This window comes from Eublepharis macularius, chromosome 6 (assembly GCF_028583425.1).
Source record: "Eublepharis macularius isolate TG4126 chromosome 6, MPM_Emac_v1.0, whole genome shotgun sequence".
Taxonomy (NCBI): Eukaryota; Metazoa; Chordata; class Lepidosauria; order Squamata; family Eublepharidae; genus Eublepharis; species Eublepharis macularius.
The window spans coordinates 68,026,453-68,235,900 of record NC_072795.1 but is presented as its reverse complement, the minus strand read 5'-3'; the positions used below and the strand labels follow the sequence as shown (position 1 = coordinate 68,235,900).

Here is a 209,448-nt window from a genome sequence, read left to right as displayed (position 1 = left end):
ATATTCCTCAAGAATGGTATAAATGAGCGAAAGCAACACATGGAAAAGACAGATTTATTAATGAAGTTTTCATTTGTACAAAACCAGCCTCGTCAATAATAATACAAAATGAATAAGTAACTTTGTCACTCTGTGGGATAAAAGTCCCACAGGGGCTGCTTCAGTTCAGAGATGTCATGATGTAAGGTGTTTTCAGAGCTTCTAATGCATCAGTTAGATTGCTGGGGTGGATATATTTTGTTGTTTTCACAGATGCATTATTTTTGCTGTGATCCTAAATCCTCTTCTTAGGGAATAAATACCGTTAAACTCAATTAAACGTACTTTGGAATAAACATGAATAAGATTGCATTGCAGCAAAAGCCTTCTGCACTCCATTGTACCCACGATTGAATCTGAAGCTCACATCACATAACTGGGTGAAAAGGAGAAGCAGAGTTGGAGGATCTTTCACATATTAATGTCATCTCACTCTAAATCTCCAGTCTCTTTTAGCCTTTTTCTATAGAATCCCGTAGCTAAGAGACTGTGGTGTAAAGCCAAGTCCTCCAGCACCACAGTCGAATATGCCCACCAGGAATGAACAAATCAGAGCACAATACCTCTACCATGTAAGAAGAGATCCAGAAGGATACCAGTGTGAGGCTCTTCCCTCACTGGTGCCCCCACCAGATAGGCAACGACCAGAGGCATAAGCCTCAGAACCCCAAAAAGAACACTACGCGGTGTAGAATTTACATACAGTTCTATATAAGTGCAATCAAAGATGTATATACAATGAATTACAGTGAATGACAATAAATATATCAAAACAATCTCATCTCATACAGTGAATGACATTAAATATATATATATACAATCTCATCAATCGTCACAGTAATCGTCCATTCGTTCTGTCACAATATAAAGTCCGATCCTGGTGGGCAAACCTTCAATAAATCCCAAGTTCAATCCGAACTCATTTTACAGTCCAAATTGTGGCCTGAATGTGCAACCAGAGGAGGTAAGGGCTTTTTGCCTTTCTTGGCTGTGGTGGGTTAAGCTGAGAAGCTAAGGGTGGTCCTCTCTAGCTTTGGGGCTTTTTGTGTGTAGTTTTGTGTTGATTTGAGTGTAGTTTTGAGGCTGAGTGTGTTTGGGCTTGATTGTGTTTGAGGGTGAGTGTGTTTGCAAGGCTGCTGGGGGTTGCTGGAGTACAAGCCACACACCCCTTTGTGCTCACCTCCTGTGCTTAGCAGGAAGTGACCTTTTGCATTGAAAAGGCAACTGCTGGGCAGGGGCAGGGCAGAGCAGAGTCACCTGGGCTCAGGAGCACATGGTCTGCAGCTGCTAGAGGAGGTAAGGGCTTTTTGCCTTTCTTGGCTGTGGTGGGTTAAGCTGAGAAGCTAAGGGTGGTCCTCTCTAGCTTTGGGGCTTTTTGTGTGTAGTTTTGTGTTGATTTGAGTGTAGTTTTGAGGCTGAGTGTGTTTGGGCTTGATTGTGTTTGAGGGTGAGTGTGTTTGTAAGGCTGCTGGGGGTTGCTGGAGTACAAGCCACACACCCCCTTTGTGCTCACCTCCTGTGCTTAGCAGGAAGTGACCTTTTGCATTGAAAAGGGAACTGCTGGGCAGGGGCGCAAGCCCTTGGCGCGAGCCGAAGGGCGAGAGCTAAAGGGCTCTTGGCCTGTGGCTCTTAGCCGGGGGATCATAGCCGTTTTCTTTCCTCTTAGTGTGTTATTCCTAAAACAGAATAATGAAGTCAGAATGCCAGCAGGGGGTTGGGGGCTTTCCAGTGTATTGCACTGAGTGTCACATGTATGACTATCTGCCTTCTGGTCAGAAGTCCTGGATGTGTGCTCGCTGCAAGGAGCTCCTGGTTCTCAGGGAACGAGTACGTACCCTTGAGGCCAAGGTGGCTGACCTGGAGAAGCGGAGACAGTTAGATAGGCACGAGGACAAGATTCTCAGGGACAGGATAGATGTGTCCCACTCTAAAAATGGCAGCGTTCTTGTTGTCAAGGAGAATGAGGATCTTGTGGAATCAGGGCACCGTACTGAGGATAAGGGGAACATGCCCTCAGAAGGGACCTCTTCTTCAGTTGGTGAGCAGGTTTCCTTTCGCATCAAGGAACCATCCCTGGGTGGGGCGGGAGGGAGGCTCTTGGTAGTTGGTGATTCGATCCTTAGACAAGTAGATAGCTGGGTGGCACAACCGCGTTCTGACCGTATGGTGACTTGCCTGCCTGGTGCGAAGGTAGCGGACATTACGCGTGTTATAGATAGGCTGGTAGATAGTGCTGGGGAGGAGTCAGCGGTCGTGGTCCATGTTGGAACCAACGATGTTGGGAAATGCAGTCGTGAGGTCTTGGAACAAAAATTTAGGCTGTTAGGCAGGAGACTCAAGGCCAGGACCTCCAAGGTAGCCTTCTCAGAAGTGCTACCTGTTCCACGCGCAGGGCCAGAGAGACAAACGCAGATCAGGAGTCTCAATGCGTGGATGAGACGATGGTGTAGGGAGGAAGGGTTCAAGTTTGTTAGGCACTGGGATTCTTTTTGGGACAAGCGGGAGCTGTACAAGAGAGACGGTCTCCACTTGTCCCGAGAAGGAACCCAGCTGCTGGCACTTAAAATCAAAAAGGTGGCAGAGCAGTTTTTAAACTAAATGCTAGGGGAAAGCCGACAAGAGATAAAGTGTCTCTGGTTCAGGATGGTTCATCTCAGAGAGATGAAGGGCTAGGTATAACACTTCTACAGGGAGATAGATTAGAGTTGTCAACTGAGAGGGAGACAAACAGTGCAGATGACCTAACTACGTCTCGAGGCAAAGTGTGCCGGGGAAGTTACAGGTGTTTATATACAAATGCTAGAAGTGTCCAAGGTAAAATTGGGGAGCTGGAATGTTTAGTGTTGGGCGAATCCATAGACATTGTGGGCATATCAGAAACTTGGTGGGATGAGGAAAATCAGTGGGACACGGTGATTCCTGGATATAAATTATATCGGAAGGATAGGGAGGGAAGGGTTGGTGGTGGGGTGGCTCTATATGTCAGAGAAGGTATACATTCCAGTAAGATTGAGAAGGTAACTGAATAAGATTCGCTTCTCGAAATGCTATGGGTTGAAATTACGGGCCCAAATGGAAACTTAACTGTGGGAGTTTGTTATCGCCCTCCAGATCAGAAAATAGAGGAGGATTATAAAATGATGACAGGATTAAAGATTGCTGCTAAACAAAAAAACTGTGTTGTAATGGGTGATTTTAACTACCCACACATTGACTGGGCCAATGGGTGTTCAAATCGGGGGAGAGAAAGTGAGTTTCTAGACTGTCTCAATGACTGTGCTATGGAACAGATGGTTACAGAACCTACTAGGGGAGAGGTGATCCTGGATTTGGTCCTCAGTAATGCTGAAGACCTGGTGAGAGATGTAAATGTGATTGCACCACTTGGGAACAGTGACCATAATGTTATTGAGTACAACATATGTATAAATAGGAAATTGCCTAATAAGACCAACACAGCCATGTTTAACTTCAAAAGGGGTAACTTTTCTGAGATGAGGGGGTACGTGAAGAAGAAACTGAAAGGGAAAGTAAAAAAGGTCAAAACACTTGGGGAATCTTGGAGACTATTTAAAACTACAATCCTGGAAGCTCAAATTAAATATATACCGCTGGTTAGGAAAGGCACAAATAGGTTTAGGAAAAGGCCAGCATGGTTAACAAGCAATGTAATAGAAGCTGTAAAAGGTAAAAAGGATTCTTTTAGACAGTGGAAAACTAGTCGGATTGAGGTTGATAAAAAGGAGCATAAGCTGTGGCAAAAAAGTGCAAGTCTGTGATCAGACAGGCAAAAAGGGAATATGAGGAGCATATTGCAAAGAACATAAAGAAAAACAATAAACAATTCTTTAAATATATTAGAAGTAGGAAACCAGCTAGGGAGGCAGTGGGGCCCTTGGATGACCAAGGCGTAAAAGGATTACTAAAGGGTGATAGGGAAATGGCCGAGAAGCTGAATGCGTTCTTTGCTTCTGTCTTCACTGTGGAAGATAAGAAGTGCATGCCCACTCCGGAAGCACTGACTTTGGGAGGGGTTTTGAAAGACCTGAGTCACATTGAGGTGACGAGAGAGGAGGTTATGCGACTGCTAGATAATTTAAAAACTGATAAATCACCGGGCCCAGATGGCATACATCCAAGAGTTCTGAAAGAACTCAAGTGTGAACTTGTAGATCTCCTCACAAAAATATGTAATCTGTCATTAAACTCTGCATCTGTTCCTGAGGACTGGAAGGTAGCTAATGTTGTCCCCATCTTTAAAAAAGGTTCCAGGGGAGATCCGGGAAATTACAGGCCAGTCAGCCTGACGTCAATACCGGGTAAGTTGGTGGAAACTATTATCAAAAATAAAATTAGTGGGCACATTGATGACCAAAAGCTGATGAGGAAAACTCAGCATGGGTTCTGTAAGGGAAGATCTTGTCTCACCAATCTGTTAGAGTTCTTTGAGGGAGTGAACAAACAAGTGGACAAGGGAGACCCGATAGATATTGTTTATCTTGACTTCCAGAAAGCTTTTGACAAAGTTCCTCATCAAAGGCTCCTAAGTAAGCTCAGTAGCTATGGGATAAAGGGCCAAGTCCTCTTGTGGATCGAAAACTGGCTAATTAATAGGAAACAGAGAGTGAGTATAAACGGGCACTTCTCACAGTGGAGGGTGGTGAGCAGTGGGGTGCCACAGGGGTCGGTATTGGGTCCAATGCTTTTTAACTTGTTTATTAATGATTTGGAATTGGGATTAAGCAGTGAAGTGGCTAAATTTGCAGATGACACGAAATTGTTCAGGGTGGTGAAAGCCAGAGAGGATTGTGAGGCACTCCAAAGGGATCTGTCGAGGCTAGAAGAGTGGGCATCCATGTGGCAAATGAGGTTCAATGTAGCCAAGTGCAAAGTAATGCACATTGGAACCAAAAATCCAAAATATAAATACAAGTTGATGGGGTCTGAACTGGCGGAGACTGACCAAGAGAGAGATCTTGGAGTCATGATAGATAACTCACTAAAAACGTCAGCACAGTGTGCGACTGCCATAAAAAAAGCTAATGCTATGCTAGGGGTTATTAGGAAAGGGATTGAAAACAAATCAGCCGGTATCATAATGCCTCTGTATAAATCGATGGTGAGGCCTCATTTGGAGTACTGTGTACAGTTCTGGTCGCCACACCTTAAAAAAGATATCATAGCACTGGAAAAAGTACAGAGAAGGGCAACTAAAATGATTAAAGGGTTGGAACACTTTCCCTATGAGGAAAGATTGAGGCGCTTGGGGCTCTTTAGCCTGGAGAAAAGACGACTGAGGGGAGACATGATAGAGGTTTACAAGATAATGCACGGGTTAGAGAAGGTAGAGAAAGATGTGTTTTTCTCCCTTTCTCACAATACAAGAACTCGTGGGCACTCTATGAAATTATTGAGCAGTCGGGTTAGAACAGATAGAAGAAAATACTACTTTACACAAAGGGTGATAAACACATGGAATTCGTTGCCACAGGAGGTGGTGGCAGCTACAAGCATTGCCAGCTTCAAGAGGGGACTGGACAAATATATGGAGCAGAGGTCCATCAGTGGCTATTAGCCACAGGAGATAGATGGTATTCTCTTTGTGGGGAGGTGGTGCTCTGTTGTCTTGGTGCTGGAAGGAAGGCAGTGGGAGGGCTTCTGGTGTCCTGGCCTCACTGACAGTCCTTTAGATGGCACTGGATTTCTAGCCACTGTGTGTGACAGAATGTTGGACTGGATGGGCCACTGGCCTGATCCAACATGGCTTTGCTTATGTTCTTATGTTCTTAACCAGAAGACTGGCCAGGAGATTGGCAACGAGCCTGCCAGCTATCACCTCTGCTCGTTTCGGCACTTGTTCTTCATAGCCAATTATCAACAAGGCCAGGTCATATACTGAAAATACAAAAACATCACACAGCCACTTCCCCATACACCTAAATGTATTACAAGCCAAATTTATGAAAAATATACTCACATATCATACACCATAATGGAATGCCATAAATCTTTCTTAGGACCGTTATAACAGCTGACTGCAAATAATATCAGCGCGGGTACTCGCTGCTGGAAAGCCTCATGCTTAAATACTGTAATTTTTAATTGACACTGGTCATTTCATTCCGCCTTAAAGGAAAACAGCCCAATTAATGTCGCTGTTAAGACCGCCCGGGAATAAGCTGTTCATTCTGTAAATCCAACGGGCTTCTGTCCTCAACAGATCCGTCTTATTACAAAGTTTGGATTTCTTGACCTCTAACACTGAGTAGACCAATTCCCTTTCTCCGGCATGGCAAGTGCAAAAATGTTCAACTAGCGCAGCTGCCATATTTCTAGTTCGAATTCTGGACAAATGCTCCTGTATCCGTGTGCGAACCGGTCGAGTAGTGCTCCCTACGTAAAGTAAGTCACAGGTGCACTTAATAATATAAACGACATTGACAGAAGAGCAAGTAGAATAATCGTTTGAGTATAGTGGTCGTTTGGTGATTGGATGCATGATCGCAGACACGGGTACACACAAATCACAAACACTACAATGACCGCACGCAAAGTGTCCTCTAGGTAAATCACGCTGTCTTTCATTTCCTCCATAATTGGAGTGGACAAGAATATCCCTCAAATTGCTCGTGCGTCTGTACCCTACTTTTAAAGGGGTCTCACACCCCGGTATTTCCTTTAAAAGGTGCCAATTCTTTCTGATCACACTAACAATTCCTCTTGAATGTTGCAAATGATCCAAAGCCCATGTGACCCCTGCTCCTTCGACCCCTCTCTCCTTGTCTGTTTGTAAAAGTGACTCTCGCGTGACTCCATTGGCTCTACATAAAGCCTGTCTGACTACCTTATTTGGGTAGCCTCGAGTGATAAAAGCATCACTCAACCTCTTGGCTTCCCTTCTACACTCTTCATCCTGAGAAGAATTACGTTTGAGGCGTAAAAACTGACCGTAGGGAATAGCACGTTTCAGTGGCACCCCATCGCCACTCCTTTAACCTGATAGTAAAATTGCTCTTGAAAACGGAAATAATTCCTTTCTAATATGATGTCCAATAAATCCAACAGGAAAGGAGTGGGTGGGGTGTCAGATGTTCTCAATCTTAAACTATTCTCTACTACCCTCCTCGCCTCATGGTGTGGGATGGATGTATATAGTGACTGTACATCCAGTGTTAGTAGGTAGGCATCCGCAGGAATGTGTAACTCTTCAATGAACTTAATAAAGGTGGTCGTGTCCTTGATGTAAGCAGGAAGATTAATCACAAAAGGTTGTAAAACATGGTCCAACAGCCTTGCCAACGGTTCCAGGACCGAATTGGTCCCTGAAACGATTGGCCTGCCGGGGGGAGGAAAAATGCCTTTGTGTATTTTCGGCAAGCAGTAGAAAACTGGTGTGCGAGGCTCTGTATTTATTAGGCTCTGATGAAGTTGTCGTGAGATGTCATTTGAGCCCAAAGCCTCATCCACAACAATTCTAATCACCCGACAGATTTCTTTCAATGGATTTTGGTCTATGGGTTTGTAGGATGCCCTGTCCGCCAGCTGTCTTCTAACTTCCATTACGTAATCCAGGGCGTTTAATACAACAATTCCTCCCCCCTTATCAGCTGGTTTAATCACAATAGAATTATCTTCACGTAAACCTTTAAGCACAGCCCGTTCTTGCGTTGTTATATTCTGCCATGACTTACATTCTGTCTGTTCCAATTTAGTTACATCACGTAAGACCACCTTTTCAAAGGTCTGAATAAGACCATCATTAATGTTGGGAGTAAAAGTTGTTCTTGATTTAATGCCATAATTTTCCCTAGCAGGACCCTCCGTGGTACCAAAAAACTTCTTTAATTTTATCATACGAAACAGTTTAAAGAAATCTATTCTAGTCCGGAATGCATTGTTTTGGAGTTTGGCCCCCACCAGATAGCCTGCCATCCTGCCAGCTCTCCAGGCGGGTGTCGTGCAGCCTCAGATGGGCAAGTAAGGGGGTTGCACCACCTTGTTCCTTCTCCTACCCTGGGAGTGACAGCACGCTCCAGCTGCCTCTCCCTGCAAATCCTCCTTGGCCTTCATAGGAACCTGAATTTAAAGGACTCCCCTTGCCCCATCTCCTTGGCTCTGCTCCCAATCTCCACCCAGCCTATCTGCTAGGAGTGCTGATAGACTCTGCAGTCTCCTGGCCCCACCCACTTCATCCCAGCCTAGGGCAGGGCATTTGGTCTGCTCTCTGCCTGGCTCACCCCTGCTGCTTCTGGGCCCTCCCCAGTGGCTCCCTTGGCAGCTTGGGGACTGAGCCTGCCTGGCTTGTGCTGCTAGCAATCTCCTGTGGGCCTGGCTGAGGTGGAGCTGTCTGGGCAACTGCAGGAGAAGGGTGAGTTTGCTGAGTGGCTGCAGGCTGTTCCCCAGCATTCTGCCTCTGCGTCGGCTGCTGTTGGCCTAAGGGTGAGTGAGGCCTGGTGGCCTGTAGAGGCTCCTGCAGCTGAGGTACTGCCAGAGGCTGCGCTGCAAGGCCTGAAGATGGTGTCTGCTGCTGCAGGGCTGGTGTGTGGGAGGGTGGACAGAAGGATGGTGTTTCCAGATAACCAGTATCAATGGTAATAAAGATTGCCAGGTCTAAGTGAAACAAAAGGTTCATCTTTGTTCTGTGCACCCTCACATTGGGACTGTGCATGCGCAGGCCTGCCGATGGAGAAACTTTTTTATCTTCTTTAGAGCTCCATTGGGGGCTGCTTCTTCCCAGTCATGTAGATTAACCATTTTTCCCACCTAAAACGGGTATGTGACCTAGAGGAGTAACCCACTCTCCCTCAGTTCTCTCAGCCGCCGCGAATAGAGGAACTTTGCTTCAGAGCTCGTTTTTACTTCTCTTGGATCTTTCTCTGACAGATTACTTCGGTGATTTAATTTCTGGACTGGACTTTGAACTTTGTTACTGGCCTTCTGATTCTACTTTGGCGACTTGTACTGCAATTCTCGAGCTGAGTCAGCCGAGCATGGTAGTGGTGAGTTCTTAAAGATGTCGGAGAAATCGCTTTTCAAACAGTGTACCCAGTGCAATACTAAAATGACCAGAACTGACCTGCATGATCTTTGTCTTCTGTGTCTTGTTGAGGAGCATAAAGTTGGTTCATGTACCTTCTACCAACAATTTACCCCTAAGGCCAGAAATAAGAGAGCCCAAAGGCTGACGGCTGCTTTGTGGGAGAGTTTTCGGAGCTGATTCGGCATCAGGAAAGAAATCGAGCTCCCAGGGGCATTCAGCTGTTTCTCCTAAGAAAGCCGACAAGCCTGCAGCCACTTCGGATCAGCGCTCCAGAGTGGGATCCATGACTTCAATAAGATTGACTCTGAGGTTGGATCTGACCGCATTGAAGTTTTCGGCTCTGCATACTTTTCTGGAACCAGGACCGTCCTTGGACCCACCCGCTAAGCCTAGTCGGAGCCAGGAATGGTTGTGAACATCGGAGTCCATCTAAAGAACCAACTCCAGTCTTTGGATGACTGAACACGGATTCGAGTCCATGTCGAGTCCACTCTGGTGTCTGGAGTTGTTAGGTTGGATCCAAGGTACAACTCCCAGAGAGTGTTCCCTGATTCTGAACCAGCATACAAACCCAGCTACTTTCCTAGGCACCAATACACCTACCAGTGGTATGATAGGCCATGTAGGCAGTACCAGCAACCACAAGGCCAGTTCCATCACTCTTATCAGTTGTCTCAACAGCCCAGGAGAATGGGGCAGTATAAACAGAAGCCTTCACAACAGCCACCTCAGCGGAAGGATAGTCAAGAGCCCTCAAAGCAGTTCTGACAGGTTTCAGCCACGCCCTACCTGAACCCATGTTTCACTGAGAGACTGTCCCCCTATTATTCTCAGTCAGAGTCAATAACAGCTGACTCTTGGAACGTAGTCATTGTTAAGTATGGCTACAGGTTGGAGTTTGTGGCGACACCTGATTGCATCCCGCCTTCCTTGGCTGTGAACATTACTTTGCAGGAACTCGAGGCTGAAATTAAATAACTTCTAGTAAAAATCCACGGATTTTTCTCAAGGTTTTTCCTTGCACTTAAAGATGGGGGTCTGCTACCCATTTTGGATCTCAGAGTTTCTAATTGGTTTCTTAAAGTGCCCAAATTTAAAATGGTAACCCTTTCTGCTATACTTCCCTTGTTGAACAATGGTAATTGGTTTGCAGTGCTGGATCTTAAGGATGCATACTTTCATGTTGCAATAAGAAGGGACCATAGAAAATATCTCTGATTCAAATATCATAACAGGGTGTTCCAATATGCTGTCTTACCATTTGGGTTACCTACTGCCCCTAAAATATTCACCAAATATATGGCACCTGTGGTGGCTCATCTTAGAGCGCAGGGCTGTTCCATTTTTCCATACTTCGATGATGGGCTGATTACAGTTCTATCAAGCGAGAAGTTACTGCAAGATACCGCATTATTGGTGAACACATGCCTAAGTCTAGGCCTGATGATTACCTTTGCCAAATCTAAACTGGAACCGTGTAGAACTGTAGCCTACATTGGTGCCATACTAGATGCCACAGATGCTAGGGTTGCATTACCGCCTGAAAGAGCAAGGGTTATTTGATCCCTTATGGCCATGTTTTTTTAAAAAACAGTTTCAATCAGTGTGGAGAATTCAGAAATTACTAGGTCATATGTTGGTCATGATGGCGGTAGTACCTTTCACTCGTTTGAATATCAGGAGGTTTGATGTGAGAGCACATTCTCCTAGTCATAAATTTTCCATACCAAGATGAGTGGTTAGATCTCTAAATTGGTGGTCAGTGGAGGCTAACCTGTTTAGGGGTGTCCCCTTTGGATCCAAACAGTGCGAAAGAGTCGTAACAACTGATGCTTCCACTTATAGATGGGGTGCTCACTGTGGTTCCTTGTCTGTACAAGACCAGTGGACAGTTAAAGAACAATCTCTACACATTGTCTTAGAACTTAGAGTCATCCTCTTGGCTCTTTTGCAGCTCTCCTTTATGGCAGGGAAGTACAGATACAAACGGGCAACTCCACAGCAATATATTATCTAAACAAGCAGGGCGGGACTGCTTCGCTGACCCACTGCACAGAAGCCACAGCCATCTGGAACTGGGCTATTGCTAACAGAGTTTCCATACATGCCATTCACATTGCTGGAACTGTCAATGCCAAAGCGGATGTGCTAAGCAGACAACTGAACACCAATCTCTAAATGACTACTACCTCAAGCCTGTGTTTGCTCAGTGAAAGATACCAGAGGTAGATCTTTGCAACTGCATCCAATACAAAAGCACCCTTGTTTTGCTCCCTGTCAGAGAGTGATCCTCTCTCTCTGGAAAACGCATTCAATACACTTGGACAAGTTGGGTGTACTACCTCTTCCTGCCAATCCCCAATTTCAAAGGTGTTGTGCAAAATTCAACAGGACAACACAGACTGCATACTAATAACCCCATTTTGGTCAAAACAAATATGGTTGCCAAAGTTACTAGATCTGTCCAAATAGACATATATTACACTGCCTGTGGCCCCAGACATTCTGACATCATCCACCATGACTCAGGGAAACTGCATCTCACAGCCTGGCGTATACGCCCCAATCCTTAGATTGTTCACAAGAGGTCCAATTTGTAATCCTGAATGCCAGGAGACCTTCCACTAGGAGGTCCTGTGAGTGAAATCTCTGCACTCAGGGCTGATACTCTCTTCCTGAGAATCCATTCTAAAAGGGTGGCACTTAGGCCTACTCTGCAATTCCTACCTAAGGGGGTGTCACCATTTCATGTTTCTCAGGATATCATTATCCCTGTGTTCTACCCCTTTCTTCAGTCTGGAGCAGAGAGAGCTTTACTCTCCTTGGATTTGAAAAGGGCAATATCCTTTTATTTGGACAGAACAAAGGGATTAGAAACAAACCTCATTGTATGCTTTAGGGGACCCAACAAAGGGAAAAGGGCTTCAGCACAAACTATATCAAGGTGGATTGCGTCAGCAATCCAGAGGGCTTACCAGCAAGCGGCTGTAGAATGCTCATTACGAATCAGAGCCCACTCTAGAGTACAGGTTTCTTCATCTTCTTTTTTGAGGGGAGTACCACTAGCTCACATCTGTAAAGCTGCAACTTGGTCCTCCTTGGATACCTTTGCTAAACATTATGCAATGAGTGCAGACATCACATGTGATGCTGCAGTTGCAAGGGCAGTGTTACACTCTTTGTTTGTCCAATGACTATGTTTCTGTATCTGTATGTGTAGATTATGGAAGATGAATCATCGAGACTTAAGGAGTTAAACAGTTTGATCATTCTAATTGCCTTAACTTGACAAAGTGATGGTACATAAAGGAACACAAAACTTTTCACTGTTGCCATTGTATATTTTATGTATACTTCTGGTTTACAAATGAGAGTACTGTTCTAGTCGTACACGTTTAGTAGTTCCTTACTTAATGCTAATGTTAAATAACTTGAGATATTGAGCTGTTTATTCATATTCTGAGTACTGAAAATAAAATTCAGTGTTGCTCTTATGTTGTAAACAAATAAAATTGAGTTGGAGAGATTCACCCTGCCTTCTTATTGTGTGCAGCTTGGTAATCTCCCAATGTGGTGATGCACAGAAGAACAAAGATGAAAACAGGATTGTACATACCGGTAACTATTGTTCATTGAGTTCTTCTGTGCAGATACACATCCTTCCCTCCTGCTCCGCTGTGAACTCTCTGGTGGTAACTAGTTTGGGTTCGCAGCAGCTCAGGAGAAATGAGGGAGAGCGGGTTGTTCCTCCTAGGTCATGTGCCCGTTTTGGGCAGGAAAAATGGTTAATCTACATGACCAGCGAGAAGCTGCCCCTAATGGAGCTCTAAAGAAGCTAAAAAAGTTTCTCCATTGGCAAGCCTGAGCATGCGCAGTCCCAATGTGTGTCTGCACAGAAGAACTCAATGAACAATAGTTTGAGAGACATACAGTTTAGTTACAGGCTGAGGCAGAATAATACGAAACAAGGCAGGGCATGTTCCAATACTTTAAATGAAAGCTCTGATGGCCAGCTAATAGCACAGCTCAATGATTTTCTATGCTCTTTTCTATGTATTATATTTGCTTAAACAAGCTTCTCTCTGCAGCCTTATATGCAGCTTCCAGAAAAGTCAATGCTTTCATTGTTACTAGACAGCCAATACTAATTGTAGCATATCCTTGCTTCAGCAAAATAGCTTTATTGTCCAGCCCCATTTATTTCTCATGTGTTGAGCCTTGGCTTGAATGAAACTCTGGAGGAATTATTATATATTGGCTACTATTGTATTATCTACATAAAGCAGAAAAGCACAGATACCATGTTTTATGGTACACAGCCCTCATTAAGGTGCAATAATCATTTGAAGAGTAACAACAAAAGAGTTTAAGTAGCCTTTCTTTGTTTCAAAATAATAAACTGTTTTATTTCTAACTCAGTACTAATATGTGCCAATTAAAAAATCTCTTTAACTGTTAAACAGCTGGGTAACCAGCATCGCACAACCCTAGTTCAGCTTGGATCCTGGCATTTCAAACACAGGCTTATTGTTGAGTGTAGACAACTTAATATCAAATCAGAAACAAACTGGTATCTCTGTGTTAACATTTAAAATTGTACATCATTGTTTCTTGACATTTATCCATTACATGTAATATTTTGGATACTGCTGGGAAATGTTGGAAAATTCTATTTTTATCCTTTTTTTCAAGGCGCTTGAGATGGTGTACATGGTTTTTTCCTCCAACAGACATGTGAGATAGGTTAGGGTGAAAGCAACTAGCCCAAGGTCATCCAGTGAATTTCCTGGCTTAGTGGGGATTTCAATGTAGGTCTCCCTAGTTTAATATTAAGTATGTCCAACAATGAGACCCACCTTGGACTTGCAGATACTATTTGCCTTGGCTAAGGCAAGCTGTATGCAACTGGCAGCCACACCAGCCTAGCTAGGGCACATCTGAAACAGTTAGGGAGGGGCTGCATTCTGGGTTATGGAGTTTGGTGGCCAAGTGGAGCCTATCACATTGTCAAGCCCCGCCAGGATGAAGGTAGCAACCCAGGAGGTTTCTGCAGGTGAGACAGAGTTCCCAGATGTTTCCTGATTATGTGAAAAGATCAAGGGAAGGAGCCAGCCCTGAGAAGGGTTTGGAAGGCAGGCCTGTTTCAGGACAATCTGCAGCAGGTTAGGGAAGATGGAATATCTCTGATCAGGCTGCATATGAGACCTGAGGGTACAGAAAGGAGCAGGAATCGGGTGGTGCAACCCCATCCCCACTCTGATATGAGGTCTTTTAGGTCCTCTGCTACAGGAAGGACATGGCAGAAAGGGGGCAGCATAGCCTTGGTGAGGGTGAGAGACACTCATATTAAATAATATACCTTCAAATTAGTCATACACCTTAAAATATACTTTTGGCTAATGATGAAATATCATCCTTGTTTCCTTTATTTACAAGAGGTAACATGTACCTCAGTGGTTTGATAAATACAAGTTAGGTGGCCACAAAGAAGGAGGGGAGGCCAGTTAAGAAATTCTATTCCCCAAGTCTTGCTCCTCCAGGATTCTCTTAAGCTCTCAGGGACTCAAGAAAGCTAATTTTCTCTCCATCTCATTTTCCTTTACACATCCTTGTTCTTCTAATATTGTCTCTAATGGAGTATATTTCATTCTCATCTGGCTGTGTCTTGAAGCTTTGTTCCTTTTTCTTTTGGTTTATGTACAGAGTCCTTATCTTTCTACATTCTCAGGAAAACTCATGAGTATGTACAGAGCACTACCTTGCCTTTGGGTGACCTGTTTTTGCTGTTTTTATCTACATTCGTGCCAGCCAATTATAAGATATAATGATAGTATATAATAAAGATTAGCAATCCAGCCGCCTTGCAGACTGGGGCGGGGAGGGGGGGGTCAAAGGGTACAATAATCAATATTTTAACTGAATAAAATAACATTTTATGGCATTGGTAACTTACAAGGTCAATCAATTGCCTTTTGCCCAGTGAACAAATTTCATACTTTTTCTGTCAGCAATAATAGCAAGAAGTACAGTGGATCCCAAGTCATGCCGATCAGATGCAGGCACCAACTGCATAGGAGCCACATTTCTGCCATGTACCACCATGTAGCTGTAGTCAATGTGTGAATGATGCAACTGCATCATTGTATAGGTCTTTCTACTGAATTGTTAGCTCTTTCCTCTCCTTGCAGAAAGAAGGCTGATCACATGTCTTTTCCACAGAATCAGCCCTGTCTGTATGATTGCATTATTCACCTGCAACTCCCAGCTATAGGGGAGCACATCCTGGGAAAGCACTAACAATGGGTGTTTATATACTGATTACATTATTATAATGAACACATAGATTTCTTAGATAACTATATCTCCATTTGCATGAAATTTTACAGGAGATGGAAAATATCAGTGGGACTATAGTGTTAGCAGTCAGATCACTCCCTCACACTAAAAGGGAAGTTTATGGATATGAAGTATCATAAACACACTTGCCAGAAGTCCTAGGCACTGCCTGGCCCCAGGCATAGTGGATGCCAGCTGGCCTGGAGACTGGAAAGTTACCATACCATGAGTCATAGGGGAATGACTGGCAGCCCCAGCCTAAATCTCATCAATGCCCTTCCATGCTTCCCCTCACTTATCTAACCTAATCAGGCTATTCAGTGAACCTGATAGCCTTCCCATCCAATACTTACCAGTTCATCAAGCAATATTTTTACCTATATCCCATCCCCGATAATCATGTCACACTTTCCCGAATTTATTGTTCCACCTCCAGACAAGCCATGAAAGCTCATACCCTACTACAAATTTCATTAGTCATATAGGTGCTACTGGACTCTAGCTCTTTTCTACTGCATTAAGGTATTGCTTTTGATGCAAGACATCAGTTTTGCTCCCAGGCATGTTTTGCCCTATAATTAGACTCCCCAGCCATGTGCTGTGTGTGTGTGTTCTGGACCCATACATGCACCCTCAGATATATCTGATTCCTTCTCCCCATGAACTCTGGTCATTTTGCTTCTGCTCCCATAGATCTCTCCTTCAGGACTGGTAATTATCACCCTATCCCAAATTACTCTCCCCCATTTTCCTCTCTGCCTTCTTAGTTAGCTCTGTGTGTATGCTGCGTGTGCTTTCTGTATGCTTGCTTTTTATTTCTCTTTTAATAAAAAACCCTATAGAACATCTGCCTGTTTATTTGAGCGTTCTCTAAGGGAACAATCCTGGTGTACATAGGTGGAGATACCTAGTTACCTCTTCTTTCCTTCAATGGTAATTCCCCCAACTAATTAAGGAGACCTCCTGTTTGGGTAACAATAGGATCTTGTTTTTGCATAAACTGTTCTGTAAGAATGGGAAGATAGCATCTTGGCAGCCTGGTGACAAGAATGGTATGGGATTTGCTCATTCTTGGAAGGAATTCTCCCCCAAGCCCAGAGTAGCAATGATCTTAGATAGGAATGGTCTCTCTCTCTTTTTGTCTTGGCTTCACTAGCAATGTGCCTTTTCATGTAAGAACACTTCTAAAATTAATTCACATGCTGTATACATCAGCAAAGTTTGGCTCAGATTATACAGGCTCAGTATGGGAGTGGTGAATGACAGGGTCTACTTTGGCCAGGATGTTAGGATTATATGGATTTAATTTTCATATAAAAGTATTAATATATGTAGAAAAAGCAGAGAAATTTGCATCTCCTCCTGCAGTGAGCCATGACAGCTTCGCTCATCTGAGCAGGACTTTCTGGCACCATCCTGTAAATATGCAGAATCGACAACTGCCTACACATGTGCATTCTTCTTAGCAGCTCCCACCTTGTGAAACGACTTGCCTGATGTCAGGAAAGCTCCTTAGCTTATGGCATTCCACAAACTTATGTTAACAGAATTATTCAGGAGGGTATCTTTTTTAAGGCAATAGGGCTATATTTTAATGGAATGATTCAGGAAAATACTTCTCTAAAGGGAATGGGCCTGTGTATGTGTGTTACCTGTTTGCTGTATTATCCTGTTTGCAGTGCATTGTTTTCTACCAATGTAATACCATTTTCTGCATTGTTTAACACAGGGGTCCCCAGCCTGTGAATACCTTTGGAATTCTCACACAGGATAGTGGGCACAACCAGAAAATGGCTGCCACAGGAGGCAAAGTCATGTAAACACAGGAAGCCCAAGGGCAGAAGAGAAGAGGGATAATTTTAAAAATACACTAGGGAAGAAGAATGAGAAAAAATAAAACCATATTGGTAGCTGCCACTGAAACTACTTATTTTAATCTGCCCAGCCAATTGGATCTCCAGTTGCCAATCAGAAGCCTTGCTGGTCAAATGTCCAACATGGCCCCACTCATTTCCCAGAAACCAGGGTGCCCACAGGTGCCACACTGGGGAACGCTGGTTTATCTAATATTTCACACTCTTGTCTTGGATTTCTGTAATCTTATTCCAGTTACATTACTTATCCTATCGATTGCAGTGATTTATACCATGTAATCTGCCTAGAGTCTCAGTGAGAAAGGCAGACGATAAAATAAGTAAACAACCCTAGAAAAATATAAAGGCCATTGCTACAGTAAATGCAAGTGTCAAGAACAAGTATCCAGTTACGTTGTCAGCATGAATATGTTATCCACTGAAGGCTTGATCAGTTGCCATATAGATCACATTCATATCTGAAGCAGCAGGTATTTACAACAAGCCAGCCAACCCTTAATTAGAGTTTTCCTGAATTGTTAGGTAATAATGGTCTATCTAAAGAAGATCGTTTCAGGTGGGTAGCCATTTTGGCCTGCAGTACAAGAGCAAGATTCAAGTCCAGTTGCACCTTAGAGACCATTCAGACTCAAATCTTGTTATTTAAAGAAGCTGGTAGTACAGGAAGTGGTGCTTAAATGGGGAAAAAAATCACAATAGATTTTCATTCATGTTGTTAGAGGTGATATAATAGCTCTAGTATAAACAGAACTGAAATAATCATGGTGGGGAGGGGATGGAGCAACCAATAAGACTCTTATTTTGTTTCATAAGAAGGGGAGGTATCTGCAGCTGACAGAACCAGAGAAGAGGCAACTTTTGGGACCCCTGCTCTATATATCAATTCAGTCCCTGCCAGAACGTTGTTTAAACCCCATATTTTCCACCTAAACATTCAACACACTTGTACTTTTTCCCTAACAGGCTTCATTTATTACAAATGTGCAGTTGGGTGGGTAAACATAAGTTTCTCATACACAGTCTTTATGAACACCTCAGTCTTTGCTACTTTGATCTTTTGGCAGCCATAGTGATTGGTCCTAGTCAAGTCTGATGTGTGAACGCTGATTTGCCTGAATGGCATAAAATTCATTTTAAGAATGATGAAAGCTTGGAGTCAAAATGTCACAAACGATAAGCAGACTGATTAAATTAATGGCATCTTTTCATTTATTTGTGCCTTACAGAAGAGGAGGAAAGAATGTGAGCAAGTACTTCTTAGTTCAAGGAACTATTGCAGTGAGACTGATAGAACGAGATAGTTTTGTGTTATCAAACTTTGTCATGGTAGGTTGCATCAATGCAAATACATCACAACATACAAATGCTGGCAATCTTAAGGCATTGAAAGAAAATCTACAATAGTAAATGCTATATAAAACTTGGCACATATTTGAGTGGTAGACTGGAGATGTATACTGACAGCTGACGTAGATGGAAGATGTGATTCAACTTTATCAGAGTTCTTGCTTTCTTTTGGGGGAAATGGTGTGAATCTTTCCCTCCCTGTAATTACAGTTTTGTGATGTTTGTGGCAAAAAAGTGAGTTCAGTTTGCCAAAGTGTTGTAAAGGTCAGAATTCCATAGTCTATGACACTCGTTGTTGCTTATTTACTAAACCAAAGTGTTTTTTTTTCTTGGCCAGCAAGGCCAAATAAATGTGCTCCTAACCTATTTAGAGAGAAATTAGAACTGCTACAACTCATTTGTATGGTTACCATGTGGCAGTGAGTAAATTTAAGAAAATATATTAAGGAAAATTCCTTAATAGGTGTGTTTATTAACACAATATGTCTCAGTACAGCACATAGACAGCTGGCATAAATCTACAATCCTTTTCTAATGGTGAATCAAAGGCAAGGCTATCTGTAGCTTTAGACTGTGGCTAAAGGAAGCTATAGGTATCCCAACTTTTGCAACATTAGAACTCTGTGCTACTAATGAACTAAAGAGAGCTGGTCATCTTTTCTTTTAGCCTTATTGTGATACAAGGCCAAAAAATGCAGAAACTAGTTACAGCACATGTGTTTCCTTTAATTATTTTTTCAGTACCTGGCACTATTGATTCTAAGCAATGGCCATTTTTAAACTGTTGGCTACTAGTATGGCACAAAGTGAAACTGAACAGAGGCCCACTATGATCACAGAAATGACTGGACATGCACCTAATAGAAGATTAGACCCTCATTTATTTGCCGTATAGACTTTTTAAAAGAGGAAGAATACACCATGCTCAGCTTAGTAAAGAGTCCAGTAGCACCTTTAAAACTAACCAACTTCATCAGATGCATTTGACAAAGAGAGCTGTGGTTCTCAAAAGCTTATGCTACAATAAAGTTGGTTAGTCTTAAAGGCGCTACTGGACTCTTTACTATTTTGTTACTACAGACTAACACGGCTAACGCCTCTGGATCTATGACCATGCTCAGCTTGTTTCTAATGGTTGTGAGTAACCCCAAAATATAAATATATGAGTCTTCACAATGTGCTAGTCATCACACAACATTACAGCCTGTTGAACACCAGTGTGGCTAACTTATCCTTTACTTGCTTATCGTGGGGCATAGTATTCATCTTCCTAATAAGCTCCCCCTTTTTAAGGCAGTAGCTGCTAGCAAACATTACTAGATACATTGTGCTTTGTTGTAAATGAATACAGAACACACAGCAAGGCAGAGGACTGGAAATGGAGTGAAACAGCCATGTGCATGAGTTTCCTGCCTTCAGAGGTTCAGGATTAATCTGCTTCTCATATATACGAGGCATAATTTGGGGCTATTTTATGTCCTAACCCTAAGCAGCTGTGTCCATACTTCAGCTGAGACTAGGAGTCAAAGCCAGATATTTATTTATCTACATAATTCATAGTCCACTTTTTCTCACTGAGACTCAAGGCAGATTACAGTATGGGTCAGTACAGTCAATTTCAAAGACATTTCAATACACATGTTAATAGGGTGTGTGTACACACACACACACACACACACACACACACCCTATTATCCATGCAAAGATGACCATGGATCCCTATGGGTCTGTAAAAAGCAAAACTCTATGTGCATACAGCCATGATTCAGACTGGGGCAATCTGGGGAAGGAAGAAGTGATTTAACTCTTCAAGCCCCATTTGATTTTACTAATTCAAATGGGGCTCCCTGTGCTATTACTAGCAGATGTAAAAAAGCTGGCTTTTTTTTTCTTTTACAGCACCAATAATAGTTCAAAAAGCCTAGTTTTGTTTAATGAAGCTAGACTGTAGATAGGTTAGATTGTCTCTTCTTTGATTTAAGCTTGCAGCACGGACATACGATTTCACCTTTTACAAATGAATGGAGATCTACGATTGTTGTCACTGTTCATTTTAGCCCTGGGTACCAGATTCAGAGTTAAGTAAAAATATGCAAGCATATTTGAGAGACAGCAGGATTCAAATATATGTAGGTTTTATCTTTCCTTCTTAGCTGTCCCTTTGGAACTTCCCTTTAGTTTAGAAATCTGGCTACTAAATTGCTATGTCATTGGCTAGTTAGCTTTACCACAGTATTCCCAACTTGTCTTTGACCCATTCCTTTGTTTCTTTGCTCCTGAACTAGTCTAGTGACGTGAAACATGAATGCTATGTGTTTGTGAGCTGGTAAGCACCTTAATTCACGTATAGGCAATTTTAAAAAGTTTAAGCTATATTATTCCCCCTTAAAGTCTAATCGTACTTGAGACTAAGTGTGTTACATTTTTTGGATTGCAATGCTCCCCTCCTCCAGGTTTGTTCGCTCTGTTTTCTTAGTGGATGTTAGGGTCTCCTCAATCATTTCAGCAAAAGCTTCTCCTACCTGACTTGATGAGATTTTTGAGGCCAACTTAGTAGCCTCTTCTTTCTCCTCTTTCTTAAAAGAAAGAGTGGGGGACATTTTGGAGCTGCTGATCATAGAGGAACTGAAGAGCCGGGGCTGAAAGGAATAACTTGGATTGGAAGTGGGGTTTAGAGATGAGATGCTGATGCTTGAGGTGCTAAAACGTGTCTCCTCGCCTTCCAACAGCTTCCTGTAAACACCACAGAAGAAGAAATTATTATTATGACGATGATCATCAAACCAAGATTAAGTAAATTTGCTAAAGGCTAGGTCCATCAAAAGCTAATCATTATTGTGGGTTCAGAGATCAAAAGTGAATCTAAGCTTGACGTTGCCAAAAATGAATTAAAGGGTGGGAAGGATCCCTACTGCACACTACTACAGTTCATATAGTCTTCTTCTTAACAGAGTTTGAACCACTGATGTACATACCCATTTAAAAAACACCTCTCTGGGACAAGACTTCAGATTTTGGAGTACTAATTACACAGAATACCATTCGACCCTTTTCTGCAAACTGAAACCTCAGTTATCTCTAATGTCCTGATTATTCATATTTACCTAGGTCTTAGCTCATATGTTACAAGGTACAAGGACTTTGTACAAAAAATAGTTCATTTTACCCAAATTTCTGAATTTCTGAGAGATGACCTAAGGATAAAACTTAGGGATAAACAAGGTTGCACTGTACTGCATTTACAATTGAATCAGAAGCTTTATCTTAAGTTTTAAAATGACCTCAGAGCTTGAGATGTGAATTCTTTAAGAGAGCCAATATATGTTGCAGCTAAAAAAACAAATTTCTTCTGTGTCTGAATACCTCACAAATATTTTGCCTAGATTTGTAATTCATAACAGTAGCTGCCAGGCAGAACGATCAGAAGCAACTTGTCAGAATATATGACATGGTATGTGGTGGTGACAGCACTAGAACCAAGGGGCCTAATATACATTAGAACCATTACCCATCAAGGTACAACTGAACTATCAGGGATCATGAAGAATCAGTCTCAAGGAATACTGGCAGGGACTAGGGACTTTTTGCAGATTGTCAACCCACAGTAATTTCAGAAGGTGGATGCTCAGTAGATGCCTTACTTAGGCAGTAAGATCCATGACTTAAGGCTGACCTAACACAATGCTTTAGTCAGTTCTGCTGTTCAGTTTGAAAGCTACAGCAGTACAAGAGTTACAACAATACAAAGTTGTCTTAAACTTTTAACTCAGACATTAAATTTATAATTTGCCCATCAAGTAAACATAAGACAACCTTACTCTTTCTACCACCTTTCTGTGCATTCCAGTGCAACTGTACCAAGTACCTGCCTCAGCTATTCAAAGCCCTGACTGGTTGTGTAGGCAACCCTGCACTTCAATTGCAACTTAGAAATATAGCAAAGTTACACAGTGGACTTATCCAGCTCTCTGTAACCCGAAGAAGATACAATGAGCATGTAGCCAACATTTTACTTTACCATAGTTTTGGGTTGGAAACTAAAGTGTGGCATTATTCCTGCTGTCAATTCTGGCTTTCAATGAGAGAACTGGTCTAAATGACCCGATCTATGGTAATACAGACTTGTGTTTTCAAGTAACATATTTGTTCATTTGTAACAATTACCACATACATTTGTTGTGTTTAGTTGCTAGCTTGCCACATTGGGAATCCACCTCAAAAAATTGATAAATATTTGATGGTTTTAGCCCATGGCATTTAAAACATTTGCATTATGCTCACAGGGCCAACGCTTATTGGTTTCTGCCAATGATTCAGTTCTGATCTCAAACTGTCTAATTCATGATCAATAACCTGGTATAGCTGCCTCCCTATTCTCTCATTTTTCATTTTGTTACGTGTCTGATAACTTAGCAATACTTCAACGGCTTGTTGTTATCTTTTATTCGTTTCTATGAATACAGACCAATGTAATATTTGATACATTGATGGAGAACTGCCTGCAAGAACTACTTCTCATTCAAACTTCAAAATAATTCACTGTGAAAACTGAAGACCTGTTCACAAGTGAATCTTAATCAACATTTACAATGAGTACTAGGAGTCATTACTGATATGAACACAGTCATAAGAGTTCTCAAATGCTGTGCAGGTACATGCACTATTTCCTCAACATAAGGTGGTTCCATCTCATTCTCTATAGGAAGACATTCAATGCCACAGGCTATATAAACATGATATCAATCTGAAGTTAATAATATCCAGTTACTCATATCACATACAAGAAATAATCCCCACTCTATACATAATGTATATTGAAAAGGAAGAATACTCCCACTTTTACTATACTTTAGCCACCCTCATTATGAACAGAAAAGAGTAGCAAAGTATTCTAAAGGGCAAACTGGTTCCCACCAAACTCCAAAGCCAATAAACAACATTAGAGATTTTATTTGATTTCTTGAAGCTGAAGTAGCCAATGAAGCGGGGCTCTAATCAATGTTACCTGTATGCTGCTATCTCTATATCCAGAGCCATTTTGACATTGAGCAAGTCCTGGTATTCCCTCAGATGCCGAGCCATTTCACTCTTAGTTTCTCTCAGATCACTTTCTAGCTGACTGATCGTGTCCTGCAATTCAAAGAAATTGTGTCAAAAGTAACAAGGTTTAAAAGCCAGATGCATTCATTTGTAGTTTTTCTGCTTTTTATAGTAAGGAAGAAGAAAATATGAAGATGTTAGCTCATTGTAGCAAACTGACTGCTAGGAGCCAAACAGAATTTTCAGTTAAGGCAAGTGTGATTGTAAAAATAAAGTATGATTGCTATTCAGACACAAACGCATCTTTCATTTTTAAAACCTGCTTCATACAAAAGAAATGCCGTATATTCAAGTTACTCGGAAGCCTGTGCATATGTTCATTCGAGGTGTGAATTTTACACATCTGAACAAAGCCTTCCAAGGGTGCCACCCTACAAATGGGTAAGATTGGCAATGGTCCATACACTTGCATTCTCTGCTATGACTTTCACCTTGGGCAATGACCTACCTAAGAAGGTCCCCCTCACTCCTATCACTTCACAGAATGTGATCAACAGAAATGTTCAGAAGAGTATTTTTATAAAGGTGTTAGAATTATACTCTAATGGAACAGCTTAGGAGGATACTTTTATAAAGTAATAGGATTGCAGTCTATTGAAATGCTTATTGCATGCTAAGATCTTACTTTTACAGTATTTTGTCTTCTGCCTTGAAAATCTATTTTCTGCACTGTGTTATGTCATGCCTTAAACATTTTTGTTTGCATTGTTTTCTAATTCTGTAATCTTAGTCCTATTGGAATGTTAATTGATGCCTTATGCTGGCTGATTGAATTGTTTTTTATGTTCTGTAATCTTTCTTCAGTCATAGCAAGAAAGGTGCATGTCAGAAGAGACTCTCTTCTTCTGGGATTTGGTGAAATTCCAGAGGGCCTGCAAAGCAGAGATGTTTTGTCTGGCATCTGGAGACTCATTCTAATGTTTTATTGCCTTGACTCCATATGACTGATTTATTATAGACAATGGACATGAGTAGGATTTAATGAGGGTGCTGTTCTTTGAGATGTATAGATGTTAATGTTTGTATTCTATTCTATTATTCATTTTTAATGTTTATATTCCTGTTTTAATATTGTATTACTGATTTTAATGTTTGTATTTATATTATTTTAATAGTATATTTCATAAGAAATTACTGTAAACCACCTCGAGCACCAAACATGGAGGAGATGTGGGTGGATAGGTTGTATATACATACTTTTTTAAAGGAGTCTCTGGATCCCCTCCCATCCAGAAAATCCCAGGGAAATCCTGCCAGAGAGAATATTCCTGTGAGACTCCAGATGGTGTGTGGCACCAGCTTCTTCTTGGGACACAGCAGGGACAGAACCACATCATTGTACCCACAAGGTGGCAGATAGCATATACCTAACAGAAGGCACTGTTTATACAATAAATTATCATTTATAATGAATATTTAAAGTAAATCTTATGATCTCTAATAGAAAATAATATATTGTAGTGATTACTGTTTACTATTTAGATTATTGTATTTGTATCTTGCTATTTCCATTATGGAGAAGAGGTATATCTGGGATTCCCAGGAGACCTCCCATCAAAACACTGTTTAGCAGGGTTGCTGTATCCTGTGCCTTCCAACCATACCTTGAGCCCTAGTCATTCAAATGATGCTGTGGAATTAGTCTTCGTGTTCTCTGTTGTACTGCCAAAAGCTGGCAGTAAACAATCTAAAAATGTTATGCATTTATTCAGTAATGTACAATTACTATAAAGTAACAGTTGAGTGCCATTTCTAAGCAGTGCGAACTCTAAAATCATTATGTTCTGTACAGTGACATCAGTTACTGGCTGTACTGATTTGTAAAGACTTCGATGTAATGTCCTATTAGATGGGTGCTGACTGCTGAATGTAATCTGAAAACCTTATCGATTGCTCTGCTGTGGTAAACCAGGCAGAATTTCTTTCAAATTAGCATTCTTGTGCAAGTACACCATCTCAGTTCCAATTCGGGGTGATAGTTAGCAACTACTAAACTAATAGCTGGGCTTTCTGTACTTTAACATGACAGGCCCACTTCCATATTAAAACTGTGTATGCATGCGCACCCATCTGAGCCTAGACAAGGCTGGTATTTCTCCATGCTGACAGGGGATTCGGGCTGGGGAGGGTCCAAATCCAGCCCCACCAGGGCACACTCTGAAGGGCATTGGGAAGTGAAGTGCTCACCAGAATGCCCTGTTGGGTGGGCCATGTCTGGAATGCTGACTTCCCAGTGGGGTTGGTCAGCTGTCACAGCACTAACTGGGAAGGGCATTCCCTTGGGCTGGAGGTCCCTGGCTGGGGAGGATTTTAAAGGTGGTTCTGCACTGGAGTTGGAGGTAGCTGAGTGGGAAGGATGAGAATTAGGCCACATGGGCAGGTCAGTGTTTGCTATGGGGGAATAAATGTTGAAGTTGCTTGCACATTTTGCCTCAAAGTAGTTCTTACTGGTGAGGAATCATGGAGGGTCACCTACTCCCCACCCTCCCCACCCTAGGGTTCAGCAGGCAGCCTTTCTCAGTGAGTCTCAGGACAAATTACACTATTCCTTTACAAAAATGCCCCCCTGAACATTTCTGTTTTGCACATTCTGTGGATTGATACAAGTGTGGGGGCCTTTTTGACCTTCTCAAGCTGGTCACTCCACAAGATGGGAGCCACCACAGAGAATGCATGTGATTGGGTATTTGCCAATCTTAGCCATTTGCAGTGTGGCACCAGGGCCCAGCAAGGGACCAGAACAATGAATGGAACTAGTCTCCCTAATGTTAGTCCTGAGGATTTCAGCTACAGACCATCTACCAACAGTACTGTGGGGATGTTTCACCAATTCAAGGATTTCTGCTTCCAAATGTTTTTGTTTTGTACTGCAGTCCATTTTAGGCTCTTTATACATGTAGCTTGAATAGCATAACCTTCTCAGTCAATCTTTATTACGGTCATAGACCACACAATAATAGCATACAACCCAGTCATGGTAAGTCATATTATTTACAAATCTATTGCATAACCTTCTCTTTGGTTAGCCCCACTCTGGTTGAGATCCATCTGTTTTCTTGAACACTTTGGTTAGCTTACCATGCAAACACCACACCTCCCAGGAAGCCAGAAGTTCTTGAATTGTAGGCTAACCAAGCTGCTAGGAGAACCACATTACATAAGCCTTAACATGGGTCACAGGAGCAACCACAAATATGGTGTTATTCATAATATACTGAGCAGACACCATGCAGCTGGGGGCTGTTGATTGGGTGGGTCCTTCACAATCAGCCCCCTCCCCAGTGGTGTCATTCAGGCGTAGTCCCAGCCATATGGGACCGATTGAAAGAAAAGTTACTCCCATGTGCTGAAATTATATCTAAAGGACACCTTTATGTCAAATATATTAATGGTTCGGGGCCAATTAAATTCATTTCTGTAACTCTGTTTCTGATTGGGTCTGAAGCTTTTTTTGTTTTTTGTATTAGTGAAGTTATCAGTAAAGAACAATATACGTCAATGTGTACAGAGAACCATGTTCTAAGAAAATGCTTCTGCTTCAGCTTTAAGTTATTCTAACCTGCTACTCGCATGGCCTTTCAAAATAAAGGTCTTTTTTTAAAAATGTAAGACATTATCATTAAGTTCCTTTTTCAAACAGTGCAAACACTTTCTATGTTTAAAGGGTTTGGGAATCTGAACTAAGGTAAAAGCTGAAATAATCAAGTATTTTTAGAACAAACAAATCCAACGAGTTCTAGCTAGCTGTAGAATGGTTTAAATACCTTTCAGTACCATGGACAGGGGCTCAAATTTCTCCACCCTTTATTAGCTGCCTTTTAAGCTGTGTGCATTTTGGGTTTCTGATTCAGGTTTTTAACCCAAATCAGGCCCAATTTTGGTAGATTCAGTATTCCCAAATTGGCCCCAGCATTGCTGAGCTGATTCTAAAATACCAAAGCAAAGCTTTCCAAAGTGCTTCGTAATGCTTCAGGTAGAGCAGCAGCAGCTGCAGCATTTTTCTTGCCATTTCCAAACGGCAAGAACAGTGCTGCTTTGAGCTTCCAGTCTGTTTTTATCCAATGGGAGGGGGGAGGAGGGAGTTGTAGTGACTCACTACAACCCTCTCCTCCCCCCTCTCATCTGGTAAAAAACCTGAATCTTACAGAGCACACCAAAGCGGGTTAAATACCCAAAACAGGAAACCCAAATCTTTTTTGGGTGCACACCCCTACTTAACACCCTCTCTGGCTGGGAAGGCAGCATGGTATAGCCTGATCTTGTCAGATCTTGAATGTCATGCAGGCTCAGTACTTGGATAGGAGACTACCAGGGAAGGTTCTGTAGATGAAGGCTATGGCAAACCACCTTTGCTCCTCATTTGACTTGATGGCACCCATATACATATACACAACAACTTATGCAACAGGAAGCATTGAGCAAAAGTACAAGCAGCACAATGCCCTGGTGACAAGTTGCAATGATATTCCAGGCCACCACCCTTGTAGACTTGTAAAAATCAGGGCAGTTGTAGTAGCCATAAGCCATCTAAATGCAAATCACCCATGCAAAAAGCAACAATACAGACATTTCCTCAGACATATAATGGAACTGAAACATACAGTGAACAGAAGCCTACACACACTCACAACACAGATAAAAGCTCAGAGAGTGAAAGGAACAGCACAGATAGCAAATTTACCTTTTCTTATTTTAACTTCTGTTTTCAACTAATGAATATTGTTTAGGAGATTCATTTTCACAACCACTGCCATCCTTACCATCATATTTTTGACACCAACCCTTCACCAAAACAGCCTCTCATCTCTACCTCTTCTCTTATATGTAAGACTAGGGATAGGATTTATTCATTTTTACTTATTGCATAGTGACCACTGGTGCCTTATATATAATAAGTATAATTTGTTTAACTTCTGATGTTGAATATAATTTTAGTCTAAGAAATACTATAAAAACTGTGACTTTCTTCTGATCTCTTCAAAACTGAGTTAACAGTAACACAAAACTTCCTGCTACCATTCTGAACGCATTTCTTGCCCATGGAAAAGTAGTAACATTACCAAAATCATTTCTGATGCATGAAGTAACAAGACACATAAATTCATGTCATAAGCTACTTAGCTTATCAGGTCCAAGCAGACAGGGTTTGCTATACTTGTGGCCAATGGTGCAAGCTATCATGTTGTGGGGAGGGCTGGGGTGGCAAGACAAGTCAAAGGGTAGCATAGAGGAACAGAAAATCAGGTGGAGAATAGCATCAAGGCGTCCATAATGCAAATATGTCAGAGACATGGAGGAAACCGAAACGGACACAGTTGCCCACAGCCTTGAGATAAATTATGTCTCATTCTGTTTCTTTAAATACCTTAACTTGCTCTCAGGAATCATTCTTTTAATTTTTAGAGGCTTAAAAGCTGGAAATGAAATGCCCGGTCCTCTCTGGACCTCTGAGAAGACTTGGGCAGGACAACCCCAAATTCCTTGGGGTGCGGTTAAAAGCTTTCCAGATGCGTCTAGAGTGCCCTGCGAACGCGGCGCACCGAGGCCCTCCAGCGCGCTAGGACAGACCTCCAGCAGCCTGCTGCCTCCGAACAGAGGTCGCCAGGCGAAGCGAAAACCAGGCGCCGGGAGGGCAGGAAGCCTCACCTGGAAGCCGAGCGCGTCGGCGCTGTGGCGCTCCTCCATCTCCCGCAGCTGCCGCTCGAGGGATTCGTTGACGCCGCGCAGGCTCTCCACCTCCAGCGTGCGGCTTTGCAGCTGGCGGCGGTACTCGCCGATCTCCTCGCGGCTGGCCCGGATGGCTTCGTTGCTGCGCGCCGCCTGCTCGCTGAGGTTGGCGAACTTGGCGCGGTACCACTCGTCGGCCGCCTGCAGGTTCTTGGCGGCCAGCGCCTCGTACTGCGCGCGCAGCTCCTTGAGCGCCGCCGTCAGGTCGGCCTTGGTGGCGTCCAGCTCGGAGGCGGCGGCGGCGGCCAGGGGCGGCGCCTGCAGGGAGGCGCTCAGCTCTGCCAGCTCCTCGGCGTGCACCTTGCGCACGAAGGCCAGCTCGTCCAGCAGCGCCTCCACCTTCTTCTCCAGCGCCAGGCGCGCCAGGGTGGCGCCGTCCACCTCCCGCTGCTGCGCACGCAGCGCCTGCTCCGCCTCCGCCCGCGCTCGGGCCTCCTCCTCGCAGCGCGCCCTCAAGCGCTGCACCTCCTCGGCCAGCCGCTCCCGCTCCAGCGCCAACTGCGCCCGCGCCGCCTCGGTGTCGTCCAGCTGCGCCCGCAGCTCGCGCAGCTCGCCCTGGAAGAGCTCGGCCAGGCGGCTGGGCTCGGCGTGGCGCTGCCGCAGCGCGCCCAGCTCGGCCTCGAGGAGGCGGTTGTGCTGCTCCAGCTGGCGCACCTTCTCGATGTAGCCGGCGAAGCGGTCGTTGAGCCCCTGCAGCTGCTCCTTCTCATTGGTGCGGGTCAGGCGAAACTCGTCGTTAAGCGCCGTCGCCTGGCCCAGGTCCAAGCTCTCCGCCTGGGCCAGCCGGTACGAGACCGCATGGCTGCTGCGCGACGCGGAGTGCGAGCGGTAGCTGCTGGCGGCAGTCGAGCTCCCCAGGCGAGAGGAGAAGCGCGGCGGCTCCCCGAAGATCTTCCGGTAGGAGGAAGCCAGGTAGTGGGAATCCGCGCTGAAATTCATCCTGAAGGCTGTGGGGAGCTTCCCTGCGCCGCCCCTGCTATATATAGGGAGGCGGGTCGGCGTCTGCAGAAAGGCGGGGGACTGGCGCTCTCAGGGCGCGGTCGAGAGGAGGAGACTGGAGGGGAGGGGCGACTTTGGGCATCAGCAGCAGGATGGGGAAGGGGATGTTCTGGTAACTCATATTTCCTCGGATGCGAACCCTAGTGATTTCGGTGGAGCTTTTATACTGACTCTCCTGTCTCAGAATGCAGGAAGAGAGGAAATGGGAGGTGAGGTTGGGGAGATTGGTGGGTGCCTCCTTAAGAGTCCAGGAGAGTGGCGATCGGGAGATTTAGGAATGGCTAATGGGGAAGCTGGACGAAGGAGGCAGGCCCAATGAGGTGAAGCGGTGCAGGAGATGCCCAGTGGAAATGATGGTTGGGCTGTATTCAGAGCGTTCTGCAGAAAAGGCTCTGGATGTTCCTAGCTAAGATCAGAGAGTGCATTTCGGAATGGCAAGCAGTTAGCGGTGCCAGCCGGATGAAATTTTAGGGCTCACGTCAGAGGAAAGAGTGGACTGAGGTTTGCAGGTCTCTGGTAGTGAGTTTGGCACATCTTTCCTGCATCTGCCGCGCTTCCCAGCTGATTTTCGCAGCGGAGCGTGACTAGGGGAAATGCTGGTGGAGCTGTCCATTTTGCCGCAGTGCTGATGTCAGTAGTTGCTTCCGACCGCCATGAAAGGATGGGTATTTTCACTTTCAGGGACAGACAGTTCTGTAATCAGAAAATACAACCAAGCAGCATTTGTCCTCTTCAAGAAACTGTAAACTAGCTTTGCAAGATTGCTCCCTCTCCCTGAACCACAAGGGCAGTTCTCCTCAGGTTGAGGTTGAGGTTTCTTTCTTTTAAAGCGGGAAAGGGGTCCGGTGTCTGTAATTCAATTAATACCTTAAGTACATTTTAATAATAAGGTGCATGAACACTATAGATAGGAGGCCATCATCCACAGTAAACAACTATAGAAAAATTACTAGGTGCTGAAGTTGAAGGGGAGGAGAAGGGTAGAGAAAGCCAATTACAGTTTAGATATGTTGCTGTTATTCTCCAGCAGGTTTGCATTTGCATCCTGTATCACATCCAGAAATGAAACTATGGGAACTGCTGATTCCTTAGAACAATCCAAAATGATCAAAGTGTGGGCTGTGGCATTTACAATGCATTTAATCCAGAGTGTGGTATTGATCTTCATAGGAGAAGCATACAGAGAGAGAGAGAGATTAGTTTGTTTGAAGTGTCTGTGTTCTGTAGAATCCAAACCAAGGTAGCCACAGTTCAAAAGACAGTATCAGCAATGGAAAGTGAGAGGCATTCCAAGATAAATTAATGGCATGTAAGACAATGAACACATGATGCTGCCTTATACTGAATCAGACCTTTTGGCCCATCAAGATCAGTATTGTACTGGCAGCAGCTCTCCAGGGTCTTAGGTCAAGGTCTTCACATTACCTACCACCTGATCCCTTTAACTTGAGATGCTGGGAATTGGACCCGGGACCTTCTGTTTTCAGAGTAGATGCTCTACCATTGAGCCACAACTCCTCTGAATGATATACCACCTCTATCTAATGTGAACCATCCTATTCTAATCTAACTGGTACATTTTTTTATCCTACCCTTTCTTCTAGGAGCTCATAGCTCCAGAGTTTTTGTGCATATGGTTGTGGACTTTCCACTTTTGGGACTAAATAGCTTTTGCCACCTTCTAGATTACCTTTGAGCATTCAAAAGCTGTGGACTTCCCGGTTCTGACTGCTGCAACTCTATAATCACTGTTCCATGAGGTGATCATGAGGTGATCATCAGTTAATCAGAATAAATATATATTATTATGGTACTTCTCATGTATTATTTTGAAGACTGTTAATTTTAACACATCATGCCGTCCAGCTTGTCATAATGGGGGCAAACGGGGATAAGAGAGACAGTGCTGTGAAAAGCGTAGTGGACTAAGATCTGTGAGACCCAGCTGTGAATCCTCACTCTGCCCTGGAAGCTCACTTGGTGACCTTGGGCCAGACCTTGAGCTTTGCGTTCCTATTGGGAAGAAAAGCAGGACATAAAGGAAGTAAATAAATAAAAATAAGTGCACTTTATAACCTGTAGCTTATGCAGGAGGTACAAAGGCTTTTGGCTTTTATGTACTAGGGAGGCTGAATCAGACCTCTGAAGTGCATGGTCTTTTATTTGTTTCGGAAGGATTTTTTTTCTTTCATTTTACACATGGGTACTGAGGATGGTTACAATCTGAAATATTACTATGTACAAGCTTGTTTTGACATATTAAAAGAAAACCAGTATCTCTTAGAAATGGACACATCTGGCCAACATGGGGGGGGGAATGCTGCACGGTACATTTCACTCAAATGTCTCCTCTCATTGTCACTCATAGCCGTACAGCTATATAAGAGTCAGATGGCCCTTCAGGTATGTTGGTCTGAAGCCATATAGCACTTTAAAGGTCACCACCAACACCTATACTGTGCCCATAAACAAACTGAGAGCCAGTATAGATGGGTCAAGACAGGAGGTGCATAATAGAGCTGAGAGTCATCTGCATATTGGTGAGAGCCCAGCCCAAATCTCTGGATGACCTCACTCAGAAGGGTCATGTAGATGCTGAAGAGCATAGGGGATCAGATGGAGCCTTACAGGACTCCACAGGCCAAAGCTTACATAGAGCAGTTTGCCCAAACTCTCAATGAGATTCGTGCATGATGAATCTTGTTCTTGTATATCGTTTGCATATCATCCTTTATTTACCTTACCTTCTCCAATCCTTCAATTGCTTTCATTGTTTTCTTCATTTTTACAACTGAGATTGTAAACTCTTCAGGGCACTGCACCATGCTGGTTCCTAGCTCTTCTTTGTAGTAGCACAGAAGCATCGCAGAATACCTTCACTAAAGCATGCCTAGATATTTTACTGCTCACAGTCTTGGAAGGCCACTACAAAAGATTCCATATAGCAAAAGAGTCTGTTCCTGTGGCTATGAGACCATTGAGGATATGTCCCATGTAAAAAGACAATGAGGCTTGCTGATGCAAACGTAGTTGATCCATACACCAATTGCTCTATGCTGGGTCATTAGCCTTTGGATTGTATGGTATCTTCATTATGAGATATTTTGAAAAGTTATGTATTTTAATCTTTCTGATGAAAATGACCATTTCTTTTTATTTTATCTTGATAGATACTAGATTTTAACTTGTAATGTTGCTATGACTAATTTGCTAATGCATTGAAGATAAATTAATGATGTTGGTGTAGGAGTAAATCAGGATCTACTTGTTAGATCCTAAAGTGGACCATAATAGATCTCTTAAAACTCCTGACTGGGGCCATGGCATGCGGGAGGGTAAGGTAACCTTGTCTCCCAGTGCTCTTTACTTTGTTAAATGGCATACAGACATAGACCCAAAGCTGCTACTAGCTGGAGTGGGATAGGAAAAGACCGTTACAATGTTGTCACCCCTTGCCAAGCAAGGCAATCTCGATCCAATTTGTCCTTCCCCTGCCCTGGCCAGCTGCTTTGAAACCTGAAAAAAAAAGCTGAGGAATATCCCTAATACACCAGAACCAAAATAGACTGAAAATAAATGTGCCATTATCTTACAGAACCAATTAATCTACTAGCTAAACTGATTAATTTGTGATCTCTACTGCACTCAAGCCACTTTTGTGTGGAGCTTGGTAAATCATTCACATTGCTATTCTTCTGGCTCCACTTACTGTCTGGCTTCGTAATGGAAAGGGGAAGCTCTTTCTTATTGCCCTACATTGCAAATGGTCTACATACAACTCATGCATTTTTAAACATACTCTGTTAAACTAGGGATCCAGCTACACATTTCACTACATGGCTTCAGTGCTTTAGACTGCACTCCTCATAACCTTAATAAAATGGTACTTACTTCTGAATAAATTACAAGGTTTGTGTACAACAGATGCAGATCTAGTCTTAGCACTCTTCTGCCTAGAAGGATTGCCCATGCTGATATATTACATAATGATTATGATGTTATCTCTGTGGGCCTGGAATCCAGATGAGTTTTGGCATGTGATAGTCCTTTTATGTCTGATTTTTTTTAGTTACTTAAAAAGTGTGAGATAATGTGCAACTCAGTAAACTCATTGTTAGAACAAGATGGGTAGCCATGTTAGTCTGCCTGTAGCAGCAGAAAAGAGCATGAGTCCAGTAGCACCTATAAGACTAACAAAATTTGTGGTAGGGTATGAGCTTTCATAAGCTCCTACCCACAGCTCACAAAATTTGTAGCTGAACACTTGCAAGAAGTGAGCTCTGGCTTATGAAAGCTCATACCCTATCACAAATTTTGTTAGTCTTATAGTTACAGGATAAAGGATATAGCTGTATGTTGTTCAAATAATATGTAAAATTCATGCTCATCCCTGTTATCTCACAATTCAGAGGAAACCAGTCAATCTTGTCTATCTCCTTTTCTTCTGAAAGGCATTTTGTTGGCTGCTGGTTCAGGTTAGAAGAGAAGCACTTAGCGCTGACCCTTTCCTCAGCTTCAGAGGGGGGCAAACCAAAGAGCTAGAAAGATAAAAGAAGTCAGGGCATCTGTTTATTGCTCTGACTATCCTTTGATGTGTAGATTGCTAATCTCAGAACTTCCTCCTCGTGACATCTTAAGAACATAAGAGAAGTCATGTTGGATCAGGCCAATGGTCCATCCAGTCCAACACTCTGTGTCACACAGTGGCCAAAAAAACCCCAGGTGTCATCATGAGGTCTGCCAGTGGGGAATGGACACTAGAAGCCCTCCCACTGATTGCCCCCCCCCAAACACCAAGAATACAGAGCATCACTGCCCTAGACAGAGAGTTCCATCTATACCTTGTGGCTAATAGCCACTGATGGACCTCTGTTCCATATGTTTATCCAATCCCCTCTTGAAGCTGTCTATGCTTGAAGCTGCCACCACCTCCTGTGGCAGTGAATTCCATGTGTTAATCACTCTGGGTGAAGAAGTACTTCCTTTTATCCATTCTAACTCGACTGCTCAGCAATTTCATTGAGTGCTCATGAGTTCTTGTATTGTGAGAAAGGGAGAAAAATACTTCTCTCTCTACCTTCTCTATCCCATGCATAATCTTGTAAACCTCTATCATGTCACCCCTCAGTTGTCGTTTCTCCAAGCTAAAGAGCCTCAAGTGCTTTAACCTTTCTTCAGAGGGGAAGTGTTCCATCCCTTTAATCATTCTAGTTGCCCTTTTCTGCACTTTTTCCAGTGCTATAATATCTTTTTTGACATGTGGTGACCAGAATTGCACATAGTATTCCAAATGAGATCATACCATTGATTTATATAGGGGCATTACGATACTAGCTGATTTGTTTTCAATTCCCTTCCTAATAATCCCCAGCATAGCGTTGGCCTTTTTTATTGCCATTGCACACTGTATCGACATTTTCAGTGAGTTATCTACCACGACTCCAAGATCTCTCTCTTGGTCAGTCTCCACCAGTTTGGACCCCATCATTGTGTATTTATATTTGGGATTTTTGGCCCCAATGTGCATTACTTTGCCATGTTGAACCTCATTTGCCACATTGATGCCCACTCGCCCAGCCTCACAATCCTCCCTGGTTCTCACCATCCTGAACAATTTAGTGTCATCTGCAAACTTAGCCACTTCACAGCTTAATCCCAACTCCAAATCATTAATGAACAAGTTAAAAAGCACCAGACCCAATACTGAGCCCTGCAGTACCCCACTGCTTACCATCCTCCACTGTGAATATTGCCCATTTATACTCACTCTCTGTTTCCTATTCATTAGGCAGTTTTTGATCCACAAGAGGACTTGTCCTTTTACCCCATGACTATTCAGTTTACTTAGCAGCCTTTTATGAGGAACTTTATCAAAGGGTTTCTGGAAGTCCAGGTAGACAGCATCTATTGGTTCCCCCTTGTCCACATGTTTGTTCACTCCCTCAAAGAATTCTAACAGGTTCATGAGACAAGATCTTCTCTTACAGAACCCATGCTGAGTCTTCCTCGATAGCTTTTGTTCATCAATGTGCCTACTAATTCTCTCTTTAATAATGGTTTCCACCAACTTACCAGGTATTGACGTTAGACTGACTGGCCTGTAATTTCCTGGATCTCCTCTGGAACACTTTTTAAAGATGGGGGTGACATTAGCTACTGTACCTTCCAGTCCTCAGGAATGGAGACAGATGTTAATGAAAGGTTACATATTTTTGTCAGGAGATCCACAATTTCACATTTGAGTTCTTTCAGAACTCTTGGATGTCTGCCATCCAGGCCTGGTGATTTGTTAGTTTTAAAATTGTCTATCAGTCATAGGACCTCCTCTCTCGTCACCTCAATCTGACTCAGGTCTTTCAACACTCCTCCTGAAATCAGTGGTTCTGGAGTGGGCAAGCACCTCTCATCTTCTACAGTGAAGACAGAGGCAAAAAATGCATTTAGCTTCTCAGCCATTTCCCTATCGTCCTTCAGTAATCCTTTTACCTCTTGATCATCCAGGGGCCCCACTGCCACTGTGCAATAGATAGGCAGCATTCACCTGAGAAACATTTCACTTGAACTAATTGACTGATAACCAGGGATCCAGAAACAGGAGGAAGGAATAGACAGTAGCTACACTTCCCCCTCCCCCTGAAAGCAATAAGCAGCCTGTCTTACACACAGACTTGGCGGGGGCAGGGGAAAGGCAAAGGCTGAAATTTGCACCCTGACTATAGAACTCCCCCCTCCAAGCCAGACAAAGTCTCTGCAGTCCAAATGGCACTGTATAAAATGAGAAAATAAGGGGGCTTCTATGGTACTATTCTTCGTTCTTGATAGATGTTCTTGTATTCTAATTTTTAATGGCTTGTTATCTTGACAGTTTTCTCCAATCTTTTGTGCAAAGAACCCCTGCTTATATTAACAACACCATGATGGTAGAAAACTTGGAAGTCCTCAAAACTGCATTAATGTTACATTTTATATACCTTGACCCCCCACAAAAAGCCAGAAGAGTGATAGAAACAGTTTTGTATGCCTGGAAGAATTAGTCGTCCGCCCCAACCTCCTTGATATTGTTTTGGAAAAGAATTATTTCAGTTTTTGTGAACAGTATTGCTACCAGATGAAGGGAGTGGCGATAGGTTGGTCCACTGTCCCCTCCATAACTAACTTATATATGTCACATCTCAAATAGAGCCACGTATTGAATGGGGGAATTAACCCTTATTATAAAGAGATTTGTTTCTTTAAATGGTACCTAGATGATGTTTTCTTGATTATGAATAATTCAGACCATGCTGGGGCACTAGTTGAATGGCTAAACACTGTTATCACCAATATCCATTTCACATGGGAGGGCAACATACAATGCAACAGTTTTTGGACATCACTGTCTTTAAAGATAGAGACTGTAAATTAGCTGTACATCCCTTTAAGAAACTGACAGATAGATGCTCCTTCCTACACTTCTCATCCTTCCACCCACGACATCTGAGAAGGAATATACCGACAGGCAATACCTTAGGATAGAAAGAAACTCATCCAGAAACATGGATTTTGTAAGCAGAAGCAAAACTCTAGATAGCTCTTTCTTGGCACGGGGTTACCCTATGAGGATCATTCAAGAAGCTAATAGAAAAGCAGCTCATATACCCAGAGCTTATTGCTTACCCCTAACTGGACAGCAGAATTAAATGGGCAGTCGACTACACTTATCACGAACCCCAAGACAAACAAACCCTTATATAATTCTGCTTTCTCTACATGTAAGACCCCCAATGTGGTTTATGTGATACAGTGTAGTTGCCCTTTGTTATATGTAGGAAGCACTTCCTGTCCATTAATTCAAGAATTAAGAATAAGAACATAGAAGCCCTCCTAGTTTCTCATTTTGTGCAGTGCCATCAGGACTGCAGAGACTAAGATCTCAATACTATGTGTTATAAAAGCTTCTCTTAATTATGATATACAACAAAAATTATTACAAAGAGTCTGAATGGGTTTTAAAATTAAATTCTCTTGCCCCATATGGACTAAATAATGAAACAGAGTATTTGTGTTTTTTATGAAATTGTCTGTTTCTTTAAAATGTCAGGAGTTAGCAAATTGATGGCTATCTAAATGAGAATTGCAAATGTTGCCTCATACGGCTTTGCTGGTTAGCTTTAGACCAACTTGGTGTTGCAACAGAATGTGCCTACAGGCTGTAAGTAAATAACTGTGGGTTTAGTATGAATAAGGACAATATCTTTAAGAGACGGAAGCTTTTGAATTTACTGATATTCATATTTTTATTACAGTGAATGCTTTGTTGCATATGAGCCTTTGAAAAAGTTTATTGCAAAACGGGATGTGTGATATGCTGGCAAAACCCGTTAGGCTCTTCAGCTTCAACTCCATTTTCAACATGATTTTCTAGACTGCTGTTATCATCTTGGAGAATCTGCCCACTCTGGAAAGTACTACACCACCTGAAAAGAAAAAAAAGAGACTGAGGTATAATCTTTGGAACTCTTATTACGTCTACTTTACAATTTACCTCTTATGGTTCTCCTTATGTAGGATTCTCTTCACCGGCTGGTTGTAATGTATGAGGTTTTCTATTAAGAACTGAAGTATTTTTGTGGGTTATCTATTGTATGGTATTGGATGTATTATTGATTGATAGATAGGAAAATGTATTGTCGAAGGCTTTCACGGCCGGAGAACAATGGCTGTTGTGGATTTTCTGGGCTGTATAGCCGTGGTCTTGGCATTGTAGTTTCTGACGTTTCGCCAGCAGCTGTGGCTGGCATCTTCAGAGGTGCAGCACCGGGTCCAAACAGCATATGCCCAAATGCACTTAAGAGGTCACAAATGCAAAATTTGTGTGTGATCAGACTTTTGTCTTATCTAGGAAGCATAACGGAAAGAAAGGTACATCATGAGCTTCTGAGCATAGAAGAATATTACTTAGAGTGTATGGGAATATTGTGCTCTGTGAAGGGTGAGAGAACTAGATAAAACATAACTACTCCCTGATTCCTGTTGTGGTGTGCCTACTGACCAGGAGATCAGGAATGTAGAAATGTAAAGAGCAATTAATGGAGGCTGTGTGGCATGCCTACTCAGGCCTACATTTCACTCTTTTTTATTTATTTAATTAAAGTGGCAACAAAGGGCCGTTCTCAGCATCATTCCAAGAGCATTCTTCTTCTATGGAAGTTTGTAAGTAAGACAGTTGTTGCAGTTGCTTGCTTACAGTTTTAGAATTATCCGACAAATTAAAACAACACATAATCTTTACAGATTCACAGTTAATAGCAGCTCTATTGTCTAAAACAGCATTGTGAAGTTCTTGTTGCTCAGAATTTAGTGCTGCTAAAGCTACAGAGGTGGCATTAATAGTTTTTACTAAGTTGCAAGCCAAGTGCCTTAAATTGTTAGCATTAAGTATAGCAAGAGCTGGAACCCCTATAAGAGAGGCCCCTAAAGCAACAGCTTTAGCTTTATTGATGAGAAGGGTTTCTTCAGAGCATGTAGCATCAAGAGTAACTAAGTGATATTCACAAGAAGCAGTAAGCATGGCTTTGGAAGGTAAAGCAATAGCTAAACGACTTAAACAGCAGAGAGAGTCAGACAAATTAGCAGGTATGTAATTAAACGTTCTTGAATCACAGGTAAAGAACCAACCTTGGGGTAATTGGGTATATGCATATGCAAAAGAAACATTTTCTGTTTGTGAACAATTAAGAACATTTGGTTCTACAGAAAGACAGTGAGGTTTGGATTTGTGCTTGGTGCAGTTCACTATTTGAGCACAGACAGTTTGATTTGCTGATGAATTGGAAGCTACATAAGGAGTGTAAAGAGACATTGCAAACAATGGAAGTCGGGGCACAGTTGGACCCCAAGCATACATTTGAGTATATTTCATGTTACTACGTTTCAAAAACATGCTTAAAGACATATCATTCAAAAGCAAGGCAATAGGGGTACACACAGGAATAATGCAAGAAGCTAGTAATAAGTTTATGTCATTTGTTTGCTGTAAACAAAAGTTGGAACTGTTCACTTGTCCAGCAAGCCGTTTCCACAAATTGTACTGAAGATAGTCCCACAGAGGCTGGGTGTCAGTGTGTACAGTCATTGGCAGAAAACAGAGAAGCACACACAGAATGAGTGTAGAATTTGCAGTTATAACTGCAAAGATGGCAGCACGATTGTCCAAAGCAGCACGTCTGAGTTCTATGAGTTCAGCATTCAGGGCAGCAATTACAATTGAAGTTGCATTCATTGTCTTAGTCAGGCTGCAAGCTATTTTGCTAAGAGTTTGATGGTTCACAATGGTGAGCATTGGAAGACCAACATAGAGAGGCTGCAAGAGCCAAGGCCTCTTCATCACTTAGGAGATTCACTGTAGAGTCACAGCTGGAATCTAGCATAGCACTTTTCAACAGAGGAGCAATTAATCAGCAGACTCCTCAAGGCAAAAGGTGAGACATTAAGTTGTGAGGACAGCACACAAGGAATGAGAAGTGAATTGGCAGTCTGAAGCTTTTTCCATCTCTGGTTGATTGCCACGATGCCATGAGCTGGCTGGATACACCTGGTAGGGACCCACAAAGGACCTGTGGATGACAAAACAGAAACATACCCTTTCCCCCCTGTTAACAGGGGAACTGGCCCCTGCCAGGTTTTATCTGGCAGGCTTCGATAGTATACCTGCAGAGTAGGTAACTGTGGTTTCTGCCAGAAATGTCTATCAGAGGCAGAGATATTTGGGGAGGCAGCAGCTTGTGGCTGCGAAAAATTAAGCTGATTGTACGTGAACAAACATTTATGAATTTGCTGCATGGTCATTCCCAGCATTGGTACCCTCCTCCCCCCTTGTTGTATTTGTTTAGAGAGGAAGGTTTTAATAGAGCGATTGGCATGTTTTACAATCGCCTGACCTGTAGAATTGTAAGGGATTTTTTGAGTAAGAACAATGTTTGAGCCGCTTGGAAACAGTGGCTGGCAAGCTGAGAGTCAAGCATCTCCCACCTCAGGAATGTTCACTAACTTAGCTTTGTTTGTGGAAGTGAGGGGGAGAGGGGGGGTGAGAAGAAAGCAGGCTAGCTGTGCACTGTCTGAATATGTTGAAGTGGTGATGAGAGAAATATTACCTGTGAATAAGAGTCAGAGAGAATAGCTGTGTGTAAAACCTTACAAGAGCTCTGTGTGAATGAGTTTGGATGAAGTAACTTTTAGAACTAAGAACTACTTTTATGAAACCAATATGCTTCTTGAAAAATAAAGATTTAATTTCGTTTTGTTGTATTCTAGAGTAGCTGTCAGTGATATCCCAGGAGATGGGAAAGAACATGAGAAGCAGTTTTTCTCCTCTGAGGAGTGGTCTAATAGAGAATTCTAAGTCTACTTCATGAAGAATAGAGACTCCCCTTTCCATGGTGGGAATCTTTACTAGAAACTAAGTGGTTACATGCAAATAAGTAACACAAACAGTTGAACTTTTATTTCTTTTAACTGAAAGTAAACACTTGCTAAACGAGCTGCTTTAGAGATTTAAGATTTTAAGGAGAACTTACAGACCCATGCAGTAATTCACTTGGAGTTTCAGTGAGAAAGACAGACTAGAAATAATGTGAATAATTAAGAAACAGACAACCAATCAAACCAAAGAAGTTTTTGAGGCAGATGACAGAGAGCTTTCAGAAAATGTTTAGGCTTTGTGTACTTTGATACCAGGATTTCTGTTGATCCTACAAGGCAGAAGATTTTTAGATAGAATGTCACTTATATTAGTGAAAGAAGGAGTGTAGAAACAGAGCTATAAGATTGGAATTGATAGGGGGTGCTAAATAAGCACCAGGAAGACAGCTGATTAGTTTATAAACATAGTGTGAATTAGAGATGAGCTTGAAGAGAATATTTAGTAATTCAGTGACCTTCGTTTTGAAAAACATAACTCTTCTGAAGCAGCTACTATTAGAAAAGAACTATGCCTGATGTGGCTGAGGAGATTAAAGGAGAACAGGCACTGATTGTAAAAGAGAGAAGCTATCTTTAGGTAACCGAAAAAGGACATCTCCCACAAAGTTTGCAAGAACAGTCTGAAACTTGCAGAGTATTACACAGGAGGTGATTGAAATAATTTTTTTGGAAAAGGCAGATTTATGAACAGCAAAACATAACTAGAGTGCTTAATAGCACACTCTTGTGCCATAGCATAGAGATCAGCCGTGGCATGAACATTTTTGTGAGCCATGAGAGAGATATAAAATCATTTTACAAGAAAGACATTCCCATAGTATTCCCAGAACTCTAGTGGGAGTGTGGGGAGGATGAAAAGGCAAAGGCCATCAAGCCCCGCAGGGATTCTGTTAGCACACTGCTGAGCTAAAATCTAGTTTACTTGTTGTAAAGCTGCCTGGGTTGGCAGGGGAGCAGTGATACGATTGCTGGGATGTTTCGTGGTAGTAAGCAAGGAAAACATTGGACTTAACAGACTGGTAGGCAAAGAAAAATAAGGTTGTACCCAATTAAGGGTGCCTAGGAGTTGCAGCCAAGCAACGAGAGTGAGCGGAGACAGGAACTTTGAACAAGGAACTATCAGAGCAGCAAAGGAGTGATAGGCTTCACAATTTGCACCTTTTCAGGAGCTACAATGAGGCCATAAGGTTGGAGAGATTCTTGAGAAACTGCTAAAAACTCCTGTAGGAGTCTGAGTGGTAGGAAAAATGCACAAGGAAAATCCTGAATTCATGGAAGGAATCTGATCGACACACTGCTGAGCCAGAATGTCATTAACTGATTGTAAGACTTGAATAACATCACTTGGATGTTTTTTGCAGTGGTCAGTGAAGAGAACAGGAGGCTTCAGATGACTGGTAGGAAGAGCAAAAGAGGGATTGACCCAATTTAGAGTACCCAGAAGCTGTTGTAAAGCTACAAGTGTGGGGGGGTTTCCATTTCCAGTCGGGCTGGTAGGTCTTGGTTTTACACCTCCACCCCCAGGATCCTGACATTCTCCCTGAGAGAGAGCGGCAGCAAGTGAAAAGTCTTGATGAAAGGAATTTTCTATCTCTTGGCAAGCTTCAACAATGTCTGCCAACTCCAGGGTTTTTCCCAGACGTGCAATAACCCTTCAGTACTCAGAAGTAGCATTCTCTTTAGCCAAGTTAAGGAGCAACTTTTCTTGAGAGCCAGTGTTATTAACTTGATGCTGGATAAAATTTGGATAGGGCTCTGTGGTTTTTCTCAACTCAGTAAGAACAGTACAAGAGAGAGGCATGTATTCCACAGTCTGATGGCTTTGATCATCAGCTTGATCTGTTAAATGAACTGGACAGATAGCAAGCATCTCAGTTAATTCTGCCACATCCTCAGATTTAGCCATTTCAGTTAATTCTGCAGCATCCACATTCCCTGTGAAATGCACTGAGCTCACTGACAGCATTTCCGTCGATTCTGGAATGCTTTCAGTGGGAGCCTCGGCTAGAGCAGCCTGAAGGCAATCTTGTTCCAGTACCTCCCTCACAAGACCTGCTGAGACTCCTCCAGTGGAAGGTGGAGGATTGAAATCTTGACTGGGGGGTGCAGAAGGTTGTGGAGAAGAGAGAAAGCTGAGCAGTGCTGGAGGAAGCAAATGCACCTCAGCATACTTTGGTGAACATTCCTTAGATAATTGAGCTGAAGGAGGGACTAGTTTACATTCCGAAGCCTTTGGAGAAGAGGAATTTAACAGGGTGTTTGTTGGCTGAATCTGAGGTGGTTTCTCCAGGGATTCCCTGATTGGCGTTTCAGGTTAGGAACCTCGGCAGCAGGTGCTGAAGGAGCATATGCCGAAGGAGGCAGGATATGGCAAGGAGGATATTGAGGAGGAAAAGTACGAAGAGATCTTGGAGGCTTAGATGAAAGCAGACCAAAGCGCTCCACTGCATGGTGACATTGGTGCCAAGTGTGCAGCAATTGAACAGGTGCCCTAGGTTCTGTATATAAAAATTTGCCCACCTTTTTCCAAGTTTTGAGCTTCAAAGATCCAGCCTCCGGATAAGCCGGACAATGAATAGCTAGGTTGCGCAAGAGACTTGCAATCTCTGCAAATGTGCTAGATCCTCCAGACTTTTTGACTAAAAAACATAATTCTTTCACATGCCTTTGCTGAGGCAGTGTTAAAGAACTTCCCATGCTTACCAGTTGATAAGGAGAGTGCACTCAAAGAGGCCTATTCCAGGCGCTGGTAGATGGGGGAGGGTCCCTGTTCGGGCGCCAGATGTAGTAACGACACAAGACAGCATCTGGATGCAAAGTCTGTCCCCTCCAAAGATGGAGGCGAGAGTTTTATTAGCTTGTATTCAGGAAGTCCCGGATGCCCAAATATGGTTATAGCAACAGTTACAAGTTACACATTCCATTCTCAGCCAACTAAGCAAAATATGCTGAAGCATAACGGAAAGAAAGGTACATCATGAGCTTGTGAGCATAGAAGAATATTACTTAGAGTGTATGGGAATATTGTGCTCTGTGAAGGGTGAGAGAACTAGATAAAACATAACTACTCCTTGATTCCTGTTGTGGTGTGCCAACTGACCAGGAGATCAGGAATGTAGAAATGTAAAGAGCAATTAATGGAGGCTGTGTGGCATGCCTACTCCGGCCTACAGGTCTGGTACAAAGCCTCTACAAGAATCCCACTTGCTTAATACAGAATAAACCTCTTGAAAGTTAAAGCCAGACAAAGCCTCCTGTACTTGTAGAGGCAATAAAATCTTCTCCACACATGCTATGAGAATATGTATGGACACTTCTATTTCTTTTCTAAAATAATACAGAAAAAACGTAAGCTTGCTCAACCTTAGTTAGCTAATTCTCAGTGTTTAAAGTAACTTTCCTGTATATCTTTTTTTTAAAGAAGTGGCTTAACAATTTTAAAATATTCTGGACATTCATTCCAACAAAGATAGGAAGTCCTTCTCTGCAGAATACTGACAGAAGATCAGCTTACCCTACTGGAATGGAGTTCCTCCCAATGAGAATCACTTCGCCCCAGGTCCAGATGCTGACAGCAAGTCACAGGCACAGAGGAGTTCTTCAGAGATCTTGCACAGACTATAGGAGGAACTGGCCAGACTGTAGCCCCAAAGAGAATCCCTGCCTAGTTATTGTTCATTAATGCATGTGAGGATTTATGCCACCACAGCATTCATTGCTGCTCTTTCATTTAGGAAAAAAGTGGTCAGGCACAGAAACCATCTCACTGGCTTTCTATCTAAGCAAAGAGCAGCAGGCTTCAAGTAGCCAGCAGACAGACACCTGCTTATTTTTACAGGAAACAAGTCGCTCAGCTATTAACTGTTGTTCTCCCAGAGGTCACCCTGATGGACTTCACCCCTGCTTCAGTCACGATCTGGAAACGTCTGGAGGTGGAACTCAGGTGGGAAAGTCTCCTCCCTTCAGATGTGCTGGCTGGGACAGCGCAGCAACAATACATTGTTCTGTGGGTTTCTGAGTTACTTCTAGAACATTAGCCATTTATTAAGTACATTATTTAATTATAAAAATATATTAATAATGATTATAGTTATTTATTTAACCATTCATTAATTTTAGGTAAATTAATTATTATTTAAAACATTTATTTTTTTAATTGAAAACATTTCTAACTATTTAAAAAGTTATTAGGTACTTTTCTCTTTTTCTGCACCTGTCTTGTATGTGAAGCGAACCTAAAAGAGAGAGTCACGGAACAACAAAAACACCAAACAAGAAAAACCGTGACCTACTGACTAAAGATACATTAAACCACTGATACTAAATAGTTATTTATATCAAGTAAACAAATTGAACATGAACTCTAAATGGTTATGAAACTGACAATTTATAGCTCATAGGAAATACGGTACAAACATGAGAACAAAGCGTCATACAATAAGCAAATTATAAAATGTGAATGCTAAGTTCTATATTATAAAGGCACAAGGGTTCGCTACATTCGACTGTATCCTCATACACCAAAGAGTACAATGTATAAAATCCAAAATTCACAGCAGCTAAAAGCTTGCAAACTAAGTTTGAACTTAATAGGGGACAACAATGGCGTGTGGAGAACATCTCTCAAGGCATTTCTTAAATAAACATTTATCAAAGAAATTTTTAAAGGGCCAGAGCCCATGGAAAAAAGTCTTCACAAGTATGCTGATAAGTCACAGTTAATGTTAAGTCTATTAGGTTCCACTGATTGCAACCTGTATATCCATCTGTATCCACGCCATTGAGCGAGTATACACACGTGTATCCATGCCATTGAGCAAACGGCCATTATGCTGAGAAACTTTGTGTGACTCACCTTGATCATTTTTTGTAAGTATATCTTGTATTTGGGGGGGAGTAGACTGTTTACCCATTTATATTGCTTACAAAACGTATGTTATTTTTCACAGTTGTAACTGCCAGGAAGAAGGGGATATCGGAAATGGGATTCCTCGCATGCAAACCCGTTGCGGTTACTTTGAATTTTTTGCAAGCCTCAGAGCTGCAATAATAATACTCTGGGTTGTCACCTATTAAGTTCAAACTTTGTTTGCAAGCTTTTAGCTGCTGTGAATTTTGGAAGTTATACATTGTACTCTTTGGTGTATGAGGATATGGTTGAACGTAGAGAACCCTTGCGCCTTTATAATGTAGAGCTTAGCATTCGCATTGTATAATTTGCTTATTGTATGATGCTTCGTTCTCATGTTTGTACCGTATTTCCTATGAGCTGTAAATTGTCAGTTTCATAACCATTTAGAGTTCATGTTCAATTTGTTTACCTGTCTTGTGTGTGGCTGATATGACTGTTGAGGCTGGCTGCCTACGGCACAGCACTGCTCCCCATCACAAAAAGGAAGGCAGCGGGAATAAAATTCTGAAGGAGAAGAAATTTTTCCCACCTAATACCTTCCTCCAGAAGTTTCCAAACTGTGGCTGTGAGCAAGAGCAACATCTGTCTGTGTGACCCTCACAGAGACTACAAAAAATTGATACACTGTGGTAGGCCTTGAAGGCCACAATAGACTCCTGCTTCCCTTCTACACATTAAAGCCTTCTTTGGCCTTAAGTCAGAAGGAGACTCATTTATTAATTTACCCATAAGGAACTCTTCTTCCACATGAAGTGCACAGAAAACCTTGGCTTGTTCTTTATTTAATAAACATGGAACCAGCATGAAGCTACAGTAGCATTAACAAGGAATATATCTTTTCATGGTTAAAGCCAGTACAAGCATCCAGTGCCAGTTACATGCGTTGACATTTTCTCCACACACAAGAGGGCCCATGGTAACCAGAAACAAGTCTCATAACATGGTTTGCCTTGTAGGCGCCAATAGACTCCTTTTCCCCTTCTAGACAATAAGACCACTTTGGGCCTTAAGCCAGAAGGACACTCCTTTCCATGATGGAAAACCTTGTTAGGCTGTGAAAGCCTCTCCAAGATTTCTGCTCCTGCTTGGTGTATTAAAATGTTTTCAGCCATGAAGACTGCACAGGACTCCTTTCTGATTTTAGATGCATTTATATAATATCTCTCTTTAGGGTGCCACAACAGACTTCTTTCTTTTACAGATAAGGAAATCTTCTTCAGCATGAAGCCACCAGAAGCCCTCAACTTCTTTATCTAATACACATGGGTCCAGCAGGAAGCCACTGCTACAACCCCATTTTGTTAATATGGAGTAAGTCTCTTTAAGATTAAAGCCAGTCCAAGCCTCCTGGTTCCTTTTAATGCAAGAAATTCTTCTTCACGCATGCCATGGGATGTTGCTGTTTCCAGTTCTTCTCTAAAATTATCCAGAAAAAAAACACTCAGCTTATTCAGTCTTAATGAGTTAGCTAGTTCAGCCTATGGTTAAGGTACCCCTCTTGTACATGGTTCATATTTTTTAATGCTATGGGGCCAGGGCATGAGCTTTTGAGGAAGGGATTTTTTACTTTTGACAGCTCATACTCTGGAAATCGAGTTGGTCTTTCAGGTGCTTCTGGACCTGAAGTTCCCGCTGCTACTTCAATCATGGTTCATGAAATTATACTTTGAGTACTCAGAAACATTACATAAATACTATTCTCAATCTCTCTATTCAGTACCCATCAACATATTTCTCAGCCATGAAGTCTTTCCTGCAAAATAAATATAAAAACATAATGACATATTCACACTGGACAACAATAGACACAAGCTTACCTTTTTGCAGATGTTCCTTGAAGCAGGAACTATGCAGCCTCCAACCTCCCCTCACAGCTGCCCCTGAACCTCACGGACACAGCAGGACAACAATCTCTAGTTAGAAACATTGAAAAATATGAATGCATTAAAATACATGCACAAGCTAAAAAGAGCAATTAAAACATTCGGCATAGAGGAGGGCTCACAAAAAGAATGTTAAGCAAAACAAAGACGTCTCCACCTGTTCGTGGAAGAGTAATAGAAGAGGCAGACAAATCTCCCTGGGGAGGCAGTTCTACAGTTTCGATGCCCCCACTGTGAAGGCCCTCTCTGAGGTTGCCATCCTCCTAATTTCAGAAAGCAGGAGAACCCAAAAGCAGGGTCACCGAAGATGACTGCAGTGGGAGGGTAGGTTGAAAGGCCAAAAGCGGTCCTCCAGTAATGTCAGTTCCAAACCACGTTAGGCAAGAAAATACACTATTGTGAACAAAATTAACACCTCTTTTTTTTTAAGTGGCTTAATGATTTTAAAATATTCTGGACATTCATTCCAATAAAGATATGAAGTCCTTCTCTGCAGAATACTGACAGAAGATCAGCTTACCCTACTGGAATGGAGTTCCTCCTGATGCGAATCACTTCGCCCCAGGTCCAGATGCTGACAGCAAGTCACAGGCACAGAGGAGTCCTTCAGAGATCTTGCACAGACTATAGGAGGAACTGGCCAGACTGTAGCCCCAAAGAGAATCCCTGCCTAGTTATTGTTCATTAATGCATGTGAGGATTTATGCCACCACAGCATTCATTGCTGCTCTTTCATTTAGGAAAAAAGTGGTCAGGCACAGAAACCATCTCACTGGTTTTCTATCTAAGCAAAGAGCAGCAGGCTTCAAGTAGCCAGCAGACAGACACCTGCTTATTTTTACAGGAAACAAGTCGCTCAGCTATTAACTGTTGTTCTCCCAGAGGTCACCCTGATGGACTTCACCCCTGCTTCAGTCACGATCTGGAAACTTCTGGAGGTGGAACTCAGGTGAGAAAGACTGCTCTCTCCAGATGTGCTGGCTGGGAGAGTGCAAACTCAAAACGTCCCTGTGTGAGTTTCTGAGTTACTTCTAAAATGTTAGTCATTTATTAAGTAAATTAATTATAAAAAGTTATTAATGATTATTATAGTTATTTATTTAAGCATTCATTAATTTTAGCATAATTAATTATATTTTAGACATTTATTATTTTATTTTTATTGAACACACTTCTTACTTTATTTACATATTCAAAATATTATTAGGTACCTTTCTCCCTTTCTCTTAAGAGCACCAGTCTTGTATGTGGCTGATATGGCTGTTGAGGACTATGGCACAGCACTGCCCTGTCAAGAAAAGCAAGGGCTGCAGAAATAAAATTCTGAAGGAGAGGAAACTTTTCCACCTAATACCTTCCTGCAGAAGTTTCCAAACTGGCTGTGAGCAAGAGCAATGTCCGTCCGTGTGACCCACACAGAGATTAAGAAAAATTCATACAATGTGGTAGCCTTGAAGGCCACAATAGACTCCTGCTTCCCTTCTACACATTAAAACCTTCTTTGGCCTTAAGCCAGAAGGAGACTCATTTGTTCTTTACCAATAAGGAACTCTTCTTCGACATAAATCACACAGAAGACCTTAGCACATTCATTATTTAATGAATGTGGGTCCAGCATGAAGCCAAAGTAGCATGAATAAGGAATATATCTTTTCATGGTTAGAGCTGAAGCATCCAGTGTCATTTATATTCAATGACATCTTCCCCGCACACAGCATGAGAGGACCTGTGGTAGCCAAAAACAGGTCTCATAATGTGGCCAGCCTTGTAGGCTCCAATAGACTCATTTTTCCTTTCTATACAATAAGACCATTTTGGACCTTAAACCAGAAGGTCCAACGTTCCATAATAGAAAACCTTGTTAGGCTGTGAAAGCCTCACCAAGATTCCTACTCCTGCTCAACTGATAGAAATCTTGTAAGCCATGAAGATTGTTCGAACTCCTTTCTGCCTTTAGAAGTGATTATATAGGATCTCTCTTTAGGGTGCCACAACAGACTTCTTTCCTGTACACATATAGAAATCTTTTGCATTTTGAAGCCACCAGAAGACCGCAACTTATTTTTTTTAACCTAGCAGTAACGTAGTCAGCCTTGAGAGCTTCAATCTGGGTTTATTTCCCTTCTAGCAAACAAACATTCCTCAGGCCGGAAGCCAAAAAGAGGAAAATCTTGTAAGAATGTGAAAGACACAAACTATTGCTTCAGTTAGTTTCATTGAAATGCTGTCAGACGTGAAGGCTGCACAGGATTCATTTCTGAAAGAAGCAACAATATAGGCTCTCTCTTTAGGGTGCCACAATGGACTTTTCTTTTACAGAAAAGGAAAGCTTCTCCAGCATGAAGCCACCAGAAGACTTCAACTTCTTAAAATAATAAATGAAGCAGTTGGCCTTGAAGGCACCAATCAAGTCTCATTTCCAATCTGTGAAATAAATATTCCTCATGCCTGAATTCAAAGAGAAAATCTTATCAGGCTGTGAAAGCCACAAAACTCTTGCTTCTGTTAGTTGCATTGAAATGTTGTCAGCCATGAAGCCTGCACAGGATTCTTTTCTGGAAGAAGCAACAATATAGGCTCTCCAGGGTGCCACAATAGACTTTTCTTTTACAGAAAAGGAAATCTTCTCCAGCATGAAAACACCAAAAGACCTCAACTTTTTTATGTGTCAAATTATGCAGTCGGCCTTGAAGGCACCAATCAAGTCTCGTTTCCCTTCTATGAAATAAATATTCCTCAGGCTTGAAGCCAAAAAGAGGAAAATCTTATCAGGCTGTGAAAGCCACAACCTGCTTCTGTTACTTGCATTGAAATGTTGTCAGCTATGAAAGCTGCACAGAATTCTTTCTGGTTTTACAAGCAAGAATATAGGATTCTCTCTTTAGAGTGCCGGAAGGGGCTGTTTACTGTTACAGAAAAGGAAATCTTCTCCAGCATGAAGCCACCAGAAGACCTCAACTTTTATACATAATAAATTATGCAATCGGCCTTGAAGGCACCAATCAAGTCTTGTTTCCCTTCTACGAAATAAATATTCCTCAGGCTGGAAGCCAAAAAGAGGAAAATCTTATCAGGCTGTGAAAGCCACAATAGACTTTTCTTGTATAGAAAAGGAAATCTTCTCCAGCATGAAGCCACCAGAAGACCTCAACTTTTTAACGTCATAAATTATGTAGTCAGCCTTGAAGGCTCCAATGAAGTCCCATTTCCCGTCTATGAAATAAATATTCCTCAGGCCTGAAGCCAAAAAGAGGAAAATCTTATCAGGCTGTGAAAGCCACAAAACTATTGCTTCTGTTACTTGCATTGAAATGTTGACATCCATGAAGGCTGCACAGAATTCTTTTCTGGTTTTACAAGCAAGAATATTGGATTCTCTCATTAGAGAGCCAGAAGGGGCTGTTTACTTTTACAGAAAAGGAAATCTTCTCCAGCATGAAGCCACAAGAAGACCTCAACTTTTTAACGTCATAAATTATGTAGTCAGCCTTGAAGGCTCCAATCAAGTCCCATTTCCCGTCTATGAAATAAATATTCTGCAGGCCTGAAGCCAAAAAGAGGAAAATCTTATTAGGTTCTGAAAGCCAGAATAGACTTTTCTTGTACAGAAAAAGAAATCTTCTCCAGCATGAAGCCACCAGAAGACCTCAAATTTTTAATGTCATAATTGATGAAGTCAGCCTTGTAGGCTCCAGTCAAGTGTTCGTTCCCGTCTATGAAATAAATACTCCTCAGGCCTGAAGCAAAAAAGACAAAAATCTTATCAGGCTCTGAAAGCCACAAAACGCTTGCTTCTCTTACTTGCATTGAAATGTTGTCATCCATGAAGGCTGCACAGAATTCTTTTCTGGTTTTACAAGCAAGAATATAGGATTCTCTCTTTAGAGAGCCAGAAGGGGCTGTTTACTTTTACAGAAAAGGAAATCTTCTCCAGCATGAAGCCACCAGAAGACCTCAACTTTTTAATGTCATAAATTATGTAGTCAACCTTGAAGACTCCAATCAAGTCTTCTTTCCCTTCTATAAAATAAATATTCCTCAGGCTTGAAGACAAAAAGAGGAAATTCTTATCAGGCTGTGAAAGCCAAAAAAAGCTTGCTTCTGTTACTTGCGTTGAAATGTCAGCCGTGAAGGCTGCACAAATTCTTTTCTGGTTTTACAAAAAAGAATATAGGATTCTCTTTTTAGAGTGCCAGAAGGGGCTGTTTACTGTTACAGAAAAGGAAATCTTCTCCAGCATGAAGCCACCAGAAGACCTCAACTTTTTAACATCATAAATTATGCAGTCGGCCTTGAAGGCTCCAATCAAGTCCCATTTCCCGTCTATGAAATAAATATTCCTCAGGCCTGAAGCCAAAAAGAGGAAAATCTTATCAGGCTGTGAAAGCCACAAAACTCTTGCTTCTGTTACTTGCATTGAAATGTTGACATCCATGAAGGCTGCACAAATTCCTTTCTGGTTTTACAAGAAAGAATATAGGATTCTCTCTTTAGAGAGCCAGAAGGGGCTGTTTACTTTTACAGAAAAGGAAATTTTCTCCAGCATGAAGCCACCAGAAGATCTCAACTTTTTAATGTCATAAATTATGCAGTCGGCCCTGAAGGCACCAATCAACTCCCATTTCCCTTCTATGAAATGAATACTCCTAAGGCCTGAAGCCAATAAGAGGAAAACCTTATCAGGCTGTGAAAGTCTCAAAACACCTGCTTCTGTTACTTGCATTGAAATGTCAGCCGGGAAGGCTGCACAGCAATTTTTTCTGGTTTTACAAGCAAGAATATAGGATTCTCTCTTTAGGGTGCCACAATAGACTTTTCTTGTACAGAAAAGGAAATCTTCTCCAGCATGAAGCCACCAGAAGACCTCACCTTTTTAACATCATAAATTATGTAGTCAGCCTTGAAGGCTTCAATCAAGTCCCATTTCCCGTCTATGAAATAAATATTCCTCAGGCCTGAAGCCAAAAAGAGGAAAATCTTATCAGGCTGTGAAAGCCACAATAGACTTTTCTTGTACAGAAAAGGAAATCATCTCCAGCATGAAGCCACCAGAAGACCTCAACTTTTTAATGTCATAAATGAAGTCAGCCTTGTAGGCTCCAATCAAGTGTTCTTTCCCATCTATGAAATAAATACTCCTCAGGCCTGAAGCCAAAAAGACAAAAATCTTATCAGGCTGTGAAAGCCACAAAACGCTTGCTTCTCTTACTCGCATTGAAATGTTGTCATCCATGAAGGCTGCACAAAATTCTTTTCTGGTTTTACAAGTAAGAATATAGGATTCTCTCTTTAGGGTGCCAGAAGGGGCTGTTTACAGTTACAGAAAAGTAAATCTTCTCCAGCATGAAGCCACCAGAAGACCTCAACTTTTTAATGGCATAAATGAAGTCAGCCTTGTAGGCTCCAATCAAGTGTTCTTTCCCATCTATGAAATAAATACTCCTCAGGCCTGAAGCCAAAAAGACAAAAATCTTATCAGGCTGTGAAAGCCACAAAACGCTTGCTTCTCTTACTCGCATTGAAATGTTGTCATCCATGAAGGCTGCACAAAATTCTTTTCTGGTTTTACAAGTAAGAATATAGGATTCTCTCTTTAGGGTGCCAGAAGGGGCTGTTTACACTTACAGAAAAGGAAATCTTCTCCAGCATGAAGCCACCAGAAGACCTCAACTTTTTAATGTCATAAATGGTCAGCCTTGTAGGCTCCAATCAAGTGTTCTTTCCCATCTATGAAATAAATACTCCTCAGGCCTGAAGCCAAAAAGACAAAAATCTTATCAGGCTGTGAAAGCCACAAAACGCTTGCTTTTCTTACTTGCATTGAAATGTTGTCATCCATGAAGGCTGCACAGAATTCTTTTCTGGTTTTACAAGTAAGAATATAGGATTCTCTCTTTAGAGTGCCAGAAGGGGCTGTTTACTGTTACAGAAAAGGAAATCTTCTCCAGCATGAAGCCACCAGAAGACCTCAACTTTTTAACATCATAAATTATGTAGTCAGCCTTGAAGTCTCCAATCAAGTCCTATTTCCCGTCTATGAAATAAATATTCCTCAGGCCTGAAGCCAAAAAGAGGAAAATCTTCTCAGGCTGTGAAAGCCACAATAGACTTTTCTTGTACAGAAAAGGAAATCTTCTCCAGCATGAAACCACCAGAAGACCTCAACTTTTTAATGGCATAAATGAAGTCAGCCTTGTAGGCTCCAATCAAGTGTTCTTTCCCGTCTATGAAATAAATACTCCTCAGGCCTGAAGCCAAAAAGAGGAAAATCTTATCAGGCTCTGAAAGCCACAAAACACTTGCTTCTCTTACTCGCATTGAAATGTTGTCATCCATGAAGGCTGCACAAAATTCTTTTCTGGTTTTACAAGTAAGAATATAGGATTCTCTCTTTAGAGAACCAGAAGGGGCTGTTTACAGTTACAGAAAAGGAAATCTTCTCCAGCATGAAGCCACCAGAAGACCTCAACTTTTTAATGTCATAAATGAAGTCAGCCTTGTAGGCTCCAATCAAGTGTTCTTTCCCATCTATGAAATAAATACTCCTCAGGCCTGAAGCCAAAAAGACAAAAATCTTATCAGGCTGTGAAAGCCACAAAACGCTTGCTTCTCTTACTCGCATTGAAATGTTGTCAGCCGGGAAGGCTGCACAGCACTTTTTTCTGGTTTTACAAGCAAGAATATAGGATTCTCTCTTTAGGGTGCCAGAAGGGGCTGTTTACAGTTACAGAAAAGGAAATCTTCTCCAGCATGAAGCCACCAGAAGACCTCAACTTTTTAATGTCATAAATGGTCAGCCTTGTAGGCTCCAATCAAGTGTTCTTTCCCTTTTATGAAATGAGTATTACCTAGGCCTGAAGCCAAAAAGAGGAAAATCTTATCAGGCTGTAAAAGCCTCAAAACGCTTGCTTCTCTTACTCGCATTGAAATGTTGTCAGCCGTGAAGGCTACAGAGGAATCTGGTCTGGTAGAAGCAACAGTATAGGCTCCCTCTTTAGGGTGCCACAATAGACTTTTCTTGTACAGAAAAGGAAATCTTCCCCAGCATGAAGCCACCAGAAGACCTCAACTTTTTAATGTCATAAATGATGAAGTCAGCCTTGTAGGCTCCAGTCAAGTCTTCTTTCCCGTCTATGAAATAAATATTCCACAGGCCTGAAGCCAAAAAGAGGAAAATCTTATCAGGCTGTGAAAGCCACAAAACGCTTGCTTTTCTTACTTGCATTGAAATGTTGACATCCATGAAGGCTGCACAGAATTCTTTTCTGGTTTTACAAGTAAGAATATAGGATTCTCTCGTTAGAGAGCCAGAAGGGGCTGTTTACTGTTACAGAAAAGGAAATCTTCTCCAGCATGAAGCCACCAGAAGACCTCAATTTTTTAACATCATAAATTATGTAGTCAGCCTTGAAGGCTTCAATCAAATCCCATTTCCCGTCTATGAAATAAATATTCCTCAGGCCTGAAGCCAAAAAGAGGAAAATCTTATCAGGCTCTGAAAGCCACAATAGACTTTTCTTGTACAGAAAAGGAAATCTTCTCCAGCATGAAGCCACCAGAAGACCTCAACTTTTTAATGGCATAATTGATGAAGTCAGCCTTGTAGGCTCCAATCAAGTGTTCGTTCCAGTCTATGAAATAAATACTCCTCAGGCCTGAAGCCAAAAAGACGAAAATCTTATCAGGCTGTGAAAGCCACAAAACGCTTGCTTCTGTTACTTGCATTGAAATGTTGTCATCCATGAAGGCTGCACAAATTCTTTTCTGGTTTTACAAGCAAGAATATAGGAATCTCTCTTTAGAGAGCCAGAAGGGGCTGTTTACTTTTACAGAAAAGTAAATCTTCTCCAGCATGAAGCCACCAGAAGACCTCAACTTTTTAACGTCATAAATTATGTAGTCAGCCTTGAAGGCTCCAGTCAAGTCCCATTTCCCGTCTATGAAATAAATATTCCTCAGGCCTGAAGCCAAAAAGACAAAAATCTTATCAGGCTGTGAAAGCCAAAAAATGCTTGCTTCTGTTACTTGCATTGAAATGTCAGGCGTGAAGGCTGCACAAATTCCTTTCTGGTTTTACAAGAAAGAATATAGGATTCTCTCTTTAGAGAGCCAGAAGGGGCTGTTTACTTTTACAGAAAAGGAAATTTTCTCCAGCATGAAGCCACCAGAAGACCTCAACTTTTTAATGTCATAAATTATGCAGTCGGCCCTGAAGGCACCAATCAACTCCCATTTCCCTTCTAAGAAATGAGTACTCCTAAGGCCTGAAGCCAATAAGAGGAAAACCTTATCAGGCTGTGAAAGTCTCAAAACACCTGCTTCTGTTTCTTGCATTGAAATGTTGTCAGCCGGGAAGGCTGCACAGCAATTTTTTCTGGTTTTACAAGCAAGAATATAGGATTCTCTCTTTAGGGTGCCACAATAGACTTTTCTTGTACAGAAAAGGAAATCTTCTCCAGCATGAAGCCACCAGAAGACCTCAACTTTTTAATGTCATAAATGATGAAGTCAGCCTTGTAGGCTCCAGTCAAGTCTTGTTTCCCGTCTATGAAATAAATATTCCTCAGGCCTGAAGCCAAAAGGATGAAAATCTTAGGCTGTGAAAGCCACAAAACGCTTGCTTCTCTTACTTGCATTGAAATGTTGTCATCCATGAAGGCTGCACAGAATTCTTTTCTGGTTTTACAAGTAAGAATATAGGATTCTCTCTTTAGAGTGCCAGAAGGGGCTGTTTACTGTTACAGAAAAGGAAATCTTCTCCAGCATGAAGCCACCAGAAGACCTCAACTTTTTAACATCATAAATTATGTAGTCAGCCTTGAAGTCTCCAATCAAGTCCCATTTTCCGTCTATGAAATAAATATTCCTCAGGCCTGAAGCCAAAAAGAGGAAAATCTTATCAGGCTGTGAAAGCCACAATAGACTTTTCTTGTACAGAAAAGGAAATCTTCTCCAGCATGAAGCCACCAGAAGACCTCAACTTTTTAATGTCATAAATGAAGTCAGCCTTGTAGGCTCCAATCAAGTGTTCTTTCCCATCTATGAAATAAATACTCCTCAGGCCTGAAGCCAAAAAGACAAAAATCTTATCAGGCTGTGAAAGCCACAAAACGCTTGCTTCTCTTACTCGCATTGAAATGTTGTCAGCCGGGAAGGCTGCACAGCAATTTTTTCTGGTTTTACAAGCAAGAATATAGGATTCTCTCTTTAGGGTGCCAGAAGGGGCTGTTTACAGTTACAGAAAAGGAAATCTTCTCCAGCATGAAGCCACCAGAAGACCTCAACTTTTTAATGTCATAAATGGTCAGCCTTGTAGGCTCCAATCAAGTGTTCTTTCCCATCTATGAAATAAATACTCCTCAGGCCTGAAGCCAAAAAGACAAAAATCTTATCAGGCTGTGAAAGCCACAAAACGCTTGCTTTTCTTAATTGCATTGAAATGTTGTCATCCATGAAGGCTGCACAGAATTCTTTTCTGGTTTTACAAGTAAGAATATAGGATTCTCTCTTTAGAGTGCCAGAAGGGGCTGTTTACTGTTACAGAAAAGGAAATCTTCTCCAGCACGAAGCCACCAGAAGACCTCACCTTTTTAACATCATAAATTATGTAGTCAGCCTTGAAGTCTCGAATCAAGTCCTATTTCCCGTCTATGAAATAAATATTCCTCAGGCCTGAAGCCAAAAAGAGGAAAATCTTATCAGGCTGTGAAAGCCACAATAGACTTTTCTTGTACAGAAAAGGAAATCTTCTCCAGCATGAAGCCACCAGAAGACCTCAACTTTTTAATGTCATAAATGGTCAGCCTTGTAGGCTCCAATCAAGTGTTCTTTCCCATCTATGAAATAAATACTCCTCAGGCTTGAAGCCAAAAAGACAAAAATCTTATCAGGCTGTGAAAGCCACAAAACGCTTGCTTCTCTTACTCGCATTGAAATGTTGTCAGCCGGGAAGGCTGCACAGCAATTTTTTCTGGTTTTACAAGCAAGAATATAGGATTCTCTCTTTAGGGTGCCAGAAGGGGCTGTTTACAGTTACAGAAAAGGAAATCTTCTCCAGCATGAAGCCACCAGAAGACCTCAACTTTTTAATGTCATAAATGGTCAGCCTTGTAGGCTCCAATCAAGTGTTCTTTCCCATCTATGAAATAAATACTCCTCAGGCCTGAAGCCAAAAAGACAAAAATCTTATCAGGCTGTGAAAGCCACAAAACGCTTGCTTTTCTTACTTGCATTGAAATGTTGTCATCCATGAAGGCTGCACAGAATTCTTTTCTGGTTTTACAAGTAAGAATATAGGATTCTCTCTTTAGAGTGCCAGAAGGGGCTGTTTACTGTTACAGAAAAGGAAATCTTCTCCAGCATGAAGCCACCAGAAGACCTCAACTTTTTAACATCATAAATTATGTAGTCAGCCTTGAAGTCTCGAATCAAGTCCTATTTCCCGTCTATGAAATAAATATTCCTCAGGCCTGAAGCCAAAAAGAGGAAAATCTTATCAGGCTGTGAAAGCCACAATAGACTTTTCTTGTACAGAAAAGGAAATCTTCTCCAGCATGAAACCACCAGAAGACCTCAACTTTTTAATGGCATAAATGAAGTCAGCCTTGTAGGCTCCAATCAAGTGTTCTTTCCCATCTATGAAATAAATACTCCTCAGGCCTGAAGCCAAAAAGAGGAAAATCTTATCAGGCTCTGAAAGCCACAAAACGCTTGCTTCTCTTACTCGCATTGAAATGTTGTCATCCATGAAGGCTGCACAAAATTCTTTTCTGGTTTTACAAGTAAGAATATAGGATTCTCTCTTTAGAGAACCAGAAGGGGCTGTTTACAGTTACAGAAAAGGAAATCTTCTCCAGCATGAAGCCACCAGAAGACCTCAACTTTTTAATGTCATAAATTATGCAGTCGGCCTTGAAGGCACCAATGAACTCCCATTTCCCTTCTATGAAATGAGTATTCCTCAGGCCTGAATCCAAAAGGAGGAAAATCTTATCAGGCTGTGAAAGTCTCAAAACGCTTGCTTCTGTTACTTGCATTGAAATGTTGTCAGCCAGGAAGAATGCACAGCAATTTTTTCTGGTTTTACAAGCAAGAATATAGGATTCTCTCTTTAGGGTGCCAGAAGGGGCTGTTTACAGTTACAGAAAAGGAAATCTTCTCCAGCATGAAGCCACCAGAAGACCTCAACTTTTTTACATAATAAATTATGCAGTCGGCCTTGAAGGCACCAATCAAGTCTTATTTCCCTTCTATGAAACTTTTTAATGTCATAATGTCTCAACTTTTTAATGTCATAATTGATGAAGTCAGCCTTGTAGGCTCCAATCAAGTGTTCGTTCCCGTCTATGAAATAAATACTCCTCAGGCCTGAAGCCAAAAAGAGGAAAATCTTATCAGGCTCTGAAAGCCACAAAACGCTTGCTTCTCTTACTCGCATTGAAATGTTGTCATCCATGAAGGCTGCACAAAATTCTTTTCTGGTTTTACAAGTAAGAATATAGGATTCTCTCTTTAGAGAGCCAGAAGGGGCTGTTTACAGTTACAGAAAAGGAAATCTTCTCCAGCATGAAGCCACCAGAAGACCTCAATTTTTTAACATCATAAATTATGTAGTCAGCCTTGAAGTCTCCAATCAAGTCCCATTTCCTGTCTATGAAATAAATTTTCCTCAGGCCTGAAGCCAAAAAGAGGAATATCTTATCAGGCTGTGAAAGCCACAATAGACTTTTCTTGTACAGAAAAGGAAATCTTCTCCGGCATGAAGCCACCAGAAGAACTCAACTTTTTAATGTCATAAATGAAGTCAGCCTTGTAGGCTCCAGTCAAGTGTTCTTTCCCGTCTATGAAATAAATACTCCTCAGGCCTGAAGCCAAAAAGACAAAAATCTTATCAGGCTGTGAAAGCCACAAAACGCTTGCTTCTCTTACTCGCATTGAAATGTTGTCATCCATGAAGGCTGCACAAAATTCTTTTCTGGTTTTACAAGTAAGAATATAGGATTCTCTCTTTAGAGAGCCAGAAGGGGCTGTTTACTGTTACAGAAAAGGAAATCTCCTCCAGCATGAAGCCACCATAAGACCTCAACTTTTTAGCGTCATAATTTATGTAGTCAGCCTGGAAGTCTCCAATCAAGTCCTATTTCCCGTCTATGAAATAAATATTCCTCAGGCCTGAAGCCAAAAAGAGGAAAATCTTATCAGGCTCTGAAAGCCACAATAGACTTTTCTTGTACAGAAAAGGAAATCTTCTCCAGCATGAAGCCACCAGAAGACCTCAACTTTTTAATGGCATAAATGATGAAGTCAGCCTTGTAGGCTCCAGTCAAGTCTTCTTTCCCGTCTATGAAATAAATATTCATCAGGCGTGAAGCCAAAAGGATGAAAATCTTATCAGGCTGTGAAAGCCATAAAACTCTTGCTTCTGTTACTTGCATTGAAATGTTGTCATCCATGAAGGCTACACAGCAATCTTTTCTGGTTTTACAAGCAAGAATATAGGATTCTCTCTTTAGAGTGCCAGAAGGGGTTTCTTTCTTTTACAGAAAAGGAAATCTTCTCCAGCATGAAGCCACCAGAAGACCTCAACTTTTGTACATAATAAATTATGCAGTCAGCCTTGAAGGCTCCAATCAAGTCCCATTTCCCTTCTATGATATAAATAATCCTCAGGCTTGAAGCCAAATGGATGAAAATCTTCTCAGGCTGTGAAAGCCACAAAATGCTTGCTTCTGTTACTTACATTGAAATGTTGTCAGCCATGAAGGCTGCACAGCAATCTTTTCTGGTAGAAGCAACAGTATAGGCTCTTTCTTTAGGGTGCCACAATAGACTTTTCTTGTAGAGAAAAGGAAATCTTCTCCAGCATGAAGCCACTGGAAGACCTCAACTTTTTAATGTCATAAATTATGAAGTCAGCCTTGAAGACTCCAATCAAGTCTTCTTTCTTTTCTATGAAATGAGTATGCCTCAGGCTTTAAGACAAAAAGAGGAAATTCTTATCAGGCTGTGAAAGTCACAAAACTCTTGCTTCTGTTACTTGCATTGAAATGTCAGCTGTGAAGGCTGCACAAATTCTTTTCTGGTTTTTCAAGCAAGAATATAGGATTCTCTCTTTAGGGTGCCAGACGGGGCTGTTTACTGTTACAGAAAAGGAAATCTTCTCCAGCATGAAGCCACCAGAAGATCTCAAATTTTTAATGTCATAAATTATGCAGTCGGCCTTGAAGACACCAATCGACTCCCATTTCCCTTCTATGAAATGAGTATTCCTCAGGCCTGAAGCCAAAAAGAGGAAAATCTTATCAGGCTCTGAAAGCCAAAAAATGCTTGCTTCTGTTATTTGCATTGAAATGTTGTCAGCTATGAAAGCTGCACAGAATTCTTATCTGGTTTTACAAACAAGAATATAGGATTCTCTCTTTAGAGTGCCAGAAAGGGGCCTTTTACTTTTACAGAAAAGGAAATCTTCTCCAGCATGAAGCCACCAGATGACCTCAACTTTTTAATGTCATAAATTATGCAGTTGGCCTTGAAGGCTCCAATCAAGTCCCATTCCCCCTCTATGAAATAAGCATTCCTCAGGCTTGAAGCCAAAAAGAGGAAAATCTTCTCAGGCTGTGAAAGCCACAAAACTCTTGCTTCTGTTACTTGCATTGAAATGTCAGCCGTGAAGGCTGCACAAAATCTTTTCTGGTTTTTCAAGCAAGAATATAGGATTCTCTCTTTAGAGTGCCAGAAGGGGCTGTTTACTGTTACAGAAAAGGAAATCTTCTCCAGCATGAAGCCACCAGAAGACCTCAACTTTTTAATGTCATAAATTAGGCAATCGGCCTTGAAGGCACCGATCAAGTCTTATTTCCCTTCCATGAAATGAGTTTTGCCTAGGCCTGAAGCCAAAAAGAGGAAAATCTTATCAGGCTGTGAAAGCCTCAAAACGCTTCTGTTACTTGCATTGAAATGTTGTCAGCCGTGAAGGCTACACAGGAATGTGTTCTGATAGAAGCAACAGTATAGGCTCCCTCTTTAGGGTGCCACGGTAGACTTTTCTTGTACAAAAAAGGAAATCTTCTCCAGCATGAATCCACCAGAAAACCTCAACTTTTTAATGTCATAAATGATGACGTCAGCCTTGTAGGCTCCAGTCAAGTCTTCTTTCCCATCTATGAAATAAATATTCCTCAAGCTTGAAGCCAAAAAGTAGAAAATCTTATTAGGCTGTGAAAGCCACAAAACTCTTGCTTCTGTCACTTGCATTGAAATGTTTTCAGGCATGAAGGCTGCACAAATTCTTTTCTGGTTTTACAAGCAAGAATATAGGATTCAGAAAGTGGCCTCTTTCTTTTACAGAAAAGGAAATCTTCTCCAGCATCAAGCCACCAGAAGACCTCAACTTCTTTACATAATAAATTATGCAATCAGCCTTGAAGGCACCAATCAAGTCTTATTTCCCTTCTATGAAATAAGTATTCCCTAGGCATGAAGACAAAAAGAGGAAAATCTTATCAGGCTGTCAAAGCCACAAAACTCTTGCTTCTGTTACTTGCGTTGAAATGTCAGCCGTGAAGGCTGCACAGCAATCTTTTCTGGTAGAAGCAACAGTATAGGCTCTCTCTTTAGGGTGCCACAATAGACTTTTCTTGTACAGAAAAAGAAATCTTCTCCAGCATGAAGCCACCAGAAGACCTCAACTGTTTTAATGTCATAAATTATGTAGTCAGCCTTGAAGGCTCCAATCAAGTATGAAATAAATATTCCTCAGGCCTTAAGCCAAAAAGAGGTAAATCTTATCAGGTTGTGAAAGCCACAGAACTATGGCTTCTGTTACTTGCACTGAAATGTCAGCTGTGAAGGCTGCACAAGAGTCTTCTCTCTTTGAGAGAAGAACAATCTGTAATGAAAGCTCTATGTTTAATTAGTTGGTTACAGAAAAATGTAACTAGTAAGAAGTCACATTTAATTTACTCAATAGGCAACTCCCCACATCCACTAAAGAAATAGTCCAAAGTTTTAAAGATTACTACCAAAAACTCTATTAATTCAGACAACCCTAAAGAACAGGCTATTGAAGAATATTTAAAATCAATAAATTATAAGAACAAGCTCTCCAAGGTTCATTTGGCATTCATCGAACAAATAATCTTACTATCTGAAGTAGGTGATGCAATCCAAAATTAAATCCCTAGCACTAGATAGTATCCCACATGAATTTAGTAAATGATTTAAATCACAGTTATTGAAACCAATAACAGCTATATGTATTTTTTAAATGAAATATGGCAGCATGCCCACATTATGGAAGGAAGCAAAGGTGATAGTAATTTTAAAACCAGGGAAAGATGCCACAGGCCAAATTCAATATTAAACCATGTCTTGAAAATGTTCTCATTCTTCATTGCATTAAGACTGAACAAAATTATCCTGAATTATATACATCAATTTTATGCTTGGCAGATCTGTAACAGATAATATCAGGAAAACCCTCAATATTATCCATTGTTGTCAAAAAATATAGAATCAGTCATTGTGGCATTAGACACTGAGTAAGCCTTTAAAAGATTAGATATTGCCTACCTAAATGCAACTTTAAAAACTTTGGGCTTCGGCCCACACTTTATGTATAATAGAAATGCTTCATTCAAGTCCAAAGGCTCAAATAAAAAGAAAACAACAGATCAGAGAACTTGACTCTCACCAGAGGAACCAGACAAGGGTGCCCGCTTTCACCCATATTATTTGCCATCTCCTTAGAGCCATTAGCCTGGGCAATACGCCACAATAAAAAAATTAAAGACATCCAAATCACCACCTTGGAATGCAAATTAAGTTTATCTGCAGACAGTATGGTGATATATGCAAGTAACCCAATTCAATCAGTTCACAGATTACAAAATACAGTTCAAAATTTTGCCAAGGTATCAGGACTTAACATTAACGAAATAAAAACAGAAATATACCCAATCCTGGTATCACCAAACACACATCAGCGACTTACCAAATACTTTTAGTACAAATGGATCTCAAAGACATGAAGACATCAAGGTACAAACATCACTACCAATCTCAAAAACCTTTTTGATTATAACTACAAACCTCTCATAACAAAAATAAACAACTTATTGAAAAGACTGGGAAAAATCAATTTTAACATGGATAGAAAGAATTGAACTTAACAAATCTACCATATTCCCACAAATTTTGTTTATATTCCAAAACTTACCAATTATATTACAGCAAAAGGGAATCAAAACAGTGACATGCCAAATTGAACAAATTCATATGGTATAACAAAAAACCAAGAGTATGCCCCACAAACCTAGGTGGACTGGGATTTCCAAATCTATACCAATATTATGTAGGAGCCCAGCTTAAAAAATATATTAAATTATACCAAACAAAACAATTTAATAGACTGGGTACAAAGAGAACAATCATATATAACTCCAAGTAACTTACAAGAGATCATATGGAACAAACCAAACAAAAGGCCGGAAAGTATTAAATCAAACCTATATCTAACAACAACTCTCAAAATATGGGACAAGCTCCAGGAGTATTTCCAATTGCCCCCTTCCTAGGCCAACACTGGTTTGAGCCTGGAAGAAACCCTGGAGTCTATAGAATCTGGAGGAAAACAGGCATAACTAGACTTTGTGACATCATTCCAAAAGGGCATATTACGCCAAAAAATCAAATAGAACACCAAAACAACATTACAATACCTTGGCTGCAACATCACCAAGTCCATCATATGGTAACCAAAATGGGCTTAGCAAAAATAACTGATAGAGAACTGAAGCCTTTTGAAGTTATATTAAAAAGTAAAGACATTCAAAACAAAGGACTAATCTCAATTATATATAAACAACTGAATCAAGAACAATGGTTAAGGATTACTCAACAACAAAAAGAATGGCAAAAAGACTGTAAGACAACACTGAATAGAAATCAACGGAAATCAATCTTATCTTATACATTGCTGGTGGTCACGTGTAAAAAGTGCTTTGGAACAAAGTTGTAAAAACTATAGAACCTACTGCAAAAAACTCAATCCCATACAAACTGAAACCATACTCTTGAACCTCTGAAACCACTCACCATTACCAACTTTAAGAAAGGAGCTAATAGCTCTACTAATAATGGCAGCTAAACTTCTTATAGCACAAATGTGGACAATCAACAAAATATCAACAATCACACAATGTACATAAAATTTGGGACCTGATTGCAATAGACAAAATAGCAGAACAGCTAGCTACAAATGATAATCCAGACTATCAATCAAGTTTCATGGAAAGATGGTTTCCCTCCTTTGACTATATTACAAACTATACATCCTCAAACATAAGCATGCCAAAAAAAGTACTCAGATTTCATAAACATTCAGACATATTTGTACTGGAGAATAAGAGACATAACCTTACCTTTTTGCAGACATTCCTTGAAGCTGGAACTATGCAGCCTCCAACCTCCCCTCACAGCTGCCCCTGAACCTCACAGACACAGCAGGACGACAGTCTCTATTTAGACGGAAACATTGAAAAAATATTAATGCATTAAAATACATACCCAAGCTAAAAACAACAATTAAAACATTGGGTATAGAGGAGGGATCACAGAAAGAATGTGAAGCAAAACAAAGATGTCTCCACCTGTTCGTGGAAGAGTGTAATAGACAGGGCACACAAATCTCTCTGGGGAGGCAGTTCTACAGTTTTGATGCCCCTACTGTGAAGGCCCTCTCTCCCAAGTTGCCACCCTCCTAATTTCAGAAGGCAGGAGAACCCAAAAGCAGGGCCTCTGAAGATGACTGCAGTGGGCCAGTAGGTTAAAAAGTGAGGTCATTGTTAAAAAGTGGCTTGACAATTTTAAAATATTCTGGACATTCATTCTATCAATGAAATGAAGTCCCTTTCAGTGGAACACTGACAGAAGACCAGCTTACCCTGCTGGAAGTTGTTAACAGCACCACGTCCAAAAGATGATAGCAGATCACAGGCAAAGAGGAATCATCCACAGATCTTGCATAGACTATAGAATTAGCTGGCCATTTTATTTTATCTAATAGATAATAGATATGGGGACAACAGGAAACCAATGAGAGAATCCCACTTTGTTAATATGGAAGAAATCTGTTTAAGGTTAAAGCCAAGCCTCATGGTTTTTTTAGATGCAAGAAATTCTTCTTCACGCATGCCATAGTATGATGTGTCGCCATTCCCAGTTTTTCTCTAAAATAAACCAGAAAAAAACACTTTGCTTGTTTATAATTACACAGTTAGCTAGTTCTCATTATGGTTAAAGTACCCCTCTTGTACATGGTTTGCATTTCTTTAATGCTAAGGGGCCAGGGCAAAATGTCATCATTGTTTAGGTGCCACAGTAGCACTGTTTCCCCAATATTTTTATCTTTTGTATTAAGAGAGTACTATACACTGCTGCTAACAAAAAACAGCTACATCTGTGTTGTTTTTAAGTAGCATTTTTTTTAATATTCTGGATGTTACTTCAAATAAAGAATTAAAGTAACTGATGTATTGTCGAAGGCTTTCACGGCCGGAGAACGATAGTTGTTGGGGGTTTTCCGGGCTGTATTGCCGTGGTCTTGGCATTGTAGTTCCTGACGTTTCGCCAGCAGCTGTGGCTGGCATCTTCAGAGGTGTAGCACCAAAAGACAGAGATCTCTCAGTGTCACAGTGTGGAAATGACCTACATCTTTTCCACACTGTGACACTGAGAGATCTCTGTCTTTTGGTGCTACACCTCTGAAGATGCCAGCCACAGCTGCTGGCGAAACGTCAGGAACTACAATGCCAAGACCACGGCAATACAGCCCGGAAAACCCCCAACAACTATAATTAAAGTAACTATTTGGAAAATGGACTGAAAAGAAGCTTACCCCACTGAATTGAAGGTCTTCCAGACATGACGACCTCAAGCACTAGATGCAAATGCTGACTGCTCACAGACACAGAAGAGTTCTCCCAAGGTCTCCTTCAGCTTTCTAGAGCAGCTTGCCACGAGGTGACCTCCCCACCCACCAAAGCCTAGCTCTGAACATTTCCTCATGGTGGCTCTGAACAGGCACAAAATCACTTCGTGTATCCCAGAGAGACCACAAACAAGTCACACGATATGGTCAAACTTGAAGGCTCCGATAGACTTCTGTTTCCCTTCTGCTTAACAAAACTTCTTTGGAACTTAAGCCAGGAGGAGGCTCCTTTATACGTGGGAAAATCTTGTCAGACTGTGAAAGCCACAAGACTCCTGCTTCTGCTAGATGGATTGAAACACTGTCAGCTGTGAAGGCTGCACAGGTCTCCTTTCTTTAGATGCAATAATATAGGATCAGTCTTTAGGGTGCTACTATAGTCGTCAGACCTCAACTTGTTTTTATGTAATAAATGGCAGGTCTGGCATGAAGCCATTGCAAGAATTCCACTTCCTTAGTACAGAATAAATCTCTTTAAGGTTAAAACCAGCCCAGCTCCTGATTTTTCTAGATGCGATGAAATCTTCTCAGCACTTGTGGCGACTAAGCATGCCTTGGCCATTTTTTTCTTCTGTGGAGTGATAACGAATTGCAAATTAGCCAGTTTGTTTCTATTTCTTTGCTAAAACAAACATGGTTCCTTCTGACACATATCTAGCCCTCTATTTTATCTAACTTGCCTTTCTTTGAGGCCAGGTGCTTATAGCCTTATACTGGCCCTTCACCAAGTACAAGGGAGGCAGGAAGAACATTTTGGGAGTAGGAAATTCTCTCCTAAATCTTAGCTCTAGAAATGTCCCAATTTTGGTTCTGTGCAAAGTTCATTAGTTTGTGGAGTTCTCAGTACTCCCTTCAATTTCCCCATTTTACCTCAGACTTTATTAATGCTATACATTTTAAGTGAGGAAAGACTCGTCTTAAGAAGCATTCCCCTCATGACACAAGAGATAATAATTCAGAGTTATGATCAGTTCACTCCAAAAGTTCCCATTTTTTCCACTGGATTAATTCAAAAGATTCTCAGACCTGCCTGATAAAAAAAAAAACCCTTGTCTTAAGAAGCATTTGCTTCATTATAAAAAATAAAATCATTCCCAGGAGTTTTTATTTAGTGCACCCCGAATTTCACAATTTCCCCCCACAAAATTAATGAAAAGGTCCTCAGACTGTTCTATACTATACATTTTGCCTGTGAGAAGCCTTAAAAAACATTTCCCTCATTACAAAAGATAAATATTTCACAGAAGCTGCTGTGGCACAGTGGTTAAGGGGTTTGGCTGTGAATCAGCACTCTACTAGTTTGAATCCCATTACTGCCATGAGCTCAGTAGGTGGCCTTGGGTAAGCCACTCCTCTCAGCCCAGCTGTCTAGCTGTATTGTAGGGATGATAATAATAACAGTAACTTGTTCACCAGTCTGGGTGGGGCACTAATCTGTTTAGAAGAGCTGTATATAAGAGCGGCTGCTGCTGTTGTTAAAAGAAACATTTACCTCATGACAAGGGAGAGAATAGTGTCTAAGTTATTTTTTTAAAAAAATGCATCCCCAAATTTTCGTTTTCTCCATTGGAATAAAATAAAACAATAAAAATGTTCCCCAGGTTATTCAAACCCATGAGAGTGTGTGAGGAAAACCCTCTCTTTGGAAACATTTACCTCATGACAAAAGAGAAAATGGTTCCCATGAGATTAATTTTTTTTCAGTGTACCCCCACATTTCCTTTTTTTCCATTGGAATACTTGAAAAAGCCCTCTGGCTTCTCAAACTCAGCTTTTTCTTTGAGAGAAAACCCCATCTTAGAAGCATTGACCTCATTACATGACAAATGAGAAAACAGTTCCGGAGAGTTTTTTTTCAATGTACCCCTGAATTCCATATTTTTCATTTGAAATAAATGAAAAATCCCTCAGGCTTTCCAAACCCAGGATTGTGTGTGAGGAAAAGCATTTACCTTATGACGAAAGAGAATAGTTCCTATGAGGGTTTTTTTTCCAGCATACCCTCAAATTTCCATATTTTTCCACTGGAATAACTGAAAAACTCAGGCATTTCAAACCCAGCTTTTTCTTTGAGGAAAACCTCATCTTAGAAGTATTGACCTCATTACACATAACCCCCGCCCCCCCTGCACAGCTGTATTTATTCAGTGCACCCAAAATTTCCTGTTTTGTCCACTAGAGACATTGAAAATGCCCTCAGAATTTTTAATACTGTACATTTTGCCTGAGAAAAGCCTTGTCCTAAGGAGGAGGAGATTTGCTATTCTGCACTGACTTTGAGGATGCACTTGTGGAACGCAAGGGTTTGAAAACCCACACTATTTTTTGTCAGACATATTCTGGAATGGGGGTGATGATGGGGAGGAGGGAGAAATCCTGCTACATTAATATCTATATTATAGCAACAGTGCAGCTATAATATGTTTCATTGTTCTTTACCAATTTGTGGCATTAAAAAGTATGGTTGTCAGTATGAGGGAATTTTTGTCTCACAGCCAGTGAGTCACAGATGTACAGTTCTTGAAAAGAGCCAGTTGTGCCATTTTTTAAAAGACTTAGCTCCTCTCAGTTTCTCTCCAAAAAAACTCAATTGCTGGCCTTCTTAGTTGCTTTTTGCCCATGGGAAAGGTGCTTCAGGAAAGGGAACCTCTTTCAGTGGCAGAGAGAACTGAGGGAAGGACGCCCCTGCCAAAGACTGGGGAAAGGCAGGAAAGCACCGGGGGAGGGGAAAGGAGCACCCCTGGTTTTTCTGAGGTTCAAAAACCTCTCCATGGTAGGACACTGCAATTATTGCAAGGGGAAAATGAGGGCAATCAAAACAAACTAGCAAGACTGGGGCATTTGAGTCCTTCCCTACTCCAAGACAACCCCCACCCAATGGAGGATGGTGGCATATTACTCCACAGATTGTTATGACAATATGATATCCAATGCTGCATTTAAAAAAACTGAAAAAGGCTTTGTCATGGTGGGGGGTGGAAATTATGCATTTACTGTCGTGCTCAGGGCTAGCCACGACAGGCAGGTGGCTCACCGGTACTGCAGATGGTCCCAGCAAGATGCAGTTGCTGGGAGAACACAAGCCACACCCAGGTTAGTTCCCAGAAAGTCAGTAGCCAAGGAGCAGGCACACGAGAGTCCAGAAGTCAGGCCAAGTATCAGAGCCAATGCATCAGTCAGAGAGAGAAGCAGGCAGAAGAGGAGTCAGAAGGCAAGCCAAGGTCAGAGTCTGATAAATCAACAAGCAGAGCAGGGTACACGGCAAGGGCTGGTCAGGAGCTTCTACGTCACAAGGTTGCTTCCATGCTCAGCTTCTTTCCATTTCTCTCTCTTACACTGTTCTAACAAGGGGCAGGTGTTGCCTCTTTGCCTGATAGCCCCAGTTGGTGTTGTGCCTGCAAACGAGCACCTTTTTCTCCTCCTCTCAGCTGGCCCAGGGAGTTCAGGTTTCTCTTTTGCTCTGGGGGAGTCTTTGTTTCCAACAGCCTCCACAGAGGTTTCTGGCTGCTCCTGCTGAGTTTCCTCTGGAGCAGCAGCTGTCATGGCTGGCTCTTGCTCCAGAGTAGACCCTGCTGGCTCTTCCACGGCTGGCTGTGGCTCCAGAGTAGCCCCTGATGGCTCTTCCTGTTCATCCTCTGAGGACTCTGGGGCAAGAGGTAAGGTGGCCAGTTGAGGCTGACTCATAACACCTGCTTCATTTATAACCTGTCTTTCTCCTCGCTGGAGACCCAAAGCAGCTTCCATCATTCTCCTCCCTTCAATTTATCCTCACAACAACCCTGTGAGGCAGGATATGCTCAGAACATGTAACTGGCAATAATTTACTAGCTGACAGTTAGTGCGGGGTAGTGGTTACAGTGTCAGACTAGGATCTGGGAGACCCAGCTTTGAATCCCCACTCTGCCATGGAAGCTTCCTGAGAGGCCTTGGGTCAGTGACATTCTCAGCCTAACCTACTTGACAGGGTTGTTGTAAGGATAATATGGAGGAAAGAAAAATGAGGTAAAATTGCTTTGGATTCCCACTGGGGAGAAAAGCAGGGTACAACTGAAGAAATAACTCACCATTGAGACAGTTGCAGTCTGTTTCTTGAGCACACCAGTTGCACTGCCCACCCCTGCCTCACAAAGCTAGCAACTGGCACCCCAGCAAAATTAAGGGGAGGGGGCTTGCAATCTAGTCCCTCCTCAATTAGCCCCCATGAGTGTGGCTGCTTCCCCTCCTTCCTCAAATTCAACTTAGCAAAATAGTTGAGACAGCCAGGACTCATGAGGATTTTTGTTTTTTCAGTGTATGCCCAAATTTCCAGACTTTTCCATGAAAATAACTGAAAAAGTCCCCAGGCTATTTAAACCCAGTATTTTGTGTGAGGAAAAATCTCTTCATAGGAAGCATTTACTTTATGAAAAAAGAGAAAACAGTTCCCATGAGGTTCTTTTGTCCATCCCCCCCCCCCCCGTCCCCGGCCGCCAAAATGCATGTTTTTCCCCATTGAATAACTGAAAAATTCCTCAGGTTATTCAAACCCAGTATTTGTCTAAGGAAGCATTTACTTCATTAAAAAGGTAAAGGTAGTCCCCTGTGCAAGCACCGAGTCATTACTGACCCATGGGGGGACATTGCATCACAGTGTTTTCTTAGCAGAATTTTTGTTATGGGGTGGCTTGCCATTGCCTTCCCCAGTCATCTACTCTATCCCCAGGAAACTGGGCACTCATTTTACCGACCTTGGAAGGATGGAAGGCTGAGCCAACCTTGAGCTGGCTACCTTACATAAGTGGTAAAGGTTCCCATGAGGTTTAATGTACCCCCCAAATTTCCATGATTTCCCTTGGAATAACTGAAAAAGTCCTCAGGCTATTTAAACCCAGTGTTTTGTGTGAGGAAAAAACTCCTTATAGGAAGCATTTACCTTATGAAAAAAGGGGAAACAGTTCTTATTATGTTCTTTTTGCTAGTGCCCCCACCACTCACGTTTCCCCCATTGGAAATGAAAAAGTCTTCACACTTTTCAAGCCCAGCTTACCTTGTCTAAAGAAGCATTTACTTCATGACATAAGAGGAAAAGTTCCCATGGGTTTTTTCCCCCAAAGCACCCCCAAATTTCCATGCTTTTCCATTGGAATACCTGAAAAAATCCTTTTCAACCCTAGCATTCTGAGGAAAACCCATGTATAAGGAAGACCTACTTCATGACAAAAGAGAAAATAATACACTCTTGACTTTTTTCAACACCTCTCTCTCCACCCCCCCCCCCCCATTTCTCAGTTTTTCCAGTGGAATACTTTTTTAAAAATCCTCAGGCTTTTCAAACCCACAGTTTTGTGCAAGGAAAAAGACTTCCTTTTAGGAAGCATTTGCCTGCGGTGAGGGCTGGAGACCTCCCTAAAATCACTCTCCAGACCCTAGTGAAAATGAGAGTTTCGGGAGTGGACTCTATGGCCTTATTCTCCAGACTCCACCCCCAAATCTCCAGCACTCTCTCTCCCAACTCAGAGTGGGCAACCCTCCGTGTGAAACATCCGCAGCCCCCAAAAGAAGACAAAATAGAACAGACTTTAAGGAAAGTTAATCAAAAGCTTGAGATTCCCTTTTACGCACTTTGCCTACGGTGCTGGCTGCTCCAACAGCCTAGATTGTGAGCTAAGTGGCTGGCACCAGCAGGCGTGCAGAAGAGGGGCGGCCTCAAGCCTTGCCGGCCAGGGGGAACACCGGCTATCACATTTGGGCAGCTTGGAGCTGGCTACATGGAAGGCCGGCTGCGGCCCAGGTGACCAGATGAGGTGGAGCCGGGCAGGAGTCGGGGAGGAAGGGCAGATGAGCAGCCTCCCAGGCTGAAGGAACCAGAGAAGGACCGCTGCCAGACGCAGCAGCTCCTGGGCGCAGCGGTGGCACCACATCCTGCTACCTCCACCTTGTCCTGTGCCTCTTCTGCTGCCTGCTGGGCATCGGGCCCCTGCCAGGCCTCCCTAGCCCTGTTAGCCCACCTGCTCTTGGCAGGCCGCACTGGAGAGGGAGGGCACACCGGGAAAAGGGAGGGTCCTGGCTTCCAGGCTGAGCATGGGCGGCTTTTCTGGGGCATGGGTAGTCAGCCCAGGTAGAATCCGCTACCCAACGCTGGAGAGCAGTTGCAATTCCAGGAAAATCTCCCACCACCGCTTGGAGGCTGACAACCCTCGCTGCACCCTCAGGATCTGTTCGAGCGTCCCAATCACCAGTGGGGGGTCTTTATCTAAATGCCCTGAGAATGCTCAGCTGGCCCTTTGCGCACTTTCGGCCTTTGGGACAGGGCAGTTTTGACCTGGCCAACTGGAAAGTATGTTGGTGAGAAGCCTTTACCAGAGATCTATCGGGAAGGCATGACTTGCACTGTTAGGCCACCCCTGTCCCCGTTGAGAGACTCCTGCCCTGTTCCATTTCTTTTTAAAAGGCAGTTAACAAACCGGCCTTTGGAGCATAGCGAGATAGGGGGGGGGGGGTTAGAACCGAAGGATGATGCAAACCTCCAGGAGAGAGGCAGTCCTACCTTACTAGCCTGAGCAAGCATGCTGCTTTTCTAAACTTTGCAAGTTTTGCTTTAGGTGTCCTGGTAGCTGGACCCTCTTCCGTTCTGCTAAGTAGGGTTGCTAATTAGTCCCTCTAGGCCTCTTCCCCTTAGGATCCGTTTAAGCTGCAGCAGACCAGGTGATGCTGTTTACCTGCCTGCCATGAAAAGCTTCAGCTGTCCATTTCTGTATTAAGCCCCTGTTAAAAGGACAGTCTCTCTTTTGTGTGGACAACCCTAAAGGGGGGGGGGCTGCCAAATAAACCCACATGCCTGGTAATCTCTGGCTTTTAGCAGTAACCTCACTAGCACCTTCTCTGGCTCCTTTATTAAGGAGGATGAGGCCTGTCTATCAGTAACCTCTCCTTGGCAAAGATGCTAAGTGGGCTTCCTGGAAAAGGGTGTTACTCTTTTGGTACCCAGGAGTGGTGGCCCTGATGTGGCAGAAGAACTGGGTGCAAATATTGTAACTAAATGCAGTATTTGGCCAACTGGGGACAGGTGGTCTGGAAGAAAGGCTCGCTGCCCTGAGTTGTGGCATATTGGCAGCATCGTCTCGAGATGGGGCTGTACTAGGGGATGTACTAAAAGGAATGACAGGATTGCCCATTGAAAATAAGGGGAGAGGCTTGAAGATCCATTGGAAATAATGGGAAACAGGAATGGGCATTTACTTGCATGACCTCCATTGAAACACCAGCAAAAAAAAGTTGCAAAGAAAAAGTGGAATGGATTTTGAAGGAAGGTCTCCGAGCCCAGATAGACTATTCAGGGACTGGAATGACAGACCCTTCAGTGGAATGACGGCCCCTGGGTGTGACAGAAGGGCTCTGGAACTGGAATAACAGGCCCCTAACTGGAATGACAGACCCTAGGAGTGACAGAAGGGCTCTGGGCAGCTTCGCTCATCTGAACAGGGTCTCCTGCAGGTACCAGGCTCCACACAGGTGAAATTAGCAGCAGCCTGTACACAGACGCTCTCTGTGGTGGCCCCTATCCTGTGGAATGACCTGCCTGAGGAAGTCAGAAGAGCCCCCACTCTCCTGGCTTTCCGTAAATGATGCAAAACCGAACTATTCAAAAAGGCTTTTTACTCTAATGGGAGGGCTGCATTGTAGGGATGGGGTCTCAGGTGCTTCACTAACATGTTGGGAATCATAGACTTCCTCACCATTTTTGCCTCATATATTATCTGCTGCTTTAAATATGTACTCCAACATACAACCATCGCTCCATGCTGTCTAATGTTAGTCCTCGAATTGATTATGTTTTGCTTCAGTATCCCTACTATGTCTTGGATCCTTGCTAATGCTATGTCTTTAAACTTGTATATGTTTACCTTATGGTATTGTATTGAAATGTGCTTACTTGATACTGATTGTATTAACCTCATACTGTGTAATCCACCTTGGGTCTCAGTGAGAAAGGCGTATAAATGACGTAAATAAATAAATAAATGACGGCCCCCTAGGTGTGACAGAAGGGCTTTAGAAGTGGAATGACAGGCCCTCGGTGAGACAGAAGGGCTCTGGGATTGGAATTACAGGTCCCTGAGTGGAACAACGGCCCCTGGGTCTGACAGAAGGGCTCTGGGACTGGAATGACAGACTCCTGAGTAGAATGACGGCCCCTAGGTATGACAGAAGGGCTTTAGAACTGGAATGACAGGCCGCTAACTGGAATGACAGCCCCTGGGTGTATCAGAAGGGCTCTGGAACTGGAATGACAGGCCCTTAACTGGAACGATGGCCCCTGGGTGTGACAGAAGGGCTCTGGGACTGGAATTACAGGTCCCTGAGTGGAATGACAGCCCCTAGGTGTAGCAGAAGCGTTCTGGGACCTGAATGACTCATCTCTGAATGGAATGATGCTCCCTGAATATTGGAGAAGAGCTCTGTGTCTGGAATGACATGGCCCTGAGTGGAATGATGGCACCTGGGTGTAGAGATAGTGGTCTGCAACTGGAGTCACTAAGATTTATATTTCAGTTGATATTTTTTGGAGATGTGTAGCTATCACAATATCACTGCACAGTCTCAAGGCGATTTGGTGTCTGCTGACATGTTGAGATGTGTCTGTTTGGAGCAGCATGGGGGGGCGGCTGGAGCTGATATCACAGTTGTGATAATGTTGCATTGTTGGAGCCCTTCCCCCCACCATTTTTGCTGATTGGGCTGTCCCGTGGCCACTGGAGAGGCAATTTGGTAGCAGCATTCTGGGGAAAAACATGTATTTTTGAGCTTGTTCTTCTTTCATGTATTTTGTTAGAACCAAAGTGGGAAGGATTAAAATACTGGTGCTTCATTTCCTCCCAGCAGCTCCCTGCCACCTTGTTTCACAAAGGGCTGTGCATCAGGATGGGGAGGGGGGAGGGGAAAAGCAAGCAGCAATTTCAGCCTCTCTTAGCTTTTAAAGCCAGTAAGAATGAGCCATAACATCAGTTCCAGAGCCCTTCTAATACACCCAGGAGCTGTCATTCCACTCAGGGGCCTGTCATTCCAGTCCCAGAATAGTCTATCTGGGCCCAGAGACTTTCCTTCAAAATCCATTCCACATTTTCTTTGCAACTTTTTTTTTGCTGAAATGTGTTTCAATGGAGGTCATGCAAGTAAATAATGGGCATTCCTGTTTCCCATTATTTCCAATGGGCCTTCAAGCCTCTCCCATTATTTTCAATGGGCAATCCTGTCATTCCTTTTAGTACATCCCTTCATAGGCGCCATAATTTCTTTTTTCTTCCCCATGATGGGGATTTAATTTCGTGATTCAATTTCTGAATTTCCAAAGCAGACCTCCGAATTACCGCATTTGTTGAATACACTTTGAACAGCGAACAGATGGTAATGCTAAGACCGAAAACGGTGTTCATATTTTTAAATTGAAGGCTGTTTCCCATAGCTACTGGAGGAAAGCGTGATTGAAGCGTGCTAGAGGAAAGCCTTGTAAAAACTGACAGCTCCGAAACAGCCGGAACAATCCACACCCCCGACCCGAAGTCAATTCCCTTCTTTGTCGTTCTCATTCGCCAGACCGTTCTCCTCCCACTCGCGCATGGCTTGTAGCGTCTAAGTTCATGTTTAGGGACGGTGTACAAATTACAAACATTTCCCCACCACGTCGCCGAGACCTCTGTTTTGGGACCTATAAACTAATCGCCCGTACACAAAAATTAATAGCAACAGACAAGCAACCTGAAGGAGAAAAGAAATACGTCGGATGTCTCTGCAATGCCTTTTGAAGAAGTTAAAGGCCATTCTGGTGTTGTTTGCAAGAAGACAAGAAAATAAACGACCGTAGTCACTGGCTTGTCTCTTGGGCTTATCTGGCTTAAAGGAACGTGGGTTATAAAATAGACAGGAATGTATTAGGTAGGTCGCGTTGCGACCACAGGTATGTACTATATATGTACATTGAGGTACAGGTATGTACATTGAGACCTTTAATACTGTAGATGTGTTGCTCATCAGCTGGAAACTGCTCGATTGCTATAGTTCCACATGACACTATATTCCCAATTACAATCCAGCAATGCTCATCCTCACAGAAAAGTCAAAAATTACAAGGCGCAATATGTGCCAGCCATAGCAAACAAGTTTGAACAGTTACTATATTGATTTTTATTGGCAATTGTGTGTTAAACAAATTATATTAAAATTAAGCAAAAAGGCAAATGCTGGCTGTTGCAAAGTAATGGGGATAGGAGGAATCATACTGTTGCAGAATGTATAGCAGTGGAGGTGCAAATGGTCCATGCAAGATAAAATCCTGCCACCGATCAGCTGTTTGGCAGGTAAGGATGAGGTGCTGAATTCTATACTTCCCCTTCTTCTCTTAAATAGCCGACACATTAGGAAAAGTAAAGACCTTTAAAACATTTTAAAGGTTTCCTAGGAGCAGGATAATAACAACAATGCAACTACGAAATTCTGGGCAAGCATGATCTTGAAAAAGGTGCAGGCAGTGCAGGCATGCAGTGAAGGCATGTAGACAAAGAACAGTGAAAAGAAAACGTATTTCAGTTTTCCTTGAGACTACAGAACACTGTATTATTCCAATGAGGGAGTGCATCTACCTGATAAAATCTACCTATGTGAAATATGCCTAATAAACCTTCCAGAGATACAAACACATCAGCTCAACACTATTTCCTGAGTGTTATAACTTGAATAGGAATTTGAACCTGGGTTTCTCTCACCCAAGTCTAGGGGCACTGTGCTTACTCCTTATATAGCCTTAGCATGCTGCTGTGTCATGTTCTAATTTACAAAATAACAAATGCTGTGCAAATGACCCTGATAATATGATCAGTGCTAGTGTAACTTCTTAATGAAATATAGCAATAAGCAACTTCAAACTTCTTCTTTCTTTTTTAATACATAAAGCATAGTATATATGACAATAAATTATGTACAGCTCTGTCCTGGATATCCCAGTCAAGCCCAATCTCGTCATATCTTGGAAGTTAATCAGTGAAGACCAGAGTTGCAGAGGCAGGCAATGGCAAACTATCTCTGTTAGTCTCTTGCCATGAAAACCCCACCAGGGGCTGCCATAAATCAGCTATGACTTGATGGCACTCTCCATCACCAAGGTATGTAGAACAATAATTAACATGAAATGGTTCATGCTTGTTGATCCTAAGCAGACTGTGTGTGTGTGTGTGTGTCTCTCTCTCACACACAGTTTCTTCTGACTCTTATCAATCCAATTCCTTGGAGCTGAATAGATCTGCAGCTCTGCTCTGTCTTGGTGTGTTGTCCCTCTTCTTTCTTTCCATGAGTTCTTTGTAGTCCCCGAGATATTAATGTATAAATTTATAAGCAAGTTGGAGTGCTCCAGAGGCAAGGTGCTCCAGAGGGCTACTCCAGGCCCTCCAGTCACCCTAAGAAGATTGTGCTTTCCCCCTCTAATATGGAATAACTCAAATCCTTAGCCTCTTAGTGGGATCAGGGTTAGATGAGGATTCCTACAGGCGGACAATGCTCATCTTCAGATATACCTTGAGCAGGGCCCAAGCATCATGTTTCAGAATTTGATACAAACTTGTAAATTGGGCCTCCCTACACAGTCCCAGTCCATAATACAATCTGTATCATATGATTTTAAAAAATTCATTATTTTGTTTCTAAAATAAGTGGGAATCTTGTGGCAAATTCAAATGATTTGCATAATAAAGATGCATCCAAAGAAATGGACTCTCAGGGGCGGATGGGAAAGTTAAAAAGGCCAAGGAGGGAACATGGTAAGTTATTGGAGCGCTGCTTCAGATCAGTAATGGAATGGCCACTCAGCTCACTCAGACCTCCACTGGAGGAAGCAGCAGGTGAGCTCGTTCTTGTCATGGGTTCTGCTTGCTCCTGGCTGCCAGTGGCCCCTACAGGCAGGGGCCCACTGGGAACCTCCCCTGTAAATTAAATGACTAGTCTGGTCATTTGCAATACTGCAATAGTGGCCTGGATCAGGGCCATATTAACCCAAGGCCAGGCCCCTAGACTTTCAGGTATTTCAGGCCCCCTCCAGCACTTCAGTCTTTCATCCCACTATAGCTGACAGCCTGACCCAGGTAGGTAGGTACTAGACCGTAGTTCATAGCCCCATATCCATTTTCAGGGTCTCCTGAAGAATTTTATTCGCAATTTTAAAAATATTTTTATTGAGCGAGTAGAACTCTTCAGGAAAGCACATTTTTGGGGGTATAGTTGTTCAATATTGTAATATTTTGAAGTGAATAAATTTTTATTTATTAAAATATATAATTTATGGATAATTGTTTTAATAGAAGGGTCAATTTGTTTCACGTCAACAAGGAAGCAGTTAATTATCTTATTAATAGAGGTTGTAGAAGAGAATCAATTAATTGTAATTTATATGGAGGTGTACCTTAGCAAACAAAATTGTTGGGCCCTAGTCGCTACAGGGCTCCTAGGCTTCGGCCTAGTCAGCCTTATGAATAATATGGCCCTGGTCTGGATCTCCTTGTATTCTCAGGTAAGTCCTGGGTAAAGAATAGCCACCCCCCTCCTACAGCTACCACCACCACCTTGTGCTTTAGAACTGAGAGATAATTGTATGAGTTAACACTTCTGATCCCATTGTGATAGATGATGCCTGAACCACATCTAGGGTTGCCAGCTCCAAGTTGGGAAATTCCTGGAGATTTGGGGGGGTAAAGCCTGGAGAAGGCAGGGTGCGAGGAGGAAAGGACCTCAGCATGTTATAATTCCATCAAGTCCACCCTCCAAAGCAGCTGTTTTCTCCAGGGGAACTGATTTATGTGGCCTGGCAATCAGTTGTAATTCCAGGAGATCTCCAGCCACCACCTGGAGGCTGGCAACCCTAACTGCATCCCTTCCAGAAGACTAAAATGAACGCAGTTAGCTTTCCAAGCTAATTAGGCCCCCATCTAAGTGGTTTGGTTGTTGGCTGCTTCTGTGCAGTTTTGGTATTGCATATTGGTTGTTCATAAGAAACTAAGAATAAAAATGAGTAGGTAGACTCAAGTCAGTCTCTCTCGCGAGGTCATGGCAGTGTAGGATTGTTCCAGAGGGGAGTTTCCAGGAGGGTGGCTCTGTTGGTCTGCAGTCGAAGAGCAAAATCTGGGTCCAACAGCACCTTAAAGACTAACTCGATTTCCAAGGTATGAGCTCTGACGAAGGGACCCTGGAAATCGAGTTGGTCTTTAAGGTACTATTGAACCTGGATCTTGCTCTTTCAGAGGGGTGGCAGTCTTTTAGTTTATCTTAGCAAAATAAAACAAAAACCCAGTAACACCTTAAAGACTAACAACATTTACTCCTCCAACAATAGCTTTCCTGAGTCAGAGCCCGCGTCTTCTCGTATGCCTCTGCGGCATTGCAGCAGGCTTGAACATACCTCTTAATCCCTTGCCGGAGAGGAGGGGTGAGGATGGCGAAACAACGGGGCGGGAGAGGAGGAGGGGGGGAGGAAGGAACGCCTTCCCTTGCGCGTGCGTGGCGCGTGAGATCCCGTTCTGCGGCAGTTCAGTTGTGCGGTTTCTTTCGAGGGAAGCGCAAGTCTCAGCGGATCACGCGGGAAAGGTGAGGGGGAGACGGCAGATGGGAAACGGCGACCCTCTCGCGCTCTCTTGGCGAGGGAAAGATGAGAGGAAGGGGCGCCTTCACGGGGGAGCTGGCGCGGCCGAGGCGGGTAGTGGTCGTGTGGAGAAGGTTTCCACTAGGGAACGAAAGAGCTCTGTTTGTGGTAGATGGGGGGTGATCCTCACCTTTTTAGGGGGCTGAGGGGCAGCCTCCTTCTGGCCCCAGTGGTGGGGGGAGGCCTCTCTACCGCCCCCTCCCTGCACTGCCTTTTTTTTGCGGCGCGAGCGGAGCTGTGATTGAAACCCCACCCCGGGGCTGAGTGGAGAAATAGAAAGTTGGCGGGCGGTTAAGCGTGCCCTGCTCTTTGCTGGTAAGCGCTGAGAAACACGAATTTAACTTTTCCTCTGCACCGTTAGAAGTTTTTTTTGAGGGGGGGGGAGGTATCGACTGAAAGCACCCCCCCCCTCCAGTCCCCCTTTCGGAAGCAACCTTTATGTGTCCTGTTCTCCACTGTCTTTCCGTAATTGAATAACACTCCTAACATTAACTGGCGTGGTGACAGCAGCTGGAAACGAGGGATCTGTTTCAATCGTTACTCATGGGAGGGGGTCGATCCCCGCGTTTCCTCTTGAAAGTTGAGGGGGGAAAGCCTTAGACGATGGCTCTAAAAGTTGGTTTCGGTGAGGGAATTCCCTTTGCCAGTCTTGTATCCCGTCCTGTCTGTCTTAGCAAAAAGGGGCAGGTGTTGAGAAGAGAATTGCCTCCCATGTAAGAAGAAGGTGGGTAGTAATCCTGTAAATCTCAGCGTTCTATCCTCACCTCGAATGGCTATGATTGGGAGGCTCTCCTACCCATCCTTGTAAATTTCCTCTTGTTACCATTGCAACTTTTGGGTTTTTTTTGCACAATCGCTTTTTCAGGATTCACTGAGAGCAAGTTCTACTGTAGGTGGGGAACTCTAACATAGACATGTGCTCTCAAAATGGACAACTATAGACTGGAACTTGGGTAGCAAGTTACTTTTGTTTCATAATAAGAGTTTACAGTAATATAGTTCATGTTAATCAGGTGGTGTTAAAAATCCGATACTTTTGACCTTTGCCCTAAAATTAAACAGCGTTTTGGAATGGTGATGACAGTTGCTTTTGCACATCACTTCATTGCACAATCATGAAATCTTCTGGAAAAGGATGGGAGGGAGAAAGAGAAAGGCAGCTGTTCTGGTGGCATGTCAGTCAAACCTTGCACAGGGATCAGGTTGATATTTTTCTCATTTTATTTAAACTGAGATGGCCTTGGCAAGGGTTTGTATGTCGGACTGCAGTTGATAAACTACAGCAGAAAGGCTGCCAAACTGGAAAAAAAGTATGTGTGTTTCTTAAGGCTTTTATGAACATCTGCCATCATTAGTGTTGTGTTGCAATATGCAATAATTCTGCAATAGGCACGCATGGGCCAAATGATTTAAAGTGTCTTCCTTGTATTTTCATGGTGTTACAACAGTTCTTGGAAGTGCAAATGATTCCTTGATGTTCCAGAATTTGAACTTTTTGCTGTACAAAAATGATATTTGCCCTGTTTGTTTTAGCCTAGACACTAAACAACAGGAGAGATGACTGAAGCACCTTTCCTGTCTCATTCTGTTGCTTTCCAGGATGAGGAGAGACTGGTCTGCTGCTGCTCCACAGGTTCTGAGCTTATGGTCTCCTTGCCCTTTTGAGGCCTGTTGTTGTCTCTTGATTTGACTGCCTCCAGTCTTTACTAACACAGAATTTTATTTTTTAGGAAAAGAAGTGCATACAGTTGATTTCTTATCAAACCTCAACTTGTTTTATCACTTTAACAGCATAAAATGTATAAGTTATAATGTAGCTGACATATAATTTTTGAGCTATTTGGCATATTTATAGGATTTAGAAGTATAAATGCTTTAGTTTTCAGCAAGCAGAAATATGAATACACTCAACTATCTGTAGTATATAGAGGAATTTTCATTAATGCTGTAAATTAACTTATATAAAAATATTTATACTTCACAGTTTGAGTACAGGTATCACCTTGTCTTAAAGCATCCACTCATTCCAAAAGAGAAAATATTTCATAGGAGTTTTTTTGGTTTCAGAGCTTCACAACATTTTCAAAATGGCAAAGATTCCAGTAGCAACTTTAAGACTAACCAACTTTACTGTAGCATAAGCTTTCGAGAACCATGGTTCTCTTTGTCAGATGCATCATGCCTCCTGTGGCCACTGTTTCCTTCCCCTGTGCCCCTGGAAGGCTCTTTAAAAAAAAAAGTCAGTAGGTGCCATATCACTATAGTGTTATATTATTATGGTATAGCAATTACCATTTTGAGGGTTGGAAAGGAAAATATCAGTGGTGTGGATAGGGCCTGCAAAAATGCATACCTGCACATCCACATTGCATGCAGTCATGCTCTGACTGCATCCATTGGTATGGGAATGATCTGAGCACAGTAAGGGAAAATTCTGAAACTGGAAGCTCCAAAAAAAACCAAACCCTGATCCAATTTGGATACCAAACTAGAGCAAAATCGGTATGGAAACAACATAGCCAGTCTAGTTGTTGCTGATAGATTTGTAATATAACTTGATGTCTCCTGCGACTGGTGACTGACCCCTAAATGTCCTGATTCTGCTCCAGTAGATTATCAAAGAGACCACCTTCTTGATAGTTAAGTAGGCAAGAATATATCCCATACTGCCAAACATATACACTCAAATTGGGCATGTCCAGTCTTTTAATACTTACGCAAGCATATGGATCATGGTTTACATTAACCATTGGTGGGAAAATGGGGTCTTCCAGGAGTGGATGGTATGCTTGTGATGGCTACCACCACCTGGAGACTGCCTGCAGTGAACCCCATGTGCAAGTCCTTCCCTCATACTGTATGGCTGAGGCTTTAGGAGCTTGAAGGGGGGAACCATTTTGCCTGGCTGGCTGGGGTAAAGCCATTACATTGATGGCTCCCACCCGGGGCTGTAGGGCTTGCCCAGACAGGTTAAGATGGTGGTCCAGGGGTGACCCCGTGGCTTGACCTGTACCGCTAGTTGGCCCTTGCCGTATTTAATGGTTGATGTTATATTAATAAAGTGGCCCTTTAGTTCCAAACCTTGTGTCTGCCTCTTCATTCTGACTGCGGGGCCAAATAGCAGTAGTGGCCAGCATTAACAGGGCAATTCTGTGCAGATTACACATGTCCAGTTTGAGTGTATACATTTAACAGTTTGTGATAATGAAATTTCCACAGGTGAGAATTTATTTGACTACAATGGATGTAGAGTGGAGTAACTCTTCATAGGATTGCATTGTAAGTATTGTTGCTCTCCAGATACAGTGGGAGGGTAGGTGATGTGGCATTTAGGGGCAGGTCAAATGGAAGGAAACAGAATCTTGGTTCTCTCTGTGCTTCTCACTGCTTTGCAGTCTGTACATATGCTGATAATAGGCGGAATAAACAGGATACATGCTGCTCTCTGCTCTCTGAATCATCACAGTTCCTCACTCACATTACAATGTTATGCAATTGATTATATGATTTATTGCAGTAGGCGTTGAAACAAATAGCATTTTGCCAGTTCAGAAATCAGCTTTAAAAAATTCCTTTAATAAATATGAGCAAGGTTTGAGTCCTGTAGCACCTTAAAGACCAACAAGACTTTCCACGGTATAAGTTTTTGAGAGTTAAGCTCCCTTTGTCAGATATGAGTAGGAGTGGAGATCTGAGATAATCTCTGATAACACCACAACTGACCTTGCTACTGTGCTCTGCCAGTTTGCCCTTACGCACAACTACTTCAGATTTGGTAATGATTTATTTTTTCATATTAGTTGCATATCCGTTGGCACCTGTGTGACACCACAATATGCCAACTTTTTAATAGCCGACTTGGAGCAGTGTTTCATTTTCTCCAAACCTTTAACATCCCTCTTGTACTTGAGAGATACTGGACATCTGAGGAAATGGGAAAGAAGCACTAGAGAAATTTCACCAGACCTTCAGTAGCTTCCACTCTACTATCAACCTGTCCATGACTCAATCTACACAAGAAATACATTTTCTAGATACCACTATTCAAATACATGATAGAAGCTTAAGAACCACCTTATACCTGAAATTTACCAATTGGCAAACATACCTACATGCATCCAGTCACCATTCTAACCACACCAAACAAACCATCATCTACATCCAAGCTCTATGCTACAGCTGCATCTGTTCCAATCTCTCAGACAGATATTCTTATCTGTGAGATCTACAGCAGATGTTAATGAAATTACAATACCCACCTGATGTAGTAAGGAAACAGATTGAGAAATCCAGAATGATACCAATGGACAACCTGCTACAAGATAGGCTAACGTGAAACAAAAACAGAACACCACTGGTGGTCACATATAGTAGTGTTCAGCTCAAGCCAGTTCAGTGAATCATTAATGACCTGCAACCTTTGCTGGATAACGATACCCCTCTCTCACAGGCTTTGGGAGGCGAACCTTTTCTTGCCCTAACCTCCTAATTTTTAAACACCTTGTCACTCACAATAATGCATTTCCTAACATGGACACAAACTCTGGGTCCAGGACCTGTAACAAGCCAAGATGCCAACTTTGTCCTCATATTTCTTGGGAAGAATTTTTCTTTATTTAAGCTATAAACAATAACATGAAATCTATAAGCAATAAACAAAAATTAAACAACATTAGAACACATACCAATAATGCATATAAACATAACAAACAAGAAAAAAACCTAAAACTAAAGTACAAATTGAGTTCCAATTTTTCTCAGCAACAAATATACATCATTTTCAAAGTTTCACGTATTCTGTGTTAAACATAAGAGCCCTCTTTTTTCTATTCATGATTCTTAATCCATAAATCCAGCTGTCATCAAGTCATTATTATCTGTTTCATGTAAAAAGTCTGTAAACGGTTTCAATTCAGTCAAAAATGTAACGGCTTTTCTCTAATCAGTGAAGTAAGTTTTGCCATTTACGCAAACTCTGAAACTTTTATCCCCCATTCTTCCATTGTAGGCAATGTTGGAGTTTTCCATTTTTGTGCATAGAGTACTCTTGCTGCTGTGATCAAATATAAAAACAAAGTTCCAAAACTTCTTTCTAACTGGCTGTCCATCATTCCCAACAAAAAAGTCTCTTGTTTCAACTGGATTTTAATCATCAAAATCTGAATTGATGATTGTATCTGCAACCAGAAACTCTTTGCTTTCTTACATGACCACCACATATAATAAAATGTCCCTTCTTGTTTAGCACATTTCCAACATAGGTTTGAAGCATCCTTGTACATTCTAGCCAATTTTTCAGGAGGCATATACCCATGATACATAATTTTCCTTAATACTAGAGCTTAATGTAAATTTCAACCCCCTTGTCCACGTATTTTCCCATTGCTCCATTAATATGTCATGTCCACAATAGTTTGCCCATTTAATCATACATTCTTTTACTTGCTCTTCTTCTGTCTCAGACATTAACAAAAGTTTGTACATTTTAGAAATAACACGTTCATCATTTGTACAGAGGGCAATTTCAAATTCAGTTTTAGGCAACTTTGTCCTCATATTCACCCTAATGGCACAATTACTGGGCCTAACCACACCAGCCATACCATTTCAGATATTGGAAAGGGCGTAAATATCAGTATTCCTCTATATTTGGATCCATTTCCCCCCCAGGGTGCCAAAATTATCTGGGCTCAATATTCCCTATGAGGGAATCTTTCCAGGGGCATGGAGTGGCTGTTTTTCATGCAAATTACCCCAAAATTGTAGCAGTGTAGCTGCTGCCTGCTCAATAAAGTCCTCCCAAGTTTCAAGTAAATCAGATCTAGGGGTCCACTTCTATGGGCCCCTGAACAGGGTGCTCTTAGCTACTCTCCATTGTTTTCTACGTGGGACAATATCCAGTGCTTTCTCTAGAGCAAAGAAGACTTAGCCAAACACCAACAGCAACCAGTGACAAGAAGTCTCCCAATGCAAAAATAACTAACAAAGCCTGACAGAACTGGAGAATCCCAGCCAAACCAACCTGGTAGCAGAAGTAAGGCACAGAAGAACACACTCTAAAAAAAATCCCACCCTGAAGCGGCTGCACTTCGAGAAGACTGGGTGCTTGCTCTCGTAACTCCCCTGCGATGGTGGATGCCCAACCCCATGACTGGCCCTCTCCATGCAGTCATGCAGCATCTCAAGATCCAGATGAGAAGCACTTTCTTGCTAGAGGGGCATCCATCTTCTGGAGCCACCACCACCACCCCTGGCTATGGACACTTGCCCAGGACATGGCAGACCTGGCTGTGGCTTGTGTATATGTCACCACATATGTCTCCATTTCCATTTCAGCCAGGTTGCAACCTTTCAGGGAGGCTGAGAAGCATGGCTGTTCCCTCCTCCAGTAATCCTTCTCGACTGCCATTCAAGCCAGCCCCAGGAGCAGTTTCCCAGGCTGCCCACAAGTCAACCTCACTCCTGAGAAGGGAGCACGAGGAAAGACTTTCCTGGCCCTGACTGCTGTCTAACAGGTAGAGCTCCCTACCTGGATGATGGAACTTGCCAACATGCATCAACTCATCCTCTTCACTTTTGGCAGTTCAATAAAGTCTGTGTCAAACAACAACTCCCTCCCTGTCTGTTTGCTTTCCTGGGCATGACAGTAGCTGCCCCCCCCCATTTCCCCGTAGGGCTGCCCTTTCCCACATCTCAGCGAATGGTCTCTGGGTCTGGGCTGGTATGGATGGAGTGGCCTCGAAGAGGCTCCAGGTGCCTCTGTGCCTTTGTGCGGCTCTTCTACCACAAGGAGCAGATGTCCTGTGGCACCTTGGAGCCTCCAGCCCTGCCCAGCTTCCCTCCTCCCTTCCCTCCCTTAGTTCACTACAGGCAGCGTGGTGGGACTTGGAGTGTTACCCGTGTGTGTCTGGCGGGTGTGGGGGTGCCATGGAAGACTCTCATTCTCCATCAGCACTGCTGACATCTGATAAGCATATGGGGGGGGCGGTGAAGTTGATGTGGGGATGTAGTGTGTGTGTGTGGCAATATCCTGGGATCTCTGAGGCAAGGCCAGACCACTCTCCCTTTTGCTGTTTGTGGAGGCAGGGATGAACTTGGGGAACCTTGCACTGGGGATGGGATGATGGCCCCTGGAGCAGTCTCTCTAGTCTCAGAGGCTGTCCACCCCAGCATCAGAGCACAGTTCTTAAGAACCACTCTGCATTCTCCTTGCATCTTTTTGATACAGTGATGTATTTCAGTGGAGCTGCTGAATGTCGATGGGCATTCGTGGCTCCGATCATATCCAATGAGCCTTCCAGTCTCTCCCATTGTTTCCAATGGGCATTCTCATCATTTGTTTCAGAACCTGTCCCCTGCTTGTCTTTAAGGAGCTGCCTCTTCGAGTCTTGGGGGGTTGATCCTGACGGGCAGGGGCTGCAGTTGTAAACCTTGCCGGGTCTCGCTGCCTTTTTGGTCTAATTTTTCAAGGAGGGGGGTGGTCACAGTGGCAGCGGCAGGGATGGGGGAGTTCATAAGCAAGAGGTGCTTCAGCTGCCAGCCTGACCCTTGTCAGAAATGGGGGTTGGGCAAGCGGGTGGGCAGGCGCCTCTGTTGGGGTGGGAGGAGAGGCCTCCTCTTGAGGCAGGTGCCTCTGTTGGTAGGCTGGGTCTTGGATTTGGTATGGCAAGCCCAATCACTGAGGGTCCTTCTGTCCTGTGTACCTGCTCTCTGCAAGGTAGGAGAGTAGCATTGGCAGCTGGTGATGGCAAGCATGGCCCCCCCACAGACTAGCTATGCCTTTTCCTGCCACTCATGACATTGTCAACTGCAGTGACCCTGCAACTGGTGGATTCTGCCAGCATTGCCAGGACAGCTAGGGAACATTCTCTCTTGACTGCGCCTGGCTGAGCCCAGCTGCTGGCATGGCTCTTACATGAAAGTCCTTAAGGCGCGGACTAGATGCACCATAGTTATTCTGGCGCACAGCTGCTAGTGGCCTGGTGGGCCTCAGGATTGCACTGCAAAAGTCATAAATGTTAAAATAATGAAAGCTTGCAGCTCTTTAAGTTGGTTTTGAACTTGCATAGTATGAAATTAGGAAAATCATCAAATAAAACCTAGTACAGGGTTCCCCAATGTGGTGCCCAAGGATATTACGGCATCCACCAGTGCTTCCCCTGGCCTCTGCTGAGCTTTTCAGAAAGGGGGTGAGGTCATTGAAATGCACAGCTTGTTATTGGCTGCCCTCATTCAAATGAAAGTGTTGTAATAGCAGCTGCAGCCAGCTGTTAAGCACTTGGGCATGTGGTTCTATTTCACCTTCAGGCTTTCTTTTTATTCCCCCGTCTCTTTCTCCCTTCTGTCATGATTTCCTTTATTTCTTTTTATTCCCTAATCTTTGCCACACACACACACCCCTTCTATGATTATTTTGCAAAGTAGAGAGGGAGGTATTATGATTGGCTCTGTCTCCCATGGCGCCTGTTTGGGGTTTGGCTCTGTCTCATGTCAGCTATTTTTCCATGGCTCTCACAACCATCTGTCAAAATTCCAGATACAAGCTCAGAAAGGTTGGGGACCCCTGTTCTAATATATGTTTCATTTTTAACTAAGGCATCACCAGAAGTAAAAGTGTGAAGTATTGCTCTCTTTGAAATACTGTTTCACCTTACTTGCATATTTGTATAACTATGTGACTTACATAGCTGTGTAAAGTGCAAGGACTTTTTTTGTATATAACATAGATTGCTAATGTAGTGGTTATCCTTCACATGTAAGGCAGGCACCATTGCCAGTGCTTGAATTTCCCTTCTACGTTCATCTGAAAGTCAGATTAGTGAGCTTTGAGATTGAAATCCCTTCATTTCTCTGAATATTTATACAGTAAGAGAGACATTCTAGCAAGAAAAATGGCAGGTTCCTTGTTTGTTCTTGATAGCAGAATCAAGGTATTATACTACAAACATAAGGATGTACACAATGGGAACGAGGAGCTGTGAAAGAATGCAGAGTACGAAAGAAGATTTAATTTTGATGTATCTAAAGTTTGATATAAGAAATGAATAAATGAATGCTGTTATTGAGTGATGTTATTTAGAAGAGTTTATGACAGAAGCTTTAAAATAGATTTTTCATTGAATTTGAAAAGCTGAGATGGTGAAGCAAATCAGCAGTGTGTTTTAGAACTTTGAAGACTAAAATTGTCCTGTTTAGCTAGAATACTGCCTATCATTCTGGTTTCAGATTCCATTTAAAAAAATCGCTCAAAGGCTCTGTCAGAGCCCAGTAGTCTTCTGAACTGCTATCTCTCAGTTGTAGGGCAGATACTTGTAACTTGCAGATGTGTTTGAAATGTTCAGAACAAAAGCTTGCAGTATTAATTGCATGTTTACTAAGCAGCTTGCAGCATATTGTTTCTGGTGTAGTCAGGCCAGAGAGAAAAGAGACCGAGAACAATGCAAAAACTGTGCTATTTTCTACTTAATAAAAGAAAAAGAGTGGAACATCTACCACAATAACATCTTGGAAAGTGTTAGAGGGAAGTCTACACAGTGAATTTTCCTTGTATATTTAATGAAGATCTTGTTATAATAATTTTTAAGACAGTTGTGGTCCAGAGGGAATGGTTTTGAAAGACTATGGCCGTCGTCACACGGGCTTCTATTTAGCGCGAAAATGGCGCAATTTCCCGGCAAACACCCACCTTATTCCAACACTGATGCGATTTTCTCTCTTCTACTTTGTGCTTGATAGTCGCGATATTTTGCGCCTCGGTGTGAATGCCTCACATCGATGTTTTTCGCCTTGCCACGCCATAGGTCCACCCTTTTTTTCTCTCCTCAATCCCAGAATCCATTTCTCCTGCGACTTCCCTTTTTTTTTTGTAATAATGTCCTTATATCGCTATAACAACATCACACAATGAAAATTTTCTGCTGAAGAAAACAAGTAAAAATGACTGAATTGCCATTAGAGAAAGTTTTATTTTAACCCAAAACCACACCTCGCTAAAAATGGCCGTGTTCAGTCATTTTCCGTTTTTTTTTAAACATTACGATGTTATAGCGATATAATGCCTTTTTTTTTGCAGGGGAAAATTTTAAACTCCGCAACCGTTCTATCCGACTTCCGCTTTCAGTTTTGTGTTACCAAGAGGATCTTAGGCGTGGAAGACTGCAGCCTCATCCAGCTGACAACAACTTCAGTTGTGCACACGGATTTCAGATTATTCAGGAAACAGCAGTAGATTAGGTAGCTTAATGTTATTCCGTTATAGCGGAATTAAACACCAAAATTTTTTTTTTAAAAAAGGGGGAGGAGCTGCTTCTGTGCCCATTAGAGAGAATGGAACAGAGCGCTTAGGTGTGGACAGCTGGGAGCGCGAAGAAACGCGAGGTGACCCAAAGAAACGTTATTGTGCCGATATCAGTGATGACGCTATATGCTGTAAATTTAACGGAACAGATGCCCGTGTGACGACGGCCTATATCTAGCCTGTCAGGATCTTGGTGTGTTCTAAGATGAAAAGAGGGAGACTGCTATGGACTGGCTGCTGTGTAGCTTCATAATGAGATTAGATTACTCCTTTGAGTAAATATTGTAGGATTCTTTGCTGCTGTTAATTTGCAGGAGAATTAAACATCTATTGTCATCTACTTGAAATGCAGTATTTTCTTTCAAAATAATGAACTGAGAAATATTCTAAGACTATGTTTTTTCCATCTATGTCTTGGTTTCTTGTTCCATTCCTCTCTTGGATGTGTGGTAACTCACAATACATACCTTATATACCTGAACCAACCTAGGAAGGAAACTGGCAGATCACAAAATATAGCAGATAATGGTTTGGATCCTAAGAACCATATGGAAGGAAAACTGCTAGCTCTTCTCTGAGTGATAAATAGATGGATTTCATAAATACAGTTTTCCTGCACAGTACTTTTCAGTTCTTTTTCCAGTTCTGGTGCACAAAGAATAAAATAAACGCTTTTTGCTTGATAAGTCCAGATGGGTAGCCATGTAAGCAGCAGCAAATGTATAACTGAAATAATGTCTGTAAGGGGTGGAATGCTAATTAGCATCCCATCCCCTACAGTTATTAGTTACTTCAGCGATACCTCTGTAACTTCCTATTGTATCTGCTAGTTTCCTTTCATTCAGCATTAGGTTTTATATTTTGCTTATCTAACGGTTGTTGGAAGTGTCTGACATGCATTCAGAGTAAACTGACTTTTTTAAAAAATTGGATTTTATTTTGAACTGCTTCCCTTTGTGACTTCCACCTTTCTGTTGGGCATATAAATAAGCCTGATAGATTTACACTCCAGTGCATCTGAGGAAGTTAGCTCTGACCCACAAAAGTTTATGTTGGAATAAACTTTATTTGCTTTTAAGGTGCTACTGGACTCCTGTATAATACTCTTTGACTTGGATTTGTTACTGTAAGCTGAGGGACCCCTGGAATATGAGGAGGTTTAATTAATCTTTGTGAAATGCTGATTCCAAGAAGCTATAGAATCTAAATATAGAAAGTGGGATTAATTTAGTGCTGAGAGTTAGAGAGAGAGTGTTTACTAGAGCCTTCTAGCACTAGTTCTGGATGTGTTAGACTCTTGCAATATAGACACTTTTTAATGGTTATTAAAACTTTGCTTTTGTGTTCTAGAAGCTCACTGAGAAGGAACTAGAAAAAACAGGGTCACAACTAATCTTTTGTTCTGTCATCTAATATTGTAAGCTATTCAGGTCACAGTCGGAAATCATGTCAGCTGAAAAGAGGATGTGTATAGGAACTACAAAAGTGTCCCAGCTTTAGGCTGAAAAATGAAAGAGAATTGCTTGCCCTACTCTAGGGAGCCCACTACCCCCATACACTCTCACATATTTCAGCTGTCAGATCCCCATGGAAATCTATTCAGTTTGTCAACTTAATTTAATTTGAAGAAGCTTTTTAACAAACAGAAAAAACTTCTCTATATGTGCAACACCCACATTGTGTGTGTGCGTGTCACCTTGCACATTAAGATAACTTGTTGCAGAGCTTTACAACCAAATATATAGTATATATACTATATATATACTTCAGAAATGATCTGCTAGGACAGTGTTAGGACTGTATAATTAAAATAAATAAAGTTGTTTCTAAAATTTCTAACGTGTACAGGTTTCTATATATATTCAAGGCTATTTACAGATGCTTAGGCTTTAAAAATAGTTTTTTGTAACTTAAGAAAGGTGCCATAAAATTCAGTAGCTCACAGCCGATAATTTTGATTGGCTGGCTTAGTTACTTGTGCTCTACATACTTATTCCATTGACGTAGAAAAGTATATCAGGGTTCAGCCCAATTTATTTTTAGTTTGTGTCCTTGGCTACATTTTGAAAAGAAGCATTTGTGTATTTAAAGCAAATGAAATTCTAAAAAGAAAAATAGAGACGATGTAGCCTTGATCATCACAAGGTGTCTAGATTTTTCTCTTGGGTAAGAGTAGTCTGAAGCCAGTTTTTTAATTTCCTAGTTAGGTATCAGAATATAAGAGAGGTGAAAATGGGTAAAATGGAGTTTCTGCAAAATGTTGCATCCTCTTCAATCACTGAACTGAAAGCTGTAGTAGGAGATTATGGAAGTGCTAGTAGAATGAGTCTGCTTGGTCTTTTGTCTGTAAAATGTTAGTTACTGTATTCAAGATACTAGCTTGGTTACTTGGCAGGTAATGGCTTGAGAATTTCCGTGTGCTTGGGGACCTGGCTTACCAATTTACCACTCCTCCAGCAGTTTTCCAGCTCTGCCTTCTGTGCTGTTACTGGGGGTTTCCTGTCTCCCCAGAGCAGTGTTATGGTTAGGAATGGGAGAAAGTGACTTTCTTTGCTGGGAACTCCCTTAGACCAAGGTTTCACTGGAAAATACCTGGATAATTGATTGCCACTATGCAGCTATCTCCTGAGAACATCTAGACTGATCCACTGTGAAGGTGCCCTTCCAGCTCTGTCATAGCAAAATAACAGGGTGGAAACCCTGAAGAATACCTCATAGCAAACTATGTAGCATCCAAGTGGTCTGGCACATAAGGAAGAGATTAAGAGAAACATCCAAGAGAAAGGAAGCTAAAAAATGTCTTTATAGAAAGGTTTATTATAGAAAAAAGGGGAAATGGTGGATGGATTCAAAAGGGGTAGGAAAGAGGACAAAAATACAAAACACAGGGAAGAGCACACTATTGCACAGCACACACAGTCTTTCAACACAATAATTTTGAGCAAACTCAGCTAAGTGCACTTTACCTATGTTGTAGCAGGTTCCTCCGAGCACGTACAGAGCTTCTTGCAGTACCAAGATAGTGGAGGCAATGGAGTCTGACCTAAGACAGCCTCCTGGGTGAGATTGATTAGCAGATCTAACCAGTCTCCAACTCTGATGTTGGAGATTATTGCTACCAATCAGAGAATTATTACAGAATAGTTCTGTCATTTTAATGTCTCTGCATTTCCATGACAAAAAGGGAATCTGGCTCAAATTGTTTTCCCTTTGTCAAAAATGATTTAAGTTGGCCAGGTAGCCCCAGTGTGGAATGGAGCATAAAGCATTATTCTCATGTAAACCACAGGGGTCCAAAAGCCCAGACACTGTAGGTGGTGTTCGTGAGCCATTTTGAATCTCAGGGTTCTATCAAAGTAGTATTTGCGGGGTGGGGGGCATATTAGATGGCAGTGGGAAGGAGGAGTCACATTCTTTTTTTTTATAAGAATTTTTATTGGATGGGTCATTATATCAATTCACGCATATAACACATTATTTTATCTCCCCCATATAGTAATGTCCCCCACCCTTTCCCCCCACTTTTCCGTTGACTTCCGACAATTTTCCATTCCCTTCATCTAATTAACTTTACTACCTCTTAATATATAATCCTTAACCATCCTAAACCCTATATAACATAGTTATCCAATAACATAATCTAACAATATGTATCATATATTTAATACTATATAATATCCAGTATATTCTAGCAATGAATCATATATTCTATTACTCAACATATACACTCTCTATAATATACTCTATAATAGTATAACCTATAATATTCCATATCCAAAATAATATATATATACTATACCATATCTATAACATTCAAAATTATTGTTATTTTCAGTATTACTTTAAGATATATTGTCTCATTTTTTCCTCTTATAACTTAAATTAGGCGTTTACTATATAGTGTCCTACATTATACCATAATCTGGTGTATACCCTATAAATCTTGTCTTATTATGACCTAGTGTATTATAGCAAAATACGTCGCTATAGCCTGGTATATTATCACAAACTATATTATCCTTTTCCAATATAATGTTAAAATTTCTATCTCTATATTCAGTTAAAGTAACAGAGCACTATCCTCCCCTTAAAAAGTATCCAAAGACCACACTTTCCCTTTAATGTCCCACTTTTTTTCCATATAATTCTTAAATTTCTCCCAGCTTCTTATATATTCTTCCGCAACATCTTCTCGTAGTTTCCTCGTAAGTTTGTCCATTTCTGCCAAATTCAATGTTTTCAAGATCCAATCTTCCACTGATGGTATCTCCTTTGTCTTCCACAACTGAGCATATAGTATCCTAGCTGCCATAATCATATAAAACACCATTATCCTGTCCATTTTATCAAATTCTTCAAGGTTCATACATAACAATAACAATTCTGGGTTCTTAACAACATTTTTCTGTAATATATCTGACAGCATCTACTATTTCCCCCCAGAACTGTTTAGCTTTTTCACACGTCTACCACATATGGTAAAAAGAACCTTCATGTTTCCCACATTTCCAACATTTATCTGACATCTGACTGTTTCCCTTAGCTAATTTTTTTGGAGTAAGATACCGTCTATAAATCATTTTATAAACATTTTCTCTTATCATGGTACATGTTGATATCTTTATAGTATTCTTCCACAATTTCTCCCAAGCTTCTATCAATATATCCTTATTACAATTTATTGCCCATTTTACCATTTGAACCTTTACTATCTTGTCTTCTGTAAACCATTTCAACAAAATTTTATACATTTTAGATACCAATTCTCCCCCCCCCCTTGAAGTAAACACTGTTCCAGCTCTGAGTTTTCTGACCTAGAACCTGCTTTAGGAGGAGTCACATTCTGTTGGCCAAGGAAACTTTCTGGTGGATCCAAGTCACTATGTTTGCGTAACTATTAAACATTATTTCACACTTACGTTTCTGTCATGTAGGTTATTGCATGATAAATGATAATTATAACATCCAGTTCAGAAGCTTACCTAGTCTGAAACTCTTCTTGCCATGGTAAAATCTCACATGCTTTCTCTTCATATTCATGATGTAATTTGTTATTTTGGCATTCCACACAAATATCCACAAAGTTTGATTCTTCCTAGGTGGAGTGGAATGGAAGTACTGTGTGATGCAGCCTTCCATATGCCTGATCATTTCCCACACAGAATATTTTTGTTGCATGCTCACTATTGAGCATAGTGGAGGGGTGAGTTATCTACCTGCTAATTTGCTAGGGGAAGCAGGAACTTTGACACAGTTAGCCTGCCTTATCTGGAGTATTTGGTTTTAATCTTTGCTTTTTGATGATACAATTTTTAGATTCTGTAGAATCAGGTTCCTTTTCTTAGGAATAGTTTAGCTGCTGCCAGTGATTTTAGTTTTACTTTTGGTTTTCATCTCTCTGAATGTTGAATGGAAGTGGTACTGTTTCCAGCTCTGTAGTGCATTCAGATTCTCTGTTGGCTGGGGCTGGCAAAAACATACAGAATTAATGCACAGGATTTTTTGTTTAAAACATAAAGCAAGGAAATTAGAAATTAAGCAATTTTGCTCTCACTGTTAACTTTAGAACAAATTTAGAACAAATGAGGAAGGGCAAGGGAAGGACAGAGAGAAAACTTCCATGTTCCCGAAGCTCCAGAGTATGAAACTATCAGAATAAATCATGAACCTTACACTGAAATACATATTAAACATTTTCCTGACCAATATGCATTTATACAGACACATCTAGTTTTTCTATCAGCATTTAGTTTAACTAATAACAGTGAATTGTTTTTTATCAGGTTCTTTTAGTGTTTCCAGTTAGTGCTGGTATTTTTAAAAAAGGAAATGGTTATATAACAGTCTTGTGAAACATGCGTTGAAAGCTAACTAGGTTTCTTCATCTACCCTTCCAGAGTAAAGTGACAATTGGCAACTTAAAAAAAAAAAATGACAACTTCATGGAGTGATCGATTACAAAATGCAGCAGATCTTCCTGCAAATATGGATGGGCATTCTCTGAAGAAGTATCGTCGGGAAGCATATCACCGGTAAGCTGTTTGTGTAGTAAAGCCACTCCTGCAAAATTTCACTAGGGAAGCTAAAAAAATCCAAATTAGGACCACATACAGTTACCGTCTTATGGCTAAGAGCTAATAGCTGCTTCTTTTCCTTCCACAGCTTCTTACGTCCCTTTCTTTACCTCCTCCCCTTGGCAGCCTGTCCTCTGGCTCAGTTGTGTGGTGCTGGCTGAGCCATGCTCAGTTGCATGGTGGAGAATCTGCAAGGACTTGTGGTGGGTACTTCACTTTTCTCTATTTCCTCTTTCCCTTCTCTTGGCAGTCCCCATATGCTCATCTTTCCTTATGTCCTTCTCTTCTTCAAATCCACTAAACTATCTTTTACTTGTCCCCTATCTTCATCCATATTTATTAATTTACTTCATTTACATACTGCCTTTCTCCACAATGGAGACACAAAGCAGCTTACATCATTCTCCTTGCCTTCATATTATCCTTCCAACAACCCTGAGAGGTAGGTTAGGCTGGGAATATTTTATTGGATCAAAGTCACCCAGTGAGCTTCCACAGCAGAGTGACAATTTGAACCTGAGTCTCCTGGATCCTTCTCTGAAACTCTAACCACTCCATCATACTGTGTTTTTGGAGGGTGGGGTGGCGTGATGCTGTTGAACAATAGCAAGCACCTGGGCCTGAGTGAGCCATGCAGGTCATGTGGTATCAAATTGTCTGGTGGTTGCTTCTGAGCCTGGCCCCAGTAAGTCCTCCTTCAAAGGCCCAAACACCATTGGTAAGGGACCAGCCCGCTTCCCTTACTTTTTACTGACAGAAAACAAGTCTAGAATACTGTTACGGGCTCCATATACTATTTTGTTTTTTGTTTTTTAAAAATGATTTTTGTGCATGTAGGAAGATGATGTCCATTTGTGGCTCCAGTCTCCAGATTTAAGCATCCACAGATCAGGGCCACTTGGTTATTAGTATATAAGATTCTTAGTACAGCCAAATCAGTTGATGCTTAAATCTAGAGCTTGGGACCATGAACAGACAACAGATTTTTCTACAATTCTTCCCAAAACCCCAGTGTTGCAGAAAAATCAGAATTAAAAAAAAACCCCACTAGCGGGGGGGGGGGGGCTAGAGGCAGTACCTGGGTTTAAGAAATGAGTGCTATTTCAGTATTGCCAATTTTGGTTTTTGTCAGTAAAAGACAGGGTGGGGGAGCAGGACCCTTTCTGTTTTGGCCTTTGAGGGATGACTCATTGGGGCCAGGCCAGTAAGCAAATGGGCAACTTGCTATCACCCAACTTGCATGAATCACCCAGGCCTGGCTGCTTGCTGATGTTCAGCAGCAGCCTTGCCACTGGTTTCACTTCTCACTTTGCTATGGAAGCATGCTTGGTGGCTTTGGTTCTGTCAAATACTCTCATCCTAATGTACCTCATAGGGTTGTTGTGAGGATAAAATGGAGGATAAAGTGGAGGAAAATTATGTAAGGTTATTTGGGCTGCCATTGTGGAGAAATGTGTATATAAATTAAGTAAATAAATAATAAATGTAGCTGAAGATGGGAGGCAGATAAAAAGTATGGTGGAGGGTGCTAAGGAGAGAAGAAAGCAGAGAAAGGTAAGGATATGGGGATTGCCAAGAGGAGGAAAAGAGAAATGGTGAGGGGAAGAGAATATAGGGGAAAGTGAGGTGGCCCTGGGCAACTGGGCCCTGTCCAGTAGCCAGCCACCAGGCTGGTGAATATGATTGATAGAGCAGCAAAATGGAGCTATTTACAGACTGAGGGATTTCTTTTTAAACATGAAGGAAGCCCATAGGGTTGCAGAAAAATCTGAAATCTTAAAAAAAAAAGTACATTGGGGGTTTAATACTTCCTCAAAATAACAGAAACAAAATCTGTAGTTTTAAGAAAAGAATGCTTACTGAACTCTCATAAGCTGTTGCTCGGAAACCATAACAATATTGCCAAGCCTTCCAATGCTTGGTTTCTGGAGAGCAAAACCTTTTGAGAGGGGCAGCAGGAGTGGGCAGGGGCAATGAAACAGCCCTGGAAAAAGTCTGCCCCCATCATGTTCCCTGATGGATGAGGGCTTGTCAAATACAGGAGCAGTAGTGACTCCTGGAAACTCGCTGCCCATTCAACTTGGCATGGCCCATCATCATCAGTCACAGTGCAGCTCAGCCCAGTGGCAGCCACCGTGCAACTGGGCCCAGCTGCCATATAATCTCACTCAGTGCCAACCACCGCACAACCCAGACAGACTGTTTCAGGGGAGAGACTATTGGGGTAATGATGTAGAAAAAGCTGAAGATAGGGAGGCAGGTAAAGGTAAGTTGGCTCATGGTTGGGAAGGAGAAAAGGAAACAGGAAAGGGGAGAGGCTGTGGGGACTGCCAAGGAAGGGAAAGAGAAAATAGTAAGGGAAAGGAAAGTCGGGGGGGGGGGCAGGGAATGAGATACTCTATGCAAATCCTTACAGGTCCCTCACTTACATATTTTTATTTCTCCAGTGACTTTAGTGCATAAGATTTTTAAGAAACCTTTTCCTAGGTACAAGTGAAAAAAATTGAGTTGAACTGGAGGTTACATACTAGCAAGGGAATTAGTAGAATATTTTGTGAACAAGCTGACTTGGTATGAAGCAGCCTTACAAATAGAAGTCCAAGGTGTTTGTTTCTCACACCCAATACACTTGCCTGAATCTCTTTGTAGTCTACAAGTGTCCTGGCTAGCCATCCTGCTATGTCGATAATTTCTTTGGGCTACATTTCTTCTCTTTCTTGCTAATGATGCCTTCTACGTTTTCTTCTGGGAACATGGTGGACATTGTATTGTCGAAGGCGGACATTTATAGCAATACTTTTGCTTTCTGGCTCTTCATTTTATGCAGACACCATGTAACAGTTTCTTTAAAACAAAAATGCGCAACAGAGAATATCAGTGCCACCCTGAGCAGAGTTTACACAATTGATTTAAATGGATTTAGGAGATTATAACAGCTAGTACTACTGTTTCTTTCCCTCTTCTCGGAAGTGGATGACAAGAAGAGAGAAACAGACATTCTTACTTGCTGTTGAACTGAAACAGAAACTTGAGAGTGGTAGTCCTGTGATTTCTTTGCTGGATGGTTTTGGACAACTCACTAAGAATAATAGTAAAATACTACTTAACATTATATAGTACTTTAAAGTATTCAAAGTACTTCAGATTATCTTGTAAATTATTACAAAAATCCAGTATGGCAAGTGGTAGCTAATGCTGACAATGAGTAGCTTGCATAAGATCATCCAACAAATTCACAGTAAGCTACAAATTGAAGGTCCTGATTCAAATTTCAGTTCTGTGAATATTCTTGGTGGTCATACAGCCTTAACAGTCTTCTAAGGAAATGCAAGATTCTTGATGTCTTTACAGCATAATCCTGAAAGCCCCTGCAGTGGAGGTGTCCAGCTGCTGGCACATCACTAGTCTGCTCTCCATGGATATTTCACAGGGGCAAACAACAATGCACACCCTCTGCCCTGCACAGATGGCATAGGAAGCATGCCGGAGTCCTTAGCAACCCTGGCAGCATCCACCAATCAGTCTGTGACAGCTAATGATGGCCCCGTAAGTGGCACACACAGGTGCAGCTGAGCACCAGCTGCCGATCTGGTTATTGCCCTCCGAAACCACTGTCACCCTTCCATGAACAGTCAGTGGACAGGAAGACCCTGCAACAGTGGACCTCAACAGAGGCATGTGATACAAGAGCCCTACCTAAGCAGATTAGAAGGGATGCCCACCCCTACAGCAGACAGGGCACCTACCCTTCCGTAGCAAGGCCAGAATGGCAGCAGACATAATCGCTCTGAGCCATACACACCCCTTCTCCAGAAAACTAGAAATAGAAAGGCAAAAAGAGAGATGCTGGCCACAAGCCCCTGTCGCCCCAGATTAACCCCGTAACCTCAACACAGGGAAGGAAGGTTTCAAAAAGACAATGCCAGCAGGCATTAGGCTTTCCATTGCAGCCCTAATAACACTGCTAGCCATTTGGGACCAGACAAGGTACATTGCAAAGGCAGGCATGGCAGAATAGAAAGGCAGACACTGGGATAGCATGGCTGGAGCTTCTGTTTTGATCCCTGCATGGGGAGAAGGGAGAGATGGGGAAAAGCCCCAGGTTGCCTTTTTGTCTCTACAAACGTGTAAAGGAAGAAATGGGCGGCCTAGCCAATAAGTCACCTCAGAGAGTCGTCATTTTGACAGGGATGCCGCTCCACCACTCTCCTCTGCTGCACCCGGGGCAGTAGTTCCCTTGCATCTGCCATGCGTTAATGTGGGGTGAGGGGAGGGGGAAGAGAAGGGATTAAAATTCTGCTGGAGCATAAGTGAGATCAAAGCTCCATTAGGTCGCACCCGATAATGTTGTAAATCTTTAAAGAAATTATATAGTCCTTACTGTAATTTATAATCTCTATTTTATAATTATCTTCAATATTGTTGTACTGTTATTGTTGAAACGAATTTTTAATTTTTTTTTTAAAAGCTCCCATTAGGTCTCAGTGCTCCAAGTCTGCCATAAGGGGCTCAGCAAAGAGTGCAGACAGCAGGGAGTGGTGGTCAGGCTGACTGGAAGCAGGTAAGTGGGCAGACTGCAGTGCCCATTAGCCATGCTACCTTGCCAGCCGGCTAGCCACTCTTCTTCACAAATGAGCATGAGTGAGTGAGCATGGGACCCAGAGACCCTTCAGAGTGGCCATGCACAATCTTGGACTACCCAGCAGCCTATTTCCCATGCAAGCTGTACACAGCAGCCAGCAGAGTGCATGTGGGGCGGGGGGTTACCTAAGTGTGAGATCAACTTCCAAGGTGCCACAGGACCCCTGCTATGTTTTGCAGCAGAACATATCCAGAAGTCTGGTGACACCTTAAAACCAAACCAAAGCCACACCAGCGTGGCCTGAGTCAGAGGCCAGTCTCATGGACTTGTGAAGGGGCAGTTCTAAGGGGAAGTTACAGATGGGGGGAATGAGGTGGGGCAGGGAGGGGCATGGAGCTAGTTTCATCTGTTCACAAACACACTGACCATGATACAATTGTGGAACAACCCTGATTTATTAAACTGTAAATCATGAAGGGGTCCAATGATTCTGTCCAATACCCCTATTGTCTGCACCACCCACTCCAATCTCGCAACAACAGCCTCTCCAGGTCTTCTGCTGCTCAACCTCTACTTGCAACAAGCATGGAACTTGGGGCAGCTTTACCTCTTCCTGAGAAGAGCCATGGGCATGGCTCAGGAGCAACCTGGTCAGCAGGAGGCCTCCAAAAGCTTGAACCTGGAGAGTGTTGGGCCCAGGATTGCAGGCAGTCTGGGAGTGGGACCTGGGCAGGCCTGACCAGGTGGGCAAACCAACCCTGGATAAGCTGGGAGGGGGGAAGCCAAGAGGGCTAAAAGATAAAGGCAGTCTTTCTGGCCAATAGGCTGCAGAGAAGGCTGTTCAAGCCTGCCAGGGCAGGATTAGATCGAGACTCAGGGATGGGACAAGAAAACTCTGTAAAAACAAGTTTCTAGGAGGGCAGAGGATGATGATGAGGAAACTGTCAGCCAAGGTAGGCTGTCATTTCCAGGGCAGGAGAAGAAACATGGTGATGCAAGCCCCTTTGCTGCTCAACTGAGGCCTGAGGACATCCACGAGTGGTAACAGCAGGATGGCAGATGGGTGGAGGGGAGTGCCAGTGAGGAAAGAGCCTTGCAGACTCAGTTTGCCAACTCCCTGTGACAACTGCTCCTAGCGACTATAGGGAGAGAGGTGGAACTGTCCCCAATGCAGCATGCTTGAATGAGGCAGACCTCCAGGTCAAACTGCTGCCTGAGAAAGGATGCTCCAAGAGCAGGGTGGAACCAAAGACTGAGCAGAGGGGCAGAAAGCATTATGGACATGCTCCAAGGTCATCACCTGCACAAAGCAAACAGACACAAACAGGCGCCACACCAGTCACAGGAGACCCCTCTGGGGCAGATTCCATTGCCATCCCAATTACACTTACCCATTCTGTATGAAAGTGCTCAGTGACTACAAATGAGTGATGTGCTGCTGCTGTAGAGGGTTCTGATCCTGCAAGGAAATGAGTCTCAGGATGCTTGGCCAGCTGATCCACTCAATACAGTGGGGCAGCTCCCAAGCACCCCCAACCCAGAATTGTACCCCCTCCACCATCCAGGTAGGGTGTCTATGTTAAGGGAGTGTGCAGGCAACTCTCCTGTGTACAGTTTCCTAGGACCTTGCCCCTTTAGTCACCCCCCCCCCCATACTCTGCTGGCCTTGGTTGTAAAAGCTGGCATTGTGGGGATGACATCCAGCCTTGTGTGAGGAGAATTAGGGAGGTGGATGTGGACACTCGTGCCTGGGTAGCCAGATTCCCAGTTCTTGCTTACTGGTTGGTGCATCCTCATGCCTTTGAACCTCTGGAGATGGGGTAACTGTTAGGGGTCTGAAGTAAGACATGTTAGCTGTACTGTATAGACCTCAGTGCTTACCCAGTATTGCTAAATGCCCATTGTGCTATTCCCTCCACCAAAGTGCCGTGTTCTCTAAGTCCACACAGCAGTGAGCTCTGAGACAGAGTGCTGTGCAATGTGCCTTACCTTATGAGTTCTGCAGCATCTTGGCCAGGATTTTTGTAGGGCGGTGGGGGGGGGGGAGTGATCTGGTGGGACTCCATGGAGGGGTGGTGGTGGTAGCATTGGATTTTTGGTATGCATGGGTTCCTATAGCCTGTGCTGTGTTTTTTGGTGGTGTAACTTTCAACAAGGCTGAGTTCCTCCCTCCTTCCCAGTCTTTGATTCCTTCGATTGGCTGCCACCACCAAAACTGAAACACTTCACCAGACATTTGGGGAACTGGTGAGCCGCTGTGCATGTGCAAAGATCTAGCAAACATGGATGAGAACATCATTGTCACAGCTTCACTTAAGTAAAGAAAGATATTTATTATGCTTGGCCATTTATCTATCTCAGGATGTCAGCTATAACACACATCCCAAGGAGAAGAGCAAATGGTGTATTGCCCTACTGGTGTTTACTGCACCTTCCTCCCTGACAGGAGATCCACTTTCCCAGGGCTTGATTAGAAAATGTGAATTACAGGTCAGTTTGATATTGAAAAGGCCTGCACTTATATGTCTTTATCACAACAGGGTGTTCCTGGGGTGAAGCAGCTTCCTGGGGTGAAGCAGCTTAGGGAAGTAACTGCTTATACCTCCGGATCTACTCCTTCCTGGGCTGGTGTGGGGATATATGCCTGTGTGTTGCTCGCAGATGGCCAATGGCAGATATTCAGATATAATGGCTAGTCAACTGTCTAAGCACCCTCCTCCCCCCTAAGTGTGCTGCTAGTTTGGGTCTGTCTTTGAGCTGTTGGTGAACTATGAGACTTGTTTCATGGTGTAGCCCTAGAACATGCCTAATACAAATAAGGGTAATATTAAATTGTGTTGCAGAATCTGCTAACATTTTGAAACCTTTGCTTTCTCCATTAAACTCACTGGTTCTCATACATTTTACCAGTGCCATGGTATTTCTGACAGGACTTTTTTTCAGCTGGAACACAGCGGAATTGCATTCTGGCACCTCTTAAAAATATGCATGTGATTGGTGGGTATTTGGCCGTTTCGGCTGTTTTGGGCCTGTTTTGGCCCAAAATGGCTGAAATGGGCCCGAAACGGCTAAGATTGGGCCGCTGCTGGGTGGGTGAGGGTTCCCATGTGTGGCAGCGGCCTTTCAGGCTGATTTGGGCCTGATCCAGGCCGTTTAGGGCCTGTTTTGGCCATTTGGGACCCATTTTGGCCCAAAATGGCAGAAATGGGCCCAAAACTTCCAGAATTGGGTCGCTGCCAGGCAGCAGTCCGTTCCAGGCTGATTTGGGCCCAATACAGGCCGTTTTGGGCCCATTTTGACCGTTTTGGGTCTTTCTGTCCAATTCAAACCTGAAACGGCCAGGATTAGGCAGCTACTGGGTGGGGGAGGGTCCCCCGCCCAGCAGTGGCCGGTTTCAGGCCAATTTGGGACCGATCCGGCTGTTTCAGGCCCATTTTGGCCCATTTTGGGCCCAAAATGGCCGGCTGCTACCAGGCAGGAGAGTGCTGTCCTGCATAACAGTGGCACCTCGCATGCTGATTTGGGCTGGAATCAGGCCCCCTATGGAGCATGGGTGTCCCGGAAATGATATCATCATGTGGTTCCAGGATCACACGCACACGCTTTGCACACACGCATGGTACCCAGTGAGTTCCACCACCTCTTTTCCCAGAAAAAAAGCCCTGCTGCTGTACATTCAGAATGACACTGTTCCAACTGAGACAAAATTGTTTACTTTAAAAAACATGAATACTTTACTGATTTTTTATTAGATTTTTATTTATCTCTTCCTCCAAGGAGTTCAGGGTGGCTTAAATGGTATCCTCTATTTTATCCTCACAGAAACATATTGAGGTAGGTTAGATTAAAAGATGGTGACTGGTTCATGGTCAACCAGTGTACTTTATAGTAGAAGTCTCTCCATATCTAATCCTATACTTTCATTGTTGCCTTACTCTGGTTGATAGATTGGATCTATGGCATGTTTTATTTAGATACTGGAGTGCTTGCCTCTATTGCTAGAATTTGGACATGAATAATCTTTTTTTGTCATACCACACTGAGTGGCTGTTGTGTGCAAAATTTTGGCAGCAGCCACCCTTTGAAACTTGTTTAACCTGTTAAAGTGATTGCTGACTCAGTGCCTTATCAGGTGCCTACACTGCATATGAAAGAGTATTTTACATTTTAAATGGTGCCGAACTGAAAGTTCAAATTTTAGAAATAATTGTATTGTTGTATCAGCCTATTCACCACAGAGCATATTGGCTAAATATTGGCAACTAATATGATGTTTGCCTATTTTAAAAATCTCTGAGTTGGCAGACAAGTCAGATTTCCTCCCCCGCTCAAAAATCATATCTTAGAACCGAGAGAGGTAGCTGGATATTGTTTGTAGTATATAAAGGATTTTTCTTCATAGTCCCAGCATATCATTCTAAATAGAAGCATTGGATTAAAAGCTAATGTCAACTGTGCTTATTATATCTTCTTGTTGTAGTCTATTTGTAGGAAATGCCTATGGTGTAAACAAAAATAGGACTGAATTACAGCCACCTTCTTACTGAAACATTTAGTAATGAGATACTTGCCTTTTTATAAGCAGTTACTGATGCCATACATTTGAAAGTTGAAAAAAAATCGATACATCATAATTAGGATGTTCTTCATTGTAAAAAAGCAGGGTGCTTCCTCCTTTTATTCCTTCCTTGTTGATTTATCTGGGTTGCAAATAATTGTGAGGCTGGTCCCTCTGTAGGAGTACAGTCATGTACTGTGATTGTAGTTAGACAGGAAGGAGGTTGAGTATGAGACACCAAATTGCTGTGATGTCTATTTTTTAACAGTGAGGGAATACTTCTATTCACTCTTTGGATTATTGCATACGGTTCTTTGGTGTCTAACAGCTGTTATGGAAAAAGTTGTTTTTCAATTCTCTGGCACCTGCCAAGAAACAGAACTCAGGTATTTATTTTTTATTTTGTATATTAATAGTTTATGAGTTGTAATAATTCATGGTAATGAGATAATTATAAATTTAGGTTTTTTGTGAGTATCTTTTAGATAAAGAAGAAGTGAGTCACAATGTAGTAGTTTTATCTTAACGTTGGAATGAGGTCTGGAAGTTAGGCCTTTATTTCCAGACCAGGTTTTCAATCCTGTCTGTGTAAAGCTTGATTTTAGATATCTTTCTATGTTTTATTAGAGGTTTCAGTGAGTGGTTGTGAACTTTTTACAAGTTCTGGCCAGAAAGGTGAAAAAATATGCTCAGAATAGACTTAAATTGACTGGCATTGCTTTGCCTGAGAGAATCCATAACATGAAAGCACAGGTAGATCAAACTGATATTTAACTGGAATGTAGCTTTTTGTTTTCAAAAGTAGTCATTCATGTTTAGAACATAGTCTTCAAATTGCTAACCCTAATTCAGATATCTTGAACTTCTCCAGTGCTACAGACTTAGCTGAAATAATATTTTCAGGTATTTTCAGAGAGAAGGTGTATATTATTTGGTCATGTTTACTTCATTTGTCACATTAGAAATGTGTTTGGACTTTGGGACATCAAAATGATTTACAATTAATTTGGAAATGTACCTATTAAAATTGAGTGATTAAAATGATAAACTGTGAATTAAAAGGTTGTTAGAAACCATTTGCTGATTTTGGTGTATTTCAGTATATTCTTTTTAATGCCTTAGGAATCAGGTGTGCCAATGCAAGCATTTGCAATTAGCGGACTGTAATTGTAGGATCCTACTCACTATTTTCCGTTTATGTCCAGTATTTATAAAAATAATGACTTTGTATTAAGGGTGCAACTAGAAAAGACATGAGAGATCTGTTATGCAGGGGCAATTTTGGATTGCGCAAATAGTACCATTGCAAGGTTTTTTTAAAAGAAAAACCCTTTCCCACTGTCATCCTCTTGACTTCAGAGGACTTAGAATGGTATAATTCTGCCTACAGTCGCACTGTTAATCAAGTATCTTCCACGTCTTGTCTAATTTCAACCTTACACACTTAAGAGTACATCCACATAAACTGAGCTTCCACCCTACTGATGTAATAATTCTTTCATGTTGGGAGATAATCAAGTTCTCCCTTAGGTGTGTGATCCTTGCATATTTCATGGCCCAGCAATATTACAGATATATTGAGTCTTATACTGCAGAGAGGTTCAAGGTAAACAGCTTTAAGAGGTCTCTTGCTTTGTGTTTGATGTCTTCCTGTTTTTCAAAATGTTTAAGAACTTTCTTTATACTGTACAAGACGCACACTGGACAATCTTTTTTATAATGCTTAGTTATATTTGTTTCAAAAGTCAAAGCATTTCATGAGTAAAGGTAGAAAAACCACAGAACTGGAAATCTAGATTGCAATAGCACCATCTGTACATATAGGGTCCTGTTATTCAGTAGTATTTCTCTATTGCCCAGGCACACAGTTTATTCTTGGAGATTGTGGGAAATAAAAGGTGCTGGATTAGGATTCTTTTGCGGAACTGTACAGTTTAATCATTGATGGAAAGCCAATTAACTAGTGAATTTTTTCTTCTGCATACCTTGAGGTAGGTAGAATTTGCCCTGTTATTTCTAACGTTTGGTCTTTTTTCTGCTACAATTTCTCAATACTGGAATCTTAAAGATCAAGTTTAGGGATTTACAATGCAATCCTAAGAAGAGTTACTCCAGTCAAAGACCATGGGCTTAGACTGGAGTAACTCTTTTTAGGATTGCACTGTTAGTCCAGTAACCTCATTTACATTCTCATTTAGTAGAAGTAAACATCTAATTATATTTAAAGGTGCAAATAATCCCAATTTTGGTTGTTGTGGGTTTTCCGGGCTGTATTGCCGTGGTCTTGGCATTGTAGTTCCTGACGTTTCGCCAGCAGCTGTGGCTGGCATCTTCAGAGGTGTAGCACCTCTTTTGGTGCTACACCTCTGAAGATGCCAGCCACAGCTGCTGGCGAAACGTCAGGAACTACAATGCCAAGACCACGGCAATACAGCCCGGAAAACCCACAACAACCATCGTTCTCCGGCCGTGAAAGCCTTCGACAATAAATCCCAATTTTCTCTTCCTGCCCTTTTTGCTAGTAACACTTTGAACAAAAGGTAACGGTACTATACTATATTTCTCTGGCAATGTAGCCATAATGCTTTGTACTAAACTGCTGCTCTAAGCAATGTTCATGTTATTGTTTGAAAATATTAAATTAAATTAAAGGAAATATCACAAAATATCACACACAGCTTAAAATAATTATGTACATTAGATCCTCAATCATACAACTATATGAGAACTATACTCTCAAAAACTCTGGCAGAGGACTTGGAAGGGAACAGGGTAGATAAAAATCAATGATTTTTTTAAAAAAAAATTAAAAATGGATTTTTAAAATTTAAATTGGATTTTTTAAATTTAAATCAGACTTTTTAAATAAAATGTTTTTTGAGGAAAAATCTATAGAAAGAGAGTTTTCTATTTAAGATACATTATAGTCCAAAGGATATCATCATGAAATAAGGATTAGTTTTTAATTATGTAGCATGAGGCTGTATATTCATGCAATGTTTAAATTTTTTGTTAAACCAGTTCCGTTAATCCATTCACAATGTCATGCCCTTCCAGAGGTTTCTTTAAGATTATTGGGCAGTTTTTCTATCTAGAAGATACTATCACAGATTATTGGTTTTACAGTTCTCAAAACTATGAATTTATGTCGGCAGAGATCATGTCTCCTCTTCACAGCAAAAAGGTTATAAAATAAACATACATAGTTGAGAAAAAGACCTTAATCTCATTGTTCCTTTGCAAATCTTTGTACACAGAACCAACCCATTACCTCTGAAGTGCTAAGCTTCAAAAAAGTTCAATGAATAGAAGATTGTTGGGAGTAGAATAGATCTGCACAAGAAGCTAAGTCTGAGGAGTCTTTATGTAGAAAAGAATGAATCTTTATGTAGAAAACCATGATTAAAATCTAGTCTTACTGACTGGCGATTTAAATGGTGATTTAAATCATGATTTAAATCAATTCGATTTAAATCAAATCCATCCTGGAGGGGAACAAATGAATCCACTTTTAAGGAGAAAATGGTTTAAAAGCTGATGTTGTGATTACCCTTGTGAAATTATTAGAGAGTGGATTTCAAGAATGAATGGGATCGGTTGCTAGTTAAAAACTTTTTACATTGCTAGTATTACTTGATTCATACTGTTTTGACATTTTTATAGCCATATGATTCTTGTTCCAAGAGTCTGCATGGGGTCCCAGGGAAAAATCTCAAGTGCTTCATCATCCATGTTCCTAAGAACTTGATGCTGTAGCCTAAAATTTTGATATGAAAAGTAATTAGGAGGTGGAGCTAGAAAATATTACCATGTTTAGCTGCTATTGAGAGGCAGGAATGTGTGTTTGTACACACATTTTTTTATACTTGGTATTAAATTTTAAATCAACCTTATAATGAACTGAAGATTGTCTGTTTACATTCCTAGTATTGAGTTGTAGTTTCCTTTCAAGATTCCCACACAGCTACCCACTTGAAACTTGCTATTCTCTTGTCCTTTTAGAGATCTGTGGTACATTTCAAAAACAAAAATTGTGGATCTCCAGCTTTTAAGTCAAAGAATTTTGAAGTGTTTCTCAGACACTTGAATTTTTATATTTTGCAGTTTTAATAACAAAGTTATTAAACTCTTTGTGGAAGTTTAGACTAATGCTGCTGTTCTTTTGGAATTTCTTTAATTTTAATAACCCTGATCAATTTCTCTTAATACCTTCCTGAGTAATTGGTGTGTATTTTGATCCCGGACGTCATGGGAAAAAATTGGTTTACTCATTTAAAACTTTCAACAGACACTAAACTCCTGCTTTCTCCCCAATGAACTGCAGTGCCCTAAAATCCCTCTCTTCCCTCTCCACTGCCTTTCTTTTTTGGGTTTGAAGTTTATCAGCACGGTAAGGGGGGTCATTCTGACCCCCAATAGACTTGACTTGAAACTGAAAGTACTGTGCATAATTGCATTTGGGGTTTCTAGTGACCCCGACAAATACTAGAAAATGATTTTAGTACTGTTTCCATGTATAAATAGATGGAACAACACCTACCATCTCCATTTTATAGGAAGGTGGAGTAAATAGTGAAAACAAAAATTTCTCTCCATAATTTATATCCTATAGATGTTTGTTGTACAAAAATATCACACTTTCAGATCTGGGGTTTACACCACTTTGGGGTTGAATTTTCCCCTACAGAAAGCCAGTGTTTGCAGCCTGAGTTGTTGTATATACAATTTTAGAGATTCCCAACTGTGTCTTATGCTTTAAAAATGGTTCAGTCAATTTGACCCCATTTATGTTTCTGTGGGGTTTTGATGTTTTCAGTGAGGGGTATTTTTGACCCTGATTCTGAAATTTACTCTTCTTTGGCCTGCATTACTGAAGAGTTATTCTTGAGGCCTGATTTTTTTTCTTAGTAGCTATTACCATGATTGAGAGAGCAATCATGTTTCCATTGTTTTTGACCCGTATTCCAAAGTAGTGTAGTTGGGTTTTGTAGTTGGGTTTTTTTTCTTGGGAGGGTAAAGCTGGAGTGAAATTTTCTTGGGGACTCAGTTACACTAATTTATCTTTTTAAATTTTATATCCCATTTTTCTCCTTGTTCAGGACTGAAAGTAGCTTTTCACATCATTCTCCCCTTCTCCACATTGTCCTCAAAACAATAACCTTGATGCAGAGTATTATCCCACCCTCCTTTCAAAGCAAACACATGGAAACCAAGAGTCTCTTTCTTTCAAAGCAATGCATTAACCATTAAACCACAAGGCTATATTGAGATTATTATTTTCTCTTATGATCAGTCTTTAACAATGATCAGCCATCTGACAGAAGAGGTCAGAATTTATTTATTCCAGGTATCAAGTGAAAGCCTTATATCCCAGCCAAAGACGACCTATTGTTATTTTTAAAGATTTTTATGTAAAATCAGTCTACTCACTGTTGAAGTAATTAAATTTAAAAGAATCAACTATACAAAAACCACTTGCATAAGTCAATGAAATTAGAAGAAGAAAAGCATACATGTCATCTCTTATCCTATCTATCTTGCATTTAAAAGATAAAAGTGTTTTCAGAAAGATGAGATCTGAATGATTCAGGAGTTTTTAGGGTGTAGTAACATCATATATGTTCAATTATGTGAACCTCAAATGACTCTATTAAACCATCTAATTTGTTTCCTCTGAAAGTATGATGCAGACACCTCTGAGCACTGATTAAAATTTTCCAATAAATACTTGTTTCAAAACTGTGTCCTGCTCATTCTGTTCTTTCTAAGATTTAATCCAGGTGCAAGACCATTTATTCATTAATTACCTTTCTCTGTTCAATAATCTACACCAAGGGTGTCAAACTCATTTGTTATCAGGGCTAGGTCTGACATAAACATCTCTGTCAGGTTGGACTATGTATACCATAACATTTAACAACAGGTAATGGAGATATAAACTTTATAAAAGACACTGACAAACCCAATTAATAATACTGTTTTTCTACTCAAAATGCAAACATGCTTAAAACATTAACACTGTCACAGAAAAGCCAGGAAAATGTGCGCACTCTGCATATAGAGGTCTCTGCTCTTCCCCCCCCCCCCTTATTTGCAGCTACATTCCAGAACACCGGTGTCATGTCCCTTCTCTCTCTCCTTGGAATACGCTTTTTCTTTGGCACAATCCTGAATCCTCGTTCGCAACTCAAACAAATCTGATAACAATGAAACCAGTCTCCTTCCTCCACCTTCATCCCTCTCTCGCCACCTATGTGCCCTTTTAAAGATTGTAGTGTCCTTGGGGTAAGGACATGTTTTCTCAGATGATGTTCTACAAAATTTGCTTGCAGGTTGAGAAATTTCTAGAGATTTGAGGAGCAAAGCCAGGGGGTTGGGGGCATAATGCTATAGAATCCACCCCAAACTCCCCAGCTTCAAAACAACTATCTTTTGGACTCAGGCAGCAGAGGGAAGCCTTTTCCACTCCCCCCAACCCCTAGCCCACCAAAGGTTAGTCCAGATTAGCCAGCCAGATTGGGAGCCAGGAGCCTCAACAAGAAAGCTCCAAGCTGGTACATTTGCCTCTCTGGCAACCCAATCCCACATGGATTCTTTGCTCAGAAGCAAGCCCTATGAAGATTTTCAGTGACTGTAGCTTCCCCAAGTCTCCAGAGCTGAGAGCTGTCCTTCTGAAACTTTTCCAGGTGCTGAAAATAAAAGGCACATTGGAGGTGGGTAGGTGTGAGAAGGCAAAAATAGTGACATGCTGCTGTTGACTTTGCCTCCCCTGCCCCAGATTTGTGTGTCTGTCCTTTCTCTTGGGGAGACATGGGAAGGTAGCTGTGGCAGGAGATCCTCTTAGGAGCTGGGAAAGGAAAGCACTTTCCCGCCTCTTCTCTGTGTGGTACTGGAAGGAAGGTCCTGTGAAGGAAGAGGAGTGAGCAAGCAACTGAGGAAACTGCCTGCCTGGCTGTGTAGAGGAGATGGAGGAAAGGCCTGGAGTTGCCACCATGGGGCTGATGTGCTCTGCCATGGCAGCAGAGGTGCTGCAGCCTTGGATGTGTATAGGTGGGAAGTAGCCTCCTGCCTTTTCCCTCAGTTGCTTATGGGTCTGATAAGAGCCTTGGATTGGAAGGGCCAGATCCAGCCCATGGGCCATATGTTGAATCCCTTGATCTACACCATTAACAGTCAGAGTCCATGATAATCTTTTGAGGTAGTTTAGTCTGAGAGATTATGACAAGTCAAGGGTCACCCAGTCACCTTCCATGACAGCAGGAATTCAAATATGGTTGTCCCAGGTCTTAGTCCAGCACTCCAATTATTATGCTACTCCAGCCCTCCAGCTGCTTTATCAAAACTCTGAATCTTTGCTACAAATCTTTGCTATCTAAAATTTATGGGCATTTTAAATTACTGAAAAATTTTATTGCCTAACAATTTGTTTTAAAGCCTGCATAGTGAGTACTGATACCTCTTACTTTATTCACAGAATCTTCCTTCAGTAGATTATGAAATATTTGCAAGGATATTTGTTTTTGTTCAGTCTGCTGCCGACATGTTAAGAAGTTGACTATTATGTAACTGTTAAGATGTCATCTTTAATTCCTTTTCAGTGTCACCCCCCCCCCCCCACAGCACCCTACATGCTCCATTGCAAAAGCAGGCAGCTTGCCAGGAAACTGTGACTCCTAGAACAGCATGGAAAGTTAAGGGTAAAATATGCTGTTACTAAATGGCTAGAGAAATTCTATTCCAAATGGACTTATGTAGAACAGTGATATCCAGTGACTTGTAAAATTGGCTACAGATGTATGTTCTCCAGCAGTGTTTAAGGAGAAATGCAACATCTTCAATCTTGTTTTCAGGCATAATGCTCTAAAGTCAAATCAGATTGAAGCAAAATTACATATATATGAGGATAGAGAATCTTCAAGACATTAGGTAATGTGATCAGGCAAGTCACTGACTCGGACGGCTGCAAATTTCAGCAAGAGGAACATCTGAGTGAGATGAGGTAAGATTCCTAGTGCAGGAATATGATAGGTTTGACCTTGGATGTTAACAGTTTTGCTATTCAAGTGTCGGCTTTTATAAATTGCCTTGTAGTGATATTAGTTTGTCTGTTTTTAGGGCTTATATTCAGGAGATTTCTGTGGTATTGAGAACAGAAGCATAATTAAGTTGGCAGCTCTCCATTTTTGCATGCATTTGTATGCTTGTTTTGGTCCTCTATATTCCATATAACAGTCCTGTCTGAATTATACTCTTGGCAGTTTGGGGCACCCAAGAAAAATCTTAAGATGTAACAGTGTGTGGTAATTGTTGTGTGCTCTGCCTAAGACAGTACCCAGAAGTTGAATTGATTAATCCATTCATCAGAGATTAAAAATTATTGTAATTGGTTTAAGCCATCTTTGATACGAAAGGATGTTAATTGGTGTAGACAATGCCATCATTAGTGTGTCTATGTCCTGAAATTCAGCCAGTGTTTTAAAGAGCATTTTCCAAAAAGATAATTTCAATGTGTTCATTTACAGATATGGTAACAGCTGGACAAAGTCAGTTTTTAATGTAAGGCTAAGTTATGGTTCTGGATTTTGATAGGAATCCTGAAATGACAAAATTACTGCAACAGAGGTCTGTGGCTAAAAGTGCTGGTTAGATATGAGCGTAGAGAGAATATGGGGGTGGTGTTGGTTTGTACTGTCCCCTTAATCCCTGCTGCTGAGAAATTTAATGATACTCCTTGAGTAGTATACTGCCTGTCCTGGGAAAGGAACTGCAGGAAACATTTGGGATGTGATATTAGAGTGATGAATAGTGGGACAACTAGTGGCATTTTGTAGACTGTTGATTGCCTGTGCTGAACTGCAGAAAGAAACCTTTTTCTTTCTTTTTCTTTTTATAACTGAGTTTGTTGGGACCATTTAGTCTTCTAGTCCTTTATACAAGTAAAATGCCTGGACTCAGGCTGCCAACTGGCTTTCATTTGGCCTATTATGAGAGGATTATAGGCTTGAAGAAACCACATAGTATGCTTGATGAACACAGCTAAAAAACAAGTTTCTTGTAGTGTTATGCGTGGATTGGTTGCTTGTTTTCCTTTTCTCCAGCTCTCTCTGTGTTACAGTAAGCAATTTACTGGAGAGCTGGGGCTTGAGAAAGCATAACAAACAGTTACAAAGCTTGTTTGACTGAATCAGACTTACAAGGTGGAGCAGAGAAGCTTTTAACTGTATTTTTCTGAGAACAACATCTAAACTCCTGCCTGTCAGAATCACTAACTGTAGTCCCTATTGCCTTTCATGAAGATAGTTTCCAGGTAGGTCTGTGTTGGTCTGCAGTAGAACAGAAAAAAGGAACTTTGACTCTTGAAAGATTATACTCTGAAAATCTTGTTGGTCTATAAGATGCTACTGGACTGAAATCTTGTAGTCCCTAGTGGACTCCCCTTCCTAGTCCAGGATACTTCCTAACTCTGTTCCCTCCAAAACTCCAACTGTCTGTTTCCTTGTGAATGGGATTGGTTAACTCTAACCAGAAAGGATAGAGAGCGGAAACTTCTGACCTTCACACCTGCTTTTTGTTCCAAGGAATGGAGTAGGTAAAATTAATTCTGATAAGAGCCAGCATTGTGTGATAGTATTGTGTCAGAAGAGCAGCACAAGTTAGAGTTCTGTTCATGTTTACTCAGAAGCTAGTCTACTTTATTAAGCAGTACTTGCTTCTAAGCAAATGTGTGTAGAACTGCAACTCATTATGTCCCTTGACATTAAATATTAGGTATTCTTGGACACTTAAAACAGCTTGAGAAATACCTTTGTTCCCATTAGATTTCATGACCAAACTGTTTACCCTTGTGTGTCTTGCTTTCTTTCCACAGGGTTTTTGTGAACAGAAGCCTAGCCATGGAAAAAATAAAGTGCTTTGGATTTGATATGGATTATACATTAGCCGGTGAGTGTGTGCGAATACATGTGTTTTTCATAATCAGGTCCTGTCTGAAGAAACCTAATATATTGTTATGCTTCAGGGTAGGAGGTACTTTGCTCAGAAGCATTTGTTTTAAATAAATAGAGAACTAGCGAGCTACATGTAGTCCTCCTGATCGGTTTTGTCTAAAATACAGAAAATAATTTGTTCTAGTCTATTATATTACCCATGGAAGCTTCTGTTGGGGCAGGTGTGATGTCACTTTGGTGACTGTGTTCACTTTAATCTTTCTCTCACACATCCTTCAAAACCTGTTATTAAAAGTCTTCTAACTCTTTTTACTTTTTTGTCTTTTCTTAATTCTGGATAATGATATTTATTATTCTTCCCATACTTTGTAATTTTTGGTGGTAAACTTGATTTTCTCCTTATGATTCAGTCTCAGAGTGTCATTTATTTACCTCTTAAGATCTGTCCTCTTTTTCTTTGAATTAATATTATTAGGATATTGGTCCATTCTCTTACTTGTATATTACACCATTATCTGTGCCCAACAATGATTTCTACCTGATTTTTTTCTGTTTTGCTGAGATCACATGATTCCTTTATAGTCATCCTTGCACTGGCTGTCCGGGGTCTGAGTCCCAGCCCCCAGACTTGCCAGGAGGGAGCAGTGGGAGGCAACCAGGAGGCAGTGGCCCTACCACCCCAGCCAGCAACCAGGTCCAGAACTTGCCCACTCCAGGGGGAAGGGGCAAAAGGCCAAAGCCTCAGAGGGCTGGAGGGAGGGACCAGTCAGTCCCACCCTCCAGGGGGAAGAGAGGGGGCTAAGCAGGACAGAGGGAAAGGGCCAAGGCAGGGGGAATAGGGACCCAGCAGCAGCCCAAAAAGAGCCCTTACCAGCCAAGGAGGAGAAGCAGCCACTACAGCCCAGAGCCACACCCCAGCTAGAGGACAGCAGCCTGGCTCAGGAGTTGCTAGGAGCCAAGCCCCTCCAGGTGGAGCTGCCACAGGCATTCTGGGAGAGGAGATGGGCAGCCCCGCCCAGCATCAATGAGCAGGCAGCCCAGAAGCTGGCCAGGGCAATTCCTCGCGAGCAAGGCCAGGCAAGCTCAGCAGCACAGAAGCCGGCTGGGGCAGCTCCTCGCGAGCAAGGCCAGGCATGCTCAGCAGCACAGAAGCCGGCTGGGGCAGTTCCTCGTGAGCAAGGCCAGGCAAGCTTAGCAGTTCAAAGGCCTACTGGGGCAGCTCCTCGTGAACAAGGCCAAGGAGACCTCAGCTGGGGATGGCTCGCATTCAACCCCACCCTGCCAGCAAGGCAAGGCAGCCAAGAAGGGATTAGTGGTAGGAGGGAAACACCTGAGGGAAGGCACAGCTGGGCCAAGTCAGGAGAGGGAACAAGCGGGGCGGGGAAAGGAAACCCTATATAAGGTGGCTAGGAAGAGCTCTGAGGTGGTGGGTGTGAGTAAGGAGTGATGATGTGGAGTGAGAGCAGAGCAGTGCGAGAGCAAAGGCAAGGAGGAGAGTGGATGAAGGAGGAGGAGATGGCAGAGGCCAAGGAGGGTGAGTGGCACAGGTTGAGCAGGCCAGCGAGTGGATTGAGAGGGAGTCTGGGTGATGTATACTGCCCCTCCTTCCACAGAGGAGGGTCCTGCAGAATCCCTGCCCCCCCTTTGATGTCAGGAGCAGACCGCCCAGTGCCCCGCCCAGCAGCGGCCGCTGCAAGCCCTGACACTGGCTTTCTTTGACTTGTTGTGCTGTCCATGCTTCAAGCTACCTTTAAAGAGATTGATATCTCTTTCATGTTCTTTTGCTTTCTCTATGCCCATAGTCTCTTCACTAATTTGTCATATCATATTTATTATAATGTTTATTTTGGTTTTCCCCAAATTGAGAAACTGAAGGTGGCTTGAAATAAAAACATAACATCCAGTCTGGTTTATGGACAAGAGTGAATTCTACATTTAAAACAAATTAGAACCAGATCCATACATACAGAAATTAATAGGCCTAACATTCCAAGCTTGTATCATGATATCATCATCCAAAAGCTCTCTAAAACAGCACTGTGTTGCACAGCTTCCTGGAGGACAGTAGGGATGATTTCCTGATCCCCTTCTGGAAGGCTGTTCTAGAGCACAGGGACCCCTATAGAAAATGATCTAACTAAAATGAGACAGATCTCACAGCCCTAAGAGATGTTGAGAGGAACACAGTTCTTTCTAAAGCTTGGGCTTTCTTCCACCTTTGTTTATGACTGGACATTGCTTAGCCCATCAAATTCCTTATTAAGAGGTGTTTAAAACCTTATGTCTCAGGCCATCTCCATGTAATCTGCTGCTTCTAGTTCTTTCATTTCCAGTCTTCTTTCAAACCAGTATTTCCTAACATTTTTTCATGGAGGAATCCCTAAATTAAGTTTGCAAATCGTAGGGAACACCTACAACTATAAATATGTTTCCCTACCAGAAAAACTTGATGGTGGGGAGCATCATTCAATTACTGCTAAATTGTTAACAAGAATATTTATTTGTAAAGAGCTGCTACATATAGATAGATAGGGAAGCAGGTAGGTAGGAAGGTAGGTAGATAGAAGTCAGTTTACATAATCTTAATAACCATGATATTTTGAAGGATATTTGGAATTTTTTGTGGTATTTCAAATATTTATTTAATTATTCTATGATTTCTCATGGAACCCCTGATCATGTCCTGCAGAACCCTAAGGGTCCATAGAACACTAATTCAGAAACACTGCTTTAGACTGTGAACCTCTGAGTGTCGATTATTTTTTTAATCTAAGAAGAGGATATGGTACCTCAAAATATTGCTGTGCATTCTTTTTACAGATAGATTTTTACACATAATAAAAAATAAACAGCTATTTACTGTGAAATAGCACTATTACAGTTCCATATACATTCATGTAAAATCGGCACCGGCATAACATTTCTAGGACCCTGAGCAACTATACCAGGAGAACTTTTCAGTCTATGGTGTGGATCCAGCCCTCTTCCAAAGCGACTTCCTGCAGCCTAAGGAGCTTTTCTCCAACTTAAGAGGCTTTTTCTCCAGTGGAAGAGCCTCTAAAGTTGGGAAAAGACTCCTTAGGCTGCAGGAAGTATTCAAATTTAGCTCAGTGGAGTGGGAGGATACTGGTAGGGTACACATCAGTGACTAGTGTGATTCAGATAATTCTTGATCAGAGGAACTGATGTACTTCCACTGAGTTATGCTTAAGTTTTGGACAATGACTCATCCCTTATAGATAAGCTCTGAATTACTCACTTTTCCTTGGGACTTTAAGCAATTTTAGTGGAACAAAAAAAACACACAACCTCTTTAACCACCTCATGGGCAAATCCCAATTTCCCTGATTATATCGCTACTTGGAGCCTTAGTTTCTATGTCAATTTCAGTTTTACAGTTCCTTCTTAAATCCAAATATTTATTTTACCGAATAAAGTGTGTGTGTCTCTGCCAATTTTATTTGTTTGTTTAATTTTCACTGTTTATGCAAGTTACAGTATTTAGTTTTTCTTGATGCAGAACCAGGGTGACCATGCCATTTTGTGGTATGTCGGTTCATAGTCATGATATACATTACTTTCCCATGCAGGTTAATTTGGTGTATTCCTTATGGTAATGTGGATGTTTTGGACCAGTATAAATATAAGGTCAGATCTGAGATGAAAAACAGTGAACAAATGTTATTTAAGCACCACTCTTTTAATGATTCTTATTTTTGCTCTGTGATGATTTATTTTACTATATTATATAACAACAACAACAACAACAACAACAACAACAACAACAACAACAACAACATTCAATTTATATACCGCCCTTCAGGACAACTTAATGCAGTTTACAAAGCAGTTTACAAAGTGTTATTATTACCCCACAACAATCACCCTGTGAGGTGGGTGGGGCTGAGAGAGCTCCAGAGAACTGTGACTCGCCCAAGGTCACCCAGCTGGCTTCGTGGAGGAGTAGGGAATCAAACCTGGCTCTCCAGATTAGAGTCCTGTGCTCTTAACCACTACACCAAACTGGCCGTTGTCACACGGGCTTCTATTTAGCGTGAAAATGGCGCAATTTCCCTTCAAACACCCACCTTATTCCAACACTGATGCGATTTTCTCTCTTCTGCTTTGTGCTTGATAGTCGCGATATTTTGCGCCTCAGTGTGAATGCCTCACATCAATGTTTTTCGCCTCGCCACTCCATAGGCCCACCTTTTTTTCTCTCCTCAATCCCAGAATCCATTTCTCCCACGACTCCCCTTTTTTTTTGTAATAATGTCCTTATATCGCTATAACGACATCACACAATGAAAATTTTCTGCTGAAGAAAACAAGTAAAAATGACTGAATTGCCATTAGAGAAATTTTTATTTTAACCCAAAACCACACCTTGCTAAAAATGGCTGTGTTCAGTCATTTTCTGGTTTGTTTTTTTTAATTACGATGTTATAGCGATATAATGCCTTTATTTTTTTTGCGTGGGAAAATTTTAAACTCTGCAACCGTTCTATCCGACTTCTGCTTTCAGTTTTGCGTTACCGAGAGGATCTTAGGTGCGGAAGACTGCAGCCTCATCCAGCTGACAACAACTTCAGTTGTGCACACGGATTTCAGATTATTCAGGAAACAGCAGTAGATTAGGAAGCTAATGTTATTCCGTTATAGCGGAATTAAACGCCAAAAAAAGGGGGGGAGCTGCTTCTGCGCCCATTAGAGAGAACGGAACAGAGCGCTTAGGTGTGGACAGCTGGGAGCGCGAAGAAATGCGAGGTGACCCAAAGGAACGTTACTGTGCCGATATCAGCGATGACGCTATATGCTGTAAATTTAACGGAACAGATGCCCATGTGATGACGGCCCAGTAGTCTTCAGCCCATACAATGCGGAACCCCATTTTGTGGCTCTTGAACCATACAAAGCTGTCATTTTGGGCTGCTTTTCAGAAGGACCTACTGTTTCTGTGTATGGGTAGAGATCAAAGGCAACTTGCCTCCTACTTCCTGCTAGTGGAGTGGCAGGGTCAGCAGTTTCACTACTCTCCCCAATTTGTGTTCCCTCTTCCATTGTGAAGTCATAATTCTGACTCCTCCTCTTCCTCTTCTTTTCCTGTTGTATGACTCATATGATTGTGACATGTTTGATTTCTTGTCACATGCATGTAGTTCAGTGTGTTTCATGCTGCTTCTTGGAGATGAAAGGTTGGTTCTGTGTTTGGAAATATTGAAGGCTGCTATTGTAGGCAATTATGTTTAGGAGACAGTTATGGTATTCAGAATAAAATAATGGAATCCAAAGATAGTATTTATAATATCCTGTATGTCACATGCAGGGAATATGCAACAGTTTCTCGGTTCACTGAACTAAGCTTAACTTTTTGTGCCTCTAGCAGAGAAATGAGTGAAATTTAGCAGATCACCACATGTTACATAATAGTTGCCATAATAGTCCCTGGTTTTTCTTTGCTGTGTTTCACTTGCAAACGAGCATAATTCTAGAAATATTTTTTTAAAATTTTCTTCTCTATAATATTATATAAGGATTGTGATTTTAGTACAGTTGAAGTGCATTTACATAACTTGAGCATGTGGCTGCTATGCACTACAGAGTTAGTTTGGTTAAAATACTTGGAGAACCTCTGTTTTTATAACTACAAGTGGGGACCTTGCAGGGAGGAGAGGTCGCATTCCCCTTGCCTTTCTGTCTCTAGGAATCTCCAACAATGTTTATGGCCAGGGATTATTCCCTTAAAGAACTCTCAAAATAAGTCAGGCAGATGCTCAACCGGAAAGGTTTTTTTTTTAATTAAAGAGAAATGAAAAGGGAGATGTACAGAAAACCACACACAGCACACATATAACAACAACAACAACAACAACAACAACATTCGATTTATATACCGCCCTTCAGGACAACTTAATGCCCACTCAGAGCGGTTTACAAAGTGTTGTTATTACCCCACAACAATCACCCTGTGAGGTGGGTGGGGCTGAGAGAGCTCCAGAGAAGTGTGACTTGCCCAAGGTCACCCAGCTGGCTTCGTGGAGGAGTGGGGAATCAAACCCGGCTCTCCAGATTAGAGTCCCGTGCTCTTAACCACTACACCAAACTGGGCTATATAAGGCTAACTAAGAAAATCAAAGAGGAAAGGGGGCAAAAGCAGTTTCAGGGAGAGCGATAGTTACCAGTTTTGAAGACAAAGGTTCATGGAGGCAGCAGCAAAACGACCAGTGTTTCATGAGAAGAGAAGAAGCCCAAATGGATTTGGGGGTTTATGGCAGGTCCCAAGACACACACACACCCAGCACATGACACCCTTGCCCCCCAAACTGTGGCTTAATGGCTGTCTCCGGAGGTGAACAGTAAGTTGGGGGAGGTTTTATGGTTCCTGTCTGAGGTAGACTATAGGTGAAAAAGTGTTTGATGACCCTTTAAGCACTGGACAGGAAAAGCTACCAGGTTTGCTGAATAGCTTTGATTAGGGTAGATGGGTGAGGTGGAGTGAGATCAGGCATTGACAAGTTAAGGCAGGGGTTTCCTGGGAGCCTCATTGTTTTAAGAAATGTGTCTCTGGGACGTGGAGGGGCATCAGTCAATCAGCTGTTCTTACTCACATTCTGGTAGTTTTCCAGACTTCCACCAGCTGGCATCCACTCTGGGCTAGACAGAACCTTGGACTTATGATATATGAGGAAGGGGTGTTTATGATATTTCATCTATAAACTGTCCTCTTAGCATGAGGAGATCTGACTGCTAACACCCCCACCATCTATCCACTCACCCATCCTCCCTGTCTCACTCAGTAGGCCTGCCAGTCACCAGCCAGAATGCTCAGCTGAAGTGCTGTAACTACCTGCCTGTTAGAGCAGCTACCCATTCCCTGCTCTTCTTAAGCAATGGGAGGACAGCAGCAACATCTCCTTGCTTGCCTTGCTCAGTAGAGGTGTATTATCTGCACATGTGCCAACCACGTTACTCTGTTTTGGGGGATTTAAACCCTCTGCTCCATTCTTTTCCAGTTTTCAGATTTTTTGCCAAACTTGGGGGGTCCCCCATGTTTAGAGAAAAGTCTCCCTTGTTTCTGTGTAACCCTGATCCGCAGATTTAAGTATTCACAGATGTAGTAGATTATTATAATGTTAGTAGAATTATATTAGTAGAATATATAGTGCCACTTTCATGTTAAAGTCTGACTGTGTAGTCTTTCAAAATATGTCAAGAAAAACATTAATGAAAATTTTCAACATTCTGACTTCCTAACTGTGTTGTCAGAAGCTGCTTTTTCCAATTATTGGGGGAAGACAAATAACACATTTGCTCTGAGCATTGAATATAAACTGTAAAAATTGAATTATTCAGGAGGGCTTCTTTACACAGGTAATAGGAGTGTTCAGTCTGTGGTTGCATTGTGGAGGCAGGCAATGGAAAACCACCTCTAACTATCTTTTGCCATGAAAACACTGTGGGGTTGCCATAAAGTCACCTGGGACTTGATTGCATAAAAAGGGGGAGGGGCTGTAGTGTAATGAAATGGTTTAGAAAGATGTTTTGGTAAAGGGATGAAGACTGTGTACTGTACTCCTGTGTATAGTACATACTTTTTATTTCTGTAAGTATACTCCTGTATAATTTCTGTATCATTTATTGTGTCATGTTTAAATGCATATGCTTGTTTTTGCGTTTCTTCAGTTCTCTTTCATATTTCTGCTTATTTTCAGATTTCTGCAATCCAAATCTTATTGCATTGTTTATTGGATCTCCCATCTTTTTGATCGTATTGACTTACACTGTGTAATCCACCTTGAGTCTCAGTGAGAAAGGTGGACTATTTGTAGAATATGATTAATGTACATATAAAGTTATATAAAGAAAATACAGGTCAAGTATTGTTTCCTATGCTGTACATATATGCTGAACATCCATTATTTTGTGGATCCTCACAACAGCCTCATCAGGCAGACCCAGCATTCTTAACTGCCCCTTGTTGAAAATTGTCATGGCAGATTAAAGACAGATTTGTTCAATTTATGTAGAGGTATTTGCTTATGCTTGCCCATAGGTTTAAATCTTATTGAACATGTAGAAAACTAAGTGAATTGGTACATTTGAGCTATGCTGGGCATGATATATTTTATTTTTAAAAAGAAATTCTATCTTGCTGTTTGGTAAAATCCTCAAAGCAACTTACATAAAATTATAGTATATACGAGATTCAAAATGGAATAATCAGAAACAGCCATCAGGCAATATCAAAGATAATCACATTTTGCTTTTAAAGAAGGATGTGGGCATGGCTCTTCAAAATTAATCTAAAGAGAATATACTCCCATAAATCTATTTTTATCTCATTGATCATATACATCATGAAACTAGAGTGGCAAGTGAAGGAATATCTTTGTGTGTTTTGTGTATTCAAGCTTTATCTTTGTTGAAAGGTTTAGAGTTGAGTATAAACAGACATTCCAAAAAAGTTCAACTTCTAACATTTTTCTGCCCAAGTTGAAGTATAAGCAAGTGACTCGGAGGAAACTGTATTCTTTGTTTTGGCTAATATTAGAAGAAATGTTACTCTACTGAAAAAAGAAGCATTGAGGACAGATAGAAGGATTAAGAAAGAAAAAAAGTGTCCAGGATAGAGTGACAAGAGATGATGCTAGTTAGTGCTCATCACAGGTAAGATGGGGAGAGAATGGCCAGTATCCGAACCATCTGGAGTAGAGATGGGCAAGAAATGAACCATGGAACAAAATTCCATATGGAATGGCTGGTTCGTTTGCAGCGAAACATGCGTTCCATGGGAACACATGTTTATGGAACAAACAAATTTTCCCAGCCATTCTGTGGCCGGGTTCAGCCCATTGGCTGAACCCAGCGCAGGGTCTGTGAAACTGACAGCCCCTGTGCAGGAGAAAGGGGCTGTCAGTTTCACAGACCCCGCTCTGGGTTCAGGCAGTGGGCGGAAACCAGTGCGGGGGTCTGTGAAACTGACAGCCTCTTTCTCCTGCTGCCTGGGCTGTCAGTTTCACTGACCCTGCAGTGCGGGGTCTGTAAAGCTGACAGCCCGGGCAGCAGGAGAAAGAAGCTGCCATTTCACAGACCCCACGCTTGAACCGGCTCGGGGTCTGTGAAATGACAGCTTCTTTCTCCTATTCCAAGAGCAGTAGGAAAAGAGGCTGTCATTTCACAGACCCCGCGCTGGAACCAGCGCAGGGGCTGTGAAATGACAGCCTCTTTTCCTGATGCCCAGGCTGTCAATTTTACAGACAGCCCAGGCAGCAGAAGAAAGGGGCTGTCTGTTTCAAACACCCTGCACTGGCTTCAGCAGCTGGTGCAGGGCGGTTGAAATGCCACGGAACAATGAACCACAAACTGGGAAAAAGTCAGAAGTTCGTGGTTCGAGGTTCCGTGGAATGCTGTGAACTACGAATCACGTGGTTTGGGGGGTTTTTTTGGTTTGTGCCCATCTCTAATCTGGAGAAAGAAGCAACAATGTTACCTATGTCAAAGCATTTAGAGTGGGAAAATGACAGTGGGAAAATGCCCAAAGGATGCAACATCGAGTTGGAACCAGACAGTGAAGGACATGAAGACATGTGTTGTGAAATATGTGTTGCCTAAATTTACAATCAGTTAAGCAGGAGGTAGGTCAGGGGAAAAAATAATAAACAAGCATCGGCTGAGAGTCAGATATGTCAGGTAATTTTTCCGTAATCGATTTCAAATGAAGAAATATTGGTGGCTGCTATCAAAGAGAGTGTTAAAAACAGACTAAGTTATGATCAACTACTTGATGTTAATAATGTTAAGCATTGTAAATACCGGATACCAAGGGTTGGTGCAGAGAAAATGCTGACTCTTTCTTAACAGTGGTTAAAGAGGTGAAAAGTCTTTCCCAGAAATGCATATTCCCTCTCTCACCACCTTAAGGCAATGTTGGCACCAGTCTTAACTATGGTTAAAACTAACCAGGATCTAAAACTAGCATTGAATGATGGCTTTGGATTCTGGTTAAGCAAGAAGTTTGGTTAGCATTAGCCACAGTTCATGTTGGTACTAGTTACTGTTGGTACCAATGTTCATCTTCGTTCTTCTGTGCCTCCACACACATGGGGACTGCGCAGGCGCAGGCCAGCCGCCGGAGAATTCTTTAACGCTTCTATAGCTCCGAAGGGGCCGTTTGTCGCGCGCCTCAGCGACCGTTTTCCCGCCCAAATGGTCACGTCTTCCTAGCGACCAACGGCCCCTTCCCTCAGTTCTCTTCTTGCTGCCGCTTGGAGAGAACGTCTGCTTTGCAGCTCCGTGCTTTAGTGCTTTATTGCTTGATCTGGTGAATTTGGTTTTTTGACTTCGGACTTGACTACTCTTCGTCTTTCTGATTTGGATCTTGTTCTGGACTCGGTAATTAGAATCGGACTGTTTGACTACTCTTTTGCCCGACCCTATTATGGCTTCCAAGGCTTTGTTCAAGCACTGTATTCAGTGCCACACAAAAATGGCCCAGACCGATGGCCATGAGTTGTGTTTATTTTGCCTGGGGGAGACCCACAACGTTTCGGCCTGTAAAATATGCCAGGGCTTTACCCACAAGGCCCGGCAGGAGTGCAAGGCCCGCTTGAACTCCTCCTTGTGGCAGAAGGTCATGTCCGAGGGTACTCCGCTGCCTTCCCCCACGGCTGGCCCTAGCCCCTCTGCTGAAAAGCGTTCCCGAGCTTGCTCAGTGGCATCAACAAAGTCGGCGTCGAGATCTCGGCCGACGAGTGCTGCGGCGTCGAGAGCGGCCTCTCCAGCGCAGGGATCAGTGAGACCGCCCCGTAGCGCTTCTTCGACTCGATCGGATCCGAGGGCTTTGGACTTGGAACCGAGGAGCGCGGACCCAAGGCCATTGATGGATCCGACGGCTGGTGCGGCGCTGAGACCACAGCTCGCCACCGGGAAGCCGACCCCGAGGAAGGTGTCAGATCCGAAGCATTGTGATCCCTAGTGATCACTCCCCGGCTGCGGATCCGAGCCCGCCAACCCACCATCGGATCTGACCTTCACCTGCTCCAGCTGCGCTCCGGTCCCCGGCGGCTTCCACCCATAGCCGGCGCAGTTCTGAAGCGGGGAGCGTCGGTTCCGGGTGCTCCATTGTTACCAGAACTGCTCTTTATTATAAGGGGAAATTAGCTTTAGCAGTCTGTAACTTAAAATTAGCGCGGATCTTAACCTATGTCTACGGAGGTCCCGATTCCAGACACTCTAGTGAAAAAGAGGCAGACTACAAATAGGTTCCAAACACGTGTATTTGCTAACAATGTGGCGTAAGCCTAAACTTGCACAAGCATACAAGAGAACATACAAGATCTAAGAAATACAGAGTAGGAAATACAGAGACTTTCGCATTAGCAGGTTCCCAACGATGGTGGGGAGTACTCACTTATCCTGAAGCGAAGCAGAGACACAACAGCGAGGTGGCCCAATGCCAGCACTGGGACCACGGGCGGACAGCAAGGGGTTCTGGATAGGATGGCACGCGCACCGAGTGGTCTGAGAGACCAGCTTAAATACCCCAAAACGTACCCTGGGGCTGGTGCTGTACTTGGTGATTCTCACAGATTAAGACAAAGGTTCTAATGGGTTACTGAATGGCTTGGATGGGCCACTTTGGTAATCAGATTGTGATAAGTGACACCTCAGGAAGAGGGGACAAAAGAGGGAGGGGGAAATCCAAGTGGGCTGAAAGGATGTTCCAGCGGACAGGGCTTGTCCTGATGTTATCAGCTCTGGAATGCGGAGGTTTCTTTGAGATGCATTCTCTAAGTGCTTGGGATGGTCGGCACTTAGTTCCTTCTCCGGGGCGGCTCCTAAGATATGCAGAGCGGGGCGAGGTACTCTCGCTGCGGACGTGGTGTGCCCGCTTCGCCGAAATGGCTTCTCAAAGCAGTCTTCTTCCCTGGGTCTTCTGGGTGCCTGAGAACATGGATGCCGGCTGGGCATAGCTGGGGTTGGATAGCAGGCTGCCCGGTAGCGAGGGCAAGCTCGGGGACCGGCTCGCGGGACGCTCCAGGTGGGAACTGACCAGGGAGCGCCTAGCCAGGCTCGCTGGAGGTTTCCCCGGCAGGCGCCCGGCTGCTAGCAGCGGCTTGGGCCCATATGAGGCAGGCTTCCATGGAGGCAGGGGAAACAGCACACAAAACACAGTCCAAAGCAGGGAACAGGCACGGTCCGTGGCAGATGGCAATGCAGGCACGGGGCACACTTGTAACGCAGTCCAAAGCACACACTGGGAAGTCCAGGTACAGGGCAGGGCAGGGCTGCCCAGAAAAAGAGTCCTTTGTGCAGTTATCCAAACATGGAGTCAGTAAACTACACAGTCTATTGCAGTAGCAAGGTAATAAAACAGCAGACAGGAAACTGACACGTGTATCAGGACACACACGTGCAAGGCAATCTTTGTGTAGCAGTGAAACAGCAACGCAGGAAACTTTAACACAGTTCATGGCAGGCTTTAAAGCATGAGAGGGGGCCTACTTGGCAACACCATGGAGTCTCGCCATCGTCAGGCCTCGTACATCCCCCTGGCCTACCATTGCCACTGGAAGGGGGCCCCTGCTGGATTCGAATTGTTGGAACTGAGGCCATCCACCTCAGGGCAGGGTTGGCTGCCTCCACCATATCGGGGAGACGAGTCGGTGATTGGTTCCGATGAGGAGGAGGCTGAGAGTATCGGGGACTACAGGTCGGAGTCGTGGTTGGAGCCGTCCCCAGACGACAACGTGGCACCCAATACCAGCTCCCCTTACGAGGATCTTCGGATCTACTCCGACCAGATGGCTCGCATGGCAAAAGCCCTTGAGATGGATATCTCCTCGGCCACGCCACAGACCAAGGATAAGCTCCTGCGTCGGATCTACGGGGACAACCCGGCGACGGTGGGCTTCCCCATGCTGGAAGGGGTAGAAGAGATTGTGGAGAAAGTGTGGAAGGTGCCCTGTGACCAACCTGCTACATCGAAAAGAATAGAGCAGATGTACAAGATCAAGCAGGTCACCTGGCAGTCATTGGCAAGACACCCTCCACCCTCCTCATTGGTTGCCGAGGAGATCCAGCCTCGTCGGTCGGGCCCCTCTTCTGCACCCCCGGATAAAGAGGGCAGAAAGATCGACATGATGGGTAGGCGCCAGTACTCTATCTCCTCCCTGGGCCTCAGGATTGCCAACAACCAAACAATCATGGCTGGCTACCAACTTTATCTATGGGAGAAGCTGGCGTCCTACGTCGGGGACTTGCCACCTGACAAAAAAGCTGTGGTGTCCCTGCTCCAGATGGAGGCTGTTCGGCTGTCCAAGCAGCAAATGAACGCTGGGAGCCATGCTGCCGACACTGCTGCGCGTGGGATGGCTTCGGCAGTGGTCCTCAGACGTCACTCCTGGCTTAGGTCAACGGCTCTATCGCAGGAGGTGAGGTCTAGGATCGAGGGCCTACCTTTTGAAGGAGATTCTCTGTTTTCTACCACGACTGATGAGGCCCTCAAGAAGAAAAAAGAGGACAGGCAGATGGCACGGTCCTTGGGGTTGGCACCAGTGGATAAACCTGCACCCAGGCCACGGTACGCTGCACGGTACATACCGTATCACTACCAGGGCAGGTACCAGCAACAGCGGCCATTTTACCAGCAGTACCCTGCCTACCCTCAGCGGCACTACACTCCTGCCCAGCAGCCTAGGAGGCGTAGGCCTTTCAAACCTCGTGCTCATCAACCCGTGGCCCAGCAGAAGGATCAGCAGGGTCCTGGAAGGCAATATTGATGGGACGATCCAGCCGCATCCCCGAACTTTTCCGAAAGGCTTAGGCCTTTCATCTTTGACTGGGAGTCAATAACATCTGACTCATGGGTCTTAATGATCGTTGATGTGGGATACGGGCTGGAATTTTTGGAACTGCCTAGGTGTAGTTCACCTCTAACGGCTGTAAATAATACTATGGCAGAGCTAGATGCGGAAATAGTGTCGCTCTTGGCCAAGGGTGCTGTGGAAGAAATGGCCTATGAGGAATCTGTAAGGGGGTTCTTCTCTAGGTTCTTCCTGGTCCCCAAGAAGGATGGGGGTTTATGCCCCATTCTAGATTTGAGGGGCCTTAATGCCTTTTTAAAGGTTACTAAGTTCAAGATGGTCACTCTGTCAACTGTGATCTCATTGCTAAAGAAAGGGGATTGGTTTGCTGTCCTCGATTTGAAGGACGCTTATTTTCATGTGGGGATACGTGAGGAGCACAGGAAATACCTGAGCTTTGTTTACCGGCAAAGGGTTTTCCGGTATAAGGTGCTGCCCTTCAGTCTATCCACGGCGCCACGTGTATTCACCAAATGTGTGGCTCCTGTGGTCTCCTTCCTTCGGGAGGAGGGCTGTACTATCTTTCCCTACCTCGATGACTGGCTCATCGTGGCTGGTTCGGAGACTAAGCTGGTGCAAGACATAGAATTAGTACTGAGCACTTGCAAACGCTTGGGGCTTCTGGTAAATTTTGGAAAATCTAAACTGGTGCCCAACCGAAAGGTCTCCTATATTGGGGCAACTTTAGACTCTGTAGAGGGTAAGGCGCTGCTCCCCCCTGAGAGGGCTAAGTCACTGAAGGGTCTGGTATCCATGTTTAAAAGGAACCGCTTCCAATCTGTACGTTCCATCCAATGTTTGCTGGGGCATATGGCAGCAGCCACCTCTGTGGTCCCTTTTGCTAGACTGCATATGCGTCCGCTCCAAAATTGGTTTGTGCGGAGGTATGATGCTATGCGCCACCCTCCGTCTCTCAAGCTGTCCATACCTAGGGCTATTCTATCCTCCCTGGACTGGTGGCTGTCTGATGACAACCTACTCAGGGGGACCCTGTTTGGTTATCGGCATCCTGACGTTACGGTGACCACTGACGCGTCCCTGCAGGGATGGGGGGCCTATTGTGGTGATGTATGTGTGCAGGATGTCTGGTCAGAGAGGGAAAAGACCCTCCATATTAATGTGCTTGAACTAAGAGCCATTCGTTTTGCACTTGTGTCCCTTGCAGCGTTGCTACAAAATCGCCAGGTGTTGGTACAGACGGACAACACGACTGCCATGTACTACTTAAACCAGCAAGGGGGCACAGCATCTATGGTCCTCTGCCAGGAGGCCATGCTCATTTGGCAGTGGGCAGTCCGGAATGGTGTGATGCTTCGGGCTATACACGTGGCAGGTTCAGACAATACTCGGGTGGATGCCCTGAGCAGGTTCCTCTTCTTGGATCACGAGTGGGAAGTGAACGCAGAGTACATTGGGCCGATCTTCCAGATGTGGGGCCATCCAGACATAGATCTGTTCACGACTGCAGCAAACACGAAGGCCCAGAGGTTCTGTTCAAGGGCAGGGAGCGACCCCCTCTCTATTGGGGATGCCTTCCAGTTTATGTGGACCCGCGGGTTACACTGTATTTCCGCCATTCCCACTGATACCCAGGGTACTGTGCAAGATAGAGGAGGACAGGACTGATTGCATCCTTGTGGCCCCCTTTTGGCCAAGACAGGTGTGGTTCCCCAAGCTCCTGCAGATGTCCCAACGGACGTATGTGAGTCTGCCTCCCCGGCAGGATCTCCTGCAGAACGGGAGCCTGTTCCATCACGACCCCGGAAAGCTTCACCTGTCAGCCTAGCGGATAGTTCCCCACCAGTAGCATTTTCAGATCAGGTGGAGAGGGTCTTACTGAACGCTAGGAAGCCGTCCACTAGATGGTCCTATGAGGCTAAGTGGCATCGGTTTGAGGCTTGGGCATTTCTGGTGGCTGTAACGTCTGCCAGAAGGGTTAGTGAGCTATCAGCACTTAGGGCTGACCCTCCCTTCCTCCTATTCCACAGTAATAGGGTGGTCCTGCGGCCATGCCTTCAGTTCCTGCCTAAGGTGGTGTCTGCCTTTCACCTGTCGCAGGAAATTACGCTGCCTGCGTTTTTTCCACAGCCATCTTCCAAAGGGGAAAGGGCCCTTCATACCTTAGATTTAAAGAGGGCCTTAGCTTTCTATTTAGATAGGACAAAGGACTTCCGTAATGGTCCCCACTTGTTTGTCTGTTTCGGGGCCAAGGACAAGGGTCACAGGGCATCTTCGCAGACCCTTTCACGGTGGATTGTGTCGGCCATTAGTAAGGCCTATTCTCTGGCTGGGGTGGGTTGCCCACTGCAGGTCAGAGCCCATTCCACACGGTCTCAAGCAGCCTCTTCGGCACTCATCAGGGGTGTGCCGCTGGTTAATATCTGTAAGGCAGCTACGTGGTCCTCTGCTGACACGTTTGTTAAACACTATGCTATGGATGTCAATGCAGAGCAAGAGGTTTCTGTAGCCAAAGCTGTCCTTCACTCCCTGTTTTCCTAAAGGGATGCTGGAGGGTATTGTTGTAATAACTGACAATGACACTTTGTGTATGTATGTATATATGTATATATTTATTGAACAAGTTAAATGTTACTGTACAATGCTTTATTTCTTGGTCCTGGTACTAGGACTGTTGTTATATAATAAAATTGAGTTGGACTTCACCCCACCTTCCTTATTGTGTGAAGCTTGGTACTCTCCCATGTGTGGAGGCACAGAAGAACGAAGATGAAAACAGGGTTAACATACCTGTAACTTACGTTCATCGAGTTCTTCTGTGCTGACACACATCCCTCCCTCCTACCCCACTGTGAATTCCAATGCACGATAATATGATGATTATAACAAAATTGATGTTTTTAAAGGATTATGGCTATGTGTATTGGATAGCGGCGGCAAAGGAGAACTGAGGGAAGGGGCCGTTGGTCGCTAGGAAGACATGTGACCGTTTGGGCGGGAAAACGGTCGCTGAGGCGCGCAACAAACGGCCCCTTCGGAGCTATAGAAGCGTTAAAGAATTCTCCGGCGGCTGGCCTGCGCCTGCGCGGTCCCCATGTGTGTGTCAGCACAGAAGAACTCGATGAACATAAGTTACAGGTATGTTAACCCTGTTTTTTCCTAACTGCACTTTAGATGGAGAAGGGTGAGAAGTCACTTCTAAAAGGCAACTGGTAGAAGTAGGGAGTGCTGGATTCCACAGTTTGCTCTTTTTCTCTTAATTAGAGTTTAAATAATCATTGTGCTTTCTACCCTGGACCTGAATGTAGCCAAATAGTGTCATTCTAGAGAGCACATTTGAAATAATGTGAACACTTTTTGGATATAAAGTTTAGTGACAGTGCATCTTGTACAAATGCCATGTAATTATTATAACTGTTATTAGAACCAACCAAAATAACATAAAACAGTGTGCAACCTATCAAATTCTCTAGAGCTCTTCATTAGGCAGGAAGGTAAACAAACATCTTCTGTTTATGGTGTGAAAGAATTCTGTTGTTGGAATTCAGTATGAAGGCAATTCTATAGAGCATTCCATGCCTCTTCTGAGGACAGTGGCTGGATTAACCATTAAAGTTGCTGAAATTAGATCAATCCACTTGGACTATCATGTATATAATTTATTTTTTTCATACAAACAGACTACCTAGTCCTGCTGGAAATGGGTCTGTTATTGCTGTATGCTTAGTTAAAATGTGTGATAATTTCTAAATAATTTTACAGTTCAAGTTTACCAGTGTGCTGGTGTTTACCATTATGGCAGGGGCAGGGGTGGGGCAGAATCAGTCACCGACTGCTCATCTGTGAGGCATGGTTTACTCAGCAGTGGAGTAGACAAAGTAGCTGAAAAGAGCAAGAACACAAAAAGCAGTAAGATTCTCTTACCATAGTCAGTCCAAGGATTTTGAACACCGAAGACAACCAGTGGTTACAAAATATGCATAATCTATGGGTGCTTCCTTTGCCTGAAATATAGTAATTATAACAATGAGAACCAATCAGACTTTCCCAGCCTTATCCCAGTTGTAGTCTAATCTCTTCTTGCTTCTTGGAGTTCTGTTCAGCATCTTCCATCTGATTTTACAGGATCTTGGAAAGTGCTTACCTGTGGCACTTAATCTCTCCCCTTCTTGGTTTAAAGTATGATCTCCACTTGGACTGCTCAGTGGAAGTATCACAGACTTTGGGTTTGATCCAGTGATCAGTATGTGTGACTTAATCAGGAAATCTGATTAATGATTTTGTGGTCATCCCTGATAAATAAAATGTGTAAGCAATGAATGTTGGAATTGTTGAGCATTATGGTTTCTAGATACTAAGATCTGGTGCAGACAGAATATTGTAGCATATTCAGCCTTTTCAGAAATGTTCTTGATCCTGGTAGTCCTAACACAGGCATTTTGGGAATCTGCCTGGGCTAACGTCAGAGTACACTTTTTGTTTTTCCTGTACAAAGGATGAAAGCTCCAGTGTAGCTCCTATTCTGCCACCTGTAGGACTTTTATTTGATTAGAAACATGACTTGAGCTGTGTCTTATTGTTTCAAAACAGACAGGCAGCAGTTTTTCTATTGTGTAAAACTTGTGTTTCACTCTTATGATAAAAAAGCAGATGTATTTCTCTGGTTTAAAAAATATTGTCAGGCCAGAGACCTGTTAACGGTTAAGGTCTCAAAACTTAATTTTTCAGTCTAAGTGTTTAGAGTTTTCTGTTAATTCCAGAAATCTTTTCCTCCTTTAGGCTGCTGGCAGTAACTCAAACAATAGTCTTTTTTGTTCAGCAAAGTCTGAGACAACTGTCCTTGCAAAGTTTTAAAAATCCTATGATAGCTTGTAACTCTCTGAGTGTTTTAGGAGTTTTAATTCTAATCATCTTCTGTTGTCAGGCCTCTGCCACCTTCAGTTATTTTAAATCTGAGAAAGTCAACTTGTTCTCAGGCTTGCTGGGATTTTTGCAAACTAATAAGATAGGCAGGCAGCTTTTCCCAATATCTGAATCACCTGTTCTACAATGTCTAGGTGTTTCCCCTTTGTAGCATCTGTTAAATAAATGTCTGCAGTAAACAGGGCAGGGCTGTTTAGGACCTGTGGCTGTTTTATGTGAAGCAATAGTCCTGTGTCTGACTTGATTCTCATAATGTTAAAAATAGGCTAGATTATTCAGCACTAAATCTTTTAAATGTGCTTAATTTGGTATGCTTGTCTTTTCTAATTGATATTGGAGCAATGATTGATATTGGAGTCGAAAGGATGATGCAGTGGCAAGCCCTGGATACATAAGACTAGCTTCTGTACAAATTGTTTCTTCATTGTAAAGAATCAAAAAAGCAGGATTCAGCCCTTCAACCTCAGCAACTTCTAGCTCATATTCTTACTCATTTATCCAAAGTTGGATATTTCTACATATCGTGGCAAATAGCCGCAGCTAATCTCTTGAGAGAAAAATCCAAATCTCACATCACTTATTTCTGACCAGAGTAGTCTTTTCCCCTAAAAAGACATATTACTTGAAGGAAAGGTGGCTAGTTATTGTGCGTATTCCTGCAGTTCCTTTTTTGCCCTTTGGGGTTGCTTTCCTCACCTTCCGATTTCCCTTATTCTAATTTCTGCTGGGGAGGCTGGAATTGATGAGATCTAGCTTCCATTTCAACTTGTTCAAATTTATGATGGTCCTGCTCAGATGAGGGATTGTCTGGAGGAGAGACCCCTGTCTACCTCCCTGATATCTATTGGTTTTTCGAATCTGGGTCTTGTATCACTGCTTAAAATGGTTTGGTTCAGCATCATAACTAGTCCCATCTCTTGGACCATGGCTATTTGATTTGGAGGCTGCTTCTTGAATATCTTCTGCAAAAAATCCTGATTCTCTTTTGGGTTTGGGGCTTCCTTTCTCATTGGGGAGGCGTGTTAGGCTGCGAGCCATTCCCTCTCCTTGGAGCCTTTTTCTTTCGCTGTTTTGTTCTGGGGCATATGAGGCATTCTAGGGATCCAAGCCCAATATCTGTTAAGTTCTGGAGACAATGTTGTTACATTCAGTTATGTGTTGCCTGTCAGCAATCATTTCTCTCAGCTCTCTATCCCTTTCAAGGACAGCTGACAAACCTCGAATGTTTCCTTTGAAAATTGCTCGAATGGGTGCTTCAACAGCACATATACTAAAATTGGAACAATACAGAGAAGATTAGCATCGCGAGAATCACCCAACTGGTGGTAAAATTCTGCTTAAATCTCATTCTGTCTAGAATGAAGCCACAATGCCATTTTTGTGGTCATCTCAGTAATGATTTTGTGTAGATTATCAGATTATCTGATATAAAGCTGCAAAGTTAAAGCCATGGCTTCAGATACAAGAGCATTTACAAGATGCTGTCTAATCTCAGGCATATTAACTGACTGGATAGCCTCCAGTGCCTATATGTGTCAGTTTATAAATAAAGCCATTTCATGTGGCTCTGATACTATATTTCTCACTTCTGTCCATATATTTGTCATTTTCAGTTCCACAACAGCTGGAGGTCCTGTTGCTCCTGGAACCACTTGCACTAACATCAGCTGTTTGATGTATGCCCTTAAATTCAGAGATTCTTTTCTAAGTACAGTGTTTTCTCTCACCAACTGTGCCATAGTAGCTGGCAGCTCGTCTTCTAATGGGGCATATATAGTCTTCTTTATGGGGATACCACAATCAACATTATGCATTGCAGCAGGGATTCTTCTCTGAACCTGAGGTCTGCATCCTAGTGTTTGTAACAGGAACATGAAATCTCTTTGAATTCTTCTCTGAACATGAGGTCTGCATCCTAGTGTTTGTAACACGAATAATTTCCATAGTGGTTTCATCTGCATCTATTTCATGCCATCTCAATGTTGGTGGGTCTAAATTGCCTCCATTTGCATCAGTGAAGGTAAATTCTCAAACTCTATCTGATACTTTTACTCTAATCTCCTCTTAAAACTTCAAAAAGATAATTCCGTCCCTTTACAAGAGCAGTTAGCAAGATCAGCCTCCAAATGTTAAACACGTGAGGATTTCTGATATTTAAAGCCATGAAATTATCCTTTCTTCCTCTGAGGTGGAGGACATCTTAGTGGGTGATTCCCACCCTCTAATCAGGGAGGTAGAAACTCAGGGCCAAGCTACAAGTGACGAATGACACTTAAATGGCAAGTGTCATTCGTCACTTGTAGCTTGGCTCAAAGTCCACTTCCTGTCTCGTTGGGTAAGAGTCACCCATCTCCTCAGTTCTTTTCCTGCCTCAACAGGGAGAGCAGTTTAAAATAAGAACTGTCTCATCTATTCATTTTTTATTTCCTTCTTTTCAACTTCTAATTCTAGATTCTTATTCTTGTGCCTTCCTTCAATTCCTTCTAATTCCTTTACTAATCGACTCTTATTTCATATATCTACACGAAGAAACTTCAGGAAAAGGCTTCTTCAGTCAGAAGAACTTACCGGCCGTGGCAGCCATTTTCTCCAAATCAGACAGCATTACAGAACGCGTTTCCCAACCACTCTAAAATGGAAAATCATGAGGGTAGCAATGGCTTCCTTTCTGAAGGAGAGTTAGAAGCCCCTCTCATCACTGTTCCTGGTAACAATGCTGGTGCCATTAGCACAGATCACGCAGAGACTGCAGCGGCTGCCGTTCACAATGCGAAAAGATTACAGGCTCAAAAACGTACCAGAAACAGACACCATTCCTCCCTACCGAAAGAACTGCAGCAGCTATTTCTGGCCCCACTGACTTGAGTAAACTTGCCAACCAACTAGGAAGTGGCTGTGGAGTGGTTTCCCCACATCCGTAAGCTAACAAATGGGCGTAGGATCCAGCAAGAGCCAGTTAAGCTTTTTTGTAGATCTACAAATAGCAACAGCTCCAGGATCCAGCACTGACTGTAAAAGTCTACCTGTGAGTAATGCATTGGGATCAGGAACCATGATATCTCCAGATTTCCTGAACTTGATTATACAAACTATGAGGGAAGAGGTTGCCAATCTTTGTCAGAGTGCTGAAGGAAGAGACAAATCTCCCTCCAATTCACCCTCCTGTCCTTCCCCTCCCAGGCAGGGAAATATAGAAGGGACAATTTCATTCAAAGGGAAACCTAACTGGTCCACTAAGGCAGCTAGAAAGGAAACCTATACAAAAAAAAAAGATAAGACAACTCTCAATGGGAAACTGAAGTTTATGAAGATAGTGAAAGTCAAGAGGAAAAGTGGAGTGGTACAGCCTGATCCCATCAGATCTTGGAAGCTAAACAGGGTCAGTACTTGAATGAGACTCCACCAAGGAGGACTCTGCAGTGGAAGGCAGTTGCAAATTACCTCTGCTTCCCACTTGCCTCAAAAGCCCCAGCAGGAGTTGCCATAAGTCAGATGTGGCTTGATGGCACTTTACACACACATAATATACAATATATTATGATATACAACCTCCCAGATGAGGAAGAGAATGAGAGAGAAATCCCAGAAAAATCTTTAAGAGTCTTTAAATCAGACTACCAGTTTCTCATATTCAAGACCGCAGCAGCCTTGGATCTTCAGGAAAATCCATCAGAAGAAGAAACAAGTTCATCCACCTTAGAATCCAAGGGCACAGACCCAAGGGGAACAAAGAATTCTTCCCTAGGTTGAGTGTAGCAGAGAGGGTCTTCCCCTTCCCTGAATCTTTTGAGAAGCAATTAAAGGCAGAATGGGTGAAACCTGTGGTCAACAGTCAATTTCCAACCTTTATTAAGAAACTCTATGCTTTACCATCATTTACTAATCAGTTTTTTCAGGCCCTGCAAGTGGATGCTCCAGTAGCAACATTACAATCATCTGTATTACCATAAGAAGATGCCGAGGGAATGACCCAAAATAGGCTAGACAAAAGGGCTGATTTTGCCCTAAGGAAAGCTCATGAAACTACTCCAGTGACCGTCCAGGCTTCCACCATCACCTTGATAGTATCGAGAGCAGCTGTGATCAGGTCTGGAAAACCTCTTCAGCTCATATCAACCAGCAACTGTTGCCTAGTGGAGGGAGCCAACAGGGTCCTCAAAGCCAACTCATTCATAGCAAATGCAAGGTTGGAGGTTAGAATGGAGACTTGAAGTATCTCAACAAATTCATCAAACTAAAGCACTTCAGAATAGAGATGCTGAGATCCATCTCAGACTCCTTGCTACCAAGGGAGTACCTTATCTCATTAGATCTGACAGAGATGTATCTGCATATTCTGATCTTTTTTTCAGACACAGAAGATTCCTCTGTTTCTGCATGGGAGGGGGCTCCATCTACAGTTCAGAGCACTTCTATTTGGCCTCTCCATGTCACCAAGAGTCTTCACAAAGATCTTGCTCAACTCAGTCATAAAACTAAGGGGACAAGGTATTCACATACCACTTATTTGGACAACTTGTTAATCAGGTCAAGCTCTGAGACAAAGTTGCACCAAGACACAGAAACAACTATCTGATGTCTACAAGTTTACGGTTTCCTGATCAGCTTACAGAAAGTTCCTTACAACTAGAACAGACTAGAACATCTAGTAGTCACATTAGACACAACATGCAATTGCTTCTTCCTAACCGAAGCAAAGGCAAAGGAAATGAAGGAAATGTCACAAGCAGTCATCAATGCCAGGTTTTCTTCATTGATGACACTCGCAAAACTGATGGGGATGCTGATTTCGAGCATTGACGCCATGCAGTGCTGTCAGCTACATACAAGACCCTTACAGCAATTGCTGAGACATTTTCAACTACAAATTATGAACAAGAAAGCCATTTGGATCCCACTGACAATCAAAACCAGCCTTGTACAGTGGGCAAGAATGCCCAACCTTCTGTAAGGAAAGCAATACTGCAGTTCGGTAATGAAACAGATTTTCACAGATACCAGCCTATCTGGATAGGGAGCAGTACTAGAAGGTTCAGCAGTGCAGGGTTAATGGTCCAACAGCGAGATGAGCCTTCCCATCAACCTACTGGAACTTTGGTTGATTTATCTAGCCTACTACACTTCAGCCCACAAACGCTGGACCAACATAGCCTGATCAGAACAGACAATGTGTTGGCTGAAACTTACCTCAACAAACAAGGAGGATCCAGATCTTCAGCATTATGCAAAGAGGCAATCAAGATCCTAGCATGGGCAGAGAAGAACTTGGAATCCATAAAGGTAGAACACATCAAGGAATCAAGGAATATCCAGGCGAATTGGCTTAACAGGCAGACCATTCAGGAGGGTGAATGGTCCCTGAAGAAAGAACAGTTTCAGCTAATCACAACACACCTCAATCATCCTCTTGTGGATCGATTCATGTCAGCAACCAACCATCAAGTGAACAGGTACTTCATCAGGTATTACATCCCAAGGCCAAAGTAACTGACACCTTGACGTCCTAGTGGCCAAGTGATCTTCTGTTCACCTATCTCTCCATCCTGGTTCTTCCAAATTTGATCAGGAAGAATCATAGTAGTAGCACCATATTGACTTTGTGTCCATGGTTTTCTGCCCTTCAGCAGCTGTCAACATGTCCCACCCCAACCCTTCCAGTATCTCTGGGCATGCTTCAACAAGGCCCAGTTTGTCATCAGCATCTGGAGTGGCTACATTTAACCTCCTGGAGACTGAGTAGAACAACTTCGTATAACTACTTAGATCATTAAAGGAGAGCAATTACACGAGTCCAAAAAAGTATCTTACCCAAAGATACAAAAGTCACAGACAAGAAGCTGTTCCAAAGAAGCTTGCAATATTTTTAGATTTCAGAACTTTTTTTTAACAGTAGCTGCTGTAGAGACTCAAATTCTTGGCTTAACCATTATCTTATGATTTCATCCAGCAAACAAGATTATTCATATTTGAAACATCTTCTTGAAACATATAACAATAGATAGTTCATTCGTGCTATTTTTTGTATTGACAAAGTCTATGTAGAATTAGTGATTATAAGTTTCTCATACATCTGAATATCTTTTGGTCCTCCACCAATGTAACTATCCTTGAATAAAGTTGCCAGCCTCTTTGAAGTTAGACACTCCTGCCGTTTTCAGATACCCCTTGTATATGGGCCTTGGTACATTGTATGCATTAATATGAGTTAGATGGCTCTTCTAATCCACACATGGCAATACAACTGTGTAACTGTATCGTTTTATGCCCTTCTCCAAGGTTATTTTATTCTAGGCCTTTAGACTCCCTTAGCAGCCTATTTAGTTACGAGACCAGGTGATCCCTGTTTTTATGTGCATAGGTGTCGTGAACAACTGTCTTAGTCATATCCAGCAGTTTCCCCCCTATAGTTCTAGCTATATCTCTGACACAGGTGTTGATCATGCCCTATAGAGACATCATGCCAAATTGATAGTGTTAATATAGTTGAGGCCTTTAAAACAGATGTGGCCAAATTAGATAAAACAAAAATATTGGATATGACATGAATAGAGTCCATGAATTTCTCCATCTCTGAGATTGTATGTTTATTTGCAGATATACTCTGAATGTATGTTGTTGCATGTAGTAAATTATGTAGTTGCAGTTGCAATGAAGACAATTTCTAACATTAGTTTCCCCTACAAGCGTTCTAGAAAGTTAAGAGAGGGAAGCTGAAAGAAAATGGCTGAAGATTCAAACTTTCTAAAGCCCATAGTATAATATGAGACCAGTATCTTTCTATAGAGTTCCCATATTTTTCATATGGGTCAGCAATACTATAGAGATCTTTGGCCATTTAGTGGCACTGCTTCATTTTTTAAAAAAGCTCTTAGAAAGATACACAAAAAAGAAAAGATACACACACACAAAAAAAATAGGAAATTCAGTGAGTTGAAAATTAACATATTTGAATTAATACCTTTGAATGTTAACAGTAGTGCAATTTTGATGGTGGAGTCTTAGGTCCTGTCCGCCTGGTCATTTTGAAGTGGTTCAAATTCCAGTCTGCGTCCCATGATCTCCAGAGTTCTGCATGCACAAGGGAGTCTTGAGATGCAGAATCAAATTTTGTCTGTCTTTCCCCTGAGTTTTCTCCCTACAGACATACCACAACTTTTTCTTGAAGCTGCCACTGAGGCGCCACTGATGCTTCCTATGTGTATACGGAATTCTTAGTCCCCAACTACAGCTTCCCCCACTCCATCTCAACTTGTCAGCAGACACCATATCACCACGAGGTCATGCAGCACAGAATGCCCGAAGCCCAAGCTGATTCAGTACGGATCGGTATGAATACACAGAGGCACCAGTTTAAAGCGTGTTGTATGGAAAGGCCATTATTTGCTACACTGTTTTGGCAATGAACTTTTGAAAGTGAGCTTTTTTTATGCACAGAATTTTGTTCCCCTTACTACTTATCTGTAGGATTTCACTGTCACAAGATACAGTGATTGTGTCAGGTTTTGAGGTTTCTAAAAATGGGGATTAATGGAAGACAGGCTTGTCAAGTGCTATTAGTCAAGGCAGCTAACAAGAAATTAATAAGCATTTTATTTGTACTGATGTGGCAGGGCTGAGCTTATGAGGACATGTTTACATTTTTATTTTTTATTTTTATTTTATCGTATTTGTATTCCGCCCTCCCCGCAAGCAGGCTCAGGGCGGATAACAGCATTAAAAACATTTAAAACATTCCATATAAAACATTTAAAAGCATCATACAAATATATAAAAATAGCAGCACTCTTTTTCTTGATGGCGGCAAAACAGTTAATAACAAATAGTGCAACAGTACAGTTGAACATAGCAGCAGCTTAAGAACAGTGGTGGGCAGCTGTCATAGGGAGAGGGGTAGATGTTGTATCCTCCAGCCAGCGGAGGCCCAGCCTCAGCCATAAGCCTGGCGAAACAACTGTCTTACAGGCCCGGCGGAAAGATAGTAGATCCTGCCGGGCCCTGGTCTCGGTAGACAGAGCATTCCACCAGGTAGGAGCCAGGACTGAGAAAGCTCTGGCTCTAGTCAAGGCCAGGTGGGCCTCCTTGGAGCCAGGAACTGATAACAATTTCTTTTCTCCCGATCAGAGGGTCCTCTGGGGAATATACGGGGAGAGACGATCCCTCAGGTACGTTGGCCCCAGTCCACACAGGGCCTTATAGGTCAATACCAAGACCTTGAACTTGATCCGATACTCCACTGCATTTTGCATCAGCTGTAATCTTTGGGTCAGGCTCAAGGGTAGGCCTGCGTAGAGTGAGTTACAGTAATCTAACCTAGAGATGACTGTTGCCTGGATCACTGTAGTTAAGTCACAGGTAGACAGGTAAGGGGCAAGTTGCCTGGTCTGCCGCAGGTGGAAAAAAGAAGACCTGACAACCACTATGACCTGTGCTTCCATTTTCAGGGAGGCATCTAGGATCACTCTCAGGCTCTTAACCCTTGGAACTGGCACAAGCTGTGCCCCTGCAAGGTCCGGGAGCTGGAATCCCGAATCCAGTCCTCCGTGGCTCAAGTACAGGACCTCCATCTTTGTTGGGTTCAGTTTCAGTTGACTCTGTTTCAACCAGTCACGGCTGCAAACGCATGTTCCAGGACATCTGGGGCTGAACCAGGCCGGCCATCCCTCATCAGATATAGCTGGGTGTCATCTGCATATTGATGACACCCAAGCCCAAAACTTCGCACCAACTGGGCAAGGGGGCGCATGTAGATGTTAAACAGTAAAGGGGAGAGTGTTGCCCCCTGCGGGACCCCACACAGCAACGGGTGACGGGGTGACAATTTCTCCCCAAGTGCCACCCTCTGTCCCCAACTGTGGAGAAAAGAAACAAGCCACTGTAAGGTAGTCCCTTGTATCCCCACATCGGCAAGGCGGTGAGTCAGAAGATCGTAATCGACTGCAAGCCTGGATCTTGGGGGGGGCAGGGGGGTTGCCCGCCCCTGGCGCCATCAAAGAGGGCGGCAAAGAGGCGGATCTGAGTTTGCTGAGTCCCCAGCAAATAGCTGCTCGTGCCCAGCTCTCCCACTTGGTTTTTTTTCTGCCTCAGCTCTCAAGAGCAAAGTATGCCAAATGGTGGGACAGCCAGCAGAAGGCATATGTGTGTGGAGGGGGAGGGGGAGGGGAAGGGCTCCACTGCCGCCCCCCCCCAGGCCCCGACAGCCGGCAGATGCCTCTATTTGCACCATCAAAGAGAGGGTGGCCCCGTGCACTGGCAAGAAGTTTGCCTCTCTTCCCAGAGGCAAATCCGTGTTTGCCTCTCTTCCCAGCAAATAGGCACTCGTGCCTGGCTCACTTGCTCCGCACCCCCCGTCTCTGCGTCTGCACGCTGCTGCCTGGGATGAGAAGAGCTTGAAGTGCTGCTGGGCCAAAAGGTGGGATGGCACAGAGTGCACGTGCGCAAGGAGGGGGAGGGGAGGGCTCCCCCATCGCCCCAGCAGCAGGCAGGCTGTGTATTTGTTTGCTCTATTTGCTCCGAGATCAGCATGGAGGGAAATGATCAAACCAAGGCAGGAAGGTAGGGGCGTGGGATGCTAGTATACTTTATACTTTTAAATTTAATTATTCCACATAGCACACTTCTATATGCTAAGTTGTTAAATCAATAAAATAAGATGTGGTTTGACAGGAAAGTAAGTTAGGTATTGCATACGTATCAGTTCCCCCTGCCCCAAATTTCCCAGTTTATTTTTCTGTAGGAAAAAAAAGAAGGAGGGACCTTTTTCCTACGGCGTCAAAATGTGCGGACGTTTTACACCTCTAGTAAGAACAGTCCTTAGCATCCAGCCTTATGGGTATGGTTGCCAGCTTCCAGGCTGGAGATCTCCCAGAATTAGATCTGATCTCCAGCCAAAAGAGATTCCACATAGCACACTTCTATATGCTAATACATTTTAAGTTGTAAAATCAATAAAATAAGTGGTTTGTCAGGAAAGTAAGTTAAGTATTGCATACGTATCAATTTCCCCCAAAATTTCCCAGTTGCAAGCGATGAGGCCTGTACATTTTCAACAGAAGAACAATTCAAGCATGAGATTAACATGGTTTTTGACAGAATACTAACAGAATTGCATACAAGACTTGAAAATACCAAAAGACTAAACACAGATTTTTCTTTTCTTGGTGGTGAAAAATTGATGAAAATGAGTAGCTCAGACTTAATGGTGGCTGCAGAACATTTGGCAAAAAAATATTCAGAGGACTTAAATATTAACGAATTTAAATGTGAACTTGAAACATTCAGAGATCAAACTCATAATTTTTTCTGAAAATACAGAACAAATTAGCTGCCTATATCTATTATCTGTGATTTACACAAATGATTTACAGGATGCATTTCCTAATTTTTGTATAGTGTTAAGAACGTATGCCACTCTACCAACAACATCAGCATTCTGTGAGAGAAGTTTTAGCAAAATGAAGCTTATAAAAACCTATCTCAGGTCAGCAATGTATCAGGAGAGTTTATCAAGGCTGGCTATATTGTCTATTGAAAGTGATGTGGCAAATACCATAAATTATGATGATGCAGTGAAAAGTTTTGCAGGGAAAAAAGCCAGAAAAGTTAACTTTTAGTTGAAGTTAAGTAGTTATCTGCATTTCCTCCTAAGGACATGATGCCCTAGCAAGAGAGTTTACTTTTCATATATCTCTGCTTTGCATCTGCTGTGGATTCTTTTGGGTGTCAGAAACTTGCCTTGGCTAACCAATAAATGTTATTTTTCTAGAATAAAGAATTTGAATCTATTCAAATTCCATTGTTGGAGTTTAAATTTCCCCCATCATTGTGAATTCCCTACCACATTTGTCTTACTGGAATATTGACAGCTTGAGCTTGCAATAGCTCTTGTTTTAGGAGAGCCCACCCTTCACTTGCTCCTCTCCCTTCCAGTATTTTTTGCCATTAAATGACTCTCATCATGCCTCTGAGTTCCTTAAACTCTGTCTTCCTAATATCTAACATGCATGTCTGCCTATGAACTCTCTTAGCTCCCTACAACAAAAGGAATTCTAGGAGGAATGCTTAGCTAATGATGGATAAGATAATGTAAAGTTGTTGTTATTAACAATTCATAGAAGTCAACACAATTTATTCTGTTTAAGAGTTGTTTATTATCTATATTAAAAACATTGGTCATATATGTATATATAAAGAAAAAATATAAGGGGGTGCCATTTTTCACTTTTGCCCCCCCCCCCACAAAATATGTAGATCCGGCCCTGATCGACTGTGTCAAATACTGCTGACAAATCCAATAATATCAGCAGCGCTGAACCACCTCAGTCCAGATGTCTGCGAAGATCGTCCGTGAGGGCGGCCAGCAGCGTCTCCGTCCCGTGCCCTGGCCGGAACCCGGATTGAAAGGGATCTAGGGCCGAGACATCATTCAGAAAATCCTGTATCTGTCCCACCGCCACTATTTTCTAAATAGTGGAAAAATATATTTTGGGTATAACAGGTTAGAAATATAGCACATGTCTCATTTAGAATTATGATTTTTTAGGGACTATTGTATATGAAAATATATTTTAAAGAAGGCATTTGGTTAACAGTGCTCACAATTGTAGATCCACTAGTCCCACCTTTGGGCGTCTACTGTAATGTGGGTGCACATTAGACATGTGCAAAACAAAACAAACGAGCCAGAAATGTGTCTAGAAATCTCTGATTCAGTTAGTTAAAGAAGTTTCCAGAATGATGAAACAAATGTGGGAAATGAAGCTACTGACTCCCCACCGCTGAAAAGTTTGTGTGTTTCAGTTCAGTTCTTACTGTGCAGTGGCAGTGCAGACAGGCACTGGATGAGCAGCAGCAGGAAGCAGCATATGTAACTGTTTTCCTTAAAAGCAACCAATTGGATCCCGGGGAAGAGACTGAGTGCAAACATATCATAATTCTGTTGGTAGGAATAGGAAAGTGTGTGTTGTGCATGAGTACATTTCTTTCTTCAGTGTTTCACCAGCAGCATTGAGTGGCTCCAATTCATAAAAGGCTTGCTTCATGCTGGGGAGGAGAGCAGCGGATGGCACTGTGCCATTGGCATCACCTTGCCAATCCCATTCTGTACGCTTTTACTCTCAATGCGAGGAAAGGCTGGGAAGCAACTAACTGATAATGTACATGCAGGTGTGCACACATGGGTTTGAGGAGGGAGGGGTTCTCCTCCAGCCTCTGAGTCTTGGGCTACTGCAAAGGCTCATGTTATGCAGATTAGCGTGAAAATTAGAAATAAGTATTATTAAGGGAGAACTGCATTGCGGAAGACCCAGATATGTGGACCAGGTTGCTACCTGTCATGGGCTGTGCTCACCCAAGCTGGTATTCCACAGTCAGAGCACTCACACAAAAGCCAAGGGGGAGTCCAAGATTTCAAAGCCAAGTCCAGTCCATAGTCAGAGCACAAGGTAAATACCAGGAGTGAGTCCAGAATCCAAAAGCTAGGTCAAGTCCAGTCTGAGGTCACTTACTGATATCATCAGGTCTAGAAGCAGGCACGAGCAAGATGTTGGTACATGGAGTGGTTGCAGGTAGTGTAACACTTTGCTTCCATGCCTGGCGGTTCCTCCAGGCTGGCTTTTATGGCCAGGCGTGGTTTGCAGCCAGCTGCTGGGGCTTCACCCTGATGCTACTCATCATCGCTCTCCAAAAGCTGGCATCGGCTCAGAAGGCGAGCACTGCGCAGTCTTTCCTGTAGCTCCAGCCTCTTTGTCTGTGGCGCTCTCTGGGCGTGGGCGAACCTGGGGGAGTGGAAGCCCCTGGCTGGGCTTCCCCTTTGGTGTTGGAATTCCCTTGCTGAACTTCCTCTGTGGTGTTGGGTCTGGAGAGTACCAGTGGTTCTATCTCAGCTGTTGGCTGTGAACTCCGATTACAGAAAAAAGGGTCTTCCTGAATGGTAATTGCTACAATGAATACAAAACACTATATACCAAAATAAATTGCCTTTCATTCAATGAAAAGTGCATCATTATTTCATTACGTGACAGAGACAATGCCCATCTCTGGCAGTGGACAATGGACGGGCATTGTCTCCGTTGCGTCTTTTCCAAGTATGTCCGATGAATAAGTTTTGAAGTGGAAATAATGATACAGCCCCTGAGAAAGCAAGGTCTGCAAAACAAAATCGGCTAGCGTTTTGTTGGGCTGAATAGGAGGGGTGGCTTCCCTGCTTGGAGCAGAAGAGATGTCTACATCTTGGCTATCTTGCTTACTGCACATTAGGGAAAGAACGCCTCCCATGAGAAGATATTCTATGTTGTGTTGAAATAGAAACGGGACTGTGTGTTATTGACGGATAGTACTTTGGAGTGACTTGGATGATATGAAATTATATTGATACAGAAATATTATAATTAGCGTGCTGTAAATATGAAATTTGAGTATTGTTAACATTGTCATTAATGATATTGATGGTTATATTAATATTTGCACTCTGCACTTTTCATGGAATGAAAGACAATTTATTTTGGTATATAGTGTTTTGTATTCATTGTAGCAATTACTATTCAGGAAGACCTTTTTTTCTGTATTACATTGCAGTCTTTCCTTTAGCCTCTCTACTACTAGTTGTGAACTCCAGTTACCTAGCAGTTGCAGCTCCTGGTCACTGGCCTCTGCTGAGTAAGGGCTGGCTACATGGAGCGCCTCTCCTCCCAAGGAGTCCTTGCTCTCACTGAGCCCAGACGGGGCCATGACACTACCCATTCAGTGGCCTGTTGTTGCTGTCCTTCTCTTAGGTCCCACCGCAAGCCAACTGTGACTGTAGAAGTCAACCTAAGATAATGGGTCAAGGAGCACAAGGAGATACTTCATCTTGCCTGAAAAGGACTTCTTCATTTTTTCTGGGCTCTGATCAAAACTGTTAATCCAGTATTAAATGAGTAGAGATAGCAGGGCTGTGCACTGTGCGCAGGTCCATGCAGATACCTAAGCCTTTCCAGATCAGTGTTACATGTGGACCTGTCTTGTTAAAGACTGGGACTTTGGCTTCAGTTTAACTTCTTGTCTTTCATTGTTAATGGTTAACGGTTTTAGTTGGAAAATGGATACTGGGCAGTCTGCCTGGTCTCCCATCTATTGGTAAAAAATAGAGAAAAGAAGGTCATCCTTCATTACCTCAGTATCCCATTAACACAACCAAAGGGCCTCCCCCCTGCTCCCAATCTCATTGTGGTGAACTGTTTTAAGGAGTGGAATCACTGCTATAGGAGGCTATGAGTGAAACATAACACTGACTCCCGTGTTGACAGGCAGCATGGCTGCACCTCTTAACATTTCTCTGTCAGTGTTCTTACCACATTTTGGGTATGACTTGAAACAACATTATGGCCCTGTCAAGTCAAGACAGATCAAGGGCCAGATGCGAAGGACTATGTGGTATGCATGGTCCACTCTGGTCAAAAACATACTAACTGTTGAAGAACAGATGCTCAAAGGCAGAAGGCATCGAGTTAAGTGTAGTTACAGTTCCAGCAGGTCTCTCCATTATGACAGCAGGTCTACTGTGACAAGAAATCTGATGTTGAGATGAAAGCATTTTACTCTTTTGAAGCCTGGAAAGAACTCTTCAACCATGCTCTATATGGACTTTTCAGTTCTGGAGTTCAAAGAGCAGAGCTGAGGCCAGAGCTTGGTCAGATCCAACCACATTGACTCTGGCAGCTCCTGAGCATGGAAAGGAAGGATTCACCCCCTTATCATGGGAATGCAACTACAAAGTGCAGGGAAACATGGCATCAACAGGCAACAGCAGGATGTAAAGGTAGTTTAGTGGCAGTATCATAATGCAGAATTTTTTTTAAAAAAACCTCTGTGTTGGTCGGCAGTGGAGCAATCTTCTTGGGCACTGGCCTGCCGCTGCTTTGCCATCCAGTTTTCCACCATTGTGTGCCCTCACCAACACTCATCTTCTTTGGTTCCAGTGTTGTGTATGTGAGTAGTAACTCATTGGATTGATGAGTCTTGGATTAGAAGGGAGGGCTAATAGTTGGTAACAAATGATGCATTTTTTGGTTAAGTGCAAATAAAGCCTTATTTCCCTAACACCCTCTTGAAAAGAACAGGGTGTATACGTGCATCCACCCAACACGCACCTTGACATCTTTCTCCAAGTATTCTTTGAAGTCTGTAAACACCACACCCTATTGATGTGTGTGTGCTCAAACTCGGTGGATCAATGATTTGGAGGGAAGACTGTTATGTGAGATTTTAGTGCTGTTATGTGCAAAAACAGCTGCCCCAGAGCCTCATTTTCCCAGTCCCCCTTGAAAAGAACAGCATGAGTGTGCGCATGCGCAGCCAACACCTTCCTTGCACACATGCACGCAATGGGCCAAAACTCATAATAATGGAAAAACCCCAAAGGATTAAATACAAGCCAACACTGATCCACCTGGGAGAATCCAATAATGGGACAGAGATTGTTGCAAAAACCTAGATTCAGAAATGAAATGGAATTTTTTCCAGTGCATGCTTCTAGTGCACATATACTTAATAATTCACCGTCCCTATACTCTAGGTGATAAAGATTATACATTACAAGAGGAGGATCTGCAAGGACTTGCAGGGGGTATTTTACCACCACCATACATTTTCTCTTTCCCTTCTATGTGTGGAATGTGAATTTAATAGGCTAAAATATTTTTCATGGTTTTTTCTGTTTCTGTGCAATCCTGCTGTATTCTCAGGGCCCTCTTACTGTATTCTCACTATGCAAAGCAGAGAAGGGGCCAAAAGACAAATGAATGTATACCTGTTAATGTGAAATGCTAAACATTTGTAGTTTGGGCTATCAAAATGATACACTTGTATCACTATGCAAATAAGAAATCTCTTTCTGAGTTAATCATGCTGGAAGGAGCTGTAGAATACCAGCTGAACTTTGCTCTAGAAAATAAGGATGCAGAGAGAAGGACTTGCGTCCTTTCCCCTAGACCAGCAGGACGCGTCAAGGACATGAAGAGCTCCCAGATGTCAGAAGGGAGCTTAATTAGCTTCAAAGATAGTATTTTGCCTGCAAAGCACAAAATATTGCTAATAAAAGAAGATATTCCTTGACTTAGATAATCTTTAGGTGATAAGCAATGACATCCAGAATTGTTCTTCCAATGTGAACTGGGGGTGGTCACTTTCTTGGACCAATGTAGTCCCAAGGTTGTAACTTATGTAACTTATGCTAATTGACCTGAAGGTATAAATTCTTCTGTTGTAGCATTATAGCTCTGAAGAACTGATCAGTTCAAGGAGCCTTTTCCCCCCTGGTAATTGTATTATTCTTCCTTTGCTTATAAGCAAATAAAAAGGCCTATGTTTATTTCCCTCCGTAGGACTCCTGCATATTCTTCTTTACCAGTTAGGCTAAACCAAGGTAAAGCACTGAATTGTGTGCAACATATGAAAGCTCCCTTAGCCTGTTCCCTCTTCCTGCTTCCTTCACATCTGCCAGCCTGCCTACCTTTATCTGCCCTCAGTCTTCAATTTTCCCTCCTTCCTTCCCTCAGCAGCTGGGAAACTTCTGGCCGATTTGTGCGGTTTTGTAGCTGGGCTGGGCCCAATTGTGCAATGTGGAACCTGTAGGGATTTGTGGGGGTTAGTCACTTTCCCTTGTATGTCCTCCCCACACTATTATTTCCTCTTCCCTATCTCCTGGCAATCCTATGCTTTCTTTTTTCCTTCCCAGCCACCAGCCAACTTACCTTTTATCTAGCCCTCATCTTCAACTGTATTTATTTATTTACTTCAGTTATACCCTGCCTTTCTCCACAATACGGACCTCCTGTCCTCCATTTAATTGACACAACAACCCTTTGAGGTCGGTTAGGGTGGGAATGTGTGACTAGTCCAAGGTCACCCAGTGGTAGAGTGAGGTTTCAAACCTGGGTCTTCCAGATCCCAGTCTGAAACCCTAACTAGTATACCACACTGGCTTTAGTGGGGTACTGTTGTTCAATAGGAGCAGGCAGCTTGGCCTACGTGAGATGTACAAGTTGTGGTAGTGAGTCAATCACCTGGTAGTTGCTGGTGGGCTTATCCCATTTGAGCCCCCCCATCAAAGTCCAGCACAGCCCTGAAAAAAGTCCCGCCCCTCTCTCTACCTGTTACTGACAGAAACCAGGGCTTTAAGGCTAGCAAAAACTGTTGTGGTTGCCTAGCAATGGCCACTGAGACATTTATTTCTTAAAACTACAGGTGATCCTGTTATTACTGTTGTTGTTTCAGCTTTTCTGCAATCCTGGGGCTTTTTCAAGTTTGTAGAAGGATCTTTCTTGTCTGTCCATGGCTCCAGTTTCTAAGTTTTAGTATACACAGATGGGGCCATGTTGAGGATTAGATATATTGATAATACACATGCCTTGATGTAGTAGTACCCAGGACAGATTAGGCAGTGTGAGCTTACTGTCCGACTATGTGTTTAGTATGAATGTGAGCACAGAGCTTTTATCTGTGTTGAAACTTGGGTCTAGCATTGGATTGCCAACCTCTAAGTGGGGCCTGGAGATATCCTGGAATTACAGTTGATCTCCAAACAACAGAGATCACTTTTCCTAGAGAAAATGGTTGTTTTGGAGGGTGGACTGTATGGCAGTATACCCGGATGATGTTCCTCCCTTCCCCAAATTCAGCACTTCTCAAGCTTCACCCCCCAAATCTCCAGGAATTTCCCAACTCCAAGATGGCAATCCTAGACTAGCACAGAATTCAGTTTTTTATGGATCATTGTCACATAGAAAAGTTTCTAGCCTTCATAGATTTGAAGGTGACTAAAATATGATTATAAAAAGCTTTCATTGAAGAGAGAGTGCCTCTGTCTCTTAACTAGCTATCTGTTCCTCCTCCAGGGTCTACAGCTAGGTTTCCCTACCTATAAGATTTCTTTTTTCACCAAGCTGTTTCCTGCCAAAAATTCAAATTCTAGAAAAGTACACTCACTGGATTCTGAATTATGTACAACACTTTGTATTTATTCAAAATAAGCAAATATTCATTGTTTGCATGTTTTATTTTTACATTGTATATTTGGGTATTATTTATATTTTCATAAGCATTTTGCTATAGCTGCATATCAATGGTGCTACTGTAGAATACAGTTAGATTTTTGCCTGAAGAATCTTGAAAAACCTTAGCTTTCTAAAGCAGTTTGTACATAGACACTCAACTTGTGGCTTTATTTTATTTTCAGCTGTTGCATTTAAAGTGGTTTACAATTTTAAAAAAAACTGTCTGCAATATAATATACAACACAAAAGGTGACACAAGAGAAAAGGAAGAAGTAAACAAGGAAATTCAGGAATATAGTATATTAGAGAATTTACCTGTTTTATAAGGACCAGTTAGAGTGGCCACTGCAAAAGACAGTTCTGATGGAAGTAGTTTGGGAGAGAAGGAGCCAAATAGCTGGCTCTAAGCAAGTCGATGGCCAGTTCCCTCTGATGCTGCAGGTGTTTGGAAATGCTTGAAAGTGTCTAGGCAGGGAAAATTTTTGAAACCGTTAAGAGTTGTTCGGTGGTATTTTTTTTCCTTTTCTTTTTTGGCTAATAACAAAGTGGCAAATAATATTCTGATAAAGAGTAAACTAACAAGTTCTTGTGGGTGGATGGTTTTTTTTTTGTTTCTTTTGGTACAGCTGCACTAAAGCAAATTACAAGCCAGAAATTTTAAGCAGAGGTGAATGTCGCTGGTCCATGCCTTGGCTGTGCTGCCGCATAATTGTCAGTCTTTCAGTTTTATCTAAAGAAATTTTACATTCAGTATGTTCCCTTTCTATCTGTAAATAGGGAAGGATTAATGAAGAGAGGTGCTTTGAGAGATAAGAGTTAACTTGAGGAAAAGGGAACTTGCATTTTCTTCTCGCCCCCCCCCCCCCATCCCACCATCCTGAGGTTGCCAGTTATTCCCAAGGGTCCTCCAACTTTAGACTGGCATCATAATAAAATTAGGTCCTACCTTTTCTGTAACTCATCCTACTTAACACTGTATCCATCAGAGCTATCAATCCATTGTTTCAAAACGATATGGTGTACTTTATTATTAACCTGAATGATTTTCAAATGTATTCAGATGCATTAGGTTTAATTTACAATATTTCTTTTAAGCAATGTGGTAAATTTGTCTGATATTCCTCTCTGGACCTTGCCATGCTTGCTTTTACGCTATGTTAGTATCTTTCCTATCACTATCTACTAAAATGTTTTAATGGAGGGAAGATCCCAACCTTCTAACTAAACTGTCGCACAAGAGTATCTTAAAGTGAGAATTTAATCCATATAGTTGCTCTCAGTTCTTGTATTTGTATGCACACAATGACTGAAGTTTTTTGCAGACTTTCCATTCTGAAATCTTAATGAATTAATTTCACAGAGCATTTTGTAGATTTGAAGATGAAATTTTACCTAGATATCAATGCCAAAGGAGACATGACTCGTAATTCAGCCATTGATCTTTCTCTGCACAATAGCTCCAGCAAATGCACACATTGTTGTTAGCACAACCCCACTGTTTCAGTTTAAAGTCAGTTTGATTCTTTCTTTTTGACAGGGGAGTCCAGTGTAACTCCTTCAAGACTGGAGTGACACTCAGCATCTGCATCTGCCTCATGTGAGTTAAAATCTTGGCAGCAGCATTTTGCATTAGCTGGAGCGGCTGCAGATTTTTTTTTTTTGTCTTTTCAGGAAAGCTATAAAATTGCTACTGAACATGTCTTGGCAGCAAAGGTAACACTGGTGTGCGTGGGTATCCCGTATCTTACTTACATAGCTTCCTATCCAGTTTGGCTTCTCTTGTGACATGTACACTGCATAAGGAAGCCCATACTTTGGAAAGTTACAGTGCAGTCCTAAACAGAATTACGACCTTCTAAGCCTATTGACTTCAGTGGATTTACAAGGGTGCGACTGTACTTAGAACTATGCTGCTGAAGTACTTTTGAACCCTTAGTAGTATGTAATTTTAATACTAGAATTGATAAGAAAGCAAGATAAATGTTAACACTGGGTTTCTGTTTTCAAATTTTTGGCTATTTGCTAAAGCACCATCCTATACCACCACCCCCATGCACACACCAAAAAACACCTCTCTTAACAAAACCACCCCGATACCTTGGAATAAATTGATACTTTATTTTCTTAGTACATGGTGCTCTCAGTTATGTTTTGAGGAGATGCCTTTTGAAGAACAGATGTGGTTTGCAGATTGGTCACTTCACTGAATGGCATGCATATAAGGTTATGGTTAATATGGGTAGGTATTTGGCTTACTGCACAACAGATGGTGCATGGCAACATCTGGTTGGCTGTAAAATTATTTTTTTGAAAAACGTGATAATTCAGTCTAATTACCATAATATGGAATTTGCAGAAATGCATTTCAACATTACATTATTTCCTAAGAACCGGGGTAGTTTTAGAGCTGAAAAGTAATTGACATTGAACAATACAGTTTACTTGTACATATATGATAGTTATAGGGCCCTCTTCAATTATGATGCTGCAGTTTCAGTGCCCATTATGTTGTTCACACTGCTAGTCTTAGATTCATTACTTGCTAGCTAGCTTATATTACCCAAATAAGCACTTCCACACTTGCAAGAAAATGTCAGGAGCTTGTAACTCATCTTGATTGATGTACAGTGCTCTGTGGTGCGGAGTGCTGTCAGAAAGGGACATGACCTCAGTAAATTCCAGCTTCATTCCCAGTTGTCTAATTAAAGGAAAATTTCTTTTGTCACAGTAACCAGAGTGCAACATCTATATATCTAATTCTGGACCTGGCTTCATAGTGGAGAGCCAAAAACTGGATAGTGAAAAGATAGGGGGGATGTTTGTATAAACTCAGAAGAACCCCAGGCTTGGAGAAAAATCCTGAAAGGAGCGTTTGTTTTTTTTAAACGCCAAAATCAGAATACTAAAAAAAAAAAATCTTGTGAGATACTGATCAGTGCTGCCTGTGTGGTTGTTGAGGAGAGGAAAAGGTGGTAATGTGAGGCATTGGATGTATTGTGGAGAAAGTAGCAAAAGGAAGTAGTAATGGAGAATGAAATGACAAAGGGTAGAACTGGAGGAAAAGGCACTGTTTGAGTGAAGAAAGTGGCAACAGGTGGGGATTAGAGAAAGCAATGACAGGGCAAGCAAGATGGTAGAAACGGGGGCCAGTGGCAGGAGAGTTCTTTCCCCCAGATTGTTTGCAGATCCCCTGCTTGTCTATAACCTATTTCCATCCTCAGAATTGAACTTCTGATTTGTGCATGTTCAGATATATATGTTAGCTTCCAAATAATTACTCACATGGTATGTCAATAAGGGTGTAGAAAATTTGTCTGGCGCTGTGGATCCATCTCCACAAACTGGAAATTTCTCATCCCACTTTATTCATAAGTATTTGTGATAAGCAAATTGCAGCACTTGGGTAGTCGAGGTGTCCTCTAATAAGGCTATAAGGGTCACTTAGGATGGACTGAGAGAATTACCTTGATGACATACTGGATGGCATTTTGAAGAGCCAGAGGTCTTTGACTTCTTGCCTTATTCCTGTTGAATCCCAGCATCAGTTTTATAATAACTTTAAAATCCACCCTGAGCCTGCTGATGTGGGGAGGGCAGAACATAAACCGAATAAAATAGATAATAAATAAATAAAATCAGACATTGTATGTCTGATGTTTTGTGTTCAGTTACAACTTAAGTTCCATGTAGCTACAATGTCACTTGTTCTTTTAGATAATTTTCTAAATTTGCATTACTGTTGTGTCCATTTCTCCATGTGGCATTCCATGTGATTAATTTTAGCATGTAATGAAGTTCTTATTAAACATTTATAAAGCACTGGTCCTATGTTCTGTGCTGCACCCCAAACTACAGAAGAAGAAAACGCGGGCTGAAAGAGTGAAAGTATAACTGCATGAAGTTTAAGTTTTAAATTAGCTTGAATTTTTTTTTCCATGATCCATTTATTTATAAATGGGCTTTGGGGTTATGTTGTGCAAATGGTGAAAACTGTACTCATAACTTGTCCTTAATTGAAAAAAATAATTTAAATGGAAACTGTGTGACTTCATCATTGTATGAATATAGAATGGATTTTACCAAACCACTGAACGCAAGACCCTGGAATATTAATTTTTTTTACAGAACATTAACTATCAAAACAAGAAATTAAAGATTTGTGACTATGTGCACAAAAATTTATCATACATTTTCACTACCTTCAGGATCAATGAAACCATAACTTTTTATAACATGTCTATTTTATATTGAATTTTATACCCCTTTCTAGATAGATTCTGTGCCACATTTCAGACTGATGGGAGAAATTGTCTTGATTTTATGATAAATAGAAGTTTCATGCATTACAATGGTAGAATATTAGAAAGCCAACATGGCTTAACCAAATACAACAGACTTCATGGCTGTATAATAAATACCATATAAAACAACAAATATAAGAAGAGCCCTGCTGAATCAGACCCATCTAGTCCAGCAGTTCATTTCATACAGTGGCCAACCAGTTGCCTGGGATTGATTATATCATGGAGTTTTGTACACAGAAAAGCGATCTTTAAAACACCATAAGCTGGATCCTCAGATCTGTGAGCTACACTCAGTGAAAAAGTTATTTCCCTGTCTTCTCCCTGTCTTGTGCCACTGGAAAAGACTCCTTCTTAGGAACAACATAGGATGCAGTGCATGGGGGGGAGGGGTCTCAAGTGTAAAATTGTGGGCCCCTTCTATCCTCTAACCTGTCTCTTGCGTGGGCAGAAGTGCTCTCTGCTCCCACAGGGACACCTTGGGATCCAACCAAACTAATCTGATTATGGGTTAGATATTTGATTTTAAAAACTTGTAAGTGGAAGTTTTTAAAAATATGCATGCATTAAATTGAGATTTCATTTTATACCAAGCTGTATTTTAAAGCAGTATTCTATTTCATATCAAAACCAGGTTTTAAAATATTTCTTTTAAAAAGGTTTTGCAATATTTACCCTGGCTTTCTTCAGAGTACATAGGCACAGATAATGTGAGTGTACAGTGTCACATTTCTTCACAAAATTTCCATTTAGGAGAGCAGTCAAGTATTGCTGTTTTGAGTTTATTGGCCTGAAAATGGTGTTTAATGGCAAAGCAGCTAATCAGATGAAAGACACCAACTTGCAGAACTACCACCAATTTTCTTTTAATCTTTTGCTAAATATAGAATTTATGTAGCAAATTGAAGTGCATCTCTTAAATGGAAATTGACCATTCTCTGTACAGATTCTGATACTAGTCTTGAAATACTTGAATCCTTAAAAGTCAATAGTAATGGATTTACTTATGGAACTTCATTCCTCTGAAAAATAACTGCTACCTGGTTATGCCTTGAATGCCTTTTTAAGTTTCAAAAATGCATGTAAGCACTGTATTGAATCCTGTGTATTTAATAATGACAAATATTTATCTAGTGCTTATTCTAATATATAGTTATGAGTATAGTGAGCCACATATAGTGCCATGTTACACATGTGGCATTTAGGCTACATACTGCCCAGGTAAAGACATTATCTTTTTTATGTCTTGGGTTTGTGCATGTTTCCTCATAGTGCATATAGCCTTAATGAGAACTAAGATCTCATGCACACACATTGGGATGGTTATTCCTGTTACCTACTGCGTTGGTAGTGTATGTGCATGAGCCATTTGTGAAACAACCTGAAAGAAAGGTGTTCAGTTATGGCTCACCTTGACAGTATTCACACATCACTTAGTATTGCATTATCATTGCTCTGTAGGAGTCATTTGTATTTGATGTTTGCTGCCCTTGAAATAGTTGAGGAGTGACTTAGAAAGTCTTTGAGTAATATAAATACACAAATGTGGACCCGTGAAACTTGTGAGTGGGGAATTTCTCTCCACTGGCTTGCTGGACCACTCACATGCCAGCTGCTTCTGCCTGCTCACCAGCACGCCTGCATCACTGCTGTTTCCAGGTCTCATATGGTGGCAGCTCCTCCCTTCACCCACTTGCCTTCATTGCTGTCCCTATGCAGGGGGCAGTGGCAGCTCTTTTGCCTACCTTGTTCCCCCTCTGCAACTCACACGATGTTACCTCCAGTCTCGTTTGCATGCCTTCCTCTATTGCTGCCCCTCCATGGATCATGAGGTGATGGCAGCTTCCTCTCATCTGCCCACCTCACAACCACCTCCACAGCTTATGTGGCAGCAGTGGTAGTGTATGCCAGGTATTGATGAGGCCAGCGTAACAAAGGTGTTGTCTGTGTAAGCATGGAAGCTCTTCTTCTGGGGGGGGGATTTTAATCCCCCTCTTTTTTAAAAAAAGCCTTTTGGTTCTTTCTGCAAACCTGGGATTTTCTCCATGTTTGTACAAAGATCACCTTTCTCGTGTATGTACATGGCTCCAATCTCTTCATTAGTATCCACAGATGAGGCCACTTTGAGAATTACATTTATTGATTGACAAGCGGGGAAACTGTGAGGACTTACTGAAGTTGTTTTCCCTGTATCCGCTTCCCCACGTTACTTTTTCTCACTTCCTGGCAACCCTCATATACTCTTCCCTTTCCCTGCTTTTTTCTCTTCTTCCCACTCATTAACCAACTTTTCTTTTCTCTGTCCCCAATCTTCAGTTAGTTTAGTTTAGTTTAGTTTAGTTTATTAGGTGTTTAACCCGCCCTCCCCACAAGTTGGCTTAGGATGGGGTACAACAGTCATAAAATACAATTGCATAACAAATTTTACAATAAAATTCAGCAATTAAAATCATATATATACAAAAACCTCTGATGGTTGGCTACACATTCCTGCCCCCAGCATACAAGGAGAAGACAGACAGACACACGAGCTGTACTCGAATAATTTGCTATTAATTATTTGTTTACAGGGTCCCAAAGGAACTTAAATGATTCTCCTTGCCTCCGTTTTATCCTTACAACAAGCCCACAAGATAGATAAGGCTGAGAGAGAATGGCCCGACGCTAAGAATTCCATGGCAGAGTAGGGTTTTGAACCTGGTTCTTTCAGAGCCTAGTTTGACAGTAGAACTGCTATACCACACTGGCTTTTAGCTTTCCCTCCTTCCTTCTTCCTCGTAGTCTTGCCCCATGAAAAGTCTGTCCAAGTTGCAAAAGTTACGAGTTAGCAAGCTGTTCAGGTGAATTGTATGGTGACTACCGCCAGGCCTGAGCAGAGAAGAAAAACTGTGGTGCAGTGGGAAAAATATTTTATTATATTCTACACAAAGATCCCTATGTGTTTCACACACTGATTCATCAGAGTATCAAAAGTAAATCATAAAAACAGATTTATTAAAAAAAATTAAAGAAAAACTGAAGACAAAGTTCAGTGCAAACTGAACATGTAAAAATTTTCTTCTCTGCTTTGACTTTGTATTGGTGTGGCTCCCTCTTTTTCATACTGCCAGGGCCAACCAAGATGTGCAGAGGTTGCTGCTGAGCTCATGCAAATATATGGCATTTTGTCATCTAGTAGCCTCCACAACACTTGTTGGCAAGTGGTCTGGTGGTTGCTAATGGTCCAAGCCCGAATGAGTTCTTCCTCCAGGGCCAAGGCTTGAGGGCTGGTAATGGCTGTTGTTGTCTAGCAATCTCTACAATAACTACAGGGAATATTCATTCTTAAAGGTACAGGCGCTGCTTATATTATTTGAGGGATTTTGTCGTCGTCCCCCATGTATTTTTTTCTGATTTTTCTGCAGATCTGGGGCTTTTCTCAGGTTTGTCGAAAGTCCTGTCTTGTCTGTTCATGGCTTCAGTCTCTGAATTTAAGTGTCCATAATTGGGGCAGTGTTGAGAATTAGATATATTGCTTTTGGCTTTGCTTTTGTTCTAATACTCAAATTCAGCATGGCTTGTCTTGGTGTTAGTTTTCAATTATATGTTACTGTTAACTGGCAATGGACTTTGATTGTTGATTTTGTTTTTCCTGTTTTTGTTTGTTTCTCTAGTTTTCCTAATGTTGACAATGTGGTTAGTATAGTATACAAGTGGGGGCCCACAAAGACTTGTGGGGAACACCTTGTTTTCCCCTCCCATACCATGTTCTCTTTCCCTTCCATAACCCCCATAGCCTCTCCCCTTTTCTTGCTTCCTTTTCCTCCCACTCTCCATTGTCTCCCTGCCCCCACCGTCTTCACCTTTCTGCCTCCCTCCAGCAGCCTGCCCTATGGCCCAGTTTGCATAGTGAGGAACATGCAGGGGGTACTTCACTTTTCCCTGTATCCCCATCCTCATTCTATTATCTCTTTCCCTCCTGCTGGCAACTTCCATATGCTCACTTTCCCCTACTTCTATTCTTCAAACCCACTAAACAAATTTACCTTTTATCTGCCCCCATCTTCACCTATATTTCTTAATTTACTTCATTTATGTGCTTCCTTTCTCCATAATGGGAACCCAAAGTATCTTACATAATTCTCCTTGCCTTTATATTATCCTCACAACAATCCTGAGAGGTAGGTTAGATTGAGAATGTGTGACTGGATCAAAGTCAGTTAGCGAGTTTCCACAGCAGAGAGGTGAACTTGAGTCTCCCAGATCCTACCCTGAAACTCTAACCACTACCACTGCACTACAGTGAGTTTTGTGGGAGGGGGTTCTGTGTTGAACAGTAACAAGAAGCCAGGCCTGGGTGAGACAAGCAAGTCATGTCCAATGGTTATCGCTAGGTCTGGCCCCAATATATCCTCCTTCCAAGGCCAAAACAACCCTGGAAAGGGCATTACCCCCTTCCCTTGCCTTTTACTGACAGAAAGCAAGCCTGGAATGCTGGCTAAAGTGTTATGGTTGCGTAGCAACAGCCACTGAGGGCATCTGGTTAAATCTACAGGAGCTCCTTTTATCCTTTTGGGGTATTTTTTTAACCCCTCAATGTATTTTTTTCCGATTTCCGGTTTTTCTGCAAACCTGGGGCATTTTTCAGGTGTGTAGGAAGATCTGTCTTGTCCATTCATGGATCCAGACTCTAGATTTTTAAGAATCCTCAGATCAGGGCAACTTGGTTATTAGTATATAAGATATTACAACCTTTAATCTTGCCTACCTGCCTGTAATATAAAAGTATCATGTAAAACTTTGATTAGCGTTACTATGATTCTGTGTAAGAGTCTGGCAGTGTTTTGTTGTGTATAATGCCACAAACTTAAAATTTCATTGCTTCAACAAGGGAGTTTAGGTAAGAGAGATAAGTTTCTGTAAATAGTAGACAGCTACACACTGGAAACATGGCAAGATTACCAAAATGAGTTTTTACTATTTTTTGCTGGTTTTGCTAATTTTTGGTCCATTAATTAAGAATGATTTAATGATATTTCATGAATATTCAGTACTTCCATTGTTCAGTTTAGTTAGCTTAATGCTCATAAAGTCCTAATAATTTGTTAATTTAAATTAACTAATTTGTTTCTGTTAAGAACAACAGTCCCTCTTTTGGTGCTAATGATGATTCTAGACTTCAATTACAAACTCACAAATATGTTAGAACAGTAGCATTCTAAGGTTTCCAAGGTTTCCCAGGACAAATAACCTTACAAGTCAATCCCTTGGGCAACATAGCATATAAGTCTCAGTATGTTGTGATTCTGGTGGGGTGACCTTCCATGATATATGGGAAGTTACTGAAAATGGTACAGTGTTTTTCTAACTCCTTCCAGATTAATCTAGATTTACTTTGATTTGGTCATGTAGAAGAGCACTAACCTGGTTCCATCTGTTAAATGCATTATTGGTGGTGGTGATACAGCTTCCCCTTATGCAGACTGTCAGCTTCAAGCACCGTTGTTCTTAAGTATAATTTCTTAAGTCATTTTACTGTCAGCAACCTACACATGGAGTGAGAAATAATCTAAAAGTTCTTGCTTGTGGTGAAGCTACACAAAGAACTTTGTTTAAAAGCTGCTTACCATGTATGTACCTTCAGCATGTGCTGGATTTGCATGGTATTGCTATCATCTTGGACATGCAGCACTAGTAAGCAGATGCTACGCACACACTGGAAGCTGCATATTAGTAAGTTCTAAAATTTGCACTGTCCATGTGAGGCCTCATTATAAATAAAGGTTGTTCTGTGCAGGATGTTGAAAACAGCTAAATGGAGGGAATCTACATTTATACATGCATGATCTGATATGTGCAATTGGTTAACTTTTGTTGTACTTATGATTTAAATAAAAAAATAATTAGGCACAACAGTTTCATATTTAAGCCCTAACACCGCTGTGTACTGTGTGTGATACATGTTTGCAGTCTCCATGTGGCTGGCAGAGAGACTATCTTACATTTCTGAATGAAAAGTGTGATTGCATTACATCAGTATTAGCGCAGCATTATGAATGACTCTATGCATTAAGCAGGCTGGCTATATAGTGTCAAGTTACTTCAGATAAATTGAATGGATAAATCTTAGGTAAGATGATTATGTGCAGAATGAGTCCCATTTGAATAGTGGGTTACATTGTTAAGGATACAGGAGTAATAAAGAATCATACATGGAACATAAATTAGCAAGATGATATAGCTGGAAGAAGATGCATGCAGTTTGAGATGTAATAAGTATAATCACTATATGTAAGATAGAGGGAATTAATAGTATTTCTATACTACTTATTCCTTGAAGGAATACAGCTCAGTATTGGCCACAATGTCCAGAATCCAAAGAACTATTTTAGGTAGACCAAAAGTCTTAGGCATGCATGTGAAAATCTCTTCTGTTTCAGAAGCATTTTGTCATTAATGGTGTGTATGTGTGTATGAGGGTAGTGGTATTAAATAAACTAATGTATAAAAACCCTCTTATACAGTTCATTAGATTCCAGTCTTAATAAAGATTTAAGCATTTGGATACTGGTAATACATATGACTATAGACACAGCAGACGCATCTAAAGAAAATACAAGTTATTAAGGCAACGTTTGAAGTGTGACAAATACTTTAAACTTGTAAAATAATACTATAAAGATTAAGAACGATAATTCTTAAGAATGGGAAAACAGGCAGTAGGTTAAAGAATGATAGATACTAGGATAAATATCAAGTACACAGGGAAGAGAAGAATTATCTATTCAATGTTTTCTCTTTTACACATAATATTTCCAGAAATTCTGAAGCTGTGGTTGAGGGGCTTTTTTCCTTTTTTTAAAAAAATGGAAATATATGCAATAGTAACTTTCCTACCAAACTTAAATCTGTTTTGCTGCTTTAACAACATAAAATGCATAAATTATAACTGTTAACTTATAAAATTGTATTAATTGACATATTTATGGAATATAAAAGAATAAATGCCTTAGTTTTCTACACTCAAAATTACAAATACTCCCAATACTAAAGTGAGAGAAACCTGAAAACTCCTGCACCCTAAGTTTTCTTAGTACAGTTCATTCATAAAAAAAAAATCATAGGAATTTTTTCCATGTTGCTCAAAATTTCCATTAGAAAAATCAAAGAACAAGTCCTCTGATATTCATGTTAAATGTTTTGAGTGCGCTAAGAACAAAAAAAATGGTTTTTTTCCTCAGCACTCCCCAAAGTTTCCAAAGGGTGGGGAGTTCTTCAAAACATTTTTTTAAAAGGAGATTCCCTGAATTTTCCATTTCCTCCCAGTGCCTTCACATCTCTCTTCTCTTTGCACTGTCCTCCAAGACAACTTAAATATTTTGCTGTAGGATGATAACTTTGCCAGGGTTTATTAATATGGTTACTTGATAACCTGACAGTTGACCTGTCACTGGAAGGCAGGTTTAAACTGTGGTCTCTTTAGAAACCCCTGTGGGATTCCTACATAGATTGTAGAATTGTATTTTGATTTTAGCAGGATAGGTGGGTCGGTTTGTCTTTTAATATGTTGCGGTGAAATGAGGGGAAGGTGATAGAGCTGTTCAGAATATATTTCTCCTGAGGAAATAGCTAATCTTTTGTTAGCTAATAAAGTAGCTAATATTTCATTGGATGCCTTCTGCTGCTGAAATATGAACTGTACTTCCAAATTTATGAAATACGATTACAAAAGCCACCAAAATCTGACAATTTAGGAAACATGAAGCAAATGACTGTATTATTGGTAAGAAAAGTAAAGAATGGCAGAATTAACATATTCTGCCTTGCTGTCGGTTTGTTTTTATTTGTGGTTATTGTATTTTGTAACATAATCTGAATTTTCTCATCTTGTCACAGTGTATAAATCTCCAGAATATGAATCTCTTGGCTTTGACCTGACAGTTGAGCGATTAGTTTCAATTGGGTATCCTCAAGAGCTGCTCAGTTTTGTCTATGATCCTGCATTCCCAACCAGGTACATCGCTGTAACTCCTCAAGGATATATTTTCTCTGTGCTGTTTTAATGACATAGTTTTAGCTTCCTCTTATTCAGTTTTATATATAAGCACTTTGGCTCATGCCAGGCAGGTGATGTAAACAAATAATATGTTTAGGAAGATCCACTGGAACATGTGTGGGATGAGTAACTTGTGTAGCTGGAAAACCTATAGAAATATAACCAGGTAATGATTTTGCCCACATTCTGAGTTATGTAATGAAGATCTTTAATCTAATACAAGGCTGCTAAAAATCTTTCTTGAAACTGTTTGAAGGACAAAAAAAGTATGCACATGTCAGTCACATGCTCGCTTTAAAGGTATGAGAAGAATCACTGAATTTTATATTTTTGAAAAGTTATCACAACAGAGAATGGCAGGGTCTTCACGGTACATTCTGTAACAAACATTTTAAAAAAAGTATGTAGATCAGGCCTTAATCAATGGGTAATGAAAGGAAGAAATGGAAGGGCCGGTTGGGTGGATACCTTGTGGCCAAATATTTGTTTCCCCAAGTGTGTACTCAGGTTTTATCATACCACTGGAAAGTCTTATGAAAGTTAGTGGTGAAGTAAAACTTGAGCGAGTATCAAAAGCAATGACACCACTGCTTTATCTGCATGCAGGCTGTTCATATAGTAATCCATGTGTCAGCCCAAGCATTAAGCCCTATAAATCTTCCTTTGACATCAGGCTATAAGGTTTTGTCGCAGACAGACTAGATCTGTTTAGCCCAGTCTAATTGTATTTTGTTTGTCTGAACATGTTCTCTGAGAAAATAGTAGTAATCTTATTTACTTGTTTTGGCTACCTCCTTCTCATTCTCACATTTAATAACTACACCACCACCACCAACATTTGATTTATATACCGCCCTTCAGGACAACGTAATGCCACACTCAGAGCGGTTTACAAAGTGTGTTATTACTATCCTCACGACAATCACCCTGTGAGTTGGGTGGGTCTGAGGGGGCTCTGACTGATCCAAGGTCACCCAGCCTGCTTCAAGCAGAGGAGTGGCAAATCAAACCCAGTTCTCTAGATTAGAGTCCTACCGCTCTTAACCACTACACCAAACTACACTAAGTTACAAATTCTGTAAAGGCATAGGGTGCTTAGAACTAGAGATGGGCACGAACCGAAAAAACCCCAAACCATGTGGTTCGTGGTTCATCATATTTCATGAACCACGAACTTTCACAACCTGCCCTGGTTTGCGAACTGGTTTGTTTGGTTCGTGAAAACGTCACACCCAGGTCAGAAAATCATCACTTACGGGCCAGCAGAAGGTCACTTCTGGATCAGCAGAAGGTCTGCAGGAAGTTCATCCCCTGTTGCCTAGGAAACTGATTGATTGGCACCAGGCTGTCTGTAGTGACGAAACAAAAAACAAACCAAACAAACCAGCCTAAAGTTCGTGGCGGTTCATCAGAAATGGGATCTGACAAACTGTGGTTCATGAACCGTGAATCGGCCTGGTTCGTGCTTAATTTTGGGTCATATTTCGGTTCGTGTCCAGCTCTACTTAGAACTGCCGTCAGTGTAATATTTTCACCTCTTTTTCAATTACATGTTGTTTCATTTGCCTTGATGTGAACTCTTCATGTCATGTTGTTCCCCATCCTCTCCCCCCAGTGGAAACCAGTGTTGTGGAATGTAGATGAGAGAGCATACAGTGTAACTGTTGCATCATGGGTTAATGAAAGAAACTACACATTGTGAGGAGAGAGGAAAAAATGTGACATGGAGAGTACCCTCTAAGGAAGTACCTACTAGTCATGTTCAATAAGCTGTAATTTTTCACCATGGGAAAAAAGAAGGGTGATTAACTGTAGTCTCATTTACCAGTTGCTTAGTGGCATGGTGATTACTTGAGGCAAACAAGACATGGTGGCATTTCCATGTGTAGAAGCATGGACCACATCACAAGGATCACCCTATCACAAGGAAAGGGGAATTCTGTTTAGTAAGAAAAACAGTTCATTGGTTATGGATGCTGAGCTTTCCTACAGTTCCCTCTCCCCAAGTACTTTTCACCTAGCTGAGATGACTTTTAGTATCAGAGCACAGCTGAGGAGAATAGAGTTCAGGAAAAGAAGCTTTGAGGGGCAAATTGCAGGTTAAGCAAGACCTATACACTTCACTTGGCTGTCCTTTTTTGCTTTTAAAACTATGATCCATGTGACTGGGTCAGTTCTTGCTACTACATCTAGTTCAGCCTTGCTGTTCTCTTAATCAGGGCTCCTCTGGAAAACCAGTGGACAGATAAATGGCAGTCAACCTTTGTACACTTGTTCAAAGCTGTTTAGTTCGCAAAAGTAGTAATATTAGCATTTCATCATGTACAGTATCTCAGCAGTTCATGTACAGTATTTCAGTAATTCTCCAACATAATTGTAAGCAGTTAGGATGAATACTTGCTAGTGCTTAGTTTTAAAAGGACAAATCTCTTTTAATCTAATTATGGTGAAGAATACGTGAGGTGATCTTTTAATTTCCAGTCTTGTAGTTATTCAGTGGCTGGGGTAGATGTGAGTGCTTAAGTTTTGGGTTTTGAAAGCTATGCAAGTGTCCTACTGAATGTGCAAACCAGCCTACCTGTTGAGATAAATGAGCTAAATATAACAGAACAGATCAATTGTACTTTTAAACCAGGCAATGCAGACTATTTTTTCCTCTGCAGCTAAACAAAAGTTCAATGGGACTCTGTCAGCAAAGTGTCCTCCTTAGGGTCAGATTCTAGTTTGGACAGAACATGATAGAACTGGCTCAGGTATGCCATTCCATTAGACTTATCTTTCAAAGTCTTAATGTTTGTCACAGCTTGGTATAAAATTCTTATATCATTCCTTGCATTTCTTTGATAGAGGCCTGGTATTTGATTCCCTTTATGGAAACCTGTTGAAAGTTGATGCCTATGGGAATATCCTAGTATGTGCACATGGCTTTAACTTCATGAGAGGGTGAGTATTACATATGTAGGTGCTAGCTGATCATTACAGAGGAATCCTGTGAACTCTTCAGAGTAAGCTCCACTGAATCATGGAACTTATTTTAGGATAAATGTGTGTAACCTTGTTATTCATGTTCAGGATTTGTCTGAGCATAGCATTGTCTATTCCAAGTTTATAAGGTGCCCAAACTTTGCTACAGTTTGTTCCAGTCCCGTATATCCTGCTAAGTTTGGTAATGCTGGTAAAGTAACCCAGGAGAATGTGAGAGAAATATCCATGTATTTTCATTTCCCTAGTCATAATGTGTATGCCAGTTCAAGCTTTTTACCTGTCCAAATCTGTCTGTAGCTACATGATGATGAGACTGTCCATCACATTTTAAACATGCTAATGCTGGAAATAGTTAGTAACTCTACAGTTTGAAATATTACTGAATGTATCTTTTAAAAGAAATATTAAAATAGGAGTGATACCATTTAATTATTGAATTGCATGCTATTCAAAATACAGGCTTATGTTTTATCGCTGGTTCTTGTGTTGAGATTCAGGAGGGAGCACAAACAAGTACTGAAAGAAGTAATTTATACTGCTTAAGTTTTGTGTATATAGCCTTAACTGAAAAAGAGCTATACCATAGATTTAATTTTTGATGTTGTCTCAAGCTCTGATTTCCAACAGCAGTGTTTCAAAGGCAGAACTTCCTTACTGATTTTTCTGTCCTCTGATAGGAGTTGCCCCAGAAATGTAAAGAAATGTTTGTGATCTATTTCACATCCTTTATGTACCATTATCCTTTGCCCTTTATGTTTTTTAGACCGGAGATCCGAGAGCAGTATCCTAATAAATTCATCCAGAGGGATGACACTGACAGGTTTTATATTCTAAACACTCTGTTCAATCTACCAGGTGAGACTCTAAATGGAGGGGGTGGAGGCCAAATGTTGTGCCATGACAGTTGTTCAGTGTGCCGTTCTTAAACATCAAAGTATCAATATTAAGAACACCTTTTTGGCTTCTGTTAATTGCATAAATCTCTCCTTCACTTAATGAATAATGTTGCCCTTATTTGGCTTTGCTTCATTGCAGAAACCTACTTATTGGCTTGCCTGGTTGATTTTTTTACTAATTGTGACAGATACGCAAGGTGAGTGTCTGAGATTTAAGATGCTGTGCCATATCTACTGTCCATGTATTCAAAGATCAATACAAGTTTCTTTTCTGCAGTTTTATAAAATTGTCACTTTGGAGTGTATTGATGGGATTTATGTTGGTAGGCCTTGTGATTTAATCGTTACAGGATTTGCCTGGTTTCATTATTTACAGATGAAAAATTATTGACTGTGACTTAAATAGATGCTATGTTGGAGTTCTGCAACTGAATTTCATACATATAAATTGGTCCTAAAAAGCAACCATGCAGGAAAATAGGGGAATGAATCAAGGCTGCAGCGCTAGAGAAGGGCTGTTTTTTTTAAAAAATCCCATATTCTTTACTAAGTTGAGAAGCTTTGTTTGTATCTCCTTCCCCCTTACAGTTGGGAGCTTCTGTAGAATAATGGTTAAGTGGTTGGGCTGCAAATTACAACGTTGCTGGCTTAAATCTCACTACTACCATGGGCTCTGCAGGTAAGCCACTCCTCTCAGGCCCAGCTCCTCATTTGTATTGTGGGGATAATAATAACACTGACTTTGTTCTCTGATCTGAGTAGGCACTAATCTGTCTAGAAGAGTGGTATAAGCACAATGTTGTTGTTTTATATATCTGATGTTATCACAATCCACCAGATGTTTGGGCTGGAATTTTTTGATCTTTCACTGACTCAGATTTTATCCAGGAATCTAGGTATCAATAAGGTTTCTCCTTAGAATGTGGCTTATTCCAAGTAGGGCAGCTGTCTGCAACTGTCCAGTTGTTATCTTGTCGATGCCTGTATCTCCTAGATGTTTAGTTAATCCTTTTGGAATCTCACCTAGCACTCCTATCACTACTGGAATAACCATTGTATGTTCCTCCAGAGACCCTGAACTTCAAATCTCTCTTTTCAATCTCTTTTTCTTTCATTTGAATGTCACCTGGCATTGCTACATCAATCAGTTTGTCCTTCTTACTTTCAACCACAGTAATATTCAGAGTATTAAGTTTTTTATCTGTTTGGATTTTGAAATCCCACAAGATCTTAAATTTCTCATTTTCAACAACTTTCTCAGGCTTATGTTCCCATCAGTATTTTGTGGGTGGTAGCCTTCTTTTGCATAAATTCCAATGCAGCATTGCAGCTACTTTATTATGGCTCTTTTATAGTTAGTTTTTGATATCTTACCACACCTGCTGATGAGATGGTCAACTGTTTTATCCATTTGAACTTGAAGAAATTTGAAGGAAAACAACTGAGCTAGAAAACAAAAACTTAAATGAAATATGTGACAAAATGGAATAAGTTGAAGGTGAAAGCAGTGGAAACTGAAATAGTGAGAATGATGCCTCAACATCAAGCCAATATTCACAACATAGTGTAAGAACATCCATTTTTAATGGAGGAGCATGAAGATGTAAGAAGGGGAATTCCTGAAACAGTGGCTAGCCTAGGGTACTAAAGTCACTTACCAAGCTTGAAACATCCCAAAAAAATTAATTAAAGGAAATAATCAACAATGTCAATTGTGCTGTTGCTGCAACACCAACTCCCAGCAAACAAACCAGTTGCTATACAGTTTGGCCATGGTCATAGTAAGAGAGCTTTAGTATGATATTAACAAATCAATGGACATATTGAAAAAGAAGACACTAAGATGGAAGCTTCAACCATCTAAAGCTTAACAAAACTTGGAAGGACGCATGTCTCTTGAAAAGTTTGAAAGACGAAAAATTAAACAACAAAAACATCAAGACAATGTTGGAAGAAAAATCCTGCTGAAGTCAAGAACAATTCCAGACAATTCTACAGAACTCTGACTGGTGGATGTAGTTGTAGCAACACACTTCCTGATAAAGAGGAAACCATTGGTTTTTGGCAAGGCATATAGGACAAACCAAAGAAACGGAAAGCATGGATTGATCAAGTTCAGAAATATTTAAGGCCTAGGAATATGTAGGATTTGATCATTACTATGGAAATTGTGGCAAAGCAAGCAAAGAGAGTTAAAGACTGGACACCTCTGGAAAAGATTAATTACATGGGTTTTGGTTAAAAAAAATTAACCAACTTACACACAAGGTTCGCACAGCAGTTGAACATCATGCTGCAGTCAGCTACAATTGAAGACTGGATGACACCTGGTAGAACAATGTTAACTGTGAAAGATAAAGGCAAAGGGGCAATCCTTAATAATTATTTGCCAGTTACTTATCTCCCAACAATATTAACAGGAATAATTGCTACTGCAATTCAATAGCATCAAATTGATAATGACCTTCTACCAAAGGAACAGAAAGGAAGCTGCCAAAAGTCTCATGGAACAAAAGATCAATTAACGATCGATAAAATGGTATTAAAAATTGTAAAAGTAAGAAAATACATTTATACATAGCCTGGATTGACGAAAAGGTGTTAGGCTCCCTATTGCATTTATAGATTTAAAAAATGTTAGAAATGTTCAGAGTTAACAGCAATGTTAGGAAGTTCTTGTCAGCTGCAATGAGAACATTGTACACAACGTTGATAACTAATGGAGTGGAACTAGATCACCCTGAGCCCACTTGCGGGGAGGGTGGGGTCACAAATCAAATAAATAAACAAATATGACAGTATCAGGCATGGAATATTTCAAGGTGACTTCTTTTCATCTTTATTGTTCATTATTGCTATGATACCACTAACCGTGATACTGAGTACAACACAATGTGGACATGAGATTTCAAAGAGAGTGGGGAAAATATCTCATTTGCTATATACACACAGCCTTAAATTATATAGAAAATGTGAAGAGGAAATAAAGTTTCTAGTACGTACAGTGTGAATATTTAGCCAAGATAATCGCTATGACTTTGGAATTGAAAAATGTGCAATGCTATCAGTAAAACAAGGGAAGATTACTAAATCGGATGGTGTACATGTGGATGGAAACAGAATCAAAAGCTTAGAATATAAAGGCAACTACAAATATTTGGGTATATTGTAAGCTAGTGTTCATCTTCGGTCTTCTGTGCAGTCCCACATGGGACTGTGCATGTGCAGGCCTGCCGATTTCAGAATTTTTTTAGCTCAACTACCACCAGGGGGTGCCCCAGTCCTCTGCACCTGCACGGCCATTTTCCTGCTGAAATGGCCCCCTGGAAGGTGGGGCACCCTCTGCTACCCTCAGTTCCTCTTTTGCCACTGTGGAGCGAGGTTCTAGCTCGTTGTTGGGAGATAAGTAGTACTATCATTTCTTCTTTTCTTCTACTGTGAACTTGAAAATGTCAGAGAAAGCTCTCTTTAAGTGTTGCGTGACGTGCAATGCTAAAATGACAAAAACTGATAGGCACTCCCTCTGCTTGATGTGCCTTGGAGAAGGACACAATATGCAGACTTGCAAACACTGCCAGAGCTTCACTACGAAAGCCCACACAGAAAGAGCCAGTCGACTTAAAGTGGCGTTGTGGGAGAAATCCACTGATGGGAAGATATACCAGTACCATGAGTTACCTTTTGGGTTGTCAGCAGTTTCCTGTGTCTTCATGAAGTATATAGCAGTAGCCATCATCCACCTGAGAACTTTAAATTGTTGCGTCTACTCATACTTAGATGACTGGCTGATTATGGGCCAGTCACGGGAGGATGTGAATAAACAGGTCTCTTTGACCTTACACACTTGCCTAGAACTAGGCTTGTTTGTGAACCACAAGAAATCAAAACTGTCCCTGTCTAAAGGGTATAGTTCATAGGAGCAACACTTGATGGTAATCTGAACAAAGGTTTCTTACCTGTAGAGCGAAAGGAAAAAATAAAGAGTATGATTAGGGCACCAACCTAATCGAGTACCAACACTGCTGCTTTCAGACGGCACAGAGAATACAGACTCTTCTGGGCTTTATGACATCAACCACAGCAGTGATTCTATATTTTCCAGACTTAGGATGAAAGAGCTGCAGATGTGGTTCGTATCAGTTTTTCATGCCGAGAAGGATTCGCAAGAACGGAAGTTCAATATTCCTAGAAGGGTAATAAGATTCTTACAGTGGTGGTTGAAGGATGCACATTTATTCGCAGTGGTTCCTTTGTGCCACATGCTGTTGCAGCTGTCTGTCACTACTGACATCTCCAATCTAGTTTGGGAAGCACACTGTGGGGACCTCTACGCCCATTGGTTATGGGACAGTCAGGAAAAGGAATTATGTATTAATCTCCTTGAATTGAAAGCCATACACAATGCCTTAATGTCTTTTTCAAATGTGATCAGAAACAAATCTGTCCTGATACTCACAGACAATTCTTCAGCGATGTTTTACATCAACAAGCAAAGGGAACAACATCAAGGAGTCTATGCAGGGAGGCCATAGAAATCTGGACTTGGGCAATACAAAATGGAGTAACTTGAATGCAGTTCACATACCAGGGGTGGACAGTTTCATAGCAGACCACCTCAGCAGGCTAGCAGACAATTCCCACAAGTGGTCGATAAAGGACGCTTATATAACTTGTTTTTCAACTGTTCCCGGACATCAACTTGTTCACTACATGGGAAAATCAAAAAGCAGACCTCTTATGTTCAAGGGAAGGTCAGGGGTACAAATCTCTGGGAGACGATTTTCAACTATCCTGGTCAGGTCAGCTCTACCACGCATTCCCGCCTATCCCCTTGCTAGCCAAGGTAATAAGCAAACTCCAGGCAGAGAGCATGTGAGCAATCCTAATAGCTCCATATTGGCCCAGGCAATCCTAGTTCCACAGACTAATGAGGCTTGTGAAACAACTCTGTCGTTTACTGAAGGAACTGGACCTCCTGTCATGGAAAGGGATACTTCACCATGACATAGAGAAACTCAAACTAATGGCATGGTTGATAATACTCTAGGAACATTTTCAGAAGGTGTAGCACAAGTCCTACTAAATGCCAGGCGACTGTCCACCAGACAGTCTTATGCGTTGAAATAGGACAAGTTTAGGTCATGGGCAGAGGAAAGGAATTTGAGTGCGACTGATTGTGCACTGACCAACATCCTAAAGTTTTATTGGGACTTAAAGGAAAAGGCCTGTCAAATTCATCTATTAAGGTGTACATGGCAGCTCTTGCAGCTTTTCAAGCACCTGTAGACAATAAAACAGTCTTCTCTCACTTTACATCTAAAATGTTTCTGAAAGGTCTATATAATATGTTTCTAGCTGCCAAGCAAGTGGTACCACAGTGGTCATTGCAATTGGTATGACAAAATTGACCACAAAGCCCTTTGATCTCTTAGCTACATGCCACCTGAGACTTTTGTCTGTGAAAGTTGCTGTGCTGGTGGCTGTCACTTCAGCAAGGAGAGTGAGTGAGTTAGCGGCTTTGTGTATTGAACCCTCATTCCTGAGGGCTCACTCAGAAAAAGTGATGTTAAGGGCTCAATTAGATTTCTTGTCTAAAATTACTTCCAAATTCCACATGTTGCAAGAGATAGTCTTATCTGTTTTTTTCTGTAAACAGTCCAATGAAGCTGAAAGGCTTTACACATGCTAGACGTCAGAAGGGAATTACTGTTTTATTTGGATCATACCAAATCGTTTAGAATGGATTCTCAACTTTTTGTTTGTTTTGCTGTACCTGATAAGGGAAAGAAGGCAACTGCCCAGATCATAGCGAGGTGGGTGGTGGAGGCTATAAGATTTCGTTACAAAAATGCTAACCTACCTTACTCCTTAGAGGTGCATGCACATTCCACCAGGTCACAGGCATCATTGGCGGCCCTGTTCAGAGGGGTGCCAATCCAGAGCATCTGCAGAGCAGCAATGTGGTCGTCTGCTGACACGTTTGTTAAACACTATACCTCGGACGTCCTTGATAGGAAGGAGGCAGCAGTGGGCACAGCTGTGCTCCAGTCGATCTTCCTTTGAAGTACAGCAAGCGCCACCACTCAGGTAAATAGCTTGTTAATTTCTCATGTGGGACTGCACAGAAGACCAAAGATGAAAAACAGGGTTGCACTTACCTGTAACTGTTGTTCATTGAGGTCTTCTGTGCAGGGACACATACCCTCCCTCCTTTCCTGCTAAGGCTCTTTTACTTACCTGAGAGTACGGCGGTGAAAGAGGACTGAGGGTAGCAGAGGGCGCCTCACCCTCCAAGGGGCCATATCGGCAGGAAAGTGGCCGCACAGGCTCAGGGAAGGACTTTGGCACCCTCTGGTGGTAGTTGAGCTAAAAAACCTCCATAATCATCAGGGCTGGGTGTGAAAAGGTTTGTGCTGAATACATAAAAAGGGTCTGAAAAATACTCAAGTTAAAATTAAATGGTGGAAATATAATTTGTGCTTATAAACATTGGGCTATCTCAGTGATTTGATGCAGCAATAGAATTGTAGATTGGACACAAGCAGAATTGGACACTAGATTACAAGATAAGGAAAATCATGACACGTCAGGAACTACAATGCCAAGACCAAGGTGATACAGCCCGGAAAATTCACAACAACCATTGTTCTCCGGCCGTGAAAGCCTTCGACAATAAAATCATGACAGTCAATCATGCCCTACATCCTTGTAGAAATAACGATCAACTTTATTTTCCACAAAGTAATGATGGCCGAGCATTGTTACAAGTAAAAACAAACAGTAGAAAAAAGGGCACTTAATTAGTATATCAAAAGAAGTTGGCTGACTTTTTTGTTCCGGTTTGGGATTCATGGAGGTCTAACGCAGCTCAGGGAGCTGGGCTGTCCGTGCCGCTGTTTGTGGAGGCTGGAGGGGCGCCAACTGCCCGCAGCCCCCTGTTCTCAGGCGGAGAACAGACAAGTACGCTTAAGAACCTGAGGGCACGTTGATCTCGGGTGTGAGGGGGGTTCTACACAACGAGCCCCCGTCCACTCTTGAGGTCCCACCCGAAGAAAGGTTGCTAAAATCTCTGCAGCGGCTCTGGAGTCAGTTTCTGGCATAAGACCTACATACCCAAGCTTCAGTAAACCAAAAAGGGAATAAGAACTAATTGGATAATTGAAGCAGCGATTACAACCCAAGAGAAACGTCTAAGAAGGTAAAGATTGCTATCTCTTAATACGGGACAGATTATAAAAAGGAATAAAGTGATAAAGAGAATCTAAAAACTGCAAGAGACTTGTTATGTAAAGGAGGAAGCTCCGGCAAATTACATTTTAAAAAGAGACATTGTAAAGAGAAGTTAATGCGGAAAATTGACTATTGTTTACATACCTGCGGCTAGGAAGAGATAGCAGACTGTGAGAAAGTTTTAATATCGCGAGAACTGCTGTGAAAAGAAGAGGAACAGGAAGTACGTCAGAATCATAAAGAGACTGGCAAGAAGCGGCTTGTAACAACGGAAGCGGAAGGCCACCATTTTGGAACAGGGCAAGCTGTGACTTCAAGGAAAACGGAAGTAGGCCATCTTTGGTGAAGGTAAGGGCGATTGCTTCAACATAAAATCATAGAGAAAAAACGCCCGACATTTTGGACTATGCAAACTTTTTTCTTTAAAAAATAAACTGAATCGGGACTTTTAAAAATAACAGAAAGTAATAAACTAGTGCCACGGAGTTGAGGAAAAGAGCGGACACATGGGAGCGAAGTAGAGCTAGCCCCACGATGTCGAAGAAGGAGTGGCAAACCGCGCTGGAAAATTTGGATTAAAAAGTCTCAGAAGGAAACAAAGAGCTTAAAGAAATGATGCAAGAGAACTTTAAGGACTTTAAAGAGGCACTAAAATCGGAGATGGCAGAACTCACAAAAAAAATGGATCAAGTACAGAATGACTTGCAAGCTACACAGCAGAGAGTTAATGTAGTAGAGAACGCGGTTGACACCTTAACAGACATGCAGAGAACGGAGATGCGAGGAATGAAGGGAAGAATGGCCGTAGCTGAATGTAAACAAATGGAAAAGCAACTCAGATTTCGTGGGATTCCGGAGATGGTGAAAAAAACAGCCCAAGAGCAGATTACAGAAATCTTGGCGGGTTACCTGGGGAAAGAAGAAGAGGAGGTTGCAGCTCTCCTGGACGTGTTATACAGAATTAACTCAAAATTTGCAGCTCAGAAGAAGTTACCAAGGGATATGATCGTGCAATTTACGACTAGAAACACAAGAGAGTCAATTGTAAGTAAACAGTTTCAGGAACCATTAGAAGTCGACGGGAAGGTGGTGAGAGTCATGAAAGAACTGCCCTGAGCGGTGTTGTTGGAGCGGAAAAAATACAGAGAGCTGGTCCAGATGTTAAAGGATTTGAAAATTAGGTACAGATGGGAAATACCAGAAGGACTGGCATTTGAATTTGGTGGAGTAAGGAGAAATATCAGGTCGGGTCACGAGATGGAAAACTTTATTAGGGTCAATGAAAAGGACTTACCAAAAAGTACAAGAATGTGATCATGGAGTGTAAAATAATACCTTGGAATGTAAATGAACTAAATTCACCCTGTAAACGAAAGGCTATTTTCCACTGGCTTTTAAAACAAAAATGTAATATAGTATGTCTTCAAGAGACACATATCAGAAAGCAGGATTTAAAGTATTTGAAATTTGTAAAGCTTGGAAATGAATTTGCAGCAGCCTCCAAAAAGAAGAGAGGAGTTGTGTTGTATATAAAGGAGGAACTGCAGCCAAAATTAATTTTAAGTGATGCAGAAGCTAGATATTTAGCAGTGGAAATAATTTGGAACTTGAAGAAGACCTTGGTGATTGGAATTTATGCACCCAATGGCGCAAAAGAAAACTTTTTCAAGGATTTACAAAAACAACTCGATGAGCTGACCTATGATCAAATAATTCTGGCAGGCGACTTCAGTGGAGTTACAAACTTGGAAGAAGATAAGAAATCTAAAATTGCACAAAAAAAAGAGGACTTCTGCCAAAGTCATTTTTTACGATTAAGGAACAGGAAAGACTAGAAGATGTATGGAGGAGACAAAATCCAAAAAATAGACAATATACTTTTTATTCTGCGAGGCATGCTACTCTATCAAGAATTGATATGATCTGGGCTTCCAAAGAACTAATGTTGTGGATTAGAGATGTGGAGATAATGCCTAAGGTAGGCTCAGATCACAACCCTATCATGTGGAGATTTGGAAAAAATACTAAAAGAAGAGGATGGAAAATAAATGAAGACTTGCTGCAGATAGAAGATAATATGGCGTTGCTACGAAAGGAGACCAAGTTCTTTATACAATACAATTTAAATAAGGATGTGTGAACTTATAAGGTATGGGATACTTACAAAGCTGTAATAAGGGGAATATTGATGGATTTGAATGCAAGGGACAGAAGGAGAAAAGAAGAAAAGAGAGGAAATAACCGAAAAAAGCCAAAGAGATACAACTCAAGAAAAGACCAGGGAAGAAACGTATATACCAGGATATAAAAATACTGCAGGAGCAATTGACGGCAATGAATAACAAAGAATTGGAGTGGAATTTGAAAAAAACGAACCAAAAAATATTTGAAGGTGCAAATAAACCTGGCAAATATCTAGCTTGGCAATTAAAAAAGAAAAAAGAGAAGAAAACCATAATTAAAATACGAGAGGAAGACAGAACATTATTGGACCAACCAGCTATTAGTAAAGCTTTTTATAAATTTTATGCAAAACTGTACCAGAAAAAAGAAGTGAATAGAGATTCAATAGCGGATTATTTGGAAAGAATGAAACTGCCAACGATGTCAGAGGAATGGAAAGAAAAATTAAATAGGGAAGTGACAGGAAGAAATAAAAGAGGCCATCCAATCAACGAAATTAGGGAAAGCACCGGGACCGGATGGACTGACGGCAAAGTTTTACAAAATGATGGCTAGCGAATTGGCACCTCTTTTGAGAGAGGTAATGAATGAAGTTATGCAAGGCCAAAAGATTCCGGATTAATGGAACGAAGCTAACATATCACTGATTCCGAAAGATGGACAGGATTTCACCAATGTTAAAAATTATCGGCCAATTTCGTTGCTGAACAATGACTATAAAATATTTGGAAAAGTTTTGGCGGAAAGGATAAAGGGATGGCTGTTGGAATTTATTGCAGAAGAGCAGGCTGGTTTTTTACCTAATAGACAAATTAAAGATAATTTAAGGACAGTAATAAACGCTATTGAATACTATGACAAGCACTGTGATAGGGAGGTTGGTTTCTTTTTCGTGGACGCAGAAAAAGCATTTGACAATCTGAACTGGGATTTTGTTTGCCACTATGGAAAAGCTGCAAATGGGAGAAAAGTTCATACAAGCAGTTAAAGAAATTTATAGAGACCAAAGTGCAGCGATTGTAGTGAATGATGACTTAACTAAAAAGTTGAAAATAAGCAAAGGTACAAGACAGGGCTGCCCTCTGTCTCCATTGTTGTTCCTTTTGATCTTGGAAATACTGATGATTCAAATACGAGAGGATGATACAATCCGAGACATAAAAATAAAGGAATTTTCCTACAAGGTCAGAGCATTTGCGGATGATATAATGTTAATAGTAGACGATCCAATTGAGAATATGCCTAAAATAATAGACAAAATACAGGAGTTCGGAGATTTGGCTGGAATTTATGTGAATAAAAAGAAGTCGAAGATATTATGTAAAAATATGACCAAGCAGAAGCAGCAAGAACTAATGGAGATAACGGACTGTGAGGTAACTAATAGTAAAATACCTTGGTATTGAACTGACTGCGAAAACGTAGATTTATTTAAAAATAACTATGAGAAATTGTGGATACAAATAGAGAGAGACTTGATAAAATGGAACAAATTGAATTTATCATGGTTGGGAAGAATAGCAGCAGTAAAGATGAATGTTTTACCGCATGTGATGTTCTTGTTGCAAACAATTCCAATTATCCGAGACTCTAAACAATTTGACAAATGGCAAAGGAAAATTTCAGACTTTGTGTGGGCAGGCAAAAAACCACGTGTGAAAATGAAAGTATTACAGGACGCGAAGGAAAGAGGTGGTTTGCAATTGCCCAATATAAGACTATACTATGAAGCAATCTGTCTGGCATGGTTAAAAGATTGGATAACATTAAAAAACCGTAAACTGCTGGCCTTGGAGGGACACAAAAAGTTGTTTGGATGGCATGCCTATTTGTGGTACGATAAAGTTAAAGCAGACTCTATGTTTTTGCACCACGATATTCGAAGAAGCCTCTTCACAATCTGGAAGAAGTATAAGGTTTATATGGAAGATGGAATTCCTTCATGGGTGGTTCCGTATGAAGTAATAGATCCGAGAACTGTCGACAATGAACAGCAACGTCTGACCTACAAGGAGATAACACAAATACAATATTCAACAATAAGAATAAAGACAGAAGAAGAGCTGTCTCCTTGTTATGGATGGTTTCAATATAGACAGATCAGAGATCTTTTCAATTCGGACTGTTTAAAAGGAGGAATAAGAATGGAAAACTCAGAATTAGAAGAAGTGATATTACAAGAAGGCAAAAAAGAAATTTCAAAGATTTATAAAGTACTTCTAAAATGGCATACGGAGGATGAAATAGTAAAAGTCCAGATGGTGAAGTGGGCAGTAAATTTTAATAAAGAAATAACAATGGAAGCATGGGAGCACCTGTGGAAAAACACATTGAAGATTTCAACTTGTACGAACATTAAAGAGAATGTATACAAAATGATCTATAGATGGTATTTAACACCAAAGAAGATTGCGTTAGGAAATACTAATATGTCAGACAAATGTTGGAAATGTAAAAAGCATGAAGGGTCACTGTATCATATGTGGTGGACTTGTGAGGTAGCTAAGCAATACTGGGGAGATATAATTGAAGCAATTAATGAAATGTTACAAATCCAAATAAATAAGAACCCAGAATTGTTGCTACTGAACTTGGGAATGGAGGGGGGTTCCAGTGCAGTACAGAACATTGTTATTTTATATGACTACAGCGGCAAGACTTTTGTATGCGCAGAAATGGAAAATACAAGAAATACCAACTATAGAAGATTGGATTTATAAATTCCTGTACATGGCGGAGATGGACAAAATGACAAGAAAACTTAAAGATCTTGATCCAGGACAATTTATTGCTGATTGGGGGAAATTGAAACAATATTTAGAAAAAAAATGGGATGTGAAGGGAGAACTGTGGCAGTTTGAGAACTATTAAAATGTGATGTTGAAAATAGAAGAGATAAGCAACTTTACCATTAAGGGGGAATTTAATTATTACAATCTAAGCTAGTATTATGTTTAAGCAAATCTTACTTAGAATATAGAGTTTAATCAAGGAAGAGTAAAACGGACACATTGGTGGATTAGTGATTTTAATATAGTGTATATACAAAATAATTTGAATATGCTTAGAGTAAGAGATATGATATATGTGTTACAGAAGAATATAAGTGAAGTGAAGTTAAGTAATAAGAAGGGTTAAGGGTTGGAAAGCTGTTGGAAGTCGATAAGGAGGGGGGAGGAAAGGGTGGGGGTTAGAGTAAATTAGATATGATGGGAATGTATGTATTAAACATGGAATATAAACTCACCAATAAATTTTTTTTTAAAAAAAAGAAGTTGGCTGACTTTTATAGAGAAGGAATCAAGTTAAGAGTACAAAAGATAAATATAGGGGGAAAACCTCGAAAAACCACATGGAGGCATGGCAAAGTAAAGCACTGTATGGTCAATACATGAATACCGAGGATAAAGTTGACAAGAGTAACAAGTAGGAGTGTGCATAACATAAAAAAGAAGCTGAAATTACAACAGATCTTGGTGGTTCGACTCATTAAATCATCTTCCGGAACTCTGAACCGAATTCAGGAAATGAGGCTGTAATGACCTCTTCACACTGAAAATTTTGTGAGTTTCATTTCGGTACTTACTGCACAGATGCTGCACAGGCAGGCCAGGTAGTTGAGGGCCATTTGGCAGCATCTTGTTTTCCTTAATGTTGAATTTATCTGCACGTGCAACCAGTTGGCTCTGAAGGGGAGAGACTTAGCATTAACTCCATTGACAGGAAGGGGATATGTGTGGCACATATGAGTGCATTTTTTTCAGCGTTTCTTGAGCAATGAGGTTATGACATTGGCATTGAGAGGCTCGCAGGATCAGGCAAGGGAGCAGCAGATGGCATGGTGCCATCAGCTCCAGTATTGCCATCCCTTTCTGTGCATTTTTACTCTTAGTGCAAGGAAAGGCTGGCAACATTCTCACAGGTGTGCATATGTAGGTTTGAGGAGGGAAGGGTTTCCTTCAGCCTTGAAGGCCTTGGCTGCCACAGAGGCTCATGTTATACATATTATGGTATATTAAAGGAGAGCCAGGAGGTCCCAGGCATGTGGAGCTGGTTCATGCCCATTCAGTGGCCTGCTGCTGCTGCTGGCTTCAGTTTAGGTGCCATGGTTTTCCAGGGCCACTTGCTGTGACTTAAGAAGTCCTCCAAAGATAGCATAATTGAGGAACACCAGGAGGAATTTCATCTCGCTCAGAAAGCCTTCTGGCAGGCTTTTTGGGCTTCTCTGATTTAAACTTAACCCAGCGTTAAATGACAGGAAGTAGCAGGCATGTGTGTTGCACACACCCAAGTCTTTCCAGATCAGTATTCCATGTAGAAGGAACGATCTGGTCAGATTTTCTATTTTCAAGTACAGCAATGGGACTCTCTCATCTAGCAGTGCCTGCTAATGTTGCTTCTTCATTTTCATTCAACTCTGGGTTAACTGGTTTAGTTGGAAAGGGATACTGACAGCCAGCAACCTGCCCAGTTTCCCACTTTTACTAAAGAAAAATAGGGGGGAAAGAGGGCATTCCTTCTTCTACTTCCTTTCCTGTGAAGGAAAAACCAACATCTAGCTCTCCCTTTCTGTGCGTTTCTACACACAGTCCAAGGACAGGGTGGTAGCCAGCAGGTTTAAACAGAGTCCTGGGCTGCTGCAAATTAGGGTGAGGATTCACCCTTCATTGTGGAAATGAAACTACAAGACACAGGAAAACATGACATAACAGCAGGATTCAAAGGTAGTGATTTATTGGCTTTGCTCTCAAAGAAGCATTTTTTAAAATTTTCACTGCACTGTGCTGGTTGGCAATGGAACATTCTCCTGCTTGCGTGCCATGCTGGCATACCTGCCAGCTCCGCTTTGCCCATAAGTTTCCCACCATTGTATGCGCATGCCAACACTCACCTTCTTTGGGATCCAAATTGGATCAAAGGGTTTTGGACGACGCAGTTTTTGGTTAAGCATGAATAAAGCCTTGTTTCCCAACTCCCGTCTCCCTTTCAACAATGTGTGCGTGCATCTGCACTGTACAGCACAACATTTGTCTTTTTTTTCCAATAGCATTTATTGGCGTTTTTTGTATGCATTTCACATAATAAAGAAAAAGGCTTCACAAGTTATGAGGGGGGAAATACAATGAATCAATGTAACAAAAATGTATAGAAAAAACACGGGGCAAGTTCTACACTTTGCTCTGCTTACAATAGCATTTACTATATCCTTCAATCTTCTTAATAAGTATAATACTTATACTAAAACATATAATTCCTTATACCTCTTACATAGTGACTAATTTCATCATTGTTTACATTTGTTATCTTTCGTGCTATAAAGTAATTTCTACCGTCTAGCTATTTTGTCTCTCTCTCTCTTAGTCTTTATAATCTTCATTTGGGGGGATACATCAATAACCAGTGGATCTGTCTTAGGAAGTATAGTAGTCTGTGTAACATGGAATAATATATTTATGAACTAATATTATCTATTTATATATACCCTAAAAAAGAAATTGTCTGGAGCTTAGTATAATTGCTCTTTTTGCTGTCTAAATCTTATTTTTTCTTGACATTTATTTAATATATTCTTACCCCTTTCACCTCCATTTATTTAGTCACCTAGTTGCATCTGTCTAATCTATTTTCTTTTAATTTGTCTTGATGTATGTCTTCCCCAAGCATTTCTTGGTGTCCATAAACATGGAACCCTGCTCAAACTCAGTGAGTCAGTGGTTTAGAGGGAGGACTGTGTTCTATGCTATTTTGGTGCTGTTGCATGCAAAAGCAGCTGCCCCAGAACCTTGTTTCCACCCCCTTGAGAAGAAGAGTGTGCATTTGCACATGTACAGCCAGTGTGCTCATGGCCAGCACATACACAACACACCGAAACTCATGAAAATAAAAAAACAAACAGATCAGTTCCAAGCTGGCACCAGCTGCCTTGGAGCAAACCAGTAATGTAAGAGAATCATACCAGAACCTCCGGAACCAAAACTGAAACAGGAACTTTTTTGGTGCACATCCCTAGTAACAACTGGAAATGGCTAACACAAAGGATATTGAAAAAGTGACAAAAGGACTTACTTTAGCTGCACAAGAATTGCATAAGAACAGGCATTAAGAATGAACAGTATGAACATAAAAATTGAAAAGACCATGAATGACAGCAAGATTAGATTATTGCTGTTGTTGCAGAGTTGGGGGAAGGGGTGAATCAGGGAAACTGCAGAATGTAAGATTTAGAGGAGTTAGTTGTGTTAGTCTCTAGTTGCAAAATAGTAGAGTCCAGTAGCACCTTTAAGACTAACCAACTTTATTGTAGTATAAGCTTTTGAGAACTGTGACTCTCGAAAACTTATGCTACAATAAAGTTGGTTCGTTTTAAAGGTGCTTCTGGACTCTATTATTTTGCAGAATGTAAGAGCTATCTACTTTAGCTCTATGGCCCAATCCAGGTTGGGGCCTGCAAGTGCTTTTTTAGACCCAGATTAAATGCCTAGAATTTAATTTACAGAACTCCAGCATAACATGAAGTATGGCCGTTTAAGTATGTCTGAACATGGCTAATTAGTAGTGGGATACTATTATTTATTCATGAGCCGTAAGGTATAATACATAAGAGCTTCTAGCTGGCTTCTTGATATTGACTGTACTTGATATTGACTGTACTTGACTATACTTTTGATATTGACTGTACTTGAGATTGACTGTACTAATCTCACACTGTGTAATCCTCCTTGCATCTCAGTGAGAAAGGCGGAGTATAAATGACAAATAAATAAATTCTTTAGGAATAAACCCTGCTAGGATAGAGTTTTGATACATCTTGAACTCTCTGTTGTTACCGGATGCTGCTTTACTGTATAATGTACCTCAGTGTTTTGTTCCTTTCTCTTATAGCTGTGAAACAGGTTTTAAAGATGGGGACCTCTTCATGTCCTTCAGGAGCATGTTCCAGGATGTAAGAGATGCTGTGGATTGGGTTCATTATAAGGTGATTGGACATTAGCGTTACCCCACATCCTAACTTCTGAATCAATGTCATAATAGAAATTTGCTTTGCTACCTAGTGAGTAAATATTAGTCAAGAAGAGCAAGAAGTGGAGTGCTGAAGAGATGGTTCAACCTTGCTTCCCTGTTCTTTGAGCTCCATATTTTCCTATTTGGACGGTGCTACTATGAAACCACAGAAGAGCATATGCTGTGGCCTCCCTTAATATATTTATACTGTTTTTCTCCCTGAGGAGCAGTTTATATGTGATTCCCAAGTGATCTCTCATCAAGGCACTGGCTAGCTTCCATAGGGGAACAGCATAATATTCTTTCAGACCATTCTCTGTTCCATTTACAGCCTGCAGACATAAGGATGTGTACCTGGATATTTCCAGTCCAAAAATATACCCCAAAAACACCTAATCAGTAATTTTGGGGTATATTCCAGTCAGTCGAAATGATACTTATATTTGCAGAACACCGGATTGAAGAATATCAAATACCAATTCCTGAAAAATCATAGCGATATTAGGGAATATCTGTTAATAGTTGTGGCTACCATTTTAAGGCTCCCATGACTGTTTTTCTTCTATTTCTCTCGCAACGAGAGGGAGGCAGCTGTCTCAGGCAATAGGAGCAGATGTTAGAGAGAGCACTTATTATTATTAAGAAGAAGAAGAAAAAGTTCAATTTGTAGCCCTCCTTCCCTGCGAACAGGCTCAGGGCAGGGCACAATAAAATGCTCAATAAGCATTTAAATGCTTATTATATATATAAATGCTTATTATATATATAGAAAACCAGAGTACATAAAGCAGCATATAAGATGGCAGCCCTCTCCAGTTTCCCAATCATAGCATAAAACAAACCAAAGGGAGTGAGTGGGGGCCATAGTTTGATAATATTCTGGTGACTGCGCTTATGGGGGGCAGATGATTTCGTTGCCCCCCTGGCGCGAGACCGGTAGGGAGGCTCCTAAAACAATCAGAAAATCAAAGCCTTGAACTCTCTGCCCAATTATGACAATTCTCACAACCCTCCATGGCTCTGAGCATGGGCAAAAAGGGATAAAAGCAGCTTGATTTCCATTTCAGAGCTAGATTTTTTGAAGAGTGTTGCTGCATGTTGCTGCTGCTTTGGTCTGCTTTGGATTTCTACTGCCTGCTGCCTGCCTGGGAAGACCATATTGTTCTCTGTCTACTGGACATCTTCAGGAATTTTTTCTGTGTTGTTTTTCTGTGGGGGCGGGGGAGGGGAGGAGAGGAGTCAGGGTTTTTTTCTGGTTCTATAAAAATAATTTTCCTTGGTTTTGTTTTGTACTGTTTTAAAAGGCTCCTAAAATGCTTCTTCCATTTCTAAATGCTTTTTAATTTTTTAAAGGTTGGTTTGTGCTTGAGGAGGGATTTTGCATATTGTAACTATTTTTTAAAGTTTATATTTTTGCATTCTTCTAGTTCTGGTTTTATAGTTGTTCTGCTATAGTTGTTGTGAAGATCTTTCTTTGTTGATTTTGTGGGGGAGTGGTTTTGTTGAGTTTTGGTGTGTACCTGTTGGCTTTAAAAAATGTAATTGTTGCAGCAGGTTCAGAAAAAAAATTCTCAATATGTTTTAATAACCATTAACTGTAGGTGAGGCTTTAGGTATTTTTAAAAAACACAAGGTTGGTATGGCTTGGTTTCTGTGGTTTGACATTTGTTGTGTTGGGCTCCCTACATTGGCTGTGGGCTTTGCTTGGCTTTTGTGGTTTGGAAGAAAGATGAACTACACATTTAAGGGTGAATAACTTTATTTTGATGCACTGTGAGATCAAAATTATCTACATGGAAAACTGACACATGGACTAAGAATTCACACGGTCTGAAATTTAGTTGAATGGTGGTACAGATGTATTCAAATTTATGATATGTATGATAATGTATATGCTTGTAAACAATTTTCATGAATGAATGTACTATTGAATATAACTTTGATTTGTTGATTTTGACCCAGGGGTTTGTATTGTAACTCTTTGGCTTTTGTGGTTTGACATTGGTTGTCTTGGGCTTGCCACATTAGCTCATGGTCATGCTAAGATTCTCTGGTTTTGTGTTGATTCTATTGGGATTGTTTTTCTGTTTGCACTGGAGGCTTTTGGCCAGTGGTTGCTTTTGTATGTTTGGCTATTGGCTTTGTTGAGGTTCTCCCCCACCATAGAAATCTACGGAGACAAGTAGGGTGGTTGGGGGTCAGCTTGTTCAGAGGCCTGGAATTGGATCCCTTGGCCCAATTCACTTGAAGCTAGAGGGTCTTTCGTGGACATGCAGCACAAGATCACCTGCAATTTGGCTGTCATTTGGTTGAAAAACAGCTTTTATAGCCCGTCCTTCCAAAGGCCCCCAAAGAGAATAATGAAGCCTGAATAATTCCAAATTGCTCCCTCCCAAAAATACCCAAACCCAAAACAGCATCAGGTATCCCCAAATACTGGTATTTATGCACTTCCTGAAATCCAAATCTGAAATACCATTTATTTTTTGGTGCACATCCCTGTTGCTTTCCCCCATCCCATTTGTTTCTTTGATGTGATAGGAGAATGCTCTAGGGTACTGTAAGATGAGAGTCTCTTGGGCTAGGCAGTACTGCCACCATCACTGCATGGGGCAAGCAGGATGGGGAACATACCATGTCGTGGCAGCAACAGAACTGGCAGGCACGTTCTGTGGAAATGTGAGCTACATTCTTAGAGCATTCTTCAGCACCAGTGTTGCTGTAGTAGGATGAACTTGGGGAACCTCCCTCTGCTGTTCACCCTGAAGATCATGGCCTTAAAACACCTCCCCCCCCCCAGCCCCACTCTTCCTTTTTAAACATCAATACTGATGTAGAGTTTTGAAGAACACAAAAGCTTACACTGTGTTTATTTTGCATTGCCTTAATAAAAAGTTTTACATAACATTTGTTTTAGTAGCAGGGTGATTGACAGCCCTGCCTCTGACTGGAAATTTGACATTAGGGAAAAAAGAACTTGTCAAACATGAATTTATATCCTACTCCATTCTTATTACCACATATCTACATTTGCAGTATATCTTACCTACTTTTATACTGCCTCCTACTCAGTGCTCTGGTTAACTGTAGTTGACTGATTTACTCTTTATTAAATTTACCCCAGAAAATAGTTCTGCCACATGAATGGCATCTTGCTCCATATTCCTATCTAACATGAATCGTTTCTGCAGCCCATGTTGATCCTATTTAGAGCCAATCTCTTGATATACAAAACTAAAGAACTTTGTGTTGGTAGAGTCACTCATTCAGGTATCACTGATACAGTTTTCCTCAGCATGATGACAGCATGAAAACTGATATTAATACGAAACCTGAGTAAGATGTCTGCTAGGTCGTAACTTCTACCTTCTCATAAAATTTGCCTCTTGTTTCAGGGATCCCTCAAGGAGAAGACAGTTGAAAATCTGTCAAAGTATGTGGTGAAAGATGTGAGTGTGCAGATCCTTAATGAAATTAGTTGATTTGTTAAGCAATTTTAATGAAGACAATACACTACCATTTAAAATTATGGAAGCAGGACAAGTGCCTTTTTGTGTTTGGAAACATTTTAGAGATAAGGCATGAAGTGTAGGTTCTAAATAGAATGGGGACAAAGAATATCAGATGGAAATGCTAAAGCCAAACCATTCTCTATCAACAAAAGGAAGAGCTATTGAAGCAAAAAGTGCAATCTCTTAATGCCAAAGAACAAGAAGACGAGAATATTCTCCATGGGAGAGTCAGGAATGGCGTGCCTTATTGTTAAATATTGGGATTTTTTCCTGATATTTCTAGAACGACTTTCCTATGCAATATTCCTGATATTTAACAATTAGCTTGTACTACCCAAAATGGAATTGAAACCATAATGTTGTTAGTGCAATCTCAGAGTGCTATATATTCATGTTCATTGTCAAGTCTTCTGTGCATTCCCACATGGGAACTGCGCATGCACAGGCCAGCCATGGACATATCAAAGCTCTGAAAGGCATGAGATGCTCACCCGGCCTTTTCATGCGCTTTCTGAGTAGACGCGGCTATAAAAGGTGGGGCGAGTAGATCCCTCCCTCAGTTCTTCTTTAGGTGCTGTTGAAGAAGGACATGCTTCGAGCTTCTCCTCAAATCCGAGCAAGAAGAAAGAAAATGAGAAGAAGATTACTTTGAAGGCGCTCTTCAAAAAGTGCCTCAAGTGTGGATCCAGTATGGCCTAATCTGAAGGTCACGAGAAATGCCTCTTGTGCCTAGGAGAGGCAAACAATACTGTGCGCTGTGACGTGTGCAAACAATTCATGCCGAAGACCTGACATGAACGGGCACAGTGGGAGTCAGCCTTCCAAGGTGTATCCAACTCTGAGGTTTTGAAGGCTGCTAATAAAAGACCGCAGCATCCAGAACAGGCCTTCTTAGTACCTCCACTTTCAGCTCCAAGTGCTGACAGTATGAACTAGTTGGTTCCTAAAGATTCCAGCCCATCTCAGTCTTCATTGGAGCCACCATTGAAGAAAGCAAAGCTGAAGCCGAGGCATATTGGAAAATGCCTGACTGAAGCTGCAAAAGAAAAAGCAGTCCTCAGCCTTGATTCCATCCACCTCCATGGCGTCGGTACAGTCGGTTTCCATCTCAACCCAACCAACATTTCCCTAGGAACCAGCAACATGCTGCTTGCACGGTTCCATCCAACCAGCTTTGACGGAGGTATTACCGTCATAAGTCCAAGGATGGTTCCAATTCTCCTAGAGAGCAGTTGGGCTCCACCAAGTAAAGTTTTTAATGCCAAGTTGTCCATCCCCCTCCCTATCAGTCAATCCCTGCCCTTACCTGCATGGGAGGAAATTACCTAGGAGCTATCCATCTTCCGGTTCCGATGTGGTTTATTCCTGCTATTTCATGGTGGATAAAAAGTCAAGGGGCTCCCGTCCCATCTTACAGCTCCATTTTGTAAACAAGTTTATTGTTCTAAGAAAGTTCAGAATGTTATCATTAAAAGATGTTTTACCCCTGTTGGAAAACCACTGTTGGTTCATTACTGTAGATTTAAAGGACACTTACCCTCACATCCCAGTAAATGTTTGTCACAGAAAATATCTCTGTTTCCAATGAGGATCCAAAAGGTATCAATAAAAGGTCCTTCCTTTTGACCTTTCCTCTGCCCCTTGGGTGTTCACCAAGGTCATGTCAGAAGTGGTCATCCACCTCAGGAAGAAGGGTTGCACTGTGTTTCCCTATCTGGATTACTGGCTTATTGTGGGCCTGTCCATAGAGAATGTCTCTCGTCACTCCTCATTAGTACTGTCAACCCTCCGGCAATTGGGTCTAAAGGTCAATTTGGAGAAGTCTTCCTTGGTTCCAAAACAGAGGGTAACATTTGTGGGAGCGGTGTTGGACTCCACACTGGCTCAGGTTTTTCCCACCAAGGAATGGATAACTTGGTTTGAAGTCACTCTGAACAAGGTGTGCTCTTTCAAACACCAAAGCACAAGGGAAATCCAAAAACTGTTAGGTTTTATGGCCTCTCTGACACGGATAGTTCTGTTTGCCAGGCTTCGGCTCCAACTGTTGCAAAATTGGTTTGTCAGGTTATTTCATCTGCACTACCAGAACCCATACAAGTGGTTCTTGGTTCAGAGGATTATTCACAGATCCCTGTCATGGTGGAAGGACGAATGGAACATAATGGTAGGGACCCTGTTCCGTTCCATCCCCATTCACATCTCCGTCTTTACAGATGCATCCCTGTCGCGTTGGGGGGCTTTCTCTGGAGACAATCAGATGAAGGGCCTCTGATCTCATCACAAGTCAAAGTTACACATCAGCCTTCTGGAGCTAAGGGCTAGATGGTGTGCTCTGAAAGCCTTCCTCCACCTTGTCAGAGGCAAGAATGTTCAGATATGCACAGACAACACAACTGCCATGCATTATCTGAACAAGCAGGGGGGCACGGTCTCTTTGTCTCTCTCCCTAGAGTCCTCCCTGATTTGGGAATGGGCAGTCCAGCATCAGGTTTCCCTGAAAGCCATCCATATTTCTGGGAAAGACAACACTCTGGCAGATGCCCTGAGTTGGTCCAAGGGACCTCAGTTACCAATGGTCCATCCATGTGGATTTCCTTCAACCCTTATTCCAACAGTGGAAGTTTCCAACTATAGACCTCTTTGCTACTTCAGTCGACAGGAGGTACCCCATTACTACTGTTGAGCAGGCAAGGGGAAGTTGTCCCTAGGTGATGCTTTTCAAATATCCTGGCAAGCAGTCTACTGTATGCCTCCCCTCCTCTCCTTTCATGATTTTAACACTCATAAAAATGATGAGGGAGAGGGAATCAGCGATTGTAATCACTCCTTACTGGACAAGAAAGGCTTGGTTCTCCACCCTAAAAAGAATGTTACGAGGAAGGACATACCAGTATTTGCTGTCACCAATCCTTCTTCAGGACAACATGGTTATTCACCACGATTTAGAAACACTGAAGCTGACACGCTTGGCTTGTGTCTCCTCTGGAGGAGAATTCTCTTCCCCAGTCAGGAACATACTTTCACAGGCCAGAAAACCTTCTACCCAGATGTCATACTCTGGCAAGCGGAAACATTTATCCCTTTGGGCTTTTGAACAGAGCTTAGCCCCTTCTTCGACACCGTTACCATCTGTCTTAGATTATCTGGTCCTGTTAAAGAACCAAAGACTCTCTAACTCCTCTGTGAAGGTCCATCTGGTAGCCATCTCGGTCTTCCATGAGGGGGTGAAGGGTAGATCCCTCTTCTCCCAATTGGAATGCAAATCCTTTCTTAAAGGGTTAGCTAACATTTACTCTCCTGTGTCCAAACCCACTCCTCAATGGAGCCTATCTTTAGTTTTAGCAACTCTCATGTATTGTCAGTCTATGTCAGTCTATGGCAGGCAGGATACTCTAATTTCATCTCCCACCCCTTGCAGCAAGAAATCCAAAGTCTGTTGAGTCAAAGGTTATTTATTGAGAGAATATATATTCAGAATATGCAAGTGTCCATAGAAATCCAAAGGCTAGGAGAAGCTTTGGCTGTACACATAACTCTTGTTGAGAATGACGTGTTAAGGCTGGTTACAGTATATCAAACCCTCCAAACCACGCCCCCCCCTTGTCTGCCCAGCTAGAGTAGAATGTGAAAGTAATGGCTCCAAGGTTGCTGCGGCAAGCCATCCCAGATAAGACCGTCTTGGGAACCCAGCTGCTCCTGTGAACCTACAGACAAAAACAACTACTGGAAAATTACAGCAAGGGAGGAAAGCAAGATGGAAGTGCTGTGGGTCACAGTCCTGACATGTATCAGCCTTTTGAGCCTCTAGCTACCTATCCTCTTAAACTTCTGCCAGCCAAAATCACCTTCTTAGTGGCTATAACATCAGCTAGGAGGGTGAATGAACTGCAGTCCCTGAAGTATGATCCACCTTTCCTCAGAATGTTTGCAGACAAAGTGGTTCTCCATCCCAGCCTCCAGTTCCTTCCCAAGGTAGTCTCTGCCTTTCACCTCAACCAGGACATTACTCTGCCTGTGTTTTTTTCTTCACCTTCTACAGAGGCTGGCAGACTCCTACACATTTTGGATGTCAAACGTTTACTGTGTTTTTACCTGAATAGGACTATTGCCTTCCAAAAGGACCCTAACCTATTTTTCTCCTTCAAGGGAGCTAAAAAAAGGACAGAAGGTCTCTGTTCAGACCATCTCCAACTGGCTGATGTGGCTCATTAGAGAATGTTATAAGCAATCCAAACAACCTTACCCTTTGAGCATCAGGGCACATTCTACAAGGGCCCAATCTACCTCATCAGCATTTAGATTGGGCATTCTACTCTGGATTTACGCAAGGCAGGCACCTGGTCGACACCATCCACCTTTATTAGACATTATGCAATTGACATAAATTCCAGATGGGATGCAGTTGACTGAGTAGTCCTGAAGAGTCTTTTTCGATGAAGAGCAACACACCCACCTCCTGGATAAGTTAGCTCGCTAATCTCCCATGTGGGACTGCACAGAATACACATGACGGTGGAAACAGGGTTGCACCTACAGTACCTGTAACTGTTGTTCATTGGTGTTCTTCTGTGCAGGCACACATCCCTCCCTCCTTTCCCCACTGTGCGCTTGAAAATATATTAATTTCTCCTTCTTCACCAGGAGTTTAGTGAACTGAGGGAGGGATCCGCTCAGCCCACTTTTTATAGCCGTGCCCACTCAGAAAGTGCGCAAAAAGGCCGGGCGAGCATCTCGCACCTTTTGGAGCTTTGATACGTCCGTGGTTGGCCTGTGCATATGCAATTCCCATGTGTGCCTGCACAGAAGAACATTTGATGAACAATAGTTACAGGTAGATGCAACCCTGTTTTGCTCAGAACACTTAGCTGTGCCATGAGATTTAGTGGTTTATAGCTGAGACATGCAGCAATTCCAAAAGCATATTAATCTCCTGAAATAGGCAATTGATATGATTCGAAACAACAGGGTACGTACTGCTATCTCAGATGGAAGATCTGAAAGTCTCCCAAAGGTAAGAGAAACTTGTTAATTATAGCGGTTGGTTGATGATTCAATTTATTTGAATCTTTGTCGTTGTAGGGGAAGCTACCTCTGCTGTTGAGCCGTATGAATGAAGTGGGGAAAGTGTTCCTTGCTACCAACAGTGATTATAAATACACTGATGTAAGTGTTTTTAAAATATGGGCATTTGCTTTTAGTAGATTGTGTCACCTTGCACATGGGCAAAATTAACAGCTGACCGTAGATGTGTATTCTTGGTGGTGGCCACCACCTTATGGAATGGCCTACCTCAAGAGATCAGGAAAGTTCCCACTTGCCTGGCTTTCTGCAAACAATGCAAAATTGAATTATATAGGAGGGCTTTTTATTCAGATAGGAGGACTGTAATGTAAGGAAGTGGTCTCAAAGAGATGGACCAGTAAAAGGATAGGGACTGTCGACTTCACTATTGTCTGTTGCTGTAAGTATGATCCTACTGGGCAGTTTCTGTGTTGTGTGATACGTTAGTTTTAAAATTGCTTATACTCTCAGCATTTCTTAACTCTGTTTTGGATTTCTGATTATTTTAAATCTTTGCCAATTTGTATTTATGTACCCTATTACTTTGTTTATTGAAATGTCTTTGAAACAGACTATACTCACATTGTATAATCCACCTTGAGTCTCAGTGAGAAAGGCAGACTATAAAAAAATAAATATTGGACTGAGGAATATTAACACCTTGAGAACAAGAGCATGAGGCTCTGAATCTTAATTTAACAGTGTTTTGTGCCTAGCAACTCATTTGTGACTTTGTTTTCCAGCATTTGAAAGAAGAGTTAAAGACATATTCTTTAATATAACATAAAATTCAGTAGCTCGCAAACAATCAAAAGAAGCCTTTCAGGATAATGCTCAAGCTTATATTGCTCTTCTGCTCTACTTCCCTTGATGTAAAAGTTGTAAACAATTAAACCAAGACATCTCATGGTCATTTGAATGAGGATTCCTCAAGGCCTGTCCCTGTATAGACTTGGGCAGTCCTCCTACCGTACCTAGTAACATCAGTTGCATCATCCAATTTAGTAGTAGTAGTAGTAGTAGTAGTAGTAGTAGTAGTAGTAGTAGTAACAACAACAACAACAACAACAACAACAACAACATTTGATTTATATACCGCTCTTCAGGACAATTTAACACCCACTTAGAGTGGTTTTCAAAGTATGTTGTTATTATCCCCACAACAATCACCCTGTGAGGTGTGTGGAGCTGAAAGAGCTCTAGAAGAGCTGTGACTGACCTAAGGTCACCCAGGTGCCTTCAAGTGGAGGAGTGAGAAATCAAACCCGGCTCTCCAGATTAGAGTCCTGCTGCTCTTAACCAGTACACCATACTGGTTCTCTTACTATATGTCCTTATGTGCCAACAATGATCTTCAACTGGCTACTTTGGACAAACAAATTGGTTTCTATATAAAGTTTATTCTAGATTTGCCTATTTATTTGAAGACCATTATAAAATTACTGTTCAGATTTAATTCATGTGGTGGTTGTTCTGTCCAGAAAGTGTTGTTCTATGTGTAGCAGGCTAGAGTTTGAGAAATATGTTTCTGGAGCTGTAGACATCTGAAATATAAAATAACCATCTTTAATTTGCCTTTCAGAAAATTATGACATACCTATTTGATTTTCCACATGGACCAAAGGTGGGTGACAAGAGTTGTTGATTAGTATTGCTTCAGTAATATGCATATCTTTTCTGTGGAGGATAAGCATTAAGGCCTGGTTCAGAGATTAGAAAAGTAGCTTTTAAAAAACACTAATATTCTAGTTTGAAAAATGCAGCCTTTGAGACATGATCTCAGCTGCTTTAGAACTATTATTGTAGAACTGGTAAGTCTGTTTTTCAGTGCCTGATACAGCAGCTTCTAGAGGATTACTAGGCTTTCATCCCCCAGAGTTAAATAAGAACTGAGATCTAATTGACATCTAATCAGAGGAAGACATTCATCTTACTGCCTGTTTCTGGAAACAGAAGGGTACTTCTGTCATGGGAGGGAGCAGTTTCTGCCAATTCCCTGCTCCCATTGCAAATCTCAATTTTGCTCCGCATGCTGTTTATGAGGCCCCATTGACAACCCCTCAGGAACAAAATTTGGGGGTGGGCTGTAACAAGAGGGAGACGTGGATTTTGTAGAATACAAGCCAGTGCCAGTACCTGTTTGCCACAGTACTTCTTGCAGTGTTAGATGTGGCAAGCTACTTGCCTAGACAGAAGGTATTATTGCTTGCCCTGCATTAGAAGTTATAAAGAGAGCTACCGTGATGTTCTGGTACATCTATAAATAACCAGTTTTTACTGCTCTAGATTAACAGAGTACTGTATTCCTCAAAGGTAAGGCTCTGTTAATGTTTTGTGTGACTATTAAAATCAAAAGTTGATTCCATGTTCCTTAACATTTTCAGTGGTAGCCTCTATTTTAAAAGATCTTGAATGGTTTGCTCTTACATTGTTGAATGTTTAGGTAGAATCTTGCTTGCCCTTAAGAGCATCAGCCTAAGAAATATCAGACAAAACAGGCCTGCTTGTAGGTACCTGTCCCTCTCAGATAAATATGGGAGGTCAGTTCTTACAGATGTGGGGAATATAGATCTGCTACATGGTGCCTTGCTTAGCAAGTCAGCAGTTCAGTAACTGATGCTCTCTTTCTTGTAATAGCTATACTATTAGTCTGCTGCAGAACTGGAATTAGCCAATACCAAAGTATTACAATCAGCAATTATTATGCAGTGTGTGTGATAATAAAAAGAGGGATACTTCTCTTTGATCTTTTGCAGCCTGGCAGCTCTCATCGGCCATGGCAATCATACTTTGATCTCATACTTGTGGATGCACGCAAGCCTCTCTTCTTCGGTGAGGGCACAGTCTTGAGGCAGGTGGACACAGTGAGTATTATATGGAATGAATGGTTAGATCTTCCTGGAGGGAAACATAGCACCATATACTTAGGTAACGATTAGAGTGCCAGACTAAAATCTGAAATACCAAGCTTTGAATCTTTGTTCTGTCATAGGAGCTCAGTGGTTGACCTTGGGCCACTTACATTCTCTCAGCCTATTCTACCTCATAGGGTGGTTGCAGTGAAGAAATACGCAGCAATTTGGAGGTTTTTACAAAACTTTCCCCTTTAGTTTTTGAAAGTTCTTCTCTCTGTTAGCCGAGGGCAGGAGAGGGGAAGTCAGTTGCTTTCCAGCCTCACCAATAATGCTTTAGAAATTAATTAATTAATAATGCTTTAGAAATGGTCTGCTCTCACCTCTAGTTAGAGGCTGACACCTAGAAGGGGATAGAGACTTGGGAGGTTCAAGAGCTATTATCTATGTTCCTGGAGATTTCAGGAGAGGTTTCTTTGACCCACAGGGGTGTGGGCAGAGATAATAAAACTCCTTGGCACAGAGGACGAGGTCACTCTTTGCCTGATTCCATCTATGGAGAAGGAGCTCTCACATGTGGGCTTCTGCTGAAGACCGCCATTGCCATGTGGAGGTCTGGCTCCCTGAACAAAGACACCAAGGTAATGGAAAGCTTTTAGAACACTAACTTCTGAGCTTAAAAAGTCTATCTTAAAACTAGACTGTATAGAACACGTACAGATTGAGAGACAGAGGACTAGCATGCTTATACCTTTCTGTTGGATTCCTTGCTTAATCTGTTGCTGTGCTGAGAGTACGCATGAAGGCATTTTCTTTTTAATAAATGTTTTATCATTTGTATTGCTGATAGTTGTTCTCTGTACTACATAGACCTCCACCATTTGAACACTATTTAAAATGGCTGCCAGGAGAAGGGGGGGGGGTCAGTTGGCAAATTGCTAATCTTCCAGTGGGTACACAAGTGCAGTAAGCTGTCCCTATGGTAACCAGTCGCTGAGTAGCAGAATTCATAGGCATGAGGTGGGGCCTTAGTGCAACAACACATGAAAGGGAACCTGGGAGCATTGGTCCTCTGAGTGAGCAATTTATACAAAGACCAGTTAGTGGCAGTGGTACCAAAAGAGGGAGAGAAACCCTCTCCATGGTTAAGGAAATCTGGGAGAAAAGTGCAGTGCCAGGTGGAGACTCAGATGACCACTGGTGCCTAGATGCCTCAGAGACAGGACGGAGTTGTTCCCCTGGGTCAGTGAAAGTATTTTGCCAGACTTGCTATGAGGATAAATGGAGGAGGGAGAACAACGTTATAAGCCATTTTGAGTCCCATTGGAGAGAAAAGGAGGATATAAATATCTTGGCATTATTATTATTGTTGTTGTTATTGTTATTCCACCTTTTTCTCTGAGAACCAAGGTGGATTACACAGTAGGAGTGAAAATACAATATAATCAACAGCTAGGACATTCACTGAGTAAAGTACAATATTGAACGACATTTAAGGAAACAGATACAATAGGGAAGGGTAGCAGAAAAATATTAAACATAAAGCTGAGCACAGAGATGACAGTTTAACAACAGCAAGTTCTTTTCTTTTGTAGCTCTAAACCTTGTTTTGTAGCTCTAAACCTTGTCCCTAACCTGTGCGCTCCTTATATTCTGTAGTCTGCTGTAGCTCAATAAAGGCCTTTCTTGATTAAGAAAAGTTACCTCAATCCTCGCCTCGATGCCTTAGCTTGATCTCATGCTAGATCTCAGTTTTTCCAGTAGGGTCAGGACCACCTCTACTAAAACAGACTTTCTGTTCACCAGCTGTTGGGGCAAGCTGGTTAACCTCTGAGCTTGTACAGAGTTCTAGCATGTGACCCACTTCAAGATATTTCCTTTTCTAACCAGCATCACTTCCATTTTGTCTGGGTACAATTTCAATTTGTTTGCTTTCAGCCAATTGACAACAGCAAATAAAATATGAAATTTGAATTTTAGACCTCTTTGAAATTCATTGAATACTTTGATCTAGATATGTTTGTAGTTAGTTTTGGGATATTTAACTGACAGAAGGAAAGTAGTTGTGGCCTTCAAATTAAAACTACAGCATTAAGTATTTCAATTGGATGCTCTGAAAGGAACTAAATTAAGGACAGCAACAGTATTGTGATTAGAGGCAACGAATACATCATTGCATGGGTATCAAATGTTTGAGCAGGAGAAATCTACATTTTCACTGAAACAAGTGGTTTTTTTTCTCTGCAGGTTACTGGCAAGCTGAAGATTGGTACCTACACAGGTCCCCTGCAGCATGGCATTGTCTACTCTGGGGGTAAAGTGGAAATGAGAATTTTGGCGCTTACTATGAATGGGACAAGAACTTTAGCTTTCTGAGTTGACTTCATTGGATTTTTTAATCTTTTGATAATTTCCTGCAGGGGAAAGAACTCCATCTTCAAAAAGTTTTCTTTGATGGAGCTAGGCAGAGACATTTTGGCAGGAAGAGAGGCAGAGAGCCAGTTTGGTGTAGTGGTTAAGAGTGCGGGACTCCAATCTGGAGAGCCGGGTTTGATTCCCCACTCCTCCACTTGAAGCCAGCTGGGTGACCTTGGGTCACAGTTCTCTGGAGTTCTCTCAGCCCCACCCACCTCACAGGGTGTTTTGTTGTGGGGATAATGATAACATGCTTTGTAAACTGCTCTGAGTGGGCATTAAGTTGTCCTGAAGGGCGGTATATAAATCGAATGTTATTATTATTATTTTTTTCCACCATAGTCTGTAGGTTTTAATTAACTATTCTTAGCATACATTAGGCCTTCTGAGCTTGCAGCCTCTGTGGTATAGTGGTAAATTTTAGTGGAGAAACTTCATGATACCTCATGGCCATGCCCCAGTAAGATTATAGAACATAAAATGAATTGTAGTTTTTTAGCCCCTGGTGATGATTTTTGCTTTTCCACCCCAGCCAGCTCACCTTCAGAAGAGAGGTAGTGGTGGTAGAGCTGGTAGCAGGGTAAAGGGGGTGAATAGCATTGGTTCCCACTCCTCCACCCCTGCCTGTCTGTAGTGCTGGTGCCTTGGGGGGGGCAGCCCCTGCTCCTCCTTTCCAGCCTGCAAAAGAGAGGCATCAGTGGCAAGACTGGCCTCAGTGGTAGGAAGGAGCAGCAGCAGCTCCCACTCCTTGTCCCCTGTCCACCTGCAGAGGGAGGGTAACAGTGGGTGCTGGTGTCAGTGGGGGCTCTCCAGCAGCTCCCTTCAGCTGGCTCCTCCCTTCCATGCTCACAGTAGGTTTGCATTGTGTTCCTCTGCTTGGGGGGAATTTATCCCTCTGTATTTGAAGGTTTTCACATTTTTCTGCACACTTCACATCTGCAGAATAATATTTCCTATCTGAAACTGGCCCCATTTTCTGGGACTATCAATCTGCATGGGGGCTACATTCAGCATTAGATATCGGATTTGTATAACACTTCTGAAAGTGTTCAGGGCACTCCATATCTCAGTAACTGCTTTCACCCAAAAGCTTGCTTCCTGAATTTCCCACATGTTTAGGTTAAAATATAAGTCGATGAAGAAGAAGGGTTTTTTCTTCATATTTTAAAGCCTTGCAGCACCTTTTTAAATAAATCAGAGTTTTTTAACTGAGAGGGAAAAACAATCTGAGGGGGACAATTTCAAGAGAGGGGAAGGATGTGGGGAAAGAAATAAATGGATCTCTTTGAATTTGTTGAAAATCTGCAGAAGAGTTCTTTCATAGTCTGGAGCTTTTTAAAGGCAGAAAGGGTCAGACTGACTGTATGTGCATTTTAGTCCTAGGATATAATTTTCCCCTAAACACCTCCTGTAAGCTCCAGAATGGAAGGTGAGCATGCATGTTGCTTATAAGCAATAATTTCTCACCAGCAGGAGCTCCAGTTGATGCCATTGCTCCAGATCTGGAAAAAGTATCGGAACTTTGCATCTGTATATCACTACTTCACTACACTCCTGAATCTGCCATGTTCAGTCATATTACAGTATTATGTTCAGTTTTGTTACTTTGGCATCTGATGGTGCTTGAGAAGAATAGGATGGAGGATTGTGTTGATGATATGAGGGCATACTATGGTAAATAAGGGGTGAGAATGGGAACTCAACTGTTCTGAGTGAAGACTCTTGTGCTGGATGTAACCCTGGGGACTCCATTCTAGCCTGCAGCTGTCATTCATGGTACATGGTATCTTTGCGAGAACGAAGGATAAGTCCTCAAATGAGACTTTTTTGTATTGAGGCGCGACACACAGTACAGCATGCCATGCATTGTACTTGTCCTTTTATGTGTTGTGTTTTGTTTGTTTGTTTGTTGTCTGCCTTTCTCACTGAAACTCAAGGCAAATTACACAGTGTAAGTCAACATGATCAACGGCTAAAACATCAAGTAAACAATAAAATTGGTTAAGGATTGCAGACATTTAAAAGCAAGCATAAATCTGAATATAGAGATGAAACATTTCTGAAACAAAACATAAGTAATTTGACATGACATGTTAAACGATGTGGAAACTCCCAGTACAAGCATACCTACACCAACAAACAATATCCAGAAGTATAGTTTACAGTCCCTGTCCCTCTACCGAAGCATCTCTCTGAGCCATTACAGTACACCCTTTTTATCTGAGTAGAAAGCCCTTCTGAATAATTCAGTTTTGTGTAGTTTGTAGAAAGCCAAGAGAGTGAGAACTTGCCTGAACTTTTCAGGCAGGCCATTCCATAAGATGGGGGCCACCTCAGAGAATTCACATGTACAGGCAGTAGGTGATTTTGCCCATTTGGGAGGTGATATCTGCAGAAGGCCCTTATGCCACTTATGAGATTAAAATACAAGTACAACTATGTGTAGTGTGTGTATATTGTGCTAGGTTGCTGTCTTAGTGTGCAAAATAGCTTTAAATCAGCCCTGTAGTCCCTCTGTTTAGGAACCAGAACCCCCAGTGCCAGCTTTTACAAAATTTCTATTACTTTTTACGTGAAAACTTGATGTGTAGTACAGTAAGATCGCTGTGGTGGGAGATGCCTTTTCTTATTTACAGTTATTTATTCTACCCTCCATTCCTCTCAGGCTCTTCTGATACAATCTGTGATCTTCTGGGGGCCAAAGGCAAAGACATTTTATACATAGGAGATCACATCTTTGGAGATATCTTGAAGTCCAAGAAACGTCAGGGTTGGAGGACCTTCCTAGTGATTCCAGAACTTGCACAGGAGCTACATGTCTGGACAGACAAAAGCTGTAAGTAATGAGTTTCTCAACCCCAGCCTCTCACTTTAATGGTTGTAGCTTAAATTGGTGAAGGCTATCTGGGAAAAACCTGCTTGTTTTCCTAGTGATTATTTATATGTACTGAGATGAAAAAAGAGTCTTTTGATAGATCCAAGCTGGCAGACCTACTATAGATTATAGTACATTTTTCTTTTCTGCATTGAGCTGAGGTTGTATTTTTGGGTCAATTAATTCATTTTGCCAGTGGTGTTACAGCTGAATTTGTTATTCAGGCTATTTGCACTGGTATATATAGAGCTACAAAACTCGGCAGAGAGCCAGGAATGAAAGCTGTAATCTTAGAGTCTATGAAAAATTTCCCAATCCAAAAGCCCTCCTACCTGCCTACCCCCCACCCCCCATAAAAGGCTGGCTTTTGTTTTTCCACCATGGAATAGAAATAGTTTTTTTTGTCTTATGATTGCTGCCAACACTCATAAAATAGCAATGAAAGTCTATATCTGCAGATCTGAGTTGTCAAATCAGTTTTATGAGGTTTACTATGCAGAATGCACAATTTTTTCATAAACCAACAGAAGACTCCTTAGGGATATGCAACTGTCTCTTGTTTGTTGGAGAGTAGTATTTGCTATAGTTGATTTCCACTGTAATGGTGTCCTTTTACTATTTTCACCCACCAAATGCAATTCAGCCCTTTTTGAAGAACTTCAGAGTCTAGACATCTTCTTAGCAGAACTATACAAGTAAGTATTTGAATGCTTTCCCCAGAATGTAACCCAGTGATCCAGCTAGTGACTGGATTCTCTTCATCTTATTGTACCCTGTCGAAGGGAAATAGGGTGGGAGGAGAGAACCACATCTTTGGGTCTAACCTAGTGATGGCTCATACAATTAGCCTTTCTAAACAGGCGTTTCCTCTCTCAAACTAAGCTGAGATTTGTCTTCAGTATGCTCAACAGTAATTAATTGTTTCTCTTTCAATTAGACATTTGGATAGTAGCAGCAATGAACGCCCAGACATCAGTTCCATCCAGAGACGTATTAAGGTACTGATGGACAGAATGTTTTTTGACTAAAATATCTTAGTTCCCTTTTTACCCCTTCCCAGGTATCCTTTTCTAGAACTTCAGCAAAACTACTTCTGAAGTAAAGTATCCTGCAGCAGTATGATGGTAAAGTGTTAATATTCTGTTGCGTTTTACTATACAGGAGGGGAAACTCAAGTGTATGAAATTATTTTTGCAGTTACTGCTAAAATAAACTGGATTCTTCTGACACCTTAAAGACTAACAAAATGGTATTCTGTAATAAGTTTAGTGTCGATTAGAGCACCCTCATGTGTCATGAGTGTTTATCCTCACTATACTAAAAGGTTGCTTTCCCTGGGGGATCTCTAGTGATAGCATTTCAGATCCTTCTAGCTAGTACAAAATCCCAGTGGAAGCTGTCACTTATAGCTTAATTGTTCCATCGTTTTCCCAGGCTGCAGCCACAGCTGTTGTTAGAAGGTAACTGCAATTGCAAAGACTACATTCTTTCAGTTGCATTTGGAGCAGAAATTAGTTCCTGTAATGATTTCAAGTAAATGTGTGCATGTATCTTTAAATACTTGGTGAGATAGGTGGAGAGTGGGGGTGAAAGAGAGGGATGAGTGAGCAATATGATTGGTTGATGACAGAGTGTGGGCGGAGTGAATCCAGTTTAGACTGTGAGCACAGAGAGAAAATATTCAGTCAGAAGAAAGCAGGCTAGCTGTGTGCTGCCTGAGTATATTGAAATATTTATGAGAGAAATATAACCTGTGTGGAACCTGAACTGAGCATGTTTGTGAAAGGACACTCAGTCAGGGAAAGAGAGGCCAGCTGTGTGCTGCCTGAGCAGGTTTCATATTTCTGTGAATGAGAGTCAGAGAAAGAGAGGCTGGCTGTGTGCTGCCTGAGGAGTTTAAGCATTTCTGTGAGAGAAATATTGAGTTAGAGAAAGAGGCTAACTGTGTGTGAAGCCTTAGAAGAGATCTGTGTGAATGAGTTTATAGGAAGTAACTTTAAGAACCAAGAACTACGTTTATGAACTAAATAACTACGCTTCTTGACTAAATAAAAGTTTGTTTTGTTTTGTTATATCCCAGAGTAGCTGTCATTGCTTTATCCCATTCCTGTCCTCAGGGCCACATAGAACCACGAAGGAGCCTGACGCTTAGGAACGTTACCGAAGGGAAACTTAAATAAAATATATTGGAATATAATATTCCTGGTGGCAGCAAACTACCCAGAGGGTGTTAAGGGAAAGATTAAAAGCAAAATCGACCCTAGAGAAAGTAAGGGTCATAACAGTTCCCCTCCAAGGTTTGCCTGATCTTGCCGTGCTGATCCTATCTTCTGTAACCTAAAAGTGCTTTATATGGGGCTGCCCTTGAAAACTATTTGGAAGTTCATTTTTTACAAAATGAGGCTGCTTCCCATTGAAATCAGAAGGCCATGCCCACCATTCTGACAGTTGTACACTGGCTCTCATGCAGTCCCTAATTCAGAATATATACACCACCATTGACAAAATGAAGTAAACTTTACCTTGTTGCTCCTGCCCACAGGATAGCCTAACTTGAGGCTAGGATCCTAGATGGCTAGTAGACTTGTATTGCCAGGAGCAACCTGAATTGCTCCATCTGGCCTAGCTGCTCCTGTTTCTCAGCAGGTCTTGTTGATAGAGTTGCTCCTCAGTGGGGGAAGCCCTTGCAGAAAAGAGAGTCCTATGCGAACGTATTAGAGTACATATTCACTCAAGGAATTGCTGGATCTAACTTGCTCTCTGATTGTAGAAAGTGACACATGATATGGATATGTGCTATGGAATGATGGGAAGCCTGTTCCGGAGTGGCTCACGACAGACACTGTTTGCCAGTCAGGTGATGCGCTACGCAGACCTTTATGCAGCGTCTTTTATCAACCTCCTATATTACCCCTTCAGTTATCTCTTCAGAGCTGCCCATGTGCTGGTAAGTCTAAAATTCATGGAGCTGTACTCTAGATTGATAGTAATCCCATTCAGAAATTGTATGTACTTGATATGCTGAACCCTAACCAAGCCATCCCTGTAGAGTCATGGACCAGACTGGCCATTTATAGATACGTTAGAAGTATTCAGAGAAGCTTGAATTAAAGGACATTACACAACCATAACAGGTAAATATTATAATGGGATAGGCAACATTAGAGAGGGAGAGGTGCTCAGTACAACCTTTAAAGTCTTTAGAGACTTCAAGCTTCTTCCTGTACAGGCCTGCTTGCTATCTGAAAGGAAATGGTGTATTTCAGTGGGAGGCTAGCCTCCATGGATTGAGGTCTTTTGACACCAGAAAGCATATCTAGAATACTTTGTCTTGTTTTAACTAATTGTTTTTATGAGTATTGGGTGATTGAGGGCTGGGTATTTATTGGTTTGGGTTCTTATTACTTTATGGTGGTTATGCTTTTTAATATACAGTTTTCTGAGCTGCTTCATATGTTGAAACATCATGTGCGTTTTTCAAATAATAATGTGGCAATTGACACCTCTCATATTAGGAAGCTCCTGAGGGGAGAGACACATCCTTCCACTGCCTCACCTTTCCCACCCACCCCCGTTTTGTCAGCTCTTTCTCTCCCTATCTGTATGAGCCCTGCCCTCCATTCCCTTGCTCCAGCTGATTTACCTGCCTGCTACGCTGGTTGTTCCTGTTTTCCCACTTCCTTGCCCATCCACTCATTCTTCTCCCTCTGCTTTATATCCTTGTTGGTGTGGCAAAGTGTGAGGAGGAACAGGCATTGTGGAGGGAGCAAACGGCAGCTGGCTCTAGCTTTCTACTTGCTCCTAGTGTCCATCACTATTACATTATTGCACGGAATCGTCCTGCAATTTTTTTTTCTTGTACAGCTATCACTTGGACTATGTGGAGCCTCCCTATTGTTTTAAACATGTCTTATGGTTTGCAAACTCTGGGTTTCCCCATATTACAGGAACTTCTAGCCTTTTGTGGTCCCTTTGTGTGGATTTTTAAAATCTATGTTGTGAAGCACATTTGGCATCTGATTGGTGTATGCAGAACCAGGAAGCAGTAAACACAGCGATTTCTAAACCCTGAGGAATATTAATTATTTTTTCTGGTGGAAAGCACGGATTTGGAGGAGGGGTTAAATCTTAATTTTAGAGAACTGGCTGCAAAATACAGCTGACCTGCTCCTGCCCTTCCCTCTTAACCAGTTTAGTGTCCCAGCATCACTTTTGTCCTTCTTAAATTATTTCCATGGTATGCCAAAACCCACTAGCAGTTACAATATGTTTTCTTTTTTTAGGATTGTGTGGATAGTGTGGTTCATTAGACTTACCACTGTCCCACAGGCTGTAACAAGGCTAACATCAGTGCCACTCACTGTGACATGATTTGGATTTGTTTTCTATACACTGGCAGTGATGGGCCATTTTATCCTGCATGAAAAGCTCCAGCTCATAATCTGTTAGTAGTTGAGTCTTCCTTTCCTTGATTTTTGAGTTTTGTTATTCCAGGCCATATTGAGAGGTTTAGGATGAAGAAACTTTTTTTGGATATTTGCTTAACAGAAATTGTAAATATCACCCATGATTGTTGGCATCTGCACATGTCAAAGCCACCACCTCTGTTTACTGATCAAGAGATACTTAACCTTGTCTCCCTCTGCAGATGCCACATGAGTCAACTGTGGAGCATACTCATGTGGATATCAATGAGACAGAATCACCAATGGCCACACGCAACCGCACTTCAGTGGATTTCAAAGATTCTGATAAACGGCACCAGTTGACCCGATCTGTTAGTGAAATCAAGCCTCCTAATCTCTTCCCTCAAGCTCCCCAAGAAATCACACATTGCCATGATGAGGATGATGATGAAGAAGAAGAGGAGGAGGAGGAGGAAGAATAGAGAAGAAATGTGGACAACTTGACATACAGCATGGCTGTAGCAGTGATTGACAGGAACAGACTCCCACTTCAGAAACCTGGGATTAGGGTTGGGGGTGATAACAAAATTCACACTAATCAGCAGATGTATTCCAAATGTCAAAAAAATTGTACTGGACAAGGTAGGACCAGTCACAGGTGCCTAACTCCATTACTTCACCTGTAGAATATGGGAGCGGGGCATGCTTGTGTGTTCTGCCTCTTCCATTGCTGCATTTTGTTAAAACTGCTTCTCAAGGGATGGTTTGCAGTTATTGTAGCTAGGGTGTTACAGGCCCTGCAGCACCCCCAGTGGTCCAGTGTCAGTGCATCATAAGACCTGGTACCTTTTGATTCTCAGTTTTAGGACAAAGATGTATCCTAATACCAGATGTGTGGGAATTACAGTGATTCCAGGGCTTAATCTACCCCTGACAAGCACAACTTGGTTTTTGAAATGGTTTGTTCTCTATCCTCATTATAGTGGATTTCTGCTTCTGGTCCTTTTCTGTAATTGATGGTTTTAAAAGGCTATCATGCTACATATTTTTTTATTATTAGATAGCTAGTTTGCCTGCTGAGATTCTGAAGCTTATGTTATCTCCATCTCTGGCATGTGATGCATGTCTTCTAGGACTTTCTAAAATGGTCCTTATGCCATGTGCTTGTATTTTGGCCTGAGTCCCTCCCCACTGGCAAGAGACACCTAAACACCAGTATATCCTAAAGTGATAAAAAACCGAAACCATTTATGGAGGGGAAAGAATTGTCTATACCACCTCTCCTGGCCTTACTGTTGTAATGCTGTGGACTTTAAAGAATATCCTGTAAGCTTCTCAGTGCAGCTGGCAGTCACTAATCTCTCATGTGGGGTCCTACTAAATGAAAATGCAGGGTCCAGAAGCCTGGACAAAGAGGAAGCAGAGGCCTTCTCCTGGATGTCCATGCTACAGCTGCTCTTTACCTCCATTCCAAGAATGAGAGTAATTGAAGGCCTACAGCATTTGTCTTCTTGTTTATACCTGAGTCTCAGAGTCTGGCATGTCATCCTGTCCATGAGTTCTGTCTGTTAAGTTGAAAAGCACGTTTCTTCTGGGTTACCCTGTACTGCAAAGAGAGCCTGCTTCTGTCTTCGTGCAAACAGGCAACATATACTGTTTCCTGGGGTGCAGCACATCCCTTATCATACTGTGCCATTCAGGTATAGGAGATAGAAAAAGAAGCCCTATTTTAAGGTATTTGATCTTTGTTTTCAATCAGCTAATTGTAATTTTCTTCCATTATTAAAGTACATTGAACTGCAGAATGGCAGGACAATCTGGTGCTGTTGTAAATCTGCAGATTAATAAATTATGGGGTTTCATAATGAACTGCAATGATGTGTCACTAGAAGATGCTGAAAAGAACATTCAACACTGTTTTGTAGTGCATTGCTAATGAGCGATATATGCAAAGGAGAGAGGCTGTAATAATGAGATAAATTACTCATAATTATTCTGAAGACAATGGTGAAAGAACCCTGCTCTTTCATGAAATGTAAAGGTACTATGGTTATTTTTCAATCCCATAATCAGTTGTGCAACAATTACTGATTGCTAGT

General features: G+C 41.8%; 2 protein-coding genes and 1 pseudogene across 3 annotated transcripts; 2 read left to right on the top strand and 1 right to left on the bottom strand.

The window, feature by feature from the left end:
• Positions 1 to 20,888: 20,888 nt before the first annotated feature.
• On the bottom strand, positions 20,889 to 30,402 carry INA (internexin neuronal intermediate filament protein alpha). The gene is made up of 3 exons (XM_054983146.1): positions 29,383 to 30,402; positions 23,642 to 23,766; positions 20,889 to 21,369 (listed from the first exon to the last, which is right to left on the bottom strand). The coding sequence occupies exons 1-3, from the start codon at positions 30,400 to 30,402 to the stop codon at positions 21,054 to 21,056; spliced, it is 1,461 nt and encodes a 486-aa protein (XP_054839121.1). The 3' UTR covers positions 20,889 to 21,053.
• Positions 30,403 to 81,221: 50,819 nt separating this feature from the next.
• On the top strand, positions 81,222 to 209,218 carry NT5C2 (5'-nucleotidase, cytosolic II). Of its 2 annotated transcripts, none has more exons than XM_054984275.1 (18): positions 81,222 to 81,307; positions 97,557 to 97,691; positions 116,742 to 116,815; positions 165,772 to 165,889; positions 168,779 to 168,874; positions 169,680 to 169,771; positions 169,952 to 170,009; positions 186,109 to 186,202; positions 189,624 to 189,677; positions 194,820 to 194,903; positions 196,384 to 196,425; positions 197,558 to 197,665; positions 199,901 to 199,967; positions 202,734 to 202,904; positions 203,587 to 203,638; positions 203,881 to 203,941; positions 205,714 to 205,890; positions 207,592 to 209,218. In XM_054984275.1, the coding sequence occupies exons 2-18, from the start codon at positions 97,591 to 97,593 to the stop codon at positions 207,829 to 207,831; spliced, it is 1,689 nt and encodes a 562-aa protein (XP_054840250.1). In that variant the 5' UTR covers positions 81,222 to 81,307; positions 97,557 to 97,590; the 3' UTR covers positions 207,832 to 209,218. The 2 variants fall into 2 exon arrangements, with proteins under 2 accessions (XP_054840250.1, XP_054840251.1); XM_054984276.1 differs by lacking the exon at positions 81,222 to 81,307 and adding an exon at positions 155,133 to 155,192 and having other exon boundaries at positions 97,661 to 97,691.
• Positions 136,817 to 136,911, top strand: LOC129332966 (U6 spliceosomal RNA; annotated as a pseudogene).
• Positions 209,219 to 209,448: the final 230 nt, after the last annotated feature.

Coding starts and splice junctions, on each gene's coding strand:
- NT5C2 (XM_054984275.1), top strand. CDS start 97,591: ATGACAACTTCATGGAGTGATCGATTACAAAATGCAGCAGATCTTCCT. Junction 165,890..168,778: donor GATCCTGCATTCCCAACCAG/GTACATCGCTGT, acceptor TTTCTTTGATAG/AGGCCTGGTATTTGATTCCC. Junction 186,203..189,623: donor TGGATTGGGTTCATTATAAG/GTGATTGGACAT, acceptor CTCTTGTTTCAG/GGATCCCTCAAGGAGAAGAC.
- INA (XM_054983146.1), bottom strand. CDS start 30,402: ATGAATTTCAGCGCGGATTCCCACTACCTGGCTTCCTCCTACCGGAAG. Junction 23,767..29,382: donor CCGACGCGCTCGGCTTCCAG/GTGAGGCTTCCT, acceptor TTTGAATTGCAG/GACACGATCAGTCAGCTAGA. Junction 21,370..23,641: donor ATAGAGATAGCAGCATACAG/GTAACATTGATT, acceptor TGGTGTTTACAG/GAAGCTGTTGGAAGGCGAGG.